Source organism: Triturus cristatus, chromosome 2_1, assembly GCF_964204655.1.
Source record: "Triturus cristatus chromosome 2_1, aTriCri1.1, whole genome shotgun sequence".
In the NCBI taxonomy this organism is placed as follows: Eukaryota; Metazoa; Chordata; class Amphibia; order Caudata; family Salamandridae; genus Triturus; species Triturus cristatus.
This window is the reverse complement of record NC_140581.1, coordinates 1,058,386,458-1,058,674,815: the sequence shown is the minus strand read 5'-3', so window position 1 is coordinate 1,058,674,815 and position 288,358 is coordinate 1,058,386,458. Positions and strand designations below refer to the sequence as shown.

Genomic DNA, 288,358 nt, shown 5'->3' with positions numbered 1-288,358 from the left:
GATTTCTTTTGGGTAATACTTCTTTGTGTGTGTTATTTCTTCTGATGGATCGCTGGTCATCTGTGGTTAATACCAGTGGCAGCTGCTGCCGAACGGCGGTGGTGGAGCGGGGGGAATGAAAAATACACATATAGCACGTACCTGGGTACAGCCGCTGCCTCTCCTCTGTCATTTTCTCTTCTCCTGGCAGCACGGAAGCATACAGGCTGTCTGACTCCCCTAGGCAATCACAATGCTGCTGTTACCAGCATGACAGCAGCACCGTGATTGGTCTTAGCAGCCTGGTTTGACACTCAGACATCGACTGGGAGCCTGTGCATGTTCTCCACACGGCCTTGCAATAAAGACGGCCGGCAAAACCGGCATTCAAACTTAGAGAGTGCCCACCACTCCTCCCCCTGATCTGGACAGCCCAGCACTGCCCGCACGTAGAATGGAACCCAACTGAGCCAGTACGGTAAAATAAAATGATAATGACATTGCATTATTATAATTAAATGTTTCCTTTTTGAATTGCTCAGAGAGCAGTAGGTTGACACTCCTCCACCTTAGCGGAGGAGCCGCCACTGGGTGATACCATGGTTCCTGTAAACAAGAACAGGGCATTAGTCTTTCATACCTATTGTTGTCGAACCAGCACCAGGTCTCCGGCAGTCACATTAGAGGTGACTTCCTGACATCTGCAGTCACATATTGTTTCTTTATGCTTTTCCTTCGTGGTTACTGGCCAAGATAGTGGGCTGTGCAGCCTGGGAGTAACTATTCTTCTGTGGTAGCCATGCCTGAGTTGCTCACCAGAGTAATAGCTCAGAAGGACACTTTCATGTAGAGATGTTCGGGGTGTTGCAGCAGTCTCTGAGGACTTGGCATAGGGCCTGCCCTATTGATAACTCAGCCAGCTAGGCCTGTTAGACTATTTTGTTGATAGTGGTGATGAACCATTTTGCTTTGCTAGAGGGTTGTGATTTTCCCCATGAGGTAGCGGTGGTAGACCTTGAAGGGGAAGAATTCCGCCACCTTGCCACGGAGAATGAAGAATCATTTTCAGTTTTGACCATTTGTGGGAGACTTGACCGACTAATGATAATCAAGAGTATTTGTCAATGATCACAGGGAGGTAGTGGCCAGTAGAAGTCAATGTTATCTGCATAGCATAAAAGAAGCACATAATGCTAGCAGTTGTGCCGGTGGGAATTTCAGTCTACTCTGACTATTTCCCACATTTCTATTCTGGGAGGTATTTTTGCATGTGAATTTCCATAGATTGTGAGGAGTCCTTGATGGTCTGTCATGAAGATGAATGCTTTTCTATAGGGGTACATGTGATGTTACTCACAAGCCCATATCGTCATTAATTTTCATTTTCTGGCCGGGGGTAGGCCTTTTGTGTTCCTCTAGATGTTCACTAGTGTATGCAATAATTTGTCTAGGGGAATTTTCTTTTTTGGTGAGTTCCCTCATTGGTTTGCTAATGATATACCAAGAACAGTAGCTTGCCATCCCTAGGAATAGTCTCATGGGCAGCTTGGTCATTGGCCATGGAGACCCCATTTACTTTTGATTTTGGCTGGCTCTGCACTTTAACCTGGCATTAGCTTGTGTCTGTTCCCCCCCCCCCAAGTAAAATGGATCTAGAAATGATTAGTGAATTAAGTCATGTGAATTCCAGGTAGCACATAATCCTGTGCCAATGGGCTGAAGCTGACAAGCGCACATCTGTGTTACATGTCATTTGAACTAAAGCCACCTGCAGGTTTGTTTTAAAAAGCCTGTTTTATTAACAAGAACAACATCACCAATACCACCACAACCACCACTAATAACACCACCACGAATACCACCACCACCAATACCACCACCTCCACCACCGCCAATTCCAACACCAATAGTGCCAATACCAAAACAACAACCAATACCACCACCACCAATACCACCACCACCAATACTACCACCAATACCACCACCAATACCAACACCACCACCAATACCACCACAATACCACCACCACCATCAATACCACCACCAATACCATCACCACCACCACCACCACCAATACCACCAACACCCCCACCACCACCAATACCACCCCCACCACCACCAATACCAATACCACCACCACCAATCACACCACCACCACTAATACCACCACCAATACACCAACAATACCACCACCACCACCAATACCACCAATACCACCACCACCACCAACAATACCACCACCACCATCACCAATACCACCACCACCAATACCAATAACACCACCACCAATACTACCACTACCACCACCACCATCAATACCACCACCTCCACCACCACCAATACCACTGCCAATAATACCACCACCAATACTCCCACCAACAATACCACCAATACCACCACCAATACCACCATAAATACCACCACCTCCACGACCACCAATACCACCATCAATACCACCACCTCCACCACCACCAATACCACCATCAATACTACTGCCAACAATACCCCACCACCACCAATACCACCACCACCAATACCACACTCAATACCACCACCTCTACCACCACCAATACCACCACCACCAATACCACCGCCACCAATACCACCACCACCAACAGCAGCACCACCAATACCACCACCACTAATATCACAACCAATACCACCAATACCACCACCAATACCACCACCAATACCACCACCACCAATACCACCACCAATACCACCACCACCAACACCACCACCACCAATACCACCACCACCAACACCAGCACCACCAATACCACCACCACTAATATCACAACCAATACCACCAATACCACCACCAATACCACCACCACCAATACCACCACCACCACCAATACCACCACCTCCACCAATACCACCACCTCCACCACCACCAATACCAACACGATACTGCCAATACCAATACAACAACCAATACCACCACCACCAATAACATCACCACCAATACCACCACCAATACCAACACCACCACCAATACCACCACCAATACCACCACAATACCACCACCACCATCAATACCACCACCACCAATACCATCACCACCACCACCAATACCACCAACACCACCACCACCACCAATAACACCACCAATACCAATACCACCACCAATACCATCACCACCAATCACACCGCCACCACTAATACCACCACCAATACACCAACAATACCACCACCACCAATACCACTACCACCACCACCAATACCACCACCACCTATACCAATAACACCACCGCCAATACCTCCACTACCACCACCACCATCAATACCACCACCTCCACCACCACCAATACCACCACCACTAATACCACCACCAATACCACCACCAACAATACCACCACCACCACCAATACCAACATAAATACCACCACCTCCACCACCACCACCTCCACCACCACCAATAACACCATCAATACCACCACCAACAATACCCCCACCACCACCAATACCACCACCAATAACACAATCAATACCACCACCTCCACCACCACCAATACCACCACCGCCACCAATACCACCACCACCAGCACCACCAATACCACCACCACTAATATCACAACCAATACCACCACCAATACCACCACCAATACCACCACCACCAATACCCTCACCATCAATACCACCACAACCACCAATACCACCACCACCACCAATACCACCACCACCAATCCAATACCACCACCACCAATACCACCACAACCAATACCATCACCACCACCACCAATACCACCATCACTACCATGACCAATACAACCACCACCAATACCAGCTCCAGAAATACCCCTCCCACCAATACCACAACCACCATCAATACCACCACCAATACCACCACCACCAATACCACCACCACCAGTACCAATACCAATACCACCACCAATACCAATACCACCACCACCAATACCACCACCACCACCAATACCACCACCACCAATACCACCATCGCCACTAATACTCCACCATCAATGCCACCACCACCACCACCACCAATACCACCACCAATACCACCACCACCAATACCAGTAACATCACCACCAATACCAATACCACCACCAATACCAATACCACCAATACCAATACCAGCACCACCAATACCAATACCGCCACCAAAAATACCACCACCACCAATACCAGTACCACCACCAATACCAGTACCACCACCACCAATACCAATACAAAAACCTCAGCACCTCTCACTCACTAGTAATAGCAGGGGCACTGTACGAGGCCCGAGCTGCAGCCAAGACCATTCCTCCCTCCATGCCTGCCATAAAGCACAGCCCACCCTGCACGACGAGGTGAAGCCAGGGCCCTAATACAGCTGGAGGGTTTTTTATTAGCCCAAAGATAGCAATGACATTATGCAATGCTACACTGCACCCTCAAATCACGGAAAGGGCAGGAAATAGCCCCCCCCCCTCTGTTCTTCCTGAGCAGTGACAGTGTAATCACAGAGCAAAAGGTGTTGGAGCGCTTTGTTAGTGTTTATAGCTCGGATCATATTTAACTCCCACTTCACACTTTGTGTCAGTGTAATTTACAACACTTACACATCTTCTTCACTGCACTATTTTTCATTACTTTGAAGACGTTGCAGGCCGGTCTCTTCCTCTGATATTTACAATCTAGCACGCGGTTGAGAAGGCTCTTTATTGCAATACAATAGGTCTCGCATTTGTGAGAGTTTAACCTATTAGTGTTGTAAATGACAATGCCTTTTATTTATGTTTTAAACCCCAAAACAGAAATAAAAGGCATTGTCATTTACAATGGCAATTGCTCGAACTTGCGTGAATGCAAGACCTATTGCATTGCAAATGCTTGTTTATAATTACATCTTACCGTTGTGGAAACCTTCGGGAACTTAGAGGCGTGCCAGCCATTGAACTGTAGGCTCCTGTTTCTCCTGATTGTAGCCATTCAATTAGGAACCTATAACGAGTTCCCTGAATCCAAAGATGGCGGAAATGTCTTGCGAGATCTTATCTTTGAGATCTTGAATTCTCTGGGACAGGGAAGCCAACTTTCAAAGTTCCCCACGGGGCTCAGCCATCAGGCAAGACCTTTGCTCTCAGTGACATCACAAGAAGTGACAACACTGGAATTGACAGGCAGTTTTATGGTACTGAGATGTGTAAATTTGATTTTATCTTTGCATCATTTTATCATTTGCTCAACATTCTCAGCAGGCAAAGTGCTGTTTGCTTAAAAGTCAAGACTGGCTAAAGATGCCGTATGTGGCATGAACCCACTTGGCTGCTGGTAACGCTGCCCTGAAAAACACCACATAAAGCATAACTGTGCATACAAAATTGGAAGTTGTTCCACATCAGCAGTGAAATAATAGCAGAATATACACATCTGTGGCACAGATGGTACCATTAACCCATCCTTCACACCATTTGTGTCCATTGAGTTTTCTCTTGCCCACTGGCACTGCCCCCAGGCATCTGGCTTGTCAACACACATCTGTTAAATGCCATGGCTTGAACACCTTCTCCCTCCTACCTCCTACCTCCTCTTGGCTCCAGCTAAATAAATCATGCCATTGCCATGCTCAGATGTTCACATATATAAAACAAAAACCTCATTGGTATGTACTTTTATTTCTTGCAGACCAGTCAGAGGTGGTGATGTCTGCAGGAACAGGGGTCTAGAGCAGGTGGACTCCTCTCTGCAGCACTCTGCAATTGTGATTATTTTGTGTTGAATTTGTTTATTGAGTTTTATAAAGAAAGTACATCATGAGGACGGATAATAAATAGATAACAAAGTCTGGATAGATACAAATAGTAGTAAATGCTTGGCAATTGTTATTTAAATAGAGCATATAAATATGACATATATAAATAGGCATGTTACTGATAAATAGTTAAATAATTCAATAGATAAATAGAGAGCAAGTAGGTAAAAGGTAAACATGAGAATGTTGCGCAAGAGGGAGGAAAAAGAAAGTGAAGATGTAAGAAGAGGAAACGTTAATAAATAAGTAAATGTCACGACGGTCCAAGCTCCTCAGGATCAGGGTGATGCTCAGATGGGTCCACCTCCTCACTTCCCCACACTCTGACTAGACAAACAATTACAGAGCATAGAGGTAATCAAGCAAGGGATAGGATAGGGTAGGAACAGCAAGGGAAGGGATACCTGAAACGAGAAATACAGATGGTTAACAATATAGTGTTCCCTGTCTACCCTCATTTCATTCTCGCTAAGTCACTTTCGTACCAAATGCAGATTTCCTCCTCTGGATGTGAAAACCTCCCCTCAGTCGTGCTGCTAGTAAGATGCGTCTCTCACCAATGGGAAGCTGTGACACACAAGAGACAAGACTGATATTAGCGACTGGCTCTTTCACTGTTCCTGATAACAATCCCCCCTTATCCTTCCGCATACGTACCACGTTACTATCCCTCTAAATCATGGGTACTCACAAACTTTCTCTCGGGGGCCAAATTTACAGTGTGGTTTGTGGCTGAGGGCCGCACCGGTGGGGGCGGGGGCAGTGGGGGAGGAGGCGGGGCTAGAGCAAAAAAAAACCTATGACCCTGAGGTTGAACACAGGCCCCTGCAGCGGACGCCTTCGTCCACTGAGCCACCAGACCCGGCATTCACACATCTTTATCTATCTATCTATCTATCTATCTTTCGCTCCGTCTCCCTCCCTCTCTCTCTCCCTCTGTCTTCCTCACTGTGTCTCCCTCCCTCTGTCTCCCTCCCTCTCTCTCCGTCTCCCTCCCTGTCACCCTCCCTCTCTCTGTCTCCCTCCCTCTCCCTCTCTCTGTCTCCCTCCCTCTGTCTGTCTCCCTCTTGTCTGTCTCAGTCTGTCTCCCTACCTCTCCCTCCCTCCCTCCCTCTATCCCTCCCTCCCTCTATCTCTCTCTCTCTCTCCCTCTGTCTCCCTCTCTGTGTTTGTCTCCCTTTATCTCTCTGTCTCCCTCCCTCCCTCCCTCTCTCTGTCTGTCTCCCTCCCTCCCTCTCTCTCCCTCCCTCTCTCTCCCTCTCTCTCTCTCTCTCTCTCTCCCTCCCTCCCTATCCCTCCCTGTCTCCCCCTGTCTCCGTCTCCCTATGTCTCCCTCCCTATGTGTCCCTGTCTCCTTCTCTATCTCTCTCACCGTCTGTCTCCCTCCCTCTCTCCATCTCCCTCCCTCTGTCTCACTCCCTCCCTCTGTCTCCCTCTCTCCGTCTCCCTCCATCTGTCTCACTCACTCTGTCTCCCTTTCTCTCTGTCTCCCTCTCTCTCTCCGTCTCCCTCCCTCTCTATCTCCCTCTCCCTCCCACTCTCTCTCCGTCTCCCTCCCTCCCTCTCTCTATCACTCTCTCTCTCTCCCCCTCTGTCTCACTCACTCTGTTTGTCTCCCTTTCTCTGTCTCCCTGTCTCCTTCTCTCTCTCTCTCCGTCTGTCTCCCTCCCTCTCTCCATCTTTCTCCCTCCGTCTGTCTCCCTCCCTCTGTCTCCCTCCCTCTCCCTCTGTCTCCCTCCCTCTCTCTGTCTCCCTCCCTCTGTCTCCCTCTCTCTCTCCGTCTCCCTCCCTCTCTCTCTCTCTCTGAATCACTGTTTGTCTCCCTTTCGCTCTCCCTCCCTCCCCCTCTGTCTCCCTGTCTGTCTCCCTATCTGTCTCCCTCTGTCTTCCCCCTCTCCCTCTGTCTTCCTCCCTCTGCGCACTCTGTCTTCCTCCCCCTGTCACCTCACCTGCTGCTCTCACTCCCTGCTGCCCTCCATCACCTCACCCTGCTGTCCTCCTCACCCTTTGACACCTCACCCGCGCTGAGACAGCTTCCGAGAACACACACAGCCCCCGCCGCACCCAAGTACTTAACAGGTGTTTTAAAAACCATTCACTTGTTAATGAGGCTTTATTGTATTTCACCTCTTCTTAGCGCCCCTGCATCAGGGGCGCTAAGAAGAGGTGAAATACAACAAAGCCTCATTTACAAGTTAATGGTCTTTAAAAGAAATCGCCCGGGCCCCAGAAGCTCCACGCTGCTGCAACCGGCGATGTAAAAAACACACAGGTATGATGTCTGTAAGGTCCGCGGGCCGCCACGGAAGGCTTGCCGGGCCGCCGCCGGCCCGCGGGCCGTACTATGAGTACCCGTGCTCTAAATCATATAAGAACTTGGCCAACTCCAGGAACCAAAGAAAAGGAAAGCGAGGCCCCCCACTACTGTGGGAAGTGTAAAGGCAAAGTTTTTGAGTTGGCGACTGTATTGCAAAAATGGGTACTGTAGTTCCAAAAACCGATTCCAACGTCCCAATGTCCCCACGCCTCTAAAAGTCAGTAGGCGGGCACCCTACTAGCTCACCCTTCAATCCGCAAAGAAAAGAGCCTGCCTTTGAACCTCCTCACCGGAAGTCTAGAGGCTTTAACCACAAGCAAATGAAAAAACGTTAATGTTTCTCTTAACCTCCTTGACGGACGTCAAGAGGCTTACCGATCTCTCCTCGGTCCTTCCAAATGGTCCAGGGACCCCCCCGGTAATCACTCCTTACTAGGAACAAGGCCCCCCTTGGCACTTCACCTCAGTCCGGCGGGATACTGCTTTGGTCTTGGGCGGGTTCCTCCGCGTCGGGTAGGGGGGAAACAGATGGTCCGCTGCAGCCACCAAAGGGACACCACGGTCTCGGGTGTCACGCGACGCTCAGCCGAGCGTGGGGGCAGCAAAGATGGCTCTGTAGCGAGCCCGGGGTAGCGAGGCTTCGTCGCTCTTCGCGTTCTCGCTGAGAACGCAGAAAATCCAAACAAACGCACCCTGGTGAAGAACTGGTCAGTATCACGTACGACGCTCCCAGCGCCGTACGTGAGTATATGTCCGTGGCTCCTCCCCCCGGAGGGGGTCGCTGGGAAATGTAGTCTTTAGCTCGTTCGGGTAGGCGCGGCTCGTCAATGCCTGACAGTACGTCCACCTCCCAAGCGCCTCCTAGCACCTGGTTTGTTCGGATTCCGGGAGTAAAACGACCTCACCGCACGGGGGGCATGGACCCCTGAGCACGGCTCCCACGAATCGTCCTCCCATTGGTAACCCTTCCATGACACCAAGTACCACAGGCATCCGTGGCGGTACTTGGAGTCCAAGATGCGCCGCACCTCATACTCCTTCTGCCCATCTACCATCACTGGTGGTGGTGCTCTGCGGTGTGCAATTCTTGCCGGTTTCAGCAAGCTGCAGTGGAACACCGGGTGCACTCTCAAGGACACTGGCAATTTCAGTTTATAGGCCACAGGATTAATTCGGCGCAGGACGGTATAGGGACCTATATACCGAGGGTGAAATATGCTGCGGTACCGGAACCGTAAGTTCTTTGTGGAAAGCCAGACCCTATCGCCCTCTTGGTAGGTTGGACCCTCCTGTCGATGTCGGTCTGCCCACTTCTTATAGGACGCCTTGGCCTTTTGCAGATGGACTTGGATGCGCCGGTGAATCTTTAAGAGGGCTTTCATTTGTGCCGATACTGTCGGAGGATTCTGCACTTCGTTAGGGATGGTCACGGGAAAGGTGTTTGCATGGAAACCAGTGTTTGCCCGAAAAGGAGTTTCTCCTATGGAACTATGCCACGCATTGTTGTACGACAGTTCGGCCAACCACAACAGTGACACCCACGACTTCGCCGCTTCATTGGCATAGCATCTTAGGTATTTCTTGACAGTCTGGTTCAGCCTCTCAGTTTCCCCGTCGGTCTGCGGGTGGAAGCTGGTTGACAGAGCGTCTTCCACTCGTAGAGCCTTGCACCGCATGTGCCAGAACCAGGCAACGAATTGGGGGCCCCTGTCGGAGATGATGACCCTAGGAATGCCATGCAACCGAACTATATGGGTCAATAACAGTTGCATCGTTTGATTCACAGCCGGTAGGTTCTTACAGAGGATGAAGTGGCCCATCTTAGTCAGGCTGTCTATGACTACCAAGATGGCGTTGCATCTCTGATCCAGTGGTAGGCCTAAGATAAAGTCCACGCTGATCGTCTGCCACGGTTGGGAAGGAGTGGGTAGCGGCATCAGCAGTCCTTTGCTCTTGTTTTGTTCACTTTTGGCTCTAGCACAGGTTTCGCATTGTTCTACCCACGTTTTAACGTCTTTGGCCATATTTTCCACCAGAATTGGCGTTGCATCAAATGGACGGTTTTCTTGTGTCCCGGGTGGCCTGCCATAACAGCGTTGTGACACCAGTTGAACGCCTTCAATCGGAGAGCGTGGGTAGGCACATACAGTTTGTTCTCATGCAGGGGGATGCCATGTTTGAGAGTCCGACGTATATCCTGCGTGGCCCACTTCTGCCACTGTACCGGGGATCGGTTGATGGTAACTTGTTCCATGAACTGATTCGCGGAGATGGTACATAAGACTCGCTCGGGGGGTATGATCGCTCTCTGTTCTTCCTGTGGGGGTTCCTCCGATTCCCCCTGCCTGGACAGCGAATCTGCCTTTTTATTGTCCGCCCCTGGTCTAAAGGTGATCACGAATTCATATCCCGCAAAAAACAGCATCCACCGCATTTGTCGTTGCGACAGATGTCTTGCTGTTCTCATGTACTGCAGGTTTCGGTGGTCCGAGTAGACGGTTATGGGATGTTGTGCTCCCCACAGATAATGCCTCCACTCCTGGAAGGCTGTTTTTAAGGCCAGGAGTTCCTTCTCGGCCATTGTGTAATTGACTTCTGCCGCGTTTAGTTTTTTGGATAGGAAAGCCACCGGGTGTAGTTGTCCTGTGTGCTTATCCCTCTGTGATAGCACCGCCCCTATGGCCACATCCGAGGCATCTGCTTCCACAATGAATGGAATATCGGGTTGAGGGTGTCGTAAGATGGGTGCGGTACAGAAGGCCCTTTTCAATTGAACGAAGGCCTCCGTGGCATCGGATGTCCAGAGAAAGGGGGTTGCCTTTCACAACAATCTGGTTATTGGAGAGGCCAATTGCGAGAAATGAGGGATAAACCTCCTATCATAATTAGAAAACCCCAAAAAACATTGCACCTCTCTCACACTCTTCGGAAGGGGCCAATTCTGTACTGCTTCCACTTTCCTCTCTGCCATCCTAAACCCCCGGGGATTCAGAATGACTCCCAGGAATTCTACCTCAGTAACGCTGAACTTGCATTTGCTGAGTTTACAATATAGACCATTGTCCTGTAGCGCTCTTAGGATGAGAATGACGTGTCTTGTATGCTGTTCTGCTGTGACCGAATAGACCAGGATGTCATCGATATAGACGATCACAAACCGGTCCACAAACTCTTTTAAAACATCGTTAAGGAAATACTGGAAAGCCGCCGGGACGTTACACAACCCGAACGGCATAACCAAGTATTCAAACAAACCAAAACGAGTTTTAAAAGCCGTCTTCCACTCATCCCCGTCCCGGATCCTCACCAGGTGATATGCCCCCCTAAAGTCCAGTCGGGTGTACATCCTGGCCTCTCTTACCTGATCCAACAATACCGGAATGAGTGGAAGAGGGCACCGGTTTCTCACCGTGTTTTTGTTCAATTGCCTATAATCTATGCACGTTCTTAATTCGCCATTGGCTTTTGCCGTAAAAAAAAGGGGGGACGCCGCTGGTGAACGAGAAGGACGGATAAAGCCAATGGAACAGAAATGATCCAGGTATGCCCGAAGGTGCCTGGTTTCTGAATTTGATAGGGCATACACCCTGCATGATGGAATGACTGTGCCTTCTATTAAATCAATACGACAATTATAGTCGCGGTGGGGGGGTAGGTTCTCTGCCTTGGTTTCACAGAACACGTCCTGATATTGTCGGTACTCCGCGGGTAACGTAACGTCCTTTTCGGCTGCTGTGGCTACCTGATAACCCTGAGCCAGAGACACGGCATGGGAGGTATGTTTTTTTATACAAGCAGACAAGCAGTCTGGAGAGTTGAACTCAATGGTTTTATGTCTCCAGTCCATTGTGGGATTGTGTTGCCATAGCCAAGGCATGCCCAAAATGATTTCATATTGCGGCGCCTCGATGATGTTCAGTGCGAGGTTCTCCACATGGTCCTGTGGCGAACCCTCGAGAACCAACTCTACCACATCCGTGTGCTCGGTGATGGGACCAGATTTCAACGGCGTGCCGTCTACTGCTAGCACCGTCTCTGGCTTGTTGCTGGGCACTCTACTGAGTCCTAGCCTCTGTACCAGCCCATGATCTATAAAATTTCCCGTAGCCCCAGAGTCAATCATTGTCCTGACCTGATGCTGCTGCAGCCCTGTTCTAAGAAGCATGGACAGCACTATGTGCGCCATCGCACCCGGCACCCCTGAGACTTCCAATGACGGTACCCTCCACTTGTACTCTGTTACCTCCTCTCCGTTTGACTCCCCGGTTCTACATTCTTCGGACTCCGCTCTTACGGTGGCTACTTGTTTCCCGGAGTAGGAAACGTTCCTTTTCTCGGGCTTCACGGTACAGTCCCGAACATAGTGACCCTTCTTCCCACAGTACATGCAGAGCCCCTGCACCCGCCGGGTTTCTCGTTCGGCTTTGGACAGGGGAGCCCTCATCGCTCCGACGTCCATGGTTTCGGGAACTGCCTCGTTCGAGGGTTGAGAGGGACGGTTTATTCTCTCTATTCCCGCCGGCCCTCTCTCTCTTCCTTTACGGTCCCCACCCCTTTCGGACATTCGGTGATCTAACCGCAGCGTGAGGTTTATCAAGTCGGTACAGGTGGTAGGTTGGGGGTCTATTTGAGCCAACACGTCCTTGATCTCATCCCTCAACCCTTGGTAATACAGCGCCATTCTTTTTTCCTCTGGCCATGCAGTTTCCCCCACCAACCTATTAAAGGTAGTCATGTAAGTAATCAAATCCTTTCTACCTTGACGTAGCTCCAATAGTTCCCGATCTCCACTAAGGGTAGTGGCTCTCTTATCGAACACCCTCTCGAATTCTCTCCTGAACGCTGCCAAATCAGAAAGTAGAGGGTCATCGTTTCTGACCAACGGAACCGCCCAGTTGGCGGCGTCCCCAGTGAGATACGATATGGCAAACGCGACCCTAGATATGTTGGTGGCAAAAGAGGCAGGCCTACAAGAGAAATGTAGCGTGATCTGTGTGAGAAAGGTTTGTATTTTATGTGAGTCACCCACATATCGTTCCGGACTAGCCAAGGGTATCGGTGGTGGAACCGTCACCTGTATCTGAGAACTGCCCGGAGACACATCAAAGGGGTTTCTGGTCTGTCTATCGAGTCTCTCCTTAAGTGCCGCGTTCTCTGCTCGAGAAGCGGCTACTTCCTGTTCGTCTAGACCCAAGGCTTGCAACACATCCTCTAACGTAGCCATCGCTGAGGATAACCCTGACCGGGAGGAGACGTTTTCGTGGGTACGTGATTCTGTCACGACGGTCCAAGCTCCTCAGAATCAGGGTGATGCTCAGATGGGTCCACCTCCTCATTTCCCCACACTCTGACTAGACAAACAATTACAGAGCATAGAGGTAATCAAGCGAGGGATAGGATAGGGTAGGAACAGCAAGGGAAGGGATACCTGAAACGAGAAATACAGATGGTTAACAATATAGTGTTCCCTGTCTACTCTCATTTCATTCTCGCTAAGTCACTTTCGTACCAAATGCAGATTTCCTCCTCTGGATGTGAAAACCTCCCCTCAGTCGTGCTGCTAGTAAGATGCGTCTCTCACCAATGGGAAGCTGTGACACACAAGAGACAAGACTGATATTAGCGACTGGCTCTTTCACTGTTCCTGATAACAATCCCCCCCTTATCCTTCCGCATACGTACCACGTTACTATCCCTCTAAATCATATAAGAACGTGGCCAACTCCAGGAACCAAAGAAAAGGAAAGCGAGGCCCCCCACTACTGTGGGAAGTGTAAAGGCAAAGTTTTTGAGTTGGCGACTGTATTGCAAAAATGGGTACTGTAGTTCCAAAAACCGATTCCAACGTCCCAATGTCCCCACGCCTCTAAAAGTCAGTAGGCGGGCACCCTCCTAGCTCACCCTTCAATCCGCAAAGAAAAGAGCCTGCCTTTGAACCTCCTCACCGGAAGTCTAGAGGCTTTAACCACAAGCAAATGAAAAAACGTTAATGTTTCTCTTAACCTCCTTGATGGACGTCAAGAGGCTTACCGATCTCTCCTCGGTCCTTCCAAATGGTCCAGGGACCCCCCCCGGTAATCACTCCTTACTAGGAACAAGGCCCCCCTTGGCACTTCACCTCAGTCCGGCGGGATACTGCTTTGGTCTTGGGCGGGTTCCTCCGCGTCGGGTAGGGGGGAAACAGATGGTCCGCTGCAGCCGCCAAAGGGACACCACGGTCTCGGGTGTCACGCGACGCTCAGCCGAGCGTGGGGGCAGCAAAGATGGCTCTGTAGCGAGCCCGGGGTAGCGAGGCTTCGTCGCTCTTCGCGTTCTCGCTGAGAACGCAGAAAATCCAAACAAACGCACCCTGGCGAAGAACTGGTCAGTATCACGTACGACGCTCCCAGCGCCGTACGTGAGCATATGTCCGTGGCTCCTCCCCCCGGAGGGGGTCGCTGGGAAATGTAGTCTTTCGCTCGTTCGGGTAGGCGCGGCTCGTCAATGCCTGACAGTAAATGGCATAAATAGGAAATAAATATAGCAGATATTGGAAATTCATTAGATATAAATAGCTTAGACATAGATATAAGCCATAAGGAAATACTCACCTTGCAGAGATTAAAACAAAGTAGATTGGAGAGAAAAGAAGGTAATTTTGTAAATCTGAGAAAAAGAGAAGAATATAAGATAGGAAGAGTAATGTGAGGGAACGAGGAGTAGTGTAATAGAGTGAGAGAGTGAGAGAGAGAGTGAGCCAGGGTACAGAGGAATAGGGGTAAAAGATAGGGAGGAAGAAAAAGGTAATAAGGGAGAACAGATTATAAAACATAAAGCAGAGTAAACAAAGATATAGGACAATTCATTAGTCTTCTTGGTTGGGTGCATTGAGAGGAGCGGGAGAGTTGAAAGGGTCAACAACTTTAGTTTTAAGAAGGGTGACCAAATTGTTTGTTCATGTGAAGCCGTTTGTATCATGGCAACCAACCATTCTTCCTGTGAGGGTGGTGAGGATGATTTCCAATGACGTAGAATACATATTTTAGCTGTGGCCAATGCAGTGTGGAAGAGACGATGTTGTGGTTTAGAGAGCTTTGGAGAATGGCTTAAATCATGCAAGAGAATATTGGCTGGTGTGAGTGGCAAATGTAAGGGCATTATGGAATGCAAGGTAGTACCAACATAATTCCAAAAGGATTGTATACTTGGGCATTCGCAGACAATGTGAGTTGTGTCACATCCAGAATTGGAAAAACAACAGTTGATGGACAGAATGCAGAACAATGTCATACATTCACCCCAGTACAGAGATCTGGGCCTAAATCCATCGTTTTTTTGCTCACCATGCCATTCCAGTTTGAACCCAGCCATATGCAAATCAGTCTTGACCCTGTGCCTCATGGGAACAGTCCAGGCCGAGCTGCCAAGCCAGGTTCTCCCTGGACTGGAACCAAGCATCCTAGGACCGGTTTCGGGGTTTCACCCCTCTTCAGCCAGGATAGCTTGATTCCAGTGGCATGGAGAGCACGGGACTCACGTCTGAGCATACCCGTCCCACTGGGGGTGACAAATGCAAAAACAACAGTTGATGGACAGAATGCAGAACAATGTCATACATTCACCCCAGTACAGAGATCTGGGCCTAAATCCATCGTTTTTTTGCTCCCCATGCCATTCCAGTTTGAACCCAGCCATATGCAAACCAGTCTTGACCCTGTGCCTCATGGGAACAGTCCAGGTCGAACTGCCAAGCCAGGTTCTCCCTGGACTGGAACCAAGCATCCTAGGACCGGTTTCGGGGTTTCACCCCTCTTCAGCCAGGATAGCTTGATTCCAGTGGCATGGAGAGCACGGGACTCATGTCTGAGCATACCCGTCCGACTCGGGGTGACAAATGCAAAAACAACAGTTGATGGACAGAATGCAAAACAATGTCATACATTCACCCCAGTAGAGAGATCTGGGCCTAAATCCATTGTTTTTTTGCTCACCATGCCATTCCAGTTTGAACCCAGCCATATGCAAATCAGTCTTGACCCTGTGCCTCATGGGAACAGTCCAGGCCAAACTGCCAAGCCAGGTTCTCCCCGGACTGGAAACAAGCATCTTAGGACCGGTTTCGGGGTTTCACCCCTCTTCAGCCAGGATAGGTTGATTCCAGTGGCATGGAGAGCACGGGACTCACGTCTGAGCATACCCATCCTACTCGGGGTGACAAATGCAAAAACAACAGTTGATGGACAGAATGCAGAACAATGTCATACATTCACCCCAGTACAGAGATCTGGGCCTAAATCCATTGTTTTTTTGCTCACCATGCCATTCCAGGTTGAACCCAGCCATATGCAAATCAGTCTTGACCCTGTGCCTCATGGGAACAGTCCAGGCCGAACTGCCAAGCCAGGTACTCCCTGGACTGGAACCAAGCATCCTAGGACCGGTTTCGGGGTTTAACCCCTCTTCAGCCAGGATAGCTTGATTCCTGTGGCATGGAGAGCACAGGACTCACTTCTGAGCATACCCGTCCCACTCGGGGTGACAAATGCAAAAACAACAGTTGATGGACAGAATGCAGAACAATGTCATACATTCACCCCAGTACAGAGATCTAGGCCTAAATCCATCGTTTTTTTGCTCACCATGCCATTGCAGTTTGAACCCAGCCATATGCAAATATGTCTTGACCCTGTGCCTCATGGGAACAGTCCAGGCCGAACTGCCAAGCCAGGTTCTCCCTGGACTGGAACCAAGCATCCTAGGACCAGTTTCAGGGTTTCACGCCTCTTCAGCCAGGATAGCTTGATTCCAGTGGCATGGAGAGCACGGGACTCACGTCTGAGCATACCCGTCCCACTCGGGGTGACAAATGCAAAAACAACAGTTGATGGACAGAATGCAGAACAATGTCATACATTCACCCCAGTACAGAGATCTGGGCCTAAATCCATCGTTTTTTTGCTCACCATGCCATTCCAGTTTGAACCCAGCCATATGCAAATCAGTCTTGACCCTGTGCCTCATGGGAACAGTCCAGGCCGAACTGCCAAGCCAGGTTCTCCCTGGACTGGAACCAAGCATCCTAGGACCGGTTTTGGGGTTTCACCCCTCTTCAGCCAGGATAGCTTGATTCCAGTGGCATGGAGAGCACGGGACTCACGTCTGAGCATACCCGTCCCACTCACGGTGACAAATGCAAAAACAACAGTTGATGGACAGAATGCAGAACAATGTCATACATTCACCCCAGTACAGAGATCTGGGCCTAAATCCAGCGTTTTTTTGCTCACCATGCCATTCCAGTTTGAACCCAGCCATATGCAAATCAGTCTTGACTCTGTGCCTCATGGGAACAGTCCAGGCCGAACTGCCAAGCCAGGTTCTCCCTGGACTGGAACCAAGCATCCTAGGACCGGTTTCGGGGTTTCACCCCTCTTCAGCCACGATAGCTTGATTCCAGTGGCATGGAGAGCACAGGACTCACGTCTGAGCATACCCGTCCCACTCGGGGTGACAAATGCAAAAACAACAGTTGATGGACAGAATGCAGAACAATGTCATACATTCACCCCAGTACAGAGATCTGGGCCTAAATCCATCGCTTTTTTGCTCACTATGCCATTCCAGTTTGAACCCAGCCATATGCAAATCAGTCTTGACCCTGTGCCTCATGGGAACAGTCCAGGCCGAACTGCAAGCCACGTTCTCTCCGTCCATCATTTCCTTTGGTTTTTGCTTTGTTCGCCATAAGTTGGCAGGGTATGCTCAGACGTGAGTCCCTTGCTCACTTTGCCACTGGATTCAAGCAAGCCTGGCTGAAGACGGCTGAAATGCCAGAAACCGGTCCTAGGAAGCTTGTTTCCGGTCCAGGGAAGACATGGCTTGGCAGTTCGGGCTGGACTGTTCCCATGAGGCACAGGGTCAGACTGATTTGCTTATGGCCATGTCTGAACTGGGGTGGCAGAGTGGGCTAAAGAACGGTGATGGATTAAACCCAGATCAGTTGACTGAGGGTGAGTGCTTGCAATGTTCAACACTCCGTCCATCATTTCCTTTGGTTTTTGCTACATCCAGAATTGGAGCATCTCCAGCAAATAGTATGGGGGAGTAGACCAGCTTTATGTAACTTAACTGGCGACCAGTGCCAATCATGGAGTATTTTGAATAGACAGAATTTAAGTCTTCACGAGCTGCTTTATGTAGATTCTCTAAAAGCTGTTCCCATTCAGTGTCTGTATAAGAGGTTGATAAACGGGACTGCCATTTACGTTGAAGGTTATGGGAGAGAGGTTGAGAAAAAAAGATGAAATGTAAAGGTTTTATAGAGACCAGAAGCCACTCCTTTAAGTTTACCCCATGTGGTTAAATATGTTAATATTGGAGAAGTATGAAATGACCAAGAGTGCGGTCCTAAATGTTTCTTCAAACATTGTTGGAGCTGAAGGTACTTGGAAGCATGTTGTGTAGGAAGATCATATTGCTCACTTGGTTGTGAGAATGATTTAACCTGGCCATTATGAAGAAGTTGATCCGGATAGTAAATGCCTACTGTTTGCTATACAGGCCAAAATAAAGTATGACCATTAATACGAATACCAGAGTTATTCCAAAGGGGCGCCTTGCTATGGATACGCTGGTTGGAACCTAATAAGCGATGCCCTCTTTGTCAGGATTTGTGCATAGCAAATAAAATTGGATTTTTAGAGTCAGAACGACTAGTACCACTGCCGTACAAGAGAGAGAGACCTGAGTCTGCGGATAAAAGATAGCATTCTATATGAACCCATTGTGGAGCATCTTTGATTCCTGCTAACAGATAAGAAAGTTGAGAGATGTGCAATGCAAGGGTATAATGTTCAATGGACGGGAGGCCAATTCCTCCATGTAATTGGTGAGCCTTCAGTTTTGTCACAGCAAGACGAGGTTTAGTCGAACCGTAAATAAAAGTTTTAATCTTGAAGTCTATTGAACGGAGTATGGATAAGGGGATCTGGAGTGGAAGAATGCCCAGGATGTAAATAAATTGTGGAAGAGTGACCATTTTAATAGCTTGAACTCTGCCCCAAAGAGAAAGCCCCAAAGGCTTTCATTTGTCAAAATCACGCTGCATTTGAGAAATCAGAGGAGTTATATTATCCATAACCATATCTTCTAAACCTTTATTGACTAGAATGCCCAGATACTTAAGATGCTAGGGTTGCCAGTGAAAAGGGAATCCATGTATTGCTGCTCTTGTAGTTCCATTAGAAATGGGCAATGCCTCACTCTTGTCCCAATTAATCTTGTAACCTGAAAAAAAGAAAAATCATTGATGATATGGAGAAGAGAAGGAAGAGATCGGGGGAGGTGTGTAAGAGTAAGTAGGATATCAGCATATAGGTGAATTTTAGAGTGTCCAATTGGGAAGGGAATACCCGCGATTTCATCAGATTGACGGATGGTAGCAGCTAATGGCTCCATAGTTAAAAGGAAAAGGAGGGGAGACAAAGGGCAACCTTGGTGCGTTCCTCTCCGAATCCGGAATGTGTCAGATAAAAAACCACCACAATTCACCTGAGCAGAAGGATTGTCGTATAATAAGCGTACCTTAGCTATAAATTGATCACCCAATCCAAATCGTTCTATTATCGTGAAAAGGTAGTCCCATTCAATGCGATCAAACGCTTTTTCTGCATCAAGCGAAAGGGCTAGTGCATCATCTGAAAGGTGTTTGGCCGACCATAGTGTATGGGCTAATGTGCGAAGTTGATTCCGAGAGGATCGCCCCGGGACAAAACCAACCTGAGTATGGTGTATCAAGGAAGGTAAGACTTTGCGGGGACGGGACGCTAGAATGCTAGCCAAAATTTTAATATCAGAATTCAATAATGAGATGGGACAATAACTACTACATAACAGGGGATCTTTACCAGGTTTTGGTAAGGCAGCAATAAGAGCTTTATTTGAAAGAGGTCCTAATGAAGATGCACTATCCGCTTCTTGGAATGCAGCATGTAAAGTATTGATCACATTGTGACCTGCCCAACGATAGAATTCAGCAGGGAATCCATCTTCCCCTTGGGCTTTATAAGGCAGAGCAGTAATAGCACGAGAAATATCATCTTTGTTAATTTCACCTTCGAGTAGGGCTCTACCATCATCAGAAAGACGTGGAAGTTCCACTTTTGCAAAAAAAGTAGACATCTTATCCAAGTCTATATGGTTACCTGGAGTATAAAGAGATTGGTAAAAGGAAGCAAATTCATTGACAATGGCTTGAGGATCCGTAAGCAGATCTCCCTGTGGCGTTCAAATTGCCGGGATGGCCATAGTTGCCTCTTTCTGACGTAATTGTGCAGCCAATAATCTTCCCGCCTTTTCTCCCTGTTCATAATGTCGCCCCTTCATTTTCTGTAAAGCATAATCTGCTTTGGATGTAAAAAGACTAGTTAGGGCCATGCCAGCTTGTTCAAGAGATTTACGATTCTGCAATGTTGGGGTTAGTGTGTACAATCGAGAGTAATGTTGAATATCACACTCGAGTTTTGTTTGTCGCATGGCGATTTGTTTATTAGCAAGTGCTGCATCGAGCATTTGTTGACCCCTGTGAGTGGCTTTAGCTGCGGCCCATATAGTCCTACTGGAGGTTACAGAGCCTTGATTGATAGAAAGATATTCTTGAAGATGTGATTGGAAGTGGGATTTACCCTTTGGAGTTCTATGACATTGAATGCTAATGCGCCAGGGTTTACAGCCTGGTCTAGAAAGTCCCAATTCAAGAGATAGAACGACAGGGGAGTGATCAGACAAAGCTGTTTCCAAGATGCGGGATTCTGTGACCAACTGAACTGCTTTCTGTGATGTCAAAAAATTATCTAAACGAGAGAATGTGCCATGATTGGAAGAAAAGAAGGTGTATTCTGTATCTGTTGGATGACTAAGACGCCAGTGGTCAACTAATCCGTTATCCGATATTATGTCACCTAATAGGGCTCTATCTGCAGCATTTCCCTTGTCCAATGAGCCTGTGTTATCTAAAATGGGATCTTGCGCTAAATTCCAATCTCCGCCAATTAGGTATTGTGATGCGTTTATTTCTGTTAATATACGGGACAACTGAAGAAAGAATGGCTTTTTGGTACCTGTCGGGGCATAGACGGATCCTACGCAAATGTATGTGTCTCCAATTCGCAATTTAGCAAATACCTAATGTCCATCAGGATCTGACCATGTTTTTGAGACAGTGACCGGAAGTGATTTCAGAGAGCTAGTGGGTCTCCCAGTCTCTATCTCTACCCCCATTAAACCATTACTTCATGATCTGGGACGACGCTCAATTAAAGACATCCTCTGCCTCCGGCCTTTACTTTTTTGGGTTCGCCTTAGAAGGACCCCAGAGCTTAGCAACTATGCTGCAGTCCTTGATGAACTTATTGATTTAAATGGTTCTGGGGTGATTCCTTGGCTGAAAAACTTAAGGGACCTGGTAATTAACCTGGGGTTAAAAGAAGAATGGCTATCACAGCAGCCCCCGCCGAAAGACACCATTAAAAAATTGTACTGGGCGAGGATAGAAGCAAGGGACTTGGGAACCCCCAAGTGGGGTACATTAACTGATCAATTTTTGACCCATAAGCCAGTACCGAAGCTGGAATTGTTCCTTGATTTTATCTCCACACCAAGAGATAGATTTTTGTTTCTTAAAATGCGGTATGGCACGCTACCACTGAATGTTTTTACTAGTAGTTGGAAAATTTTAAGCACCACCAAGTAGGCTGCCCGGGGTGCTCTAATCCAACTGAATCACTGGGCCACTTCCTGTTTGCCTGTAGGGCATACAGAGGGGTCAGAAAAAGATGGTTAAGCCCAGTTTGTAGAAAATTGGAAACAAGGTGGTGTTCTGAGGCCCTTCGCATCCTGACAACGGATACTACATCCTTGATGGTAATTTGTGGGGTTGCTAAATTTCTGGGGAAAGCGTGGCAAATACGAACCAAGCTTGTTCAATTGAGTACTGGGTAGACTGTTAAAATGCGTAACTGTGCTGTTTTATGAATTAGCTCCTTTTTAATTAACATCTTTTGGCCGTGATTACAGATCCCCGGCCTTGTGTCCTGTTTATTCATAATCATGAATTTTAAGAAAAGTTTTTTAAATGTTCCTTTTTAGTGTGTATTTGTATGCTGTTTTTAGCAAATTATATCAAATCATGATGAAATTGTAGTTAGTGAATTTAATTCAATTTATGATGTATTTGTATTTACTTTTATGATACCTTGCTATCGAATAAAGTATTACAACAACAAAACAACGATTTGCGAAGCAGAATTGCAGCTCCACATTTGCGGATAGGGGCAGTGTCTGTGGAATCACCCTTGTGGATACTACTGCGAATGACTTTTCTCACCCAATCTCTGCATAGTTTATCAGATTCTAGTGTGTTTAGGTGAGTTTCTTGTAACAAGGCCACGTCTACATGTTTGAACTGAAGATAAGAAAGCACTTTCTTCTGTTTAATGTAATGGGTAAGACCGTGAACATTCCATGTAATTGTACATAAAGGGTGTGCGTTTGTCATCCTGAAGTAGTATCAATATTAATAAGAGAAGACTAGTGAAACACAATTGAATGTCCTTATCTAGGTGAGGAGAAAAGAAACTTAAAAAGTAAAAAAGTAAAAAAGAAGTACCCTGGCTCAGCACAAAAACATCAGTATGTAGGTAAATAAGAACAGTCATGGACGAAGAAAGTGAGCTAGATAGATAGTATAGTGTAAGAGATTTAACAAGATGTTATTTGTTTGTTGAGAATATATAAGGAGAAGAAGGAAAGAGGGATTCAGGGTATAGTATAAGAATAAAATGAAAAGAGAGAGTATATAGAAAATAAAATTGGGGGTCCTAAACTGTTAACCGCGGGCCTGGGCTCACTAGAGCACCGTTGCGGGGAAGGGCCCCGTTAGAAAAGCAGGAATTAGTAAGGCAGATAATAATAAAAGGTGGAAAAGCCCGTGATAGCAGATTAGTGAAGGCTTGTAAATACAATAAAAGATGCAATAAGATTAAGTAATAACAAAATGAGGATTTAATAGGCATAGAATAGGTTACAGTAATGAGAGAAAATAGTAATAAAAATGACATATACCAATCTAAAAAAGTATACATTATGTGTATAAATAGGCATAAAATGGTATTAAGTCATTGTGTATAAAGCATTATAAATATAGAAACGAATACTACAATACCAGGGTAAACATAATAGAATACGGCCTATAGAAATATGCTATAGCTTATAATGTTTATAGTAACAGATGAAAGGCTTATTAAGCTAAACAGTAAATATATAAAGAAGAAAAATACAATATATGATGGCAGAGTAAAAGAAGATAAAAAAATTATTGGCTTATAATAGAATGTAGATTATTCGTAACATGGGTATGAATAAAGAAAAAAGCCTAAAAGTAGTGTGAGACATACCTGTAACTATCATCAGAAATTTAAATACAATACTATAGGTTAAAATAGCATACTATATTGAAGGTAATAAAGTGCACTATGACATATTGGAAACAGGAAGCAACCACTATAATGGAAGAAAACATTATAAATATAGAATTGGATAAATAGAAAGTAGAGTAATACAACTGACTATAATTCATCTAACAGTGTTAGAATATCATAACATGCAAGAACAAATAAATTAGTCTTAGTATTAGAAGTAATGAGGAAAGACCAAAAAATATATATGAGGTCTTCAATTAGCTAAAGGTAGGAATATCAAATTTAATAAAAGAAAGGTATTCAGTCCACATCTGAGGGAGTTTTAAGAGGAGATCTGGACTTCTCTCTATGCGGCTTTTGTGTAAAAGTAGCATTAGAAACAGATTGCACAGCTGAATCTTTGTCTTCTTGGGAGCGATTAGGTCTTTCCAAATCCCTACCACGATGTCTGGGGTTACTAAGGCTTCGTCTTCTGCGATCCGACAATTAAGGGGAAAAGGCAGAAGATGATTGAGATTGATCATGTTGCGAAGATCGTACTTCCATGTCTTGAAGTTTGATACAGTCTAAAAATTTCTGTAGATGTTCCGGATCATAGAAGTCTTTAGAATCTCTGTTTCTGGTGATAAGAAAGCGTGCAGGTTCAAACAAACCATATTTGATGTCTAATTGGCGCAATTGAGGCCGCATGGAGAGAAATGCTTTCATTTGCTCATTTGCTCCCTTAGAAAAATCAGCTGCCATGTGTATGAGATGACCCTCGAAGGAAAAGGAACCTTGTGAGCGAACTGCAGTCAATAATTGTCTTGTTTGCTCATGGCGAAGGAAACAGGCAATAATCGGTCTTGGACGCGCTGCAGGATCTTTACGTGGAGGACCAATTCTGTGAGCTCGTTGGATTTCTAGAGGTGGAGTGAAAGAAATACCAGTCAAGTTTGGGAGGATGCCACAAAGAAATGTTCTAGTGTTTTGGCCTTCAATATGTTCCGGAAACCCAAGCGGATGTTGTCTCTTCTACTACAGTCTTCTAAATCGATAATTTTACTATGAAGGAATAGAAGATCTTGGTCTTTGTTTTGAAATGAGTCAAGACGATTCTCCACTGCCAGAATTCTGTAGTCAAGATCCTTAACTCTGGCATGGAAGCCTGCAATGTCTGCTCTAATTGACTTGGTCTCTTCAGCCAAAGATGTGATTGTGATATCCAAACCTTCCAGTCGATGACTAACCCCAGAAATTTCATGTAGTATACGCTGCATGGTCTCCACTGATGTATGCTCCGTAATAGGGGGTGAAGTTTGAGGCAAGTTGAATGGAGAGGATGTGTTACCTTTTGTTGGCATGGTGTTGGACTGCTTGAGAACTTCTGTGAAGAGAAGTTGTTTAGGAGTCTTGCTTCCGTGTTTAATAGTAGACATTCGAGAGTTACGTTTGGTGGAAACTCTGAAGAAGCATGAAGATGTCGTTCCGTGTTATGAGATAATTATATGTAGTCACTTTGAAGATGCTGAGATGAAGTTGACAAACGTGAGACTGGTGCCAATGTGGTGAAGTAAACGTGCGAAATGATGGATGACTGAAGTATTGAAGCTTGTTGCTGATATGCTAATTTTTGTAGAAGACAACAGAATAAATGAAGGAGATGCTTGCAAAAACAGTACAACTAATAACTTATTGGGCAATATATGCACAGATTAAAAACACGTCTTTTCAATGATAGCCTGAGCTCAGTTTACAGACACTAATGTGTGATAAGGACAACTCTATTGGGAGATTAATCGTTGCTTGTCTCCTCCTAAGGTCACAAACCTAGTGTAATTGCATGTATTAATTACATTAAAAAAGTACAGGAATTCAAAAGGAAGAATACAAGTTCAAGGCTGGCATATGCTGGGGATGTTGATAGAGTTGTCTTGATAATAATAATAATAGAGGAAAGAAAGAAATGTGCTCTGCTTTCAATTCCCAATAAGGCTATATTGTGTGACAAGAGAAGCTCAGTCTTGATTAAAATGGGAGATACAGCCTCAATAAGTTACAAATACGCTGTTGTAGCAATGACAGAAAGCACAGATTCAATAAATAGAGGAGAAGCCTCCTTAATTGCAGGAAGAGGCACGGTTGTAGTAGAAATGAGGAGGGACAACCCTGTCAGGGTAAAGGGCGCGGCCTCCTAAATGGCGTTTAGTCAACGATGGAAGGCGCTGCCTATATTGCGGTTCGGTTTGAGGAGGCGCGGCTTCATTAGGTTAAGGAGGTGCTGCCCAGGCGGGGACAAAACACACAATTCGTGTCAGTATGAAGGGCGCTGAGGCGCAGTTGTGGCAGAAATGAGGAGGGGCGACCCTGTCAGGGAAAAGGGTGCGGCCTCATAAATGGCGTACAGTCAACGATGGAAGGCGCAGCCTCTATTGCAGTTCGGCTTGAGGAGGCGCGGCTTCATTAGATTAAGGAGGCGTGGCTCAAGGGGGGACAAAACACACAATTCCTGACAGCATGAAGGACACGGAGGTGCGGTAGTGACAAAAATGAGGAGGAACGGCCCCGCCAGGGAAAAGGGTGCGGCCTCATAAATACTGTGCAGTCAACGTTGGAAGGCGCTACCTCTATTGCAGTTTGACTTGAAGCACGGCTTCATTAGGTGAAGGAGGTGCAGTCCAGTTGGGGGCAAAACACACAGTTCCTGTCAGCGTGAAGGGCGCGGCTCCATGAGGGAGAGGAGGCGTGGCCTGGGGAGACGCGTTAGGCGAGAAGCGCGGGGCAAAGCAGAGCCGCGCAAGTGCTGGAGCAGAGTTTTCTGTTGAAAATTTATTGAGTTTTAAGCTCCAGTTATGTCTATATGTTTTGATTAAAATAACAAGTTTAAAAACACTAATTAATAGATTGTCTTGTTAAAGTCAGACTAACCAACATTACTAATGAGAGAAATTACACGTGGGATGCATATATGTTGCTTAATAATAATGTGCGGTTTTAATTAAATGAATGTCGCAAAGTGCTATTTGTTTAAGAGCACAAAACGCTTTTAAAATAACGTGAACTAATGCTTTATTGTGTTGCAGAAGGCTAAGATAATTACATACACATAAGGGTATTAGTGGGGATTAACACTGTTTAAACATTATGCTGTGGTAACGTTGTTTTGTGTTTCTTTTAATTAAGATGGTCTGTTTTGGCCTAAAACAAGATGGCTGCCATTTACAGCCTGCACTCGAGTGATTGAATTTTGACGAGAGGCCTTGCTGAACATGGTCGAGAGTCACCTGACCACAGCCTTTGCCTGGTTAGAAAATCTTCAGTGAGGACAGCAGTTCTGGGAACGTTTCCAGCTGTCCTTGGACAAGGATAAAGCCACAATGAACATTGTCCAGTCTGCGGTGGCTCTGCTGAGATATCAAGGAAGAACATTTACGAAAGTAACATTTGCAAACTCGAGTTTCCTTCTTCCGTCTTTTTATTTTTTTGTGATTTTTCCTGAGCGGAGGTTTTCTAAATGTAACCGAGAGACTTCCTTTCCTGCTCGCTCTGCTCAGTGGCTCAACGGATATCTAACATTTGTTTGTAACTTATGTTCGCAACATTTACTATAAGTATGTTAGACTAGAGAGGGTTCGTGCGCTCGTCCATTCATTCTTTCCTGGTGGTCATCGCGTTTGGACGTTACCCATGCTGAGGACGGCAGCTCGAGAGACTTTACCGAGAGACCTGTCCTGACCCTTTTAGCTAGAATAGGTAACTATGAGAATGACAATTTTGCTAATGATTGACTTTTCATTTGAATTAATTTAGATAAACAAGCATTGTTTGAATTTCAGTGTCGGGTGTTTATTCCTTGTCAATTATTGAGTTCCAAATGTATTTCCTATGTTTTAAATCATGACTCAGGACAGTAATTTTATGGTCCCATTGACCTCTTTGTAGATGCAGATCGGTTTTGGTTTTCCTCTCCTATATCCAGTGTGGATAGAGTAATAGCGTGAATTTAGTGTGATGGGCCCTAGTGTATGATGTATGTATGTGCGTGTGACTGTAGATTTACTCTGTCCGTGAAAGCAGGGAGATTTTATATGCGCCGATCTGCAGCAGTTTCCTGGTAGCAGAGGATGGTCTAAAGGTCTATATCAAAAATATTACTGATTTGCATGATGAATTAGTACCACTGGAAGCTGAAAGTATCTGGACTAAAATAGCTAATAAAATAGTTGCTGTTAAGAGTTTTATTGCTAAGATAGGTAGTACCATTATTGGTAAATATTATTTCCTTTGACATGTGTAATTGTTGCTTTATTGTTGCTAAGATTGGGGTGTTTGTGTTGTAAAAACAGGGGAGGGAAAAAGAGAATAATTAGAGAAAATGCTGAAAAGAAACAAAAAAGATCAAGGAGAGATCCACAAGAAATAGAATTAGAAGAGTTGAGGGAAAGTGTTTATTTGGAGACAAAGAGGGATGATGTGAGGGAGTCTGGTGTTTATTGTTGTGTTATAAAAGACATTTTCAATTTCTCCTAAAAATTGGGTCTTAAATTTGTTTTTTGGGTTGGTTTTTGTGGTTTTTGTGGTGATAAGATATCACCAAAGGGGGGATTGCTGGAGCAGAGTTTTCTGTTGAAAATTTATTGAGTTTTAAGCTCCAGTTTTGTCTATATGTTTTGATTAAAATAACAAGTTTAAAAACACTAATTAATAGATTGTCTTGTTAAAGTCAGACTAACCAACATTACTAATGAGAGAAATTACACGTGGGATGCATATATGTTGCTTAATAATAATGTGCAGTTTTAATTAAATGAATGTCGCAAAGTGCTATTTGTTTAAGAGCACAAAACGCTTTTAAAATAACGTGAACTAATGCTTTATTGTGTTGCAGAAGGCTAAGATAATTACATACACATAAGGGTATTAGTGGGGATTAACACTGTTTAAACATTATGCTGTGGTAACGTTGTTTTGTGTTTCTTTTAATTAAGATGGTCTGTTTTGGCCTAAAACAAGATGGCTGCCATTTACAGCCTGCACTCGAGTGATTGAATTTTGACGAGAGGCCTTGCTGAACATGGTCGAGAGTCACCTGACCACAGCCTTTGCCTGGTTAGAAAATCTTCCGTGAGGACAGCAGTTCTGGGAACGTTTCCAGCTGTCCTTGGACAAGGATAAAGCCACAATGAACATTGTTCAGTCTGCGGTGGCTCTGCTGAGATATCAAGGAAGAACATTTACGAAAGTAACATTTGCAAACTCGAGTTTCCTTCTTCTGTCTTTTTATTTTTTTGTGATTTTTCCTGAGCGGAGGTTTTCTAAATGTAACCGAGAGACTTCCTTTCCTGCTCGCTCTGCTCAGTGGCTCAACGGATATCTAACATTTGTTTGTAACTTATGTTCGCAACATTTACTATAAGTATGTTAGACTAGAGAGGGTTCATGCGCTCGTCCATTCATTCTTTCCCGGTGGTCATCGCGTTTGGACGTTACCCATGCTGAGGACGGCAGCCCGAGAGACTTTACCGAGAGACCTGTCCTGACCCTTTTAGCTAGAATAGGTAACTATGAGAATGACAATTTTGCTAATGATTGACTTTTCATTTGAATTAATTTAGATAAACAAGCATTGTTTGAATTTCAGTGTCGGGTGTTTATTCCTTGTCAATTATTGAGTTCCAAATGTATTTCCTATGTTTTAAATCATGACTCAGGACAGTAATTTTATGGTCCCATTGACCTCTTTGTAGATGCAGATCGGTTTTGGTTTTCCTCTCCTATATCCAGTGTGGATAGAGTAATAGCGTGAATTTAGTGTGATGGGCCCTAGAGTATGATGTATGTATGTGCGTGTGACTGTAGATTTACTCTGTCCGTGGAAGCAGGGAGATTTTATATGCGCCGATCTGCAGCACAAGCACCTCACCAACGCTCAAATGCCGGAGAGCCGCTACCGCCAGTCACCAGGAAACTTGCCCAAATCTGTCCTCATGTCTTCTGACTGCAGCTGGGCAGGAAGAAGAAGCACCGCAGACGTAGGTAGGTGAGTTAATTCCGTCAGGGGCCCATCCCGCGACGGAGCTCACCCTTCAGGTGGCCATCTTCCTACGTGGCCAGACCACGCCCCTCCTGCAATCGTGTTTAAACAAGTACAATTCATTCTTCCTGGGGTCTGTGGTCTGATCCAAATATTTCCAGGGATATGATTTCCTTGATCCCCCATGAACTCCAGGATGACCCAAAATGACTCCCAAGCCTGGCTTTGTGCCTGTGCTCCACTGGGGCTTGCCTGGTGTAGCACGAGGCAGGAGACGCTTAGGGCGTGCCACTGCAGCAGGTCAAACAGGGCGTATCTCACTCTTCCTCACTCGCATGCCTGCCCAACCGTTGTGTGCGCGGAGTTAGGTGTTAGCTTTCCATGTAAATATTCTCAGTGCTGGTTTTGTTGCTCTACAGTTACTCCTCCTTCTGATCTGCAGGGTACCGAGCTGAGAAGGCTTGAATGCCTTAGGCCCAGTAGCCTGGCTTGAAGCCCATGACTTTATGGCCTGTGGGGGTAGTGTGGTGGTAATAGCAGCACTCAATACTGCAAAGCACTAAATCGGCAAGCTTACTGATTTATATTAAATCAAGGAATTATATTATGGCGTATCAAAATTGTAGCTTTGTCAATTGTGTTCTCTTTTGAAAAAAAAGACAGAAAATTAGCATTTTTATGACGGCCCTATAAATATACTGTCAGATGCAAAATCTGCATTCTAATTTTCAGACCAAATTAGGGCGTAAGGAAAGGCCTGTGATATTCATGTTGTGAATGGCTTTATTATACAATTGTTAAACCGACATTTGTGTCAAACCCAAAGCCAAACTTAAACAAAGCATAGATGATGGTAAACGTTAATGTGATAAACCATCAAGAATCTCTTCTCTCTCCAATTGGTCTCCACGACGTAGCTTCAGAGGGTGGGGGTGCTTTTGGGTGTGATGCACCCAAAATAAGTGCATTCCTGGCTTAGTAGTTGGGCCTGGGGGCCCACGGTTGGGTCTGCTTTTCTAGCTCTCATTTCATTAAGAAGTTTTAACTTGTTCATTTTTCGATTGGGAACGTAAATATATATATTGTGACCTTTTTACCAAAAAATTACCCATATAAATACTCCTTTAAAAGGTGCAAATTTACCATTCTGTTGAAATCACAAACATTGGCAGTGTCAGGGTTGTAAAGCTGTGCAAGTCTGAGGTTTTCCGGTATACTGCTGGCAATCAAACACCTGAAGGGTGATGAATGTTTGCAAATAGACTAACCACTGGCAATTTCTCAGGGTAGCATTCCAACCCATTGTATTTCGCCCACTGTGCCACTCTAGGCAGAGTCCCACCGCATGGAAATCAGTACTGACCCTGTTCCTCATGTGATCAGTTTGTCCAAAAGTTTGTTCATCTTACCCCTCCGCCCTGTGGGGCACTGCTTTTTTGTTTGGGAAATGTGAGATACAACCCACCCCCCAAAAACATCTCACTGACTTTTCTATGCCATGTTGACCTCAGTTCTTTTGGATATAAAAGAAAGATAAGCTCTTCTCCAAAATAAAGATTCAGGTGCATACAGCATTCGCTGGACGAAATACTCAGTCACAAACATAACAGAAATCCCGTCCGCCATATTATAAGTGCATTATATCCTATAGAACATGTAATAGGGTGGACAGGATATCCGTCACCATTGTGACGAAGTATCCAGTCCACCGAAATATAAATCAGGTGCTTAGTCCACATATGAGGCTGGATGAATGAACATTTTAAATAATCAGTAATGAGATACACCCTACCCCCCAAAAACATCTCACTGACTTTTCTATGCCATGTTGACCTCAGTTCTTTTGGATATAAAAGAAAGATAAGCTCTTCTCCAAAATAAAGATTCAGGTGCATACAGCTTTCGCTGGACGAAATACTCAGTCACAAACATAACAGAAATCCCGTCCGCCATATTATAAGTGCATTATATCCTATAGCACATGTAATATGGTGGACAGGATATCCGTCACCATTGTGACGAAGTATCCAGTCCACCGAAATATAAATCAGGTGCTTAGTCCACATATGAGGCTGGATGAATGAACATTTTTTAAATAATCAGTAATGTCATTACAGCTTTGCAGCACTCATGTAGCATTCCAGCATGTCATCAACAACATGCTGGATACTTTTGTAAAAGTGTATTTGAATTACACCTCTGTGTTTTTCTCATTGTTAAAATAACATATCACACACACAAATGCAGGCCCTACCTGACTGAAAAAAGTCTCTCTCTACAGTACAACAAATTGAAAAAATGTTTAGTACTATCATGTATGGATTTGTGATCGCCATTCAGCATAGAAGATGACAAAGTAAATGCAGAAAGAACATGCTTACTACTACTTAAGGAAAAATCCTTGGCTTTTGCTTACATTTATATACATTTAATGTTGTGCCTTTTCATATGTAGTTATTCATATTATGCCTCTCATTTACAAAGCAATTACATTTTTTGAGAGCAAGAACAAGCCTTTCAGGCTTTGAAGAAGATGTCATGCCCAATTCTATCTTTGGCCAACCAGATCACAGTCAGCCTTTTGTGGGTGAAACACCTGCCATAGCAGCAGGTGCCATCTTGACACAACAAGATTTCCCGGAGAGAAAGTTTACATCAAGTGAAATACTATAGCAGGACCCTGGCATCAGCAGAAGTACGCGGTATATAGCTGTGAATTAATAGCAAATAAATATGCTTTTTCACTCTGGTGGGATAATAGAAAGAAGAATGTATTAATTGGCTGTATGATCATAAGAACACAGGATACTTGAGGTGGGTGTGGCCTGGCGCCGATGTAGTGAACAGCTCTATTCGGAGCGCTCCGCGGCCGAGCCCAATCCGGCACCATCCTGACCCCTTGGACAACCACGAGGATCCCAATACTTTGTTAGGCACTACCAAGAGGAGACTACTTAGCTGTGTGGAGTTTTCCTTGTCATGTTATCCTGAGTTGCCGCTGAAATCAGACACGGACAGCAGCCGATGATCCAAGATGGCGGCAGAGACTACAGAATGAAGAAGCTGCCCAAGAAGAGATCGCGTCTTCCCTGAAGCCGACTTACTCCAGAGCGGGGCGATTGGAGGGAGGCTGCAACAGCTGCTGCCAGAGATCCGGCCTGACTCTGCAGGTGGCTACGATCAGGGCAGAGGGCCACTGAGGGCGGTGAGTGAAGGCTCTGCATCAAGGATGCCCAGGATCCAGCGCGGACCTACACAGACCAGATGGTGGCTGGCTGCTGCCCTGCTCCCGGGGCCTAAGACTTAGCTGGGTGGCGGCCTGCGGCACAGGTGAAGAGCGGGTGCCGCAAGCTCCTGGCGGGAACACGAGGAAGCCTGGCAGAATTCAAGCTAAGCCCTGCACTGGGCCTCTGGAAAGGTAGGAGTGGGTATCCCCAATGATAGGGCTGGGATTTGAGGGCCCCATGCCCACTGTGAGGCCCAAGGCGGAGACCCCTGCCTCTGAGCGAGGAATTACTACCGCATCCACACATATGCTTAGCAGGGACCTCATTGGGTGGAGAGGCCCACCCCACGCCGCCCTTGCGGTCTCCGTCCGGGGGCCCTGCCCTTTTAATTCCGGACTTGCCTTAACACCCGGCAGGAGAAGACTCTAAAACCCTAGGAGCGGCGATTGGGGGACGGAGAAGGGTGTACCCCTGTTTACAGAGAGGGGGCACGGGCTTCCGGATCCTGAGAGCTGGATCGCTGGACAAGGGCAGCCGGCCGGGCATCACCTACATAGTGTTGTGCTAGCCCCATCGCTACCTGGAACAAGGGGGTCGCACATCCCTGGCAACCCTGCCTCTTCCCCGAACTGGGACACTAGAACGGGGCAGTGATTGCCCACTCCCGACCACTGACGCCTCCCTGTGGCAGGCCTGGGAGATACTGCACCCACACATGAATGGCCAAATAGTTGGGAGCTGCACGAATGACCCTACAGTGGGGCCTGCTGCCCTGATCACAGTGGACCTGCTCATAAAGGACGTCGGCACTGGACCTGAACACCTGGAGCCTCTGGCTCACACATAAGGATACCCCTGATGCTGAACTTGCGGCCCCCAGCATATCATACAATACCAGGCCCAGGGATTTATTGGCGGGAACTAAAAACAGAGTATAGTGAACCAGCACTATATATCAAAATGCACCTGCCTGGAAACAATGAGCAAATCCTACAAACGGAAAGGACAGGATCAGGAAGAGCTGAACGTGGCTGTTACTGGGGAGTCGACTGCGACAACAACAATGAAGCCAGTCAATGATCCTTCATTACAGGATATACTACAAGCCGTCACTGCCTCTAGGGAGGCCCTGGAACTCAAAATTGCTACTATCTGCACTGATCTTAACTCAAGGATGACCACCAATAACTAACGTGCACTGGTAGACCTCCCCCTGTCTATGGTAGCAATACAGAAATGCCTGCAAAGTATGGAATCTAAATTGCGGACGCTGGAGAATAAAGCAGAAGACGTTGAAAATTGTTCACGCTGCAATAATATCTGGGTTGTTGGCATGCTGGAGAAACTCGAAGGTTCAAACGCAGCACAGTACATGGAACAATGGCTGAGAACCCCTGTAGCTCCCAAGGGCCTATCTGCGTTCTTTGCCATTGAAAGGGCACACCAAGTCTCGCCCAGGCCTCCTCTGCCTAGTGCTCCCCCACGGCTGATAATAGCACAACTCCTCCATTACAAAGATTGGAACTACATCCTGGCTCAGGCACGTAAGAAAGGAGGGCTGAGAGTCAACAATGATATGGTGTGCATTTTCCCAGACTTCTCCAGGGAGGTCCAGAGGCAGAGAGCATCTTACCAGGAGGTCAAAAAGAAATTGCGGCAGCTGGACTTCCCAATATTCAATGCTCTTCCGGGCAAAACTAAGGGTGATAACAACGAGCGGAGCTTAGTTTTTTTAGTCCCCACAAGAGGCATGGGACTGGCTGGAAACTCATAATGAGCTGAACTCTGATACCGAAGCTGGAGAGTGGAAACGTCAAAGCAAGAAATCCAGTGGCTGACCCCACCTAGGCTGAAGCCAAGCTGGGATGCCGAAGAGTGATGGAAGCCGTAGAACAAATAAGTGAAGGTCAGACAGACCAGGAGACGATGGAGCAGAGGTCCCCCCGGATTCTGAATCAGACCCGGAATCTAATGCCTCTGAGAATTCAAGTTTAGAGATGCCCAAGGTCACACTGAGAACAGCGGACAACATATACGGCACTTAACCTGTCATCAACAAGCAACAACGAGCTGATATGTTGCTGGGCTGCGAGTATAGAGAAGCACCTCGAGCATCCACTTTGAACAGTGCTTCCCGCTAATGAATAAATGAGCCAGACAAGGGCCTGGCCACCAGGGGACTGCACGAGGCACCCCAACACGCTACAGGGCACTGTGGAAGTTCTTCCATGAAATTCAATGAACAATAATATTGTTTGGGTGGGTAGCACGTTGCTGCTTGTCCTGGGGAGGGGGATTTGGGGATGTTAGTTGATGATTTTGGGGTCGGGAGGGAGCAAGTCACACACAAATGTACATGATTCTTCTCAGAACACATTAGGAAGGGTTAGCGCATACATAGGCCAAGGACTGGGGGAACCCTTTCCCCACACCCAACATGCAAATGACAGGTAATCCGGTTTATATGTGTTTGACATGGAATGTCAGGGGTATGCATACCATGGCAAAACAGTACAAGGTGCTTTCTTACCTGCATAGGAGAGGGGTACATATTGCACTATTGCAGGAAATGCGCCTCACTGATAGAGAAGGGAAGGCACTAAGGAGGCAATGGAGGGGGCAGGTGTACTTAACCACATATTCAGCGTATGCTAAGGGAGTACTCATATGGATTCGAGCGGAAGTCCCTTTCCAACTTATAGATACCATTATTGATGCTGAAGGCCGATATGTAGCAGTGCGGGGTTGGTTAGATGGTAAGAAGATAACTATAAATAAACATATACGCCCCAAACACTGAACAGGGTACATTTTTGTTAATTTGTCGCGAAGCCTAGCTCCACTGCTGATAGCAACAACTCACTTGGGGGAGATTTTAATTGTGTATCTGACACCATATTAGACCGCTAGCACCCTCCCCTGCAAGACTCCCAGACAAACCGCACGGCCAATATGTTCAGGAACTGGCAACAACAATGGGGCCTAGTGGATTCCTGGAGACGCCTGAACCCACAAGGCCGATACTAACTCCTTTTCCCGAGCTTCCATGAGGTTCATGATGGCTTGGACCTATTCCTTTCATCTCATGATGTCTATGGCCTGATTAGCACAATCAAATACTTGTCCCACACTATCTCGGATCACAATCCAGTGCGGCTACTGCTCCAGTGGGCACAGCTTAGACTCTCAATACCCACATGAAGGCTCAAGCCTGAGTCATTGGAGGACCAGGTTTTCCGGGAAATGATCAAGACCAAAACCACCCAATGTTTTGCTGACAATGCCGGGACGGCGTCCACTCCTAAAATAGAATGGGGATCTTGTATTGCAGAGTCCAAGGGGGTTCGACAAACCTTATGAACAGATGTAGGGAAAGCAGAGGATCGCCTAAGGGACATAGAAATCAGATGACCGAGTTGCCCAGAGGTCCAACAAGAACTTCTGGCAGCCAAGGAAGAGGTAGCGACGCAAGTGGAGAGATTAAGATGTTTTGACTATAAGAACTATGTAGACAGAACACATGCCAAAAAGGATAAATCAGCCTCTTTGCTGGCATGGCTAGATATCCCAGATAAGAGAGGATCACCTATCTTAGAACTGGAGAATGAGGAAGGTATCAGAATTTATACGCAGGGAGGAATTAATGAGATATTTACAGGTTACTACTCAGCCCTATATCATAGCGCATCCGCACACGAGCTGCAGGAAACACAAGCATACCTGGCAGAACTCCAGATCCTGCGGTTCATGGAGGAAGATGCATACACATTAGAAGGGAACATAACAGCCCCTGAGATAGCTTCTGTTATTACACACATGGAATGTAATAAAACCCCGGGCACTAATGGGCTGCCAGTAGAGTTTTACTCCACATATTCTGTGGAGTTAATTCCTCACCATATGAGACTTTAGGTGGTGGCTCCCTCCCAGGCACCACAATAGAGGCTGTCATAGTTCCCATTCTGAAGTCACAAAAACTGCCCACGACAAACCAGCTTACCGCCTGTTATCAATGCTAAACATCGATTACAAAATTCTGAGCTGAATCCTTGCCACCTGCCCTATATGACTACATTGGTGCACGAGGACCAGGCTGGGTTCATCCCATGTTGCAGCACAGCTGGGAATATCAGATGCCTGTTAGCTGTCCTGGAGGCGAACAGAGAGGACCGGGAAACTGCAGCGATTTTCGAGGTCCACATAGAAAAAGCATTTGACAGCCTAAAGTGGTCTTATTTGTACGAGGTAATGGTGAGTATGGGACTGGGGGAGAGGTTTATTAATTGGACTGGACTCCTATACACTGAACCCACAGCCAGGGTACGTACAGGAAGGACCATATCGCGGAGCTGGCCGGTGGAGCGCGGCACCAGTCAAGGATGCCCACGCTTCCCCCTGTTATTTGCCCTTGCCATAGAGCCCCTCACAATCGCGGCGAGAACAGGGCACTCCTATAGGAGAATGAGAGTCGGCCATACCTATCATCACATAGCACTTCACGCAGACAACCTGCTGTTGTTCCTAGAAGGGGGAGACAGGGACTTGAGGGGAGCCCGGGCTTTATTGGAGAGATTCGGCTCCATCTCGCAGCTTAATGTGAGCAGGCGAAGATCTTGACTCTTCCCAGTGATGCAGGCGGGTCGTCCTCTGAGAGACCTTGAACGCCTGCGGTGGGAGCCTAGCTGCCTACCTTATTTGGGATTCCACATCTACCATACTTGGTCGGATCTGTATGGGGACAAAATAAAGAGGGCCTTGCAGGGACTGAAAGCATCTATGGACTTTTGGGGGACCCTGACGCTCTTGGTGGATGGCAGGATTGCACTCCTCCTACCGGTGGCACTCACCCGTCTGCTGTCCGTTTTTTATGCTCTGCCACTGTGGATCCCTGCAGCCTTTTTCAGAGACCTAAACTCCCAGATCCGGACCTTTATTTGGGGTTCGGGGTGCCGTCGGGTTGCCCTCACAACAATAAGGCATCCAACAGCTGCAGGCGGTCTGGCGACCACGGACTTCGAGTTCTACTACAGAGCAGCACAGCTGCAGTGGCTCGTAAGAAGCATAGCTCTGGGGAGACCGCAAACGGAAGGCCCAGGGGTGGATGAGCTGCCTCTGCACGATCTATTGTAAGTGTTCCTCAGGGTGACCAGATCAGTGGGGAAAGACCCTCATGTGCTTCAGGTGCAGGCCAGATGCTGGCGTCGGGGGATGTAGAGGATGGGAATGAGGGTTTGGTACTCTCCGGACATTCCACTAGACATGCTACAGGCACTACCGCACGGGGGCAGCTGGCGGGGCCTAGAAGCATAGACGGAAGCTGGGGTGACAAAGATGGGTGACCTCTACAGGGACAGCGAGTTATTGCCATTTGAGGAACTCTGAACTGAGTTCAGGCTAACCCAAGGACATTTCTTATTGCATAGAGCACTTACAACTGCAATCCATAAGCACTGGAAGATGGGATCGGTAGAGCCCCCACCACAGCAGAGTTGTTATTATATGGCCCTGTCAGCAGGCACTATTAAGGCAGTATCCTGTCTGTACAGTGTGCTCCACAAGGATGAACTACTCCGCTGAAGGTGTTACATCTCAAGTAGGTAAAGGACCTGAACACACCGATTCCAGGGAAGACTTGGGATAGTATATATTAGCAGGAATGCCTAGAGTAGGTAGAAACGCAAGCTTCAAGTTGATAAATTACTATGTCATCCATAAAGCCTACCTGAACCCAAGCGCAAAAAGAGATTTTTTCATGTGGAAGAGGCAGCTTGTCCACTCTGTGGCACAGCGCAAGCGCATATCCTGCACATGTTCTGGGTCTTCCTCCAATTGCGTGAATACTGGGATAGGATAATACACATAGTGAGTGAGGTTGTTAGTAGGGAGATCCCTTACTCACCAGCCCATTGCCTGTTAGGATGGTTCACCACACAGCAAAAACCAAAGTTACTAGTAAATTTCAGGACCCAGCTTACGTACTAGCAAAGCGTGAAATTACCAGAAACTGGAAATCACCTGGGGCCCCAGAGTGAAAATCTGGAAAAAAGAACTCCTAAAATGGGCAGGTTGTGAGGGACGAATACTGATGAGATAAGCCGAAAGAGGGCTGCGCAACATAGAGATGGCCAGGTCTTGGGAGACTCTCTTGCATGACCTAGCACACCCAGAATTGAAGACCCCAGAAGAGGAGGGAGAAGACCTATAACAAAAGCCCCTTCAACACAGACACGCTAACTCTAACTGAGATACCCCTAGAGCTCTGATCAAACCCCACAGACTGACATACTATTCCTGCATCGCATTACCCTTCAACATGCCTCTTAGATGATTGCTACATACATTGTTTCGCACCCATTCATGTCACATATATCGCTGGTGACTTGCGGGGAAGGGGGGGAGGAATGGTTGAGATGTTTTAACCTGAACTGCTTAACTGTCATGACATTGCTGAAAAAGATCAATAAAATGTGTTGATAAAAAAAAACACAGGATCCGTGAGGTCGATGAATCACATACACACAACATCACAACATTAACGCTCTTCTTCACATGGATTCTTTTTGAACCCCACACCAACCTGACAACAGGCATGTTACAACGTGCACTAAGTTATGCACCAAAGAAAAAACTACCTCTCCCAATAGTTTGTCTACCATTTCCCAGGCATCAGCAATATTAACTGAATTAATATCGAAAGTATATCCTGATCGAATACTCATTGGCACAAGCCTTATAGGTGCAGCAGTACAAATGGGAAAAGTCGTGTCACAACTAAGATATCTATCCTCTACCACAGATTACAAAGCCAAATACTACTGCGGTACCATGAAGGGTACTCTGGTTTAAGCAGAAACATTGGTTTGGTGTCTCGATTGTTCTGGGGTCACATCCTAAAGAGCAAATACAAGAATATGTTATTCCTGTGAAACTTAAAGGTGATTACAAATAAAACATTGAGACAGTTGCCGGCTCCAGTTTATCCATGGGGGAGTATTTATGCAAGAAACATATCCCCAGCTATTCCTCATTCCTCAGAAACTACCTTATAATGGCCCCATAAATAACTGATGCCCCTAACAGCTGTAATTCCAAGAGTAAAATTACTGCATTGGTAAACCACATGGTAATCAGGATCTTAGAGTAGTGGCACAAATTGGGAATGAAAAACTATTGGGAATGATGGTGATTACCCACAATAAAATTCTCACCTGGTGCTAGTTCACCACTTTCCAAAGTGCTAGTTCACTCGCTCTCCCTCTGAAAATACCCATATTTTCACCCTTGACCATCATTTTACAACAGCAGAAAACGAGCCACACTTTTAGATTTTCTGTGGAGGTAAATGTGAAAGTGGGTGTGAAGTCGGTAGTTATATATCCTGTAAATAGAGGTCTCTCAATCGCATCAAAACAACATATTTTTGCACTTCTAAACGAACATGTAGTGCTCATAGGGAATCATGCTCAAGCAAGGGTGGAAATGGCACTTGGGCTCACCACCGATGATTCTGGGTATTCAAATGGTGAATCAGTCCCTGATAGGAATCAGATCAGCCCAATTTACCCTTCCACGTGCACAGGAAGTTATGTTGCAAAGTCAACAAAATGTCACTCTCTCACTTTGCGCTCAACCCTGGTGAAGTACGTCGCTGTGTCTTCTGAGATCAAAGTTCTATTGTTGTCACGTATTTTCCAGAGTCCACCTAATAAAAAACACATGATCAGTGCTTATCACATTTAGTAATGATAGTGCAGTTTAGATAACATGTTTTCATACTACACCACATAGAGGTCTGGCCTATGAGAGCCGTTGGAAAATAAGTGATGGGAATTCTCATCAAAAACTACTTATTCTTGACTAAAGTATGTGCTGATCTACTCTTACAGTCATCTTGCATTCAGAAGTACAAGATGCACATACACCATGGAGAATCAAGAAGTGGCTATTTATCCAGATGCTGGCCAAATAGTACATAATCTCTGCTATTTACCCAGCAGCCAGCAAAATAGTGCATAATCTTTTCTATTTTCCCAGCAGCCAGAAAATAGTGTGTAATCTCTGATATTTACCCAGTAGCCAGCAAAATAGCACAAAATCTCTGCTGTTCAGCCAGTGGCAGGCTAAAATATCTGAAATGTTGACTGCTTTATCTGGCCTGAGGCTAAATAGTGGTGATAATATACTATTTGACCAGCGCTGGATAAGCAGTGTGAAGAAGGTCTTTATTGAGTTGGACACAGAGAAAAAAGGGAATCCAGGCAATGCCAGACTGGTGGCCCACTTGCAATGGTGGTGCAGAAAAGCACGCGAAGCATTTGGACAAATATATATACAAATGTACAAAAGTACAAACGTATGCCCATCACATAAGCTAAGTTGTTAAGATAAAAAAGACAGTAAAATCAATTTTGAATAAATACATATTTGATAACATAATACTAAAACAAGAAGTCATTTCTGGCTCCTTATAGAAGACTTTATGCTAGTTTTAGGCATTTGTAATGGGGATTATGCTTTCTTAGTATGTCAGACCTGGTAAAACTTTAGCATAGAGCAGCAGCAAACAGGAAGTGCAGAGAGGCAGGTGGTATCTGGGCTTCACAGGGAAAGGGAATTAGTTTTAGAGGGCACAGTGCTCAGCTAAACAAAGCTCTATTAGGAAGACCATCACAGAAGGGACCGTGGTCAGATGGGCAAGAACAATGTGGAAGAGACAAACCAGAGGACCAGAACTAGTTGGACTAGAATGGGGCAGGAGGACCGGGGGACTAGGAGGGTTTTGGAAACCAAGGCCAGTGGGACTATCCCCATAAACCCAGTTCCAAGAGGAACAGAAAAGGAGGACTAGAACTAAGAAGACCAGTACTACATGGACCAGGGACACCAGGAGCAGAAGTATTAAAAAGGCAAACCAAGGGGCTAGAAATACCAGCGGAGCAGGGGACCCAGTGACCAGAATTAGGGTGAGGAAGAATACAAAGGGCCAGGACCGGAAGCCTGTGAAACATGGAGTAGGATCCAAAGTAACAGGGGGAGGAGTACCTTGGAATGATGACGGACCAGGACTGGGAGGTCCTGGACCATAAAAACTAGGAAAGGCTAGGATGTTCAGTGGTGGGCCTGGACAAGTTATTGCAAAACAATGAGAACAAAGATCAAGAGAACAAGGGCCAAGAGGATCAAAACCAGGAGGATAATGATAACTATGACGAGTGATGAGGAGGCCAGGATAAGCAGGACAGGGACAAGGAAGCCCAGAGGGACCAGTACTAAGAGCATCAGTAGGACCAGAGGAAGGAGGAGAAGGTGGTCTAAAAGGATCACAACCAGGAGCATCAGAAACAGGGCTAAAAGGGTCATGAAGACCATGACATATGGGACCGGGGCCTGAAGTTTAAAGTGGAACAGATCAATCACCTCGGGTAGCAGGACTAGGACAATTGTGACCAGGAGGACAAGAACCACAATGAACCAGTATAAAGAGGGCCAGGACCACTGGGCACAATAGCAGGAGCACCAAGTGGCAAGTAAACAGAGTCAGGAGACCAGGACACCCCAAACCAGAAGGACAAGGACTAGGAGGGCCAAGGCCTGAGAGGCCAGATGGGCCAAGGGAACCAACAGATCCAGAATCTGAAGTACCAAGAGCAGGAGATAGAGGATAAGGAGACTCAGGCTCACAACCAGAAGCATCAGAAACATGGCTAAAAGGGTCATGAAATTCAGCAGTTATAGTTACCTGAGCTAACCATAACTTAAGCCCCTGCAATGCACTGCTTATGACCTCACATATTACACCACTCATGATATGGTCAGTGTCATCACTGATGACATCACAAGTTGCATCACTGATGACATCATCCAGTGCTTGTAAGTATTTTGTAAATGTTTCTGAGACTTAAAGATATATTCTAAGCTACTGCATAAGTTAAATTACTATTCTTTCTGTACTACTAATAAGTGATACTATTTCTAACATATGTGATCTGAGTGGTTGTGTGACTATCCGTATCCGTGTGTGAGTGGGTGTGTGAGTGGCTGTATGGCTGTGTGAGTGGCTGTATTGGTGAGTGAGTGACTGTGTGAGTGGCTGTATGGGTGTGTGAGTGGCTGTGTGAGTGGCTGTATGGGTGACTGAGTGGCTGTGTGAGTGGCTGCATGGGTGAGTGACTGGGTGTGTAGGTAGCTGTATGGGTGAGTGAGTGGGTGTTTGGTTGTCTGAGTGGATGTGTGAGTGGCTATATTGGAGAGTGAGTTTCTGTGTGATCGGCTGTATGGGTGAGTGAGTAGTCATGTGAGTGCTTGCAAGGATGTGCGAATGGGAATATAAGTGGTTTGTGGGTGTGTAAGTGGGTGCAGGAGCGGTTGTATGGGTGAGTGAGTGGCTCGGTTGAGAGGCTATATGTGTGAGTGAGTGGGGTATGAGTGGGTGCATGGGTGAGTGAGAGACTGTATGAGTGACTATATCAGTGAGTGAATGCCTGTGTAAGTAGATGTATGGGTAAGTGAGTGGGTGTGTGAGTTGGTCTATGGATGAGTGAGTGGGTGTGTGAGCAATTGCATGGGTGTGAGTGGATGTATGAGTGGTTGTGAGTGGATGTGTGAGTAGTTCTGTGGATGATATCATCAGTGATGTCATTTGAGATGTCATCAGTGATGTCACTGACCATGTCATGAGAGATGTAATATGTGAGTTCATAAGCAGTACATTGCGGGGCGTATGTTATAGTTAGCTCAGGTAACTATAACTGTTGAATTTCAATGGTTTTGTATGAGCAAAATCATAGGCTAACTATAACGTCCCTGTAACCTTTGTTTTTTTCAGTGGATTGCTCTCTTTTTTAAAATGTTATTTACTAACTATAACGTCCTCTAACCTTTCTCTTTTTGTGTGAATTTTAAAGGCGTTTTAATGTTTCTTTTTTAACAATAGCATCCCTGTAACCTTTGGTTTGTTGAGTGATTTTCTAAAGGAATTTTAATTCTATTTCCTAACTATAACGTCCCTGTAACCATTGTTTTTTTCAGTGAATTTCTACTTTTTTATTGTTATTTACTAACTATAACGTCCTCTAACCTTTTTGTTTTTTTGGGAATTTTGAAGGCTTTTTAAAGTTTCTTTTTTTAACTACAGTGTCCCTGTAACCTTTGGTTTGTTGAGTGATTTTCTAAGGGATTTTTAAGTCTATTTCCTAACTATAACGTCCCTGTAACCTTTCTTTTTTACAGTGAATTTCAACTTTTTTTTATTGTTATTTACTAACTATAACGTCCCTGTGACCTTTGCTTTTTATTAGTGAATGTCTAAGCTTTTTAACCCCTTCTGTGCCCCGCCCTTTCCCCGCCCTGTGCCGGACTTTCTATTAGCGGGCGGAGTTCATGACGAGATGGTCTCGTCATGGGCACAGCGCAACCGCGGCCCATGACGAGACCATCTCGTCATGGGCACTGAAGGGGTTAAAGTTTATTTCCTAACTGAAACATGTACACTTTGATAGTGGGACTGTGAGTGGTTGTATGGATCTGTGAGTGGGTGTGTAAGTGGCTGTATAAGTCAGTGAATGGGTATCTGAGTGGCTGTATGGCTTTGTAAGTGGGTGTGTGAGTGGGTCTGTGAGACGATGTGTGAGGGGTTGTATGGGTCAGTGAGTGGGTATATAAGTGGTTGTATGGGTCTATGACTGAGTGTGTGAGTGGCTGTTTGGGTCTCTTATTGGGTGTGTGACTGGTTTTGTGGGTGTTTGAGTTGCTGTATGGGTCAGTGAGTGGCTGTATGGCTCCGTGAATGAGGAGCCGGCATTGCTCATACACTCAGGGAGAAGCCTTAAAATGCTGCTCCCTACGTGTGGGAACAATTTTTTCACCTGTTTTCCTGTTCACTCGACAGCAGGCAGGAAAACAGATAAAAAGTTTGCTGCCAGCTAGCAGGGTCAGTTTTCCTCCACCCCCTGCTGGGAGTGGACTTACAGTCTGCAGATTGTTCTTGCCAAGCAAACTGCTATCTCCCGAGGCTTGGCACCTCGGGAGACAAGGAGCTGGCTCTAGTGAAGTGGCAGTCCTCAGGGCCATTATTGTCTTCAGGAAGGGGGCAGCACAGCCCTTCTCCTTTCAGTTTGAACAGGCCGGCCCTGTATATGGCCCTCGACCTTTATTTAGATTTATGGCCCCCGGGGCACTACAGGGAGATAGAGGGAGGCCCGCACAGCCCCCTCCAATCTAGTTTTAAAGCCCCAGGGAGGTGGTGATCCCCAGAGCTCAAAAGAGCCTGAGGAGGGGGTTTGTGTGTGCACCCTCCCATCTTTATTATAAAGTCATCTGGCCCACCCGGGGGCTAATCTTTAAAAAAACACAGGGGACCACACTAGTTTTTTCGTAATTCTTGCCATGGATTCATGGTTTCTCCCATGATTTCACAGCAAAAAAAAGAAAACCGCTTTTATGCCCCGGCAGGGTCCCTGGGTGACCCCAGTACCAGGGCTAGGGGGTCAGGGTATTTCTACCATGCCCCTTTTCATTTTTTTAGTTCATTTTTGGGACTCTGGCCTCGCTTGGCAAATCACCCTGAACCTTTCAAGGCAGCAGCTGAAGTGACTGGCAAGCTAGTTTGGAAAATTTTGCGAACATTTATCAAAAGGTGCCAAAGTTATTGGCAAAACAAAAAACACTTTTCCTATGGAAACTAGGTCTTAACTATAACTACCTACTGGCAACCTATATATTATCTACTGGCAGTTGCCAATAGGTAGTTATACTAGTTTCCATAGGAAAAGCGTTTTTTGACTTGCCTATATCTTTAGCGCTGTTTGAGGAGTCTTCTTGAAATTTCCCAAAAAAAGTATCAAAGTAAGTTCTGTTGTGCATGGGAATTTTCAGGCTGATCCATTAAGTGGGGGCTGAGAAAATTGGGGTTAAACAAGTGTTTTCCCATTTTAATTCCTATAGGAACGCATTGTCAAACCTATCGTCCGAACTGCTGGATGGAATTACACCAAATTTAGCAAAAAAGTAGATGTTGATACGCAGATTGTGCTTTTTGTTATTTGATGCAAATTTGTTCTGTAGTTTTTGAGAAATGTAAGTTGAAAATTATGGTGATAATTCGTGCCCTGGATATTTCGCGACTATTTTTTAGGTCAATCGCCAATGCGTGCGCCACCAGGAATGCTGTGATCTGCTGAGCACAACATGAGCAGAAAGTTGGGGATGCCATTTTATCGACTGGGAATGTTTCCCGGGGCTGAAAATGTGTGTGAAAGGTATCATAAGGGGTCAGTGTGGAGGTACTCTGACCCCATGTTTGAGAAATTGGGGTGTTAGTGACACAAGTTATGTGTCCAAATTCTTTTTTTAATCATGCACGATATTTGCAATGATGACACGATCGCCAGCGCATCCCACGCATACTGGTGCAGGGACATCGCGAATATTGCAGCGACACCACCAATATTTGCGAAAATATAAAAACTATATATATATATATATATATTTGTACATACTCGCTGGTCAGAGTCAGACTCATGTATGTACTCATAAATTCGCTTAGACACTTATACACCCATTGACATACCCACTCAGACACTTATACATCCAGTACTATATCCACTGAGATACTGATGCATCCACTCACATACCCATTCAGACACTCATGCACCCACTAACAGACTTACTCGGAGAGTCATACACCCATGTACAGACCCACTCAGAGACTCACACGCTCACTTACAGACCCACTCATAGACTGATGTGCCCACTCACATACCCACTTACAGACTGTAACACCCACTGACAGACCCACCTCGGCATTCATGCACTCACTCGCCGACCCAGTGAGAGACTTATACACCCAGTGACAAGCTATTCAGAGACTATGGCACCTAGTTAAAGAGACAGTCAAAGACTCATACACTCACTTAGAGATCTACTCACTCATGCATTCACTGGCAGACCCTCTCAGAAACTTACACACCCACTCACAGACATACACAGAGACTCATACACCCACTCACAGACTCACCTGGGCAATCATGCACTCATTCACCAACCCGCTAAGAGACTTATACACCCAGTGAGAGACCCACTCAGAGACAAATGCTCCCAGTAAAAGTCCCAACCATAGACTCATACACCCACTCAGAGACCTACTTAGACTCATGCACCCAGTGACAGTCCCACTCAGAGACTCATGCTTCCAGTCACAGACCTACTCAGTGACTCATGCCCCTACTCAGACACTCATGCACCCACTCACAGACCCACTCAGAGTCTCATGCACCCACTCACACACCCACTCAGACACTCAGGCTCCCACTCATACACCCACTCAGAGTCTCATGCACCCTCTCACAGACCCCAATGAGACATTCATACAACCACTGACAGTCCCACACAGAGACTGATACACCCACTCACAGTCCCACTCAGAGACCCACTCAGAGACTCATGCACCCACTCACACTTTTACTCAGAGAGTCTTGCACTCACCCACAGACCCACTCAGAGCCTCAAGCAACCACTCAAAGATCCACTGAAAGACTCAGGCACTCATTTACGGATCAGCTCAGATACTTACACAGTGACTCACAGACCCACTCAGAGGCTCATGCATCCACTTACAGATCCACTCAGAGACTCATTCACCTACTCACAGACTCAATTAGAAACTCATGAACCCACTCACACACTCACTCAGAGACTCACACAGCCACTCACAGACTCATTTATAGGCTTATGAACACTTCACACACCTACTCATATACTCATACACCCATTCACAGATCCACACAGAGACTCATGCACCCACTCAGAGACCCACTCAGACTCTCACCCACCCAGTCACAGACACACTCCATTTTGATAACTACAGGTGGGCCCCAGGGATCACTCACACACCTAATAAGAGACTTATGCATCCACTCACAGACCTAATCAGACACTCATGCACCCACTCATGGACCCACTTAGACACTTGTGCACCCACTTAAAGACCCACTTAGAGTCTCATGCTCCCAGTCACAGATCCACTCAAAGACTCATGCACCCGCTCACAAATCCACTCAGAGAGTCATGCACCCACTCAGAGATCCACTCAGAGTCTCAAGCACCCACTCACAGACCCATTCAAGAGCTCATGCACCCACTCACTGACTCACTCAGAGACTCATGCCCATTCACATACCCAGTAAGAGACTCATGCACCCACTCACAGACTCCGTTGTAAACTTATGCACCCACTTGCATGTCCACACAGAGACTCATGCACCTGCTTTCAGACCTCGGTCAGAGAGTTATAAACCCAGTCAAAGACCCATTGAAATACTTATGCACCCAGCTGCATACTGACTGAGATAGTCATTTACCCACTGACATATTAAGTTATAAACCCATGCAGTCAGAGACATACTCACTGAGAGAGTTATGCACAGACTGACTGACTCATCCAAAGACTGATGCATCTACTGATATGCCTTGTCAAAGACTCATGACCCAACTCATATACTCAGTTACAGAATCATGCATCCAGTGACATACCCAATCAAAGACTTATGCAGCCAGTCACCGATTCGCTCAGATACTCCTGTACCCACTGATGAACCCACTTAGATGCTGTCTTACTGAGACAGATATGAATCCACTCACAGAGCCTGTTAGATATATCCATTGATCCAACAACTCAGAAATGCACTCAATGAATGATGCATGCACTCAGAGAACAACTCAAATATTGATAGAGTTGCAGCAGTATCTAGGGAAATATTTATGCACTCAGTGAGAGGCCACTCAGACAATGGTGCACCACTCAGAGACCCACTTAGACAATGAAACACCTATTGAGAGACCCGCTCAGATACTTAGATACTCATTCACAAGCCTAGACAGACAGTAATGTATCCACTCAGAGACCCACTTAGACACTCATGTATCCACTCACAGATCCAGTAAAACAGTCATACACTTACTTGCAAATGCACTAAGGCACTCATGCACCTACTCACAGATCTACTGAGAGACTCAAGCAACCAATTCCAGACCCATTGAGTCACTCGTGCACCCACTCATAGATGCACTGAGAAAGTCATGCAGTTAGTTACAGAACCACTTATAGACTGATGTAGCCTCTCACAGATCCAGTCAACTACTTGTATAGTGAATGGGAGAATTACTGAGATAGTGATGCATTGAGTTACAGACTCTACTGAAAAAGTTATACATGGTGTTATAGAGATATCAAGGGAGTTATATATGTTAAAATAGACTCATTTAGATAGTAATGTCTTTAGTGTGTTCGTTATAATCCATTTTGCAGTTATATAATTTGAATGTGGTGGTGGCTATTGAATGTCTGCTTTTGTTTCGTCATTTCACGACGTATTCACGGTGCTCGTGGGTACCTATGTCACCGCGATACCCGGTGTCGCCACAAAAATGGAAAACCGGTTTTAAAGATGGCTTTTAGACAAACTCACTGAAAAAATATGATTTTAAATAGTGCACTGATAAATCCCTAGTGTCTCAAATACTGTAAAATATTTGCATATATGTGTTTTACACTTTATTTAAAAAAGGCACAATTGTTGCAGTAAACCAGTGGAATTGCTGAGAGATCTTCAGAGGCCAAGCCCCATTTCTCCACCACTCTGTAAATGTACCTCCTGGCACTCTACTGGTTGGGGGATGAAGTCCCCTTGGCTCTGAGGGGCCTTGGGGGCCAACAAGCTCTCCTGTTGCCTCCAGTAATTCCCACACAGCGGGATTACTAAGAGATCTTCGGAGGCCACGCACCCTTTCTCTACCACTCTGCAAACGCGTCTCCTGGCACTCTACTGGTTGGAGAATGAAGTCCTCTTGGATAGTGAGGGACCTTGGGGCCAAGATGTCCTCCTGGTACTTTCTGTATGTCCTACACAGCGGGATTCCTGAGAGCTGGTATGAAGTCTCACCTCCATTCTCCACCAGTCTGCAAACACCATTACTACTTAAAAACCATAGAAATTCACTGAAAAAACCAAAGGTTAAAGGGCCGTTCAGCGAATTTCTAAGGTTTTTTTATTACATTTCCTAACTATAACGACCATGTAACCTTTGTTTTTTCAGTGAATCAATCTATCTATCTATCTATCTATATATATTACCTACCGGCGGTCGCCAGTAGGGAGTTATAGTTAGGACCAAGTTTCCATAGGAAGAGCATTGTTTTGCTTATAACTTTGTCGTAGTTCGGTGAATCTTCATGAAATTTTCCAAACCAATTCTTTGTTCATATCAGCTCCTATGTGGAAAGTTTGGGAATGATTCGTCAAGGGGGCACCGAGAAAAAAGGGGGGTACCAAACGTGTTTTCTCCATGTTAATTTCCATAGGAAACTTTAGACAAGGCTACAGGTCGAACGGGTGAACGGAATTGCCCCAAATTTGGCTGGGAGGAGGGTCTTGGTCTAGAAAGCACACTTTTGTTTATTTGGTGTAAATCCGTTCAGTAGTTTTGGAGAAATATCAAAATTTACAGATATCGATATTTGGGAATTCTGCCATCTGATTGGCTGAGGCGTTATGAGCACGAGCTTGCTGCTTATTGGCTGTGAGCGCTGCGAGCGGTTGCAACTAGGAAGTGTTGGCCGCCATTTTGTGATTTTGTTGAAACAAAAAAGGGGAAAAAAGTAGGAAAGGGGAGGGTAGGAGCACTGTAATGTCTGTGGGGTGTTTAGGGTGTGTTATACAGGGAGTGTGAAGCAAAGTATTTAGTCCTACCGGTGTGAAAGTGCTGTTTTGCCGAGAGTGAGAGGGTGCTGAGGTGAGGTGCTGGTACACTCGGGGATGAAAGCGTGCACCTAAACCGTGAGCTGAGTGCTGTAAACTGATGTGCTGAAGTATTTATCCCTACCGGTTGTTGGACCCGGCCTCGTGGCGTGGTCCTGACTTCCCTGGGGTTGGGCCCGTTCCCCGCCCTGGCCTCCACGGGCCACCCGTTCGAGCCGCACGAGGTCGCATACACCTCGGGGCTCCACCATTTTGTTGCCTGCCACGTGACCCTGCACACCAATCCACCTGACTCCGCTCAACCCGGCCTCTGCCCCAGCGAGGCCCAGACATTGAGGCACCAAGAACTGGCCAGGGAGTATCACGTGAACACCTCATCGCCCTGGCGGAGGGCGGTATCGATGGGACCCCCAACCGTCCCCACACACCGAGGTGCGATCGGCCTCCATCTTTCCTGGGCCCGGCGCCTCTCCTGCTGGGCGTCTGGCCGCTCCCAACCCGGCCTCTCCGCCCCTCCGGGCGCAAGGGTCCGGACTTCAAAGGGCTCCAGGCCTATATCTGGGGCGACCCCGCAACAGACCGGCAGTTGTATCCCGGAGTCGAGAGCCCTGCTGATTGAATCGCGGCCGACCCTACGGAGAAGAACTCTTGCTTGAAACCACCACGAGCCCTGCAGACTGCGTCGCGGCTCCTTCTTGCTGAAACCTTGAAGCCCCCCAGAACATCGGGGCCCTGCTGACGCTGTCGCGGCCCAACCTCGCTGAAACCTCCCTCGGAGCCCTGCTGACGACGTCGCGGCTCGAGCTGAGCAGAAACCATCTTGAGAGCCCCGCTGACCTGGTCGCGGCTCTCCACGAACTGAACGCCAGAGCCCTGCTGACGCCATCGCGGCTCGACCCCTCCGAGTTCCGGAGGCCCTCCAGCTTGAGGATAAGAACTGGGCCCCAGGTACCCTCGTACCAAGCTCCTGCCAAAGACTGTCCCGCTACCCTTTCCCTTCTAAAGAGACACTGAGACTTTTGTGGATCCCTTGATCCCTTTTCGTGTAAATATTGATCCCGTAACCTTTAAGTGCTGATAAAGAATTGCTCGTCTTGAGACAACCTCCTTGAGTCCTGTGTGGTGGTGTTACTGTGCTAGTACATAATAGGAGAAGGATCTCCCAGGAGGCTTCTCTGCAGCGCTCGGCTACTTCGTACAGTGTGGGGGGCCCCTCTGGGTGGTCTCTCCGACTCCCCGAGGTCCGCCTTCCAACATTTGGTGGCAGCGGTGGGATCCGAGCCGAACGCAGTACGTACCAGCCAGTAACCCACTAGCTACCCATCCAGACACACAGAAGTCATGAGCAACCAAGGAAACAACGTGACCACGGAGTTCCAGCCCGAACGGTTGGAGGAATACACGCACAAAGAATTGAAACAGTTCTGCAAGGACAAAGGCCTTGCAACCACCGGCCTAGGTACCATAGAGGAGATGCAGAAAGCCCTGAGGACCTGGCTGGAGGCCGAGGCAGGCCACTCCCAGGAAGAAGGTCCCCTGCCCCTGACGGTGGCCACATCAACCGCACCGACTCCGGCAACCGGAGGAGGAAAGAGCCTAGAAACCGGCCTCTCCGAAGAGGAGATACGAGAGCGGGAGAAGGTCCGGAACCACGAACTGGAGCTCGCACGACTGCGGCTGGACGGTGAACTCCAGCTGGCGGAAAAGAAACTGGCCCTAGAGCAGCTACGGCTACAAGAGGAGATAGAAGAGAAGAGACGGCACCGAGAGTTGGAGGAAAAAAGACTGACCCTTGAGCACGAGCGAAGTCTCAAAGAGCTCGAAATCAAGGCAAAGAACGGGGGACCGACACCCCCAGTAATAGAGACACCCTACCGCCTGCCGAGGCCAAGGTACATATCCCGAAAGATGTCGTCAGGGAGTACTATAAGAATGACGAAATCCAACAATGGTTCAAGGCATACGAGGTGGCCATGACCTCCCATCGGGTGCCCCGAAAGGACTGGGGCGCCGGCCTGTGGGGTCGGTTCCTGAGTGAAGGTCGAGACACACTGCTTCAGCTACCAGAGGAGGTGATGACCTCCTACGACCACATGAAGGAGGCCCTGCTCACCCGCTACGGGCTAACCGCGGAAATGTACCGCCAGCGGTTCAGAGACTGCAAGAAGATCCCGGGTACTACCTGGGTGGAATATGTGGACTTTTTCAGCCGGGCCCTAGAAGGATGGATCAAGGGTAGCAAAGTCACCACCTACGGGCAGCTCGTCGACCTCATTGTTTGGGAACATCTCTCCAACAATTGCTTTGTGGAGCTAAGGCAACACCTCCTCGACAGCAAGATGACCGACCCACGAAAACTCGCAGTCGAGGCCGATCGATGGGTCAACACCCGAGTCCCCCGGAACTCGATGGGGGAGTACCAGAGGAACCCCACCGGACCTCCCCACCAACGCGGTGGAGGGGGAGGACCGAACAGGAACCGGGACCCCCCCGCTGGGGCCCCCAGGAGCCCACCTTGAGGGCCGCTGCAGCAACCCCTCTCCCCGAGCATAGCCCGAAGAGGGGCGACCCCAGCCAGAACCGGACCACGGCCCCCAGTAACATGCTACGGCTGCCAACAAACCGGACACTATGCCAGCGATCCGGTCTGCCCCCTGAACCGAAGAAGCGGGGCCGGCGGGCCCCCGCCCCGACAGCTGGCGGCCGCCGCCCTGGGGGAAGGAGAAGAAGAAGAAGAGACCCTCGACCGAGGAACCACCGAATGGGAACCGGCGGCCATGTCCCTGGTCTGCCTGGGCAGCCGAGAAATGGTGCCCCGCACCCCCATCCCAAGCAACACCCAGAAGTACCGGCAGCAGGTCACCGTCAATGGACAACGGGCCGAAGCCCTTCGTGACACCGGCGCCAGTGTCACCGCTGTCCGCTGCCACCTGGTGACCCCCGAACAGATCCTACCCAATGTGCTGTGCCCCGTCCGGACGGCCGACAACAGCGAAAGCCTGTGCCAGATGGCCCTGGTCCCCTTCGAGTGGGGAGGGGTGACAGGCCTACTAAAAGTGACTGTCCGCGACGATGCACCAGTAGACTGCCTCCTGGGGAAACGACCTGGAGAGTTCCCCCTGGGCTCAAGTGGAGCGACGAGAGCACCTCCAAATGCTGGGACTATCCGAATGGACCTGCGCCATCACCCGGTCCATGACCGCCCAGGCCCCCCGCTCATCCCTGGCCCCCGGTGCCGCCCAGCCCGAGGGGCTCGCACCACCCCCCGCCTGCAGCGAGGGGGAGGCGGACACCGACACTGGACCTACTGAACCCTCCCCCGAAGAGATTGCTTCCCTCGGCGCCCTACCAGAACTTGCACAATGGCGCCACGAAGGGGGCCCCACCCGTGAGCAGTTCCAGCAAGAACAGCAGTCCTGTCCCTCTCTCGAAGGGGTCCGACAACAAGCGTCCGCACAAGCCAACGGGGACCAGACCGGCACCCACTGGGTCTACTGGGCCGAGGGCCTGTTGTACAGTGAACAGAAAGTGGCAGAACTCGGGGCCAGCCGCGTGTTGGTGGTCCCCCTCCGCTTCCGGGAGTTCCTTCTCCACCTGGCACATGACGTGCCCCTCGCCGGACACCTAGGGCAAGACAAAACTTACAGCCGTCTGGTGACCCACTTCTACTGGCCCCGGATGCGGAGAGACGTGGACAACCACTGCCGGTCCTGCCGGACCTGCCAAGCCAGCGGGAAGACGGGGGGTCGGGTCAAGGCCCCCCCTCCAGCCCTTTCCAGCCGTCAGCACCCCGTTCGAACGGGTCGGGATCGACATCGTGGGGCCCCTGGACCCCCGGACCGCCCTGGGCCACCGCTTCATCCTGGTCCTCGTGGACTACGCCACCAGGTACCCGGAGGCGGTCCCGCTAAGAACTGTAACGGCCCCCGTGGTAGGCCGGGCCTTGATGGGGATCTTCTCCCGAGTGGGATTCCCCCGCGAAGTGGTGAGCGACAGGGGCACAAACTTCATCTCCAAGTACATGCGGTCCCTGTGGCAGCAGTGCGGGGTCACGTACAAATTCACAACCCCCTATCACCCTCAGGGGAACGGGCTGGTCGAGCGCTTTAACAGAACCCTGAAGGGGATGATTCAGGGCTTGGAAGAGCCCCTCCGGCGGAGATGGGATGTCCTACTACCATGCCTCCTGTTCGCCTATCGGGAGGTCCCGCAGAAGTCCCTGGGGTTCAGCTATTGTACGGACATCCGGTCCGCAGACCGCTCAGCCTGGTCAAGGAGGGCTGGGAGACGAAGCTCCAAGGCGCCCCTCCTGACGTCTACCGATACCTCCTGACCCTACGAAACCAGACCCGCAAGTTCCGAGCCATGGCCGAAGCCAACCTCGAGGCCAGCCAGGAGGACATGAAGCGGTGGTACGATCGGAACACCTCTACCATCGAGTTCGAGCCAGGCCAGCGAGTCTGGGTCATGGCCCCTGTTGAGCCCTGCGCCCTCCAGGACAAGTGAACTGGGCCCTTCAAGGTGGTGGAAAAGAAGAGCCCCGTCACCTACCTAGTTGACCTAGAGTCCCCCCGGAACCCCCTCCGGGTTCTACATGCTAACAGGCTCAAACCCTACTTCGCCCGGACCGAACTGAGCCTGCTGCTGGCGACCGACGAGGGGGGCGAGGACGACTCCGAGCCCCTACCCGACCTCTTGCAGAACGACGTCCACGACGGATCCATCAAAGGTGTCCAGCTCGCCTCCTCCCTGACCCCGGAACAGCGCATCGACTGTCAACAACTGCTGCAGGACTACGCAGCCCTCTTCTCCCTCACCCCGGGGGTGACCCACTGGTGCGTCCACGACGTCGACACCGGGGACAGCCCCCCCGTGTGACACCGAGCCTACAGGGTACCCGACCGAGTACGAGCATGCATCCAGGCCGAAGTAGCGAAGATGGTGGCCCTCGGGGTCATCGAGCCCTCTGACAGCCCGTGGGCCAGCCCTGTCGTCCTGGTACCAAAGGCCGCAGCCCCCGGCCATCCCCTAGAGCTGCGATTTTGTGTAGACTACCGGGCCCTGAATGCTGTGACCAAGACGGACGCCCATCCTATACCCCGGGCCGACGAACTCATCGATCGCTTGGGGTCCGCCCACTACCTGAGCACGCTGGACCTCACTGCCGGGTACTGGCAGATTCAGCTTACCCCCGGCGCCCGAGACTGATCCGCCTTTTCTACCCCTGATGGGCATTACCACTTTCGGGTGATGCCCTTCGGCATGAAGAATGCCCCGGCCACTTTTCAGAGACTCGTAAACAAGGTCCTGGCCGGGCTCGAGGCCTTCAGCGCGGCCTATTTGGATGACATCGCCGTGTACAGCAACCACTGGGCTGAGCACCTAGTTCACCTCAAGGCCGTCCTGGCCGCCCTCCAAAGGGCTGGGCTCACGATTAAGGCCAGCAAATGCCAGGTCGGCCAAGGATCGGTGACCTACCTGGGCCATCAGGTGGGAAGCGGTCAGGTGGCCCCCCTCCAGCCAAAAGTCGATGCCATCCAGGCATGGGAACCTCCCACTACCCAGACCGCTGTGCGGGCCTTCCTTGGCCTCACCGGATACTACCGGCGGTTCATCCGGGACTATGGGAGCATTGTGGGTCCTCTCACAGAGCTCACCTCGAAGAAGCAGCCCAAGAAGGTGCACTGGACTCCCCGCTGCCAATCAGCTTTCGAGACTCTCAAGGCCGAGATGTGCACTGCCCCTGTGCTCCAGGCCCCTGACTACAGTAAAGAGTTTATCGTACAGACAGACGCCTCCGAATATGGGATCGGGGGCCGTCCTGTCTCAGGTTGATGAGAAGGGACTCGACCGCCCAGTGGCCTTCATCAGCCGACGGCTGCTGCCCCGGGAGCAACGATGGAGCACCATCGAGCGCGAGGCCTTCGCGGTAGTGTGGGCCCTTAAGAAGCTCCGGCCCTATCTCTTCGGTACCCACTTTCGGGTCCAGACCGACCACCGGCCTTTGCGGTGGTTAATGCAAATGAGAGGCGAGAATCCCAAGCTGCTGCGATGGTCCATTGCCCTGCAAGGGATGGACTTTTCGGTTGAGCACCGACCCGGCAATGACCACGCCAACGCTGACGGCCTGTCCCGCTTCTTCCGCCTTGACGAGGAGAATCCCCAAGAAGATGGGTGACTCTCCCTGCCTTCGGCTGGGGGTGACGCCTGTTGGACTCGGCCTCGTGGCGTGGTCCTGACTTCCCTGGGGTTGGGCCCGTTCCCCGCCCTGGCCTCCACGGGCCACCCGTTCGAGCCGCACGAGGTCGCATACACCTCGGGGCTCCACCATTTTGTTGCCTGCCACGTGACCCTGCACACCAGTCCACCTGACTCCGCTCAACCCGGCCTCGGCCCCAGCGAGGCCCAGACATTGAGGCACCAAGAACTGGCCAGGGGGTATCACATGAACACCTCATCGCCCTGGCGGAGGGCGGTATCGATGGGACCCCCAACCGTCCCCACACACCGAGGTGCGATCGGCCTCCATCTCTCCTGGGCCCGGCGCCTCTCCTGCTGGGCGTCTGGCCGCTCCCAACCCGGCCTCTCCGCCCCTCCGGGCACAAGGGTCCGGACTTCAAAGGGCTCCAGGCCTATATCTGGGGCGACCCCGCAAAAGACCGGCAGTTGTATCCCGGAGTCGAGAGCCCTGCTGATTGAATCGCGGCCGACCCTACGGAGAAGAACTCTTGCTTGAAACCACCACGAGCCCTGCAGACTGCGAAACCTTGAAGCCCCCCGGAACATCGGGGCCCTGCTGACGCTGTCGCGGCCCAACCTCGCTGAAACCTCCCTCGGAGCCCTGCTGACGACGTCGCGGCTCGAGCTGAGCAGAAACCATCTTGAGAGCCCCGCTGACCTGGTCGCGGCTCTCCACGAACTGAACGCCAGAGCCCTGCTGACGCCGTCGCGGCTCGACCCCTCCGAGTTCCGGAGGCCCTCCAGCTTGAGGATAAGAACTGGGCCCCAGGTACCCTCGTACCAAGCTCCTGCCAAAGACTGTCCCGCTACCCCTTCCCTTCTAAAGAGACACTGAGACTTTTGTGGATCCCTTGATCCCTTTTCGTGTAAATATTGATCCCGTAACCTTTAAGTGCTGATAAAGAATTGCTCGTCTTGAGACAACCTCCTTGAGTCCTGTGTGGTGGTGTTACTGTGCTAGTACATAATAGGAGAAGGATCTCCCAGGAGGCTTCTCTGCAGCGCTCGGCTACTTCGTACAGTGTGGGGGGCCCCTCTGGGTGGTCTCTCCGACTCCCCGAGGTCCGCCTTCCAACACCGGTGTAAAACTGCTGTTTTGCGCAGAGTGAGATGGTGTTGAGGTGAGGTGCCGGTACACTAGGGGATGAAAGCGTGCACCTAAACCATGAGCTGAGTGGTGTAAACTGATGTGGTCTCGGCGCTGTAGCATACTGGCCGCTGTAGGATAGCTGTGCAGGTGGTGTTGGTATGCGTTTAGAGTATAACGAGAGTGGGAAGCAAACTACTCACTGGTACTGGTCTGAAGACTCGGGGATGAAACCGTGAGCGTAAGCCATAAGCTGATTGCTGGAAAGTGATGTGTGTGGGCGTTGTGGATACTGGCCGCTTTAGCATATCTGTGTAAGTAGTGTTAGTATGCGTTTATACAATACAGGGAGTGGGAAGCGAACTACTCACTTCTACTTTCTGAAGACTCGAATGCAGTGTTTTAGGAAGCAGGAATAAAGAAATAATTGTGAAGAATATAATACAGAATGTTGCAATGCCACAGAAGAGCAATGGTGAAATCAGGTGTGTCTAAGAAAGTGGGTGTGTGTAATAGGAAGGAGGAATAAAGAAATAATCATAAAGAATATAATGCAGAATGTTGCAATGCCACAGAAGAGAAATGGTGAAATCAGGTGTGTCTAAGAAAGTGGCTGTGTTTAATAAAGCGATGGAGTCTGAAAGTTATATAAAGAGTGTCTTTATTTAAGTGCCATAAATGGATCAACTGGTCCAAGAGGTAAGGCGTTCAGTGAGGCAAATTCCAACCGCTTCTGCTGTATTCAAACGTTAGCTCCTGCAATGGGGAATTCCACATTAGATGTTACAGTTCCATGTAACATAAACAATACCTATTACACTTGAATGACTCGAAATTCTATTATGAAAATAAAGGTAGGATACGATTAGCACATGTATCCTTTAACCCCTTCAGTGCCCATGACGAGATAGTCTCGTCATGGAGCGCGGTTGCGCTGTGCCCATGACGAGACTATCTCGTCATGAACCCCGCCCGCTAATGCAACGCCCGGCACAGGGCGGGGAAAGGGCGGGGCACTGAAGAGGTTAAGAAAAGAAACAAAAAAAAATTGCAAAGTGTAATCATCAAACTTCTGCGGTACCCTGGCACTCCTTTGTTGTAACACAAAATTATCAACAGTAGAACAGTCAGCAATCTCTTGTACTGTAGATTCAATCTGGTGCGTGTCAGAATTGGTAATAGTTCTAGTCACATCGGAACTTTGAGGAGGAACACAAAATTGTGCTTCTGAGAAGCACATTAGGTACCCTTCTTGTCAAACCATACATTATTGTCTTCAGCTCTTTCAAAAACAAATTCTTGTGCAAAGAGCTAAGGCACCGAGCTGAGACAAACTCCAACCGATTCTGTTATATACAAATCTGAAGCTGCTGCATTAGTGAATTCCACATTACATGTAACAGTTCCATGTGACATAAACAATAGCTATTAGACATGAATGACTCAATTCGGTAATGAAAATAAAGGTAGGATACGATTAGCACACTGTACCAACCAGTTCCTAAACAATGTCGTGTTTTTTGATGTTGATCGCCAGCTCATGAGTAGAGGCTGAGGATGAGTAAATTTGTGTGAAAGGGCGTCGTGGATAGCAGGCAGGCAGAGAGACGTGTGCACAAAGAATAGAGATGGTTTCAAAATGGATGTCGAGTTTAGGCTAATTTAGGAAGTAAATTGCGTATTTGGATTGGCCATACATCACCCATCCCTGGTTAGACTTGAGACGTAAGGGGCAATAATGAAAACAGAGTTCAAATGCCTGAGAATACTTAGAAAGTTATATGAAAATAGTTCGATTGAAGTGTATTAAAAAAAATTGAAAGGAAAAAATCAAAAAGTTGGTAAAAATCAATCCAAGAAGAACGTGAATTTCTTACAAGTCTTGGAGATTGCAGCCCGGAAGTTCTTCAGCGGCTTGAGATGCGTAATGTTCCAAGAGGTCATTGTTGCCATCGTGTGAGAAAAGGGAAGCGATCCAATTCATATCTTCGAATGGACAGTAATGTTCCTCGAATGTTGGAGCGGCAATTTGAATTGGCAGGCAATCTGCGATGTTTTCAAAGGTCGTACATTGCAGTAGATCTTTCGCGGCTGCGCAGAAATCCCATTCCGCCACGATAACTTTTTGCGTTGCATCCGCCATTGCTCTACTGCCTGAACAATCGAGTTCATGGTTTTCAAGATACTCCATTACCTGCTGGATATCGGGAGCGATTGTTGGGATGTTGGCAAGGCATATATCCATTCGCCAGTCGAATGGGCAAGTTTTGCAATAGAAAGATGGTTGGACGCACATTGGATATGTGTAAATAAATGTCATGTTGTAGCTGGCTCCGATAATAGATAGAGGCAGGCAGCCGAAAAATAGTTCAATGTTTTCACGGTATTGATGTAGCTTCGCGTAGAGGCGTATTCGGTCAGAGATGCTTGTTACCATAGGGAGCGCAGTCATTTGTTACAAACAAAAATAGTAGTAGGATGGCCGCAAAGAGAGCGAGAATTTTGGGCACTGTTCCTGTTATTCCAGAGATGATCAAATGAATGAAGTATGGTATTATACCAACAACAGTTTGAAAGGCTGTGAGAAGGCCGTAGGAGACCGTATTAAAAAAGTGTGCCAGACCTTGAGTGTGAGATGTGTTGAAAATTGGGTAACAATTCACAAAGTGTAATGGGAGGTTCGAATTTAAAAGGGACTGTATTTTACTGGAAGTTCGTGCTATCGGCAGGCAATAAATTTCTTTTGCAGAAGTGAGGGACACTTCTGTTCTGCAGAAAAGCGCTTTAGTTTGGTTAGTTTAATGAAATCTTTTTGCAAAGTAGGGATTCAAGGCCAAGTTGAAGTTTGGGAGTTAGTTTGTGTGGGTGGGAATAGGCATTGCTACAGGAAGTTACTCGGTTTGAAACAGTAAGGACATACGGTATGCCAACTCACATTCCGTAGGAGTGCATGTTATTGAGAAGCAGACAACTGCCGTTAGAAAGCTGTGTGAATGTTGGTGTGATTGTGGGAGTTTCAAGAAAGCAGGCAAGATTGGGGGCTGTATGCTTAGAAGTGTCGTGCAGTTGGAAATTCTTGCATAGTAATGAATGACTGCCATTGTGGTCACAGTTTGCACCTGTGAGAAAATTTCTGTATGCTCTTTAAGACAGCAATATGTAAATGGGAGAAACCACTGCTCGTGAATAAACTCGCTACCCTAACCTAACATGTACACCTATCAGACACAGCGACACTACGTACTGTGGAAACCGTGGCAAGCCATGTACACAAAGCAAACATGGCATAGCACCTCTGTTACACAATGCAGAATGCGGGGAGAGATGGGGAAAGTATGTGCGAAGGTGGCAAGTGATTCTCGATTATAAAAGTATACAATAGAAAGTATTGAGGGGATATTGCGGATAGACTTGAGTATGCAGAGCACACACATGTACATGTGAACATACACTGATGGTCTATTGAGTGAAGTAGATAGTAGACAGAACCATAATAGTACAGTCAGTAGGGAAGATTTCGAAAACATAGCGCATACGTGCCCTTTCCCCCCCCAAATCTAGTGGGCTGGTTTGGCGTATGCAAGGCTAGCGTAGGGGTATGAATAAAAGGCACGTTTCTCTGGGTGTGGTTCTGTTCCGGAATGACGAATGTGTCTGCCAGGTCTGTGCAGCTTACACCGCCACGAGGTTGACCTCGTGAATGATGCTCTCAGCCTGCTGGTACTCAGAAACCGTCATGGCTGCTGCGACGCACATATGCCCCACAGTTCATCTTTCGCTACCGCATTATGTGAAAGAGGGCCCACCACGTGCCGGTGGAAGCTCCTGGGGCGAGGTCTGCGTGGTCGGAAGGTTCTTCAGATCAACGCTGGCTACCGCGACACAGGCACACAGTGTTCAGTTTGAGGCCCAGCAGCGTTGAGTGCTCTGTATACTTCTAACACAGTAGTCAAACAGGTAACAACAATGGAACTGCATCTTGATCCCACAATGGACGATGTTCGATATTACTGGCAAGTGGGGTTTTCACAGAACTCCTTCTGTTCACGTGCATCAGACTCTGTGCTTCTGTAGGTAATTGCTGCACATGATTATTGGGCTTGGCTGACTGCAGTGGCTGGAGTATACCGCGCTATAGCAGGTACGAACAGTGAAACGGGATCTTGATCCCACAATGGACGGTGTTAGAACTGCATCTGAGAGTGGAGATAAAGGTACTCCCATCGAGCAGGTGCTACCAACTCTAGGTCTCAACAGTGGAACGGTGTCTTGATCCCACAATGGACGATGTTAGAACCGGATCTGAGAGTGGAGATGAAGGTACTCCCTTCGACCAGGTGCAAGCAACTCTAGGTCCCAACAGTGGAACGGTGTCTTGATCCCAGAATGGACGATGTCCGATATTACCTGCTGCTGGGTTTTCAGAGAACTCCCTCCGTTGAGGTGCATCAGACTCTGTGCTTCCATAGCTAATTGCTGCACATGATTATTTGGCTTGGCTGACTGTAGTGGCTGGAGTACACCGCGGAACAGCAGGTCCAAACAGTGGAACGGTGTCTTGATCCCACAATGGACGATGTTAGAACTGCATCTGAGAGTGGAGATGAAGGTACTCCCTTTGACCAGATGCAACCAACTCTAGGTCCCAACAGTGGAACGATGTCTTGATCCCACAATGGACGATGTTAGAACTGCATCTGAGAGTGGAGATAAAGGTACTCCCTTTGACCAGGTGCTACCAACTCTAGATCCCAACAGTGGAACGGTGTCTTGATCCCACAATGGACGGTGTCCGATATTAACTGCTGCTTGCTTTTCACAGAACTGTTTCTGTTGAGGTACATCAGTGTCAGTGCTTCCGTAGTTAACTGCTGCACATGATTATTGGGCTTGTGACTGTAGTCGGAGGCCTACACCACGGTACAGAAGGTCCGAACAGTGAAACGGGGTCTTTATTATATGACTGAGGATGTCAGAAGTTAAATTCTGTGATGATTTCTGTGTACCCCCTCCGACCAGGTGCAACCAACTCCGTGCATCCAAACCCAACGGCACGTGGCTGTGAGGTGTTAATGACTACTGCCTCGGGCTTACACTGCGGTTAGCAGGGCTCACAATTCAGATCGAGTTGTGATTGTTTAAATACAGAATTCAGTAGGCAACTAACTACAACGTCTTGAAATATACAGAATATTCTTTTAGTATATTTGCTTGAAGAATGTTTTTTAGATGAGTTATATGTTTAGTACAATGGTGAAATTCATCTTGCAAGTTCAAAGGAATACTGAATAGTCTACACTGTGGACAGTAGAAATCGCAATTCGGATTGTTTTGATTTAGTTATTGCAGAGTTTTCTGTAATTCATGTTGTTGTATTTTGGGAAGAGGAAGTGAGAAAAAGTATTAATGGATGTCTGTGTGACTAATTCCTTCAATTTACACTGCAGACAGCAGTGTTCACAATTGAGATCGAGTCGCTATTGCAGATGATGCAGTGTTGATGGCAACAGACATTGCTGCTAGTACGGCCCGCTCGCAGCACGCTTCATCGCTGGCTGTGCACATGCTGATGCTTTTAATGTGGCTATCTGAGTGCACTAGAACTGCTGGAGCCTGTATGATACAATATTTTTGTGTATTATTTAGGATCTATTGCCTGTGTCTGAATATAGCACAAGTTGTGGTTCTTTTACGATAGGATTTTTTCTGTATTGTTTTACATCTACTGTCCCTACCTTACTGCAGCACAATCTATTAACTCTTTTATTATTGAATCTGTGTGTGTGATGCAGTGATTACTGTTGCAGTTGATGCTAGCAGCAACCATTCTCTGAGGGCTGGTTTATACTCACCCCACATGCATCTAGCACAGACGTCACTGGATATGTGACCCTGGTAATAAAAAGGAGTCGAGCGCACGTGCCCGTACCCAGTTCCACTATCTATCTGTGTCGGTGTGTTCATTATCTATGGATGATAGTGCCCCTGGGCCGTACCACATTACATTGTGCTGTGGATAGCGTATGCAAGCATGTTACCTCTGGCAGTGGGGAAAACTTCCATTATGTAAGTTTTAGGTGTGTGCCTATCATAGGTGGAAGGCTACTTTACAGACCATGAATACTGATGAAGATGATGGTTGCATGTTGTGTGTAGTGTAAGATATGTGTATATAGCAAAATGTTTTCAAAAAAGCTCTCTAAGAAGAAGAGGTGTGGCTCATCAAATGCTATAGAGATAATGACTAAAATAGGTGGTGTTTTCAAACTGGTAGAATGGCAAATGTTATGAACCAATCAAATGCTTTGTTTTTAAGGTCACATGGCAATCGCGCACTCAGCGCACAAGGAGACTGCACCCGACACAATTTTGAGTAAATATATTTACTATAATATAAGTTTATTACAGTTAGAAATATACAAATGTTTAAAATATTTTAGATTATCGCTTGCTCTCATATACACTTTAAAGTTATGTAGATATAGTTTTGAGACATACAAAAAAATGAGGGAATAGCGTACCCAGCGTGGCACCATACGTCTATGATGCAACACAGGGCCTGGCAGCGTGCAGTCATCGCATACACAACAGGTAGCGGGCGCGACCCCATACATACCTGACATAACACACGGCTTGGTATTGCGTAACCGTCGCATACCAAAGTAGCAGCTGGCGCGACCTCGTATGTATATGTTCTTACGTGGGACGTGGTGCAACGAACTCGTCAGATACAAAATGCGCATCATTTCAATATGGCGGATAGGATTCGCGTGCTGATGGAGCTTGGTAGACTACCGGTATGAGACTCTACTTTTCTCAGAAAAAAGATTCGTCAAGCGGGGGCTGAGAAAAAGGGGGGGTCCCAAAATGCTTTTTCCCCATGCATTTTTCCATAGGACCTTTTGTCCAAGCTACAGCCCGAACGGCTGAACAGAATTACTTGAAATTTGGCAGAGAGGTAGTCCTCAGGCCAGGGATGTGCCTTTTGCAGGTGTAAATCTGTTCAGTATTTCCTGAGAAAATAGCATTTAAATCAATATATATATCTATAGGCGCGCTCCGTGCGCGTACGGTAAAATGTACCGTATGCGCACGCTGCCGTGCGCGAGCGCGATTCTGATTGGTTGTTAGATCTTAGTAAACATTCGAATCGGTCGAAACCAGGAAGTGTCGGCCACCATTTTGTCTCTCGCAGTCTGAGGGGGTGAAAAACAAAGGTGGAGAACGTGAAAAGGGGGCAGGGTGAACAGTTCCTGACCCCCTAGCTTGGCTTTTTTCAGGGGGTCCCAGAAGGACCCCCAAGGGCCAAAATTTCTTTTAATTTTTTTTCGGAAAATCGCAGAGTGCGCGTAGCGTGCGCGTAAGGTAGAAACGGAAAAATTCCGCGAACTGCGTTACGTGGCCGTGCGGTGCGGTACGCACACGGTGAAAAACCTTAAAAAAATACATAAATAAATACATAACTTAGCATTTAAAAAACCGTACAAATTCACTGAAAAAACCATAGGTTTCACACACGTTATAGTTAGGAATTAGCATTTAAAAAACCTTGCAAATTCACTTAAAAAACCATAGGTTTCACACATGTTATAGTTAGCTGGACATTTCTCTCGTGAAAAACCATTGAAATTCCCCCGTTATAGTTAGTGCAGGCAACTATAACTCACGCGACCGCAATCCTCTGCTGATGACGTCAGATATTACATCACTGATGACATATGTGTCTTTCTGAAAAAAAAATATTTGTAATACATGTATAGCTAAAGATTAATGGAAGAAGACATGGGTAAATAGGTGTCTAAATACAGTGATGTAATATCTGACGTCATCAGCAGAGGATTGCGGTCGCGTGAGTTATAGTTGCCTGCACTAACTATAACGGGGCAATTTCAATGGTTTTTCACGAGTGAAATGTCCAGCTAACTATAACATGTGTGAAACCTATGGTTTTTTAATTGAATATATATATATGTATCAGGGGCGCAACTAGGTCTTAAGTTCGGGGGGGGCTAACATGGCACATGAAGGGGCGTGGCTAATGTTAATCAATAGGGGCGGGGCTAAAATGGCAGATAATCAGGATCGGTTAATGCTCATGTCAAGCTGAGAAAACAATGTGGTGAATTCTGCATTTGAAACTGGACAACAATTAGAGCACGCATTTTTGTTAATTTGATGCACTTATATGCTATTGTCTTATGAAAAAGGAATGTACTGAATTAAAAGGCCAATTTAATATATTTTACTACAAAGCACTTTAGGAACACAATATAACCAATTTTCACAATGCCATTTCAAGGCGACGACCCTTTTTCGCCAGTTCATCAACAATTGCTTCTATAGGAGGACAATGTGCTCGTGAAATGTTTATCATTGCAAGTCCAGAGAGTCGTTCTTGCCCCATTGTTGACCGAAGATAGGTTTTCAGTCTGCGAAGACTACTGAAGCACCTTTCTGGGGATGCGGTTGTCACTGGCAAAGTGGCAAATAATTTTAGCAGGCAGTATATGTTGGGATAGAAGTCAATGTGAGCATGAGTTAAGGTATCCATTATATTCCCTGGCCTTTCTTCAATAGGTACCTTCAGCCATGTCATTACCCATATATCATATTCATTTTTGAGATCCTCGCGTGTACCAGGTAAATCGTCCTCATATATGTCAAGAGCATCCTTCAAATTTTCAAAAGACTCTTGGGTGACAAATCTTGGTACCAGATACTGCATTGTACAGGCCTTTTTCACATGCTGGCTGAATCTTTCTGACAATTCATACAATAAATTGTCTATAAATGGTAAAAATATTGAAATCCTATAGTAAGCTTCAGGATCACTAGTCTTGTAATTGGCCCGTTGTGTCTGCCTGCCAGTAAGGCGTGGCATTGTCAGAGGTTCCCCTGCTGTGGTTTGGGCTTTAACAAAAATCTCATTAAATGCTTCTTCAGCTTTGTCTCTGCTTTCTTGAATCACCTGCTTGACTTTTTCAATTTGTCCTATGCACTCCAACATATCTGTGTTAGGATTTTGGAGTGCAGCTGAAACAGGAAGCAGTAGCCCAGAAAATCGTGCCAGGATGTGTAATGCAACAATGAAGTTATGTGACTGAACAGCTGCGAGAAATTGCTCAGCCTTGGAAGAGGCATTGTGATCTTGCCAGTCCGTGATCTCAAGCAAAGAGTCAACCACAGCTGGGTACATATCAACAAAACGAACAACCGATGCATTCCTTTCAACCCACCGTGTCTCACATAAACCACTTAACAGTTTCTTTTTGGTATCTGGCAAAGTAGCAAATTTCGCCTTTAGGACAGCCATCCTTTTTGCAGAGCCTCTTACAAAATTAGACACTTCTTTAAGTGTTGAAAGACAATTACGGATTTGACGTATATCACATGAATGTCCAATCACAAGGTTCAGTGAATGACTTCCACAATGTACATAAAATGCCTTTGGCACACGCTCTGAAACTAGCGCCTGTGCACCTTTAACAGAGCTTTTCATTGCAGCACAACCATCGTATGCTTGCCCACGTATACGATCTACATTCAGGCCATATGTTTCTAAAGAAGTGAGAATTTTCTTTCCAATTTCAACCCCTGTTCCATCCTGAAGCTCTTCGAAGCCAAGGAATTCTTCATACACAGATGTACCTTCTATAAAACGAATTACTAGAACAAGTTGCTCGATTGTGGCACTGTCAGTTGTTCCATCTGCTAAAATGGCAAAAAATCTTGCATTGTTGGCGCGCTCCACCACTCTATTTCTCATTAGAATGTTGCAAGCAGAGATGATATCATTCTGAATCTTCCAACTTGTGTAAGTTGCATTAGAGGGACACGTTGCCAGATGCCATGCCAGAACTTCATCACCAGCTTGAAGTCGTAGGCGCAGAGCAGCACGGAAATTGCCATCATTCTCTTCGGGTTCCTTTGAAGTAATAGGTTGTCCACTGTCTCTGTGTCCTCGAAGAGCTATACCTTGTTTGGCACAATGGAGTACTGATTCCACTATTGGCACCAGTCGTTTTCTGTTTTCCAAAATAGTTTTCTTCCAGTTGCTCTCGATCATAGTTGTAACAGCAACAGACTTCCCTTCAAAAACAGAAGAGAAGTTAGCTGCCGCTGTCATACTCTCTTTATGATACAAGGAAGAAGCATGGAAACGAAAATCACTTTGTGCATGTTTCCATTTTGTTATGGGCCGAAGCACTAATTTCCCCACAGCTTGATGAGAACCTCTTCCAACTTCTTTACGGGCAAAGAGTACACACATCTTGCATAAGGCCCCCTCAAGTTTAGCACTGTAGGCAAGCCATGGGCGATAGGTTTTCAACCATTCATGTTGAAAGCGACGGGCTTGAACTCCCTGCTGAACGACAGGAAACTTGTATGATGTCTCTGGCGTCCAGGAAGAGTGCAAAAGTTGGTAAATCATCTGGGATTGATGATGAAACTGTGCTGAGTCTTGAGACATCTATATATACTCCTATATCTAAGATGTATGAACTCTTTCACTTTTCCAAACATTGACTACTAGTCGCTGGCATACCAGTAGTTGTATATGCAGGAGACTCAGAATGAAGTAATGCTAAATGTTCTTCTGGAGTATAGCCGGAAGCTGGCAGGGCAGGTTCTTCACCTGAATCAGAACATGCTGTCAAAGGGTCTTGAGTGGCTGGCCGACGAGTGAAAAAGTCCTCTATCTTTCGCCGCTTAACATTTTGTGGTCCAAAGCCTCCAGTGTTTGGCATCCTGCTGTATGTGGATATCGAGGTCTAGTGAAATATAACAAAGGCCCTCAGGTCAATTACTTCATCATTACAAAACTACGGGGGTAAAGAATACTGTAATTTTGTACAATAAACCAACATTAAAAAGCCAAGAAATACAAGTTAAACATCCAGTACCTCTCTAAATTACCCTAAACTCTTTAAAGAAGCAAGCTAGAAGTAGCCTGATTTTCTGTACAATTATGATACCACACACTTACCACATGTCTAAACTCCAATGAAATGGCTGGAATTTCTTATAATATGAAAATGTGCAATGCAAATCAGCCCCAAACAATTGTGCAAAACCATCTGGGTATATAATTAGAAGATTACAGTTTCTAATGTTTGATGCAAAGACTTCTGCCCTCTATGCATTCAATGTACGCTTACCTACAAAAAGAACAGGCCTAAAAAATATTTAGGCGCAGATTTACTAAACTTTCATGCACCACAACTTGGCAAGGGAACATGCTACGCTGTGTTGCATCAAAGATAGAGAGCAGAAATGTGCCATATTTACAAAAATATGCCACATTTCTGCTGTCTCCCTCAACTGGTGCTGCATAGTGCCAATGCAGACATCAAGGTGCAACAGGGCCTGCGTTATGAGCAAGATTCTTATTGAGAAGGAAGGGATACCTGAATGCAGCTCACATGGAAAAAGGAAGCAACAAGGATAAATAAGGATAATTCTCCTCGTAACGCCTGGGCGGCGCACCATTTGGAAGCATTCCCAGGTTTACTGGCCGAAGTAATTGTGGGGTTGTGTCAAAATCAGTAGACGGATGTGTGGGAATGCCCTAGCTACACCCATGGAACGACTTCCCAATGCAAGGTAACTCAAGGCAGCTCAATGCTTTGCCTCTCATTACTCTGGAGTTACTAAACCACACAAAGTGGCTTTGTGTGGGTTAGGTAAATCCCAATTAAATGGGTAAAATGAAATCAGAATGGACGGATACAAGGGTGAAAGGATAGCAAAGTAAATGTAAATGTGAGAGGATGGATGCGTTGGTGAAAGGATTGTAGAGTAAATAGAAATCTGAGATGATGGCTAAAAGGGTGGGTGTAAGGTTGGCAGAGTAAATTGAAATCCGAAAGGATGGATGGTTGGATTGATGGATGAAAGGATAGCAGATAGGATAACACACACCTACCCGATTTACCAGCAGGTTACAGAGTTCATTGAAAATGTGGATATTATGCTCTCATAATTGCGATATTAGGGAGTGGTGTACATCAGCAAGCAACGTAAATACCCTCTAAATGGCTCAGTACCACAATATGACTACATGTTTCAAGTCAGGATAGAGGCACACACATGAAGCCCTTAAATGCCTGAGCTCTGTGCTCTCATGTAAAAGTCCAGCCCTAGTAACATCTGAGTAACCAAGATGGTGTTTTCAAAATACCCCGCAATCTACACCCCGTCTGCTTGACATGCATTTTTGATACACTGCATTACCTGCAGGAAAATCTCACATTCGAAGAGCCAATCAACATACTTTGGACGTGCTTAAAAAAAGTGTGTGTATTGGGCCTCATCAATAATCTGAAACGTATTGAAACCGAAGAACACCTGCTAGCTGAAACTTCTTGACACCCGAAATTAAAGTTACTGAGAGGTATCTGCATCTATTAAGGGCTGAAAAATTCATAGCAAACTGGGCAAGCAATTTGAATCTATTTATTTTATTTTACAGAGTTTTATATAGTGCGAACTTGACCCGAATTGGATATCAGAGCACTTTACATAGCACCAGTTGCATTACATGAGGACACATTCATTTTTGTTAGGCACAGGGAGATTAAATAATTTGCCCAGAATCACAGGATGTTCAGAGTCATCGCCGAGACTCGAGTTCCCCATATTCGAGGTCGACCGCCCTAGATGTTCGGCCGTCTCCTCTCCCCTTTATGTATATCAGACTCATACACAGAAGTTTCTTGAGGTTTAGATACTGGTATTTTAACAGATTTGGCCATCAGCTTACTTGGGAAATAAAGGTTTTCAGTTGCTGCCTAAATCACACAGGATGATTCAGCGTGATACCTAGTGGTACCGAATTCCACATTTTTGCAGCAGCCATTGAAAAGGACCGGTTGCTAAAAGTGGAACTTCTGGATATCATCAAAAGGAATATATATATAGGTTTATATTTCCCTGTAAATGGGTTATTTTTTTTGTAAAGTATATATATATATATATATATATATATATATATATATATATATATATATACACTCACACCCACATTTCCTTAAAACCCAACAACCCCTCAACCCATACCAACCCTAAAATTGCTCCCCTGGTACCCCAAAGCCCATACCCACCCTGAACCCTACAATTAACCCAAAACCCATACCCGCCCTGAACCCTAAAATTGTCCCTGGCACCCCAAAACCCATCCCGATCCCTAAAATACCCCCCCTGTAACTCCAAACCACATACCCGCACTGATCCCTAAAATTACACCCTTGCCCCCCAAAATCCATTACCACCCTGAAACCACAAATTACACCCCTGGCACCCTAAAATCCATACCCACCCTGAACCCCAAAATGACCCCCCTGGCACCCCAAAACCCATACCCGCCCTGAACCCTAAAATTACCCCTGGCACCCCAAAACACATACCCGCACTGATCCCTAAAATTACACCCTTGCCCCCCAAAATCCATTACCACCCTGAACCCCAAAATTACCCCCCTGGCACCCCAAAACCCATACCCACCCAGAACCTTAAAATTACCCCTGGCACCCCAAAACCCATACCCATGCTGAACCATAAATTCCCCCCTGGCACCCCATAACAACTACCCACCCTGAACCCTAAAATTGCCCCCTGACACCCCAAAACCCACACCTGCCCTGAACCCTAAAATTACCCCTACACACCAAAACCCATACCCATGCTGAACCCTAAAATTACCCCCTGGCACCCAAAAACCCACACCCACCCAGAACCCTAAAAATGTCCCCCTTGCACCATAAATCCTATACCTGCCCTGAACTCTAAAATTATCCCCCTGACACCCCAAAACCCATACCCATGCTGAACCTTAATATTACCCCTGGCACCCCAAAACCCATACCGACCCTGAACCCTAAAATTACCCCTGGTACCCTAAAACCCATACCCACCCTGAACCCTAAAATTACCCCTGGCCCCCCAAAACCCATACCCGTCATGAACCCTAAAATTACCCCCTGGCACACCAAAACCAATTACCACCCTGAACCCTAAAATGACCCCTGGCACCCCAAAACCCATATCCACCCTGAACCCTAAAATTACCCCTGGCACGCCAAAACCCATACCCACCCTGATCCCTAATATTACCCCCCTTGAATCCCAAAACCCTTACCCACTCAGAACCCTAAATTTAATCCCCTGGCACCCCAATCCGTAACCCACCCTGAACCCTAAAATTACTCCCTGGCACCCTAAAACCCACACCCACCCTGAACCCTAAAGTTATCCACTAGCACCGCAAATAATGAACACTACAACCTTACACTACATTTGCATATACGGTGGGGACTGTCCTCTTTGACGTTTCCATGTATGTAAGTCAAGAACAACATTCACTTATGCAGGCAGTACGTAATGCTGTGCTGAATAATGCATTAAAGTCACTGGAACTTACATAAAAAACTGCTGCCTGCTCTTCTGATGCTATTCTGTGGAGTCGGGCTGATCAGCAGCACTGCGCCCTGGCATCCAGCCCCTCCCAAAGGTCTTAGTGTAGGTAGATGTGGGTCAAATGTCTCCTGGTTTCTCCTTGCCTGGGCCTCCTCTGCTTCTTCCTTGGTGCCCTTGAATGCAAAAAGAGAAAAAGATCCATGGCCCTGTTCACCATTTATCTGGTGAGCAGCGCTGTGGATGTGAATTCCATACAAGTGCACAGACAGCAGGGCCAAAGGGATGGCAGTGCAGGTGACGCTTTTCCTTTGTAAATTAATTCCTGCTGGAGTCATAGCCCAGGGCTTGCTGTCTGTGCACTTGTATGGAATACACATCCATACAAGTGCACAGACAGCACACCCTGGGCCATGACGCCAGCAGAAATTCCTTTACAAAGGAAAAGCGTCACCTGCACTGGCCATCCCTTTCCCCCTGCTGTGCACATCTTCCCACCCCATCAAGTGCTTAGGTGAAATCCCTGCCTTCAGGCAAGGATTTCACCTCGGTGAAGCCAGTCAAAAGGAAAACAAGAGGTGGGGGCATGGGGCTTCACTGAAACTGTTCAGAGGCTGGCTGGGGGCTGCTGGGCCTCTCAGAAAGGATCCGATGCGCAGCCTTGGTTCTTCATTTCAGCGTTTGTAATCTTAGCCCGGGCTGAAGAAGGCGACGGGGGGGGCTGAAGCCCGGTGAGCCCAATGGGTGTTGCGCGCCTGATATGTATATATATATATATATATATATATATATATATATATATATATATATATATAGATATATATATAGATAGATATAGATATATTATCTACTGGCGGTCGCCAGTAGATAGTTATAGTTAGGACCGTGTTTCCATAGGAGATCTCAAAATTCTATTTTGAATAACTTTGGCGCCGGTAGACGAATCTTCGCGACATTTTCAAAACTAATGGGGCGCTCCGCTCAGCTCATACCCTGAAAGTCTCAGGGGGATTCGTCAAGCGGGGGCTGAGAAAAAAGGGTGGTCCCAAAACACGTTTTCCCCATGCATTTTCCCATTGGACCTTTAGTCGAAGGTACAGCCCGAACGGCTGAACAGAATTACTTGAAATTTGGCAGAGAGGTAGTCCTCAGGTCAGGGATGTGCCTTTTGCATATATGGAGTCAATCTGTTCAGCAGTTCCTGAAAAAATTGCAGTTCAAAGCACATACATATCTATAGCCGCGCACCGTGGCGCACCGTGAGCGTAATTCTGATTGGTTGTTACATGTCAGTCAACGTTCGAATCGGTCGAAATCAGGAAGTGTCGGCCGCCATTTTGTTTGTTTTCAGTGCGAGAGTGGAAAAGGAAGGTGGCGAACGTGAAAAGGGGGCAAGGTAGAGAGTTCCTGACCCCCTAGCCTTTGTCAGGGAGTCCCTGAAGGACCCCGAAGGCAGAAAAAAACATTTACATTTTTTTTAAAAAAAATCGCGGGGGTGCGCGCACCGTGCGCACACGGTGAAAAACCATTAAAAAAAAAAAATTAATACGTAGTTTATTGTAAAATAAATATATAAAAAAAATAATAATACATACATAACTTAGCATTTTTAAAAAAACGTACAAATTCACTGAAAAAACCATAGGTTTCACACACGTTATAGTTAGGAATTAGCATTTAAAAAACCTTGCAAATTCACTTAAAAAACCATAGGTTTCACACATGTTATAGTTAGGTGGATATTTCACTCGTAAAAAACCAATGAAATTCCCCCGTTATAGTTAGTTCAGATAACTATAACTCGCGCGACCGCCACTCTATCACAAGGATGATGTCATCAGTGATGTCAAGAGTGATGCCACTGACCATGTCATGAGTGATGTAACATGTGACGTCATGAGCAGAGGATTGCGGGCGCGCGAGTTATAGTTATCTGAACTAACTATAACGGGGGAATTTCATTGGTTTTTTATGAGTGAAATATCCACCTAACTATAACATGTGTGAAACCTATGGTTTTTTAAGTGAATTTGCAAGGTTTTTTAAATGCTAATTCCTAACTATAACGTGTGTGAAACCTATGTTTTTTTCAGTGAATATATATATATATATATATAAACTACTGGCTGTTGCCAGTAGGTAGTTATAGTTAGGACCATGTTTCCATAGGAAAAGCATTATTTGTTATCTTGCCAATATCTTTGGCGCCGTTTGACGAATCTTCACAAACTTTTCCGGGAAAGGTGTGCCGGTGATTCTTGTTGTGCATGGAAAGTTGTGGAGCAATCCATCATGCACGGTCTGAGAAAAAGGGGTGTCTGAAAGAGTGCTTTAGACCCCTTTTTGTTGTTTGGTGTAGATCCATTCAGTATTTTTGGAAATCTAAAAAAGACCAAATTTGTATATATAGGATGCAATACTCTGAGGATCTGACAGTGCCCGTGCTGAAATCTGATTGGCTGCCAACACTTCATCCAGGAAATGTTGGTAGCCATCTTCGGACTTTGCTTCAGCCGAGTCACACAAAAAATGATTTAAAAAAAGAAAAAGGGGAAGAGTAGACGTACTCTGACCCCCTACCTGTGGTCCAGGCGTCTCCCTGTGACGCCCAAAGGGCCAAAAAGCACTTGAATTTTTTTTATTTTTCTGTGGGAACGTGACCGAGCCACAAAAAGTTTTTAAAACAACAAATGTGGTCTCTTGTGCTCCTCTACATTATAGTCCCTGGGTAGGCCAGGTCCCATAGGTAAGCAGGCTTTTGTTTTTAAAAATAAGGAGGGGGGTGCATGGGCCCCGCCTCCTTGGGCTTAATTATGCCCCAGAGACCACCACCTTCCTGGGACTTAATTTTAATAACTCAAGGGGGTGCTCTGACCCCTCCCAAGCCTTGGGCACCACCACCTCCTGGGGCCATAAATAAATTGCCTAGAAGGGGGCACACGGACCCCCCCCAAGGCCTGGGAACCACCACCTCCTCAGGTATATAAATAAATTGACTGGGGGGGCGCGTGGACCACCCCGAGCCCCAGGGACCACCACCTCCCCGGGACTTAGTTAAATTTGGAGTGGGGGCTCAGGCGGACCCTCAGGGTCACAACCTCCCTGGACTTTCTTTTTCTTAAATCCAAGGGGGATGTGTGGCCCCCCTATCAGGCCATTCTCGGCTCCGGGGACCACCACCTCCACAGGGCAGCTTGTCCAAACAGAAGGAGGGGGGCCCCTCTCCTAGAGCCATAAATGGCCCTGGGGATTGCCACCTCACAGGGCCAGCTCCTGCTACCGGTGTGCCCACCCCCAGGACATAGCTGTTTGCTTTTGCTTGGTGAGAATTTTGACAGCTCCCTCCAATCAAAAGCAAACATTCCAGTTCCAGCAGGCAGGAGCTGTAAAAGTGCTCCCGCCCGCTAGAAGTAGAGGTTTCATCTCTTTTCCTGCCAGCAGACATGCGGGCAGGGAAAGAGATGAAACAATTGCACCTGCACGGAGGGAGCTGCCTTTTCAGCAGCTCCCTCCGTGCAGCTGCAATGCCAGCTCCCGCAGGAGCAGGGAGCTGGATGGGACCGATTGGTCCTTGAAGAGCAGAAAGAGGCAAAATAAAGGTCAGAAATGAGCAGGAAGATATAGAATAAAAGTCAAGGTGAGAAACAAGCAGAAAAAGGCAGAATAAAGGTGAGAAACTAGCAGAAAGAAGCAAAATAAAGGTGAGAAAGAGGCAAAATAATGATCATCAATGAGCAGAAAGAGGCAAAATAAAGGTCAGCAACCAGTGGCGGCTGGCATGTATTTAGAATGGTGTTTGGGAAAGATACGGGTGATATTAAAATAATTTTAAAAAATGCCACTTACCTTTCTGCCTTGCCTCACCACGTCCTCCTTCCTCGGTTGTCGTCTCTCCTCGAAGCTCCGGACACAGAAAACTGCACTAACCAATCCTGGTGCTGCAGTCATGCTGTTAAACAGCATGAGAGAAGCCTCAGCATTTGAGGGAGCGGCTATTCCCAGTGCTCTTAAAAGCACTGGAGATCTGTGCTATCTCTAACTCATCTGTCTAAGACAGCTAGGTTAGAGAAGTTTAAAATACACGTCTTTAAACATAAGGGCACAGCTCCCTGCTTCCACTCAGCAGCAATTGCCCCACCCTGTGCTAACACTCAGTTCAGGACGGGTTGCTGAAAAATAAAATGGTAATAAATAAACTTTATTACCATTTTATTTTTCAGCTGCTCTGGGGCATTTTTTTCACGGGGCAACGCTCTTCTGCTCTCACAGAGGAGCCGCTCCTGTCAGCAACGAGCAGAAAGATGCCATATAAAGGGGAGAAACGAGCAGAAAGAGGCAGACTAAAGATCAGAAACAAGCAGAAAGAGGCAAAATAGAGGTCAGAAACAAGCAGCAAGAGGCAGAATAAAGGTCAGAACGGAGCAGAAAGAGGCAGAATAAAGGTCAGAAGGGAGCAAAAAGAGGGAGAATAGACGTCAGAAACCAGAAGCAAGAGTAAGAACAAAGGCCAGAAATTAGCAGAACGAGGCAAAATAAAGGTTAGGAGTTAGCAGAAAGAGGCAAACTAACAGGCAGAATGAGTAAATTGTGACAAAATAAAGGTCAGAAACGAGCAGCAAGGGGCAAAATAGAGGTCAGAAACAAGCAGCAAGAGGCAGAAACAAGCATTTGCAATACAAATAAGTCTCGCATTTGGGAGTTAGAGCTATTGACATTGTAAATGGCAATGTTTTTACCTACATGTTTTATTTTTGGAGTGAATGTATGTAGTGTGCAAAATCCCTTGGAAAGGTCCTGCACTTCATAATAAATATATATTGAAAAATACGCAAAGTGTGGATTGTGTCAACAATTGCTTGGCACGTACCTCATGGGTGAAGTGTCACCACACATGCACACCGTGGTGCTTTACTAATGCGAAACTCATTAATAAAAGTAGTGCTTACAGGCTAACCAACGCAATCGGGATCGGAGCATGTGAATCCGAATCCTGGCTTCTGTTTAATTTCCTAGACTATTTGACTCACTCTCCTGCGTCTTGGTTATCCACCAAACACTGTGAGGCAATGAAGTTTGCCAAGGGGACGGGGGCAGGGGGGCTTCAGGGGTACATGAAAATATATTCATTGCCTAGTTGTCAAAGGTCGCCCGGTGCTATTAGTTAAAAGTGTGCAGATTTCATTAAGATATTAAGAGTACTTTACTCGCACCTATGAGAAAATCGACATTAACTAAACAAAATGCCAGAATGCGTGTCAGTTTTCACAGTGTTTTAGACCGCACTGGTTGCTTAGTTTCATTGCACACAGCATCCAAAGTAGGTTACCTAACCCCAAAGCCCCGATGTGTTAAATGACCCATAGAAGGGAGTGTTTTACAGTTGAGCAAATGTGTCCAAATCAGCCAATGAGGTACTCAATGAGCAGGTATTTAATTACATGTTCAAAATGTACGGTATCGTGGCTGTTGTTTGTTTGTACACAACCACCTCTCTGAATGTGTTTATTAACACAGAGCTTCAGCTACCAGACAGTACTCACAGAGGGGCGACTAAAGCACAGAGCAAAATGTATTCCTTTATCCTGAGTGTAAAGGCACCCGGAAGGCTTAGGTGCTCACCCGGAGAGGCTAGGGATCCCCGTGCTTCTACAGACTCTGCCGTGCTCCTCTGCACCAGCAGGACACAGCTCAGAATCTGCCGCTTCTGCTAAGAATAGGTGAGGGGGATGAGGTTGGGGCATGCAGGAGTTGCCGGCAGATTTCCAGGTTATTGAAAGTGATGATTCTGATGTGAGGCATTGGAGACTGACTTTGTCTGTTTGTCTGCACCAGTCTATTTCTCTACCATCTACCGGGCTCACTGTCATGTATCCATTTATCTCTCTTTGTTAGAGGTGCGCAAGCCAATATATTAATTACCAGGTAGAGCCAGCCGGAAACGAGCCAGGCATATATGAGCCATCGCGCGAGCCGTGAAAATCATACAGTAAACATGATGTAAATGTGCGATAATGTCTCTTCAGAATTCAAAAAAGTGCATTTCTTTAGCACGTCACCTCATTACAGAAGATTATAGCACTGAATTGAGAGGAAGTTATTAAAAGTGCTTGTTTTAGGCATGAGTTAAAACACTGCCGCTCCTCCCGCCCGACAACAATGCTTATCGCAAAACGATGGCAACGCATTCGCGCTGCAACGCTAGGCGAGACTTAAAAGAAAATAGTGTCAAGAGTAAAGGGGCAAATAGCCGTGGAAGGATAAAAATGATGAATGAGGAGAGACTAACAAGCCCCAAACCAATCGGAAGGTAGCATTGAAGACAAAAGCCAATGGGCAGAGAGTGGGCGGAGCTTCCACGAAGCTTCCACGAAGCTTCCACACTACAGTATATACTGCATGCCTCGCAAAGCGATGGCAGCGCATTTGCGTTGCAACGCTAGGCGAGACCTAAAAGAAAATAGTGTCAGGAGTAAAGGGGCCAATAGCCGTGGAAGGATACAGGAGGGACTAGCAGGCCTCAAACCAATCGGAAGGCAGCATTTAAGACAAAAAGGCAAGGGGCAGAGAGTGGCTGGAGCTTCCACGAAGCTCCCACACTACAGTATATAATGCATGCCTCTCAAAGCGATGGCAGCGCATTCGCGCTGCAACGCTAGGCGAGTCCTAAAAAGGTCAGGAGTGAGCAGAAATAATGTCCAGAACAAGCCGAAAACAGCAAAATAGAGGGCATGAGTGACGAGGGAAGAGGCAGAAAAAAATTGCAGAAAACAAGTGGCGGAGACATAAACCCGAAGGCAGCAGAAGGTTGTGGACCACAGGCAAGCTGGACAGGAGGACAATCATAGGGGGAGCTGGCATGAGAACCTGCTCCTGTGTTCCCCTATATTTTTTACAGTGCACCCACTGACACACCCACTCATACACTCACGCGCCCACTCACAGACTCACTCAGAGACTCACACACCCACTGACAGATATACTCAGACACTCATGCACCCACTCACAGATCCATTCAAGCACTCATTCACACTCTCATAGACCCACTGATGGCTCGCATACATACTCACAGACCCACTTCGAAACTCACTCACACATTCAATCCTCCACTTACAGATTCACTCAGAGACTGACACACCCACTCAAAAACCCACTGAGACACTCATGTACCCATTCACAGATCCACTCAGACACTCACGCACCCTCTCAATGACCCACTCAGACACTCATGTTCATATTTGCAGACCCTCTCAGAGACTCATGCACACACTCACAGATTCACTCAGAGAGTCACGCACCCACTGACTGGCCCACTCAGACACTCACTAACAGACTCACCCAGAGACTCTCACAACCTCTCACAGACCCACTCAGACACTCACGCACCCACTCATTCACCCACTCACAGACTCATCCATCCACTCACAGACCTTCAAAGAGACTCATGTACCCACTCCTAGACCCAGAGACTCATGCACCGACTCACAGACCCACTGAAACACTCACACATCCAGTCACAGACCCACTCAGAGACTCATGCACTCACTCACAGACCTACTCAGAGACTCATGTACTCACTCACAGACAGACCCACTCCGAGACTCATATGCTCACTCACAGACCCACTCACCCACCCACTCACAAACCCACTTAGACACTCACACACCCACTCACATACCTACTCAGCCATTCACACACCAACTGACAGACACACTCAGACACTCATGTACTCATTCACACACTCACTGTCAAAGCTTAGTGCTTGCTTTCAGGAAATACAATTAAAAAACCTTCGACATTCACTTAAAAAATAAAGAGTACAGGGACGTTATAGTTAGGAAACAACATTAAAAATCTTAGAAATTCACTGAAAAAACAAAGGTTAGAGGGATGTTATAGTTAGGCTCAGATTTCACTTGTACAAAAAAACCATATAATCTTTTTGTCACTCCTCGAACGTTATTCATAAATATATTCTATTGATAGATGTTGTTTGCGGCATGTTAGAAACACCGAATAGTTGTATTAGGGGTATTGCTACATACCGATCATTTTGTGTGAATACTATAAAGGTATCTGTGGCATATTTACCCTGTACTCTTTAATGCGTCTATAAACTGGAAATCGAGGTAACACTTCAACGGATTGTTAGTAGTTGTCTAAGCTACATAGATAACGAATTAGCTGCAAGCCCTAAGCAAGATAATTTGTGTGTTTACACATAGAGAAAATGTGGTATGATGAATCAGTACATTATCGTTTTTAACAGCTATTATCTTCAAATGGGAGTCTCATACCGCTATAAAATTATACTAAACGGGTACACACACGACATAAAATAATGTCTCTGTGATCATATGCTACAGCGTGTTGTATAAGAATAGTGTGTTTGTGCCTACATGTGTGCAAAAGCGGTTTCATCGCTTTATTTCAGGCTAATTTCTGTTGTTCAGACAAGTCCGATTTTTATCGTAGTGAAAATGAGAGCCATTTCCTGCTAATATAGTGCAGACGTTGTTATAGTCCGCGTTGCATTTTTATGTTATTCCCTATGCCTTTTTTTATTAGGGATATTGTTACATAAGAGCAAGCCATTTATTATGCGCATTACATTATTGTGTTATTCCCTGTGCCTTCCTTTGTGAGGGATATTATTACATAAGAGCAAGCCATTTTGTGTCACCCCAGCTGGGGTTTCAATGGCTTGTTTGCACTGTGCTCTTTTTAACACACGGCAAACTGTAGAAGTTCTAACGTTGTCTATTTTATCCTATGCCCGTGTGGACTAGGATATATAGGCGAAACTTTGAGACAATTTCGCACCAGATTTTCTGAACATAAATCTGCAATTAGAACTGGCAAACAGCAGGCACCTCTAGTTAGCCATTATCAAACTTACCAACATACAGAAACTGAAATTTAATGGCTCATTTTAGAGCGGGTGAAAGTAATGCTAGGAAAACATTCAGTTAAAGTGCAAAAACAAAGAGAGACATATTGGATTTTCTCTCTGGACACAGTCCGTAAAGGCCTGAATGAAGAAATAATCTGGGTGGTGACAGCATAACCATATGATCAGGGCCAGGAAAACCATGGTTTTATCTGCCTGTATCATCTACAAATTAACAAAGGTATCTGACACATAACCACCCTCAAGTGACCTTAGACCGCCACCTTACATTGTTTTTTCCGGAGATTTATATAGCGCTAACTTGACCTGAAGGTATCAGGTATCAGAGCGCTTTATATGAGCACCAGTTGCGTTACACAAGGACACATTTATTTTTTTTGTTAAGCACATGGAGATTAAGTGATTTCATCAGAATAACAGGATGTTGAGCGTCGTTGCTGAGACTCGAACCCGGTTCTCCGGATTTGAGGTCGACCACCCTAGCCATTAGGCCACATCCTCTGCTCTGAGTTGTCTACAGCAAATACTTAGTGGAATGCATCAGGGAATAGTTGCTCCTCAGACACCAGGTGACATCCAGTATCCCTGAGAGCTTCTACCCTTTGCCCATTGATGGTCACTCAGGTGCTGTCTTTCTTAGTGTTTGCAGGCTCTAGGATTCCCTTAACCATCTTACTGTGCCCTAGTGAGACAAGGGTAATTTCTGCAGGGTCCCCGTCCTTTCACGGGACCAATTCCTCCCGAAGCGCGACACTAGCCAACACCGTGGACTGTCCACCGGTGGGTGGCTGTGCCCACATGTGACATTTAGGATCCCCCTTGATGTGGCCCACCTGGTCACATGCAAAGCACTTACGGGGCCACGTCTCTGCAGGCTTTCCTAAAGAGACCCATGGCTTCCTATCTCCTGCCAGGAATCTTTACCCTGGGTACTAGCTTGGCCCCCTTTAGAGAACTCATTTACTTTACTCTTACCCTCCCACTCTCTGCTGGGGACCCTGCCCACCTTTGGCAGAGTCTCCCCCATACACCTTCTTGTGGACCCTGGTACTCACCCAGTGGTCTGCCTCCATAGCAAGCTTCCCTGGGTAAGTCAGCCTACTATCTGTCAAGTGCTGGCGCAGCTCTGCAAACACAGACTAGACAAGTGCTTCCACGCAATTAAATTGCAAAGCCCCTGAAAATCTGTCACATTGCTGCCCTTCACCAAACCATCCAGTGATCTGCAAAAAGAATCTACACATTCTAACCAGGTATGTGAATCACTTTTTTCTTACTGTTTCTAAACTGATCCCTACACTGGTCAAGAGTGAGACTATACTGGGTGAGGAGGGGCTCCTTAATTACCGTGTAAGTGAGGTTGAATAGTACCTTGGAAATGCAGGGCATCGGGGACCTTGCTATGAGCCGTAAAGAGGCGTTTTAGGCAGCCGTTGGTCCCGAAGGTCGGTGCAGGAGTGGTTGGGACTTTGAAGTCACACGCATTGCAGATCGAACTCCATGAGGTTTAGGTCAGGAGCGCTGGCAGGCACAGCAGCTGCAGTGGGAAGTGGAGCGGTGCCCTCAGGTCACGGTGCAGGCAGTGGCTCAGTGACGGCATCCAGCCACATCGGTGAGACCAGGGCTGCAGTGAGAAGTGGGGCAGTGCTCGTCATGGTGCATGTAGCGGCGTCCATGTTGCTGATGTGCTGTCATCGGTAGACAATATGGTGTCAATGGCACTGGGGTCGGTAGGCCAAGGCTGTGGTGTGGGATGTGGCAGTGCGTCGAGTAACTTATGAGCGATGCCCCTGGGCCACGATGCAGGCAGTGGCGTCAATGTCGGTGAGCGGTGCCCTCAGGTCATGGTGAAGCAGCGGTTTGGTGGAGGCAGAGGTTGGCATCGTCGGTGAGACTAGGGATTCGATGCAAAGTGGGCAGTGTTCTCTGAAATTGAGGAACTAGAAGAAAAACTCAAAAAAGATAATAGCGTTGAGATCGGTAAAAGAAATTTGTCATGATCTGGACTCATTTTCTGAATATCTCTTAAAGATAAAAACTGAAAAACTCAGGAAGGATATCCGTCTTTTTTTGCAAGAATGTGCCTATTCTTATCTGACCACTAATTTTTACACCACCAGTGATGACAGCACCCCCAGCAATGGCACGCCTCGTTGGGGCAATAGACGTGTTACCACCTTCTTGGATACTACTGATTCTGATGGAGAGGGTCCCTTTAACCTCAATCCTAACTATCAAACTAGACAGGATCAATTTGAGAGACCTGCAATCCACAATCGTTTTTTATGCAACCGTAGGGGAAACGTCCGCTTCAGATCTCGGAACCCACAATTACCATCAGGCTCAGCCTCAGATGTACATACAGACACAACACCAGCAATACTGAAAAATGTAAACAACATTCCTGTGTTCAATCTGTCTACTAACAACATAGACTCTCAGGCTGTTATCCTTCTATCCAGAGGATTGTCTTTTGTCCCCACTATCAACTTTAACAAATTTGAACTAATGAAGGATCTCTACTTATTTTTTCGTAAAATTAGACTGAAAAAGTTTTTTCGAACTAAACCTCCGATTGACACATCAGATAATCTATCCGGCCTTAAACCTCCCTCTGAGTTCACTCCCAATCTTGACTCTGTGGGGCTGGAAGTCGAGATTTGTGAAAAAGTGGTTATGACTAAAATTCAGAAGATCATCAAATATGTCCCTAAACCTCCCTATAATCTGTCCAAGAGAGAGAGCGCTGCTCTTGTATCTCTAAGAGAGAATAAACTCCTGACCATCAAACCTTGTGACAAGGGAGGGGGTATTGTCATTTTTACACCCCTCAATATGTGGAAAAAATGAACAACCTTCTCGGTGTCACCAGACATTATAAACTGATTACCATCAACCCTGAACCCGACCTAAAACGTAAAATTCTAATGATGGTTGAGACTGCCGTGGATGATGGATATCTATGTACCAAGGAGACAGAGTTTCTTACTCCCTCCTGTACCCGCATACCCATCATCTACGGAGTTCCCAAAACTCATAAAAATGATCGCAATCCTCCATTAAGACCCATAGTGTCCACCATCGGGTCTGCTACTGAGCCCATCTCTAAATACGCCGATCGGTTTTTGAAACCTTTGGTGGGCAACCTCAAATCATATATCAAGGACAGGGGGCATTTCATTTCCAAAATTGAGAAGACCCCATATGACTGCAATAGGGAACTCCTGGTCATTATGGACCTGGAGTCCCTATACACCAACATCCCCCAAGAAGGAGCCATGAAAGTCCTCTGAGAGGTTCTGTTTACTGACCCCAATATCACCAATGCTCCGTTTATTCTCCAATGCCTAGACATTGTTCTGGGTGATAACTTTTTTGAGTTCAATAACACCTACTATCAGCAAATCCAGGGAGTGAGCATGGGGGCAGCTTGTGCCCCAAGTGTAGCATGCATTTACATGGGACACTTTGAGAGGCATAACATATATAATGAGATGACCCCCTTCTATGAGAATGTTCACTCCTGGTCCCATTTCATCGACGATATTTTCTTTATCTGGGAGGTGGACCGGGAATCTTTGGATGAATTCACCAGCTGGATAAATGCCGCCGACCCTAACTTGAAATTTACTGCTCGATCAAGTAACTGTAAACTTGAATTTCTTGATGTTTGAATTGAGCATAAAGACCGCGAACTCTTAGTCTCCCTGTACAACAAGCCAACTGCTAGAAATACACTTTTGCAGTTCAGCAGTTACCACCCTCGCTGCCAAAAGGAGAGCATCCCTTTCAGCCAGTTTCTCCGTTTCCGGAGAAACTACACTGACATCAATGATTTTTTGAAACAAGCAGATATTCTTAAGGAGAAACTACTCACCCGAAGATACCCTTACAAATTGATTAAGGACTCCTTGAAGAGGGCCAGGTATTACAACCGTGATGCCATGTTTCAACACAGAAATACTGAACCGTTGGACAAATTGGTATGCGTAACAAAGCATTTCAACATGACCCATAAAATACGACAGACCATCAACGCCCATTGGTACTTACTAAACATGGGTGACTGTGAACATAAGTTACCTAAACCCTTATTCGCATTCAGAAGGAACAAAAACCTCAAGAACTATCTTGTGAGAGGGAAAATTCCTGAACCTCCCCCTTTTTGCCAAAAATCCCTCACTGGCAGTCTCCCTATCAAAGGGAATCATCGTTGTGGCACCTGTCAGGCATGCCCTAATGCGATTGTTAGTGATACCATCCAGTTAAATGAGTGTACTGTATCCTTGAATGAAATGACCAACTGCCGCACTTCCAACATCATATATATCATTCTCTGTCCGTGTAATCTGGCCTATGTCGGAGAAACAGGCAGAGAATGTAGGAAGAGGATAGGTGAGCACAAATCTAATGTCAGAACCAAGAAACATTCGGTCCCCCTGGTAAACCACTGGTTGAAATTCGGTCACACTGAGAACGATCTGAGGTGGTCCATCCTAGAGAGGGTACAACCGCAGGCAGGTAGGGATCCTACCACCATTAGAAGAAAAAGATAGGTGTTTTGGATCTTCCTCCTCAATTCTGTGAAAACAGAACTTAATGAACTTTGCCCATGGGAGAATGCGATCACTTGATAGTCAGCCCTTCCCCTATGTATTTGACTGATCTCGATAACTGATACTTTCCCGCATCATCGTTGACTTCCCTAGTTGGCTTTATTGTTCCTTTCCCGTCATCCCCCTTTATTTCTTTATTTATTGTTTTTTTACCTTTGAAATTTTCTTCTCAGAACTCAGTCCGTTATTAGTTTGTTCATCTTACGTGTGGATGGTTTTTGTATCGCTTCTTTGTTTATTAGTACCTATTCCGTTTTTGCCTCTGCCCCCATTTTAGTGTTTTTTTGGGTAGTTCCTCCTGGGCATCCCATAGCCTTTTAGCTATTCATCATGGCTGCCGCTGTATGACTCCAGTGCGAGGTTTCCCTTAGTCTGCTGTCTCTGTTTATTGCTCTCAGAGAGGGGAAACATTGGCCCCGCCCTACACGTAGGGCGTTGACGCTTTCATCTCGTCCTTATAAAACGAGAGAACTTTTGCTTATTTTCCTATGGTCTCCGGGAGCCGACTGCCCCGCCAGCCGCCTGGAGGACTTTTGCCGTCGCGCCGTTTATTCCATGAATCAGTGAATTCACAGGCCCTCGTTACTGCGCTCTTTTAACCTTCTCGCTACTCTCCTGAATATAGTCTACTATCTTGAAGAGGCAGCCGACATCTATCCTTCCCGTCATCATGAACTGGGCTGCTTCATTATGAATGCAGGACCGTTTTAGGAAACTGCCACCCTGAGTTGTTTTGTTTATCGTTTCCCCTACCTCCTACCCATTTTCTGTTTATACCCAGCTGAGTTTTGCAAGTGAGGTTTTGGGTCCCACCTCAGAGAGTAGAGGGACGACTGTATCTCTTTAAGCGAGCTGTGTATGACATCTCCGTATGAAACGGTCCATTTTTAAGCATTTGTTTCTTACCCTCACTGACTCCGTAGATGTGAAACCTTGCCCTGGAATCACATCCTCTATAGAACTAATGGGATTAACTATCGATCATGAATTTACATGTCTTTTGGTGAACGCGCGTTATGTACATCTGTCTTTTACTATACTAATGCTCCAGGGGACCTATAAAACTCGCATTGGGCCCGTGAGCCTCTCATTCATTTTATGTCTTTATGCCTACTATGAACAAAAAAAAAACTCCCTTATTTAGATGGACTGATTTGACTCTGTGCTTGTGAGCACCCCGGCCTGCGGATCCTGGACCCGGTGTCCATTTATTTTTATTTTTGATCTACTACGTGCTGGAGCCTAAGGAGCCCTGTTATGCATCAATTCCTTATTGTCGCTTTGGTAAGATTGTCTGAATATGTATCCCCCCGGGGCTCTGCTGCAGACCGCCATCCAGGGTCTGCCTTTATGTCTTCTAATATCCGTTTTTTCCTAATGTTGTCTAGATTGACATCTTAGATCATCTCTGCCCCCACAGCTACCCCGTGTTGAGCTGGTCTCAACAGATTCTTGATTGTTCTTCTTATTTGTTTGGATGACCCACATTAAGGTATTCTTGCTTTATGTATATATGTATATATATATCACCTCGTGGCCATATCGATGTCTCTCAATTTATATTCCCAATCTGCACAGGAATCTGGGTGAGTCTTTTTAGTTATTGGGTGTATGTTACTCTTATTTTCGGTGCACGCTCCTCCCATTCATTAATTGATATTTAACCTTGATTATTATTTAATATGAGAAAATGGTTCTTGTTTTCACGGCTAACATATTTTCCCCCCTTTTTTTGACTTGTTATTTTGTTTAAAATTGATGTTATAAACTTTGATACATAAATATACTTATCCTCGATAATTGTAATGTAAGATCTGATTGTATTTACCCCACCCCACTCTATCCCACCAGGTGGTTCTCCTCTTGTGTCCCACATATGTATCTGGTCGCTCTGATGAAGGTGTGGCCCACATTGGGTTAGACACCGAAACGCGCGTTGGCACTGGACAACCTCGTGCTCCTGGATCTAGCTACAACCTCCGACCAAGAGAACGCACAAGAGTCTTTTTGTCAATACTAAGCTTTGTATAGGACCCCCTAGTATTGTGGAATTTTGTTGATCTGGTAGTTGTTAAAAAAAAAATATGAGTGGTTTGGATTTATTAGTATGCATGTATTTTCTGATGAGTACTTGGTATGAATGCTTGAATGTGGAACCATATTTATATTTATATGTTTTGTTTGCATTATCATATTTATGTTCTATGTCTTTGGTTTGCAAATTTTTATAAACTATATAAATGCTAATAATAATAATAAAAAATGTATATACTGTATTAAAGAAATCCTTTCCATTTCTATCTTGAGAAATGTCTGTATGTTAGCTTAGCGTTGTTGTGACTATTTAGTGACCCTTACGGGCGCTGTTTAAAGTATCTGTAGACAGGTTGGTTCTTTTTGATTGTCATTGGTTTTTGCTCCCCTGTCCAACCTGTCTATTATTCGCCTTCAAGGGCCCCCTTGTAAGTGAGTGCTCTCTGCAATGCCAACAGGTCACGGAGCCGACAGGGGCGTCGTTGACGGCTTTGGGTTTGTTTTTCCTCTGTGGCAGAGGAAACCTGCAATTCCAGATGCGGGTACGCAGAGGATGGAAGTCTATGGTGTGCCTTAGACTTTCAAAATGAGGCAAGCTCTACTTCATGCCCTTAGAGAAACTCAAGAAAATAAGTTGCAGAACGGTCAGTTCAGTCCTTTCACTGCCAAAGGCAGAAGCAGCCACTACAGACCAACACAGCAGAGCACATAGAAAAGTGGTAGTTCCTCCTGCCAGCTTCCCCAGCAGGTTTCTTAGTCCAAAAGAGTTTTACAGTTCTGGGGTCAGGGCCCCAATATTTATACTACTTTTCCCTTTGAAGTTTTAGGCAGAAAGTCCCTTTTGCTCAGTAGAAACCAGTTCAATCCTCTCTTTTCCAGCTTCACTACAGGAGGTGGAGACAGCATTGTCCAGAGGAGACACAGCCTATTCATGTGCTAGTGAAAAGCCTTCCCACCACTCTAAATGCAGAAAGGTCTATTCAGCCTGGCTATGAGTCACCCAGACAAGGCAAGACACACCTCAACCCCCCTTGTGACTGTCTAGACTGAATGCACATCCCCAGCTCCTGTTACTCCAAAACAAGACGGTGAATATACAAACAAGCAGAGGCACACAGGATGGTTAAACAAGAAAATGCCTACTTTCTAAAAGTATACCAAACAAGAGGGACAAAGGGGCAAGTTTAACGAGGTCTAACACACATGCCCCACATGAGCAGTGAAGAATGAGGGTGTGAAGTTCCTCAGAATGCGAGTGACTGAACGTAAAGTGGACAGGTAGGAGTGATACCATATGATGGTAGTCCACCTGGTGCGGAAAGGGAACTAGGGAGGGGGAATTTCCTTTGTCGGAACTAGGGATCTCACACACCTAGCAAGCTAGGTGTCATGCTTCATCATATGAGCCTGCTCCTCGTCAGGTCGGCGCTGCAATACCTGATGGGCACCCGGTACGGTGCTCTTTGGCGGGGATCTTCTGTTCCTGCCGTAGGGTGCAGTGGGGGTAAGGGGCCTAGTTAATGTAGATGTGAGGTGAGTGAATTAAAACAGGTCAGTTAGTCCTAATAGTCTTTTATTCATGAAGGTAAACTGTCTGGTTAAAATGAGGAGAGTGGTAGTGAACTAGATATAAGGTTTCTAGCTATGTATGCTCAACTCTCTAATGGTCAACATGTTTTGTGCTCTCATCGTCAGGAGGATCAAAGGATTTCATCAGGACCGGGGTCAGGGTAGGTCCGATCACCAGTGTTCCTTGCAACAATTGGTGTCCTCTAGACAGCCGGAAATCCGTTGCAGGATTCATTAGACAGCATATTTGGGTACCTACCTGAATACATGGTATATAGATTCTCACTTATCATGATGTGTAGATAGCGGCTCCCCTCCTAGAACATATAATTCCAGAGAACTACAAGTAATGATAGGAACTTAAAATTTCCCCAGTGGCTAGATCTACTGGTCCCCTTGTTTTTTAATTGTATAATGATATAAATAGAACTGCAAGTCCCGGAATGCAAAGCAAAAAAACAGGACTGCGTGAGCTGCTAACATTGACCTGGGAAACTTTTTTACTTTGCACACACCTGCTCCCAACAAATATTGTCAGGGTTTTGGGATTTAAATAAATAGTCTAAGCTAGCAATCACTTCCTAAGTTGCTGCAAACGTTTTAGAGGTATGTAAATCGCCACAACATCATTAACGTGACCAGGTTTTAAGCATCGTTAGTAAGAAATAAAACAGTTTCTGAACTAAATTCATGCCAAACCAAAAAAAAAAATACTACTTTCCAAGATGGCCGACACGCAGCACATTACCAATTGAGGCAATGCCACCAGTTCTTTGAAATCCGACGAGGATTGGCCAAATCTACGCTCTTTCGGTGGCCATCCTTTTATACGTTCACTATAAATAGCTTTGACTTAATAACAGACAGAAGGCATATTGTGATAAGCTTTCTCTTTTGCAATACAACTGCTTTTGAATAAAAATATTACTGCCCTTTTTTTATAATTACAGTTTTTAATGTGTTTTCAAAACTGAAATTACACTAAAATACTAAACCGTTACTCAAAAAGTACTTGTACAATGCATAGAAGCTTGAACATGTTTTAGAGTTACACCCTACTACGGTCTCTATTTTCACGGAATTAAACGAAGGTAGACAAGGACACTCTAAGATGGCCGCCTATTTTACGGAGCTGCACGCATTATGCACGAACTATGTGTAAAGTTCTAGCAATTTCACAGTTTGGTCGAATTGAGCATAGAGTGAGAGAGGGGTGCGAGACAGAACAGAATTCTGACCCCTTCCTGGCCATGAGCGCGGAGTTACAATAAGAAGCGATTGACACGCTTCTTTCTGGTCAATATCCCTTTCATTTACAGGGTCTGTACTCGCCGAGCGCCACTACTCCCCGCCATGGCTTCACAGCCCCTGGGCTCAGATATGTTGGAGCATAAGCTCTCTACTACACCACCACAGGAAGAGGGCGCTCCTCAACCCGTCTCAAAGCGACAGCTGAAGAAACTACAGAGGCAGAAGCAGTGGGAGGACCAAAGAGAGCTTCGGAAGTACGTAAGAGCAGGGCCCGTTGCATGGCATTGGTGCAGCCACTTGGGTTTGTAAGTGGCACGTTTATATATACGGTTATGTGACTTCGCCCAACACCAGTGGACGCGTGTGCCAATGAGAGTGAACAAAGAGCGTAAAAGTAGTCTAGACATTAGCTCATTAACTGCTTTAAATGAGCAATACTATCAGATACTCAGGCAGATTTACAAGAACTGACTCATCTCTGCATATTAGCAGAGATGCGTCAGTCAAGTTGCCGTCATGCAAAAAAACCCTTGCGCCACCATGGTTGCGTCGCATGTACAATGCGGAGCAAGGATTGACAGATGCTTGAGGCATCTGTTGATGTAAAGGCTACGCATTGCCGGAGTTGTGTCGCAAGCACGACGCAACTCCAGCAATGCTTCAGAATGCCTATTTCTATTATGCTGCGTCACTCCTTACACCTGCTTCAAGCAGGCATAAGGTTTTGACGCAGTGGTGTCTGAGATGTGACGCGGTGAAATCTTGTAGATTTCACTGCATCACTTTTACAAGGCTTTCTTACGTCGGAACCCCCACCCTGCATACATTATACCTGACGCAGGTATAGTGTAGCGCAGGGCTTTACAACGTGACGCATCTCCCTAGAACCGTCACGTTGTAAATGTGTTTCAACGTGGCTCATTGTTTACCACACCGCTGCGTCACAAAAGTGACGCAACGGTGGTGTAAAAGTCACAAGGGGCTTGTAAATCTGCCCCTCAGTACCTACACTTTTTTAATTCTGGAGGGATAGTACCTGCACTTCTCAGTAGCAAACATGTATTCTGGGATAAGAAGGGCCTTCTGTATTTCCATTTACGTAACGTTGTTTATATTGCAAACTTTGGGGCATATGTACAAAGAAGTTGCCGGGTGAGGTTTTAGCCGTCATGACTTAACGACTCACTCCGCCACTTCAGAAACACAAGGCTGCACCATATTTACAATAATATAGTGCAGCCTTGCGTTTCCTCCTGCGCTCGCTTTACACTTAGCTGCCTAGCTCTAACGCAGGCACCGTTGCACCATAGTGCAAGGGTGTCTGCGTGCAGGGAAAGATTGTTTATGTGCACCGCACATAAACAATCTTTAAATGCTGTTTTGTCACTTTCATGTGTGCTGCTTGATGCAGCACCCACGGTAGTTACAAAATGTAATTTTTTTAGTAAAGATTGTTTATGTGCTGGAAGGGACACCTTCCTACACATAAACAATCCAAGGTGTTTTGCTTTTTTAATGTTACAGCCTATAAATGTGTGCTACTAACATTTTGTACATTATTGATTCTCCTTTATGATGTTTCTGTTCTGAGCATTGAGTCATGCAGGTCAACTACGAACTTTTATTGTCCAGAGTCTGTGGTATGCAACTCCTGAAGATTGCTTTACTTTGGGACTCCTGAGGGTTGAGAGATGGGTAGTCCTCTGGCAGCGACTCTCCCGTGATGCTGGGCAGGGTGATTTGTGTGGGAAGTGGAACCATGATCTGGGAAAAGCAAAAGTTTGAGATTTGTATATTATAGGTCTGCCTCTTTGTTTTAGTTATGGAAACATGACGAGGTTGTTGTTGCTGTAGTAAAGGTGAGGTTTAAGTAAGTTTGTTTCTGCAACTTAGCCTTAGATTAAGAGTCCTGGCCCACAGCTACATCTACTTTGCATTGGCTATGTATCTATAATGACCGTTTGTTGGGGGCAGACTCTGGGGAGGTTTTCTTCTGTTGTTGAGTCTATACAGAAGTTGTCAGAACTTGAGATTTTATTTGCTAGTTGTGCAATGTAATTGGTGTGGAAGCATTCCAGGTTTTCGTAATTTCCCAGCATTATACGGTGCCAGTGTCATTCATGATTATGATAAGCACTGGGTATTTCCTGCTACCATTCCCTATCTGAGGTTTGTGTCGGTGTAGGTGGACAGTGTCCTTGATTATTTTCAGGTGCTGTTTTAGGATTGACTGTTTTGTCTGCAAATCTTTTGTGATAAATGTTTGGTTTGTTCTGGTTGTGCCTTCGGTGATAGTTAATTGAGTAGGATCCACAGAAGTAGCTTTCTCTCTCCCTTTCTTTTTTTTAGGTCAATCCTTTACTTGTTCCAGTATGAGGTTGAGAAGTCTGTGAACTAGGTTATATTTGTGGCTATTATCTGGCTGTTAATTCATATTTTAATCACTGCTTTAGTTTTCAGTTTGCCCTTTATTTATATGAAAGTTTAGTAAAGCTGGGGCCAGAAATGACTGGTTTTTGCTGTTCTCAATTTACTGGAAGAGAAGGCCTCTACACTCCATACTTTATTTTGTGTCAAGTGGGGTGTTTATTGTTCGCCATTACCATTTAACGCTTGTGTTAAGAGGAGGAATCGGAAAATCAAACTTATGTTTTTTAGGTCTCGCCTGGCGTAAGCAGCGCATAGCGATGCACTCGCCATGCTAGGGCTTTTTGTAATCAGTTCAGCATGTGCATGCGTACGGAGGGACAAAGATGGCGTTGGGCTGTCCACATACAGCTGTAAATGCACGCGCATGTGGACAGCCCGACGCCATCTTTGTCCCTCCGTACGCGTCCACATGGAAAAAGCTCTCGCATGGCGAGAGCAGCGATGAGCGCTGCTAATGCCGTCGGGCTGTCAACATGCGCGTGCAAATGCTCGCGCGTGTAAGAGATACCTGGCCTCATTGCACCTGGTCACGTGCGCTCTTGAGCCGTAGTGTCGTCACCTCCTCAACCCTCTGAGCATGCCACAGAGAGGGACCCTCTGTGCTGGTCACTCGGCCAGGTCAAACGACCCTCTGTCCTGACCACTCAACACCTGGGCACCCTGTGGCAAGGGGCGCGCTGCCCGGCTCACTCATCTCTGGGCAGGGCATGGCCAGAGTCCCTCGGACTCAGGCATCCCAGCCTCTTGGGCGGCTATTGGCAGGTCCTGCTTGACCTGGTTTATATCCTCCAGAGCCCTCTAGAGACCAGACATGCCAACCCTCCTGATTCAGGCGGGAAACTACCGATTTGAAGGCTAGTGTCCCGCCCCCCGATTCAAGCATCCAGAAACCCGATTCCACAAGGTCATAAAGTTTTCTCATAAAATGGCCGGTCACATAATGTTGATCTTACGGTTCAAGGGGTGTCCACTGGTAAACATAGCATTCAATTAATGGGCTTCCTAGTTTGTTTATTTCGTCATCAGCTGCAGGAAATTGTTTTGTTTTCGCAGTGGCAGACAACCTTTCTTTAGATTATTTTTGTATCATCCCACGTCCACCTTCAGACTCTTGCTACTGCCTGTGTCATGAGTCTATCTTCAAGCTAGTCGACAAATACTGAAAGGCCTCCTGGCGTGACCTTCAAATGCTGTAAGGGCATTATATACCCCTGACTGATCTCAAAGCGCTGCAACAAACAGGTACCGTTTTTCTTACACATCTGGCACCCATGGGTTAAGCCGTCTTCCTCTCCTTACCACGCACATTTTGCCAAAAAATATATAAAGAAAACCCATCTTTACTTGCAACACACAAAACAACGTCACTATAAACACAAAGTCAACCCATAGCTTGATCCTGGCCTTTTCAAGTACTGAAAACTACATAAAATGTTTGCACTCCGGTTTAGTTGTGCAGGAGTGGTATCAAAGTTCTCAATATCCCTGGTTCATCCCGACCTGGTATTTTCTTTAGATTCTGGGACTAGTAGTCCTGGATTTACATTGAATTAAAAGGACAGCAAATCAATGAATGCAACAAAAAATACTTGGACTTGATAAACTACTCATGCAGGGAATAGGTAAACTTGAGTTCTATGTGGTAGGCGACACTCAATGGCAGGGGATTGGAAATATGGTATTATGTGGCCATTGAATTTTCCCCATAAATATGTATTTGCCACATTTTACCACATAATCCACCATCTAGTGAATAATTTGTACATTTTATTTAAAAATTGTTTATAGCTCATGCAGATCAAAACTTACTAGAAATGTGGATAAATAATTGTGTTGCCGTGCAGTAGAAAGTAGAAGGTGCTTCTCAAAGGTTGACTGGTCACCTTTCAGGTGCTTATTGCTGTATTTGTGTGTTAAACTGGTACCAATGTGGTGAATTATTTGCCCAAACAGTGGTTACATGACAAAATATAGAAATAATGCTATCACAAAATGGGTTGCCTTACTCTTCATAATTTGCCTTTAGTGCTGCATAATTTGCTAAACCGAGCCATACAATTTGGTCTTCCCCGTCGCATAATTCCAGTGGCCCTGTTTAAAGGATGCACAGTTGCACAACACCAACCTAAGTCAATAGAAAAAGTACCTTATCCACATAATAGAAACGACAGAGTCAATATTTGACTTTTAAGTGGGACCTCTCGAATTAGAAACTATTGAGACACTTTTAATCACTGAGGCGGCTGTCAATACCTAATGTGATCCTTGTGAGATACATCTGATTTTAGCCTGATGAATCTGCATGAGTTTTTACATAGCAATTAGTCAGTATATGCATCTGTAGTAGTGTAGCAAAAGCACAGTTGGATCTTGATGAATGCAAGGAAATTGGGCCCCATATCCTAGTCTGTTAGTAAAAACACCTACTTATTGGGGGGAAGTGAATTCCTCACACCCCTATGCCACGGCACCACTGCTCCTGCTGCACTATTGATAGCTATGCTCCTGTACATGTGTTTTTTTTAAAACTGTGATTAAAGGTTGCTAGTGTAGGCAGACAATTTTTTTTTGATTTACTGATCTAAGTGGCGTCTGTAATCTTAGATCGTTAAATTTAAAAAAAATGGTGCCTGCATTTTACTTAATTAATCAATCAATCAGGGGTTTGTAAAGCGCGCTACTCACCCATTAGGGTCTCAAGGCGCTGGAGGGGGGGCGGCTCCGTTGGGGTAATCTGAAGGGCCAGGTCTTGAGGACCTTCCTGAACTGGAGCAGTGTAGAGCTTTGCCGGAGGTGCAGGGAGAGGTCGTTCTAGGTCTTGGCTGCGAGGTAAGTCTAGACCAATCACCCACCCTAATCTGCTCAACCAGCCTCTCGGAAGGTCACGGCAGTGGCTGTCCTGGTGGTGTTTACTGGCTCCTCTCTTGTGGCGCTTTAAGCAGTGTGTCCTCGGCAGGACGGCCGAGGTGTCTGGGATCCCCCGACGCTGTCTGCACGTTTCCACCCTCTGTCTGTTTGAGACAGGGTTTGTTAGAAAGCAGAGGGTGCCGGGAACTCGGCACATTTTAGGGAGCATCACATTGCGCAGAAACAGGGGAGTGGGTGACGTGAGTTTTATGCTCAGTGCAGAGGGTTTGTTAGGCTCACGGTTTTCAGTTGTTTCCTGATTTTGTAGGCGGCTGAGAATTCTAAATGCACGCAGAGCGCCCCACAGACGGTCTGTCAGACTTAGATTCTGTGAACTTGGTAACGTGTGGAAAGCCGCAGATGGTGTTGAAGAGCGTGTGGTGACTGGTTGGTATGGGTGCCCAGCATGTTGGTTCTGTGGTCCCTGGATGCAGTTTGTGCTTGGACTGTGAACGCCCAGTACCGGAGCGGTGTGAGGGAGGCGCCCTCGCCTGACTTGGGACTGGCTCACTTGTTTGGAATACACTGCTCCCGGTGCACACGTGTAGAAAATGCGCCCTTACACGTGCAAGCCTTCATTATTTCCCCTCTCTCCGGGGTACATTGCCTTCACTCTGTGACGTACATAGAAGTACATTGCTTTTACCCTATGACATAAAGAGGGGTACATTACTTTCGGTTTGTGAGTCTAAGGGGTCTTACATTCTATGGCTAGAAATGTATTTAAGCATACCTCTTCGAGCTTCCAAGGAAGGTGACGTGGAGCGGTTCTGAGCCTGACCATTGTGAAATAAATAGCAATACATTTATTTTGAGGTGGGGGGGGGTCGTTAGGGTGTGCGGGTGGGGCATTCTGGTCTGCGGGCAGCATTTTAATTGTTTGTATATTAAAGAAGTCCAAGGAGGGCGGCATCCCAGTCAAGGCTGAGGTCTATGCTTTAGCTGTAATGTAGAAGGGTACATTGTTTTCACTCTGATAAGAGGACCCCCCCCCCCCCCCCCCCCCTTTCGCTCTATGAACCCACGGCTGCATTGCCTTCAGTCTGACTCGAAGCGTATGTTTTCTCTCTCTATGTGCTAGAGAGGTGCATTGCTCTCATTATGTGACTATATAGATACATGGCGTTTGGGGTGGGTATTACTCATGTCATAATTTACAGTAGTTTATTTTAGTAAAATTACATGAGATTACGCAGAATTGCACAAGGCATGTAACCCTGCATCTAGCTCTATTTTCTTAGCGCAAAATGCACCCTTGCACCTAAAATGAACCAGGATATGCATTTTTGCACTAACAAAATAGCTCTAAATGCAACTTAATAGGATCAGCAGCTTACACTCTGTTCCTGTGCTCTTGGGTAGGCATTTTTGCCCCAAATTACTCTAATTTATGCAAATGTACCTGATCTAGTAATTTTCAGTAATTTCTTGTCAAAACAGTATCTCAAGATTACCTTAATTACTCACATTGCTGGGGAGTAATTCATATCTCAACCAGGCCTAATGGCGTTAACTATGAAATAGCATTTGCAATGCAATAGGTCTCGCAGTTACACGAGTTTAAGCTATTGGCATTGTAAATAACCTTCGCCCACAGTGGACAGTAGAATTGGAAAGTTGGGCAGGAATCTTCCTATCACAATGAGTGGCTCATTGCCAAACACCCATAGGATAAAGCAGACAGCAGCCCCAGGAGCAGGTGCCTTCTACCCTCTATGGTACTACATTTTACCAGTGGTGGCTGGTAAGATTTGAAAGTGGTGGGGGCGTAAACTTTCCGTCAGAGTGCACAGTGGTGAGCGAGTGCAGCGTGCGAGCCTGAACATCCTAAGGGGGGTTCGGGGGGTTCAGCAGCTCAATAGCGAGACGCATATCATCAACCCAGCTGTGCACCACGGCACTTAGAGGCTTTTCCTCATTCCATCATCAATCAAGTTCCCGCTCATTAGACTATCTCCAAATGAGGACTACTGTGGCTTGGTGATAGGTGAATTTCTAAAACAAGCATTACACGCTGAATAATCATTACACAAATAAACAAAACTGCACAGATCATTACGTACTAGCAGGTTGCAGACTTTAAACTACTGGCGGTTTCCTGATATCGAAAGGTGCTGGGGAAGGGTTGTATTACAGAATCACTCCACCTCAGTCTCTCCTTTCACGTATCCTAACCCCACCTCCTCTGCTCTCCCTAAAATCCCTGCGTGCCAGACAAGAACAGTTTTGTGAAGAGAATTCTACTTACAAAAGATCTCTGTTGTGCCCATGTATGTATCTAGCACTCATGACCCCTTCCTTGTTCCCTGTAAAATCGTCTGAAGCCTGCCAATGCGCGCGCGAGCTCTAAAATATGCCTTTCAATAAATTACCAGACTGAAACGGAAATCAATTTAAAGTTTTTTCCCCCTGATTTGTACGTCTTCAATAATAGGATTATAGGCTGCATCCGGTATGCGGAGCATCTCTTGCCTCCTGCTAAGCAGACTACCTACTTGAAATGAAGCTGTAACAGCAAATGCTTATCCGGTGCTGAAAAAATGCGAGAGGAGGTGCTGAGAAGTTGTTATTAGGTGTATTGCATTTGTGTAGTGCATTGGAACCTGGTAGTTGGCACTGTACGAGAGGCGCAACAATCCACAAACTGAATTCTGGCACACACAAAATGTTAGCATATCTGATCCAATGCACATTGTTGGGGGTGGGGGGCAGGACACGGCCTTCGCACATACGGTGAAGCTGCCTTGCTGCTGATCAGTGAACAGCCCGAGAGGGCGCCGTATTGTTTCCCTATCGTCCTCCTGTTTCTCGCATGTTATCAGTGATCTACGCTCTTTCCCCACCCCGTCTACTGCTACTCCAGACACCAACAAAAGTGGCAGTACAAGTTGGAACATTCCTTTTGTTGTGTGTTTGCTTTAATAACGTCAGCCTGCAATAATGTTCCATGCCCGAGTTGAAACGCGCAAGACACCGTATTTCTTGTATCAAACACCCCCATGCACCTGCATGTACATCAAGCTCCATTGGGCGCCAATCACATGCAGGCTCTGAAGATAAGCCTCGCGCGGCCTAATAAGCATTACAAGACTTTTCATGTCAGGGAAACGCGGCGCTGCAGGAAGTGGTCAGTCACGGCTCACAGTACTCGCTGCGGGGGGGGCCGAGGGGGAATAAAATTTTGAAAACTTACCTGACCGCCTCTGCTCCTGGTCCGCGTTGGCGCCTCTTCTAACAGGAACAGCACTGGAGTGGCAACCCCTCAGCCAATCCTGGCACTGCTGCAGCGCCGGGATTGGCTTAGGGCACGGTTACTCTTCGTCCGTCGCCTGCCCTTTAGGAGACTGAGGTACTCCTAATGGGCATGAGCAAGCCAGTGCAAACACAAGTGCGCATGACTGGGCATGGGCGAAAAATTCGCTCACCTTCCCCACTCATGCGCACTTGTTCTGCTGCCTGTCCCTGGCTGGTCTGACAATGCATGTCAGTCAGCATGACGCCGGACCGCCCACCCCCATCAGACTCTGAAGGGGGTGGGCGGTCCGACGTCATGCTGACTGACATGATTGTCAGTTCTCCCTCGGCGTCTCTGAACTTAAGTAAACTGAATCAGTTCAGAGACGCCGAGGGAGCTGCGGGCGGGCGGGCGGGCAACACCCCAACGCCCCAATGGACGCACCGCGACTGCATTTTACCAGTCTGACCCAAAGCTTTCTTTTATTTTGCAGGTAATGGCCAGATTTATCCAAGATGGGTTAGGCCATATCTCCCTGAACCCAAGGGTCCTTTCTGCGTAGCATAGCCACTAGCATGTCCTTGGGTTTTCCATGCTCATTATGTCCATAATCGGCACCAAGTATACTTCTGTGAGTGAGTTTGTTTGAAGCTTAGCACAAAACAGGAAAGTGCACAATGTTGTTTTCGTGCTATGTTTCGTGCCTAATTCAAGTCTTAAGAGGAATTGAAGGGGCGCCTGGACCTAGATTGGAAAGGGACCTCAGAAAGAAATGTTCAGTTTTCTTCAGTAGCTTGATAATTGATGTATCTCCACAAATCAGCACTATATATTGCATAGTATGTCATGAGTATACCTTAAGAAAGCCAAGTAAGGGTGATAGATTCACTTACCTCCTGATCATTTGGCTGATGGGGATGCCTTGTTGAAACCAAGTGGCATATTATCAAGGACGGCGTTAAAAATGATTGCCTGTTAAGCGGCAGAAAACTGCAGCTAAATCGGCGATAATGGGCTTGATAATATGCTCTTGAGAATTCCAATAGAAGTCCATGTTCTGGTGTGAACATGGGCTTCTATTGGAATTCTCCAGGGCATATTATCCAGCCCATTGTCGCCGCTTTAGTTTTTGGGGCATATTAACAAGGGCCGGCGATAAATATCGCAAAGCACGCTTAGCTCTTGCATATTTATCGCCTGGTCAGCGCGTTATCAACAAGGCGCATTGGTGCAGTTCGGGTTATTCAATTACCCCCTGCTTCCACGAACAGAATGATTTCTCAGTCACGCGCACATACACACATCACACGCGGGTGGGGCCCATAACACCAACATTCATTCTCTCAAACTATCCGTGCCTACAAAGGGACATCTGATCCGAACCACAACTGTTCTCTTTGATAGAGGAAAAACCACTTCTCCTGAATTACCCTAACACTTCCTCCATCAAGAGGTCGATTGAATCATTTAGTTGTTATTTAGTTTAATGACTCTTTAACTCTCAAACCAAATCAATAAACATTTCAATGAAATAATCACCCGACACAGTAATTCAAATAATGATTTTCTTTTATCTAATTTAAATGCAGGTTAAATCTTAATAATGCAATATTATCTTTTGTCATATTTACCTATTCTGGATAAATGTCGTTCTCTAAGTCAGAACTGGTCCTCAATGTGTTCGTCAGAGTTTTATCATATAGAGTCACCGTCCTCTCCGTCAGCATAGGGATCTCTGATTATCGATTCTCCGTCAGTAGCTTCTGCATAAGTGGCGATGAAGTGGGGAGCGATAGCCTATTCCCTCTCTAGTCTACTAATATTTATACTAAAATTTACATATTAAAGTTACATTTTCTCATTTCCCAAGCCAACGATTGGCTGAATTCAAATACATCTCAATACATTAGGAAACATTTTCAAATTTTCTCATGCGGGAAAAGTCTCAAAGCAAATGTAGGGAAAGAATATCCGTGGTCCTAAATGTATCAGTTCGTTGAAACAGGTTGGGTTCGATAGTTCATATTCTTCATTTGCAACATTTACTTCACGTTCAGGGGCATTGGCACCTCGCCCAGAGTAGTCTTCATGGGCATGGTCTGACAGGTCACACAAAGGACACGAATGAAGTCAGTGCAGGCGCCTTCCTCCATTGTTCAAATGATGAAGTAATGTACTTTAGTTAGGTTTCAGTCGGCGGCCATCTTTTGGTAGGCCAGAATAGTCAACTTTAAGCAAAGAAACACAAAATCGTAATTAATACATAGAAATGATTAAAACAGTGTTATTCCCTTGCTAACACCCTTATGTGTATGCCTTTATCTAGCCATATGCAACATTCAAAGCAGTTAATGCTGGTTTATTTAAGCGCAAATCACAATAACATTAATCAAACAACATTTATGGTTTTAATATGCATACAGACTTAGTTCACTTATTATTTTAGCCATGCAAATGCATTCCCACGTATATTCTCCTTGTTAATAAGGTTGGTTTAGTACTTTCACATCACACTATTAATTAAATGAATTAATCATTAGTTATTTTAATATAAACATATAGAAATGGATTGGGTATATAAATAGAAAACATTTTACCCGCTCCATCACATCGCCGAGGCGATAAAAATTCCAGAGATAATGTGGATATCGCCGTTTTCCATGGTGGAAAACGGCAATATCCTAGATGATAGGGCCTGTGGTCTTAGCCACAGAATCCACCCCCCATGTTAAGTATGCCTTAGTCAGCAATTTAACAGACGTTAAATTCCTGCGTTAAGGCATACTTAACGCAATGTAAAAAATCGCTACCTTCCTTGTTAATAACGCGAAGCCGCCTTCGTGATATTTTCCTTGGTTGGTTTCACAGCCACGCCTACTTTGCATCTCATTAGCGATGCAAGGTTAGGCGTGCTGGAAACGGGCACTATGATACAAAAAACAGTGGTCCTAGACCTATATTTAGATTGAGTTAATCAAAAATATATTACGATTTTGCATATTATTGAATAAATTCACAACATAAAAATTGCAAACAACCGACCATGACAAAACAAACACCATATATTTATTTAAAGCAATTTGGTGAATGTCAGACAATAAATATCCTTAGCAATTTAAGAGAGGTTGCTCCAGAAAGAGACGTGCAGAGAAACAGGGTGCTCGGATGTGAAGTGACAGAGAAGAGTACTCGAAGAATTATATATGAAGAATTTAATGTGTCAAAGCAAAAGGCAAGAAACGGTTGCAAATCACCGTCCTTAAAAATCTGGCCCAAAGTATTCACACAAAGGTTTTATAACAATTAGCACTAGAAATCAATTCTAGAATGGCACATGAAGACAGTTAAGGGTCCAGACTAAATTAAGTGGGCGTCGACGTTTCGATCCGACTTGTGACCAGAAGGAGCGATTTAGATTCCTCGGTCTTGCGGATCTTCATCAGGACTACACTGGGCAACCCATCAATTGGGAGTGGGCAATGAGGTCCGTGGTTCCTTTAATGAATCCAAGGGGGAGAAATTAAGTCTCCAAGGTGATCTTAATACTTAGTGTCCAATTAATGTACCCCGGTAGTGTCACAAGGACGATAGCGATTCCAAATCCGCAGCATTAATATTTCCAAGGGTCTCCGGGGTTATTTGGCAGCAGGCGCGTCAAACCGTATGCGGCCGTCTCCAGGCTTGAAAGCAATGCCTAGCCTTGGAGACTTAATTTCTCCCCCTTGGATTCATTAAAGGAACCACGGACCTCATTGCCCATTGCCCATTGGACCCTTAACTGTCTTCATGTGCCATTCTAGAATTGATTTCTAGTGCTAATTGTTATAACACCTTTGTGTGAATACTTTGGGCCAGATTTTTAAGGACGGTGATTTGCAACCGTTTCTTGCCTTTTGCTTTGACACATTAAATTCTTCATATATAATTCTTTGAGTACTCTTCTCTGTCACTTCACATCCGAGCACCCTGTTTCTCTGCACGTCTCTTTCTGGAGCAACCTCTCTTAAATTGCTAAGGATATTTATTGTCTGACATTCACCAAATTGCTTTAAATAAATATATGGTGTTTGTTTTGTCATGGTCGGTTGTTTGCATTTTTTATGTTGTGAATTTATTCAATAATATGCAAAATCGTAATATATTTTTGATTAACTCAATCTAAATATAGGTCTAGGACCACTGTTTTTTGTATCATACACTACCCAGGTCCTTGATTACTTTGGGTTACCCCGTTCTTTGTAATGGAAACGGGCGCTAAGTCAACAAAACACACAGTAGCGTGTCTTTGCTGATAAGGCAATGAAATTATCGCCGCTTTTCGCCCGAAAACAGACGCAAAAGCGGCGATAATTTCATAGCGCCGCAATGATAATATGCCTCTTCGTTTTGTGATGTAACAACGCTGACATTTCGTTTCTGTCTTTTTCCGCAGTAACACATCAGTGAGGAAGTTGTGCTAGAAATGTTGTGACCTCTTTGCCCCCAAGTGCGAGTTTTATAGACTTGCATATGTTTTGGGATCAAAGGTGCTAAAAATGTTTTTTGCCTAGGGCACCTTAAGTAGCATAGCGACTGGTATGATGTAGCACATACAAACTTATGCAAAAATGTTCAGTAGCTTTCGTATGATTTCTGTGCCTTGATAATGAGGCTATACTCAGGCTTATTACTCTATTACTAGCATCTGATGAGTTTACCAAGGTATATGAGACCTTATCTAGCATTCTGGCATTAACTAGCGCTTGATGGCTGTACCTGGATCTTTGATACTGCAGCTGGGTATATCACGGCTGTTGCTGGGACAAACTGCTTAACCTGGTAAGAGCAGATTTTACTTGAACTTTAAAGGTTGTGTCTTGTATAAAATGGATAAGCCTAGCGAGCAGTGTCTTCATCTGCGCATATGTGTCTATAGCTGAATATAGGATCGCGCAACCTATTCATATTGGGTTACTGTGCGGAAGCAGACGAGGCTGAAGTAAGCCTATGATGGGTGAATATATAACATATGATGTTTTTTTGTACCTGTCGTATGATGGCTTGAGCTTGGCATGTGCTGGCAGTACATGATCATTAATAGAAATATACGAGTCCTGTGCCAGGCCATATGATGCTGCGCGTCGGCATAAGGAGGCTGAAAGTGGAAAAGTTAGACTGCAGCTATGTATTTGAGGATGTACCTATGCTTAGGATGTCTAGGCAGATATATCAAGTATACAGATTGCTTAAGAAAAATCAATACTTTTTGGCTTGCCAGTGTTGTCTGTCTTGGCTGAATCACTTGTATAACCACCCATAAATCGAAATTTATGCTAGGAACTGCATACTACTTTTAGCCCTCCTTTTGCAAATTACTAACGTTCCTGCTGTTCTTTCTTGTCCATAAAAGTTATAGGATCTAATATTACTGATGGTTGGCAATAGGTCATCTGCTGGGTGTTTTTGCGCCTGAAAGTGACACTTGCATTCATACAGAGGTTGAGAGTGCTACCTGTGAGATACTAGCGGCCCAACGCCTTGCGCGGCTACCTTTGTACTTTGTTCACCCACTTAGTTCATGACTGTGACCAGATACAGGACCGCAGTTTTGTTACTTGCGACTTCTCCCCCCAGTACATTTGCGCCTAATCACAGTACTCTTCTTACTTCTTCTTTTTTTCTTTTTTTAAAATTATAGGATTAAACGAAAAGAGAAACGCCAAAAGAGAAAATTAGAACGTCAGTCTCAAACGGAAGCAAACGTCTGTTCTGATTCCAGGAAAAGAATACGCAGAGACGTAGTGCCAAGCACACTTCGGCTTTTTATAGACTGCAGCTTTGATAACTTGATGGCTTCAAAGGTAACTAAATACACATTCCGTAGCTTTGTACTGGGATCTTTTATCATCTAAGCCTACCTCTCTTAACCAGACCAGTGGCCAAGAGTGTTATATTTTGGGGGAATCGTACCTAGTTATTTATTACAACAACCGGAAAATGGTGCCAGGGTTTTGAGTTCCTCACTGAGATTATGGTACAAAATAATAATATGGTGAGATGTTAATGGCTAACGTGTACTTTGGTGTTTTTAATTTTTTTTTATTGTTAGTGCTTTGCTTCCAGCAGTATTTAGGAAGATTGGTGATAATCGTGCATTTTTTAATAAGTCTTGTATTAAGGCTTGAAGTACTGCTACAGTCTGCATAAATAACACTGTTACATGTTGCACTGCTCTCACTTGTCTGCCCCGACTTCTGGTGTCCCTTAGTTAGTGTGTGCGTTCCAAGCCTGTAATTTCTGTGCCCAGAACCCACCCCTTGCCGTTGGTCTTCGTTTGTCCATAGATTGCTGCTGTAGGTATTTCAACCCATCCAAATTTTCCCCTTTTTCCTGGGGTACACCCTGCCTTCATAGACCACCCACTCCGCCAACGTACACCAGTCCATATCACGTTTCCCTGTCTCCATATATAGTGAACGAGCGGATACCCCAAGCTTTTGCAATGTTTCTCTTTGCAACCACGAGAACATACCGTACCGTATATCCTGCATGTCCGAGTGGCATCCGTCTTGCCCCAAATGTTCAAAACACATTGCTTCGCTGACATTGATTCCCTCACCCCCATTCGCCCTCAGGCAATTAATCACCGCCACCCAGTTTTTCCATTTAAGCGGGAAGTCCCAAAGGATGTTCATCTCCTGTCCGCTCCATCATTTTTCTAGCATAACAGGTGCGGTGCAGGGTTCTGATCTCAATTTATCTAAATCCGGAGCATATGGCCATCTCTTTGGCGGCTGCCAAGGCCTCTTCCCACTCACCATCATTGAAAACTCCTACACCTCTCTCCCATTCCCCCTTTAACTGCTATAAAACATCTGGAGAGTGATTAAGCAGCTTTTTATATGTCAGAGAGGTGGTCTTCTGAGGCATATACTCCTCTAACATTTTGTCCTCTAGGGGAGAGGATTCTGGTAGGTCTGACCCCCTTCCGAAGAATTGCCTGTAGAGCATGTCTCACTTGCAAATGCCAGTAAAGGCACATATTGGTACTTCTGCCAGAGCTCAGGCCAGGGGATGGGATCTCCCTGTTTCCAAAGATCACCTACCTTGAAAATCCCCATTAGGTCCCACTTATCAAATCCCGGCTGGCTACAACGTACATTTTAATGAGCAGTGAGCCAGTACATTGATCAACAAGCATTTACAATGCAATGGTCTCGGCATTGTTAAAGTTAGAGCTACTGGCATTGCTCATGACATAATTTTTGTTTTTGTTTTTAAAACATTTAAAGAAACGGCATTGTTATTTACAATGTCAATAGCTTAATCACTCTCAAATGCGAGACCTATTGCATTTGCACCCACACACAGAGCCACACACACAAAGCCACCCACACACACAGAGCCACCCACACACACAGAGCCACTCACATAGAGCATGCTGCGGGCTCCCGCTGGGCGGCCAGCCTCCCCTCCGAGGCTCTGTGCAGCAGCCTAGGTGCCTCACCTCTCTCACTGTCCGAGCACCACTACCCTATTGGGTGCCTGTGGCAGGGAGACCTTTCTTTAGGGAACCTGATTGCCATTCTTTTGGGCTCTTTGCTGGCGCCAGCTCCATGGCTTAAGACCTGGGCATGCTCGGGTTTCCTGGGGATTGCAGCTTCCCGGTGAGAGATAAAGTCCTCTCTTTGTCCTGCCGGAAACAATCGTCATTTGTCCGAGGATGTCCTGAGCGGAGCAGGCTCCTCCTATTGTAGTTTGTGGTCGTGTTGGGGGAGGGGGGGCAGTATTTATTTTTTCACATTAGATATTTGAGTGCAATAGAAGAGAAGCACGCAGATCGGAAAGTCGGGCGAAGAGGGTAATGGCAAACGTGTCACAAAGGGAGACAGGAGGAAGTTGCAAGAGTGTGGAAAGGGGGCAAGGAGTCTCTTATGATGTGTATGAAAAAGCCGTGAGGTGGATTTGAGACTACCAAGGTGTGTGTGGTTCAGAGCAGAGCTTCCGGTACCGGCACTCTTTCTTTAACAAATTTGGTGGATATATTTACCCTGCTTACCGCTTGCACGCAGGGCCTGATCTGCAGTTATTTATATGACAGACGCACGGTAGTAACCAAGCACGAAGCCACGTGTTAATTGTCGGGGTTAAACCGTCTCGCGTTGCTTTTAGGAGGAACCGTGAGTTTTAGACCTGCTTCCACAAGAGGATCCACACTGAACGTGACAGTAGTCCTTTAAGTCCCAAGTCCCCCCTTCAGCATGCAAAGGGGTTACCCGGTTCTTGCTCTCAGGCAAGTGTCTCTGTTGGGGGCCTTTTATTTGATCCATTGCGCATGTAAATTGCCTATTAACGTTGCGTCGATGTTTGTGGACTACGAGCCCCCCTCAGTTATGTGACGCGGCAGAGAGCCGCACAAGTCATGGCGCTGCTCCTGGCTCTCACAGACTGGACGGGTAGGCTTTGCAATTCCGGTGACTCCAAGTCAGTTCCTGTTTTAATCCTGGGAATGCAGGTCGTCCCTGAGTCCCCCGAGGACGTTGTGACGCTGTTGAGTTTCCACAAGTATTTTAAGCAGCCAGGAAATGGAGGCGAGCTGCTCAGATGTATTCTTCCTTCAGAACAATGTGTGATCCTCCACGTGACGCGGAGTGGACATCATGTCTTGCACAGGGACGTGTGAAAGTGTTCGCTCGGAAGTTGAATACGCACGAGGATGTCCGGGTAGAGTTGCAAGGACAGGGCAAATTCCCATAGCTTATAAGGTCTCAAAGGCGAGACCTATTGGCTATGCCAATGCTTGTTTGTCATTACGACTTCCAGGAAAAGCTTACTTCGGAATGCATGATGGACTATTTTACATCTTAAAAGAACACCCAATCACCCTGCTGTCATTCATTTATCACCTGTGCGCGTTAATCCTTTTTAGGTCTTGCCTACGCAGCGCGCTAGCGCTGCATTGGAGTGACCTCTTGAAATCACTCCGGACTTTTTGGGAAACTCGTGCATGTTCTGCTCTGTTCCCAATCAACACTCGTGGATGTACGGCGTTTACCTTGCGGGAGCGAGCAGCGGCGCCATCTGTTTGCAATTATCGCGCCCGCGCTTTGGAAACAGATGGCGCCGCTGCTCCCACCCGCAAGGTAAATGCTGTACATGGACGAGTGCCCCACCGTGGCGTTGCCGGCCCCGCTCCACTCAAACCCCCTTGGGTTTGTCTAGAAGCACGTAAACTTGTCCACCATTCTCTCTCTCTCTCACTTTTTTCCCATATGTGTTGTATTTCAAAATGTTGGGCCCTTTCTGAGTCTCTATATCTTACTCTTCCCATTGTCATCTTCCTTCTTTTCTCTTCCTTTTACTTGGGTTTACTCACTTTGTCTCCAACTACCCTCAGTCCGTCTTCTTTTTCTTTCTCTTCTCTTCCTCATACCTTTGTCTGTCTGACACTCTCCTCATTCTAGCACATTATTGCTTTATTCATCTTTCCTGTGCCTCCTTTCTGTCTCTAACCTATGGTGTTGTCATCCACATCACAGAATTTTTCACTTGTTCCCTCTCCTGCTCCTCTCTCTCTTTCTAGTACCACCCTCTTTCTCTCTCAATTCCTCTCTCCTCATCTTACTCCTCTTCTCTCTTTTTCTTATTCTGCCTAAGCCCTTCACTCTGTATTACTCTCCGCTTTGGCATGACTGAATTGAAATGTAGGTTTATGGAGGCAGAGCAAATAATATATGGGAGAATGCAAGGGAGATGTTTGCAAAGGATATGCCAAGCAGTAACAGTCATCTCTCATGTTACCATCAAGGAACCACGTAATAGAGCACCAATGTATTTGGAGTTAGAGCTGTGACCTTGATAGAGAGAGACCGAGACACAGAAAATGGTGGGGACGTCTTGTTAACCAGGAGAGGTGCTGTGGGCTGCTGCATCTTGCAGAGAAGGATCCACCCGTATGTCACCTCTTTATGCAGTAGGTGCATTCAGTATAGGGACTCTGCTAATCATGCAATACTTACTATTTATCCAGCATAAATGCTATGTATCCACGAGTTGTCCTGACTGGTTCAACCATGCTTCATATCTTTTCTTATTATATTTATGCCAGCCCCACTGTGAAGTGGTAATACTGCCTCATTAAAGCATATCAGTCCTACTGAGAAGTACAGACAGCTTGCTGTTGGAGTAATGCTATTTCTTGGTGGAGACTGGCTCCACAAGGTTCTACCATATCTCATCACTAGTATATCTTACAGCTCTCTCTTGAACGTCATCATATTCTTTCACATTGCCCGTAGCAACTATGCTGTTGATTAACAGACCTTCTGATAGCTTGAAGATCCCTCAAAGTTGAACTCCAGTTCCCTAGGCCAATGTCTGCAAGCAGTGGACCATTGGATTCAACTCACCACCTCAAGCTCAAATCATCTAAAGCAGCGATTCTCGTGTCAAGCCTGGACAGAGTATCACCCCATCCTCCTCTGGCCTCAGGAACCCCTGTGAACCTCTGCAACAGAAGTGGCGAACTTGAAACTGATTATGGATTTTAGCCTGTCTTTTGCACCTTAAGTAAATCAAGTGTCCAAAGGTGACTTCTACACAGGGCAACCTTCATGTTGCATCTTTTCACATGTAGGCTTCCTTCACAGGGCGCAGACTACATTGTTTTGATCTTGTCAGGCCTAGATTATGGCAACAGGATGTACCTTTGTGCCCCTCTGTAAGTGCTCTGCAGACTACATCAAATCCAGAATGTGGCCACCAGATAACTCCTGCCTCTATGTATGTGCAGTCACATCTCTGCCCCAATAAGTCATCTGCTTATTACCCGTGGCCTGTAGTATTCCATTAAAGGCTCTCTGCATCGACCACAGAGTCCGCTATCATGTTGGACCAATGTTCTGCCAACTAAAACTTTGGACATACTCCCCGGGAAGGGTGGTCTGCTCTAGATTGGCCCCACTCCTAACCCATTCCGAACTGTCCCTTCAAAAAGTCTTGCCTTGAGAGAACTTGCTTTTAGTTGAGGCAGACAAGCTCTGGAACTTTCTCTTCGCAAGAATAAGGCTAATCCTTCATGATTGCGAGTTTCAGAAGGCTGTTAAGACGTGCGTGTTCCCAAACAGATGATGCACCATCTCACATTAGTGATGATGGGATATACTTGCAAGCCTCTTTTTGTGACACTCCCTACATTAGTGCAACTAAAAATTATTTGTGGTGAGACTAGTGCACAACTCCTAGTGCTGCCTATACAGGCCATATTACAATCCGACACTGTATCATCCAGAAACAACAAATGGAGCAGCCAATCTCATCCAGTCACCCAGAATAAGGTTCATATCATCAGTGGTGTCTTTATTTTACTCTTCTGTTTTTGGCTTCATGCATAATGCAGCCACAGGTTCTCTGTGACAAGAACACCCTTTTGAGGCTCACACACACAACACACAACCCCTCTCCCAAATAGTCAGTAATGTAATCCCACATTCTAACTCCCATGAACAACTAATGGGGTATCCTCTTCGAGGCCAGTGTAAAACACCTAAGGGCATCATCAGGGCTACGAACCTCTATATTAATGCTTCAATGTACAAAGCAATACAATCACAAAATACAATAAAATTGCAGCCCTCTTGAAAAGTACTTGTCCGGTGCCTTTAAAAGTGTAGCAACTGTGCAAAGTTGCGCTGCTCTTTCCTGTGGTGACCCCACTGCCTAACTGTTGATTACACCTGCACAGGAAAGAAAGAGATTAAAGCACATGTTGAGACAACATACCTGTTTACTCATTAACCCCTCTGATGAGATGGCCAACAAGGCATATACATGAAAGTTGCAGGTTATTTATGTAGTAGATGAAGTGATATGCTCATGATCACACACACTAGCTAAATAGAAACACCAGAAGCTCAACTAGGGTTTCATGTTGGACAACACAATACACCAGTTATTCTCTTCTTGCACAAAATTAATCATACACTCCCTCGCAAGCAGTACATCATTATATTTCGATATAAAATGGTCTTACTACAATAAAACGCAGACCGGTCAGCAGGATAATGTGGTTTCTCTCACCCCTTGCCTTTTTTTGGTCACATGCCTCCCTTCTCTTATCTTTTTCCGATCACATAAAAGGCCCGTGGTAAGGTGGATAATCTGAGCTAGACCTCTGAGATCAGAGCTCATAAATCTATCTCTGCAAATCTTAGGAGGTGCTTAGGTAAGGAAAATAGAACGTACATATGAAATACAACACAGTTGACCATAAAGAACCGGTTGTGTCCTATATAAATGAGCATTGTCAAAAGTTTCACTGGAACCACTTATTAGGGGAGAAAAGCAAGAGTTGAGTGATGTAAACTGCTGATCGGCACTGTCTCGAAGCAATAGCTGACAAGGCTGACCCAAACAAGCCAATGACTGAAAGGGGCTGATCCAAAGCCAACTTCTGGTATATTGCCTACAATAGATCTCTTAGCCTGGTGTGTTGTCAAGCCAGACATAACAACAATGTGTGATGAATTAATTATAGGTAGGAAAGCAAGTCCTCTTTGGTTATTTAGGGTGCTTAATACCGTAACATTTTGTGGCCTTTAGGCACACCTCGAATGGAAAGCAGGCATTACGCTATAGTTTTTATTGAGGGGTGAATGTAGATCACTTTAAACTTCCATAGTAACCAACTGAACCTGCTTGCTACCAGTTCCATTTGGGAGGGGGAGCAAATACTCACCATTGTTTGGCAGGGCCCTGCAGGCCAGTTTGTAGTTAGGGCCATACAGTGTAAGTCAGTAGACATTAGAGAGAGCCATCTGTGGTACAGTAAACAGCTGCAATATTTTGATGGAAATGAAGGTGCATCTTAAGCAAGTTGAGTGCCATTAGACTGAGTGGGTTGTTGAAGGCGAGGATTCCTGGTGTCTCTTTCCTAGAAGTTCCGGAGTCTGGAGGAGTGAAGAAAAAGTTAAAGCAGCAGATGGGTGTGTTTTAGGACAACATGGTGGTCAAGGAATAGTGAAGTACACATTATGGCGGTTGCAAACACTAAGGATTGCCATAGCGTACATCACTTAGCAGATGTGTGAACTTAATTACTTGACAGTGGTGTTTTGGGTAAATAAGATGTGTATCACGTGCGTGAGTGCTCTATATAATGGTCATGTGATAAATATGTTTTCCATACTGTTCGATCTTGTCTTTTGGGTGCAGCTCATAAACGAGCATAATTTAAGATTGCAAAACCGATTGGTGATACAAAAAGTAATCTTGCATAGCTACGGCGGACCATGTTTATGCAGTCTCAGTTGTCACATTTAGGACTTTAAATGGGTGTTCCTTTGGACGTGCTCCATGCATATGTAGTGAATATCTAAAGAGTCCTCATTTTGTCACTATTCAGAAATATTTTCCTTGCTTTTGCTACTGAATTTCTAACTTAAAACTTGAATTAATCTTGGTGTAGCTGGTGCAGACATCATCCCCATTTTTCAGTGGTCTTCGAGGCAAGGCTGTATTTCTCACAGAAAAATGCTTGGCAAGTGGCTTCCACACAGTCAGTCTATTCAACCTTAGATGCGCAGATTCATGTGTTAGCACCAAACACAACCCGGAGGAGGAGAAGTGATTTCTGTTTTTACCTCAGATATACAGACTGGGTGATAAACGTGCTGCTTAATGGCTCAATATTACTTGGCAAAGAAGCAGATGGTACAATCCAGAGGATAAAAGTAGGCTTCAGGCAAAGTTAAAACTAGTCTTGGAGGAGCAACATTATTTCTGGACTGAGTTTATCTCCCCAGGGGCAAGCATCTGTCTCATGTCAAACAGTCTCAGTGGCATTATTTTTCTTTAGAAACCATAGTTTCTAGGCATTTTGGAGACACACCTTCAGGTGGGGTGGTGGGAAGGGGCCAAGCAGATCTTGTAATACCACTTTACCACCAGCTACCTTCTCCTCTCACAGTACCTAGTGAAGGAGAAGAATCACAGCTTTCGCCACCAAAGAGCAAATGTCCTAGATTAACAAAACAACGTAAACCATCTTTGCGGCAGAAAAGGAGGGGGTAGGGATAGTGGGAAAAAAAGTTTGGTGTGGGTTCCCAGTGAAGACTAAGGCCTTGGGGATGCTTTTCACCTTAAACAACTGAAAGAGTTTAGCTTGAGGTGAAAGTTTGGTTGCTTTCCATCGGTGAGATTCCCTTCTGTGGTACACAACACCATTGGGATCTTCTGTTAAGAGCTCTTTTATGTTCTAAGATCAACATCACCACTTCAGTGTCTTCCCATTAAGTATTTCACTTCTCAGGGAATGCTCATCAGGAGAGAAGGGGTCCATGTTCCAGGTCTCATTTCGTGTCAGACAACATAATACAGATACAGTAACCAGAAAATAATATTTTGACCCCTATGAAAACAACTTCTCGTGTCAATGTTTCAGGTTATCCGAGGGTGAGGACGTTCAAGACCTAATAGGAGGGAAATATACAATCCGTGTATGATTCTTCTCTGAGGACATAATCCCCTTTTAGTTGATAAAGCCGGTGTTGATAGTCCCCTCTGTCACCTGAACAAATTTAGACATTCGCATTCACCAGAGTTTATTGGCTCTTAGTGCTCATTGCACTTTAACTACCAAAGGCTTCCCCTGGAAGGTAACCTTCATTTATGATTCTCCGTGAATTGAAACAGAAGGAGCTATTTGTGACTTTAAGAAAGATTCCCGGTGAGGGTATTTCACGGTGAATAGTTGCATGCATTCAGTTCTGTGTTATTAAATCCCCTGCTTTTGGGTTGTGTGCCAGGGCACGCTCAATGAGAGGAACAGCAGCCGGCAGTAAATCAGAAACACGCTGGGCAGTGTGCCCACAGCGGAAACCCTACTGTCTGGTTTCTGACTCCAGTGCTGAATTTCTAGTTTTAAGAGTCCGTGGGTAATTTCTGAATTGGGTTTCATCCTCCCTCCCTTCTTCTTCCACTTGCTATACTACGCAAAAAAATTGATCTGTATACCCCCCAAAAAACTGGAAGGGTGTATGTTTTTTGTAGCATAACCTTGAAGTGTTGGTTTTGTCCCCAGATTTGCATACGACCACCCTTCTTAAATGACTTATGTTGGAGTCCATAAGCAGATAACTGTTCTAAGATGGTACCAAGTCATTGATTTAGGGAACGTCTCTGAATTTGTGCTTTTCTAGTGTAGATGCACAAACTTTTGGGAAATGTTGTCGTGATTCTCCCTCTGATGTTGGGAAACAGACTAAAATCATTTAAATGTAGTTTCTAGCCACGTGGCACAATTTTATAGGTAGCAAAATGTGATGCTCTTGTCTTACTTATTACAGCAGTAATAGTCATTTCAAGTTTTTAGCAAATGTGCTAGCCTTTGCATGAAAGCCGTAATTGAAAGGTTTTATTTTGCTGTTTTGGCTGTGGGAAGGAAAATTAGATATACATGTGCCCTCATATTTTAACTATAAAATGTAGAAATATTTGTGGAATAAAACATGTACCAAGTGTGAGCAGAAAGTGGCAAAATTATGAAATGGTTTAGTTACGATTGTTAGTCACTTGTAGTTAAATTACAGTCAACACAGGCTTAATTTACCTATGGCGGTAGATGTGAAAGTACACTTTCGACAAAAACCAATTAACGTTTTTCCCCCCAAATCTCTGGTATTATAGGATGTAAAAAAACTTCACAAGCAAATCCAAAGATGTTACTCAGAAAATCGCAGGGCCATGCATCCTGTGCAGGTATGGACTCAAAATCTGTGTTTCAGTGTTCAGTGGCTTCAACTAGTACTACAATGTCTGTCATGTCACTAATTCCATTAATGATATTTCATGTGTGATTTCATGAGCTGGGGGTGGTTTTGATTGTGTAGCTAATTGTAATTGGGGAATTTCACTCTTATACAGGTTTGGATCGTAGCTTCATAACTTCTCTTTAGCTCACGTGTTAAAAGTTATTTTTATAACATACATTGATTAGTAATTTTAGTGGCCACCCAAAACACCTCATGAACACATTGTTTTCAGTAAATGCTATTGTTTTGTAATGTTGTACTTTTTCCGACAGAATCTCTGAAGTCCGACTATGAACATTGCCCCTGCCCAGCCCATGTGCCTTCAGGACCTAAGGTGCCCTACCTTTAGCAGTGTAGAGCAGTGTCTTTGTGTAGGCCATGCCCGTATCCAACCTCCCATCCCTCAGTGCCCAGTGCCGTTCAGGCATGTGGAGCAGAGTCCAGCCCCTACCAGTGCCACATCCACATGGCCTTTAGCCATGTCCAGTGAAGCTTTTGACGCAGGGCATTGCAAGACCTGAACTCGACTGAAGGTCTGGACACAGAATATAGCCTTCATCCTTACCTGGAGCACAGGCATCGAGCTCCAGAACTCATTTGAATGGCCTTTGTCCTCAGCAGTATCTTGGGCGGGTAGTAGCCTTAGGCCAACGCATTAGCACTCATGTTACATTAAATTGTTGTTCAGTTTGCATTCCATGGTTAGTGATTAGTGACCAAGGTGGCTTCATCTGCAGAGCTTGTTCAAACCGTGTGCTTGACCACACAGAGAAATAGCGTTTCTTAAATGTATTAGCCTTTTATTTTTCTTTTTTTTTAAATTTACTTGGGCAGATATATTGCTAGACTGCATTGTATTTCCTACCTTCTTCCTTCTCTCCAAAGGTTTGTTTATTGCAGCCCTTCTGTGCCATCTCTTACTTCAATCAATCAGTCAAGTGGTATTTGTATAGCGCTGCTTGTCAGCCAAGAGAGGATCTAGTTGCTTGCTGCCGGTCTTCGTGGAAAAGCCAGGTCTTGAGCCCCGCCCTGAAGTCGGTGAGCGAGGGTGCACTTCTCTCTTTCCTCACAGGGCTATGGATAAATGTAATTGACTCACTTGAAAGGGACATCATATGCTACCTCTTTGGGCTCTTACACCTACTTTCTCCTCCTTTCTATACTGCCAGACTTCCTATCTTTAACGAAGATGCGGTCACTCTGCAGTTGTGGATAAGAATGTAAGTTTATTCCCGTTGTAGGCAAAGCGACACCAGCACCTCACTGCACTATCTTATATAACTGTCATCCTAGAATTCCCTCTGAGAATACATTCTACAACATTGTAAATCCTCGTATATCCCTGCTTTCAATAATACACAAACAAAAAAGAGAAATAACACAAACTCCACTAAATAATCTTAGGAATAAAACAAAATGAAAGATACATTTAATCATTTGCAGGAAAATACAAAGAAACTTGTGCATCTCAGTTCAACACAAAATCCTCAAAGCATTTAGGTATGGAACATTTATGTTGAGGGTGATTGAGTAATTAGTTCTGTTCCGCACCCTCCATTTGTCGACGCACAAATTTAACTTGTTCATCAGGAACTCTCACCACTGTGTCCTTATTCCACACCCTACCATCACTCATGCGCACATTGCCAGACCACACCACCACAACCTGGAATGGAGAACAAAACCTCAACTTCCTAGCTGTAACACAGCCAGGTTTTTTGATCCTTACCCACCAACCTTTCTTAATACTGCTTTCAACCACTCCTCCACCATATTTCAATTGAAAATATTTTCTGACACCCTCCACACCTTGCAATACCTTAGGATCAATAGAAGACAAACCCATTCAATTTCAATTCAACTTACTGCAAAGCACGCGTCCCCTTGACAAAGCAAAAGTAGATACACCAATTTTTGTCATTCAGAGTAGTCCTCAGTGCCCGCAGCATCTCGTTAAAAACATCCTTCCAACTCAGTTTGTTATCCTCTTCAATGCCCATGACGAGCTGGTCTCGTCATGGGCCGCGGTTGCGCTGTGCCCATGACGAGACCAGCTCGTCATAAACCCCGCCCGCTAATGCAACGGCCGGCACAGGGCGGGGAAAGGGGCGGGCACTGAAGGGGTTAATGAAAGCCAACTGACACTGCCTAACCAATCCACTACTTCTGTGATGATATAGAGCAGTTTGGAGATGCTTAATTGTCTTCTCATCTAAAAAAAAAAAATCATCTTATATTACACTAACTGCGTTTAATTGTCCGTTACCAGTTTACATGGATATCCCTTTCTCATAAAAACCTCCTTCAAAAAAGGAATCACAAATTGAGTACTCACATTACTCACAAACTTTACCTATGGACACTTGATTAAATAGTCAGTTTAAACCAAAGTATACTTTGCAGCTTGACTAAGAACGCTGTGTGGACCGGAAATGCCCAAACATAACTTGTTATAGGGAACCTTTTGGCACCTCCACCATTATCACTGGGAATTGGTGTGCAGCCTGTGTTTTGTCACTTATAGCACAGATGCTACAGTCTCTGACATATAGATTCACTGTTTTGCCCACTCCAGGCCACCAAAACTCCTCTTGTACCCTCTGTTTCATAGCACAGGTACCCACATGTCCTTTGTAAGCTAGCTCCGATACCCTCCTCTGTAAACAGGACGACACCACTTATTGCTGCATATGTCGCAACAATACTTGTTCACAAGTAAATTCCTGAGCAATTTGGTAATACTGAGTAAAATCAGATTTCCCCAGCTTAACATGGGGTCCTCCTGACATAACCCAGTTTCCTACTTGCACCAATACCATGTCATTCTCCATCGTATTTCTCCATTCCTCCTCCTGCAAAGCTCTATTCAAAACATCCGACTAACACTCCAATGCACATGTCATTGTCATCCTCTAATTCATTGTTGCAATCCACCGCATTCAGGGGTGAATGCGACTAAAAGTCTGCCATAATGTTTTGTTTCCCTGGTACATACTTGATCTGACAATCCTGTTCTTGAGGGTAATACTGGTCCTTTGCTATCCTAGGAGTGGCCTTAACATCACTCTTAGTAGTAAACTCACCAATGGTTTGTCATCAGTATGTATGGCAAAATGTACACCCCAAACATAAGCCTTAAAAATGCTGCACACCCCACCATAATTCCAAGGCCTTCTTTTCTGTGAGGGAGCAGGAGACCTCTGCACTACAAAATGCCCTAGCAAAAGCTATCACTTCTTCACTCAAATTATTTCTTCTTTGCATCAAAACAGCACCCACATTGCTCAGTAACAATAATACTGTTATCTTGTATCAAAAGGCTTGAAATGATTGGGATTTACGTCGGACCGCACCTTCTCAGATGCCAATTGAAATACACCATCCCTAACCTTTCTCATTCTTTTTCAATAATCGGATCAAAGGAGAAGTCTTGTCAGTAAAATTTTGCTCACATTATGAATAAAATTCAATAAGTCCCAGAAAAGATCATAGTTGGCCTTTATCCACAGGTACAGGAACTTTTCAGCTGCTTCCAAATTCTTGGTTTTAGGTTCCATGCCTATCTGAGATATATGATTGCCAGAATAGTCCACACCATCCTTACTAAATTTACACTTATCAACTTGTAATGTCAATCAATGCTTTGTCAGCCTCTTCAACACACGATTCAACTGATCGTCATGCTCAAACACATTGGCACCATACACCAGCACATCATACAGAAAATATAATACACTCTCCCGATTCTCAAACATGAGTCTCTTTGTCCTCTGGAACACAGAGGAGCCAGAAGTCAAACCAAACAGCATACGTTTATAGCAGAAAGCTCCTTCAAGTGTTAGAAGTGATGTAAGATGCTTGGAATCCTCTATCAGCCCTACATGGTGGTAGGCAGCTGACATTTCAAGAGTGGTAAACCTCACAGCTCCCTTTAGATACTCAACATTTCAGATATATTGGGCAATGGTGCTCAATCAACCCATATATAATGGTAAAGAGCATGAAGATCAACACACAAACTAAGTGATTTGGCACTTTTGCATGTCAACACCACTAGAGAAAGCCAATCTGAACTCTTAACCTGTTTAATTATGCCGATTTTGCTTAACTTCTCTAATTCTTCAGACAACTCTTCACTCGGATTGAGTGGCAAAGGAAAAACTTTATGCACCACTGATATGTCTCCCTCTCTTAACACAATCCTGTGTTGAAAAACTGTGAGTTTCGCCAAAGATTCCATGAGCACTTCAGGAAACGTTCTGATCCATGGTTAATTCGTTCTTGAATTAATTTCTTGAATTGCACCGATGTTACCTAACTTTGTCCTAGAAATGACTCTATCAGGATGATTGGGATCCAAAAGTATGTCCAGATCACACTGGTCATCCCACCCCAATAAGTTTGATCCTTCTTTTGCATCGTAAACTTTCCAAACAGCACTCTTCTTTTCAAAAGTCATGGTGGCCTGAAACTAACTCTCCAATCAGTTAAATTTGCTTACCAACATGCACAAACAATTTTGCTGCCGGATTGTCCAAAGGCAATGGCTTGACCAATTAATTTAAATCGTAAACCAGAATCAGCCATTGAACAGAATTCAAAGTCATTAATCCATACATTATAATGAGAAGGCTTCCTTTTGCCACCTTGTAACATATGCACTTGCTCCAACCAACCGTCACCATTTACATTAATTGATCCTGACACTTTTAAGAGGTTCCTGCCATTGCCTTTGAACACTCCAGCAGTGAAACTGTGTGTGTATGGTGTTAACAAGACTCTTGTTTAAGACTCTAGCTGGTGTGCTATATTTTCAGGATGATGTGCTGGTGCCAACATGTTTGAGCATGATGATTGGTTGAGGCTTATGTTGATGAAATTGAAGATGCATGGGTTGACCATTGTCTGCCTGTTCTTCAACGCAGAGCACCACATCACTGTACACTTCTGTCTTCAATTGTTCTTCCACACTGGACACCAGTACCTTTTGTGGACCCAACACTTGACACACTCTTGCAGAGTGTCCCTTACAATTACGTTTGAAGCATGTGGAATGAATTGCAGGACAATTCTTTGCCGACCCTTCAGGACTTTGACTCCAACACGTAAAACAAAAAACATTATTATTGTGTTCTTTCTTAGTATCAAAATGATAGTCTGGCCTAAGTTGCTTTTTCTTCTGGACATCCTTGCGAAAGTCCTTGACCTTCTCGCATTGCACTCTGACCTCCTTAAACTGCAGATCACTTGATGGAGGAAACAACTCTTTAAAGTACAAATCCGAATTTTCAATGCCCCTTTCAGTGCTCAAAGCAGATTTCAGATCTGGATTGTCCATAGAGAATAATTTATCATACTCTTTACAATTATTCGTTTTCTCAATTAATTGATTGCGTATGATCTCATCCCTGAGATCATGATAGTTGCACGTGACTGCCAATTTCCTCAATGAGAAGACAAAATCATCAATAGACTCACCAGGTTGCTGTGCTCATTGCAGAAACGTATGCCTCTCCAATCCTACGTTCCTGGTAGGATAAAACCTCTTGTCCAAGGTTTTGGGAACGGTGGCATACTTATCGACCGCTTCTTCATATATGATTTCACCAGCAGCACTTTCTTGAGTAACACAAACCTTCACCTCCTGTATGGTAATGTATTTAAAACCGACCTACCTTCAGGTCCTTAATTGTGGACAAGTAGGTCTTTCTTTTTTTCATTAGTAAATGTGTTGCCTTCAATTGCCTAAAGCTATTTCACAAATTCTTATTTCTACTTTTGCCAGTGTAAAGGAGGCACACCAAGTTCAGTCAAAAAAGGGTGGGGTTAACACATCCTCTATACCGACAGAGTAGCCAGGAAACCACTCTTACCAAGAAGTACAATGAAGGAGAAAGGCTACAATATTTATATACATGTTATCATGTTGTCCCAAATAAGTATCACACAGGTCAGGCAGATCCAAAATTTTTAGAAGCAGGCTATACTGCTTTGAATAGAAAAGTCAGGCAACCTGCTGGGACACACCACGTGATCAACCCTTCTCCAATGAGGAGCGCACGCACACAGGAAGAGCGTTGCATACAGGGCTGACTTGTTACACAGTGTGATGTGCGTACTGCAGCCTCGTAATGCTCTGCATGGAGCCACGCTCATGGCAACCTTGTTGCACGCAGAATAGTGCAGAAATTCCTAAATGGACGTCAACAACTTGCTCCAAAGGTCGCCAAATCGGTGTGATCTTGCAATGATCCTGGAGAAATGCAGATGAAATTCTAGCGAATCTAGAAACTAGGCAAGATCCAAAACTTGGCTGCTTCTTGTTGGTGGTCAGGTTCCTGCTCGTTGCTACATTGTAAGGAAAATGTGATCACACCATGGTTGTGGATAAGAAGAAAAGTTTAATCCCAGCATAGGCAATGGGACCACCAACACCTCCTGCACCGTCTCATCTAACTGCCACTCTGGAATTCCCTCAGAGAATGCATTCTACAATGTCGTAATATTCCAAGTAAACCCCACATTATCTCTATTTAACCTCTTCACCCAGGGTATCAGATAAAGGGCAAAAGGTTAAGGGTGCTTTCCAGTAGCGTCTTTCCTTTTTGGGCTGGAAAGGGGTCTATGGCTAAAAATTCTGCTCCTCCTCTGATCGCTTCATCAGAAAACTACTTCACCCAACCAGGAAGATAAGAATCTGCCTTCCTGCTACCTAACTGTAATTGCCTCCTCTGCGCATAGTCTAGGTGTCCGTATGGACTTTCAGTAGTTTTAGGGGCCAGGGTGTATGCTTTGCCTACCCACCTCCTCTTCTGGATAGGTCTCTCACACCCATTATCATTATGCCTGGATTTCCCTGTCTTGGACTGCCCTAACTATGCTTCTTGGTTGGCCTCATACATCTACCGCTGTAGTCTCCTGGGTGGCCATAGTTCAGCTTCTGGGTAGGTCTCTACCATGATGTCTCTGTCACCTCCCAGTCAGCGCTATCTTTGTTTCTGGGTTTGGTGTAGTTCCCTTTGCCTTATCTTTTCTAGCTCTGTATCTAAGATTTTCTCATTGGTCTACTACCATGGTGTTTGGGCCCCTCCTGGACTGACCTCCTCCACTCATGAGCAAGAATCACACTCACTGATTTCTTTTCATTACATAGGATCTGTAAATATCTGTGAGACCATGCATTGTATAACGACTGCACAACTAAACGTTCTTGGCACTGCTAGTCAGCTGGATGTCACAGCCTCTGGAGCAGAACATGACTGCTTTGGTTGCTGCATATCAGTGCAATCAGCTGATCTTGGCAACTGGTAGCTGATTGGCCATCCTTTTCCTACATACATTGAAAGGAGGAAGATGATCTGATGAGCCCAGAGCTGTTCCATGTGTCCATCAGTAATATAGTTGTTGGAAAGACGTCTATGCCTCTTGCTATTTTCAGTAGGTGGCTGTTGCAAAATGCAGTTTGCGTAGTAATATTTCTACCATGCTTGCCGTGAACCAGGTTGCTGTCAGCATCCCTGGTCTCTCTTCTCCTGCCAGATGGTGAGGGACGAGTTATAGGGAGCAGTTGACTGAAGCTGTGGTGTCTCGCTAGTAAAGGGTAAAGAAAGAAACATTGTAGGGGATTGTCATCCCTGTATAACAAAAAAGCTGCGTGTGCTGGGAAAGCAACATTCTCTGTGGACTTTAGCAGGCCCCACAAGAAGCCAAAACTGTTGACCATGCTCTGAGAGTTTGCTCTCCCTGTAAAAAAAAAGAAATGCTGTGCACAGAAAGTAAAGTTGAGTAAAGGGTAGTTTTTTAAATTCACTCATGTTGTTCTTGCTCACTGGGTGGGATTTAAAAATAACTATTGTATAAATGACCACCATACTATACATTTGTACTTCAATTTAGGCAGTTCAATAGTTTGTTTATTAGGAAAGATTTCAATAAAACAATTATTGTTTAAACCTCAAGTCTTGCAAAAAGGTAGGGAAGGATTGTGTGCCCCGCCTGCCATTACCCTCACATACTTTCACATGGGCCGGGTAGGGTTGTGCCTACCCTCGAGCATTATTTACTAAAGTCCTCAACCTGGCACAGGGGTTGGAGATGGTTGTTCTACATTCTTGCCTCTACCTTTCTAGCTACCATACCGTTTCTTTCTCCAAAGCCTTCTAGGGAGAGAAGTGGGAAAGAAGCTATGAATAAACATCCCTTGCCTTACCAAGGGTCGGCAAGGGATATGGGCCTCCCTTTCACCTTCCTTCTAGTTTTTCCCAATGAATGGGGGAGGGGTCGTAATACCCCCTTTCCATGGCCTTACACAAGATCCTTGAAGATGCATTTAGAAATGGTCCCTGTCCATCTCAAGAGCATGGTAGGTGTGTGTGTGTCTCCTTCCATTGCCCCTACTTTTACTTTTTTTTTCTTTTCAAAATTCTCAAATTTCAACTAAATGGATTTACATAGAATTCGGTGTCAGGGAACTCTGCGTGTATTAAGATATTAGTGCCATTCTGTTCGCATATTTTCACACTACATTATCTTAAAACAGGATCTCACCTTTAACTTGGTCTCCCTCTAAAGCAGTTTGAACAAAACTTTCAGAGATGGAACAACATTTTGTATGTATATAAATATCCTACTAGCTGTAAGTAGTTAGGACCTAATTTCAATGAAAAACCGTTTTTGATTTGCCTATATCTTTGACGCTGGGCGATAAATCTTCACGAAATTTAAAAAAGTAATTGCCAGTCACTTCAGCTACTGTTTTGAAAGTTTCGGGGTGATCCATGAAGCAAAAATGCTGAACGGAATTACACCAAATTTGGCACAAAGCTAGTTTTTGGTCTAGAAAACATGCTTTTTGTGATTTGGTGTAAATCCGTTCAGTAGTTTTCGAGCCATTAGCTGAAAATCAGATTTGTGGATATATAGGGGTGCGGATCCACCCGTGGAGAATTCGGAGGGGAAAGGAACGCCCTGATTGGCTGGCCGCAGGCTGAAAGAAAAGTTGCGGCTGCCATCTTGTTTATCACATTGGCCAGGTGTGGCGAAAATACACTTTGAAACACATATAAGAAGTCCGGATACACGTATCCTGACCCTAGAGGACATGTAGAGTGGTCCCTGAGGAATTGCTTATAAGCCCAAAAGTGTGTATTGTGACTGGTAAACATGTAATTGCTCCGAAGGGTGGCTAGAATTCTAGAATACATTTTCATAGGCCACTTGTTTAAGGTATTACCCACTGCAGAGACTGTTTTCCTCGTATTCGCTCTTGTATTTCAGCCACCTTTCTTTGAGAATGTAATGAGTGGTCTGAATAGAGTTTAAGAAGAAGCTGTCATTCATTCTGGTTTTGCTCATATGGAGTTAACAGGGACACAAGAAATGTCTGTGATTTCCTTTTATTTCTACAGATGAGACTTAATGGCATTACGACTGCGTGATTTTGCATGACAGTGCATGCATATATTTTATGTAGTGCTTGTGAATGGATTACCTAGGATCAGGCTAGCATGCAAATGGGACTGGTTCAAAACCCTTCAAGCAATGGGTGCCTTAGATCGAATGGCACAAATACCTGTATCTTTTTTGGCATATATTGAGATCTAGAAATAGTTGGCTACTATTGCCTAGACCTTGGCATCTGAAAGTTCCCTTCCCCGTGACCAGGCTCACAGTGAATGAACATCTATTGGGACAGCAGAGGTGTTTTGAGGTGTGATTGGGATGCTAACCCTAGGCAAGTCTGTTGGATGGATTTACATTGTAGTTATGGTTTCCTTTAATGAACTAACACTTTTGTATGATTTCTCCTGAGTAAAATGTAGACACACACCCCTTTCTCCCGCTCCCCCACCTATGATCAAGGAAAATGTTTTTGTTACAAATGCCTCCTCGAGATGCATAAACAGCTCCCATTGCTACTAAGGATTTAAGTATTTTGTAACTTTCTGAGCCTCAGCCTTTCACTGTGGGCACATCCTCGAGAACATAGTATCTGAAAGAAACACGTTAGTTAGATTCCTCACCTTAGAATATCCCCAGGCGTCAGACTGGATCCGGAAGATTTTTCGTCAGCAATACCCCTTGCGCGTCGCTAGGCGTCGTCTGCGGCTCCGCGTCCGTCGTCGGCGTCGTGCGCCGGAATGACGTCGTCGGAGTACTTAGACGCCGCCCTCGCGCGCTGACGTCAGTTCTTCTTTTTTCCGCGCCAGTAAGCGCAGATCTGGGAGAGCTACCCCTTTAGTCAATTTTTTACTAACTTTTTGATCCTTTTTGATCCTGTCTCGACTCCGGTGCCGGTAGGATGCCTGGTTTTAAAGCCTGTGCTGACTGTAACCGCTTGATGTCGGTTACGGACCATCACCGCCGGTGCCTTTACTGCTTGGGCCTCGATCACGACGCGGAGTCGTGCTCGGACTGCAAGGCCCTGACCTCGAAGGCTAGACGGGAGCGGTCCCGTAAGCTTCTCGAGATTCGCCTCTCGGCTCCGCGCGCCTCTCGATCCCGGTCCAGGAGGAGGTCCAAGGATCGGTCGCGGAGCCGCAGCCGACGTCACCATCGGTCGTCGGGATCCAAGTCTTCGGTTAAGTCGAAGCATTCCAAGAAGTCCAAGAGGCGACACCGCTCTTCGGACTCCCCTCGCCGGTTGCGCGACTCGGCCGAGGGTCAGGGTTCCACCCCCGCGGCTCCGGCGGAGCCGCAGGCGCCACGCACGTCCTCATACCCTCCGGTCCCTGGGACTGACGCGACGCCGGCGGAAGTCAGTGCCTTCTTCTCGGCCATGAGGAACCTGGCTCCGCCGTCGGCGCCTGCTGGTGCGCCTTCGGGCCCCGCGGATCCGACTGGGCTGCCTTGCCTGCCGGTGGCTCCGGCCCCGGCGCCGTTGACGGCTCCGGCCTCGACGCCGCAAGCGCCCGAGGGACCTGTTCTCGAGTCCCCGCCGACGCCGGTCGACCTCGTCACGCCTCCTCCGCCGGCGTCGACACCGGTACCACCCCTGACGCCGACGTCGACTCCGCTCGACGTCGAGCCCCGGTTCAGTCCCACTCCGGGCCCGGCGCCGGTACGGCGTCGATGGACGCCGCGATCGGCGCCGCTAGAGACACATTATGTCTACCACCCGGCTCCGTTACTTTCTCCTGTATACCAGGAATCGGATGATGGGGACAACTGGGAGGGATCCGAGGATCCTATGGCCGTTCAGGCTCAACTGTCCCAGGACTGGGCAGATGAACTGGGGGAGGCCAGTGGCCTGGATACCTCTCCGGACACTGGATTTGTCTCTCCTCCGACTGTGGCTTCGGAGGAGGGCGCTGCTTTCTCTGTGGTGCTGCGCAAGGCGGCCGCAGCCCTTGGGCTCGAGCTGCCTGCCGTGGCTGTGAGGACTAACGTCCTTACTGAGGTGCTTCAGTCTGCAGCAAGCTCCACTGAGCCTCTGCTGCAATTCAATGAGGCCCTCATTGACGTTCTGCAGGGCACCTGGTCCAAGCCCTCCACAGTTCCTCCTGTGGACAGGAACGTCGCCAGGCGCCACCGCCCTGCTCCGGGCGACCCCAGTTTTCTGTCCCAACACCCTACCCCTGAGATCCTGGTTATCCAGGCCTCCACCTCCCAATCCTCTTTCCCGACCGCCCCGCCGGACAGGGATTCCAAGAGACTGGAACAGTTTGGCAAGAAGCTGTTCTCCGCCCTTAGTTTGGGCCTGCGGTCTTTGAACACCGCTTGTCTCTTGGACCGTTATTCCCACTCTCTGTGGGATGCGGTGGAGGACGCGCTGCCCCTGTGTCCGGAGGAGGTCCGGACATGACTTACCCAGGCTCTGGCCGATGGGAGGGATGCCGCGCGACATGCTATACGATGTGGGCTTGACACCACGGACTCGCTGGGTAGGGCCATTTCTACCACAGTGGCGCTTAGACGTCACGCCTGGCTGCGGTCCACGTCATTTTCGGGCGATGTCCAGAGCACTCTCATGGACATGCCCTTTGATGGCACTCGCCTTTTTGGCGAGAAAGTGGACAGTGCGCTGAATCGCTTTAAGGACTCCCGGGCTACGGCCAAGTCCTTGGGCCTCTCGGCCCCGCAGTCGCAAACTTCCGCCTTTCGCCCCTTTCGTGGCCAAGGAAGGGGTGCCTCCTCACGTGCGCCTAGCCACCAGCCGCAGAACCAACCTGCGCGCGGACGTGGTTTCCGCCGAGGCGGTTCTGGAGGACGACGAGGTCAGCCCACATCCACCCCGGCAGCATCCGCCTCAAATCCTTCCTAGTCCGAGCTTTCAGGCCCATTCCACGCCAGTGGGCGGCAGAGTTCGCCATCACCTGCTCCACTGGCGGTCCATCACATCGGACAGGTGGGTGCTGCAAATCGTCCGAAGGGGCTACTCCCTCCCCTTCGAGATGACCCCTCAAGCCATGCCACCGCAGCACCACCGTATCTCGGGGCATCATTTGAATCTTCTCCACGAGGAAGTTTCGGCCCTCTTGGCCAAGGGGGCCGTCGAGCGCGTTCCGAGCCCAGAAGTAGGTCGTGGTTGTTATTCCCACTACTTTCTGGTTCCCAAGAAGGGCAAAGGGGGCCTACGCCCTATCTTGGACCTCCGGAACGTCAATGCCTTCCTCCGGAAGGAAAGGTTCAAGATGTTAACTTTGGCTCAGGTTCTAGCTGCCCTAGACCCTGGAGACTGGATGGTAGCGTTGGACTTGCAGGACGCATATTTCCACATCCCCGTCCTGCCGGCCCACCGGCGTTACCTGCGGTTCACGGTGGGCCCAGAGCACTTTCAGTTTACCGTGCTCCCCTTCGGCCTCACCAGTGCCCCTCGGGTGTTCACGAAAGTGATGGCGGTGGTCTCAGCTCATCTGCGCAGATCAGGGGTTCCAGTCTTCCCCTATCTCGACGACTGGTTGTTGAAGGCGGGCTCGCCCCAGACAGTCGTCTCCCACCTCCAGACTACGGCGGATCTCCTGCATTTGCTGGGATTTTCCATCAACGTGCCGAAGTCACACCTGAGTCCCTCTCAGAAGCTCCTCTTCATCGGAGCGGTTCTCGATTCGGCGCAGTTCCGGGTCCATCCACCGGAACAGCGGGTCCGGGATATACAGGCCCTGATTCCCATCTTTCGGCCTCTATCCTGGGTTTCGGTCAGGCTAGTGTTGCGGCTTCTGGGGCTGATGGCCTCCTGCATCCTACTAGTGCATCACGCCAGGCGGCGCATGCGGGCTCTGCAGTGGGACCTGAAGTTTCAGTGGGCTCAGCATCACGGCAACCTGTCCGACCATGTCTTGTACTCGGAGGGCACTGCACAGCAGTTGCAGTGGTGGCTCACGGACCGCGATTGGGTCAAGGGCAAGAGCCTCTCCCTTCCCCAACCGGAGTATGTCGTAGTGACGGATGCGTCCCTCCTGGGATGGGGTGGCCATATGGGAGAGGCGGAGATCAGAGGCCTCTGGTCTCCGGCGGAGTCTTGTCTCCACATCAACCTGTTGGAGTTGAGAGCGATCTGACTTGCACTGAAAGCCTTCCTTCCCTCTGTCAGGGGAAGTGTCGTGCAGGTGTTCACGGACAACACCACCGCCATGTGGTATTGCAACAAACAGGGCGGGGTGGGGTCGTGGACCCTTTGTCAGGAGGCTCTGCGCCTCTGGACATGGCTGGAACACCAGGGCGTCATCCTAGTGGTTCAACATCTGGCAGGCTCTCTGAACGCCAGAGCAGACGAACTCAGCCGCCGGTGCATGATGGATCACGAATGGCGTCTGAACTCCGAAGTGGCGCAAGGTCTCTTTCAGCAGTGGGGAGAGCCTTGGTTAGATCTATTCGCCACCGAAGAGAACGCGCAATGTCAGCAGTTCTGCGCGTTGGAATTTCCAAGGCGGCACTCGCTCGGCGACGCTTTTCGTCACGAGTGGAGTTGCGGTCTGTTGTACGCCTTTCCGCCTATACCACTTCTGCCCCGAGTGCTGAAGAAGATCAGGCACAACCGGGCCCAAGTCATCTTGGTGGCTCCGGATTGGGCACGAAGGTACTGGTATCCCGAGCTACTCAGTATGTTGACCGATCCTCCGATTCGTCTGCCCCTTCGGGAGGATCTTCTGTCGCAGCAGCAGGGGACGGTCCTCCACCCGAACCTGTCCGGCCTCCACCTCCATGCGTGGAGATTGAGCGGCGGCAGTTGATGCCATTTGACTTGCCTCCTGAAGTCTGTGATATCATTCTGGCAGCCAGGCGTCCCTCCACAAAGACGGTATACGCCTGCCGGTGGAACAAATTTGTGGCATGGTGCACAGCAAAGGCTGTGGATCCCCTTTCCACCCCTCTTTCTGAGGTTCTACTGTTTCTTCTTTCTTTGGCCCAGCAGGGCTCTGCCCTGGGCACCCTGAAAGGTTATCTTGCTGCCATCTCTGCCTTCTTGCGGCTTCCTGATCAGCCTTCTCTTTTCAAGTCCCCTGTAGTTACACGCTTTCTAAAGGGCATTACTCACACGTTCCCTCCTGTCCCTTTTGTAATGCCTCAGTGGGACTTGAATCTTGTTCTCACATTTCTAATGTGCGCTCCCTTTGAGCCTCTTCATAATTGTCCTCTTCGTCTGCTGACGCTTAAGACTGCTTTTCTGGTAGCCATCACCTCGGCTAGACGGGTGAGTGAGCTCCAGGCTTTATCTTCAAAGCCTCCTTTTCTCTCTGTTCATCCGGACAAGGTTGTCCTTCGGCCTCGTCCCTCCTTTCTTCCGAAAGTGGTGACTCCATTTCATCTTGGGCAGTCTGTCACCTTGCCCACCTTCTTTCCGCCTCCGCATCCTTCCAAAGAGGAAGAGAGGCTCCACCGTCTGGACCCAAAACGTGCGCTCTCCTTTTATTTGGACCGCACAAAGCAGTTCCGGGTGGACGACCAACTTTTCGTTGGATACGTGGGTGCTAAGAAGGGGAAAGCTGTGCACAAACGGACCATCTCTCGGTGGGTCGTTTTGTGCATCAAAATTTGTTACTCCTTGGCAAAAAAGGACCCTCCTGTTGGGCTGCGCGCCCACTCTACTCGGGCCACAGCGGCTACTACTGCTTTGGGACGGGGTGTCCCTTTGCAGGACATCTGTCAGGCGGCGACGTGGGCTTCGCTACACACGTTTGCCAGGCATTATTGCCTTGACAGCCAAGTCCGGAGGGATGGCTTCTTTGGCCGTTCTGTCCTCCAGGACTTTCTGGTGTGATCTTGGTTCGCAGACCCACCACCGGGGATGGTATTGCTTGGGTATCTATTCTAAGGTGAGGAATCTAACTAACGTGTTTCTTTCAGATGAACAAGTTACTTACCTTCGGTAACGATGTATCTGTAAGAAACATTAGTTAGTTAGATTCCTCACCGACCCACCCATCCTCCCCGTTCTGCGAACTGACATCTAGGGTTAAGGTTATCCTTTTCAGGCCCCTAGATTTTATTTTTGGCACCAGTGTCGGTCTTTGCATGGCTCTGCGTTCCTGGCGCGGAAAGCTATGTACAAGAACTGACGTCAGCGCGCGAGGGCGGCGTCTAAGTACTCCGACAACGTCATTCCGGCGCACGACGCTGACGACGGACGCGGAGCCGCAGACGACGCCTAGCGACGCGCAAGGGGTATTGCTGACGAAAAATCTTCCGGATCCAGTCTGACGCCTGGGGATATTCTAAGGTGAGGAATCTAACTAACTAATGTTTCTTACAGATACATCGTTACCGAAGGTAAGTAACTTGTTCACATGGGTCAATGGGTCCAATATGATATAGGTACACCCTCCACCTTTGAAGGGCTTTGAAGCCTTGGTGAGGACGATCGGTTTAGGGGTTGTAATTGGTGGTAACTCCACTAGCTAGCACACATGGCATAGGGTCTTATTAGAAGTTGGACCCGCTTGATGCGATAATTATTGCATACAATAAAAGTCAGATTCTGAGTTCTTTGGAATTTATCGGATGCAATAGCTGTCTCATAGTCCAAGTTTGTGGCAAATAAAATGCTAATTTTGGCGCTTCCTTCACCAAAATGTTTGTGCCCTGGTAAATACTGGGCTTTATTCCTTTTTATTTTCTAACAGGGCTGACCTGCCGAAATGTAATGAAGGGATGTGATCTGTATCACTCATGGTCATTACCGTGTGAGATAAACATAGCACCACTAATAATGGCAATCCAGGTGTTTGTGCAGGCATCGCTGTTTAACAGGCCACTTGTAAACAGGCTCATAGAAGTACATAATTCCTGATATACTTGTCATTAATGCAACCTGTATAGCTGCTATGAAAAGGTCAAAGTGGCAGTTGGTCCTGAATCAGCTGAAGCATTTCCTCATGAGCAAACTCAATAAAAGTTTCGCGTACCTCTTCCTACGGAAGGTGTGTCCCTCCACCCCAGGAACAGATAGTATGAGTTTGCCATTGGTATCCAAGGTATGGGTATGCTTTTGGTGGTCTTTGTAAGGTGAATGCTGCTTGTTTTGCTAGGTACATCTCACCTTCGTTTAGGATGTGTCACGGCAGCTACCTTAAGGGTTATCATTGCCATCTCAAGCCTCAAAATTCTTCTGTGGCAGGAGGTTTCTCAGTTTGCAGTACGAGTGGCCTACATCACTAATGTCTAGTAGCAGCGCAGCCATCCCTCACCCTTTTTGATTAAAGCACGAGTCTCCCGCAACGGATCTGCTTATGATTTAAAAAATTTTTTAAAAAAGGAAAATAAATCAACCCATCTCGCTTACACTGCTTCATTCACAGTGCCCGGAATGTCCCTCAGACCTGCTCTGAGTAGAGACGCATAAGCAAGTGAACTGCGACAGTGTTAAGTCTGTCAAATGCCAACCTCTGTCACCCTGTCTGGAGTCCCAGGACCGTGTCATATCTGTGGACTCCAGTGGCCCATTGTGCTCCAAAGTGTGAGCCTTTAACTCCCTATGAGCTGCCTTTTTTCATTGCAGCCTCACTCACCCCCACTGCTACTCCTGTGATTGTCCTTTATGAGTGAGGAGCACAGAATCAGGAGAAAACAAAGGGATGCAAGACCCATTGAGGGGAATTGGGGAGTGAAACTAATCCCTAGTGTGAGAGTCACACGAGACGACAGTGGAGAGGACCATGCATCGCAGACGCTGCCTTCATCGCTCCATAATGCTGCCGTTGAATATACAATGTAAAAATGAGGACAGGCAAGCTCAGCTTTAACATTTGTAAGTGTGAAACTTATGAAGCTTTTCATTGAAAAAGTAACCCAGGAGCTAACTCTGTCCTTTTGTATTTTATCACTATTTAATTGCCTTCATTAAGGCAGAAATCCTCTTCTAAAATCTTCTGTTTGTCAGACCAGGAAAGCCTGTGTTAACATTATAATAGCAGCTTCTACTTTCCTTTACTCTCAACTTTTATCGTCTGAGGTTGACTTATAGTGTACTACTATATATATATATATTATACACAATTTACTAATCTAGCCCATGAAAGAATTTAACAAAACATTATCAATCCGTGCAAAACACAATGAGAACCATGCAGTGGCTGAATTGCACAATATATAAATGGGAAACCTAGGCTCAAATTCCTTCTATCCCCTGATCAAATTGTATTATAATGGGCTACCCACTTTACTTCGATGTGTCTTATTTTCCTTGACAGTTTTATTTGTGTACACCTTAAAGTAATTCAGTTCAGGATGTGCACTTTACAAAAAACTCCTTTGCATATGGCTTAATAGAAAATATTGTGATGTTTCATACTTAACAATCCTTTTACCCTAATGTTGGATGCACATTCGTACCTTAATATGATTTTTTACTTTAATAAATTGTATGACGTATATAATGGGTAATAATTGTCAATGGGGCTTGTTTAAAGTTTGGTGCGGAGGATACTCCGTCAAAACATGACTAATATCCTGTCCATCATTTTGCAGTGCACTTGCAGTAAGGTCGACATTACTTTCGCCACGTTTGTGACAGAGTATCCCATTGGCGATACTGAATAAGTCCCTAATGGCCTCATATGCAAATGTGTTTTAACTGTCACAAATCTTCAGGTTTGGTAAATCTGAGGGTTTGTACTAAACCCAATTAACGATTTGGGAAAGTTTTTAACGACTCGCTAAATGAGTTGGGCAAACAATAAGGAATTGGTTTTTGGAAGTGGCATGCTTAGGGAGTCCCTTCCAAATACAGATTCCTTATAGTGTGTATTAATGTTTTACGACAGAAACCATATCCTTATAAATGTAGGTTAGATACCGGATTTCAAAGTATGAAAAATGTGCTTGGTAGGCTTTAGTATCCTTTATTCAGTGCTTCAGACAGTCATTTCTTACTTGGTGGTGTTCTTTATTGAACGATTAAGTGGTGAACCGTGTTCTCAGTGCACTTTTGGTGTACAACAATTCTCAGAGGAAAAACTCTGGTCCGAAGTAACCTTTTCTACATCATCTCTGTACATGCACACTTGATGAGTTGTTTCAAGCCCTTTTTCTTCATTGTCATAGTGCATGTATCTACTGGGTGTATTTTATTTATCAATAGCTGAAGGAAAGTGCCCCTTTTTGCATGGATACCCCCACTTTTTGCCTGATATCTGATGCACTTTGACTGAGTATACACTGGGTCACTGCCAATCAGGTTCCCAGTGCCTGTGTTCTTTCCCAAATCTGTACCTTTGTTCTGCAATTGGCACACCTCTGGCCAACATGCAAGTCCCCTGTAAAAGGTACCAGTGGTACTAAGGGCCTTGTGACCAGAGAAGGTCTCTAAAGGCTGCAGCATGTATTGTGTGTTTTGATGCAGACAAAACCTAGGAGTCAACATGGCACACATCCCCCCCTGTGTGCCATATCCACAACCACTGCCTGTGGCATAAGTAAGTGACCCTCTAGCAGGCCTCACAGCCCTAAGGCAGGGTGCACTATACCATTGGCGAGGGCATAGCTGAATGAGCAATATGCCCCTACAGTGTCTGTGTATTCTTAAGACATTGTAAGTGCATGGAAGCCATATTGAGTACATGGGCTGGGAATTTGTCATTATGAACTACACAGCTCCATACTGGCTTTACTGAATACTGAAAAGTTTGGTATAAAACTTCTCTGCACAATAAACCCACACTGATGCCACTGTTGGATTTATTGTAAAATACACTCCGAGATGTACCCTGAAAAATGAACAACTCCCTCGTGTCCAGCTGACCGGTCTGCACCAGCCTGCCACACACAGACATGTTTCTGACCCCCTGAGGTGGGAGCCCTTGTGCTCTCGTGGGTCAGGGACAAAGGCTGCTTGGGATGGAGGTGCTTCACACCACTTTCATCCAGCTGACTTGTCCGAGCCTGCAGCCTCTTTGTGTGACTGAGATCTTCCATTTGCTTGCATTGGGTGCCCAACGCTGATTTGCACCCTGCACCTGTCCACCCCTGTGCTGCTGCTGGTGTAGCTTTGGTGTTGCCTTGTTCCCCCCATGCTTGCCTTAATCCCCAGGGCCTGGGCCCTGAAACCGCAGGTACCGACTTGCAATCTGCACCTTGTTCAGTGCCCCCAGTCTCCACTGACTAACATTGGGCTCAATGACCTCTGCACCCAGCTGCCACAGTGCCTCTGGTGGTGCAGTACCTACCTTAAACTGACCCTTGCCCAGGTCTAAACCCTTGAAGACTGGATGAGTAAATGGTTTACTTACCAGTTAATGCATTTACCTGTTTTCCTTCCATAGGATTGCATTGCATTTCTCTCCTATTTCATTTAAAACGTCTATTGTTTACAACTGATAAGTTCCACGGTTGGCAATACTAAAGTATTCCTACTACTGTAAAGCATTTTTACTGCCTTGTAAAACAATTCCTACTGCATCTTGAAACATATTATTGCTATTCTTGGATCTGTTACTTACCTGCAACGGAGTTCAACTCGGTCCTAAAATAATATAACAAAGTAATCACGTATTATACAAAATAGTTGGTCTTGGATTCAGTCTTTGAGTGTGTGTAATCATTTCTTGCCTGAGTGTATACAGCAGATGCTTAATACAGCCCTCTGATAAGCCTAACTTCTGGCCACACTTCCAAAAATAGAGCTTTAAGTATTATCTACTTAAGCCTCTGGACATCCACTGGACTCTGCACACTACCTTTCTTTGGTATAGTCTATACAGAGCCAGCTCCCTACAGTAGCATCACAGTTATAATTGCTGTGCCCAGTATTTTTTGTATTAGTACTAGTCTGTAAGAAAGACTGGATGTTAAATACTCCTGAGCCTGTGCGGTTGATCCAAAGGTGTACTTGAATGTACTTAATCTTCCCATACCAACTGTGTTTATGTCTGAGACTAATCCTGTTGTGTTTGGAGCATGCAAAATTGTTTCTAAGGCCTCAGTAAAAGCTGGTAGGGAAGCTGTTTGTAGTAAACGTGTAATTTGTGTTGCACTATGTGCTACTTGAAAAATTTAGTAATCACTTGAGGATTTTTCTGATAGGTCTTGCTTTAACAGTAACAACGTTATAATGACTAATTTGTCAAGGTTTGATAACAAAAGCTTGTTTGTTTTGGTGACTAAAGGAACGTGGTTTCTTCCCTGTGCTGGAGCAATAGGTCATAACCACAACATTCCCCTTCTCTCTCACAGTAACCACATAATTCAATCGTCTTCTCAAAGAACAGCTCGAGTTTGCAAATCTAATCATATACAATCTATTTTACATCAGTATGAATTCTTCAGAAATCATTTGCCTCTGGCACATTATTAATACACATTTATCATTCAAATCTGTTGACTTGCATTCACTCTGTCATGTGATATTTTTGGACATTAAAGAGGTGCCCAAGCGCTAACATATTTTGTTGTTCTTAGAATGAGAGTCTGGTATCATAGCAAACAATATGTGAGAATGGAACTTTCCAAATGTTATGCACAGAAGCGTTCCAAAACTGGCTATGCCTTCCATTTCTTTCTTTATTGAACAGCCCCCAGAATTTAAAATATGGGTATTAGAGTGAATATATGAACTAACCATTGTTGTTATAACTTTCCAATACTCTGTGGTGACAAGTATCTTACCATACACGATACGCACTCTGTGTGCTAATAATACAGCAACTCCTTTAGTGAACTTTTGGTGATAAGTCGAAGTGGATGTTCCTTCAGATTCATCTGTAGTTTTCTTGAAACTTCATTAGCAAACAGAGCTTTCATTTCCCAGCTACTTAGTATCATTTTCCACTCCCAATTTAGAAAGACTGAACAGTTTTGCCTGGGAACTATAGGATTAATTTATTACTTATTACTATCTGAGTTAAACCAATACTTTAAAGGGGCTTTAGAAAAGGGGCTCAGGAAGGAATAGTATCCCCACTGTAGATGTGGAAGCCCTATTCTTGTGACATTTGAACAGGTATGAATCAATGAGCATATCTATTATAACATTATAAATCTTGATAATTATGTTACTGTGAGGATCTGCATACATGGAGGCGTAAAACTTTAGCTCTGCAAGCAGTCCTTTACGGTGTTTCTATCCCAGACACTAGCAAAGGGTCCTGGTAATAAGATGTCATCTAGCTTAAGCCAAATGGTGTGTGGCACTGTTCTGCTTGGGTTTTCCGATCAGATAGAACCCGCTCATCAGAGCCTCACTAACCCAGCCAGAACGTTACCCCCTCCCTAGGGCCTATTTACAATAGTGCAACCACATATATCTACCACCTAAGGACAGGGAATTCCTACTATACATACCAAGACCTCTTATAATCGGCGGCCTCGCGATCCCATACGGATCCAGACCTCTCTCCCCATACGACAGTATCACAAGTGGCGGCCTCGCGATCCCATACGAATCCAGACCTCTCTACCCAGACGGCAGTCTCAGCACAATCGGCGGCCTCGCGATCCCATACGAATCCAGACCTCTCTGCCCATACGACAGTATCACAAGTGGCGGCCTCGCGATCCCATACAAATCCAGACCTCTCTGCCCATACGACAGTATCACAAGTGGCGGCCTCGCGATCCCATACGAATCCAGACCTCTCTACCCAGACGGCAGTCTCAGCACAATCGGCGGCCTCGCGATCCCATACGAATCCAGACCTCTCTGTCCATACGACAGTATCACAAGTGGCGGCCTCGCGATCCCATACGAATCCAGACCTCTCTACCCAGACGGCAGTCTCAGCACAATCGGCGGCCTCGCGATCCCATACGAATCCAGACCTCTCTGCCCATACGACAGTATCACAAGCGGCGGCCTCGCGATCCCATACGAATCCAGACCTCTCTGCCCATACGACAGTATCACAAGTGGCGGCCTCGCGATCCCATACGAATCCAGACCTCTCTACCCAGACGGCAGTCTCAGCACAAGTGGCGGCCTCGCGATCCCATACGAATCCAGACCTCTCTGCCCATACGACAGTATCACAAGTGGCGGCCTCGCGATCCCATACGAATCCAGACCTCTCTACCCAGACGGCAGTCTCATACGACAGTTCATCCTATGATCACCATAACATACAAAAAGGGAATCAGTCTCACTATTCATCAGATCACACAAGGACTGCCAGTTCGAGCATAGCCTGTTCTCCGGTTCGAGGGGCTCCTCTTTCCCTTATTCAGTTACCACTTACCTGATCAGGGTTAACATCTGTTCATGTAGCCGCAGCTGACTAGAAGAATAGGCTACCCTCTCATACAAGAACACGCAGCACATGTTGGTTCACTACAAACTGGGTACTTTATTACTCATTACATACGCAATCACATAACATTACAATATAACACATAACCTGCAAAGAAAAGTGAAAGATTAAGTTGTACACTCTAATAAGAAAGGGTCGACATCACCTTAGTAGTGTGTAGCCTGCACTCAGTGGTCATCTAGGTTCCCTTCTCGTCTGTGCCTCGGCTCGCCTGGAAGTCACACCTCCGCAGTCACGGATACATGTCTGCACCACTATGCGCTGTTCTCTTCACCCTTCTCCGAGTCACTGGGACCTCTTCCTATCGGCTACTCTCTCCTCTCTGGCTATTCTGCTAGGAGAGTATCTGTCTCTCGGTTCTTCTCCGCCTTCAAGATGGCGTCTGTCTTCCCTGGAATAAGTAGTAGCTTTACTGCTAACGGCTAGATGCCGCCTACGGACTGAACATGTAACTGTCTCAGACTTTCACTAATATAGAGGTGCGTTTCCTCATGGAAAATTCCGGCCCGTAACCTGCCGCCCACCAAATTCTTGTACCTCCCCGTACCAAGGACACGTTCCCAGCCGGCCGGCCTGATGTAGTGTCTTCGGCATGAAGAAAAATACAATCCTTCGATAAGGGCCGGCCTGAACCGGTTCTCTCCAAGCGAATAACACCTCATAACTAAAACATTACATTTGACCTAGAAGCATCCCAAGCTGCCGGAGCAGAAAGAAAGATGGAGTCTCTCCCGTTTGAGGCCTACCAGGCCTGAATTCAGCACGGCTCCATGAAATACCCTCACTACAGGACAGGTTATCCCTAATACTAACGAATCTATCCCCTAGGCTATGTGTGCAAGCCCTGATCTATGGGGAAGAGCACAGGATCATGTCGAAGTGCCTAGTAAATAGGCTCCATTCACTACTCTAACCCTTAGACTTGAATGGTAAGAGACTGAAGTCACATTCAATCACTTTTCCTCACACGAAGGCCGGGAAAATCGAGCAGAACATTTCACCCTTGACTTCAGTCTATTATACATTCATTAAACAGAACTAATATCTGTGGAAGAATAATATGAAACAAGACTAACTGATCTATGTCTAGTACCAGGTGTGCAGAATTGAAGTAGTGAAGGAATACACTGAATAAAGCAACAGATAGAAATCAAAATGCCGATAGTAGCCAGAATACCTCCTAATATCTGACGTAACATATGCAAATCAGGTAACCAATTAAAGAGCCAGTCAAACCAGCCCTGGTCAATGTGTTTTCTAACTTCTTCTGTCAAGTCATGTAGTTTATCAATGTGAGCTTGAATGGATTTTGTATGATCAGACAAGTTAAAACAACAAAGACCCTCAAAATCAGAACAATCGTGTCCATGTTTAAGCAAAAAATAATCAATGGCCGCTCGATTTTGCAAGATAGCTCTACGTTCACCCTGGGCGTCTAATAGCATGTCAGACAGGACTGTAGAAGTATGATTAATGGATTTTACCATCCAGCAGGCCATTTTCCCAATAGATTTGGCATTATAAACTGCCAAAGCAGGAACACCAACAATTGAAATAGCCAGGCTAAGGTATTCAGACTTGGAATATAAATGCAAAGATGAGTCACAATCCTCCTGTAACCTCACTGTATCTCGAATCACACGAGAGTTGGCATTCGGATGTGATGAAAACATTAACAAGCTCAGTCTAGTAATGGCACAAGGGCCTCCAGAAATATTTGCGGGGATATATGGCCAGGAAGTATTACCACATGAGAAAAGCCATCCGGCAGGTAGTAACATCGTGCGATAATGACTGGGGGTAACTACCAAACTCTTGCAAGTCATGTTATTCTGAACAGAAGTACATGTTTTCGGTGTCCTTTGAAGGCACAAAGTTCGTTCATGAGCGGTGAATGAAGTGGCACCTTTCAATCTTAAACGCATACATTCAGAAATCGCACTAGGATCACAAGTAAGGAAAAAACACAAATCACCCTGTGTGATATTATAGGTAACTATTTGGGACTGGATGGGGGGTATCGGGTCTGACAGTACAGTACACAAGGGGCAATACTCATGGGTAGCAAAATCGCCCAGAAGAACATTGGGGCGAGCATTCGATATATTAAAAATATGAGTCAAAGTCTCCAATGAAGCAGGGACAGCAACTAAACAAGTCGCTAGAATGTCAGTCACCGATCTCATCGGTGTCAAGCAGAAATGAGGGGCTTTAGTCACTCGTTTGGCTAACGTAGTCCAAAAGTTCGACGACGAATCCCACGCAACGAAGGAACGCGACACTCGGGTTCTCAACTCAGCCCGGGTTGATGGGATCCCTCCTCTCTCGTCGTACCAGCCCAAAAGGAGTCCAACGCCGACACATCCTGCAGCAACAGTCCAAAGAATGAGCTGAAAGAGAATCAAATACAGGCATTATTCATTCTCGTAAGTAACATTTGTCAGCCGGGACTGCTTCCCAGCTATCTTTCCCTGGTCTCATAACTAAAATGGTGTTGTCTTGACCGGTTGCAATGACTTCTGCTTGTTCAGGGGGATTCTTAGGCGACTGCACCCAAACTCTGGCCCCAGGATTATCTGTGGAGCCAAAACCTTTCTGGCCTCGTACAGTTAGCAACGTTGGGGCAGTGCCTTTTGTGATCTCACCACTGAAAACAGGCATTATTAGCAATTGAGCCACTCGGTCAGTTTGATGTATCAGTAAGTCAACCTCACTGCTATTCAGCAGGAGCACCTTAATCTCTCCCTGATAATCACTGTCAATGATTCCTCCAAGCACCTGAATGCCTTTTACAGCCAGCCCCGATCTAGGGGCGATTAATCCGAAATTCCCAGTTGGTATATGAACACCAACACCAGTTTCAATGATGACTTGATTCTTACTTTTTATAACGGTGTCATCCATGGCATGCAAGTCTAAACCTGCCGACCCTGGGGTCGCTCTACATGGAGCCAAAGCTCCGGGAGTAATTTCCCAGTACATCACAGTCTCTCTGATTTCATTGGGCTTAGCATCAACATTCGGAGGAAACAAACGCATAAGTGGGGATTCAGCATTTAGAAAAGGACGGTTATTCAAAATCAATAGCGCTTGAGGCAAAAAGTCTCGCCAATTCTTATACTTGTCATCTGTTAATTTACGTAACTGATCTTTCAGCAGTCCATTCAACCTCTCCACAAGACCCGAGGCCTGTGGATAATATGGTATATGAAACACCCATTCAATATTGTTTTCCACACAGAATTCCTGTACCAATCTTCCACGAAAATGGGATGCATTATCAGATTGAATTTGGAATGGCACACCATAATACATCATAATCAATTCCAATGTTTTAATAGTATTCAATTGGGTAGCTTGCTTACAGGGAAGGGCCACCAACAGGCCACTGTATGTATCAACAATAGTGCAAACATATTGACAATTCCTACTCATAGGAAGTGGACCAATGTAATCAATCTGCCAAATTTGAGCGGGCAATTTCCCGCGATGTAAATGACCTTTAACAGTTTGGGGCACTTTGCGCTGCCTGATATGCTGACAAATGGGACAATGTAGAATAACATTTTTGATTAAATCTAGGGGAATATAAATTCCTCGATCAGCAGCCCACCTGCTAGTGGCTTTCTCTCCAAAGTGTCCTGCTTTCTGGTGGGCCCATTTCGCCAATCCCGCAATATCAGAATCTTGCCTGTCCACCACTGCCTCAGCAATTTTAGATTTCTCATCTGCAATGTTATGAAAGAATTTGTCAAGAGAGTCTATCGGGGTATGAGCATCCACATGGAAGATTGTAACAGTACTCTGTGGGAGCATTTCCCAAATCTCCTGCCATAATTCTTTTCCCCACAGTTCTTTTGAATGGATTTTCCAACTATGGGAATGCCAAGTCGGTAACCAAACTGCCAGTCCATTGGCAGTAGACCAAGAATCGGTGAAAATATGACATGTGCCAGGTAACTCTTGTTTCAGAACTTGATAAACAGCATAGAGTTCAGCAAATTGACTGCTCCTACCCTCACCAGTTGTACTCAGCAATTTTTGTGTGATCGGATTATAGGACACCGCCTTCCAATGCCGTTTCGTCCCTATGAACCTTGCTGAACCATCCGTAAACCAGACATGGTTTCTGTCCTCTGCGGACAAATCATCAAAAGGTCTACCCCACTTAACAGGAGACTGCTGTACTAGAGGTACGGAACATTCACTCTCAGTCTCAGTCGATGGCGCCCGCGCCACCTGCTCATGCAAAGATGCAACTCCTTTTTGTCCCACACGTGCCCTGTCTTGTATATACCATTTCCATTTAATCACACTCGCCTCTTGAGCGTGTCCAATTCGGTGAGTTTTCGGCGAACTCATAACCCACTGCATGATAGGAATTTCAGGTCGCAAAACTATATCATGTCCCAAAGTCAATTGCTCGGTATCCACCAGAGCCCAATAACATGCAAGTAACTGTTTCTCAAAAGGTGTATAACGCTCACCAGCATCAGGTAACTTTTTGGTCCAGAAACCTAACGGTACTCTACTCTTGCTTTGTTTCTGCCACAAACTCCAATTCGCATAAAGGCCTTGTACAGACACATTCAAATCCACATCACCATCACATACAGGCCATAAATCCAGAGCATGCTGAATTGCTTCTTTTGCCAGACTGAACGCATCTTGCTGTGGTTTATCCCATTCAAATGCATTCTTTTTACGAGTGACATGGTACAAAGGGGCCAATATTTGACTCAAATGAGGAATATGCTGGCGCCAAAAACCAAACAAACCAATGAAGCTTTGGGCTTCTTTCCTATTCCTCGGAACTGCAAAATCAAGAATTTTCTGTTTAACCTGAGGGATCACTTCTCGGTGCCCCTCATGCCAATTAATACCCAAAAATTTCACAGCCTGGGACGGACCTTGTAATTTATCCGCGTTGATTTCCCAACCTTTCTCACGCAGGCACTCAATGACTTTGTCCAATTGGGTCTGAACTTCCTCTTGTGTTTCGCCTTGGATCAAAATATCATCAATATAGTAACATATCTGAATTTGCGGATGAACCGGTACCTCAGCCAGATGCTCTGCCACCAGCCGGTGACATATCGTAGGACTATGCACATAGCCCTGGGGAAGACTTCTAAACGTCATCTGACGCCCGTTCCACGTAAAACTGAATTGTTCCTGACACTCAGGGGCAATCGGAATCGAAAAGAAAGCATTAGCAATATCAATGGACGCATACCATGTACCTGGATGTTTTTGGATTCTTTCAATTAGGGTAATAACATCCGGTACTGCAACAGTCAAAGAGGGTGTGTGTCTATTCAATTCTCGATAATCAACAGTCATGCGCCAAGAATTATCACTCTTACGTACAGGCCAAACAGGATTATTCCAAGCAGAAGTAACTGGGGTTATAACTCCTGCATCCACCAACTCCTGAATAGTGGTACTAATCTCTTCATGACCACCTGGAATACGATACTGCTTCTGACGAACCACTTTTGTCGCCTGGGGATCTTTTATGGGGGGCATTCTTAAACGACCAACCCGTACAGGCCTGGACGATATATAATGTTTAGTTCCAAATTGGTAACATCCATCATCTAAGTGCAAAGTCATTCCTTTCAAAATATCAATTCCAATTATGAATTCTAAGAGTGGTACCACTAATACAGAGTATTCTTTTCTAGGAATTCTACCTATTCTCATTTCAAGTAAAGTTTGAACTGCGGGAGTTTCCTTTCCACCTAATCCGGTAATTGTAAAAGGCTGACCTTTAAACTTCTTTGATTTTCCATGAATAAGAGTGGCCTCCGCTCCTGTATCTACCAATGCTCGGGCCCTTTGGACATTACGATGTCTCCAATAAATATCAATATCTACATAGGGTCTATTATCTCTGTGAGCCCATCTGTGTACTGGAGCTTGACCTATTTCCTAGTCATTTTTACTGCGTTCTGTGTACCAGGATAAATCAGGATAAAGACTCTCACGTTTCTCAGGTATCGATACCTCCTGTTCATATCCATCTCTATTACGAAATGGATTCCTGTCCTCTGCATTGTACTGCGGGTTTCGATCGGCCAATCTGTGTTGATCCTCTCTCCTTCTCAACTCAGGGGATTGATCCCTATCATCTCTACGTCTGCTGTTAACATAATCATCGCTCCCCCTTTCTCTTTCCCCCTCTCTCTCTCTGTCTCTCTCACGACGGGGGGACAAATCACGTACATAACGTCGATCATCACGACGATCAGAGCGCCCACGGCGGTCGTCATCACCGCTACCGTCAGAAAAACCACGATCACACTCAGTCGTCCGAACACGCCGGGCACCCTCCTTTCGATCCAAGCCACGTTTGCGAAACATTTCCCACAAACGAGAAGTAGTCTCACCGTCAATGTCCTCCTTCCGCACACCATCGGCCATAAGACCAAAAAACATATCACGTCTAGTAAGTTTATTGTCACCAGGAGTACGAGTGTCAGGCCGGGACTGCCGTTCAGGTTTAAACCACTCACCCAACTCACCGAGTTGGCGTACCGATTCCAGCACCATAGATAATATGTTACCAGTCTGATTAATCAATAAAGTCATCATGACCTGCTTATAAGCAACAGGGGAAGAACGAATAATACGATTCCGCACAGAAGATGTCAACAAACCATCAAGCAACCTGTCAGCAGTATTCAGAAAAATTTTCATCACCTCCTCTTTGAGACGTTGTGCAGCATCGCGCAAAGTATACCACGGTTTGTCATTCACAGGCCAGTCAGACTCAGTAGGATATTTTTGATTACAACCCTCAGTCGCCAATTGAAGCAAAGTAATTTGACCACCACCATTAAAGTTACGAAAATGATCCTGTACAGTAGAATCCGAACTCAAGGAACAAAACTTCAAACAATCGCCAGCATCCAACATAATGTCAGCAGCGCCCAGTTCATAAAGGCGCACCATCCATGTGAGTAAGGTCTCACCAGCTCGCTGCCGAAATCGCTGCAAAATATCACTAATTTCTTGTTGAGTAAAATCCTCCAAAGAGACTAAAGCAATACCATTCGGAGCACCGGGAGCCTGCTGCAACTTCCGCCGAAAAACTGGATGCACCGAGACCGCGGGACGAGCATCACAAGGAGCTCGACCAGTACACATAGAGGAACAATCAGTGTAAGAAGCATCGACCCCACTCGAAGGACGAGCGCAATCACGGGGTGCACCATCAGAGGCGCAAGAAGCAGACTTACAATCACGGCCGGAGCGAGAGGACTCGCGCTTGGCAGACTCCTCACCCGAGGAACGAGAATCACTCGAGTTCCAGATATCACCATCCCATTCATCAGGATTCCAATCCAGTCCGGCTTTCGCCACGACCAGACGCACCTTTCGCGTCGAAACCCGACCACGCCGATTCTTGTATTTATAACGAGCAATTCGCACAGCCGCCCTCTCGGCAATAGTTTGGTACGTATCAAGTTTGTCAGCAAGCAACTTATTTTGACACCGCAACAAAGTATGAGCATTCTGAATCTCAACAAAGTTCGCTTCCACATCCTTATGCAAATTCTGTAACTTCAACAACCTCTCATGCAGGATCCTGTACGCAGACAGAACAATCCAACCTCTGCGCCCCAAAACGGGAAGTTCATCACCCTTAGATACCGGCGCCTTCTGTAAACAAGTAATCACATTAGCCGGCTCCGCCAACTCCAAAAAAGAATTCCAATTCTCACTCAAACCAGTAGAATCAGCCCACTCACGGGCTAAGGCTTCATAAGGCGTTGAATCCCAGCCGGGAATATCAACGGGCAACTTAAAAGTAGATTTCGACTTTCTAGAAAACATCTCGGAAAAGAAAGAAGAAGAAAAAAAGAAAGAGAAGAAGAGAAAAAAAAAAAACTATACACACAATTATATACAAATAATATACAAACGAAACCACGCACGCGCCGAAAGCAAACACGATACAACCACAACGCACACAGGTTTCGTAAACGGTTCGTGACGCCAAATGTTCTGCTTGGGTTTTCGGATCAGATAGAACCCGCTCATCAGAGCCTCACTAACCCAGCCAGAACGTTACCCCCTCCCTAGGGCCTATTTACAATAGTGCAACCACATATATCTACCACCTAAGGACAGGGAATTCCTACTATACATACCAAGACCTCTTATAATCGGCGGCCTCGCGATCCCATACGGATCCAGATCTCTCTGCCCATACGACTGTATCACAAGTGGCGGCCTCGCGATCCCATACGAATCCAGACCTCTCTACCCAGACGGCAGTCTCAGCACAATCGGCGGCCTCGCGATCCCATACGAATCCAGACCTCTCTGCCCATACGACAGTATCACAAGTGGCGGCCTCGCGATCCCATACGAATCCAGACCTCTCTGCCCATACGACAGTATCACAAGTGGCGGCCTCGCGATCCCATACGAATCCAGACCTCTCTACCCAGACGGCAGTCTCAGCACAATCGGCGGCCTCGCGATCCCATACGAATCCAGACCTCTCTGTCCATACGACAGTATCACAAGTGGCGGCCTCGCGATCCCATACGAATCCAGACCTCTCTACCCAGACGGCAGTCTCAGCACAATCGGCGGCCTCGCGATCCCATACGAATCCAGACCTCTCTGCCCATACGACAGTATCACAAGCGGCGGCCTCGCGATCCCATACGAATCCAGACCTCTCTGCCCATACGACAGTATCACAAGTGGCGGCCTCGCGATCCCATACGAATCCAGACCTCTCTACCCAGACGGCAGTCTCAGCACAAGTGGCGGCCTCGCGATCCCATACGAATCCAGACCTCTCTGCCCATACGACAGTATCACAAGTGGCGGCCTCGCGATCCCATACGAATCCAGACCTCTCTACCCAGACGGCAGTCTCATACGACAGTTCATCCTATGATCACCATAACATACAAAAAGGGAATCAGTCTCACTATTCATCAGATCACACAAGGACTGCCAGTTCGAGCATAGCCTGTTCTCCGGTTCGAGGGGCTCCTCTTTCCCTTATTCAGTTACCACTTACCTGATCAGGGTTAACATCTGTTCATGTAGCCGCAGCTGACTAGAAGAATAGGCTACCCTCTCATACAAGAACACGCAGCACATGTTGGTTCACTACAAACTGGGTACTTTATTACTCATTACATACGCAATCACATAACATTACAATATAACACATAACCTGCAAAGAAAAGTGAAAGATTAAGTTGTACACTCTAATAAGAAAGGGTCGACATCACCTTAGTAGTGTGTAGCCTGCACTCAGTGGTCATCTAGGTTCCCTTCTCGTCTGTGCCTCGGCTCGCCTGGAAGTCACACCTCCGCAGTCACGGATACATGTCTGCACCACTATGCGCTGTTCTCTTCACCCTTCTCCGAGTCACTGGGACCTCTTCCTTATCGGCTACTCTCTCCTCTCTGGCTATTCTGCTAGGAGAGTATCTGTCTCTCGGTTCTTCTCCGCCTTCAAGATGGCGTCTGTCTTCCCTGGAATAAGTAGTAGCTTTACTGCTAACGGCTAGATGCCGCCTACGGACTGAACATGTAACTGTCTCAGACTTTCACTAATATAGAGGTGCGTTTCCTCATGGAAAATTCCGGCCCGTAACCTGCCGCCCACCAAATTCTTGTACCTCCCCGTACCAAGGACACGTTCCCAGCCGGCCGGCCTGATGTAGTGTCTTCGGCATGAAGAAAAATACAATCCTTCGATAAGGGCCGGCCTGAACCGGTTCTCTCCAAGCGAATAACACCTCATAACTAAAACATTACATTTGACCTAGAAGCATCCCAAGCTGCCGGAGCAGAAAGAAAGATGGAGTCTCTCCCGTTTGAGGCCTACCAGGCCTGAATTCAGCACGGCTCCATGAAATACCCTCACTACAGGACAGGTTATCCCTAATACTAACGAATCTATCCCCTAGGCTATGTGTGCAAGCCCTGATCTATGGGGAAGAGCACAGGATCATGTCGAAGTGCCTAGTAAATAGGCTCCATTCACTACTCTAACCCTTAGACTTGAATGGTAAGAGACTGAAGTCACATTCAATCACTTTTCCTCACACGAAGGCCGGGAAAATCGAGCAGAACAGGCACTTATGTAGTCTCTGCTGATCCCAAAAGCTGGTAGCCCAACTCTTACCACCTCTACCATGAGGGTCAGACCGAGAAACAGAGAGGACACATCTCATCCTTCATGGTAAACTTGGTATCAGTCCCAGGGCAAATGTTAACTTAAGGATTGTTATTCCTAACCAAACAAATTACTATAGGCCATCTACCAGATATGAAGATTTTAATAGGTACATTTGTCTCATGGATCTATAGGATGAAGAGGATGGTTTGGCCTGGCTGCTGATCAATAGAATACTGTGTTCTCTCGTAACCTAAAAATAGTAAGTTGCAACATTCAAGGATATGATGGAATAAAAAAAGAGGGCTACTTAGATGCATTATTGAAGAATGTACATATTGCTTTTCTTCAGGAAACTTAGTTGCGAGAGAACACCAGTATAAATGGCTTTGTTGCCATCAACAGTCGGCGGATCAAACGTGGATGGGGCTGCCTTTCAGCGGGCCTTTTGGCTTTAGTATCCAACAAAATAATTTTGGAGAATTGTGGAAAGGATTCTGGATATGGGCAGAGTACAAATAACTATACTGTAGCTGGGTGTAAATAATAATGCATTAACTAAATATTTACATCCATAAAGCAGAACTCTTATGTATGGAGAAATGGCTAGATGATCTCGACCCCATATTTAATGATGTTTTTCTATAGATATCCGGAGGCCATTCTGGTTATAGCTGGTGATTTTAATGCAAAAAAGTTCCCAGGTAGTTCTTATGATCTGATGCAAGATCTATTGCGGGTTTATAGGGTACCTCTGGCATCCTTCCCAGTGAGCTTTAAATCTAATGAGTCATTGGCACTGGGTAATTGGTTAGCAAAAAATGGTCCTATCCGCTTGAAGGGCTGTTTTCATGATGATATTCCGGTTTTACAGACCGTCTAAAAGGTAGAGATCATCATGCAATTACAGCAAGTTTGTGTTTTATTGAAACATTGGTATCTGAGAATATTCTTGCATTTATTATGGACTTTCCTCAAAGGCTCACAACACATGCCCTTTGCATCTTGATCATTTGGCCACCTATCCGGTTACAGAAAGTATGAATATTGGTTATGAATTGACTGAGGATAACATAGCTTGGTATGCAAAACATATAAGCCATGTACTTGATTGTATTCAAGTTAATGTAAATCTGGATCGTTTATGAATTGAAAATGAATCAGGGTCGCAGTCCAACTGTGGTTGACAATTATTGGGAAAAGCTGAAGTCTGATCTTTGTAAGGTATAGCGGAAATACAAACATGGTGCTCCTAATATTACAAAAAATTAAGTGTTTTTAATAAATACGTATAAATTCTATATAAAGCAAACGAGAAAAGCTTTTTTCTACAATCTCTCAGAATTAATGATTCAGATAATTTATTCAGGTGATCAGAAGTACATCTGTAATATTTTCACCAGTGTGAATAATGATAGCTCTGAACTATTGACATGTATGATTGTGAAAGAAACATGGATGGCCAATTTTAAGGATCTATAAGGCTCTCCGGTCTTACCTATTCCTCCACCAAATTTTCCAACTGGTGCCATCCCATATGTCTGGTTCTCTCGGGAAACAATCTTATCCACCAGTCATATTCTTGAAATCGGCAGAACTCCAGGCCCAAACAATGTCCCTGCTGTTAATATCAAATCTAACAGTAAATGGTGGGCAAATTTATTTTTGCATCTTTCATTGGATTGTTAAAAATTGGTCTTTTCCCAGATACTTGTAAGGACTCTGTAGTCAGACCAATATTGAAGAAAGGTGATGGTAGCCTGACCAGTATTGAAGAAAGGTGATAGTAGCCTGCCTTCTAATTATAGATCGATCACTCTTTTGGACATTTCTGAAAAGTTTAAAAAAGTTGTACCATTTCACCTGGGAAAATGGGTGTTTTTAAACAATCTTTCCCTTAATTAACGGGGTGGGTTCCAGGAGGGGTATTCCATTATTTACCACTGCTTTGCACTCAGAGCTATTGTTAAGAAATCATTAGAAGTTAACTAGAGGCTGTGCTGTTGCTTTGTGGACTTTTGCACAACTTCGGATACTGTGGGAAGTAGGTGGCTCTCGAAGAAGCTAAGAGGTGGGAATATCCCTGAGGATCTTCTATTTTATACAGCAAACTGGTCTCTGGTGGAACTGGGCACCTTGGGGCAATTATCCAGTAGAATCAGTATAATGAATGGCCTACATCAAGGCTGTGTATTAGCACCTTCTCTTTTCAGTATTTGTGTCAGACCTGCCAGCCCATCCCTTGTCTCCTCTATGCTGACCATTTAATTTAAATGAACTGTACAATGGCAGGCCTGCAATTGAAACTTAATGCTCTAATACTTATTCGGTGGATTTTTGTTTTTAATAAAATCATGAAAAGACAAAGATAATGATCTTTGGGAGAAAGGTTATAAACCCAGATGGTTCTTGGATGCAAGGCGAATAGAGGTGGTCAATTTATATGTGTTTCAGATTGCTGTTTTCAAATAATCTGAAATGGGTTGAACAAAGAAAATAACAAGGGCAAGAGAGTGTTTAGTAAAATCTAATCATATCTATATGGGTTCTTGTGAGCCCCTCTTATGAAAGCCTTTGCAAGTACAATCCCACTTTTGGTCTTGAATGCATCAGAGGTTCTGTTTTAGAAGTTAATTATATTTTGGAGGCTGGAGAGAGCATTTTGTTAAAACATATGTTGGGTTTACCTAAAAGGTTCCATGATTCAAGGTACACGCCGAGAATTTAACCTCACTTCCTGGTACACCATGGCAGGCTCCCGCCTTCTAATTTTCCTTAATAAGTTGTTCCTTTATGAAAATGCATCCAAACTTTCAAAATTATGCTGGGAAGAGATTCTCGTAAGTGAAAGAAAATGGGCCAGTGGTTTTATTAAAAGAGTCAATGAGATTAAAACTATACCTAATACTTTTTGTACAATAGATACATGGGTCTATTCCCTAATAAATTCACTTTGGGCTCAAATACGAGTCTGGCAGACTGCCAGACTCGCGGGGCATGGCAGTGGCGGTCTTCCGACCGCCCTATTACAATTACAATGGTCAGACCGCCATTGCCCCGCCGCAGCCGCCAGGGAACTGCCATTCCCTTGTGGTAGTGTGACGGGTAGAGGCAGCAATATGCTTGGCGGGATCGCCGCAGTCCCACCAAGTATAGTACAAGTTTCCTCTCCGCCGCTGTCTTCATGGCGGTTCCTCCTTCAGGAAAATCATTGCAGAGAGGAAACAAAGTGCCTCTGGCCCCTGGGGTGCATCCCCCTGTGTGCATGCCCCCAGTTCCTGCAAGGCATGAACTTTACAGCCCATGCAGTGCAGGGACCGGTTTTGGTGTTCCCATTGCGGTGCCCATTTTCTGAGGCACCGCCATGGGAACATAAAAAAAAAGCCCGCCAGACACGAGAAACACTTGTAATCTGGCGGGTGGCCCGATCACAGATTTGGTGGTGTGGCGGCGGGGCGGACCCGGCGAAGCATTGCCAAACTCGTAATTAGGCCCTTTGAGAGAATCCTGCATTATTGCCTCTCAAGCATTGGGCATGGAATATCTTCTTACTAAACGTTCTATAATGTTGACACTTAAGACTCTTGGCCAGGCAGAGGTTTTCCCCTACCTGACTGATCTTCCAAATTCCAAAATGAGCTTGGCTGTACTTAAATGCGGCTTGACTGTATTCCAATCTTTTCTCGATCTGAATGGTAAAGTGCGGTAAGGGTAATCAGGGAATATGAAAAAGTTTTTTTTAAATAAAATTTTCTATTTGCCACGTTTTTATTGGCTGTCCCTATTATCCATTCGCCTGTGTAAAAAAAAAAAAAAGTATGTAGAACCTGTCCTTTTAAAATATCAGATTTGTTCAAGGTAGTCACCTTTTTGGCAAATCTGTATTATTTTGCTGTTGCTCTTGGCATTGCACGTTTTTTAATGTTTTGTAAATATCAAGGTTTTAATAAAAATTGTTATGTAACGATGATGGTTTATGTAATTGTCATATATTTTTATGGTCTTAATATTTTTTTTTATGGACATATGTCTTAATAAACGTGTTATAATCATTATCCTTACCAATATAGTGTTTATTATAAAGTTTCATCATTCCAACAGTTCTGATTAAAAATCTGTTGGATTTCACGTTTTCACTAATATGTCAAAAAGGTGTCAGTGGTGGTGTGGATGGCGGTGTTCACATCAGAAAATTGTTCATTCTCAATATTCACGGTGTTTTATGTAATCAGAATCTTTCCCTCCTCACAACCCGCCCTCCTTGGCTCTAAGGCCAGTACAGGTATACCAATTCAACAACTTGGGCGGGGGAAAGGACTAATTATGGCCCACATATCTTTGTCTATTTACCTGTAGAGAATGTGTGTTAGGCACACAAAAAAACCTGCCAGACACTGTTTGATATTTGATTTAATGTTGTGAGTTAGGGGTATCCTCTCCCTCTCAAGTGCACACAGAGAAAACCACACTTTTTTAAGACTTTAGTTAAAGCTAATTTTATTGCAGAATAAATGTTAAAATATTATTGCAACAACAGTAGTGAACATAATATAAAAATTATGAAAACAGGCAATATAATACAGACTACTTCATGATTCTCTAGGCACAGCTAATGCAAGCTAATAAACAAAATGATCTAAAGTCTGCCGTTCTGTGGCGGTTCAGTATTCATGTATGGTCATCGGATACCTAAACTCCGTTCATATTTTCCAGTCCCCTGCTTGTCTGTAAGCCAAGGAGAGGATGTGGCCTAATGGCTAGAGCGGTCGACCTCGAAGCTGGGGAACCGGGTTCGAGTCTGGCAGGCACGCTCAACAACCTGTGATTCTGGATAAATCACTTCATTTCCCCATGCCTAACAAAAAAATGAATGGAAAATCCGGCACATACCTTCTTAATCTGAATAATATTTCACAAGGTGTGCCGGCTCAGGTTTGCACGGCATACACTCCAAAGCTCTATGTGCTCTCTGTAGCTTATTTAGCCAGGGTTCACCATTACGTAACGCCCTCGCTGTCAGGGCTTGTCAAAGCTTACCAGTAGCTCTGCATTTGAACTGGGCCTAAAGTTATGTAAGATTTGAAGAGGTACTTTCACGTTGGTAAGGGCCTCTGCTAATATTTCAGAAGTAAAAGCTGCTCCTTGATTTTAAAAGGTGTGCATTACAACCATTGCTACTAACGAAGCACAGCAAGTCTTTCACAACTGCACAAGTTGTGGTGACACCCAAACAAAGCAACTACAGCAATCTATCGCTACTAATATATATTCATATTTAGTTATGTAAGTGGACCGATATGATGGGGAAAACTTATTTGGAAGGTTTATGCTGCCTATGTGAAAGGTATTTTTGGCAACCTCACTATGGTTGAGGTCCGTTGAAGGTTTCATTTGTTGAAAATTCACAGTGTAGTATATAATGCAGAGTATATTTTTTTTAACAATATAGGCCACCAGTCAGGGCGGACTGGGAACTTGAAACAGCCCTGGCAAAAATGATCAACTTAACCCTCATGTTAGAGGTGCTAATGCACGCTAGAACCAGAGCAACTCTTTCAAGTTGCCCCCGGGATCGCATAATGTTTATCACCTCTCCTGGAGGCCGAAACCGTCCTCCAAGTGTCTAAACCGGTTTCCTGGATCGCCAAAAGAAACCTAGCACGGGTGTGGGTTTTGGATGTGACTCCCTCTGTGGGAGACTGGAAGAGGGATAAGGACTGGTGCATGGTGGCGGAGAAAGTGGTGTATACTAATAGAGGATGCCACCGCAAATGGGGGAAGGTCTGGAGCAAATGGAATGACTATAGAGACAACCCATTAAAGGCGCCAGAGCCTCAGAGGAGGGTGGAGGAAATGCAGGAGGGAATTGATTAAGGAGGGTGGAATGGAGGAAAAATGGTGCTAATGTAAGGAGTGTCAAATGTAAATGTATAGGTATTTATATAGCGCCGATCACCACTACGGGTATCTCAGCGCTGTACTCATACCGCTGAAGGAACCCTTCCTGGCTTTCCATGTGAGGTGTCCACTCCTGGGCACCCCCATGGTGAGGCCAGGCATCCCAGCGCTGTTGGGGCCGTTGTGGAGATTAAGCAAGCTATTGCCCAGAGTTGCAGCGTGGGACCCATGATTAGAATAGGCACGGAGGCGAGAATATCCGGTCCGCGGAATTTATAGCCCGAGACCCTGCCGCGACTGGAATCGAACCCTGGTCCCGGACCAGTGCTCTGCATCGAGGTCTGCCGCTCTAACCATTGAGCCACACTTCTCCAAGTATGTTAAAATCGTAATCTGGTGCAGTAATCGAATTCTCATGTGTGGTGATTTTAACTGCTTGTTGATGTTTGAAGTAAAAAGATTATACAAGAATCAAAACCGGCCTCCTGGGGCTCCAGCCTCTCGGGGGATGCCCGGTTGCCCAGTCATGCCATGCCCCTAATAATGTTCTTACAATGCTCGTAGAGAGGCGAACTCTCCAGCTTGTGTTGAGTTAATTGTATTTTGCCCTGTCCTGATTAACACCTAGCTGATTCGGTTTGTGTGTCTTGCTCACCTATTTCCCGGTATTGTAACTGTAGGGTGCCATTCTTGTCCTATGAAGTAGTAGGCCCTTCACTGGAATGCCTGGAGGTGGGACTGTCATTCTATGTAATGATTGTATTGCTGAGTGTGTTTCAAGCTTCATTTGCAACAAGTGACTGCTTCTACTTTGAGCAGCTGTACTGCATATTTCACAACCTGCTCAGCCACTAAATTGTCTTTTGAGTAGATTCGCTCATTTTGGCGCTGTACATCCACCAGTGGAAGCTTCCTTTTAAAGGCCTTCTTATCATCATCCCGCTTGAGTCTTAGAACCCATTGGGTCCTCAGTTCATTAGATCTACATTGTAACTTTACACACAAAATGACCGTAGTCAGACACAATTCATGTTTCAGCTGAAGCTTTCTTATTTGTGTTTTTTTGCAAGGCTAGAATGAGTACATTGCATTCTACAATCTGTGCAGTTGCATATGCACACGTTATATGCTTTGTTTTGAATTTAGGCTCCCCCTCTACTCCTACTGCAGTGGAGTTATCTTTGTTTTGTGCCTACCTCTCTCTTTGTTGTTTGCTTTTAAAACGTTTAATGATTTTACTGCTGGGTTTTTGGATCCCGTGCAAACACTACAATTCATGCAAGTAATACATATAGCTTTATAGCCCGCTGCTGGGGGCTGTGCTGGTTGTTAAGGGCCTGAACCCTGAGGGCTATGGGTCTATTGGAATATTCCACCCCGTAAGAGAGAAAGGTTCAAAATTAACAGAGAAATCCAAAAACCAATATTGGATTGTTGGAGTGCAAGACCTATACCAGCCTTTTTGGGCGCTGGTCCACTACATGGTATTCAAAGGAGCGCCCAGCATCCCAGTGTTCTTATAAGACAATATCTAACTCCTTTCAGGCCGCTTGGCCAGATGGAGGGGTTATGTGTGTGGGTTGTTACAAGATGAAGTTTCCCTAGCCAGTATGTCTGGGCTACACCTGTATTTTCATACATTTGTTATTGCTGCCCCACATACTGTTTGTTGCATTTAATTGATGCATTGTTAATGCTATCCAGTACAAACAGTTCTTCCTGTTGCTATGATTTAGTGTTATTAAGTTGTGGTACATTATCTCTGGCGTTTACCTGCCTGGGCAATTTACAGGTCCTCGGTAGGCTCACACATGTAATTTATTAAAGAGCTTTCTGTTGTAAGTTTTATAAAGCAATCTTATTCTGTGCTTCGTTTTCCATTACGGCAACAAACTAATGCATAGATACTTTTTCATACTGCTCATGTTTTGGGCAGTGTAATTAAGCAGGAGTGTTGCCTGAGAGGAGGTGAAGGAGTGGGTGTTGAGAGATGCCTGTCTAATTGTCTCCTCAGTGTGCAAGTAGGAGCCAGTAGAACGCACAAGAACCTTGGTAAATGGTACAGCACGACACAGACCGAGAAAATTAGCTCTTATGTGCAGGTTCTGTGAATGTTTTCACATGTTTTAGTTATTTTCAATCCCACTCAGTATTGCAGTCCATTTGAAAAGATAAGGGAGACTGAGCCTCCCTTTCCAGGCTGACAGTTCTCAGCTAAACAGTTTTGTTTTAGCTAGACGCTCGACTTCTTTTTAGTAATCCCTTTGCTGTCGGCCCCAGATGACCCTTGGAGTATGTTTTATCCAACTGTTGTGTCTGGCTCTGTCACCTGGCAGGCTGCATCACTGCACTGGACCTTTGAGCCTGTCACCAAAATATTAGTTGTGCTTCTGCCATTTCCCTCATCAGAGTATCATTTTGCTTCAATCAGTGTTTAAATCTGGTATGCAGTTGTAGTGCTGAAAACAACTGCTGAGTGCTGTAGGAGCTGTTTGATTCTTCACTTCAGGCATGAGAGCACTTGTAACACTGGTGTCTTACCAAGCTGGGAAAGGGGGCAAACTAGGACACATTGAGAATAGAAGGGCAAATTCGTCTACCACTCTTGCTATTACAACCGTACATTCTTCATTGATTGAAATAATGACAATACTCTCTTAATGTGTGTGTAAGCGGGTGGTTGTTCCTTCTGTGGATTCACCATGTTATTTAAATTTCTCCCAGAGAGGTTTCAGCGTTATATTTTTTGTGTGCTGATAATAATTGGGAAGACAGTGGTTCCCCCAGGGGGGTTTGAATGCATGAGTTTCATGTCAAGACCGGAAGCTTATATTATGCATAAACTCATTTTAATGCCACACCCGAGGAGCATGTAATAGTCCATCATAATATATATTATTCCTTTTTGATGTTCAAACACAGTCCACAACTTAAAGCAGCTGCCAGCGTGTCTAACGTCGACCATCTGAATCCATCTTCTAGTCTTACTTAGAGCTTTCATCTTAAATGTGTTTTCCCACTAACAATCCAAAAACATTGAATAACCTTACTATTTCATAGTGGAAAAACAGCTTTTAAAGTGAGTAGGCTACTTTACATTGAAACAGTATGAATTATTTATTTATTTGGCATTTTCCATCTGGCTAGATACGGCTTGATTTAATTCACCTTGTTATCAAATAACAAAAAAATACAAACCTACATAGAAGGGTTTGGTGCAGCTCTCTTCATCCCTTGATCTGTTCAGCTGTCATTAAAATGTAGCTTTTGCCCACCAAAGAACACAGTATGGGGGGTTGAGTCAGCTGCTTTAGCCCTTATCTCTCTTGCATCACCAGTGATGGAATATTGCCTGTGGATTTGCACATCTACCCCAAAAATTTAATTCGTGGAAAGGCTATGGAGCCAATACTTCACTTTGACAATTCTTTTTTCTTTCCACTCTTTCGTTTTTAGTAATCCTGTGTGTTTAAAGTGAGCCTTTGTGTAACAGTAATGCAAAACCAAGAGTACCTTTTCGTTGCACCAATTAGAATCATATTTTACTGTTGTGTACATTAAAACCAGAAATGGTTTCTAAACCTGTTCCACACCTTCCTGCTGGGATGGACCTCAGCTGTGTTTTAATTCGATGTAATTGTTAATTATTTTTAATGTTTTTTTGTACATGGTGACCCTGTTTAGGAAACAGCATGTGTAGTTTTTTTCCTTGTTTACTTTTTTCAATAATATGCTTGCAATAAAATAAATATATATATTACAATTGAGTGACAACCAAGTGCATCAAGTGTGGCATATGGAAACATTATTTCAGTTACATTTCAGATGGGGACAGAAAAATGTGTTTTCTAGGCCCTACTGGAAGAAGACTGGACAGGGATCACTTTTTGGCCAAACGTGTTCTTTAGGGTGGTTGCTGGGTCAGTAAATAATTCATTCCTTTCATGATCTGGTTAGAATCTTGCTGTTTCCAAAAGGAGAACGTTCTTGCTTCTGAGGCCATGGTGGCTACCAGATATATTTAGTACACCAGATATATTTAGTAGGTCAGCAAGGTATGATGGCTTTTTAAATGGATTGCATTGAAGGTACTGCAGCACATTTTTAATTCGGTCCTCACCTCAATGCGGAGCCAGTAGAACTGCCTTATATCGGGAAAATGTTATAAAACTCTTTCCTATGGTAGTGAGAGTCTTGCAGTTGAATTGAGATCGTATTTCAGTGGACGGAGATATGACTAAAGTACGCCTCCCAGATTGTCAACGCCATAGACCAGACATGAAATGATCAAGACATGACTCCATCTAGAAAGGGATTAGCAGTTGGTTGATGTTCTTTAGTGATTGGAGGTTGAAGTTAGCGACGTAGACAACTGTGTTGATATGAGGGGTGACAAAGTTGGTGATGTAAGGTGTGAAGCCTAGGAGCAGATGTGGCAATTGAAGAGGAAATAATGTGATATTGTGTTAATTTAAAATCTTGGAGTCAAATTTATTTCTATGTTCTGATTAGGACATATGTGTTTTTTTCCAGGTTTTTCATCAAAACGTAATCATGCTTCTATTGCTGGAGTTTTGGGAGGCAGGTTGTGAGAAGCAGGACGTCAGTCATTAAAGATGTTTTTAAGTGTTGTTGTGTATCATTTGCATGTTGATGAATTGTAACTTCTGATCCCATGAATATCAAACTCTGGGATTTGAGGGACAAGCTGAACAGTTGTGCCAATATATAACCCGAAGGACTCTGCAAGGCACTGCCACTCTTTTGGATGTGCGATCTTCCTTGATTTCCAACTGAAATAGATTGAATGAAAATGAGAAGAACCAACGCAGGAGTGGACGTTAAAAGCCCAAGTAGTGGCCCGAGTTCCTAGCAGTCAATAGTGGTCAGTTTTGTTAAAAGTCACTGATAAATTGAGCATAATGAAAGAGTCTGCTCAGTTTTTAGGACTGGAAAGATTTCCTAGGTGAGGTGTTGATTAATTTGCAACATGTTTATTTAAATAGTTTGAAGTGTGATTTTATGATGTTGGCTATGAGAATGCCTGACATGTTTAAGTTGCTTATATTAAGTTGAAATAACATAGACAAACTTCTGTTCATAGTAGGTCCGTTAGAGAAATTCTACAAAATGCCCATAAAATTACGTGAAATGCAGTTCCTACATTTTCCGCTATTTTTTTGCTTCAAAGGTTTAGTGCGAGCAGCCGGTTCAATCATGTCCTTTGCTTGCACCCACAATAGGATATTTATCCAAAGTCCCAATTGCGCCGCCTGACATAAAGGTGTAATCTTAGGCATTTTGCATAATATTCTTAAGGCGAAGTGCCAGAAATTTCATGAGGTTATGCCAGGGTAAACGAAATATTACTCAAGCATAGTTGAAAGTAGACCATGTGCTCTTAGTTTTCTATCAGGAGGTACTTGTGGGGTTGGAGTAGATGTGATGTATGTCTAACGGAGATCATTTTGTTTGCGAAGGACAATAGGAATCTGGTGCATTTGTCTGCTGATTTCATCGATAGCAAAACACGAGAAAAGGAATTGTCTATGTTTATGTAATGCTGTTAGTTATAAGCATTTAAAATATAATAATAAGACAACTTGAACGATCTATTTATATTGAGACATGGTTGTGCTACTTGAGCTATGTGTTCTATCTCACACCAGCCTCCAAGAAAAAACTTTGACTAGCTGACCCATTTTCCACCTAAAACCCAAAGCCTAAAGATGAGGCCCATGACATTTTCGTGACCAGGCAGTAGTATGTGGTTTGTGCTTTTCCTGGGACTGCAGTGATGCCTGTTACAAGCAATGCCTTACTGTGCAGGCACCAGGGTAGTGGCCAGACAATCGACCTGCATCGAATGGTGTTAAAAAAAAACGTAACAGTGATTCGCAAACTTCAGAGAATTGCTTATGTAAATTAATTGGAAAACCTTAGGAACCTGCTACTCCTGATGTTCCCTGCTCCTTTATTATATAGGCCAGTTTTACACCTATGAATACAATGTTTAAAGAATCACCAGATTTGTTCTTCTAAGGTGTAAGGGCCCATGGTTAAATATAATAATTATGGTTTTCGCACATTTATTTATTTATAAAGTTTTATACAGCGCGAACAAGATCCAGGGGGATATCAGAGCGCTTTAGGATGGAAGGAAGGACATAAATACAAAGTCAATAACAAGTAGTAGTAAAAAAAAAAAAAACAAGCAGGAATTGTTACAAATTCAGGGACAGTTGCACCATGGAGGGTCATACAATAAACAAGTTTGCGTGGGCCCAGAGGGGAGTGTTGTGCATGGAAAAGAGGAGCAGTAACGCATGATGGTAGAATGGAAGTAGGAATAATGCCTTCCAGTAGGTGAGCCCTGCCCAATGAGTTCTGATACACCATTACACAAGTACCACAAAGTTAGAATCTCTTACTCTTTAATTATAATCTACAATATTATATCTGGTTTTCATGTTATAGAAGGTTTATACAATTACTGTTATTATCTTGCTTACAAGATTTATTTTTTATGTAATTGTTTTTTTTTTTTTGCAGTGTGTTTAGGGCTCTCTGCACTATCGGATTTCCCCCCAAAATGTTTACATTCATGAATTTTTCTTGTTTATTCGACCATGGGGAGAAGTTAAACCACCCCCAGTTCAAACTCAACTCTGCATTTGAATCTGTAATAATATTGGAACCTTGCAAATTATCTCCAAGAGATCATACATCATTTCCTCATATGTTACACAGTTGTCCCCCTGATCCTCTGAGCAGCTAGTTGTGTATTGCTACTAATACACAACATTTCTAATTTTCCTACTAAGAACTTAGTTTTATATTGCAACAAATTGATTTAAAAAAACTAACACTTTCCAGTGAACACAACACCGAAGAGATGGTTTATAAAGACCATGTTATTATCTGAGCAGAATGATCAACCTCCACCTGAGAATAAATGATAAATCAGTTGCATAAGGGAAGTTACATTAATGTTTAATATAGATTGGGAATTTGAGTTTTTTTTTAAGTTTTTTTTTTAGTGCTACATCAGTTGGAATTCACTTATTAAGGGGCCTATGTTTCTGACCTGCGGTGGACAAATCTAATTCCTCTATTATTTTGGCTTTTTTTGGTGCAGTATAGCTCTTATGAAATCCTGCTATTCATACCACTCTTTACTTGCCTCCAATAAGTAATTTTCAACTCTTCAGATTTGCAGATCCAAATATAGCCATTGGACGAGGCATTTTTGTTCATATTGTATATTGTGAATTTGTGCATTGGCTGCAGGTTCGCAAATTTGGCACACTGTCTGGCTGTCACAGAATGATTTCTCTTGCTGCCACCATTACCCAACATAGTGCACCACACACCATGTTATTAGTCAAAAAAACTGCATAAAGCGGGGAGAAGGAGCCAACCCTGACCCCTAGTCCCATTGGCCCTGGGCTCTATAATGTTCCCTGCATTAAGTAAATATATAATATAACTATTTTTAGAGAGGAATTTGCTAATCCTCGACTCTCCATGGTCCCCCAGACCCCCCTAGGGGGTTGCAAAATGCACATTTCCAGCACCAAATTCTTAAATCCTTAATACATTTTTTAGAATAACTGGTGCAGTACAACCACATACAGGGATTAGCCACCACTGTGCATGGTTAAAGGCTGTGCATGGTGGGGATTGATTTATAGTGTGGGCTGAACTATGTACGTAGTATATTATTAAAAAAACAAAAACCTTCGCATAGAAAATTCGGTTAAAGTGATTTTATGGTTAGAATTAGTAAAAAAGCCTTAACATATGGTTAAAAAAAATTAAAGTTCACATAAAACATTAATGAAGTACAGTTAAGGTTACAAATTGAAACTGAACAAACACTGAAATTCACTGCAAACCATAACTCGTAAGACAGCCATGCAAACTACAAATTGCATGCCAAATTCAGTGCTTATAACCACACTATTTATAAGATTAAGTTACACCACATAAAATGCTACACCATTAAATGATATTAGAACATTGGAATGTTGGAAGCTCCATTGAAAACAATGGAGTGCTCCGGGCTTATAATGGCTGGTATAAGCCCGGAGCTCCAACATTCCAGTGTTTCTTTGTTCACAGCTCTGGCTGTGAACAAAGGCTTCAGGGAGTCCGAGGGGATTTCAATCCCCTCACGCTCCCTGAAGGCTTTATTTGTTAGAACATTCTGCCCTCTAGTGGCAGAATGTTCTAATAGCCTTATAGCCCTTCGTAGCAGGGCTATACCGGCATTAAAGTCCTGCTGCTTTGTTAAAGTCCCTCGCCTTCGGCTCGGGCCTTTAACACTGCAGCGGGCCTTTGATAGCCGGTATAGCCCGCTACAGCGGGCTATAAGGCTATAATACATTCCCAAACCGAAAATTAATGCTACATTCATAGTTGTCATATTAATAGTGATCATGGTAATATAATCTATAATCTCATATGGGTATTTTTTGTTAAGTGTAAATGGAAACACAATAAGATGAAGGACGGAGTGCTGAAACATTTCAACCACTCAACCCCAGTCAAGCGATCAGTTTTGTATCCATCGTTCTTTTGCTCACCTAGCCACTCCAGTTTGGATCCAGCCATATCCAAATCAGCCTTGACCCTGCTCCTCATGGAAACAGTCCTGCCCGAACTGCCACGCCAGGTCCTGCCTGGACCAGAAACGAGCATCATAGGCCGATTTCTGTATCACGCCCTTACCAGCCAGGCTGACTTGAATCTAGTGGCACAGCGAACAAAGGACCCACGTCTTGGCATACTCTTGGCCACTTTGGACAAACATAGCAAGCACAACAAGATGATGGACGGAGTGCTAAAACCTTTGAACCACTTGCCCCCAGCCAAGAGATCTGGGTTGAATCCATTGTTCTTTTGCTCACTATGCCACCCCAGTTTGTCCCCAGTCATATGCAAATCAGTCTTGACCCTGCGCCTCATGGGAAGAGTCCAACCCAAACTGCCAGATCTCTGTACTGGGGTGAAGGTTTGACACTGTTCAGCATTCCGTTGATCAATTGTTCTTTTTGCATTTATATGTAAATGCATCCATCACATCAAGGGTGAAGTTGTGAGCATTTTTCGATTATAATTTGTAACCAAAGCTGTACTTTAATATAGTTTATTTGTTATATGACATTAACAACATTGTGCATTTTTTAATGTAAAAAAATTCATGCCTGCAGGAGAATGGATGTCTGTTGGATACCGGTGGACTGTGTTTCGCCTGAAAGTGTAATTTTGGGAAATTGTCATGGATGTTTGTGAAACTTAGTTGAAATTTCACTAAAATACACAATTTCGCACACTGACTACCCTCGTTTTGGGACTTTTTATGAGGTTAAGGAGTTTTGCTATTTCCTGACCTAAGCCCACCATGATTCTGCTTAGAAAGGAAATGCAATACAAAACTGATAACAGCTTAATCCTTTAACCAGCTTGCTTAAGGGATGTCATTAGAGAGGGCAAAGCATCTTTATTTACCCTTGTGGATTCGGCAGTTAGATTTGCGCAGACTATTTAACACAGAAAAAGGCTAAATGTGATTTCTGGACAGTGGAGATATTAATGTCCCTTTTTTGTTGGTCTGATTTTGGATACGTGTGTCCCAGGAAATTGCGTGTATAATATGGTGGGTTGTGCGACCTCACCGTGTAATACACTTACCAACCCCTTTGGGACCAGTAGGTTTTGTTTGTCAAACATTTAGCTCAATCCTGGGTAGCTGTGACTCTGAGCAGCAAGGCTTACCGAAAGTAACAAGTAAAGCATTTAAACAGCACCAAAACAATTACAGAAATCAACAAGAAACTCTAGAAATCTCACATCAATTTACAAAAATAGACTGTATTTTTATGTATCTTTAGACACCACAACCAAAAAGATCCACCGGAGGATTCCAGAGATATAGGATTTACAAGATCTAGTAAATCAAAGCATTTCACTCAACCGACAACAAGCATTGGCAAATTCAACTAGTTGCGCCAAAATGTTGTTAGTCGTATTGCGGTCATTTAGAGTCACTTTATGTGACCAACTCTAGTGGGGAGCCAGTCATTGGGACTAGCAAGGTCCTCAGCTACCTCAGCAGATGAAATAGGCTTCAGTCAGTTCCAGGCACTTTTATCCTTTGCAGTGGTTTCCTATAGAAGTGGCCCTGATGCAAGGGGCGAAGGATGCTCTAGGATGCTGTGGATGCGTTGCGGTCAATGGGGGTCTTCCTGCGGCTACTCCTCAGTCCATGAAGGGGTGAAGGGGATGAGGTGGTCCTGGTCACATAGCAGAAGCCCCTCAAGGTCCACTCAGTCCTGTATCGCGGTCGCAGACAAATCTGTCCCTCGATGATAACTCGTTTTCTGGGTATCCAAGCTGCACTCTGACGATTTTCCTGGGCTCAGTAAACTCGGGTGCAACTTTGAGCAGCATATCCTGGTCTCTTGTGTTGTACTTTATCAAAAAACAAGAGCAACTCATACGTCCCTGCGAACTGGGTATAGCTAATCAGCTTCAGCTCAATTGTTCACAAGGAACTCATTTAATTCTAAATGTATCATTTTTCGCAAGTCCTTACTATCTTGCAGCGATTTAAGCATAGTTAGCAATTGATATAGTCAATATGTTAAAAAATATATATATAAAATTCATTTTAAGTTCCATTGAGTCTATGACTTTAGAAAGAAACATATGACTGGAGAGAAAAACAGCCCAGCAGAAATTCTTATTCAACACTCACTTTAGCCAAAGCAAGTGCTCTTTATTTGCAACTACAAAATAAATTAAAAATTCTAATTGACTTGAATTTACAAGCTGTATTTAAAAAGTTACTAACATTTATATAAACAATAGTAACAAATCAAATCTATCAACCATAACACATTAAAATGATTAAAAACACTTTTTTAACAACTAGATTACTGAAAACAATATTAAAAACATTGATATTCTTTAAAATATTATTTACCTCAAAAAATGATATTCTTGTCAACAGTATTTGTGCATCACAATATTTGTTTCACAATATTTAATTTCCGCTATTTGTCTCCCGATATTTTAAACTAGATATTTTGTCTAAACACCACTGTAAAAATGACAATTTAACAGTTTTACTGTTGGAATATGAAAAAGTATATGTTCATCTTTTTAACATGCACCCTGGTTTAGGGCTGGTTAAGCCTACCTTAGGGGTAACTTACATATATTAAAGAGGGAGGTTTGGGCTTTGGCAAAGTTGAGTTGACAGTTTAAAACTGCCCTTCCAATCTGCAGTGACCTACTGAGAGCCAGGTTTTACCTTCTCCCACTCAAGGTGGCATAACAAGTGCTGCAGTCCCTGGGGGTGACACTCTAGTTTACAGACCCTAGGTAACCCTGGTACTGTATACTACGGACTTGCACGTAAGTTAGGTTATGTCAATTGGGGACAAGCCAATTAAACATACACCATTTTTAAGGACAGAACACATGCACAGAGTCCTGGTTAGCACGGCTCGGGTCATTTCAGAGCTATTACACAAGTACCTAGTAGTCAACATGGGGGCAAACCTACAAAAAGCCTGTTTCCTTACAGTGTGGGTCAATCAGTAGCCTCTGATTCACTGGAGTGCTCTTACTGTGTTTTCTTTTGTAGAGTATTGACTTCAAAGGAATTGCAAGTTCATGGCCTATTGAGAAAGATAACACAGGATCGTCTATTATCTATTCATATAATATTCCCACAAGTAAGTATTTGTTTCATAACATAAATGACATAAAAGCATCACAATTTAATAACAACAATCTTTGTAATCAGTCCAACTCAAATCATCAAGAGTTGTCACTAATCATGCAATGGAGTCACGTAGTTTGTGTTGAAAAGCTTCTTGATTTATTTGTATTCTTTTTGCAGATACATAAACATGCTCAGCCCAGCCAACACGTTTCATCCTACAAGGACTTCATCAGGGCTGTAATAGTTAAAAAAAACATATACAAAAATACTGTTACGATGATTGTCAAAACATGTACATAAAAGAACATACACACATTCCTTTTATATACATATAAAAATAGGTACACAAAATTAATACAAGAAAAAAACACAGTGACTCCACTACTCAAACTCAATCCTATATACATATGTAAGAGATTTTGTATCCATACAATACATGTTCCATGTATGTCGTCATTATAATTAAGCTCTATATGAACCACCAGTAATGTATTACAAATGTGATTTCTCTATAGTCAATTTTCTCTTCAGTCCTGGGTTTGATCGAATCATTTGAGAAAAAATTGTCCTTTATCCTTCTATAGGAGTTCTATAGCTACATAGAATCCCGATCTCACTGCGTAGAGCAGTGACATATAATTGTTAATCCTACAATATAAATAAACTTTTATCGAATAAGTTTGTTTAAATCCTTTGGGAACTATCTAGAATCCAATCGTAAAGGACAAAAGATACAATCTAATCCGGTTCAGCCTTATAGAAAGAGAGAGGCACTGACTTGTTTTCATTATGGTTGCTGAGATGCAAATAGTTTAGACACTGCTCAGCTTGCAGCAAGGCACAATTACTTGTCGGACCATAGTGAGAAGAAGTCAGTGCCTCTCTTTCAATAAAACTGAACCAGATTGGACTGTATTTTTCATCCTTTCTGATTGGTTGGTGAAATAGCATAAGAAGCAAATGTGAAGTCAGTTTCATCCTGACTTTGGAAGATGGAGGGGGTCGTACCGCTTACTCGATGGAAATGAAAGTAAGTGACTGATAGATTTTTCGAGATTACTGTGTCCCCTGTGTTTGGGTGAAACAAAACCTTTTACAATAGAGGGAGTATACAGGGACACTTTTTTTAAATTGTTTTCAGATTTGTATTGAGATTTGTGGATAAATATAATTTTCCCTTCGGATGAAGGAGGACACATATATATGCACTGCAACCTCATATATAGGAGGATTCCTTTTTGATGTAAGTAGTGTAGCCTATCTCATTTATCTATCTAACGATTGACAAAACAGGAATATGACTTTGCTGAAATACTATCCCATGTATCTGTTTACAGATGACTATCCATGGATTGGGTTCCGAAGAGTGCAGGTGTTTTTTCCAGTTGCTATAAACTTGTGGAATTAGATGATATATCACAAGTGAGTAGTGATGTAATAAGGGGCGATTTGTCAGTTAAACTGATGGGAAGTTACCACGCAGTTATATATGGATTCTAGATAGCTCCCAAGGATTTGAAGAAACCTAATCGATAAAAATTAATTTACATTGTAGGATTAATAATTATATGTCACTGCTCTACGCAGTCAGATATAGATTCTATATAGCTATAGCACTCATATGAGGATAAAGGAAAAAACAAATCTCAAATGATTCGAACAAACCTAGGAAATAAGAGAAAATGAACTATCAAGAAATCACTTTTGTATACATTACTGGTTGTTGGTATACAGCTTAAATATAATGGCGGCATTCATGGAACATATGTTCCGTTTGTTGTATGGATATTAAATCTCCTGCATGATTAGTGACAACTCCCGATGATTTGGGCTGGACTGATTATAAAGATTGTTGTCATGAAATTGTGATGCTTTTATGTTATTAATGTTACGAAACAAGTACTTACTTGTAGGAATATTATATGTATAGATAAAAGACGTTTCTGTATTATCTTTCTCGATAGGCCCTTTTTGTGGTGATTTGTTTTTGGCAATAGGATCACAACCAGTTGAGCGTCTATTCCAAGATTAGTAAAATGACTGACAAGTACTAGTGCGACGATCGGGTAGCCTTATTGCCTGTTTCTTTCTTGTTCTAATATTGCAAGTTCAGGGTCCCACTCCTTTAACATTTTCATGGTGGTTTCTATTGCTAGACTTTTTCATTTAGTGCGATTATTTGATGGTGACATGTCTTTGATTATATTATAGCGATTTTGTTAAGCATTTCTCTACATTACTTGCTGTGTATCTTAAAATTAGTTAAATAATTTTCCTACAAAAAACTTTACAATTTCATTTTATTTGTAGTTAACCTGAAGTTTCCCGTGAATGTGTGTCGCATGTAACAAAATAGGTAGTGTGATTTATTAGCGTAAAAAAAAATGAAAAATTTGCAAACTGTCAAATTGTCCCATAAGTAATCAATAAATAGTTTCCCGTCTTTCTTTGTTGAGAAGTAGTTCTCTTTTAAACATAAATCTAACACAGACTATATTGTTTGGCAATACTTATGGTGTTTTTTCATATTTAAACAGTTTCTCTTTTCTTTAAGTTCTATTTAACCAGCCACGGAGGCCAGCTGAAACAGAACATGGAGGAAAATGACAAAGGATGGGTAAACTGGAAGGTGAGCGCTTAACGCTTAGGTGTATAGAAGCATATATTTCTGACTAACTCCTGTTTTTGTGCTACATGCTTGATTCTTTACAGAGCCAGTGTTCTAAAGGATGTTTTATAAATTAATTTTGATTAGACTTAGGTGAACCGAGCCCTGTCTCATCGTGTGAAGGAAACCTTATAGACAGTTGTTGATTGGTCACCATGTTGGTCAACTTCCCCGATTCAGAATGGGGGGGGGGGTAAGGCTTGGACGGGGCAGGGAATGGCGGCTTGACTTTGCTGCTCTCACTGCCGCAGTTTGCATTATGACAATATTGTGGTCTGTAGGTCACCCAATGTGACAAGAACGGCAGATTAATTTATAGGAAGTTCGCTGGCACACAGAGAGTTTGTCCACACCCGAAGCTAACGGCGCTTACCAACAATTTCACCCCTCAAATGTCTTGATCTCCAGAATGGCACAGTGCCGAAAAACTGCCAATCAAGAGACCTGGGGTTAGTACATCATTCTTTTGCTCACTATGCCACCCCAGTTTGTACGCATCTGTATGCAAATCAGTCTTGACCCTGTCTGGCAGGTCCTCCCTGGACTGGAAACATGCATCCTGGGACGAGTTTCGGGGTATCACCCCATATCAGCCAGGCTAGCTTGAATCTAGTGGCACAGCGAGCAAGGTACCCACGTACAGCTGATGAGGGGTAATGCCCCAAAACCAGTCCCAGGATTTTTTTAGGGCTCAGGGCGGGGGCAGAGGTCATGGTAGTATATGGTAAGGGGTATGCTTTTAGGCCTTGGGGCAGGGGGAGGGGTAGTTTTAAGGGCAGATTTAGGCCTCAGGGTGAGGTAGGGGATTAGAATATTAGGGCTTATGGCAGGGGGGTCAGAGCAGTGACGAAACTTAACAGTGCATACCCTCTTACCATTAATGCCTTTACAACGACAATTCATGGTAGAGCCATGCATGGTAAAGGAATGCGTAGTTGCATTCGTGGTTTGACCTGCATGGTAGAGACACGTGTGGTTTAGCCATGCGTGCCCCTGTCATGCAACCACTAAAAAGGGCTGTGCCCTATCCCCCTCTGTTCATTTTACTCTTGAGCCCTTAATCCATGGAATTCAGATTAACACTTCCATCTCCAGTGTTACCTTGAATAAAATCACAGTGAAGGTGGCGGCTTACGATATTTTGATCACGACCGTGAATGCCAGTCACTCAGTTCCTCCATTTTTGCAGGCGATAGACAAATATGCCCTGGTTGCAGGCTGTAAACTCAACAGGCACAAATCTTAAGTTAGGAGTTTGAAAAATCTCTGTACTTGTGGCCTCCTAAATTCTACTGGGCTGTCCTGGCAACCCCAGTTCATAAAATGTGTGGGTCTAGAATTTGACTCGGACCTATTCGAAATTCTTGAATACAACGAAGAATTGACGTTAAAGACCATTTTTGCATTTATTAGATGGATGGAGCCCTACATTAATACTTGTTGGTGCCGCAAGAGACTGTCAAGATGGTGGTGACCCTAATAGCCAATTACCTTATATGCATGTTGCCTCTAGTACTATGTGATGATTTCCACATGACAGAACAAACGCCCCAGAATTTCCATTAAAAAACATCACCTCTCTACGAATCTAGGTGGAGTTAACCTGGCCAATTTCAGGAGTTACCAAACCGCCTTCTTAGCTAGACAAAGCTCTTTACGGTTCTCCCAATCTCTGGATTATACCCCCACTTGGCTAAAAGTTGAAAAAGAAATTCTTGGGGATTTGCACCCTATAACACTTCTGTCTATCAAAACCAAATTCTCCCTACCAGCCAAACATATCTTTATATCTTATCTTATATATCTTTATATCTTTGACAATACAAAAAGGGCTCTTTTGCTAATTGATAGATTATTGGAGACCTCACTTGCCCATTCTAACCTGATCTCACTCTGGTATAACCCTAAAGTCAAAATTCAGGTTGTGTCCGTATTTTAACATACATAGGCATCCAAGGGCATCAATTGTTTTAAACAGTGAGGCACACAGCAATTCAATCCCCTCTTTCCTTCAAAGAACTAAAACAACAATATAATCTATTAGCTATAGACTTTTATGACCTCCTCAAGCTCAGTCAGTCTAAAACTAAATGCATCAATGTAGACCCCTCTCTTCTCACAATCATCTCATCCTTTAATAAAACCGGCCACAAATCTTCTAAATTTTACCACCTCTTAAAGCCTAAAACCACACGTCTGACTTCAAAAATACTGAAGAAATGGGATACACTTGGGTCTATCTCTGTAGCGATTGGGGCTTGATTTGGAAATCAGTAGTTCATCCGAAAATCACTCCCTCTTTATCCCAAATAAAATACTGGACATAGGACATTCTGGACTCCCTCTCGCCTTCATAAGATATCTCTTGGAGCGGACTAAACGTGTTGGAGCTGTAATAAAGCCACTGGTGATCTCCCACGTTTACTTTTTTACTGTAGTACTGTTTCCCATTTCTGGGACTGCATATTTGATTTGATCTGTTTCCTCTTTGGGATCAATTTGAAACTGGACTTTATTTCACTCATCCTTGGCTTCCTTGACCCACAGCTCAAGACACCTAATGATAGTCTCCTGGTAGACATATTACTGTCTGTGGCCTGTACCCCTGCCCTCGCTAACTGGAAAAACACTGCTTGCCACCTCTTTCAAGTCCTGGTTGAACTGGGTCTCTTACGGCCTGCCGATAACATTACTCTCAAAAACTCTCCCTGGAGAGCTGAGTCCAGAACTAGAAGACACTAGTTAACTATTTATCCAGTACCAAACCACCATGAGTCCCTTAGCACACCATGAAATGGTCTCATAGTTATTTACCACGAAATTCTCTCTTGCCCGTCGCCAGACCGCTGCCTTTTTGAAAATGTGTATGTTCCTACGTTTAGCTACAGGATTGTCCCCTAGGCAGTTAAAAAAGTAAAAGATAACAATACACTGGACGTGAGTGTAGTGTGAGTGATTGACAGTGGCTGAGAGTTGTGCAAAACCTTTGGAGTGATTATTGATTGTAGTATCTCAGTGGAACTGTTCCTGTTGCATTCACTGAAACAGTTCCATTGTTACCTTATTCCTTATTATTAGCAGTTCATGAATCCATGTGTACTCTTCTAGAACTCCACAATGTCTGTTTCAAATAGAAACCTGATCTTCATCAACACTGCAAGTGGAGCACACAATGTCAATAAAGCATAATTAGCCTCAGTTACCAGAAGGTAATATTGTTTTCTCACAGTTAATATCACTGGAGGCAGCATTGTTTAGGGTCACCTGAGAATTTGGTAACATTTGCTTTTTCACTGATAAGCATTGTGGCGCCTGCTTAAACCTACTCCCCTCCCACGTCCCCTCTTCAACATTGAGACTGTTCATAAAGATCTAAATGCCAACAATCATATCATCAGTTTGAGAGTCACATTCAATTTAATTATTTCTGCATGCTAGCAAATATTTTTTAAATAAAAGAAACAGTATTAGTTATAAATAATCGCAAACAGCATTTGTTTTATTCTATGCTTTGCTAATAATTCTGCCAAATGGACCATCTACCCAAGGTGACCTTAATGAGTGAAGTAGGTGGAGCAGTTGCGGACATCTTTGTATGGGCCTAATTAAGCAATGACTCCTCTTGTTTTCACTTATAATGAAAAATTTGGAAGAGGCCTTAATGTGCAACATAATATGTTAAGTTGAGCCATTTCCTCAATAATGCCATTAAAAGATGGAGACCAAAAGGGATATGTTTCACATTATCTCTCCCTGTTAAATGTGATTTAATCATAAGGTGCATAAATGCCATCCAATATTTTCTCATCATACACTGGTGTCCTAGCAAAACTTGGGCACTTGCATATAACATAACATCTGGATTTCCCAAGTTAGCAATCACCATTAGGCTGCTCATGACTCCTAAACTGACTAGTCACAAAAGCTATCAAATAATTTGGAAGTAACATTTGGAAATAAATGTAATGCAATCATATGCACAAACTGAGTATTAACAAAGACTTTTATGGAAATTTGGAGGCTATGTCCCATAAATCTCTGGCACTGAGAAACATGAAGTTTCCAGTAAACATGAAAGGAGTAATCACTGACTATGGTTCAGAATACGTTGTTGTAGGCCATGACCTTCTTAAATTGAAGGCAGTTTTCATCAACTGTAATCGATTGTTAGTGTTTTCGGCATGGACCTGGAGTGTATTGTTTTGTGAGGTTTTTTAAATGTATTTTTTATTTTTTGGATACTCCGACAGAGCTGTTTGTCATAAGGCTTTGTGAATTTTGGTCTTTTAGATGTTGCTAAAAAACGTTCCCACAGAACCAAATTGGGGGTTTCAAGATTATATGGGCACGCATTCTCAATATCGGAGTTGTAGATTTGTTCCTCAAGTTTCATGAATCTTGATTCCATCATGCGTCCTCTTCCTCAGAAATTCCCATATCTCCCATGGTCGGTTAATGTTTCTGTTCTGTCCCTGCTGATGAATTTTAGGACCAAGTCTAATGTGCCCAGTGTACGCAAAAGTGCATATCTCAGCTATTCAGTATTTTGGGTTTAAAGAAAGAGCATCAGACTCAATCCTTTGACTTCTGGTAATGCAATAACATAACCTACATATCAAGTGCTCGTAACTGGCATCGATCATATTTTTGATGACTGTTAGAACAAAATGTGAAAGGAGTCTTTTCCATAATGTAACATTTGAAAATGATGTAAAGGGACCCAAAAAAACTCTCCCTGAAATATTAATTCTATGGCCTGGACACCCTGTGGTCAAAGTGGAGACACAAAGAATAGACTGAAATGGTTTTCAGAACTGCAAGAGCCCGTAGTGATAAAAGAATGTGTAGCCACTCCTGCATAGTCAATACTTTATGCAGTGTAGTTTATATTATGTGCTAGAACAATTGCCAGCTCTGATACTTTGTGCTAAGTACTTTGAAATCAGTGCCAGGTGTGAAAACTGTCATAAACTCTTACAGAAAAATAGCAATCTGTTTCAGACTACTACAACTTTAACATACAGGCTAGAATACTTTTCAGTACTTGGACGGATGCCATGTTGCTAATAGCTGAAAGGTAAGGGGCTAACAAGGGAACTGTAAAGAGGGAATATTTTGATTTTTTTTTCACACACAAGACGCCCTGCAAACTGATTTATTCAGTGGAGTTTACCAAATTGCCTTCCCGTTTTTGATAATTTTGTCCAACTTTACATATAATTTACTCAGATTATAGTTCTTGTGGGTCATCGTTGCATTTCCAATGTAATTTGGTTGTCCTGAGGATGGTCTCGCTGACTATGAACAATGGAGATCAAAACGTTGATGCTTTGTCCCATTCCTTTGATACGCAATTATTAGATTTTCACCATTGAGTTGATTATCAATCAGAGTGGACTTTACAGACATTAATCTCTGACTTCTTAAGTTTGATTTGTTTTGAAAGATTATTATTGATGTGGATTTCATGTTTTGGGCCCCTAAGTTATGCACTTTGAATATAATGGATTTGTTTGCAAATTGAAAATCAGTTTGTAGGGGGGCGTGGTCTGGCCACGCAGGAAGATGGCCGCCTGAGCAGTGAGCTCCGCCTCGGGTCGGGACTCCACCGGTCATATCTTACCGCCCGTTGCACCTGAAGCTCTCTTCTCCTGTTCCGATATAGTCGGAGGGTATGGAGGTCACTCGGAGCGAGTTTCCTGATGTCGGTCGGCACGGGAGGTCCTGTGCCGGGCGCTGACGAGGTCTCCTCACGGCCCTGCTTTTGCCAACGCGTCTCGGCTGACGTACCTCACTGGAACGCGCCTCCTCAAGCCGCGCCTTTTACTTCCCTGTGAGGCCGCGCCTTCTCGAATGACGGGAATACTGAGTTTTTTCGAGACGCGCCTCTTCGTCTAATTGATGCAACGGCACCACCTCCAGGCTATTGGTGAGAGAGGAGGGGAGACTTTCAGCGCTGTAAGGTATTCGTGAGACGATGCCCTTCTCCCTGACAGGGTCGTCTTTATTTATATGACAGCACCAGCGCTTTTGGCCTTTTGCTCTGCTTTATTTTTAATATACTAACTTATGATGCTCAGCTTTGCATATGGAGATTTTCCCTGGATGTATGCTGCCTCTTGGTCCTTCCTGTGGTTACACCTTTGCGCTCCTCAACGTTGCAGGGGCTTGTGCTCCCTGTTTGCTTATGGGCTGCATCTCCTCAACTAATTGACACTGCACTTTCATGGTTGAATATATAATATATGGGAGGCTTCTTTCTTCTTCTCCTGACAGGAATGCTCCTCATTAATTTTCTGACAAACATTTTGTACTAATATTTGTTACAAGAACAGCATATTCACACATTATTAAGGCCTCCTCTTTTCTGCCAACGCAGCAATTAATTTTGCTACACTACCTGTATTACATACTAATGTATGAACATCGAATGTAGTTTTATTGGAGAAAACCAGATTGCTGTTATTTCTTGTCTAAATACGCTCTTAATTATACTGCTTTTATGAATTTATTCTTCGCTTATTATATTGTCTTCGATATTGCAATGTACTAATAATAAGTTTTACTCTATCAGCAGTTCACTATTTTGCACGTTTGTCACATCACATTGACAGCAGTCTTGATTTTAACAACTTTATTCCACTGCCCTCTGTGTACCTACATACTCATATCCGACGCCAAAGAACGGCCTCCTCACGTTTCTTCAGAGTTTCTTTTAAAAGTCCTCTACAGATGTCTACCACTAAGCACGGCAACAAACATTCTAAACAACTGTTTGCAGAAGCTCTTAAACAATCCACTAATATGCCAACAAAAGGTAGTGCACCTTTACCGTCCAACTTATCGCCAAGCCCTCCTCCTGCCACTGGGCACGCATCTACAGAAGCTATACAACGTATTCTCCAGGAAATCTCTGGGGTTAGTCGTCGGTTGGAAGGTATGGATATTACAATCACATCCTTGGCTGAAGAGACTAAATCAATTCGAACAGATATGGCGGGCTTTTATGCCAAAGTTGAGGGTCTCGATTCTAGAATTCTTGCAGTGGAGAAACGTCTGGATTCACTCCCTAACAAAGATCAAGACCTTCTCTTTCTTCATAGCAAAATCATCGATTTGGAAGATCGTAGTCGGAGGGATAATATCCGCTTTTTTGGTTTTCCAGAACAAATTGAAGGCCAAAACACAAAATCATTTCTTTATAGCATCCTTCCAAACCTGACTGGTATTTCCTTTGTTCCACCTTTGGAAATCCAAAGAGCTCACAGAATTGGCCCTCCACGTAAAGACCCTGCAGCGCGTCCAAGACCGATTATTGCCTGTTTCCTTCGCCATGAACAAACACGACAATTACTGGCTGCAGCTCGTTCACAAGGTTCCTTCTCATTCAAGGGTCATACAATTCATCTGGCAGCTGACTTTTCCAAGGAAACAAATGAGCGTAGGAAAGCATTTCTCTCTATGAGGCCTCAATTGCGCCAACTAGATATCAAATATGGCTTATTTGAACCTGCGCGTTTTCGCATCACCAGAAATGGAGATTCCAGAGACTTTTATGACCCAACACATCTTCAAGAATTTTTAGATTCCATCAAGCTTCAAGATATGGACGTTCAAGTTCAACCTTCAACAGAAGATTATCCTCAACCAGCTTCTGCTTCTTCTCTTACATTACCAGATCACAAGCGACAAAGTCTTAGTAACTCAAGAGTTCGTGGTAGAGACTCTGAAAGACTCCATCGTCTCCAAGAAGATAAGAATTTAGCCCTTCATTCTGTTTCTACTGCTACTTTTACACAACATCCGCATAGGGACAAATCCAGATCTCCTCTTAAATCTCCCTCAGATGCGGATTGAATAATCTTTTGTCTTACAAGCTGTTCTTCCCATGTTTAAGCTGTAGTTGATTGAAGATCTTATATTCATTCATCTTTTTACCCTTCCTTATCATTATCAATACTAAGAATAATTAAGATGTTCTTATATTCTATTATATTCACACAATGCTAGATGCGTTATAGTCAGATATGTGCTTTATTTTCCATATTTGCAATTTTTATCTTTAGCATGTTTCTCTCCATTATAGTGGTTACCTTCAATTTGTTATTCACTATCAATATTACAACTTATAACATGTTATCATCAGTCATGTAATTATTTAACCATCTCAACACTCACTTATTGGACTATTGTTTTAACATTTTATTCCTATTTTCTATTTTATGTTGTTCACATTGTGCTTTATTGCCATTTCCTGTTTATTATAAATATAATGTACATTCTTTAGCGTTATCATAAGTAACTTAATTGTTAGTTTTTTCTCCTCTACAATGGAATGTACTATAGCTTTTAGGGCCTACCTTTATTTCTCACTTACTTTCTCGATTTTCCTTATCGTTATCCTCACTCCTTATCAAACTACTATCAGGAACTCTATTCTATATTAATATTTACTCGCTTTAACTCCCTTTCTTTTCCGGGGGGTCCTTTCCCGTGGCGGTGCTCTAGTGCGCCCAGACCCGCAGTTAGCAGTTTAGGTCCCCAAATCTCTTTCTTTCTATATATACGTTTGTTTCCACTTATTTTCTTTCTGTTTCCCCTTCCTTTCCTCATTTCTCTCCCTTTTCTCTTTGTTTGGTTCACCACGTTGTTTTGTGCTTTATATTATTTTCTTCCTCCTGATTTTTGCTCTATTCTACTATGACACAGGCACATTCTCTTAATGCGATCACTTGGAATGTACATGGCCTCACCCATTACATAAAACGGAAGAAAGTACTCTCCTATCTCCAGACCAAACATGTAGATGTGGCCTTGCTTCAGGAGACCCATTTGGATGCTCTAGAGTCAGATAAACTTTGCAGAGACTGGGTGGGCAAGGTTATCCATAGTAGTGTTCAACAAGGCGATTCCTCAGACACAGGCCCTCTCCGCAAATGTGGAGTAGCAATCCTCCTTCGCAAATCCCTCCCGGTCACTGTCTCCAAAACATGGACAGATGTAAATGGCCGCTATGTATTTGCCAAACTTAAAATTGGAGGGTCTCACATCTGTGTAGGGTCTGTTTATGCCCCTACGGGTACCAAAAAAACATTCTTTCTTCAATTATCCCGTTTGCTGCTTGAAATCAATGCATCACAATATTTGATTGGCGGAGACTGGAATGTAACGCAAGATTCCATTCTAGACAAAACTGGCCCATTAGATAAGGGCAACGCGTCAGACAGAGCCTTGTTGGGGGACATCATATCAGATATTGGCTTGGTTGACCATTGGCGTTTTAGCCATCCAAGGGATAAGGAATATACTTTCTTTTCATCGGCTCATGGTACATTTTCTCGTCTTGATTACTTCCTTATTTCTCATAGCACAGTTCAATTCGTTACAGACTCCTGCATCCTGGAAGCGGCTTTGTCTGATCACTCTCCGGTTCTCCTTTCCCTTGATTTGGGTCTTTCTCGGCCTGGACGTAAACCATGGCGAATGAACATCCAACGCCACAGGACTCCCGCTGGTAAGTCCCAACTGCAATCTCATCTTCAACATTATCTTTCAACTAATCAGGGGTCTGTCACCTCCAGCAGGACTCTTTGGGCTGCGGCGAAGGCTACTTTGAGGGGGCAATTAATGCGCGATGCAGCAGTTGCTAATAAACAAAATGCAAGGAGACAAAGTGAGCTTGAATCTGACATACGAACTTATTCTCGTTTATACACCATATCTCCGTCTCTACAAAACCGTAAATTGCTTGAGCAAGCTCGAATGGCCTTAAATAGCCTTTTTACATCTAAAGCAGAGTACGCTTTACAGAAAATGAAAGGTCGGCATTACGAGCAAGGGGAAAAGGCGGGAAGGTTACTAGCCGCGCAGCTGCGTCAAAGGGAGGCGTCCATGGCCATTCCGGCCATTAGATCTACGCAAGGTCACCTGTGCACGAAACCTCAAGACATTGTTAATGAGTTCGCCTCCTTTTACGAATCTCTTTATACCTCTGACAGTAGAATGGACACGGATAAAATGACTGCATTTCTTGCGAAGGTGCATCTTCCTTCTCTTTCGGCGGAGGGCAGAGCCATCCTAGAGGGTGAAATAACCAGAGATGAGGTTTCTAGTGCGATTACTGCCCTACCTTACCACAAGGCCCCTGGTGAAGATGGATTTCCCCCTGAGTTCTATCGCTGGGCAGGTCATAATATTATAGATACCCTGCATGCCGCATTCCAGGAGGCGGATAGTTCATCTTCACTAGGACCTCTTTCTAACAAGGCTATTATTGTTGTGCTTCCAAAGCCAGGTAAAGACCCCCAGCTCTGCAGTAGCTATCGCCCCATCTCTTTATTGAACACTGATATTAAAATCTTGGCCAGCATTCTTGCTTCGCGTTTGCGTAAAGTCTTGCCTTCCTTGATACACCATTCTCAAGTAGGCTTTGTACCGGGTCGATCCTCTCGGAACCATCTGCGTTCTCTGGCCCATGCATTATGGTCGGCTCAACATCTCAAGGATGATGCGTTAGCCCTTTCACTTGACGCAGAAAAGGCGTTCGACCGCATTGAATGGAACTATCTCTTCAAAGTTATGGATAGATTTGGTTTAGGCACGAAATTTATTGATAAAGTACGCTTATTATACGACCATCCTTCTGCTCAGGTAAATTGTGGTGGGTTTCTATCAGACACCTTTACCATTAAGAGAGGGACACGTCAAGGATGCCCACTATCCCCTCTTTTGTTTCTTCTGGCTATGGAGCCCTTGGCCGCCACCATTCGTCAATCGGATGAGGTCTCTGGTGTCCCCCTTCCAATTGGACATTCTAAAATATACCTGTATGCTGATGATATTTTACTCACCCTTACTCGTCTTCCCCGGTCGATTCCTTCCCTTCTTCACATTATTAATGATTTCTCTTCTTTTTCAGGTTATAAGATTAATTGGGACAAGAGTGAGGCTTTGCCCATCTCTAACGGTACCACAAAAGCAGCCATTTTTGGATTTCCTTTTCATTGGCAGCCTTCACGCCTTAAATACTTGGGTGTCCTCGTTAATAAAGGATTGCAAGATATGGTTGCAGATAATTTATCTCCTCTTATATCCCAAATGCAACGGGATTTTGACAAATGGAAGGCTCTGGGCCTTTCTCTTTGGGGCAGAACTCAGGCGGTTAAAATGGTTACCCTTCCGAGATTTATATACATTCTAGGGATGCTCCCTTTGCAGATTCCTCTATCCCTACTTCGATCAATAGATGCCCAGATTAAAACTTTCATCTGGGGTACTATGAAGCCGCGCCTTGCTATCACTAAGTTGAAGGCTCACCAGTTATCTGGCGGAATTGGTCTTCCTTCTATTGAACACTACTCTTTGGCGTTACATATTTCCCAGATCTCATATTTTTTACCTGGCATCAAAGATTTACCACAATGGGTTCAAATAGAAAGACATCTCCTATCCTCAGAATCAAATCTTTCTCCTCTGTATGGTACTGGCTCTAGTCGTTCTGACCCAAAAAACCCGATACTATCTGCCATGCATAAATCCTGGCAGAGAAGTCATAGATTATTAGGCTCAAACTCCAGAATCCATGCTAAGGCTCCCTTGTGGAATAATTCGGGGATCCGTCTTAATGGTCGTATGTTATCCTGGCCTGAATGGCGAGCTGCAGGTATTCTCCATTTGGATCAACTTCTACATGATGGGGATTTTAAGTCATTCTCTCAGCTAAGGGTAGAATTTGATCTTCCCCTTCATCATTCTTCCAAATATCTTCAACTCCAACAATGTTTAAAGACCCATATGGGGACATCACCATGGCTCCTGCAGGATTCCCCTATATTATCCTATTTGCACGTTTGGGGGAAATTTAAGGGTGTTACTTCTGGTATATACAAAATTTTTTCATCTCATCTTTTTTCTAAACCTCTTTCACATGATCTCCAGCGTAAATGGCAATCTCGTCTCTCCATTTCCTTTTCCGATGCTGAGTGGGATTTGATTCTAGAGAGTTTAAATAAGGGAGCCCGTGAATCAAGGCTTAAATTTTGTCTTTTTAAAATTCTGCATGATTGGCACTGGTCTCCTGTCAAATTACACCAAGCTGGTCTTCTCTCTCATTCTAACTGTTGGAGATGCTTCAATTCAGGTTGTGATATTACTCATATCATTTGTGAATGTCCCAGTATCCAACCCTATTGGACTTTTATCGGTGTTACCTTGAAATCCACTATGCCCCTAAAATTGCCACTCACATCTACTAACATTCTCCTACATGACTTACGTCATTCCCCAAAGCTCACGAAGCCACAACTCCGTCTTTTTCATACTTCAATTGCTACTGCCAAAATATGTATACTGCGTCATTGGAAATCAACTATGCCTCCATCACAGGAGGACTGGTTGGTTGCAATGATGCAAACTGCTTCCCATGAACGTATAATCTATAATCTTCAAGATCAAAACGACACTTTTCTTCGAATATGGTCTCCATTTCTTAAATCAAATGCTGATGATTCTCCGGCCTCCACTTCTACTCAAACACACTAATCAACTTTCACTTTTCCGTTTTTTGTTTTTTCTCTTCTCTCTGTTCCCTCACAATCCTTTGCTCCCTCCGTTGTGTTATTCTTCTGCTTTTATTTAATATTTTTCCTTTGTTCTATTTCTTTATATTTCCAGCACTTTATATTCTACTATGTTTTCTTCTCTCTCTTTTCCCTATTGCTCACTCTTATTACATGTCATTCTGCGTTTTGATCTCATTGTTGCATTAATTCGTATTTATCTATTTAAACGTATATTTATATTGTATTTCTTTATTAATATCTTATTCCATGATTCCTTCTAACATGTAATTATTCTCTTTTACTCACTATTGCATATGCTCTAATGTATTTGTCTTATAAAATTCAATAAAAAATTTCAACACAAAAAAAGAAAATCAGTTTGTACCTTGTTCTTAAGAGTTCTTCTCTTATGAATTACTACTGGGACATATCATTTAAGTAAATCACTTTAAAATATTCCCTCTTTACAATTGTTTCCCTTGTTAGCCCCTTACCTTTCCACATGGTAGATACCCAAGCTGTCAAGGAACTATTGTGTTGCTCTTTTCTTTTGACGTATTGCAAATAGTGGCTCTTGGACAGACATCCAACAGCAAAGCAAATGGCGAGAATCCTAGGTAGAGGTGGGTAAAGCAAAATGTTAATTATTGCTAACAATGTATCATTTATTTAGCACCAGTCTAGATGTAAATCAATGGATAACTACACAGGACTAAAAAGAGGGAGTATCAAGAGAAAGGGGCAAATCCAACTTGCTATCTCTTCATATGTGTCCATGTGTTTGCATTTAATGGTTGTAGGTCCCTGTTACTCTGCTTCCAGAAGAGAAAGACCTTGATTAGCTCATTTGGTTATGGAAAAAGCAGTTTAAGAAAGGGAAAGCAAAAAAGTGGATTTTCTTTTTTTTTTTTCTTTGATCATTTAGGCTCCCGAAGACTGGCATTTGTTGAACAGTACTTACAGTTTTAAAAAGTGCACAAAATGCTATAAATAATATATGGAGCTCTAAGAAATTGGAGTATTAGTTGAGGAGACTGAGGACCCACAGCATGAATATTCACAATCATTGTTAAGGTGACCTATAAAAGTCACTAACTAAAAATGTGCTTAACCCTCTGGTAGCTGGACACAAGGTAGTCAGGCTTAAGTTGGCAACAAAAAGACCAACATCCAATAGGTAGAACAGGAGGTATGAGTTTTTAAAGTTTGAAATACAAATTGGGGAAAAAGCACAAAATGGCAACCACAGGCAACTGGTCGTGATAGATCAAAGTAAAATGTTAAGGCTGAAAACAATGGAATGTGAGTTGGATATAGGGGCCAGGTTTGTCCCCATGGAAAGGTTGCCTACTGACTTAGACGTTTTTATGGATTAAAGGTGGTCAACAACAAGTCGTCGGTGTGGCAAATTGCAAGCTGGATCCGAAGCAGTGCTCAACAATGGAGAGTTGCTGAAGAGCAGGATCCCACTGTGGTAGTCGAGGAAGGCAGAAAATATCAGTGGGTAAAGTCTGTGGCCAACAAGGCCTCGACGTCGATAGGATGCTGTTGACGTTGGTCCAGATGAAACCCTCTACGTTCCGACATTCCTGAAAATCGGATCTCCTCTGACGGAGCAACCCAGCAAGCTGAGGCCTACTGCCGATTTGACATTGATGGCTGCAGCTTTGATGGTGATCAGAGACTCTTTCGATTCTCCAGGCAGAAAGTTGGCAACAAGTTTCTAAGTCCCATTTCTTGCACTTTGTGGACAGGAAGAGTACACTCTTAACACCAGCCAAGGGTCCATAATTATGGGGGCACCACTTACTTAGGACTTACTCTGATTTGGGCCAGCAGCAGGAACCTGGGCTTGTTCAATTGGTACTGGTCAGCTGGGCAGTTGCAGGGAATGTTCCTCTGTAGCTCAAACAGGTGGTCAGTGATCTAACCCCGAGAGCCACCTCTGTGGTCTGGGATTTAAGGTCCAGTCTTCCTTCAGATTCTTCAAACAGTAGGGCAGTCCTTCTCATTATTTACAGGTCCACCAGAGTTCTAAGGAGGGTACAAGGGATGCCACATTTATGCCCAGTGCCAGCTTGTGGGTCGGGGAAATTCTCGGCCACTCGCTAACCAATAGGGTAAAAGTTCCCAGGGATGACTTTGCCCACTTTTGCAGGACTTCCTGTGTGTTTTACTGTAAACTATCCCACAGTACCCCTCTTTGTCTAAATCCAACACGGCAGAAACGTTACTCCCCTGTCCAGAGCTTTCTGTGCCCACCCAGAGGTGTGGCTGTGATAATGGGCAAAACTCTCCCTTGTGGTCACTCAAAACCAGTTATGGGGTTGCTCTCACTGGGTTTGGGGCCACGTTGTCTAGGAAGACAAAAAAGCGGCAGGCCTAGGTGTGAGCTATATCTGCCAGTGAAAGGGTAAGCATCTTTAAAGCTCGGGAAGGGGCTGGTCCCAGCCCCCAGGCCATCTTGCTCAGTGAATAAAAACACCTCCCCACACTTCACTGCCCACTGTCTGGGAGCAGTCACGTCTCGCGAAAGGGAGAGCCATCAGAAGTCATGTGACACTGTCAAAAAGGCCCTTTTGGCGAGGCGTGGGCGGTATTCACAGAATTTCACTTGATGGAATTCTGCAGAGTTACATTCAAACTCAGTTAAAATATGCAGAGTTACACCAACGGGCTGAAAAATGCACGTTGCGCTGCTCGCTCTGCATTTAGCTCTGGTAGCATGAGCAGCATGGAAAAATCAGCGCAGATGGCACCATGCTGTGCGCAAGAGTGTGTGGCCATTCAAGTTGATTTTGCTGCCTCTCAAGTAAAAAACGAACTCAAGAAGCAGCAGTACCATGACCGCAGTGACTTCCCGCATTCGAAAATCTCGCCAAAAGTCTTCCGAACGACTGGAAATCATAACGGAGATGCCAAATCTTGGTCGCATTTCTGGAGCCTCGCAGGAAGAAATCCTGCCACACAGCAATTGGCTGAATTTGTCCATAACTCCACGTCACTAGAGTTAAGTAGAGACTGCAAATTCCGTCAATTCCACTAGCGGAATGACATTTTTAGCCAGGGCCTACTTTGGCGCTAGGCTGGAAAATGAAAAGTTCCCAACAGTGTAATTTCCAAAATAGTAAAATAAAATCCGATTTGACCATTAAGTTGGATTTTAAATTACTGTTAAAGAGTTTCTAATGCATATTTTATCTACAGTAGGAGTCTTTAGAAAAGTCTGAACTAAAAATGATGAGGTGGTGAAATGGCTCGTAACACAGAGAGAATTAGGGACCGAGAGCAAAGTTAGAAAAAGAGGGGGGAGGTCCAGTACCTGTGCTCCCACAGGATACAGTATATGTACTAAGAGGGTAGCTGTTCCTCAGAAAACAGACAAGAGACCAAAGATTGGTGTGAAAGATTATCGTGAGGTTGGGTCAGCGTGAGTATGAGGGGAATTTCTCCTTTAGAATATAGAGCCCTTGCACACCCTCGCAAGTGTCATGCTTCATCATCGGGCGTTGCTCCTTGTGGGGGTGGCGCTGCAGTCCGACACGGGCCCCGCAAGAGGGCTCTTTGGCGGAGATCTTTTGAAGGGACGCCGCAGTTATGCATGAGGGTATGTGGGCCTATAAAAAGGGAAGGTGAGTGAGTGTGTTAAAATTACTATATGGAACCCAGAACCAAAATTTTATTCACGGGTCCATATGGCAAATTAAAAAGAAGTGGATCCTGGAGCTCCTCTTTGGAAAGAATATGGAGGGCAGATGTGTAACTAACCGCTGCTCTCAGGATGGGTGCTGTGGTGAAAAGTCCTACTAAAATGGGGTCAACATGTTTCGCGCTCGCTGTTGGTCCCTAATGGATCCCATGGCACTTCGTCAGGACCGGTATAAAAGGTGAAAACAAAGTGAGACAGGTTCCAGGAAAGAAAAAGCCTGTGAACCTGTAATACCTTAATATTAAAGGAGTTAAGCGTCCAAGCACTGATAGGAACTCTTTCTGTAGAAACCTATGCCCAACCTGGTGAGATCAAAATAAGTTTGGAGAGAGAAAAAACAAGACATACACACAATAAAGTTTTTTAAGCCTGATAGTCAAATACAATTAGCATGTTGTGTTCATATTGCCAATAAACACAGAAGTGTGCTATGTTAATCAAGCATGCACCCTGTCTATCCATGCAAGTAATTCAACATAATGTGGGCGTATAATACCCCCTGTGCAGCTGACCATTGTGCTGGGGGATGTTATCTATAGGCGTTATCAGTGATAGTGTGCCTTATAAATTATCCCCGCATATTGCCAACTGTTTGTCTAGTGCCATCTAGATAGAACAACAGTGGGGGGTCGAGTTAATTAGAAGAACAGCGTGATAGAGGCTGTGCAATGCTTTAGAACAAGGCAAATCCCTTTCACAGACTGCTAGTACAAGAAACTATATCCTTATGCTTTCTACTTTTGTATCAGGTTTGCATATGGTTGAAGACTAGTATGATGTGGTATTCAAGTGTCCTCATCTACCTTTATGTGGGAGCAAAGCGTTCTCTTATTCCCATGTATTTTAGTGTTTGAACATATAAGAGAGGCTAAATTGATCTAACGGTAGATAATTGACGGTGACCGTTATGTTGTTGTTATCGTGAAGCCCAAACTTATGTTATTGCGCTTAAGTTTTGCGTTATATGTTGGTACATACCAGAAGTTAAATGCATGATTGTGTTCATAGCGAGTTCAGTCTTGGCGTTACGATATAGACGTTACATCTTTACGTTCTATATTATCGTGAAGCTCAAAAAGTAATCTTATTGCGCTTAAATTCTTGCGTTATATAATGGTAAACATTCCATACCAGAAGTTAGTTTAATGATGGTGATTGTAGCGGGTAAATTCTAAGCGCTCCGATGTAGACGTAACATATTAATATTTTAGTGGTACTAACTGCTAATACACTCGTGTATGTGGTGGCTGTAGGGCTCAAGTCTACAAAAAGTGGGCACTCGCTCTACTCAAACGATTATCACTGTACGGCGTTAAACCCATATCGATTTACCTTATTTCATTTTCTATGGGCATCAAAGGGCGGCCATTGGGTTTGTTACCTGCTGGATAAGGGAAAGATATATCACAGGTAACACATTGTTTAGGGATACGTTGCGGTTTTAGGCGGTCGCGGATCTCGTGATGGTCAGCTTCTACCTGTTGCGCCGGTGTAGCACGACTTGTGCTGACTCTTCCTCTGGTGCCCCGGTTACGTTTCTCCTCTATCCTGTGACATTTTAATGTATATTGAAGGTAGAGGAAAGACTTAGAGGGGTAATTTTTCGTTATAACTTATTTTTTAAAAGATGTATTCGCCAACATATTTATTGTGTCGTCTTATAAAATTAAGAAGGAATTATGAAAAAAATATGATTCAGTGTAATTATTTGTTAAAAACGGATCCTATTAGACATGGGTCCCTTGGGCTCCCTATTAACTAAAAAAGTGTCTTGATGACGACAGTGATTTAGATGCTGGTTGTTCAAGAGATAGAGGTTTAGAAGGTGTATTCATCATCTATAATCGTATCTTATCGTATATTACAATATAGAGTGTGTCTATTCGCACGTTTTTGTTTGGGTTGTCAAAATTTTGATTTTTGGATTTTAAATCCTGGATTCGTGATCGCATCAATTGTGACTGAGATGTTTAGTACATATGGAAGGTCTTGGTTATTTTGTATTTGGCTAGCTCTAATATACTGAATAAGGTTTTCATCAGGGTAGCGTTTTTAGTGGTTTAAATTCAACCACGGAATATTGTCATTGAGCCCTTGGTCATTGGTACGGAGGCGGTAGACCCATCTCTGCTCTTTTTCAAACAGTACGGAGGCTATTCCTGAGACGATAGGTCGTCCCGGGGGCGGTCTCCGTTCTTTGTTGGATCTCGAAAAATGAGGGGGAGTTCCTCCAGACTAAAACACCAAGAGTACCATACTTTTACTCTCTACCGAAGATTCACAAAGAACGGAGACCGCCCCCGGGACGACCTATCGTCTCAGGAATAGGCTCCGTTCTCGAACCACTCTCACAATTTGCAGACCAATATCTAAAACCAATGGTCCAAAGCACACCAACACATCTCAAGGACACAAGGGACCTGTTGAACATCCTGAAAAATCAAATATATTCGGAAGAAAACATGCTACTCGTCGGGCTAGACGTGGAAAGCCTTTACACGAGCCTCCCCCAACAAAAGACCTTAGACATTCTGAAGACTCTACTTTTCACCAAACAATGGGATTTCAAAACCCCAAGACATTTTGTGCTGGAATGCTGTAGGCTGGCCTTAACGGAAAATTACTTTGAGTACAACAACACCATGTATCAGCAATGCCACAGGACTTCCATGGGCAGCACCTTTGCCCCAAGTGTGGCGGGGTTGTACGTCAGCGATTTTGAGGAGACCCATATACAGAACATCTCAAACCTATACCAACAGAGGATTCTGCTTTGGAAACGCTATATCGACGATATCATCCTAATTTGGGAAGGAGATATAGAAAGCTTTAAAGAATTCCACAGGTGGGTCAACACAAGGGATGAATGGCTCAAATTCACCTACACAGCGGATAACAAAAATTGGACTTCCTAGACATAACAGTCTATGCTGAGAACGACACACTACAAACAAAAACCTTTTTCAAACCTACATCAAAAAACAGTCTACTCCCTTACAAGAGCTTTCACCCGCGACCCCTTAGGGAGAATCTACCCTACAGCCAATTTCTACGCCTTAGGCGCAACTGTAGCAAAACAAAGGACTACAAGAGCCAAGCAGAAGATCTGTGCAACAAACTGAGGAACCAGGATTATCCGGAAAGAACCATCAAAAAATGTCAAAAGAGAGCCAAGAACCAACCAAGAGAAAGCTTACTAGACGTAACACCTAAAACACATGAAAAAGACCTTGTGACCTGCGTGACCACCTACAATACAGCCTCTAACAATGTAAAGAAAATAATAAATAAAAATTGGAGAATCATCAACTCTGGCTCCTTAAGTTGGCCTAAACAGAGATTCGCAAATAAAAGAACAAGAAATCTCAAAGACATCCTGGTACATACCAGACCATCGCCACACACACGAGGAGAAACGATTCCACGACTATGGGATAACCACCCTGTGTTGGGACAGTATCCATGCGGTTTCTGCTCTGTCTGCAATCTGACTACGGCTACCAAAACCATACAACTGCTCCCAGACTTCAAATGGACGACTAGATATCATACGAATTGCAACACAACACACTCCATTTATATGATCACCTGTCCCTGTTCCCTATACTATATCGGCATGACATGTCGCAAAGTGAAACAGAGGGTATGCGAGCATAAGAGCAATGTCAAATGCAAAAGAAACACGACAAAAATTAGTAACCACTTCATAGAAATGAAACACGCAGTGAATGACTTGAAATGGGTGATCTTGGAGACACTCACAATGAAGAATCATAATGCAGAAAAAGTACTGTTTGAAAAGGAGCAGAGATGGGTCCACCGCCTCCGTACCAATGACCAAGGGCTCAATGACAATATTCCGTGGTTAAGTTTAAACCACTAAAAACGCTACCCTGATGAAAACCTTATTCAGTATATTAGAGCAAGCCAAATACAAAATAACGCGTGGAGCAAGACCTTCCATATGTACTAAACATATCAGTCACAATTGATGGTTCCAGCAACCAACATGGTTTATGCGATCACGAATCCAGGATTTCAAATCCAAACATCCAAATTTTGACAACCCAAACAAAAACGTGCGAATAGACACACTCTATATTGCAATATACGTTAAGATACGATTATAGATGATGAATACACCTTCTAAACCTCTATCTCTTGAACAACCAGCATCTAAATCACTGTTTACGTGAGCCGTCATCAAGACACTTTTTTAGTTAATAGGGAGCCCAAGGGACCCATGTCTAATAGGATCCGTTTTTAACAAACAATTACACCGAATCATATTTTTTTCATAATTCCTTCTTAATTTTATAAGACGACACAATAAATATGTTGGCGAATACCTCTTCCAAAAAATAAGTTATCATTAAAAAGTACCCCTCTAAGTCTTTCCTCTACCTTCAATATACATTAAAATGATACCGGATAGAGGAGAAACGTAACCGGGGCACCAGAGGAAGAGTCAGCACAAGTCGTGCTGCACCGGTGCAACAGGTAGAAGCTGACCATCACGAGATCCGCGACTGCCTAAAACCGTAACGTATCCCTAAACAATGTGTTACCTGTGATATATCTTTCCCTTATCCAGCAGGTAACAAACCCAATGGCTGCCCTTTGATGCCCATAGAAAATGAAATAAGGTAAATCGATATGGGTTTAACACTGTACAGTGATAATCGTTTGAGTAGAGTGAGTGCCCACTTTTTGTAGACTTGAGCCCTACAGCCAACACATACACGAGTGTATTAGCAGTTAGTACCACTAAAATTCATATGTTACGTCTACATCGGAGCGCTTAGAATTTACCCGCTAGAAACACCATCATTAAACTAACTTCTGGTATGGAATGTTTAACATTATATAACGCAAGAATTTAAGCGCAATAAGATTACTTTTTGAGCTTCACAATAATATATAACGTAAAGATGTAACGTCTATATCGTAACGCAAAGACTGAACTCGCTATGAACACAATCATGCATTTAACTTCTGGCATGTACCAACATATAACGCAAAACTTAAGCGCAATAACATAAATTTGGGCTTCACGATAACAACAACATAACGGTCACCGTCAATTTTCTACCGTTAGACCAATTTAGCCTCTCTTATGTGTTCAAACACTAAAATACATGGGAATAAGAGAACGCTTTGCTCCCACATAAAGGTAGATGAGGACACTTGAATACCACACCATACTAGTCTTCAACCATATGCAAACCGGATACAAAAGTAGAAAGCATAATGATATAGTTTTTTGTGCTAGCAGTCTGTGAAAGGGATTTGACTTGTTCTAAAGAATTGCCATTTTATAGTTTCTTAGACTGTCTGAGCACATAGACAGCATTTCCATTTGGAGAATATACACTTGATACTCTCCCTCTATGCTTGTTTGTTTTGTTTCCTCCTTTTCACAGGTACTATTGACCTCAGCAGAAACAGGTTAATACACATGTTTCCCCAAAAACCCTGACAACACAAGGGTTAAATTCACAGAGACACGCACGGTCTCCTACTCTATCTTTTCACTAATTTTTCACTCTAGGTCCTGAAGAAAGCCCACCTGACCCTAACGGGCAAACACAAGGGCTGAAACATGTCGACCTTTTTATGGACATATTAAGTGTGGGAGATTCATAACCAGCCTCCTTACGCACTGAATAATTTTTAAACATTTCTCGAATGCAGACCCATTAAACATTCAAATCTGGCTAAACGTGTTATTTTTAAAAAAAATCTACTTTTAAGTCACTGTACATAACCCCTCTATCACTGATCACTACTGTTCTAACCAGGGGTACACCTCCGGGTGGAGGAAGCATAAAAACTAACCCCATGATGATGCTGTCACGTTCTTAAGAGTAAGGCGGAGAACCAAGATATACCACCACCCCATCCTCTGTACGTGAATGAGGGTTTTTTATCAGTATACTATACAAAATATAAAAACCCTGGTTACACAGGACATGTGATCCGTTCCCCATGTGATTTTTTGGCAAATATAATATCCGCATGAGGCACACAGGTGCAGCAGGTAGTGTTTAATTTAATTATTTATTATTTGCCTGCCAGACGGAAGTAATGTCCACATTCCTTCCTTAAGCCCATCCCTGACTCTGGGTAAAGAGTGTAAAAGTGTAACTGACACTAGGCTTCCCCTCCTCCTTTGATGAGCATAGTTTACTTCTTCACCCCCTGCTCTGGCATTCCATTGTAGCAGAGCTCTGCCCTCAAGGCAGAACTAGCTAACCCCAGGGGCTCTTTAAACAGATCGGGGGCAGACGGAAAAGTGAACAAGTAAAGGTATAGTATTCGGGTGGGCCTACGCTGTTTAAACACAGTGTATGTCCATGTCTATGCTGTTCAAACAGATGGGCTTAGTTTGACATGCGATTTTTGTGGGCTAAATATTATATCAACACGAGGCAGACAGATGCAGCACGTACTGCTTAAGTGAGGGGGGGGACGGAAAAGTGAACAAGTAAAGGTCTGGTATTTAAGTGGGGGTGGATGGAAAAGTGAACAAGTATAGGTGTTGTATTTGGGTGGGCCTATGCTGTTTAAACACAAAAGACATTCGCATTTACAATACCAATAACTTTAAACTTTGCAAATGCGAGACCTATTGCATTCCAAATGCTTGTTAGTGTATGCAATGCTTCAGACTTGGGTCTGAAAAAACATAGGATAGCCTTTTTTCAATATACCATAGCAGATTTTTTTTGTAATCTTAATTAGTGTTTTGATAGAGTGCCGTTGTTGCAACCACCCTACAACAGCATCAGACCTAGGTTGGTGGTAGATTAGTTTTATAAGACAAAGAAAGGCAGTAGGGCTATAGGACAGTCGCATTAATATTTATCCGTATTAGTTAATTAGTTAAACCCAGACACTTAACTGTTTGATTCTACTGCCAACGAATCACTACACAAAACTACTTAGCAGATACAGGACAGGAGTGTCTATTATCTGCACATGTGTTATCATTGATAATATCAATCATCTTTTTTAGAAACTTCACATTTCCATCATTGATGATGCCCAGACATCATAATTAATTTAGACCAAATAAATAAATTATCCAACCCGTAATTACGGGAGTGTACATTAGGAATACACTCTGAACACGGTAGATGGTAGCTGTTGCTTTGCATCCATGGAAAAGCAATATAATTCTTTTTTTTTTTTTTTTTAACTTTGTTTATTGAGATTTTATGGTTCAATTTCACATACATACAGAAAGAAAAAACATATGCAGGTTCAAATGGCAATGTGGATTAATCGTCACATGAGCATCATATGTACCTCTTCCCCAGGGGGCGAACGAGTCCCGTTACACAATAGTGCGTATGGCCAGTGGGGAAAAGCAATATAATTGATCATAATGAATTCACTTCTGATGAGGAAGATGGAGGGTTGGAAAGAATAAATTGTAATTGAACATAGAATATTTGATGACTCATCTTTGATACAATCATCTGGGATCCACTCAATTTCAACGCAAAGCAAAACTAGAGATGATGCACCTGGGGCCGTATTAGCATTGGCATTGTTTGCGCCCGGTGCACCTTTCAAAATGTGCGCTGGGCGCAAACAATGCCAGTGCGCCCTATTATAATCTATGCACTGCCTCCAGGGCAGCTGTGAAATTGCGCGCCCCGGGGGCAGCGCTTTCATGTGAAAACACAGAATAGCCGCTCCTTGTTTTCACAGTGAAGGCAGCACCCACCTGCACTTTTAAAGGGAATTAGAGGTCCACTGCACCATTTTGCAAGGGGATGTCTGGGGGTTCCATGGGACCCACTTTACCCCCTGCAGAGGGCTGCTGTCAGGAGGCGCACTGACAGTGCGCCACCTTTTATATGGCGCACTGTCAGTGATCCTCCTGAGGGCTTCCTTGACTCTGCGCCCGCTTCTGTTATATTGCCCGGGCACAGAGTCAAAGGAATCCCCTCATTTGCATAGGGCACGCCCTTATGCAAATGAGGGACCACCCTCTGAAGGTAGGGCTGGTGCATTGTGTGCCAGCGCTATCGGTATTAAAGAAGGGGACGCGCTAGCACCTGCATCCTCTTCTAAAATACCAAGGTGCCCCGGAGGCGCGCAAAGTGGGCGCAAAAGCCCATTGCGCCCCCAGGGCACCTTCTGTAATATGGCCCTAGGTTTTCAGCATTTACTTACAACCCTGATGCAGTCCATTAAGGGCGAAACACATTGGCTAAATTCATGTTTACATCTACAAAAAGAATAGAAATAAAGCATGATATTTTTCATCAAGATTCCGTGACTCCTGTGTATTACTAATGTACACTCCTGTAATTACGGGTTGGCTAATTTATATATTTGGTCTTTATTAATTATGATGTCTGGGCATCATCCTAGATGGAAAAGTTTCTAAAAAAAAAAAGAAAGATGAATGATATTGTCAATGATTAGACCTGTAGATAATCGACACTCCTATACTGTATGTGCTTGGTGGTAGATTAGGTTGGTGGTAGATTTTATTTTTATGTATTTATTTTTTGCTGTGAAAAATGCCTCTGTATTGCTAATATTTTGTAGTAGCTTGACTTTGAGTCTCACTATGTGAAGGTACATGGTACAGACGTTGGATTGGTAGTAATATTCTTTCTTTTATTCTGATGCTTTGTGAATGCCACACCATTCTGTTCCTTAAACTAATCATATTTTCTTCATTGCAGCAATAACTGGTGTTACTTTCTACACATGTTGCTGCCAATTGGAAATATTTATTTGTTCAATTATTCATTAAATACGTTATATGTTGGCTGGAAGCATTTTCGTGAATTTTTTTTAAAACATTTTTCTGTTCATATTTTGAAGGATATCTATTTCCAATCAGAGCACTACATGAAAGTGGCCAAGTCTGAGGATTTGATATATCTCACTTCTGATTCCCCCGACGTGCTTGATGAACTGGATGAAACAAAGGCCTATGTGATTGGGGGGCTAGTAGATCACAACCACCACAAGGTACGCTTTGCCATTTAACTTTTACGTATGAAGAGATTCCTTTCTTTGACTCGCCTCCACAGGAAATTAAATAATCTCTCCTGATTTAATTTTTTGTCATTCCTTCTTCTTAGTGTTGGTGTTAATTTCTCTCACCCAGTTTAAATTTCAGTTACCCATAACTCTAGGCTTAAAGGGTGAAGGCAGCTATTTTTATAATAGTAGCATAGAATGCAATACAGATTTATTTATTTATTTATAAAGCATGGCCCATGACCATTAGGTCAGCAGAGCACTGTGCATTACAGCGGAATACCGTGTCAACATTTAAGGATACAGATACATGCAGGTATATTTAGAATGTGAAGTGAGACCAATACGTGTGAATACACACAGAGCTTATCAGAAACATAGCATCACACAGGGTGAGGCTGTGAGCTAAGTGATAATATCTTAAATGTTCTGAAGATTGTGAAAAGGTGCATTTTGAGATGTATTCTGAACCGCACCAAATAAGGAGCAAATCTGAGGTGCAAAGTGAGGTTGTTCCGGAGTCTTAGTCCATACAAAGAGAACGCGTTTTAGTGTGTCCATTCTTTGTGCTGCTTTTGGATTTTCAGCCTGCCCAGGAAGCCCTTATAGATCACTCAACAACTTTGAAGTGGACTATAGCGAATAAAGGGAGGCAAAGCAGTTCTTTCAAGTTAAAGGTAACGTGTTAGAAGTTTCTTTGGTTGGTGCGTAGTTGAGGCGCTCCGTGAAGACAGAGTTTGATTGGTGTGAATGAAGATTCTAGTAGACGGAGCAAAAGAGGCAGTTGAAATACTAGATAAGATAAGCCTGTCCTGTATTACCAGTTTTCCCCCAAATTCTTGTGTGGACTGTGACTTGCACACCACCAGTAAACTTACATAGAAGCATCATGAAGGGAGCCACAATCTCAAGGTTTGTCCTGTAAATGCGATAGTCTCCATTAATATGAGGAGTGCAGGAGTCTCCCTCACTTTGCCTCACAATATTCCAAAGGTTGAGGCAGCCAGTAACTGGAATCTCCTCATAAATCTGTGCAAATATCTAGAGAAGGCTGCTTTGCCCCAGCACAGTCTTCCTGTCTTTTAATTTCGTTCATAACTTATTTAGGCTATACTATAGCCATGTAGTCAGGGTGTCTACTTTAATAATGCAAATGCTTTCTTTTTTTTGCTAGAGAAAAGGCTAGGCACCATGCAAGTGGAATCTCAACAGCAGGACAGTGGTCCAACATACCTTACCTTGACAGTCAATTGTTAGGTTACCTCTGCAGTTCTTCTGCAACGACCCCTAGTAGTAGTTTCAGTAGATAGGGACCATACCTCTTTGCTAATCCGCAGTATTCTAATTGCAAATAGTTCTCCGAATCACTATATGACTTTAATTATTCCCCAAGAGCACACTACACTATTTCTGATGTTACTATGTTTTCCGTATTCAAACTTAATAGAGGTATGGCCTGCCAGGTAACAACTGGGTGTTACCTGACAAAACCTGGTGTGTTTGCTCAGTGGTTTGCTCAATGTACATTGCCTAATGGTCAGTCAAAGGACATCAAACCCTCACCCACTTATAGTGACATGTTCAGGCATAGAGTCTGCTGTTAACTGTGCTTGGATGGTAACAACATCACAAAATAAAATGATGGATGGAGTGTTGAAACTTTTCAAACACTCACCCCCAGTCACAGATTGTCAGCGGCATTCGATACAGTAAATCACCCAGCTCTACTTGAAACTCTCAGATATTGCACGGGTGTCAATGGCACAGTCCTGAAATGGTTACCGTTCTATCTGCAACATCGCTGTCAACAAATAAAAATCGACAACTGTCTCTCCATCCTGGCTACTGTGACGCAAAGTGTTCCTTCAAGGCTCTATCCTCTCCCCATCCCTATTTCATTGCTTCATGAAACCCCTCACCCCAATTAAGAACCAAGCAGGTATCAAAAACAACCTATATGCCGACGGCATTCAACTCTACTGCAAAATCAAATCCCCCTGTGACCTCTGACAACTGAATGCCACACTTATTAATATACAAGCATGGCTCAAAACCATCCATCTTTAACTAAACTTCAAAAAGACAGAACTAGTTCTCTTCTCCACCAGAAACAATCCTTTGCCTATCCTAGATTGGATCAAGACGATTGATGCTCTTAACCGCGCTCTCTCTCTCTCTCTCTTTATAATTCCGTAAAGTCTCTGGGCATCTCCCTGGACAAAAACATCTCCATGAAGGAGGACATCAACAACTCTGCCAAAGGAGCGCTCTGCACACTCAGACATCTCAAGAAAGTAAAGCTGTTTGTTCCCCCTGATGATCTTAAGACGGTAGTGCAATCTCTTGTCATTTCAAAACTTAACTACGGCAATTCCCTCCATACAGGAACTCCTAAATGTCACTTGGCTCCACTTAAAGCTGCTCTCCACACTGCTGTCAGACTCCTCACATGTACTAAAAAATTTGATCACATCTCTCCTGCTCTCAGTAGTCTTAAATGGCTTCCCATCGAAGGAGGTTGCTTTTTCAAGACAGCCTGCATTCCCCACAAAGTGCTTCATACAAAACCCCCAGAATGCTTAGAAACCAGAATTTCAAGAGCTGAAAGAGTCCGAATTCTGAGAAGCTCCAACGCTCTTCTTCTCATTCCTCCCAACTTCAGGAAGAAATCATCCCAGGCTTTCTACTTCTCGGGTAATGCTCCGAAGATCTGGTGCTCGCTACCCAAAGACCTCCGCCGCAACTCCTCCTTTACCTCCTTAAAACAGGACCTCAAATCTCTACTCCTCAACAACTACCTCAACATGCGCACTCACTGTTCTACATTTCCCTTGTTGATTAATGCCTTCTAGATGGTCTCATGACTTGCTGAATCATCTTTTTTGTACCTGATGATGTTCTCCTCCATGTGCCCTCTGTTTATACATTGTGACTTTATAACCACTTAGTGCTCTACTGTCTTATGACTTTGGCATTATGAATGCACCTCTTGCAAACTTATTAATGTATTCCCATAACCTGTAAAGCGCTCTGATACCCTCGGGTCCAGATAAAGCTAATAAAACTAAAATAAAATATGTTATTAACTAAATCCATCGTTATTTTGCTTACCATATCCCAGTTTGGACCCAGCCATATACAAATTAGTCTTCACCCTGGGACCTGTTTCAGGGTATCGCCCTTCATCAGTCAGGCTAGCTTGAATCTTGTGGCGCAGCAAGCAAGGGACATACCCTACCACTTAGGGCGCCTATAGAAACATCACAAAATAAAAAGGACGGAGTTTTGAAACTTTTCAATTATTCACCTCCAGTCACAGATCTGGGTTAAATCCATCTTTATTTTGCTCCCCATGTCACCTCAGTTTGGACCCAGCCATATGCAAATCAGGCTTGACCCTGCTCTCCATTGGAACTGTCCAGCCCGAACTGCCAGGCAGGTCCTCCCTGGTCTGGAAACAAGCATCATGGGACCGATTTCGGGGTATCGCCCCTCAGCCAAGCTAGCTTGAATCCAGTGCACAGTGAGCAAGGGACCCACGTCTGAGCATATATTTAGCCACTTAGGGCGCACAAAGCAACATCACGAAATAAAATGATGGACGGAATGTTGAAACTTTTCAAACACTCACCTCCAGTAACAGATCTGGGTTTAATCCATTGTTATTTTGCTCAACACATCAACCTAGTTTGGACCCAGCCGGCATGCTGGTGGTAACACCTTTAGTGTGCTCCAGCAGCGCACAGTGAGGTTCATATGGAATGCTTTGTCCGTGATGCTGATCAGGGAGAAGTGTGAAGTGTGTATTTCTCAGACTGCGTGCCGTAGATGCACAGCTACACCTAGCGTAAAGTTACATTATAGCACCTGGAGTTAATATTTTATCATGGTAGTTATCAATATGGTGTTTATGTGCACCTTTCTGTCACAAGTTTGAAAACAAGATGGTTTATTAGGACCCTTCATGTCTTTGTACTCATCCTATTCTTGTGCCCTGCAGGGGATCTTAGGCATCCATCAGGACGCTGGCCTTAACTGGTATGAACTACTACCTACTCAAAGTCAGTTGTGTACTTCTCAAGGTACCTGACCCCTGCATCTGTTGGTAATAGGTGACCAGACGATGACTTCAGGAGAGGATGCCAGATATAGCTCTCCTGTCTGCATGCTTTGCTTGTGGTTTACATAGCAGAGTACATGGATAGATGTACCTCAGTGCTTCATTTCGACTTCACTAGTTTGCCGAGTGGTAAAACGAGACTACTCTTTTGGCATTGAGGAGACTGTTGTAAAAGGAGATGCAACATAACATGCCCTATAAAACAAACATCCACTCAAATTCATGGTGTGACTGCACAACATGTATAAAAAGTATTTCTGATTGATGCTTCTAAATGCAGATTCTTCATCTTGTGAATATTTCCCCAGGCATTAGACTGGATCTGGGAGCTCTCAAGTACTATTCCTGTGTACCGGTAGTGTGACTCTGCACCAACATTGTCCCTCTCTGTGAGTGACAAGAGGAGCTACTCATAAGCACCACCCAGGTGCATTGACATCACTTCCTTTCTTTCCGCTCCTTTATGGTTTAAATCTTTTATTGACATTTCAAAACACACAGAGAAACACCAACAAAGGGAATTATCAACACCCTGCGGGTTCAAAATGAGTGGGCGGCCCCTTACCACTATGCTTAAAATACAAACCGGACTTTGCCCTCCCCGGAGATGCCATAAGGAGTTCCAGCAAGGGTGCCGTCGAACAAAAAATTCTACCCCTCCCCACGTTCCACGTCCATCAGCCCCTCCCCCACGCTGCCTCTGCAGGTCTTGATCCCTACTCTTCCTTCTGCTCATCGGATAAGCGCAGCAAGCGCAGATAGCGGGGACAAATGACCTCTCGAAATTCGGAGGACAACAGCGCAAAAAAGGTTTTCCACAGCTCCCCGTATTTGAAGCCCTCCCCCGCCAGCGTTAGCTTTTCCATGCCTAGGACATGTCACAACCGGTATAGCCATCCCGTGAAAGTTGGAGTGTTGGGGGTGCGCCAATGAATAAGTATGTTCTGTGTTTACAGTGACAGCCACTGTTTTTCACTTCCTTGATTCCAAGCAAAAGCTAAAGATGCTCTTATCCAAAACTAATGTTGCATTAAATATGGTTCATTCATCCTTGAAGGATGTTCAACAATCAGAAACAAGGAACAATACAAAATGTGCTATGTAGAAAAATTGGCGCTGCCATGGAGAGGGCGAGGCTAGATGCACAGAGCTGCCTGAGAGGCATTTCCCCATACCCTGCCCCCAGGGATGCCCTTCCCTCTCCAAAGAAAAATCCCAAACACAAGCTTGCTGAGTCTAATGTTTTGGGGTGTTTTCACACTCCTTAACATACATTGGCTGCTTTAAGCCTCCAAAGACTAGCTCGAGTACCACTGGGTGCAGGGGTTTCCTCTCACCTTGCCTGCCTCCCTCTGATATTGGCTGTTCACAGGGTGGCCGTGTGAAGAGAGCCGATGTTGTGTGACACACAGTAGCTCCGTGTGAGTAGGCAGGCCTAAGTGCGGTATCAAAATGTTTTCACGTTGCTTTTAGTTGTTGTGGTAGTGTTTGTATTTTTGATACGCCCTTGGAGGTACCCCTTAGTAGGTGTGAAATTGTGGATAATCGGTATTCGGAAGGTGAAAGCAGGAGCTCTTCCTGAGACCTGAGCATAAACGGATAGATTACTTCCTGTCCAAGGCAGCCAGTAGAAGTTGTTTGACTTTTTTGTGGTTGTTTTTATGCATGGTAGTCAGTTGTAAACAACGTTACACGTTTCCATCTTTAGGAGCTAACTTGAATCGACTGAACATTCACAGCCTGACCAACATTATTACTATGCCTACAACTCTGTTTTGTTGTTTTCATATGACACTAGGATCCTACCACTTTCCTGCTTACGTAATGTGTAGGTGCTGCCTTTGCTCTGCTTTCCCTGCAGTACTTATATTGATGTTAGAAGATTATACAAATTAGGACAAACAGTGATCGGGTTTATTTGACCAGGTGCTGTCGTCAGGATTGAGGTGGCCTCGACTATTCATCTGTAGCAAGCAGGGACTTTGCCATTCCTAGCCAGGCACAAGGGCAGGTTGCCAGCGAGAAGGTATGATACAGGCTAAGGTAGAGCGCGCAACATGGGAAGGAGAAACCGTGCTCATAATTATTACTCTAGGGTAATCGGTTCGCGTTTTTAAAAAAATCAAAGATTTTTTATTCTGACTTCCTAACGAGGTTGATTTTGTCCTTTATTTTTTGTTAAACAACTACATGCAGTTTGTATGCATTGTTGAGAATGCTCTTTCACACTAGCTGAGCCTTTTCTCCGTAAACAAGCCTTTTTTTATGCTCGAAAGGACATATGCCACCTCTGTTATTACACATGTTAAAATCAATAGGGAACTGGCCTATTTTATTTGTTGTTTCAATCCATAACTATCGTAATCTCTCAGATATAGAATTTGGTATTTTTGTGGTGTCTAAAATACACTCTATTTGTTAGACCCTGGTGTCAGTTTTCCTGCTCCACGCCCCGTTTGGAGTCAGTGTCCTTAGATGACAGATTATCTAACATGTTCCACATTTCACTACCATACATGTACTATAGAGTGACAATTTCTCTACAGCGTGCGTGTTATTGGGTGACCGTTTCTCTACCATACGTGTTGTATTTGGTGATTATATCCCTATCATAGATGAGCTGTGAGGCCATCGCTTCAACACTAATACACTGAAGTTCAATGTGACTCATTTGTCCTTAATTTAACTAGGGTTGGCGTAGCACAGATCACACAGAAGGAAAGTGTAATACGTGGGCTGGGGGGAAGGACAGCTGCTACTCATTGAGTGATATCTGGCTGAGAGGAACGGGGATTGCCCGCAGTGCCCAGAGGGCACGGACTAGTTCGAATTTCCTTGCTAAGCCCTACTCCTGTGCAGGTTTAAACCTGAGAATACCCTTAGGTCACTAGTTGTCTCTTGAATTTAGAGTTATTGTTTGATGTTCAGTATTATCATTGTGACTTATTTATGTCCTTCATAACAGCCACGCAGTTTTGACAGAGGGGTTGGTTTGTGGAATCGTATCCCTTTGCCCATTGACATATTACTTGCAATACGGTACTAATCCATGAACTAATTCTTATTGAATAATTGGTCTCACAAATAACATGCAGTTTATGCTCTCTGGTGTGTCCGCTGTACGGTAAGAATCTAGGACATCTTGAGACCGCATACGTTTGACCTCATTTGTTGTGATTCTTTTTTGTTATGACTCTTCTTACATGATTAGCTTTCTAGAACCCTCTGCTCTAGAGGCCACATTAGTTTTTCATTCATCATTGCCACCTATACTGACTATTGATTAGCTGTTTAAGAGAAATCCTTATTTCTGGTGTTTTTTCTCAAGTTGTGTTTTTTAATGCTTCTCGCCATATTCCTCACAGTGATCTTTTGATGGTATTTATACAAGCATTTTTTGTTCTTCCAAGTTCATGAGTTATCTGTACTAATGCAGTCAAAAGAAGGAGCAGAGTTTTTCTCAATGTAAATTGTGATCATGCCAAGAATTCACTCTTGGCTCTCCCCTGCATGACCACCCTCCCTTCCCCCCCCAACAAACTCATCAGCGTCCATACATCATAAGGTCTCTCCGCACAACAAAGCAGAATGCTTTTTGTTCAATGTGCACGGTGGTCCTGACATATGTGGAATTTCTTTCCTTTGGTGCCCTTTCTCTTTTCAAGGATTTCACAGACCACTTTTAATCTTCATTATGCCAGATCCGGCTTACAGTTTTCTTCCATAACCGTTTACTTGCAGCTATTACTACCTACAGGAAATGTAATTCACAACCTCCTTTATAAAAAAAAAAATACCAGTGGTTAAGGATTTCTTTGAGGGCATTAAGAACGTTTTCCCCCCCTGGTCAGGGACCTTCTCTGTGATAGTTAAATATTATGTTGTTTATAGACCAGTGTCCTAAATAGACATTCTCTTTGACTGACCGACCGTTTAAGACTCATGGGCTCTCTATTTAGGCCAGTCCATAAGGCCGCCTTAAAACACCTCTCCTGGAGTGCTGCTTTCCTTATTTATGGCTTTAACATCCACACTCAGGGTTAACGAAATACAGGCTCTGCATTCCCATAAACCTTATACAGTTTTCCTTCGTAATAGGGTGGTAATGACGACTCATCCTAAATTCCTTCCTAAAGTGGTTTTATATTTTCATCTAAACTAAACCATTACATTTCCCCATGAAACCATTCTTAAGCGACCTTATAACACGTACAGGGAAAAAGAGACTGGAAGCAGAAACTCAGGAAGTGTTATGTGGAGCAATCCCCCAACCTTGAAGCAAGAAAGAACCTGGAAATCTTAAAAAAGGGGAAATACGTGGAGGAAATGGAGGCTTTGGTGTACTAGGCCGGGGAAGTAATGCAAATAAAGTAAAAAGGGATACTTGCAGGGGAGGTGTAAAAGAGAGAATTATAGATACAAAGGGAGGAGAAGTATATAAGATGTGGGTTTATCTCGAAATCATACAAAAAGGTGAAAAGGAAAGAGAGTAAGGAAGTTAGTCTCCCCTGAATTGCACTCAGTTATTATATTCCTTTTCAGAATGCCCCAGTCTGAAAGCAGTAGGGTAGAATCTCAGACAAGTAGGGCTTACGAACAACAACAAAGGGAATGAAGTAACTAAGGTATTATTGTATTCGGGTCTGGTTACGGCAGCTCTTGGAAATGAAGAAAGTGAGTTCATAAAGGAAAGGGATTACATTTGTACCTGATACAGAAAAAACAGAAGCTGGTTATTCCAATAACTCTCCATGAGGTATTACGCAGCGTTTGGACAGAGGCAGGTTACACTGATTAAACAAAGGTACATAAATATGTCAGTCAAATGGCAGAAATAATGTACACCTAAAAATAGGGTAAGGAGCTGTGAGAATAGATGCACAATACTTTCTTCAACAGCCTATAGCGAGGACGGGTGTTCAAGCGATATCGACTTAGATAAAGTGTGGTCGTACAGCCTAGGAGTCCTATGGTGGAGTATTTGCTGGCTTGCGAAAATGTCATGCTCAGAAGAGTTTAAAGAGGTAATGAATCAATATGAGATTATATGTTTGCAGGAAACCTGGCTGTGCGACGAAACAGCAACAAAAGATGGGGTTGTGCAGCTAAATAGAACAGCGAAGAAGAGGCAGCCGGGGCGCTTATCCAGGAGGGTATTAACTCTTACATCTACCAAGATTGTAAGAAAGGTATTACTAATAGAAGTAAAATGTAATTGAATGGTGGCCTGCGGATATGACAAGTAGAGGGAAGTGACCCCTATCCCCTGCATTGTAAAAAGACATGGGGGTGAATAGGGTAGGAGAAACGGTTTTACCCCTACAAATAGATGACCCCCAAGCGCATCAGATTCACAGAGGAATATATGACGACATTAACTAATTTCCAACAAAACCAAAAGCTGACACAAGCCCCCATAAACTGCATGAAATGGTATGAAAAGACAATCGAGTTGTCCACTGCCTTAGGGTAGATTTCAATGTCAACAGGAAGATGAAGAAAAGGGTCCGGGCCAACACTAGGAAAGCTAGTGATTGGTTTGATGGGGATTGTAGAATGTTAAAGTCCCAATCAGGAAAGGGGTAAACATGGTTTGACCATGAGATCTATGTCATTCTCCAGAATACCAAGGAAGAATATAAAATACTGTTCAGAGATCGAAAAAGAGCATATAAGGAGAGCTGGTGGGAAAATCTGTTAGAAGCTATAGAAACAAAACATGTAAAAATGTTTTGGAAGCTCATGTAGCTGGGCTCAGGCAAGGAAATAGGAGCATTGAAATGTGTGGTGAGAGAAGAAGCATGGGTTGAATATTTAAAAGAAATATACGGAGTGGGGTTGGAGTCTGAGAGTACGTGATTAATAGAATAGAATGGGGTGGATGAGGATATCAGAATGCAGTGTTCTCCCTTGCCAATATTAAAAACACCATCTTGACCCCGGATCTGACTAGAGCGACAGGGCTAAATAACCTCCCTGCTAGAAAATCCCAATCAACAATGTGCTGAGACAGGGATGTGTCTTGGCCCCATTGCTCTTTTCCTTGTTTATAGTGGACTTCTTGTCAGCTTTAGCAGTTGCAGAGGCCATGAGCCGCAAGATGGATGGGAAACATATAGCATGTCTCCTGTATGCGGATGATCTTGTTATTATGGATCTAACAGATATTGGCTTACAAAGGAAGCTGGATGTGTTCATGGAATATTGCAACAGTAAAAAGCAATTGGTAAACTTGGAAAAGACTTAGGTATTGGCTGGTAGCAAAAAAACAGCCCATTTTGAATTAGAATCTGTTAATAAATACTTGGGGATATGGTTTGAGAAGAGTTTACTGTGGAACGATCATCTTGAATCGCTTAGAACGTGAACCCTCACATCAGTAAGTGGTCTTAAAAAATTTAGCAACCTGTCCCATCATGATTCGCCCTCAATTTCAGTACGGAGTCAAGTTGTTAAGCCTAAGCGGCATATAGATTTGGGTAGCTGAGTAGAGAAAATGTTTGAAAAGTTTATTATGCCGGCTGAGGTCCTCAATGATCCAGACAGTAAAAAATGGAAATAGATACTACGTCATTTAGTTACCTGGCACGTGCAGAGGCCGTTAGATTGTGGTACGTTTGAGTGCAGGAGATGGGCAAAAGCTATCTTTATGGTGTGAGAATGGGATTATGCACAGTGAACTGCAGTGGGCCAAGGGTGTCAGGAAAAATCCGGAGGATATATGTAGAGTGATGGGTCTTAGGATAATCTCCGAGGATCTGCATTTAGAGACCACGAGGAGCGACCACTGCATCTTAACGAAGAATATTGCCAGAGAACATGTTATACAGTACTTAAAGGGGAAGCCCTCAGCCCAATTTATGCTCAACTCTTGGCAAAATAATGAGTGGTTTCCTTAAGAGGATTCACTGTCTAACAATTGGCTCGGATATGAATTGTTAAGGCTGTGTTATAGCATTGAGAAGTTAAATATAGTGATGTATGTGTCTGGTATTAGTATCTGTGGCTTGAGTGGAAAATGCGATAATCTACATATTCTCTTGGATTGTTTAAAAATTCAGACCCTTCAGAAAACTATTTTAAGTTTGCTTTATTTAAAATATGGCACCTGCACCCCTGCGCAAACAGTGGCACTTCTAATGGATGTGTGTTATCTGGATGTTTCATGTGTCTTAAGGAGATGTATGGTTGCCGTTAAAAGGTTTGTATTGGATTATTATCAGGTGTCCTTTTAAAGCTGGTTTTAACCTTTTTATGTATTTTAATGTCTGTGATTGCTTTGTATGTGTAGGATAAGATTTCATCGATACATAATATGATGACTATATTTTTGAATTATATGAGAAGATTTTAATTGTTTATAAATGTTTTAGGATGCTCAATTGTATATATACATTTTATGAGGACTATTCTTTGTGAGATTTTATGTTGTTTGTAGACCAGTGTTCTAAATAAACATTCTCTTTGACTGACCGTTTAAGACTCATGGGCTCTCAATTTAGGCCAGTCCATAAGGACGCCTTAAAACACCGCTCCTGGAGGGCTGCTTTTCTTATGGCTTTAACATACACACTCAGGGTTAGCGAAATACAGGCTCTACAGTCCCATGAACCTTATACAGTTTATCTACTATTAGGGTGGTAATGAGGACTCATCCTAAATTCCTTTCTAAAGTGGTTTTACATTTTATATTTAAACCAAACCATTACATTATGAACGTCCTTTTAAGCCCACTGTTCTCCAGAAGAGAGATTCTGCCATACTTTTGACGTGAGAAGTCATTACATTTTATGTAGACAAAAACTAAGGATATGAGAAAATCCAAACAGTTGTTTAATTATGGCCCATTACGTACAGGTTTGCCGCATCTAAGCAATCTCTAACAAGATACAGAGTGCCATGTATTCTACTTTGCTATCCGAAAGCAGACAAAATTTGGTGTGGTAAACCGGAAGCCCATATAGTCCAGGAAAAAAACAGCTACTGCTGCGTTAGTGTGCAATATCCCCATTTCAGAATCCTAGAAAGCAACTCCATGGAGATCTGTTTACACCTTTTGTCTTGATTCAGATTGTATAACAGAGGTAGAGCAGACCTATTTGAAAAATCTATGTCGGCTTCCTAAGCTACTTTTTCCCTTTCACTGCAGTCTGATGGGATTGGCTTGCAATTCTATTAATTTCTTGTAAATATAAATGCCCATCCTAGGAAGGAGAAGGAATGGTTTCTCACTTGTAATCCTAGTTCTCCTTCAGTGGACGCTCCATTGAAATCAAAGGCAACCAACCGGTCCTCCTCCTCAGTGACAGAAAAAATAATGATTCATATTTTGTATGTAATTTTATCCTTTTCTGGATTCATAAAAAGAACTGAGGCAACTGGCACCTACAGGGCCTGGTGGGATGCTGTATAGTTTGTAACCCATAAAGGCGCAGCGCCGCTTTTCAGCTTAACATTACTTCTGCCTATTAGGCAACATTGTTATTAATGTTTTCCCTTGATTTACTTTAAAAAGTTTGCAAAAGTTGTTTTGTAAATGTTTCTTATTATTCTAGATGTAGTTCTGTTTTTAGATGTCTTTTTTAAGCAAACTAATGATCTGGCCAATATATCCAACATTACAGGATGACAAAATATGTCAAATAAAAAACTTCCCGAAGTAATAGGAAGATGTAAAGCATTCATTTATACTTTGGAAGACGTTCTCCGGAATCCCACACGTGGGGCAGAGTATTCAATTCTTATGGTTACGATGAAGAGTCCTCTGAAGGAGAACTAGGATTGCACATAAGAACCTTTCCCTACAAATACACTTGTCTGCATTGTGAATTTGGCCTTTTCAATCACAAAGTCACTTGCACTGCTTTGACAATTTAAAAGCCTTTTGTGCATGAGCCCTGGGATGGGTTACCATTTATGACCAGAATGTAGAAGATGATTGTTTCTGCTGCTGACTAAGAATGTAAATTTAGAAGATGGCAGCAAACTTAATTGGGGCGAGACAAATCCGACATTCGCCTAGACACTAAATTCTGACTTGACCTCACACGCCAGGCTCTCCGCAGCTCTCTGGGGCCTAACTGCCCTGCTGCTGCGGTTCTCCTGGGCCCTGGTCTCGACATTGGAACTCTATTTCTTCTCTGCCAGTGTCTTCACCCTGCTGCCTGCACAATCGGTCTGTGAGGAGGTGCTGCCGGATATCTCGGAGTCAACTGCTGTGACCCCGAGCAAGCCGCAGAGAAGCATTGCAGGACGCCAGTAGAAAGCTGCCACGGATTCGGAGGGTGCTGAGGCCCGGTTGGACAGTCCCAGCAGAGGAGCAGTAGTGCTGGAATAGGTGTAAAGGCGCAGGAGCTCCTCCAGTGGAGCAGGAGCAGGAAGCAAGAGACTAGAATCTGTGTGGAGTGTCTCTGCTCAGGAAGTCCAGCCCCGCTGAACATAGTTGTGCCCACGGAGTGGCCCGTGTGCGCGTGCCACAGCTGGTGGGTATCACCTTCTCCTGGCATGGAGGTAGGTGCGGCCCTAATCAGAGCCCCCACTTTCCTTGTGGGTCGTGGCAAGCACGTTCCTCTCATTGTGTAGGCGGTGGGAGCTCGGCAGTGCGCCTGTGGAGGGGGGCAAGAGCATATAGCCAGGAGAGTGGAGAATGGATAGAGAGAGTGCTCAGCTATGATAGTCGGCGGTCGCACCGCTATGTGTGGGGGTGTTGAGTGGGGTTTTGCGTGGCGGGCCAGCTGGTTTTCGGCCCTTACACAGGTGTTTGCAGGCTTCTTGGCCAGCTGATTCAGGCGGAGTGGCATCTGGGAGTCCTAGCAAGCTTTGAGGCTGTGGAGTACCGGTTTTCATACACAGGAGTGTGCCTAAAGGATATTGTGAGCGAACACTCACTCAATAGTGATTCAGTTGATGTGAGTAAGAGAGGCAGTTTGCAGCAATTAGTAGAAGTGGATTATTGTGGTTTAATTCAACCTTATTTGAGGGACATCAAAAGTCGATCTGTGAGGAGATGGGCTCAGAAGGTTAGGTTGGGCCAGAGTCTCACCTTTATTAAATGCATTGGGTCCAAATGGAGAGACAGGGACTTTTGCCCTTTTTGTAATCTCGATGTATTCTCATTTTCGCATCTGATTGTTTTTTGTGTGGCTCTTTTATAAACAAAATACAAGGCCCACCGCATTACTGACTTAATGAATATAATTTGGCACTGTAATAATATGGCGGTCTGCTGGGCTTTGACAACATTTCTGTTCGCTTTGTTGCACAGGCTTACAACATTGAAGGAAGTGTCTATCAAGTGTTCAAGGATGTTCAACCAAATGTGCGGCTACTACATGTACTGTCTTTCAAGGTTCTTCCTTAGAGGAAATATGTACTGCAGATATGTGGCAATGTGGATCAGCATGAGGAAATATGTGGTGCAAACATTCTTTCTGTTAGAAAGTTATAAGCAGTATCATATAAATATAATTGTTGATTTATTGCTCACGACGGTCATATCAGAATTATTGCTTTGATATGCCTCATTTGTAATGACAGGAAAAAGGAAGGGGACTTGAAGTGATGCTAAAATTACTTGCTGGTAAATCCATTACTCTGAGTTCATACTTCCTAGTAAAATGTTTTTTAAAAATATGTCTTAAATGGTGACTGCTACTGTCTGTGACTTCTGTTTCCAATATTATTCAGTCTAATTTTTGCTTTCGACAGACAGGTTTAAAATGCTTGAATTTGAAAAGGTCCATGTGACAATGAGTTTAAATGGATGCAGTATATTTTCATAATGTTGTGACGCTTGACTGAACTGGACCAGACATAGGGATATATATTTATTTAGTTCTCTGCTGTCTGTTGTAGGGGATCACTTACAGGCAGGCGCTGGAACATGGCATCCGTCATGCACAGCTCCCCCTAGGAAGCTTTGTGAAAATGAATAGCCGTAAAGTATTGGCTGTTAATCATGGTAAGTCAGAATTAAATTAAGAGAACGTCCTTGTAGAAGTCATTGAGCATTTGACTATTTTTAGATTTTTATTATCCTTTTACGTGAGTGCATGACTTTTCTTCTGTGAAGTAGGTTAATATTTTTTTGTTACCGTCATGTGTGTCAATTTTAGAAATTGACTCTTCACCTGTTTTCCCTTCTTGGTTTTCTGCCCAGTTCAAAAACTAATTTTAAGTTCAGCGACTGTCTGCAAATGCCATGCGCTACATCACGTACTGTCTGTTTTGTAATGAAAGTACATGGTGCAGGGCTTGGACACCATGGCTGGAAACATGTACTGTATCCCTGCTCTCTATTTTTATCCGTATTCCAGTAAGGTTTGTGAAATTTGTATAGGTTGGGAATGAGTCACCAGAAATGTGCTGTGTAGAGACTGCCTGAGAAAGCCCTCTCATTCAATTATCTTACATTTTTACTTGTATTGTTCGTTTGGAGCGGAGTATCCTAAGCCAAAGTTTACTTATTCGTTCTTTTCCTGTGCCCATTTACATCTTTCAGTGACATTGTTGCTTGTTTTTGTGTTACATGCCAGCATACGACATTTTTCCCAAGTTAGTATTCATTATTCTCAAAGCACATATTTGTGCAGCCCTGTGAATGTTTTAGATCTGTAATCAGGGGCGGCTGGTGACATTTTAAAGTGGTGAGGCGTAAAATGATTGGTATACTTCACCGTTGCGAGCGAGCGTAGCGAGCGAGCCCGAACCCCTATAAGGAGGGTTCGGGGGGTTCTCCCCCCGAGAACATTTTGAAAAAAGAGAAGAGAAATGGTGCATTTTCAAGCAAATTTGAGAAAGCAGGAAGGTTAATAAAGCAATTGTGAAAGTGCAGTTATAACATTAATAAAGAGATGTCATATAACATAGGTAGCTGCTTATTCAGTGTATAACCACAGAGCTTCATAACAGACTTCGAGATACAATGCATTTCTGAGTACCTCACTCACAGATGTTTTTTATTTAACAAACTAAACTGGTTGCAAAGTAGCAGCATTCAACATTGTTTACTTTTTGTAAATGAAATCAGCACGTCTCTCTCTAAGAGCAGCAAACTTTTCAATAACTTTAGTGTTAAAGTCCAGCATTTTCTGAACTAGCTTGCTCTCTACAGAGAGCATTGCCAAAGCATTGAGTCTTTCCTCAAGCATGGTGTTTCTCAGGAATGTCTTAATCCTCTTTAAGGCTGAAAAACATCGTTCTGCCTCGACTGTTGTCATAGGAGTGGTTATGACAATTTTAAGTAAAGCCACTGTCTCTCCAAGTGACTTTTCCATATTAAGTTTATGTATTAAAGCCAGCAAAGACAAGGCACTTGTGGCCTTCCGGTACACAGGCATTCCGTACAGTACAGTCAACTCAGTTCTCAGCTCTTCTTTATTGAGCATAGGATAAGCTCCCACAGCCTCATTCAGAGCACGCTCCGGGAAGGATTCATCATATTTGGCAAACTGTTGACTTTGCAATAATGTGGCACTCACCAAAAGTTTAGTGAAAGAAAAACGCTCTCGTGCCTGCACAATTACAATGTCACAGATCTCCTTTGCAATTCGGACCATAGTGGTGATGTTTTTCCTGCGGTTTGTGAAAATAGATTTCTCTGGCAGTTTGCTGTCTAAATTGTCAACCCCATCTCTCACTTTGCTTATGCTTTGTAAAAACATAGTAGTGTATACTTGCACTTTGACAGTATCTATCTCTCGTGCTTGTAACTGATTGTATAACAGGTCGACAGCTACCATTATATCAGGAAATAAATACAGTAAGAACTGCAACTCTCTGTCTTGTAGTGTTCTACCAAAGCCATGGGCTTCAATCTGACTTTTGTAATCAAACTCATCATTGGCTTCTGTAGTAGGGGATCTCTGTGTATAGTCCTAATCTATGAATAATCCCCGCCCATGTGCGGGGACCCCGGAGCAATCAAAAATATCTCTTAAGCTGTCCCGCATTTGCAAACCTGCAAAGACACTTAAGAGACAGACAAAATAATACAGCCTAATCACAACAAGGCTGCACTGGCCAGCACTTCCTCTGAAGTGAACACAAAAGCCAAAATAAAGTTGAAATGTCATTTTTATTCACATTTGACATGTTCCTTTATTATCACACACTCCCTTCACCAAAATCCCTTTAAACAATAGAGAGGAAGGGGTGGACAGACAAGCCCTATAGGCTGTCATTATGTGTCTGCTAAAGGGATACCGTGCCTTTAAGAAAACTCTCCAGAGACCCCCGGTATCCCAGGATGCACAGCCAACACAAGTTACTTTCAGTTCTTTTTTCCGGCTCCTGCTAGCAGGACCTTGGAGCTTGAGCTCTACCCTTTTGGGTGGTTTAATTGATTAAAATTGGATTTTTTGGATTAATAGTGGTTTCATTCGACGTCTAAAGCCTTTGTCTACTACTGCCTGCAATCTGGAGCAGTTTTGGCCCACTCTCAGCATGGCTTTATTTGATAAATGCCCTGAGTGTGGGAGGAAGAAGGCTAAGACGGACCCACATGAGGTGTGTATCCTCTGCTTGTCGCCCTCACATGTCCCAGCTGCCTGTGACATCTGCAACACCTTTTCGAAAAGGACCCTGAGGGACAGGGAGAAGACTCGCCTTCAGGGACAGGAGATGCAGAGGACCGGTGGGACTTCGGGGCATGGAGGGTCCCATTCCCCCTCCTCCGCCCAAGCTTCAGCCCCTGGAGGGACCTCCGGGCAGAGCAAGGAGCAGAAACGGCACCTACCGGCTGGTAGGTCACGTTCGACGTCGAAGGCAACGACGTCGACGGCGAGAGAGAAGGCACCGGTATGTTCGCCGTCGATCCAGGGCTCTGGGTCGCGGCAGCCTCGGCGTTCAACGTCGAGGGAGGGGCCGGCGAGACCCGGGAACGGGTCGCCGTCGCAGGTGTCACGGTCGACGTCCACAACACATCGACGTCGTACCGAGCCCCATGGAATTCACTTGCCGCCGTCGCCGTCTGCCCACGGCTCGACGCTGACGGAGTCGACGCCGAGATCCCGGCGCCCGCCGTCGAGGCGGAGACGGTCGACGTCGAGACACAGGTCGACGTCGAGACACCAGCGGTCGACGTCGAGACACCAGCGGTCGACGTGGAGACACCAGCGGTCGACGTCGAGACACCAGCGGTCGACGCCGAGACACCAGCGGTCGACGCCGAGACACCAGCGGTCGACGTCGAGACACCAGCGGTCGACGTCGAGACACCAGCGGTCGACGCCGAGACACCGGCGGTCGACGTCGAGGCGGCAGTCGAAGTCGAGGCAGACACCTCGGCGACGGAGATCGAGGCGTGGTTCGACGCCGAGGAGGCATGGGTCGACGTCGAGGAGACATGGTTCGACGTCGAGAGGACGTTCAACTGCGGGACGGCGCTCGTCGTCGAGGGCGAAGAGACGCCGGACGAGGTCGACGTACAGTTCGACGTCCCAGACATCGGGGAATACGTCCTCTGTGATTACGATCTCCAGTCGGGGATCGGGGAGGCGCGGACGTTCTCCGTCGGTGGCTTCCACGCGGGACAGGCCCGCCAAGAAGAGGAGAGTGGCCGCGAGCCCGGACAATGATGATGGGGGCTCTCCGGCTAGGAGTGATGGGGCTTCGGATCATCTGACCCCGCTGCGTACCCAGCGGCCGCCTTTGCCTCCTGTGCCCGGCCTTCCAGCGGCGCCTCCACCGGTGCCTGCCCTTCCTCCTCCTCCTCCTCCTCCTCCTCCCCCTCCTCCTCCTCCACCTCCTCCGCTGCCTCTGCCCGTGCCTCAGCTGCCTGCTTCGCCACCGCAGCCACCGCCTCCTTCCCCGAGGGTTCCTCACCGGCAGAGATCTCGCTCTCGCCCTCGCAGGCGATCACGGAGTAGGCGCAGATCGTCCACTCGCTCTGGACATGGTCGACGGAGGTATCGGTCTCGTTCCATAGGGTCGAGGGGCACGTACTCTTCTGGGGCTGGCCGGTTTTCGCCCTCGCTGTCGGAGACGCCTCCTACCCGCGTCTCGCCTGTGGATGACATTGCCACGTTCCAGGAGGTGTTGATGAGAGGGGCTGCGAAGTTGGGGATATCAGTGACTACCCCTATTCCCACGACTTCTGTGATCTTTGAGACTTTGCATAAGGCACATCTGTCGCGCCCCCTCCTCCCGCTGGTTCCGGGGTAGGAGGAACCTGCTATGGAGGTATTCTTAACGCCGGCCGTGGTGAAGCCGGCGCCCTCGAGACTGTTGAAAAAGTACAGGGCTCCTGACTCGGATCCGGCGTTCCTCAGAGTGGATCCCCCACCGGATTCTGTTATCGTGGCGGCGGCTCGTAAGCAACACTCTACGACGCCTTCATCCACGGCTCCCCCGGATAAGGAGAGTCGCAAAATGGACTCCTTGGGGAGGAGGATGTGCTCCACGTCGGCCACTACGATGAAGGCCGCTAGCGCCTCCGCTCTGTTGGGGCGCTATGACAGGTCTCTTTGGGACTCCCTGCAACAGTTTGCTGCCTCCCTGGCCAGAGACAAGAGGGAGGATTTTCAAGAGGTGCTGAACGAGGGCATGATGGTCTCTAATCAGATCATCAGTGCGGCGGGGGACGTGTCGCTGCTGGCGGCCCATGGGTACTGCCACGGCATACACATGAGGAGGCATTCCTGGCTGCGGCTGACTCCGCTCAAGCCGGAAGCGCAGCAGAAGATCGCCAATTTACCATTCTCTGGCACGACGCTATTCGGGTCACATGCGGATGACGAGATGGCCCGCATGAAGGCTGAGGCGGAAACTCTGAAGGCGGTGGGGCTGGAGCGGCCCAAGGAGCAGAGGAGGTCCTTCCGTTCCTCGGGCAGGCGCTACACCAAGCAGAGGGGCCAAGGGTGTCAGTCGGGCCCCCAGCAACAGCCCCAGCAACAGCAGCAGTACCAGAGGCAGCCCTTTCAGAAGCGCCAGAGGGGCAGAGGCCAGCATCAGTCCTCGGCGGGGAACAAAGGCCCGGCCGGGTCGAAGCCCTGAAAAGTTACTTCCCCCTCATCCGTTACCCGCTCCGGTGGGGGGAAGTATTCAACACTACCTGGCAGAGTGGAGGACAATAACGCAGGACAAGTGGGTGCTGAATATTGTTTGCAATGGTTACTGTCTTCGTTTCACCAGTTCGCCTCCACAGATTCCACCAGTGCGCTCCCTTTACATGGTGCGGGAGCTCCAGCGGGAGGCGGATGTTCTGTTAAAAAAGAGGGCGATAGAAGCGGTTCCTTTGAAGCAAAAAGGAAAAGGTCTCTACTCACGGTTCTTTCTCGTAAGAAAAAAAGACAAGAACGAGTTCAGGCCTATTCTGGATCTGCGGCAAGCAAACAAGTGGATCCGCCGAGAAAAGTTCCGTATGTTGTCCCTGCATCAGATTTACCCTCAGTTGCATCGAGGAGACTGGCTGTGCGCCATAGATCTGCAGGACGCTTACTTTCATGTGCCGATCGCACCCAAGCATCGCAAGTTCCTGAGGTTTCTGGTAGGCAACAACCATTACCAGTATTCAGTACTCCCGTTTGGCCTGAAGTCTGCACCGCGGACGTTCTCCAAGTGCATGGCTGTGGTTGCGGCACACCTGCGGAAGACCAAGGTGTTTGTGTACCCATACCTGGACGATTGGTTGATCAAAGCGTCCACTTACCAGGAAGCCCAGTGCCATTTCAACAGGACGGCGGCTTTGCTTCACCGTCTGGGGCTGCACATCAACATGACGAAGTCAGTGCCGATCCCTGTGCAGTGTCTCCAGTACTTGGGGGCTTCAGTCAATACTTTGACCGCAAGCGTGTGTCCTTCGGAGGAGAGACGCTTATCGATCCGTGGGAAGGCTCTGCATCTCATCTCAGCCCGCTCTCCTACGGTGAGGACGGTGTCTTCCTTACTGGGGTCGATGGCCTCTTGCATTTTTCTCACCCCCAATGCACGTCTGCATATGAGGCCCCTACAGGAATGTCTGGAGGATCAATGGGACCAGAGGCGGGGGCGTTGGGAGGACAAGATCCAGTTGTCTCAGCACGCTCGGCAGTCTCTGAAATGGTGGTGTACCCCAGAGAATGTCTGCAAGGGGACTCCTTTTCACTAGGACATTCCGGTCCAGACCATAGTGACCGATGCGTCTCTCCAGGGCTGGGGAGCGCATTCGGGCCCTCTTCAGATTCAGGGGATATGGTCGCAGATGGAGATGACTTACCATATCAACTTTTTGGAACTCAGAGCAGTACACTTGGCCTTGAAGGCGTTCCATCCCTCCTTCAGGACGTCCTCCCTGCTGGTTCAGACGGACAATACTACGACCATGTATTACCTCAACAAGCAGGGGGGCTCCCGTTCACGCACCCTGTCTCGGGAGGCACAGGCGATCTGGAACTGGCTGGTGGCCAGGAATCTGACGATCACGGCGACCCACCTGCCGGGAGTGCAGAATGCCCAAGCAGACGCGCTCAGCAGGCTCGTTCAAGAGAACCACGAGTGGGTGCTAAACGACGACGTGCTAAGAGACGTCTTCGCAGAATGGGGCACTCCGGATATCGATCTGTTCGCTACGGCAGAAAACAGCAAATGCCGCGACTTCGCGTCCAGGTACTACCAACCAGGGACGCTGGGGAATGCCCTATGGATCAGCTGGTCCAACAGCTTTCTCTACGCCTTTCCACCCATTCCCCTGATTCCGGCGGTGCTGATCAAGCTGTCGCAATCCAGAGCCAGAATGATCCTGATTGCTCCGGAGTGGCCGAGGCAATGGTGGTTCACCGACCTTCTTCACCGGTCTGTTCTGCCGCACCGACGCCTGCCGTGTCGGCCGGACCTTCTCACGAAGTTCGGAGGGCAGATGGTTCACCCCAATCTCTCGTCCTTGAGTTTGGCAGCATGGGTCCTGAGCTAGTGCAGTATGGACACTTGAACCTGCCTCAGGACTGTATGGAGATCTTGAAAGAGGCTAAGAGACCGTCTACGAGGACTTCCTACGCCTATAAGTGGAAGAGATTCTGCTTATGGTGCAAGGCTAAGGACTTTGACCCTACATCCTGTAAAGAAGATGTTATTTTGCCTTATCTGCTGCAGTTAGCTCAGTCTGGGCTTAATTTTCAATCTATTAAGGTTCATCTCGCAGCTCTGACTGCGTATAGGAAGGGCCCTTCTCAAACCTTATTTTTTCAAATCCCTGTGATTAAGGATTTTTTGGAGGGTTTGCGTAAGGTGTTTCCCCCTGTTAGAAGACCTTCTCCACCTTGGGAATTGAATGTGGTGTTATCTAGATTGATGAGGGAGCCTTTTGAACCTATCCATAAGGCTTCGTTGCAGCATTTGTCTTGGAAGGCTGCCTTCCTTGTGGCCATTACATCGGCCAGGAGGGTGAGTGAGATTCAGGCTCTGTGTTGCCAAGAGCCGTATACTGTTTTCCATGCTTCTAAAGTAGTGATGCGTACCCATCCTAAATTTTTGCCTAAGGTAATATCAGATTTCCATGTGAATCAGATGATAACTTTGCCTACGTTTTTTCAGCATCCTTCCTCTTCGGCGGAGAGGTCTCTGCATTCACTTGATGTGCGTAGGGTGTTGAAATTCTACCTGGATAAGACAAAAGATATCCGCAGGTCGGATCAACTGTTTGTTAATTATGGTTCGGTAAGAACTGGTTTAGCTACCTCAAAGCAGTCCATTTCCAGATGGATTGTTTCCTGTATTCAGCTTTGTTACCAAAAAGCTAATAAAACATTAGGGGGTAAGCCTACGGCACATTCGACTAGAGGCAAGGCGGCTACTACCGCTTTGCTTAGGAATGTTCCCATTGCTGACATTTGTAAGGCTGCCGCCTGGAAGTCAGTCCATACGTTTACAAAGCATTACTGCCTGGATTCTGATGCTAGGGCAGATGCGCAGGTTGGACAGGCTTCGCTGAGGAATTTGTTTGCACAGTGATTTGTTGGTGGTTAGTATTACTCCACCGCTTCTTGTTGCTTGGGATGGGCTTGCCATTCTATTCATAGATTATGACTATACACAGAGATCCCCTACTACAGAAGGAGTAGTTTCTTGCCTGTAACTCCAGTTCTGTAGTAGGGGTATCTCTGTTATAGTCATAAGCGACCCTCCCTCCTCCCCGGTGGAGTAACCTGACGGTATCAGGCCTGTTGTTATACACCTTCAAAAAGAACTGAAAGTAACTTGTGTTGGCTGTGCATCCTGGGATACCGGGGGTCTCTGGAGAGTTTTCTTAAAGGCACGGTATCCCTTTAGCAGACACATAATGACAGCCTATAGGGCTTGTCTGTCCACCCCTTCCTCTCTATTGTTTAAAGGGATTTTGGTGAAGGGAGTGTGTGATAATAAAGGAACATGTCAAATGTGAATAAAAATGACATTTCAACTTTATTTTGGCTTTTGTGTTCACTTCAGAGGAAGTGCTGGCCAGTGCAGCCTTGTTGTGATTAGGCTGTATTATTTTGTCTGTCTCTTAAGTGTCTTTGCAGGTTTGCAAATGCGGGACAGCTTAAGAGATATTTTTGATTGCTCCGGGGTCCCCGCACATGGGCGGGGATTATTCATAGATTATGACTATAACAGAGATACCCCTACTACAGAACTGGAGTTACAGGCAAGAAACTACTCCTTCTATGGCTTCAAAACATTTCAGAAGGTCCTCTCTATGTTCATAGATTAGGTTGACTGTACGGATGTTAAAGTTCCAACGAGTTGAGGATCCCCTTGGAACGCTTTTGTCTACAATGTCATGAAGTGCTTCTGTTCTTTTGGGGGAACGCGAGAAGAATGCTGCCATGCCTCCTATATCCTGAAAGAAAATTCGTGTCTCGGTGATCTTTGATACTGCCTGTTGCATAATAAGATTAAGTTGGTGAGCGTAACAGTGCACATAATGAGCATTAGGGTACACATCTCGAATTCTCTTCTGAACTCCACTAAGGCTTCCACTCATTACGGACGCACCATCATAGCTTTGCGCAATAAGTTTTTTTTTTTGAGGCAGCTCTGGAAAAATTAAGCTCAGTTGACGCAGTATAGCTGCAGTAATAGTTTCTGCACTAGAGTCTCTTAAATGTGTGAAACCATAGAACCTCTCCACAACTTGTCTGTCATTGTCAATGTATCGAAACACTAATACGGACTGTGTTTTAGTGGCCACATCAGTGGTGTCATCAGCCTGAATAGCCACAAAGTCTGTGTTTTGCAATTCTTGCACAATATGGCTTCTCATAATTTCGAGCATACACTCAAGAAGTTCATTTTGTATTGTTTTAGAGGTGCCCTTAAAGACTGTAGCACGTGCTAAATGTGCTTCCATATCCTTGTCTATGCTTGCTATTAAATCCACAAGGCCTTTGAATATTCCAGGATTTGGGGAACCTTCCGATTCATCATGGCCTCGCAATGCCAGTTCAAAAGCACCACAGAAACGAATGCAATCAATTATTTTGGATAGAATCTGTCTGTTCCTATCAACTGCTTCATTGTGTTTCTGTATTGCTTTGCGGTATGCATCACTTATCTGCTGCTCAATCGGAGCATCTTCCCCCAACATTCCCAGTCTAGTCAGGTTTTCCATATGCTTTCTTGTGCGTGAATGCTTCTTTATTTTTTCAGACAAATGCTTCAAGTCTGTTACTCCTTGATTTGTCCAAGAAAACTCACCACCAAACAGCAAGTAGGGGAAGCAGAACAGAGAATTTCTTAAAGGGCACCCTGTAAGCCAATCAGCTTTTGTGTACCAGGCGTTTGAGAATGTACGTGTGGACATTTTTCCTCTGTCCTGGGAAGTTTGCTGTAGTTTTAGGTCAGGCCGATAAGGTCCCAATTGCTTTAAATCTATTTTCTCTTGAAGCGGCCGTGCCTGGAATGACCTTGTAATCAGCTCTTGTACTGTATTCATGATGACGATGCTGGCCTTTCCAATATATATTAAAGAAACCTGCCAATAATCAAAGTACAACATATAAGGTGCGGTGCAATAATATCAAATTGCAGTATAAATACATATATCTTGTGCAGTATCGCAATAAATCTCCAACAGCTCCCCTTTGCACAACATGACTGCTAAAAATACAGCCTTACTGTCTGCTGCCTCTGTGTGCCATAGTGGTTGCTGAAGGCACTGAAACAGACACTGCTTGAGGGCCTTGAACAAGGCAAGGGATAGATAGTGCTGTTAACAGCCGTTATTGCCCAAATCACAGGGCTAAGGCTGTTAGTAAATTCCATCCACTGAGGGTACAATGTTCAGAATGTGTGCCTACCCCAACCACCATGTACAGTGACCACACACATACCTCTAACTCCAATCTAAAAAAAAAATAGCATCAGTTTCCTTACCTTTAACTCTGGTGTTTGCTGGTCGTAGCCGGGGTGAAAGAGCAGCAAAGGAGGTCTTGTTCTTCGCCGGAAATATGACCAAAAATTTGGTAAGGGATGTCAAGCTTTAGAAGGTGCTGAAAATAAAAATAACGTGCTGTAACTAGACAAGCATTGCTTTTAAAATACAAGTAATCCCAATGAATTTTACCAGCGTCAGTTCTTCAAGTTAACATAAAATACTACAGTGTTCTTAAAATATTTATTTTGTTTGATGTTCGGGGAAACCAGACTTTTTTTAGTCTGCTACGTTAAAATTATCCATTGGAACCTGCTTACATTTAAATGTAATAATGATATGATTTTTAGCTTTCAGTATCTTTATGGAATATAATAGATCAAAATTTTTAATTCAAACGTTTCTACTAAAGACACGTTTAGAAGCATTATCTCAGCACAACTCTTGCATCCCCCTCTCTCTCTGCCTGCCATTCCGCTCCATGTTTCTGAAAGGTGATAAAAAAAACACGTGAACTTGCGTTTCAAATGTCCAATCCTGCTGCAGCACACTTACAAAGCCCACACATGACAGTAACCCGATTCAAGGCCCCATTCTCGCGATTTTGTTTTTTTACAATCTCCCACTTTGCTCTTCTCAAATGTTGGCATGTACGAAAACCAAACGTGCATTTGCGTTTCAAATGTCCGATCCTGCGCAGCACAATTACAAAGCCCTTAGCCCACACATGACGACAGTAACCCGATTAATACTATGCCCACTTGAATTGCTTTTGAGAGAAGCGTTTGTTCACGTTTGGGAGATATTGAACCGAGCAGTCTCTTCCTGTTTGCAAATGGTAATGATTCAAAAGTGCTGAAAATAACATTTAATAATAAACATTTTACTGACATGGGTGCGATGTCAGGGTTTCCAGAAGTATTAACTCACTGGGCAACCTTGCCATCGGGTAGGTTTATGCTGCACAAGGAGCAAAACAGATTTGCCCTGGTGGAAAGCTTCCGTAATAAGCCCCTGGATGGGCATTTACATGAAAAAAATCAGCTCATTGATAAAGGCTTGATGTGTTTACCAGCTGAGTTTAGCTTCATGGAGGTGGGGGTGCCAGCAGGTTACAAAGCCGCAGGGAAACTTGAGGTTGCTTGTGACATGGGAAACAGAGGGATGGCGCAGCGTACACAAGCAATGTCAGCGAGGGGCTAAAGACATTGATGGGAGTTTGCTATGGACACGAAAACATGCCTGCTTTCATTAAGTGCTATTTACTCGAAATTGGCGATGTGTGATCTTCGACTAATTGCCTTTCTGCCTAAAGTGAGCGCGCAGCAAACTAGCGTTATAAATGACCATGTCTTTTATTGAGCTTGTGAGATGCTGGCTTGGGTCGGATTTTGTGTGAGGCATGTGCTGTGGCATTGCTGTTCTGGAAGACACCGTCTGACAACTTGGAAATACCTTGTATAGAAAAAGCACCAGAAATAAATAATCTGTAAAATAAATACTGCATAATATATTGAGGTGGCAGGTGTGTTCTTGCGTAGGGGGAGGTTGCAATGAAAGACGAGGAGGGGTTGCACGATGGGTCTGGGTATATTAGCGGAGGGGTACGGGGATGTGGGACTGGGTGAGTAAATTGTAAGGATCAGTGGGCAGGTGGACCAATGGATCAGGAGGTTATCTGGAAGGGGAGGGGTAAGATGTGCGGTCAGTTGATATAGGTGAGAAGGGACTAGTAGGTACTACAGGTCTATCAGGTGTAGAATGCGAAAGGGTGTTAGGTTATTGAGGAAGGGTGTGAAGATGGGTATGCCAAGGTGGATAAAGTAATAAAATACTAATATAAAGTGAGTGTCACAGGAGTTCAGACAGCCAGTTCAAGTTAAATAAATGACATGTGAGACTAATGTACGTTAGTTTCGGCCGCTCTATAGTCTAGAACCTCTCTCATTTAAAAAACGAATTGTGCATTGATCTTGACTTATCTACATGATAAATAATACATTTTAAACATTGAAAATGGGTTTTCATTTTAGAGTGAGGAAAGTAAACGAACGAGGGAAGACTCCTTGCGAATACCTTTTTCTGCAGATTATAGTCGAATCCGTTTCCCTTACCTGCGTTGTTGGGAAGTGTAAGGTGCACAGTAATGCGATAATTGGCCTTCCACTTTGGTAATTACATATCCGATTTCAACCCTCATAAAAAATCCTAATTGTTAGGTTTTGCATCTTTTTCGTGCACAATTCTGAATTGCGCTGCACATTCTTTAAAAAATTATTCGTTCTTCTAGAGAACATTGTTCAAATGTGTAAACTCTCTGAAGATAATTAAGGAGTTACCACTCTTTAAATGAACAGGGAATAGACATTTTCAGGAAACGGATGTGAAAGGACAGAAAAAAAACGTTTTTACTTCCTCGCATCCGTCAGTCCAGTCAGTGCTGTTTCTTTCCCTTTAATAAACATTTTAAGTGACCATTTGTTAAGTAAGAAATCGACAGATTGCAACAGGGTCACTTTCGTATTTACTTCCAGTGCAGTGTGTGCAAGGCCCACTCAACTACCAGTGAAGAAACGTACACCTTCAGTCTTGTCTGCTGTTAACGAACGAAGTTAAAAGTAATTGTTTTGAAACATCTGCACTCCATTATGCGCATTGATATTGTGGCATGGATTATTGACTTTTTAAAATAAAAAATCTCCTGCATTCAGTGCTGTCAGATAGCGTCAGTGTAGAATAAGAAACAGTGACGATAACACGTGTGTCAGGGTAACTCTGAAAAGACTGGTCTCCTGGTATCACTTCTAACATGGCAGGCGAGCGAGGAGTTGGAGCCTTTTGTTCCTGTCAGCCTCTTTTGTACCTTGAAATATGTGAATAATCGATTGACAATATCTGCACCCTGGAGAGTTTAACAACATTCTAAAGTATTAAGTCACAGCACAGTTCTGGGGGAGATACAGGACTCTGAAGAAAGCTAGCCCGGAATAGAAGCAGATGCAGTGTTTTCACATGCGCCAGATCTTTATTGCCGGACTCCTCCGAAAACAAACTGCATACTTGCTCATGACGCAGCCAATCCCAGCCAATCCATTATTTAATTGCATTTGCAGTCCGGTCGGTCCGGCGTGAGATCGGATCGGACATTTCAAACTGCGAGCATCCATTCATCATAGATTTGCTTGTTGTGTCACACGGTGTGACACAAGTTACACAACAAGCAACTCTATGATATATGAATGGATGCTCGCTGTTTCAAATGTGTCCGATCCGATCCGATCCTGCTGCAGCAGTGCACACTTACAAAGAAAGCCCACACACACATCACAGTCAGTAACCCTAACCCGATTCAAGGCCCCAATCTCCCGCTTTTCTTTTTAAAATCTCCCACTTTGCTCTTAATGCTGGCATTGGCAAGGCATGTATATGGGAATCGGGAATGGGCCAGATCGGATCATCGGAATGCCTACGTACTCAAAATCAATGATAATGAGCTGTGCAGTCGCAGACTGCAGTACTCACCACAATGGACAAGTCAGGGACAGGGACAACAGAGTAGAGTACACAAGAATTGTCTCGACACACGAGTCACACAACGGGTCCTGTACGCACCGCCGCCACGAGGTTATGCAGACAGTGTGGCACCACCGCGTGCGTGATGACGCGACACAGACTGCATAGAGTGCGCACCTCATGGCCAATCACTGTCACTGTGTTCAGACATAAGCCACAGTGATTGGCCATAGTTGCGCGCCACCCAATGCAGTTACTCGTAGGGGGTCTGAGAAGCTGTATCAGGCTCTCAGCCAATCCAGAGACGCTGCATTAGCAGCGCCTGCCCTGGATTGGCGAAAGAGCACGGATAGGGCTCGCCCGGATACCGAGAGACGGGGCTGCTGCATGATGCAACCCTCGGCCTCTCGGCCCCCTCCTCTCAGTAGTACTCAGTGGCAGACAGTGCGGCGAATGCGCATGCTCGTGCTTGTCGTGAGACAAACTCGAGCATGCGCAAATAAATTGCGAGCCGGCTGTCTGTCAACTGTGTCAGTGCTCGCCCCCCGGCCCCACCCCCTTCATCATGTCCGAGTCCGACGCAATAAATAATATCATTGCATTGCAATTTGCTTTTTGCGTGCGTGCGTGCGTGCGTTCGCGTGGTAAGTGGGGCTCCGCCCCTGCGCCCCAATGGACGCACCGCCACTGTCTGTAATATAATTCTTTTAAAAGTGCAGAGCTCGTCCACGATAGCAGTACCTGACTGCTGCTTATTCTAAAGGGACTCAGGTCTTCAAACCATGATATCTTCACTTAAGATCTCGAAAATTAAGCGCCATTTTCTTGTTTGTAAGAGCAATACTTTTCTGTAATCACCATCAAGAATTGGGACCACAACTTAGATATTGAGAAGTATTGTGATTGCCACACATTTGTATCTGTGTGTCACACCAGTTTCTCCAGGGCTTAAGAAATGTGGGTGCAAGTGGACCATCCTTGCAACAAGTACTGTTTGTCCATGGAACCCCATGAACCAAAGATTATCACAAGCTCACTAAAGCCCACTGTTGTGTTTTTATTCTTTGATCTGCAGTGAGTAGTGAGCTCGAACAGTAAAAGCTTACCTCTGGAGGTTGAAGTTTAGAAAGTCAGAAATGGGTAACTCCTGAATGATGCACAACATTTAAACTACCCAGCCAGTGTTATAAAGACTTAAGTAAATTATTAGAAGTCTTTTTTAACTTTAAGGTTCAATAGTGCAGCAGTACTACTTAATGCATACGTAAACATGTTAGTTGTCAACCCAGTTAATATGTGGGGACATTCTGTCTTCACGATTGCTGTGATTTCCTTTATGCCAATTTTATTTGGACAATTCCGTAAGATTGCCGAATCACACCATGTGGTTTGTGTGAGCTGTTCAGAATTCTCTGGTTACCACTGTTAGTCTGTATTTTTATTCCTTGCATGGGTGCAGAAGGTACTAGCCACCCCCCCAACTCTCCAACCACTTGCAGCTAAGATAGCACAGGCTGAGAGGTATTGGCTTGTTGGGCTGTAGAGCGAGATGGTTCTGGCGCCGGATTGTTTTCAGCCTTTGGGAATACACAGGGCTGCCTGCCGTGTGCATGGATGCGCACCACCAGTCTGAAATGCAAATTGTTGAATGGTCTCCCAGGTGGCAGTGTCACAGAGGACTAAGCAACTTGTTGCACTTGATAAGGTAGGCACCGCATTGTAATAGTAATGTGGGGTCTGGACTGCATTGTCTAAGGCAACATGTACATAAGCAGGAGTTTGCCATTGTTAGAACCCCTTTAAGAGGTTACTGATACCAACAGTGGTGGTTGAGGCTTTTTACTCCTGACGTCCCGGGGCCCGGCCTACTATAGATTCTGCTCAACTGGGCCAAGTGTGCCTTTGTCACTTGTTGTCTAGTGGTAACTGTGATCAAGCAATCAAGGCTCCCTTGTGGGGATGTAGATACAGGTTAGTGCATACAACTCAGAACTCAAAGTGCAAATAGTACGAACAATACATCAATGTCCAGCCAAATACTTGCTTCTATAAGAAAGAGTGTAAATAAAATACTAACTCTACACATGCAAAGGAATACGACCTTCAGAAGCAACAACAACATCTCCCTTAACCCCTTCAGTGCCACGCCCTTTCCCCCTCCTGTGCCGGGCGTTGCACTAGTGGGTGGGGTTCATGACGAGATAGTCACGTCATGGGCACAGCGCAACCGTGCTCCATGACGAGACTATCTCGTCATGGGCACTGAAGAGGTTAAGGTCGGACTCTAGTAGTTGTCAGGCAAATTCCTGTCCCACCCTCCTTCGTGGACACAGCAGCACCTGGTGATGCAGGCCTTTCCTGTCGAGCATCACTGTCAGTTGTTTTCCAGTGATCGGAGCTGCTCCCCCTCAGAGGACACAAAAGGAAAGTTGCTCTTCCCCTAATAAGGGGGTAGGGGGGAATTCCACAGGTCCCACTGAAGCTCAGGCTAGGGGCTTATCCTCAGGGAAACAGGTGCAGTTGGCGGGCTAGACCCACTGGCCACGGCAGTAATCCTCTCATCCAGGACCTGATCCGAACATGTAGATGGCCACAACGATACCGGCAAACCCTCTGGCATACAGGGTTGCCAAGTTAGTGTAATACCTTAACATTATCGCCATGGTAAAGGGGGAGCAATGTTAATCTCCTTGGAGAGTGCTAAAAAATAAAAGAACAAGCAAAGATTTATTAATTATTGTAAGGTATGTATAGGACCTGAGGCTCAAATTTCTATCTACAAACATGCCATCTTCAAGGACTAAGCTATGTCACGTGGCCATGCTACTCAAGTACATCCACCTATTATAGCAGATAGAAGCAGTTGTCTAAGTGCCCTGTCCTCACACAAACAAAGGGATTTACTGCAGTAGTTTTTTAATGTGGAAGAAGGACCCATAATTGTAACATAATCTAATTCTGGACATAAACCGACAAACAAATGGGTTAAATTGGCTAAGGAAAAAAATGTCAGGATGGTTGCACTATCCCATATTTACTGGCAGTTCAGCAAGTGGACTGGATACGTGCCCACGGATTACAAGAGGCATACTACAAGATGTATACTTCCACATCCCTAATACACAGAACCAGAGGTAATTTCAGAAGTCCACCATGAACAACAAACAAATTAAAAGTCCAACCATCAAAAATAAAATCTGCGCCTTGAGCTTTCTCTGAGTGCATTAAAGCTATAGTATTCATTTTAAACTGTCAACTGTGAGAAATTGGGTTATTAGTTGACCGGGGTGAGAGCCCCACTGAAGTAATAAACACATTTTATAAACCAATTTTTTGGGCGAAAACAGCATCAAAAAGCACAAAGCACCCCTCACGGTTATCTGGTCTTGCAGGGCTCGGGTAAACTTGCACATTCAGGCAGACCGCGATGGGGTTTTGGGTCATATACAGGGATCTGGTTTGTTCTTCTTGAGAGTTTACCTATTCGAGTCTAAGGGCTTGATTAAAAGTATTGGCGCAATTTAGCGCACCTGATAAATAATGATACCACAGAGTATGTTATTTATCAGGTGCGATTAATGGCACTTATTACGGGTTATTGGGGAATAGCATGCTGATTTTGGTGTTTAACGCATATTGAACAGACTGGCCATTCAAGGGTGACAGTAGGTGGGTGAGGGGGCAATTGTATTTATACTTTCAAGGTCAGTGACAGTCCTGGGTGAAAAACTTCATATGCCCAGATACTTGATAACATGCATAGATCTTCAACATGCCATGGGAATCATGATGCTGTTATATAGGTTTATCAGATACTGTTTTATCTTGTTTTGTCTTATCTTTATAAAGAGGTTGTGAATAGCTCATTGTACACCTTTTAAAGGAGGAGTATGCCATTATGTTTATAATTTAGTGTAAAGATGTAACTTATTTGTCTTGCTCTTGGTGATGACTGTTGTCGTCAGGATGGTCATTTTGTTGGTGGTAGTCATTTTCATGCTGGTTGTTGATGATTGTTATAGAGGTGGTGTTTTCCTAGCAATGGTCGTTGTTAATGTGATAGTGTATGTCCTGGTGGTGGTTGGATATCTGTGGGTCTGGTGATTGTGGTGGTTGTTGTTGTATTTATAGTGGTGGTGATTATTGCCATAGTGGTGGTTGTTGTGGTAATTACAAAGCACTGTAAGCATCATAAGGGGTATGGTAAGCACTATATAAAATACATGGCAATACACTGGTGGTGCTTGTTTTGGTGGTAGTTGCCTTTGTGATGACTGTCGATTGCCTATTCGATTGCTGTTGTGGTTGTAGTTGTGGTTTTCATAGTTCCTGTTTTAGTTGTGGTGGTGATTGGTGTGGTTGTTGGTTGTGGTGGAGATGGGGATCTTAAGGATGTGGTTGGTAAGCACACATACTAATATGAAGCTAAAGGACCTATTAGTTGCTTCAGTACCCATGTTCCTGTCCTTATTTTGGAGGCTTCTTGTCTTAAATTTTCTTTCCCTTTGTCGAGTTGTACAGTGAGCAATACCATGTTGCAAAGAGCTAGGAATTGGTCTGCCCTGATGAGGAAAGCGGAATAGACACCAGTAAGTGGCAAAACAAAACAAATCCATGTCACATACTCTGTAGGTTTATACGATTGAAAGAAAGCCAAAATGGGACCATTGTCTTAGTGACATGTTAAATCCCTTCAAATCATTCAAAACATGATGATGTGGCTTGCAACATCTTATTGGTAGTAGTCAGTCATCATTCTCATTTTAACAGTGCAGACTTTGCAACACCTGATACAGTCAGACCCATTCGCTACCGTGCCTACCTGTAGCACACTGTATGGAATTAACCATCAGTGCTTGAGGGTACTTAATTTCACTGTTGGCAGCTTGCAGGAGGCATCGCCAGGCTGGTTCGCGACTCTATTAAGGTCGGAGCCAGTGATTGTTGTCTATACTTCCAGCCCACCTTATCTCAGTGAGAGTGTTGAATCATCCAATGCTAGTTATTATACCGTTGACTTCCTTAAACACTTGAGAGAAGTACACATCGCTGTTATAAGAACTCCTGGTGAAACAACTTTTGCCATCCTGCTTGAAGTTTTTACCTACCAGGGCAACTCTGATGAAAACATTGCCTAGGAGTGCCTTTACTTGTTTGAATACCCTGAAGAAGTCCACCTTCTGGACGAAACGCGTCAGCTGTTCTTTCCAATCACAAATGGTTTTTAAGACCATTTGAATAAAAGAAGATACTTGAAGAACACATGCTATGGACACGGACTTGATAATTTGCTATGTGTCTGCTTTCTGTTGTGTTAAGTGGTGCACCTTTGCGACTGTTTTGGCACTTAATTTAACCCTTGCTCTCTATCTCTAAAATCACTCAACCTCATATTTACACACACACACACACTGGCTCAACTTGTATTTGCGCCCAACATCACTTAATCTTTCTTTCAGCTATCACCCTCATACATAAGGTTATCTCTCCATAATACCACTCAGCCCCATTTGCGTACATACTCTCACCTTCAGCCACTCAGCTCATCTGCAGCATCAACCACTCATACTTGTAACACAACTCTTAACATAAATTATATCAACTTGCCACACCACCTATTCATCCACAACCACTTATACCACTCCACAGCTACTCAAATCACTAACCCACTCACACCACAACACCCTATACCCATCAATAACAAAAACATATGCTGACACATTCCACTCCACTTCAGACTATTACAGCACCCCACACTTACAACAGCAGTCTCATGCCTAGCATTATAATTCACCCACTCATCACACTTCAAATTACCCCTCTAAGCCATGTGGAACATTGTTCACTTCAGCACCATGACTTGTCCTCCCATAGGTCTAAATCAATTCTTACTAGGCCTGCTGTTGACAGCTGTCTGAGGCCTAAACTTGTGAGTTTTGTGACCTGTGATCTAACTGCCAGATATGAATAAACTGAAGATTGCTTTGCTGTGTGAGGACCTAACCTAAAAGCATGTTAGGTCCTTGCATGGAGAGAGCAGCTCCGGTGTCTAGGGCCTGAGTCTTTTGGTCTTTGTATGTGGGGAATAGTCTACTATGTAAAGTCTAGGACTTCCAGATCTTTTAGGTACACATATTTCGGAGCCATTACAACAAATGGCACACTCACCTAAAGTAGCCTAAACCTATTGACTTTGTCATTGATTGCTAATGAATCAGAAAACCATTGTAAAAAGAAATAGTGAGAACAGAAAAGAAGAGGAGGAGCATACTTGTACTGAAATCTGTTAACATGTCCAATTAAGCCCTGTAGATTTTGCGATGTGTCTTTTCTTTCCTTGTGGTGACAGAACAAAATCATTTTCATCAGTGAGGCTTCACATAATGAAAGAGAACAAATAATTTGTGATTTACTTAGATATTTGCTGTTCTATTTTTGTGGCATCACTTTAGTACCTCTCCAATAAACAGAGTCTGGTTTCTGCCTTCCAGACAGATGATTTATAGTTTTTTGATCATATTTCCAACTGTTCTTTCTTGCTGCTTTGCAAATCATCAGTGACTTAACACTTTTTTTCTATCTGGCTTGGCACAGTTTTCGAAATCATCCTTGCTTACCTGGAGAAGAAAGACTGGAAGGAGGCTTTCTTCAGCGTCCTGCCGCAGCGGAAAGGTGCGGTTCCATTGGAAGGGGAAGTTGTCACAGATGGAAATCACAATGGCCAGGGGGAGGATAAAGAAGATGCGGACTTGGAAAATGATTCCAGCGTTGATGAGGCAACTGAACTCTGATAGCAAAGGAGTGGACACATAACACAAACTCAGAAACGGTGTGAATACCAGAGCAGTTCTTCGTGTCAGTGACCAGCATATGTTTTTGTGTTGCCAATGTACTCTGCAAATTATTTAATAGTCAACCGATTGACTAATTGTCTTTTTTTCAAAGCAGGACTACTTGTTTTTATCTTCCTAGTATACAGTAAAAAAAACTCTATCGAAGTGGGAGACATGTTTTCTTACAGTATTTTCAATGTTTTTCATTTGACTGCAGTCTTTACAAATTGAACAGGCATTTGGTTTGTCTGAAGCAATGTTAAGGATTTTTTTTATTTAACGTATACATTTAAGGGTTGACTCTCCAACTCGGGGCCTTAGACTCATAAAGTCTGTGGTTTCTTTCAAATCACAGATATAGACTACCTGTAGTTATAGTTTTGTAGTACACAACTTAATAGGTAAACCAGGAAAAATTATTTCCTTATTACAGACTATTTGTGGTGTTACTGATGGTCTCCACTGAGAAAAACACATCTTGGTTCCACTGCATTACGACTTTTGCCCAGAATGCACTGCTTATTGCATTAACTGTCAGTGAGTGGTTCCATTAGCCTGTACAAACATTTAAAAAAAATGCTGAGACTATGATATATGTTAGAAATGGGATTTTTGGTAGGCTAGGGCTTGTGCCCAAGCCAGGCAGAAACCATCACTCTAGTCAGGATAAGGGAGTTACACTCCTAAAATAACCCCTGCTCACCCCCTTGGTAGCTTGGCATAAGCAGTCAGGCTTATTTCAGAGGCAGTGTGTAAAGCATTTGCACATAACCAATAGAAATACAGTGTAAGCACTGCAAAAGGACACCACACCAGTTTAGAAAAATATCCAATATTTTTATATACTTAAGACAAGACCAAAAACGATAAAAATCCAAAATACAGTACTTAAAAGTCTTCAGTTATCAAAATATGCTTGAGAAACAGTTCCTTGATGTCGATAGCTCCGTCCGGGGCTAACGGCATCGTGAGCAAACAAATCCAAACAGTTCTGGCTGACCGCTGCGTAGTGGGCCAGCTACGGTGCTAGGAAGACCCGCAAACAGTACCTTTTAGAAATGCAGGATGTCGGCGACCTCTTGTTGAGCTTCCGAAAGCACGGCGTCTGCAGGCCTCTGTTCCGAAGGTCGGTGCAGGAGTCGTCGAGGCCCTCAAAGTCACACGATTTGCAGATCGAACTCCTCTCTGTTGAAGTCAGGAGCGCTGGCGTCGGCAGGCGTCGGGTGCTGCGGTGCGAAGGGCAGCATGTGGTGCCATCAGGTCGCGGTGCGAGCAGCAGCTCGGTGGCGGCATCAGATGGCGTCGTCGGTGAGACCAGGGTCGTAGTGCGAAGTGAATGCGGTGTTCGTCGAGGTGCTGGCAGGTCGCGGTGCAAGCAGCAGCGTCGTTCCTGAAGCACTGGCATCGGCTGATGAACTGGAGTTGATGGCGCCGGCGTCGGTAGGCCAAGGCTGCGGTGCAGGATGAGGGTGGTGCATCGTGTAACTTTACAAGCGGTGCCCTCGAACCATGGTGCAAGCAGCGGCGTAGATTTCGGAGTGGAGCGGCATCGTCAAGGATACCAAGGCGTCGTCGTGAAGCGAGGCGGTGCGGAGTGCGGTGCCCACAGGTCGCGGTGCGAGCAGCGGCTCGGTGGCGGCGTCAGCAGGCGTCGTCGGTGAGACCAGGGTCGCGGTGCGGTGTTGCAGCGGTGCCCTCTGCGGTGCCTTCAGGACATGGATTCGGCAGTGGTGTCGTAGACGGCATCGGGTTGCTTTTTTCTTCTGTTGCAGCACAAAATACACAGTCCCCAGTGCTGAGGGCAGAAGAGCTTGAAGTCTTTGCTGTTCCTGAGACTTCTTGAACAGGGGGCAAGCTCTACCTCAAGCCCTTGGAGAAACTCACAAAAGTATATTGCAGAAAGTTCAATTCAATCCTTACACTGCCCAAGACAGAAGCAGCTACTGCAGGCCAACACCGCAAAGCACACAGCAAATTGGGAGTTCCTCCTCCAGCTCTTCTTGGCAGTCTTCTTGATCCAAAAGAGTTCTAAAGTTCAGGGGTCTGGGCCCCACTATTTATATCCCAAAATCCTTTGATCTCTGAGGCAGAGAGTGTATGTGCCCAGCCAGAACCAGTTCTGCCTTCTCTAGTGTGACTTCCTAGCAGGAGGTGGAGGCGGCATTGTCGGAGGCAGACCAGACCCTTTGAGGTGCAAGGAAGTCTCCTCCCCCTTCCCCAATTGCAGCCCACGTCTATTCAGCCCTTTCCTGACCCACCTAGACTATCTGGAGCCACTCCTGCTCTCCAGCCTTCTGTCATCCAAAACCCAGACAGGCAACCCACATTCCAGCAGAGGCACACGGGATGACTGAACAAGAAAATAACTACTTTCTAAAAGTGGTGTTTTCAAACACAGAATGTAAAAATCACCTTTACTAAACGATGCATCTTTAGATTCTGAGCTCAGGCATACTAAACGTTATTTCCCAAACTATGCCCCGGGCCAGTTATGTTTATAAGATGTAATAAACACACTCCTCATTTTCTCCTATGGGGAACAGGTAGCCTTGCAATAGTGAAACACGAAATTGGCCGCAATTCACTATCAGGACATGCCACACACACCTGGGCATGTCCTACCTTTCACATACACTGCACCCTTCCCACAGGGGTACCTTGGGCCTACCTTAGGGGTGCCTTACATGTAAGAAAAGGGAAGGTTAGGGACTGGCAAGTGTGTTCACTGGCCAAGTCAACATGGCAGTTACAAACTACGCGCAGGCTCTGCAATGGCAGGTCTCAGTTACCTTTTCAGGGCTACTCATGTGGGTGGCACAATCAGTGCAGCAGGCCCACTAGTAGCATTTGATTTACAGGCCCTGGCACACTCAGTGCACTTTACTAGGAACTAACAGGTAAATCAAATATCCAATCATGGAAACACCAATCCATAACACAATTTACACAGAGAGCATATGCACTTTAGCACTGATTAGCAGTGGTAAAGTGCCCAGAGTCCTAAAACCAACACAAACAGGTCAGGGAAAAGTAGGAGGAAGAAGCTAAAAGTTTGGGGATAACCCTGCAAAAAGGGTCATTTCTAACAATATACATGTCTGTTTTGGAGCAGATGATGCTGGGAATCAGGAAATTTAAGGAATCCAATGCCTTATACATAATTGGAATTAGGAAATTTACTTTGTACTAATGTGATTTTATGAAGAATCCTTACCTGCAACCTCAGGGATTCCACACTTCCATATTCAAAACTCAATCCATTTTTATTTCCATTTTGTATATAATATAACAATATGTTTCAGCATAGAGTTTCCACATCATGAAAAAGAAACCCAATCCCATTCCCCCCTCTAACCCTCCCCTTCTGATTGACCCTGTATAACTTGTTCAAGGTCCAATATTGATTCTGGCACAGACATCTACTTTGGCGCCTACACCTGCTTGGGGCAGTCACTCGTTGGTCCCCAATGCCGATAGCACCTAGCCGGAAGAAGATCCGATTCTGATCCCGATGTCTGACCCTGAACCATCTTCAGCCCAATCTTGACCGACGTTGCACTACGAAATTACTAAATCGCTACCGGTCGTTATACAGCCAGATTCTGCACCAATGCCTCTACCACGAAGATTGAATCAACAGAGGCTCCATTATCTTTTTGGATCTGATTTGTTAACAAAGCACACCATTGGAGGGAGATGATGGTGCAGGAATGGTAATCTTCCTCATTATAATGCCAATTTCTAAATAGATTTACAAGAGGTCATTGGTCTTGATGCCTCCTCATCACAGGGTTGGAAAAGCCACTTGGGCCACCTACCAAAGAGAATGCATCTTTGTTGGGGCTAAAGCTAATGTTTTCATGGAATTTCTACACCTGGGGCCTGCCGCGTCTGAGCCCTTGCTCACCTTCATGTAACCTTCAAAGATAGTCTGATGAGCACTTGGTCAAAGCTGTGTTCCTGTCCACCAGTGAATAGGTAGATGGCCAAACATGACAGGCCGGCACGTGGCGACTCTCTTTTTCTCACTTAGCATCCTACTCCAGCGGGAGTAGTGGTTCAGGAACCAACCAGTAAGGTTAATCCCAATTCTTTTCTACTAACCCTCTTGATACCGAGTCCAAGACAGTTGAGGGTTTTGGGAAAATAATGTTCTCTTTGGCCAGCCTGGCCATGAGATCGGTCAACTCAGTCTGTTTGCTGGGTCACTGTACGCATGCCCTTTGGGACATAACCAGTGAGAGACATAAACAGTGAAATCTTGGCAGCAGTTCAAGAAAACCTAGTGCTTGTCTGGCTCAAACAATCCATGCTGGACAGGATGCAACCAAGTTGGGGTTTGTGCTGGCCTAAACACCACCAAATGTTCTGTGAGGGCCGTTCTCATCAGTGTTGTCCTCGGCTGCCCTACGTGGATGTGTTCCATGGTATTTACTTGTGAAGTTCAGGCTTCTGTCATAAATATGCCATTTGATTAGTCATGCCTTTTTGGGGAAAAAGCGTATTCTGACCTTGAGTATTTTAAGGACAGTAGAGGTATGCCACGTTCTCTGAAACTATTGACCCCTGGCATGCAATTCACATCAGTTTTGAAAATTATGTGGCTACTCATAGTGGCTGGCGTACAGACTGCACCAGTCACCCCATCCACTACATTGTTCCCCAAGGCATTTCAAGGCCAGGGATTAGCATCTATTAGGCATTTTTCTCCAGGCCAGTAGTGGCACCAGTCCTCCCAGTACCCCTCACCAGAAGCAACTGCCTCTAGGCACTTTATTTTGCCCCTAGCAGGATGCCCTACCCTTTATGTCCACTCCACCACTCCCCCATCTCCCTCCCCACCAATTGATCGACTTTCAGATGAGCATCACTCCTTTTGCTACAGGAGGTGCAAGTGTTGCTCTCCAAGGGTGCTATCGAGAGGGTTTTGAATTCAGAAAGAGGAGATGGTTGTTACTTTTGCCTTCAACCTATATTAAACATTCAACTCCTGAATGTCTTCTTGCAGAAGGACAAATTGAAAGGGCTCATGTTAGCCAAGATGTTGGCTGCACTGGACCAAGGAGGCTGGATCATTTCCTTGTACCTGCAGGTCACATATTTTCATATACCCATCCCACAAGTGTGACCTGCAGGTCAAGGTCGCCCAGGAGCATTTCCAGTTCTCCCATTTGGCCTTACCAGTGCCCCTTCGGTGTTCATGAAAGCGATGGCAGTGGTTGCGGCACAACTTCGAAAGTTGAGGATACCAATCTTCCCCTTCCTGGACAACTGGCTGTTGAAGGTGGGCTAGCCAAAGTCAGTGGTAGATCTCCTCCAGGCAAAGGCGTACCTTAATGAGCCAAAATGGTACCTAACTTTACAGAGAGTTCCATTCATATTGGCTTTCCTAGACCCTATGCAATTTAAGGTCTTTCCCCCAACTGCAGCGAGACCAGAACATTCAAGCTATGAATCCAATGTTTCAGCCTTAATTCTGGTTCATGGTGAGAGCAGCTCTGAGGATTTTTGACCTCTAACCACCTGCATTTTCCTGGTAGACTACACCAGCTGTCACATTCGGACTCTGCAATGCAATTTGAAGTCACCGTGGGACCAGTGGAAACCTGACATATTCCATTCCATATTCATAATGGATGCCCCACGATCTGCAGTGATGACTGCTAGAACACAACCAGAGAGAGGCACTGACCTGGACCATAGGGTGATCCTCCCATGACAGAAGCTCCAGATCGGGCGATCAGCCAAGATATGAATAAAGGACACAGGTTAGATAGGACAGAGGAGACAGAGCAGAGAGAGGAAGAAGTGGAAACTAAAGGAGGACTCGTTCCTGCAAGAAGATGGTGAAGGGAGCAAAATAAAAGCCAGCAAGAACGCGGAGGAAGGGGGACAGAAACAAGGAGGACAGGTTGCAGAGAGGAAATGAACAACAGAGTCACCCAAACCACAAACCTGGCAAGACAGCGAGGCAGAAGATTGTGACGGGTGTAACAAGAGCGGGTTGGAGGAGGAGGATACTCCAGCAGCTACTGACTGCACATGAGGAGCCTACGGCGAACAAAGTGAATAGGACAATGCATGGTCCGAGGACTGGTGGACAGCCCATGTGGATGCGGAATCATCCAATACAACGCAGAAGGGTTGTGGCTAACCAAACTGGGTGAGCGACTGAGAGGTAAGTGCTACACAGATAAGTGGGTCACCTGCACACTTATTTATTTTTAGTTTGTTGGGGTTTTCTCTTTTCTTAAAGTTGTGTTACTTATCGTAATGTCTCACAGGTGAAGGGAAACCCATATGGGATTTTTATGGGATTTTTAATGGGGTGTCTGGTGAACCAATGGAGATAATACAGGGTGCGGGAAACTAAGCCGTCATTTTCAACTGAATTTAAACCCGGTAGAGAACGTGACAGCCCTGAAAGTAAGGGCCAGATAAAGGAGAAATCACCGGTGAATGGATTGGCTTGCAAGACACACAAAGACGATTAGTAAAGTGCCAAAAGGAAATTGACAGGAGAAGAATGCATCCCATCCTACCCAGATTAATAAATAATTTTTACGGGACAATATTTCTTTTACTTACTGTTCGTTCTTCTTTTTTCAGAGGACATCGGGGGCCCATGCAGCTGAGTCTGGGAACAGAAGAATACAGAAAAGCCATTACCAAAGATTCAACTTGCTTTCCTAGACATCCCACTTTTTCATCTGGCCATTCATCATCAGCAAGGATGATGCCTCTAAAAATCTTGTTCACAATCTGTTTGCAATCGTTAAAACAGGTTTACGTCCAGAATTCTGTAGAAAATCATTCAGCCTTCCCAGAAGATTTGTGATGAACTTTCCAATTGTTTTTTCCAGAGAAGATTATTTGAATTTTGTAAGATTTCTTCCCTCCCCCTTTCTGGAGCACTCCTTGTGCTTTTCGCTTCCTCACCATCTCATCAGCTGGCTCTTTGCTGTCAAAACAGGTCCAGACCTTGGTTGCTACCATTTCATCCCAATTCCCAGTGGATCCCTGCACCCCCTTCTCATCATTTTCTCCCTTGTAAAGGAACCAGTCCTTACTGTCCTCACTGATCTTTGCAACTCCTCCATAGCGAACACCACAGTGCCTAGCAGCTGGAAGCAAGCCCTGCTTATGTTATGTTAAAGTATTTTTAAAGCACATAGCTGCCCCAGTAATGGGGCGTCCCAGCACTAGTTTCAGAGAAGAGATCCACGTTAGAATAGAAGGTTAGACAGACAATAGCCAGGTCTTCACGGTCCTTATGAAGGCCCAGTGATTCTGGATGCTCCTAATGGACAAAGGCAGAGCATTCCAGATGACAGGTGCTTTCACAGAGAAGGAATGCCCTCCTGCTCTCGCGCTTCTCACCTAAGGAACACAGGCTACATGAAGCTTAGCAGAGCACAAGGTTTGAGAGGGGATATGAGGGCGGAGAAAATTGGATAGGATGGGAGCACCCTGACAGGTAAGAATTTTATGAATAATACATAGGGCCCTGAAGAGGATTCTCTGATCCACCGGGAGTCAGTGCAACCTATGGAGGAAGCCAGAGGTCGAACAGAACTTCGGAAGGGCGAATAGAAGCTATGCCGCTGCATTTTGGGCTATCTGAAGTCTTTTGATCACTGTCTTATTGGAACCCAGAAACAGTACATTGCTGTAATCCAGCATGGAGAGCATTGGCGGATCGTGACATTTGAAAGTGGTGAGGCGTAAAATGTGTGTTTGGGTGCACCGCGATGAGCGAGCGAGCCCAAACAACCTAAGGGGGTTCAGGGGGGGTTCTCCCCTCGAGAAAATTTTGAAAGAAGAGTGGGAAAATGGTGCATTTTCAAGCAAGTTTGAGAAAGCAAGAAGGTTAATAAAGCAATTGTGAATGTGCAGTTATTACATTAATAAAGAGATGTCATATAACAACATAGGTACCATCCTAGCTACTAAACACCCAACCGCACCAGAAAAGCACTAAACACCCCACATATCTACCCCTTAGACGACTGACTATGAAAGAAGATGACACGGTCATGCAGTAACTTTTCTTCTAGAACAAAGCCAAGTAAGTGTGCAGATATGCAAATATAAAATCAATACACATCAAATGCGCAAGGACGCAGGGGGTTGCAGAAAAGCAACGCTCCAAGGTAAACAGGAGCTGAAACACGAATCAAGAGTGGAACTGACAAAAAGGTCTGAATTTTTACAATGACTGACAGACAGTAAAGTGTGAACATAATAACCTGTTATTGCAATAACTTAGCTGGCAAGCCGGGTGCCACTGTGACACGGCAGATTAACGGAAAGTACAGCACAAAGTCCACTTTGCCACGAGTGATCAGAAATAAAGAGCCTAGTGAAGCCGGCACACAGGGGGAGTTTAGTTATTGCGTTTATTTGTCCTTTTTAGTGTGAATGCATTGTTGTCGTGATTAGGGGACTGCATTGATAAAGTAAAGCTGTTGTGCAGAGAGTGGTGGCTGTGCAGAGAAGGAGGCTGTTCTGCAAGCATGTTACTGTGTGGAGAGTGGGGCGATGGTAGTGTTGGGCAGAGAACGCACAGGCACAGGAGAACTGCGCAAAGAATGATTATAAAGCGCCAGGTTGACCTGGGAGTGGACGCGTTTGCGTAAGCAGCTGTGCTGTGGGTGAGCACAGAGAGCATACCCTACACAGCTGTTCTGAGAGTAGAGTAGAGAGTGCATACAGCATGGCTCTGCAGAAAGTGGGGCACTGTACGAGTCGGTAGGGAGCATAAAGAGAGAGAGCTCTCAAGGGCGAACTGTACATAGTGCTTGCTGTGCCGAGAGGGACCCGTGTAGAGAAAGGAAATCTGTGCAGAGGTTAGCGCTGCATGATTGAGGATGCCTACGCAGAGACTGTGCATAGTGGGGCCAGTTTTTCTGAATGTCAGGAGGCTGAAGACAGCACAGAGCTCTGCTGGGGTGGGCTGTGCTGATCAGTGAATGGATATGCAGGTAGGTTGTGTGCAGGGTTGTACATTAAGGGTATAGTGAGTGCTGCCTTTGCACACAGAGGTGCTGTTTGAAGGTTTCGCCTCTAGGAGCCCCGGGGTCAGTTGTCGCTCAAAGAACAGTGCAAAGGCGACACACCACCAGAGATTCACCCCCACCACCGGCACCACAGCACAGACCTGCGTCCACTCACTCTTCGACGAAGGAGCTCTGCCAGCCAAGCAGCTCTGCAGACCCACAAACTGCAGATCACAGGAGACGTGCACTCCCCAACAGCTGTGCTGAAACCAGCAGCCTTACAGCGCCCACCAGTCGAAGAGACCGCACAGCCCGGCAGATCACAGGAGCCGTGCAGTCACCAGCAGATGTACAAAACCAGAACGCATAACGAGCCCAGCAGCTGTGCAGACCCCAGGACACCCGCAGACTCCACCAGTTGCGCAAGTCCCAGCAGTCCTACATACCTTGGCATCTGTGCAGTCCAGACCCCAGCAGTCCTGCAGACAGTTGCAGCTGAGCATACCCAGCAGCTGTGCAGGCCACAGCAGCCACACTACCACCTACAGTGGTACAGACTCAGTAGCCATGCTGAACCTGGCATTTGTGAAGATACCGAGGGCAGAACAGAACCCCGCAGCTGTGCAGACCTCAAGAGCCACGCTGAATCCAGCAGCTGTGCAGACTCTGGAGCGGTGCAGACATCTGCACAAAGCCTAAACATTACCTCAACAAACTCAAACATCAACCAGTTCGTAAAAATCACCTCAACACCTTGGAATAAGATGAGAACCTACAAAGTAGCAAAACACTCAAAAGAATCTCGGAGCAACCTTGTTTTACAAATGCTCTGCAGATAACACCCAGCCAACAACCCACAGAATGCAACAAACAGCAAAGCCACAATGACACAACCTTGCACGTGGTGCTGCAGACAGAATAAAAGGGGGCTTGGTGTTCACCGGTGTAGGCGGTCACTACAAATACAGCAGTGAGTCCAACACTCATCGCCTACAATCATCGACTACGTATCCCCAAAACAGACCAAAACACAACAAGAAACAAGCAACCCCTCTGACTGCGGTAAACAACTGCCTCAGAACTCTAACACCGACGCTCTGAAAGCGCTACATGAGAATACACACTGTAGTAAGCGCTATACAAATGCACCTAAAATGTCTTCAGAAACAGCCACCTTTCTCTGATCTGTACTGCGGGCAGGAGGAGATGGAAGTTACAACCTCTGCCATCAAAACCTTGCAGCTCCCACGTGTGTGTAGTGATCAATGTGCGGTGTTTGTGCGTGTTTTACGGAGCAAGAAGAGGCTTGAACCTAAAGGTTTCACGCAGTGGTTTTTTTCAGTTTCAGTGAAGTCTGAAAAACTCACTAAATGCTGAATGTAGTCACTTGCACTGACATAAAAAATACAAAGCTCAGCGCTGCGCGTGTTTTGTATTGGTAACGATTTGTCAATAAATGCACAAAGTCCTCAACGAATGCGAATCAGGAACTTTTTTGGGGGGTTACACTCAGCCAGATAACAGTATGAACAGCCACGGAAGGCATGAGGGACAGCCTATGAGCCCCTAAAATGCACGCGCCTCATCGGTTTTATTGGCAAATATATCTAGGGGGAAATGTTATTGGTCTGTGATACTTTTTATTGAACCTCTCACCAGTAACACTTCTGAGGTGAGGCAGTGAATCGAGCCACCATAGTATACCAGGAAGGTTGGTGGAGACCTAGTGGGCGTCATCCACATTAGAAGTCAAGCCTGTGTCCCAGCAATTACTGTGAAATGCATAACCTCTCCTTGTCCTCGGGCAGTCATGCAGCTGCAAGTGTTCGCTGACAACATTTTACACTTGCTGTGGCTCTCGATCAACTCCATGGCAGAGCTCAAGAAGCATGGAGTGCAGTTGCGGACTCGGAGAGGGGGGGTGGAGTTTGAAATCAAAAGAAAATAAAAAGAAAACTTACCTCTGCTCCTGGACCGGGGTCCCGCCGCGTTGGCGCTCTTCAACTGAACGAACAGGGGCAGCCATGTCACTGCGGCAACCCCGCTCCCAGCCAATACTGGCGCTGCTCCAGCAGCGCCAGGATTGGCTCGAGCAGGGACTGTCTCCGCCTATAGGTGACCGGGAGCTGCGGCCACTGGCCAGTGCAACCCTCCCCCCTCGCTCATCGCTCTCTCTCTCCTAATGTGCAGGGGGGCACTGCAGGCGAGTACAGTGCGCATGTACGGGCTGGTCGCAAAAATGACCAGCCCAAACTCAAACATGCGCACAGAGTCTGTCAGTGTCAGTCAACAAAAAACCGTGCAGTGCCGCCCCACCCCCTCTGCGTGACGCCACGCCCTGACTGACTTGACCCTGCACTAGTGCTGCCCCACCCCCTTCACGTGATGCGTCCTGACTGACTCGACCGGCCGGCCCGATTTCGAGTCAGGACTGGACTGTGAAGTGTAAGTAGTCTGTGGCCATGCTGTTCATGGTCATTAGTGGGCATTGAACGCACCGCCACTGATGGAGAGTATAGTATACTGGATAATCATCTAGCGAGCGTGGGAGTCGAAGATTCCCAAAAGGGGTTTTAGACCTTGTAAGAGTCCAAAGCAGAGATTTTGCCTGGGTTCCAAAGGACAAGGCATTATCGTCCCAGACACTTAGATTCTTTACAGCCGTTTTAGGCTGCGGGAGTGATCCTAACGCGGTAGGCCACAAGGGATCGCCCCATAGATGGGTACCTCTCCCTAAGAGAAGAATTTTGGATTTGCTCGAATTTAGCTGAAGGTAATTGGCCGGCATCCACTCTGCAACGGCCACCATGTCATCTTGAAATTTGGCTAGGTTCTGTGTGGAGATCACCAGCTGCATATCGTCAGCATAGGATACCAGTGTGATGTTGAGTGATTTCGCCACCTGAGCTACTATGAGAATGTAAATATTAAACAGGGGTGGACTCAGGGCGGAGCGTTTTAATCTCGAATTGATAGGGAGAGAAGAATTCAAAATCTGGTTTGACTCGAGAAAATTAGCTAAGATAACATTGATATGAGGTTCAGTGGTTTTGGCAAGAAAATGTACCAGGGAAATGGGACGGACATTTTCTGGCTTGGAAGCATCCGAAGCGTTTTAAAAAAAAATAATTGAATAACTTTGGCATGGTTCCACCTAGCTGGTACCGAAGTTGACGACAGTGACAAATGTATCAATTCAAGATAAACAGGGAGCAGACAGTCCTGAAACTTAAGGAATAGGTCAGGCCTAAGAGGGTCATCGGGGGACCGATTTTACCTTGTTAAATAGAATTAGTAGATCTTCAAAGGACATCAGGGGAAAAGAGTAGGAGTACCGGAGGGTGGCTAATGGGTGATGGTCCCTAATACCTCGGCCAAAACTTTTGTATATAAGTTATATTTTCCTTATGAAATACTTGGCCAATTCCTCACATTGGATGTTGGAAGAGATGATGAGCTCTGCTGCCAATGTGGGTTCATCAGGCCCTTCAGAACAGAGAAGATCATTTTAGTGGGATTGCTACTGTTTTTTTTACTATGTTAGTAAAATATTTGGCCTTCGACTTCCAGATCTGTTTGTGATATGCCTTGATGGCCGCTCTGTAACGAATTTTGACTGTGTGCTCATAGGAACTTCTCCAGGCAAGTTCTAGGACCTTACAGGTTTTCTTGACTTTGGTCAAGGACTCATTAAACTAAGGGTTAGCCTGAGTTCTTTTGCAGGAATACAGCTGTCTAGAGCACGTGTGATCCAGCCGTGGAGGAGGCTGTTAGCTACCTCCATATTGGTGGATAATTAGAGACTCTGTATACGGAGAAGATTGCAGAACTTATTGGGATGAAGCTGAGGACAAGGGCATAAGGAAGCCCTGGTCATGCCACTACTTAAAAAGCCAGTAGTGAGTCCCAGCAATCTAGCAAATTTTAAACCTATGTCTCTTCTGCCGTTCCTTCCACATTTTTCCAGAAAGCAGTACACCTTTAATTTTTCCAAGTATCTGGAAAGCAAAGCTCAGCTTGATTCTTCCATCAGGATTTTGCCTATTACCTAGCACGAAGTCTGCTTTCCTTGAGATACCTGATGGTATCAGAACTATGGTTTGGCTGCCTTGTTCCTTTTAGATTTGTCAGCAGCTTTCAGCACAGTCTCTCACAACATTGTCATCTTCCACCTCTCTGAGATTGGAATCCGTAAGTAGGCATTAATATAGTTCCATTCTTTCCTTTCAGACCACACTCGGACTGTTTTTTTTTTACCCTTTTCATTATTCTCCCAAGACCATTCAGTATTCCACTCCTTTGCTCCTCTGGCTGAGACAATATGTCTTATGCTGATGATACTAATAATTGTGTGAATGTATAATCATGCTTCAGAAACTGAAGGCAGCTTTAGCAACTGTATGGTAGCCATTGGCAAGTGGATTAGTTTAAACTTTTAAACACAAGGACAAGACTAAAGTCCTTATATTTGGCAGGGACACCTCTATCTGTATACCATTATTATGGCCTTCTACAAGTGGACTTTGTCCTACTCATGTTCACTCTGCAAAGAACTTAGTAGTTTTTTTGACAATGTTATTTTTTTCTAGCCATATCAGTCATGTAGCTTCTGTTTGTGCTCATTTCCAAAGAATGTTGTAGAAAATTTTCCCCCTGCTTCTTACCATCTCATGTTTATTCAAGTCCTTGTTTCCTCTGTACTGGATTACAGGAACTCTCTTTGTTTAGGACATGGGTAGACAAAGTAACAGAATACTGGTTACAGAGTTGCCGGACATCACATAGGAAGTTAGGGGAGAAAAGGGATCCAATGGGATAGCTCTGCAAAAGGTAACAAGAGGTCGAAGCTCAGATAGTACAGGTACTGAAGAAGCTATTAAAAATTCTGAAAAATGTCCACCCCAGATGTGCAAGAGATGCGTGTAACAACATTAACAATAAAGGGGTTCTGGGGTAGAGAACTCGGGAGCTCACTAGGTAAGACTGACGCTTATTCATTTCTTCATCCACAGTTGCTGTGATGAACACTGACTGCAAATACCCACATTTATAGAATTCTTATAATGGCAGGGTATTTGGAGCTTAGACCTATGGTGATGTTAGAAAAGTAAAATAAAGACGACAATACATACACTGGTCAAGAAACGCCAACTAGGTTGTCAGCTATGCCTATTAACATCGTAATTTTTACACAGGAACAGGCAGGGAAGTAACAGAAGAAATAAGATTCACAGCCACAATAAACAAAGAGCTAAAGAGCTAAAGAGGAGTACTGCTGAACAGGAAAGAAGGGAAAACAAAGGGAACACTACGCAGAAAGCAAGTAAACAGCCCCACTAGTAAAATAGAAGTAAGGACATAAAAAATAAGGTAGCAAACTAGAGAGAGGAATGAATGGAAAGAAAAAGAAAGGCAGAGATTGTGAAAATGTACCTACACAGAGAATGTTCAAGAATGCTCTAAAATAGTGCTAGTTCAGGAATGCAAAATCAGGGTAGCACTGCAGGCAGTGCTAGTTCAAGGAACAATCTTGTGGAAACAAGAATAGCAAAAACTCAAAACTCAATAAACGATGGCTCAGTCGAACAGTAATACTGCTACAATGAGCAATGCTGGGCTAAAAAAACACCGGGGTTTAAAAAAGCTCACGATCATCACATGCCTCGGGTGTGAGCAGGCTAGCATCTGCCAGCCACAGATGTGCCGGAATTCCTCCACCAATTCTTTGCCTGCAGAGGTGGATCCATGGATCTGAAATTAATTAGAATATCAGAATAGTGTGCAAGAGGCTGTTAGTCAGTATGTGGATATAGGAGAAGGTCCTGAAGCTTATTTGAACACTTAAATATTCCACAGGTAGTTCCCAGGGTAGTGAGCATGAGACCACAGGGCGCAAATTGTGACAGTATACTCACTCACACTGCTAGCTCCTGGGACCTGAAACTGGAACCAAAGCCTGTAAAATAAATTATTTTTCATCCGAGTTACAGTGCAAAGTACCAGAGGACAACTGGCAAAATATGAAGCTTTGGAGTGCAGAATATCGGGCTGAGGACTAACTGTGGGATCTGAGGCAGAAATTTGAAGAGGGGTGCACCCTGGTGTAGGAAGTAGAATTGAATACAGATTTGAAGGGTCCCATCAAGGATTGGCGCTTGAAACAAGGGTGCATGAAATTCAGATGATGGCAAGCTGGAGTAGCACTCAGAAAATGAAGGCAAATTTAATGTACGCTCAAAAGCGGATATCAGATTAGCAGGAGGCCTAGAAGTCCAAGGCAGGCTGATGGAAGACAAATAAGCTAAAAGGAGGACTTGAAGCTCTGGCCCCGGAGGCAAACATGCAAATAACTCCCTTACAGGAGACTCTAGAAGCAGATATGCTCGAAACTCTGGCCCTGGAGGCTTACACACTGAGTTCTGGCTCTGAGGGCAGACAGACTGAAGACTTGTGTTCAGAAGGTGTAGATTCTGGAGGCTCAGAAGGCCAGTTGGCTTGAGGCTCTGGCTCCAATGGCAGGCAAGCTGGTGGCTCAGGCCCGGAAGGCATGCATGCTGGAGGCTCGGTATCTGAGGATATGCTGGCTGACAGCTCGGGCTCTAGGTCTGAAGGCAGGCTGACTGAGAACTCTGGAATCTCCAAGAAGAGGCATAACATGAGCTGCTATGGCATAGGGGAGGGCCTCAAAATGTTTAGGGGCCCTAAACCTTCAGGTGGCCCCCATTCAGCCCAATGCCAATGAATATTTGTTGGATATGCGTGACTGAGGGGTCCCTCTTTACATTCTACAGGGAGCCCTCATCGTTTTGCGTATTGCCACTGTCTCCAAAGAGACATGCTGAAACCAGAGAGGCACATGGTTGACAGATTGTTAACTTGGAGTGATGGTAGTTCTTGAACAGTCGATTCCCTATTGTCAGTAGTGAAATCTTTACAGTTCCTTGGCACTCTAAAAACTGAACCTCCTTCTTCAGGATTGCTATGATTAGTGCTAATCTTAGAGGGCCACATGTATCAACCATTTTTGCGTCCGTGAATCGGCCCATATGTGAATGCAAAAAAGGGTTTTCACATGTTTCAAACACAAATTGCGATTCGTTAACATGTTGCAGAATCACAGTTTGGGTTTAGGATTCGGTATTAGGAAGGGGCGTGTTTAGGGCGTCTCTTCCTAATACCGAATTGCATCGGTATGTAGGAATGTTTTGCGACCAAAATGTGGTCGCAAAATATTTGCATTTTACCACGTACTTCAAGTAGGTGGTAACCCACTTGTAAATGGGATGGGGTCCCCAAGGGACCCCTTCTCCTTTGTGAATGTTTCTAAAAGCATTTTTAAGAGCAGGCAGTGGTCTCACGGACCACTGCCTACTCTTAAAAAATGAAAGGAAGACTTTTTATTTTTGTAAAGCATCCCGTTTTCCTTTAAGGCTGCTTTACAAAAAAAAAGATTGCTCTATTTAAAAGCAATCACGGACATGGTGGTCTGCCTACCCTAGCAGGCCCCGTCCATGTGATTTTTGCGATTCCTAGGTCGCCGCATATTGCGACCTAACTCTTTATTATTCATGAGGTAGGTCATTTGTGATCCCCTAGGAATCACAGAAAGTGTTCAAGACACTTTCATGCATGCCGTTCTGTGATTTCATAATTGCGAATCGCAATTGGGGAATCGCAAAAAAGTGTATTGATGCATCTGGCCCAGAGTCTCTAAGGACCACACTTTCCATATCATTTGTCAGTTAACATCTTTTAGAGGAAATAGGTAAAAAATTACTCGGTCATGGGATTTAAAAAAAAAATATTCCTATCCTTTATAAATTGGTAGGAATTCAGAGCATTAGACTTTTCAATATGTGGCCTGCTGTAAGGAGAGACAATGAGTCATGATTTTGTTCCTTGTCAGTCAAGACGTCTTTATCAGCTGCAGCAGTTAGATCAGGTGCGTGGTCTAAATCTGAGGTTATTGTCTCATCCGTGATTACATGGGCACTAGTTTAGGTCTTGTCTGTAGATCAATGGCCTCAGTATATGTTAACTCTGGGGTATAACTGACCCCACTACTTGAAAGAGAACGTAAATAGTTCTTTGTTTTGCCTGGCACTTGGAGTTCCCAAAGATTGGAGGGAAAAATCTCAGACATAGCACTTACCTCTATTTCAACATTCGAAAACACATCAGATCAGATAAAAAATGCAGAATTGATGCCAATACTTTCAGTAGGTGCGCTTTCAGACACAATACCATGACTGTGTTTTAGTGGCATCTTGGTGCAGATCCATAGTATTATCCACACCAACAGTGAACCATCTCTGAGTTGCCTGCAAAATAGAACGCAAAGTTTAATTCTCCATTTGTAAGGAGACTGGTGTAGTTGCTGAAAAGTTGTCTTGCAAATGGGTTTTTCAATTCCCACTTAAACTCTGGGTTCTAGTATTTTAACAGGATCTGAAATGTTTTATTCTCTTGCTCTAACTCCAGAATTTTAGATTTCGTCGTTTTATCCTGTGTAGACTGAACATCTTTGCCTGCAAAGACAGTGGTAGGGTGTGGCAATTTCAGACCAGGCAGCAGCACTAAACCTTAGATTTTGTTCCAACTGTCTACTTCCTGTCTGTTTTCTAATAGGTCTTTTCTCTCTTTTGCTAAAGTGATAATTGTTTATTATACATAGGCTCGTTATTAATTGGGACTGTGGTCTTTACAGGGTTATAAGGCTGGGCTATATCATTGATTGAAAAACAGAAGTTATGTAGTTCATCTGTGCTTTTTTCATTGTGTGGTTACAATTTCTGTTTTCTTACCACTTCCAGCAAACGTGAAAATCATAACTCTTGTTCAGCAGAGTAAGGTATCCTTCTAGCAGTGCTGACACAGTCACAGCACCTGGATCAAAACAGCAGACTATGTCTTGGTCTTATACAGAGTTGTTTGAGAAACAATGATCAAAATATTCAGAGCGTAAATGCCCATTTCTCCTAATGAAAGTCTTTGTTTCAGGAATAGGGTCAACATCTTCAAATCCCAAAGCAGACAACTATGGATGGTCGGAAACTACCCAACACAAACTTAACTGAAGCAAAGACACCTTTGTTTTTTAGACCTTTCATTATGACACTACGCTAAACAATTCTATGTCAGGACCGGAGGCGAGGATTATGCTATTCTTTCCACGCTTTATTGATAGCAGCCATTCAAAGAAACTTAAACTACCATTCCCATGAACCATTGGGAATAACAAAGTTTGAACAATAGAGAATGTCCCAGTATAGAGTGTCTGAGTGAGTCCATCAATCACGGGGCTCCCTGGTAATCATAGCCCTCTGTTATCTTCCATTCCCCCTCTTTCTTCGCTGCTTGCAGCCAAGTTAAGTCGTAGTTTTTATTCTCTTCATGTTTCACGGTGTGCCTGATTATTAACTGTTCTTGCCATTTGTTTTCATGGTAGTGATTGTTTAGCGCTTAGTACGCATGTGTGTTGCATCACTGTTTGCCTGATATTGGTTTACTGTGTAATGCGCCATTGTGTTCATTTCAGGTATTTCTGAGCGCTTCTGCTGACAGCTCGCACGGGCGGCGCGTGCCATTTCTCGGCCGCTAATCGCCCGGCACCTCCCTGTCTAATGTTTGCTGGTAACGCGAGTCAGCTGTACCTTGGCAGACTCGCCTTCGGCCGTGGGAGCGCCTTCCCTAGCGGCTTGATTCTAGGCTTGCGGCATTCCTCCGGCCGCTAGAGGGCGCATCGCGCCCGCGACGCAGCAGGCATTCCTCAGATTCCACGCATTCCACGCTTGAATCTCGGAGTCCGCTCGCTGCGTCGGAGCCTGCCTGCCTGCTTCTACACCCTAAGGGGTCCGTTTAAAGTGCAGGCACATTGATTTCTGACCCGTGAACGCCCGCTTGAGTCAGGAGCTCACCCGGGTCTGTATAAAGCCGTCATTAGTCGGTAATTGGCGTGTGATTAGGATCGCCTTTGGCCTGTTTTTTATTGTTGGTGCGCTCCTTCTGGACGCTCTGTGAGTCGGTTTACCACTCAGTCAGTAGTTGCAAGATTACCTGCTGGGACCCATTAAGCAGGCTGCCCTCCTAAAGTTGTACAGGGCTGATTAGGTCCCAGGACTTGCCCCTACCGAGAGTACTGCTCGCACCCTACCAGGCTGAGACCCAGCCCCCCCCCCCCCCCATAGCTGGAGGTTTCCCCCTCCTCACAAGTTGCCCCACTTACCTAATCCAGTCATCTTCGCCTGGGATGGAATCCTACCAGGACGAGGGTTACACTGATGACCAGTGGGAGGAGGACCCACTAACGGCACTCCAGTGGGATGAGGATTTTTACGACAAGGTGGACGAGTCCCATCTACAAAGCGGTGAAGCAGGCCATGGGCCCGTTAGAGGACCGCTTATCCCGCCGCCTTGAACGGGCCTGCGAGAAGCTGGCCAGGGTTTCCCAGGCCACTCCGGCCTCTCTTGATCCGGGCGTAACCAACACCGACCCTCAACCGCCACCTGCCAAACGCCCTAAGGAGACTGGAGTGGATATGGATGCCTTTGACCGCCTCAAGCAAGCCTTCCTAGCGGATAAATCTGAAAAGGCGCAACATACGGCTCCTACCCCCTCAGGGGATATGGATCCAGTGGATGACGACGAGACTGTCCCATTCCGTCCTTGGCGTCCTAACCGCCCGGAGCCCGCGGGTCTTACCCCAGACCTTTGTGCAGACATGTTGGACCCGGACGACATCCTGCATCCCAGGTCCTCTGACTGGGCGCCCTGTGAAATGGTAGCCCAATACGTGGCTAGCCGCATCTGCTGGCCGTTAGAGGCCACAGCACGAAACTGTCTTAGGGCGGAGTGCCCCCGCCCTTCGCTGGCGGGTAAAGTGGCCGCCACCCTCGATATTGACCCTCGGATGGCTACGTTTTTACAAAAGTTCGTCAAGGACCCGAAGAGGGGCATTGACAGATCGTGGCGGGCTTGCCAAGACAAGCTGTTAGACGCCCTACTCATAACCAAGATTTTGGATATGGCTGAGGAGGCCAAATCTTCCGGATCCCTCATATCTCTTGACAACCTCTCTCTGCATGGGCCCAACGCGTAGTAGTGTTCCTGGGGAATGCTAACTGTGCAATCTCCACAGAGCGGCGCCGGTCTCTGTTGATCAAAGTGGACCCCATACTTGGGGACCTGGCCGACTCTGAAGCTGGTCCTATCGCACAGGGTGGCCTCTTTGGAGAGCCGTTCATGAAGGAGCTTGGCTGTTTCGTGAACACATTTACTTCTCTGGACAGAACTCAATCTTCCATGAAAAAGGTGTTTCGCCCTCGGGTTTTTGGAGGGGCCGGGCGAGGCAGGGGCCGCTCGTCTGGCCGCCCAAACCAGCAAAGAGGGCAAGGCTCCGGCGGCGGGCAATACCAAGATCAAGCCCGCTTTGGAAATTTCTATCCTACACGAGGACGTCGAGGCAAAAACAGAGTCAGTCGAGGCGAGAGCGCCTCCAGCTCATCTGGTGAGTGTTCGTCCTTCTTCCCTTCTAAAAGTGGGGGTCCGTCTGGCGCATTTTTTCCCTGCTTGGACTTCTGTCACGGGAGACGCCTGGGTTCTGCAAATTGTTCAGGGGTTCCATATCGAGTTTTACGGGGAGCCCGTCCAACACGCCCCTCCTCCTCTTTCCTTCTCTGTGGTGGACGCCGCCTTGGTCGATCAGGAGGTCTCCTCCCTCCTGGCCAAGGGCGCTATAGTGGAAACCTCTCTCCACCCCAGGGGGTTCCGCAGCAATCTGTTTTTGGTGGACAAGCCGGATGGGGGTCAGAGGCCAGTCATAAACTTACGCGGGTTCAACTAATGGCTGGTTTACCGCCATTTCAAGATGGAAGGTATCCACCTTCTTCGCGACCTACTCCGGCCCAACGATTGGATGGCCCGGCTCGTTCTCAAGGACGCCTACTTGGCCATCCCTATTTTTCCCCCTCACCGGCGGTTCCTTCAGTTTTTCTGGCGGGACAGGGTTTACGAGTTTACAACACTCCCTTTCGGCCTGTCCTCCGCCCCTTGGTGCTTCACCAAGGTTCGGCGCCCGGTGATCGAACATTTGAGGATGTCGGGCATGAGACTCATTGTCTATTTGGATGACCTCCTCTTGATGGCTCAGTGTCCCCAGGTCCTAGATCGTCGGCTCCATAGGGCGATAGATCTCCACCAGAGTTTAGGATTCGTGATAAACGAGACAAAATCAACACTTGTTCTGGCTCAGACCGTGGTGTTCCTGGGTTTCTCCATAGACTCGGTAGAATGTACTCTAAGCTTGCCTTCCCGGAAAATGGCGAAGATACGCCACGAGCTCCGGAGAGCGCTCGTTCAGCCTCGACTCTCCCTCAGGCAGCTAGCTCGGATTGTGGGTCTCCTCTCGGCCTCGATCCAAGCTGTCTTCCCGGGCCCGTTACACTACAGAGCCCTACAGCGTCTCAAAGCCCATCATTTGCGCAAGGGCCTAACCTACTCTCAGAAGATAATTCTCTCACCGGAGGCCAGAGAAGAACTTCAGTGGTGGCTCACCAATATGGAAGCCTGGAATGGGCGGGTGATTTTTGGGTCCGTGCCAGATATCTTCATAGAGTCCAACGCCAGCAGGTCCGGCTGGGGCGCCAGGTGTGACGAGTTTTCCACAGGCGGTGTGTGGTCTCCACAAGAACAACAGTTGCATATCAACTGTCTCGAACTGTTGGCCGGGTCGTTCGCGATCCAGTGTTGGACCAAGGACTCGGTTCGGTCCTGCGTCCTCCTCAAGATGGACAATGTGTCGGCCGTCCGCTACATCAACCATCTCGGTGGTACGCGGTCCACAGCCCTCTCGAACCTGGCGGCAAATCTTTGGCAATACTGCCTAGATCATCACGTTTCCGTGACTGCGGAATACCTTCCGGGGCAGGACAACGGGGTGGCAGACTTTCATTCTCGCAATTTTCACGATACAAGTCTGTGGAAGCTGCATCCAGGAGTCTTTGCGGACCTTCAGAGCATCTGGGATCCGTTCCCGGTCGACCTGTTTGCCTCCCGTTTAGACCACCAGCTTCCCCGGTTCTTCAGTTGGAGGCCGGACCCTCTGGCAGTGCAGACGGATGCGTTCCTTCAGAACTGGCGGACCGAAACAAGTTATGCCTTTCCCCCGTTTTCCATGCTGACCAGGGTCTCGGCTCAGGTCCGACGTCAGAGAGCCGACATAGTCATAGTGACACCAATTTGGAGGTCTCAAGCTTGGTTTCCAGTTCTTCTGGAACTTTCTTGGGATTTTCCAATCCTACTCCCCCGTTTTCCAACCCTCCTTCTCAGTCCAGACAAAGTTCCTCATCCGCTGATCGCCCAGGGCTCCTTAACCTTGATGGCGTGGAGGATTACAGGGGACGATGGGCGGTCCCAGGCCTTTCGAGAACGGCTGAGAACTTCATGTCCAAAGCCTGGGCAGACAGTACCATCAAACGCTATTGATCCACCTGGAGACGGTGGTGTCATTCCTGTGTGTGACGAGGTCTCCATCCTGTGGCAACAGATGTAACTTCGATTCTGAATTTTTGGGCCTCCCTGGCGGAGGAGGGTCTGGCGTACAGGACCATTAATATTTTCCGCTCCGCCTTTTCAGCTGGTCACATCCTTTTAGATCAGGGCTGGCTTTAGTGCTGGTGGCGCCCTGTGCGACAATGTTTGTTGGCGCCCCCCCCATGACCACCTCCACCACGGATTCTCTCACTAGCACCCTTTAACAGTGACCAAGTCTCCATAACCACACTCTCTTAGATGCATTGAATTAGTTATATAGCGCCACTCATACCAGTGTAGGGTGTCCGAGCACTTTGCATCTCACACACATTACACAGAGACAATCAATCATACCTGTTAAATCAGTGTATAGGAAATGTTACATAAGCCAAAGGACTAAAAGTGTAGGAGTCACATGTCATCCATACTGGTAGGCAGTATAGTTTAAGAGTGCTTTGTGTGGAGAAGCACAAACTCAGAGTCGAAAAAGAAACAGCATAGTTGGGAGTTTTCTTTAATAATAATCGATTTCTAGCCATATTAACCCTTTTTGCAACATTAATCAATGTTCTAATAATGTAAATTTGCAGTGTGTATGCAGTTCTAGGATGAAAGTTAATAGCTCACTATTCTATATTAGGACTTTAAGTTATAAATTGCAAGTAACAAAAGGATGTCTATTTTGAAAGCAGTAACCTGCTGATCTGTTTACATCATACGCACTCTGTAATCTACCTGGTACACGTTCTTTGCAGCAGGCATATTAACCCCCTGCACTAACTTCACCTAAGTCAAAACCTCAACTATACAAAATGCTGCTCTCTCTCCAGGAAGATAATTAATCACACGACTTATCTTGACATTTATGCGAGGCCTGGTAATTGCCGGGGGAAAGAAACGCAGAAACGCTGCAGCAGATGCTTAAAAAGCATAATAAACTTTCAAACACGGCGCCCCCAGGAAGCCAGCACCCGGTGCGGTGGAACCAGTCGCACCGCCCTAAAGCCGGCCCTGTTTTAGATGGCTCTCCAGTGGGCGAGCACCCTCTGGTGTGCCGCCTTCTTCGAGGCATTCGTCTCTCGCTTCCCCCCGAGCCTCGTTACTCACAGCTCTGGGATGTTAATATGGTCTTGAACCTCTTTTTATCCTGGCAACCGAACAGGTTCCTTTCTCGGAAAGAGCTCTCGGCCAAGCTGGCTATGCTTCTCTGCCCTATTTCCTATAGGAGGATTTCAGATGTCAGAGCCTTGGATGTCACCAGCAGGATTTTTTCCCCTTCGGGGGGTTACCTTCATGGTTTGCCGTCGTACTAAATGTGGGACAACGTCCATTTCCTAACCCGTCTTCCCGGATTCCCCGAAGCTTTGCGTGGTGTCATGCCTCAAGGCCTATAAGGAAATGTCGGAGGAATTCCGCCCTCCGTCAGAGAGACAGTTGCTTATTCAACTTCGGAAACACCACAGAGCGGTGTCTTCCCCCACCATCGCCTGCTGGGTGAGGTGAGGTGGGTGATGCAGGAGGCAGGTATTGACCTTCGTGCTTTTGGGGCTCACTCTACTAGAGGAGCGATGGCCCCTAAAGCGTGTACCCTGGGTGCTCGCCTGGAAGACATTCTGAACGCGGCAGACTCTACTTTCAAGCAGTTTTACTTTAAACGAGCATAAGCCTCGCCTCCGGTCCTGACATAGAATGAAAAATTTCCTAGCTATCGTAACGGAAAGTTTCAATTCTATTAAGGACTTGGAGGCGAGGATTATCCCACCCAGGGTACTATGCTTGTGTCTTCCCACCCTCGTATTTGAGTAAGTAACGTGTTTTATCTCATTGGTCCTCATTTGCTGCCCCGTTATGCTTGGTATTGTGCAGTTTGCTTTCCCCTTACAGGGTAAACCTAAGCTTATGCTGGTGCGTGATTCTGTTCTTTATTCTGACAGGAGACTCCAATAAACAAGATTCCTGATGCGTTCTGTTTGGCTGACTGCAGACGACGAAAGAGGGGGAATGGAATATAACAGAGGAATATGATTACCAGGGAGCCCCGTGATAGGTGGACTCACTCAGACACTCTATACTGGAACATTCTCTATTGTTCAAACTTTGTTATTCCCAATGGTTCATGGGAATGGTAGTTTGTTAAGTCTCTTTGAATGGCTGCTATCAATAAAGCGTGGAAAGAATAGCATAATCCTCGCCTCCGAGTTCTTAATAGAATTGAAACTTTCCGTTACGATAGCTAGGACATTTTTCATTCACTCACAAAAATCCAAAGAGAGATAGATGGTAGATAACTTAATAGAAAGAATCTTCTAAAGAGGCATTGGAATAGGGGTTGAGGGTTGATCATTCTGTCAGGGACTTTGCAAGGACTGAAGGTAGGGTACACAAAGTAGTAGAATATTGGGTGCCGAGCTTCCCAAGATCTCACAGAAACAGGCAAGGCAGTAACAGTAGTGGTGAAGAACTAGAATACAAATCTAAAGTGGACAAGGAGCTGGTGAGGAGTGCTGAATAAGATAGAAGTGAAAACAAAGAGAACATTGGGCAGAAAGCAAGTAAACAACCACACTAGGAAACTGGAAGTTAAGGCATTAGAGAAGAAAGTAGCAAACTAGAAACTGTAACAAAGGGAAAGAAAGATAGCGACTGAGAAGGTAACTACAGGAAGAGAGCATGTTCAAAGATGCATCAACATAGTTCTGGCTCGGGACTCAAGACTCTAGATTGCACTGCAACCATTGCTAGTTCAAGGAACAAGGAAAAACAAAGTCCCTGGAATCTTCTTGAAACAATGATAGCAAAATCACAGGAATTTGACAAACAAGGAGTCGGTCAAACAACCCGAGTACAGACTGAACCTTGAGCCATCCAGTTTCCACTATAGTGAAATGCTTCTCATTGCTTAATTATGCACCCATGCTATTTTGAAGATGAATAGGCTGAGCTGCCTGATTTTCAGGATGTAGGTGTAAGATATTGGGTACTGGGCTCTCAACCTTGTTATCTGAATACTAGACTCTCCAGTATTTTGGTTACTGAACTTTTACATTCTTTACACTCCGTTGGTAACCTTGGCACAGAAAATAAAAACAAAGATGACATTCCAGCCTTTATAAGCTAATTCCATCTAAAGGTATGTTCTTTGCACCACAACTTATACCAAAATTGCCTCTATTGGTATTTTCAGTATATATCATTATTGTTTGTATATTTGAAGTTGTATTTAGGCATTTACCTCCATTTATCTTTAACTGCCTCTGAACCCTAAAAACTCTATACCCCCCTTTAAGTCTATCCATCCCCGAACCCTAAATAACTCCTACTTCCTATTACCTCTACGTGCCCCTGTACTCTAAAAAACCTTTACTTCCCTTCACTACTATCCAACCCAATGCCTAAAAAACCCTTATATTCCTTTACCTCTGCCCTCCATTTATCATGCCTTAACCCTTCCCTAAGCCCTTAAATACTCCTTTTTTTTAAATGGCATAATTAATATATAATTTAAGCAAAACATGTTTATCTGTGTGGTAAAGTACTAAGGGTAAAGTACTAAAAAGAGCCCTGCATGGACCTTTACTTGGGTGCTACTTACCTGCGTGGTAAAGACCACAGGATAAAGACTGCATCTCCTACAGCAGTGGAGTTATACATGCATCTGTTGGAGAAATACAAATGTGACCTGATTGACGAGGTGGTCAAATATGCATTCGGTACTTGTGGAGCACTGGATTTTGTCATGTTTACTAACAGAGCAACATCATGGTCCAGATCTTGTGTTCACATGCCCCAAAAACAGCTCTGGTGTAGTCCCCTTTTAATAGACTCCTCAAAGCTGGTTCTTTATCCTTACAACTGCTCACTTTCCTACCCAATGTGATCGCCATCCAAGTCTGGAATAGTCCTTATTGCTCCAGAATACCCACAGCATATCACACAGGAAGTTTCCATGCAGGCTCCATTTTCCAGGATGTCAGATAAGATTCTACAATCCAATTCATCAACACTAAAGCGCTTCACTTGGCTCCATATTTCTTGTAGAACTTTGTTTTGTATCTTCCTGTAAAGTTCATGAACATCTTGAAAGAAGAGAAGTATCCTTCCACAATATTAGTATTTGGTATTGAGTGGAAGAGGTTCTGCTTTTGGTGCCTTAGAAGCACCTCTTTTAATAATTTCTAATGTGAGGCTTCCTATATATTTTTGTAAAAGTACATTTAGCTGCTATTTTGTCATTGTAAATGTCATCAGGCATCTTTCTCACGATCCGTCATTAAAGATTTTGCAGAGATTTTAACCTCCATCAAGAGACCTTCAATGCCATGGGAATTTAATATAGTGTTGTCCCGGCTGTTGTCTCCTTCCAAATTAATGTGCAAGTCCTGCGTACAAGTTTTCTTCAGGTAGGAGGGTGGGAAAATTGCTAGCTAGATGCACCTTCTAAGCCATATACTGTTACAATTCAACAATATGTTCTTGAGGACTCATTCCTTCTCTCGTTCTAGGGCAATGCCTGGCTTTCAGGTGAATTGTATAGTGTATTTGCCATTTATCTTTCCCAACCCAATGTCTTTGGAAGAAAGGTTTTCACAGACGTTTCACTGACATTACAAAATCTTTGACAAGACTACAGTAATACACAGGTGTACCTGTTTACATGTACAATGCTAGAACCTTGATGAATCCATAGCCGCCTGAGTAATATTTTGATGAATTGCATGTGTCAAAAGCCGACTGGAAGGGTTTTCTTGGGCTCACTCCACTAGATGAAAGGCGCCCACTGCTACCGGCATGAGAACTGTCATGCCTGAAATTTGGAGGGCAGCTAACTTGATGTCTTTCTCATCTTAGCCATTCTTTAATGCATACAATCTAACTGCAGAAGACACTCTTTAAGGAATCTGGCATTCGCTTGTTGTCTGTTTGCATGTTTGCTTTCGTGTGCTACTCATCACGCTCTTCGTTTTTCCACCACCAGAGTGGGTTGGAGCTAGTGCTTGGTTTTTTTATGTCTTGGTATCACAAGAAAAACGATGGTGGAGAAGGAAAAGTTACATTATTAGAATTTAAAAACACCACAATCTCCCCCAATTAAGCCAAGGACGAAATTCAATTAGAACTTCATAAATTCTTCCTTGTACCTGACTGTTTTTGATGTTATCAATGATGCACAGTAGAGTTGTTTTCAGTCAAAAGTGACCTGATAAATAAAGAGTGAATATCTTGCATTTCGTGCGGAGAAGATTCTAATGCACTCCCCAGTTGGAAAATCCATGTACTCCATTTATCTGAAAGAAACAGTTGGGTATAGATTCCTTACCTCAGAATTACCCCCAGGCGTCAGACTAGATCCGGAAAGTTTTTCGTCAGCAGTACCCCTGTGTGTCGGAAGGTGGCGTTGGTCGACTCCTCGTTCGTCATTGGCCTCGTGGTCGCCGGGATGATATCGTGGTAGCTACATAGATGCCGCCCTCGCGCACTGATGTCAGTTCTTCCTCTTTCTGCGCCAGCCAGCGCAGATCCAGAGAGAGCGGTACCTCCAGTCACTTTTTGATGGACTTTTTGTTGATATCGTTTTTGAGTCTTCGACTCCTGGTGACCGTCAGGGATGCCCGGCTTCAAGGCCTGCGGTTCCTGTAGCGGACTGATGTATGTGAATGATCCACACCACGTGTGCCAATTCTTCCTGGAACGCGACCACAACCCCAAGTCGTGCTCCGACTGCCGGACCATGAATCCGAAGTTTTTGCGGGAGCGGTCCTGAAAGCTTCTCGAGGCCCGGCAGTTGGCTCCGCGCCCCTCGAGGTCCTGATCGCGTAGGAGGTCGAGGGACTGGTCGCAGAGCCACCATCATTCTTCATCCAAGTCTTCGCACTCGGGGTCAGGTAAGTCGAAGAAGCATTGTCGCTCTTTGACTTCTCCTCGTCCGTCGGCTGGTGCGACATCGAATGCGGGTGGTGCCCCTCCTGCGGGTCCGAATGCGTAGCCCGAAGGGTCGACTCCGGGTTTCCCTCACTTTCCGGGGACCTAGAGCGACAATTTTACAAAGCGATGCACGCCATCTTTAAGCAGCCCGACTCCACCGGCGCACCTTCGGGCCTGCGGACTCAGCTGGGGTCCCTGGGCCTTCGACGCCGGCAGCTTCAGCCTCGGCACTACAGAGTCCCCTTGGATCCAGGCCTGGATCCAGATCGGCGCCGGTCCACCTAGTTACACCTCCCCCGCACTGCTGCCACCGGCCCCAAGTCCGCAGCCGACGCCGGTTGTTTACCCAGCCGGCGTCGACCCCGGCCTCCATCCCGATGTAGACACCGACGCCGGATCCAGGATCAACTGACACCGGACCTGGCGCCGACGGGTAATTTTGTGCCCCTGTTCTACCTTGACTCTTTGAGACTAGATTGGCAGCCAGAGGAAAGTGAGGAGGTCTGGGAGGGGTCTGGAGACCCTTTAACTGACCAGTTAGGCTATGAACCAGACTGGAGAGAGGAACTGGAGGAAGCCAGTGCTCTTGGCATGTTGTCTCCTCCCACCATGGCTACAAAGGAGGGAGCGTCTTACACAGTGGTGTTGCATAGGGCGGCTGAGGCTCTCAGCCTTGAGCTACCTACAGTGGCAGTCCGGACTAACCTCCAGCGAGCACTTTGGAGACCCTGCTGCCGTTTAATGAAGCCCTAACAGACATCCTTTTGGGCACCTGGTCCAGGCCAAACACAGGGCCTCCTGTGGATAGGATGATTGTCCGAAGCCACCGCCCGGCCCCAGGTGACACCACTTTCCTCTCCCAATACCCCACCCCTTAGAGGCTGGTGGTCCAAGCCTCCACCTCCAAGGGCGCATTCCCTAATGCTCCACCTGATAGGGAATCCAAAAAGCTGTGTGGAATCTGAAATATAAGCAAGAAATGAATCCACACAAACGGTCCTCAGTCAAGGGTAAGATAACAGTGTTTATTAGAAGAACCAACAACGAAATAACGTGCAGCACGGGGGCACCAGCAAAGTCACTGAGTGCCCAAAGATGTGACATTGGTGATAGCTTTTATAAGCCAAAACCACAAAGGATACGGCATCATCACATACGTAGCACAAATTAAGCATAGTTCATTTGACCAATTTGCAAGGGCCTAGATAGTTATATACCATTTAAGGTCCGAAAAGTACTGTTGCAGACTGCGTGACCTAGGTCTGCTTCTGGGACTTTCCACTGTAATGCAAGATATAGGTCTGGTGCTTTTACAGTTAATAGTTGCATCATAATAGAAAGGAACAGACATATTACAAAATGTGCTATGCTGAAATGTCTGTGTCTACATGAGCATCTCTCCCTGTCACGTATTATTCTTGATCGAACCTTGTGTTACAAAAGCTGTGTCTCTGAAGCGAATGGTAAAGTACGGGCATTTTGTGCACTGCTTTTCATGTCAACTTAGCAGGGCCTAGAAGCTTACAGCATTTGGTATCATACAAGAAAGATGGCTTCTACATTGCCCCATCTGATACCAAATCACTATCTTCTAACCCCTCACCTCCCTGCCGGCCATTGATGAACAGTATTTCAATGTCTTTTGCAAATATTATTATCAGCGCAGTCACTATTATCCCTGGGACTGGTGTCAATATGGCTCCTGACACTGATGGCCATGTTCTGTCCCTTCTTCTTGTACTGGGCATTGTTCCTTTCTTTCACTTTTTAGTTAATGCCTCTGATAAGACCAGATCAGATCTCTTCTATTGCATAAATCACGCAATCCAAAATGTCAAGTCAAAGGTCTGTTATTTCTTGTGCTGTTGTTTGATGTCCAAAAGTGGGGAACGAGATGTCTTGCAAGATCAGGTCTCCTAACCCTCACTTGTATAGATCTAAGCCTTCCAGATCTTGTTACTGGCATTTGTCGTAATTGGGGTCTACTTAGGTAGTTGCATACCCTTAACCAAGTGTTCAATTCTGTTCTTTGATGTTCCAAAGCCTTGTCCTTAATATCTAACTAGCGGGTGATGCACCTCCTAGGGGTCTATTGGTGCAGACACCAGTCAACCATTTAGAAGAAAACGTTGGTGCCTTGATGGTGTACTGTCAGAGGTTACTAGCACATGACAGTTGGCACTCCCTTGGAAAGTAGCTGGTACAGACGTCTTTGGAGTGATGATACCCAGGGACCTGTGTTTGTGGTGCGCAGTACGTTACTGCCTCTGGTGTCTTCTGTTTTCTGTTGGAGGCCTAGCCTGCCCCGAGGTCTGCCTCTTATTTCCCATTCGTCTTGTCTTGCGTGCTTGATCGAATGTTGTACCTGCGAGGTGCCTCAGATCTCGCTTGTGGTGCTGGTAGAGCTCATTGTCTGCTGTCTGGTGCGTCTGCTTTCTTGGTGTGGGAGCTGTGGATCCAGGATGTCAGCCCTTGGCACTTCACTGCTGTTGCTATGCTGAGGAAGATCTGGTGAGGTCCCTTCCACCTTGGCTGGAAGCAGTGCCGTCTGGTGTGGACCTTTACCCAGATCCAATCACCAGGCTGCAGGTCATGTGGCGGTGGAGATGTTACCTCTGGAAGAGCTGCAGTACCTGGTGGTGAAGATAACGTAAGGTCTCTGTTAATTTCTTGCAATAACATAAAAGCAGGTAGTCTGTTATTGATAGTGGGGCTGTGGACATGTGGCCTGCAATGTTCATGGGGTGGCCAAATACTATTTCTTGGGCTGGGCTTTGTTACCCTATCTGGCGTGCTCCTCATTGCCAGCAGGGCTAGTGTTAGTGCACCTACCCATGAAAGTTCAGTTGATGCACACATTTTCCCAATTTTATTTGACAACACCCCGTTCTTCCTTTCCACCGCGCCCGCAGCAGGAGGGTGATAGGCGCAGTGTAACTTCTGTGTGATCCCAAGTCCCTTACATATTCCCCCTATGACGTGGGAAATTAATGCTGGCCCATTGTCGGAGCTCAGAAGGGCTGGTATTCCAAAGCGTGGGATAAGTTCTGTAGGAGGCATTTGGCAACCGTATGTGCATCACAGTTCTTTGTTGGGTATGCTTCGGGCCACTTGCTGAACATGCACACAATCACCAACACATGTTTATACTTGTGGGTGGTGGGCATGTCTAGGAAGTCCATCTGGAGGCTTTCAAATAGTCTGTGGGGAGGTGGGAAATGACCAGGTGCAGTTGGTGTGCCCTTTCCAGTATTGTATTGTGCGCCAACAGTGCATTGCCTGCAAAGTCTTTCTGCAATTTGGCGGAACTTGGAGTTGTACCAGCATTGGGAAAACAGTCTGATCATGCCATCTCGGCCAACATGTGAGAGATCGTGAAAAAAGGCATGTGATAGAAGGAAGCATTGCTGAGGGCAGGCATATCTTCCCATTGGGCCCTGTCCATATCCCCTCCTTTGTTTGCACACTTCCTCCTTTGACCCATTCCTCTTTTTCATCCCCCTCTACCTTTCTTTTAATATAAATTAGGTCAGAGTATAATGAGTCACTGTTATCTTTAGTGTTCTTCTCACTGCTTGTTATTTGTACCATTGCTAACTGGCAGCCTGTCAGTGCTATTCTCCTTTCTTCCCCATCAATAAATGCTATGCCCTTTAATACATATTCGTTTGATGATGTGTGCGCTGCACATTGTATTATAGCCACTTTTGTTGGTCTTAGTAATGCTTGGAGGAGGCCACTTATCAACTGTACATGTTATATTTGTTGGCCTGTGGGTGTGAGGAATCCCCTCATGGAGAGAGAGGGAAAGAGACAACATTTTGATAAACACAGAAGGTCACTTGTTAATGCCAGACCTAATTAGGGGCTGAGTTATGAAATAAAGTGCACCCACGTACTCTGATTAAGTGCAGATATACATCTGTGGTTATTTCACAAGACTGTACAGAAGCAGGGCAAGAAATAGTACTCCTAGAAAATATTTGTGAACTGCATTTAAGCATGAGCAAATATGCAGGTGTAGATCTATTCATGCGAAAATCTGAGTGTTTGCAAGCTCACTTTTCCTCCATCCACTTTTAGCCAACCTTTGGAAGAAGTATTATGTCTGGCATTTTCAGGAGTAAAAATCCAACCTGTCTCAGCATTCCTACCATTACCGCCATCCTCCGTATGTAGATCTGTGGAACGTGGCAGCATAAGGTAATAGTTAGTATTCAAACCCTACTATGGAAGGAGCCCTGGCATAATCAGAAATGCTATTTTAGAGATCTTATATAATGATATTGCTGCCATAATTTGTCGCCGCATTGCATGGCATAAAAGGGACAAGTGGTTTTTGTCACAGGACACCTATTCACCAACACCCCTAAAGACTGCACCTGTACATTAAAAGACATAATAGATCTGTACACCTTGTATCCTTAAAACATCATAATACGAAGCACAGTTATTCAATGCGCACTATCCTTCTGCATTGGCATATACTCATTACTAAAGAACAATAAATAAACATAATATCACTACTCTTTGTCCAATCCTTTGTAGCCCCTGGCGAATGTACTGCTTTCAAAAGCATTTTAGCGCATTCCCCTTACAGTATAAATTGTTATATATCCTGCAACTCTGAAGAACCTAGAAATGAAAAACATTGATATACATACACAATATTTCTTTTAGATGCATACATAACATAGTACTTCTCCTTGCTCCATTCAATTTAGGCAAAACCCTTTAAGAGCGCAATATACCTAGTATATGTGCTTGTGAGGATGGTGACGTTATATGTTAGGCTGCCGTCTGTGGAGTGAGAAATGGGAAAAACAAGCCAGCTACCTAACATGACCTAATTGTGTTATCCTGGGCATTTCATTTTTATCTTAGCAACTTACATCTTTTTTTAATAATGGGAACCCAGGCCACCCAGACCATTCATCTTTTAGCTCAATAGCTAATATGTTCAAATGCACACTTCGAAAAACCAGCACTTGAAACAGGGACAATACCTATAAATGCACAGAAATAACCTGATAACTGGCAGGAGGGTCCTCTGTTCCCCCTGCTTTTTAATTAAGTAGCCTTTGCGCAATGTAATGGAATCTTTTGTCCTTTAAAATAGCAAATGTCTCCTGTTGTAAATCACTCTGGGAGAGGGGGTGGGGGACCTGTGGATAGCATCACTCTGGCCCTCACAATGTCAATTGACAAGACACCAAACCGACACGTACGACACACATCTTTTCTCTGCCGTTCTTGCATCTGAAAATGTTGCACCAAAACTTATTAAAGTGCATATACACAAAATAACATTTTCCTTCACCAATCTTTAAATGAACCTTAAACAATAATAATTTCTAACAGTTATTCAATCCTATTTTGTTAAAATACATTTAAGAATTGGCATTCCCTTCCATTCTTCGCTGCGAAGAATACATTTCATTTTTAACCAGTTCTGTTCATACCCACAGAAAACTGTTGTAGTGTGTGGTTTAGTCTTGGCGCAATCCCCAGAATCTGTGGCCAGCCCACGATCGTTATTTCAAAGCCAGTCCAAAAGAGTTTTCTTTAACCCCTTAATGTATCATATAATCAAAGGCCGTGCTGGCCGTTTCTCAGTAACTATTGCTTTATTTTTTTTTTCTCACTCTTTCTACTCTATAAAATTATCAGGCGTTCCCTTCCATCTATTTGTCTCCCTTCCTGTCTCATTAGTTCTATGTACCCTCTTCTTTGTTCTACATGTAATTTCAGAAATACGTTGGTAAAGGACATGAGATGCCACTTTATTCTCCTTTTCCCCAGGTGGAGGGGGCACATTTCACAGGGGCATTATCAATGTGGTGCGTTGTGGGCACTTGGAAAGAAATCAGGGAACGTAAATTTGACAACATCGCAACTATAATATGGAGAGAGGGGGGCTGTTCCCGTATTCTGTGTTTGTCTTAGGGCCATAGCTTTCTGCTTACAAGCACAGTGGGCCTCAAGACCTTAGCCCATTAAGACGCGGTATTGTATTTTATTTTTCAGTGCATAATCTTAACAGCATATTTTTCTTTCTGCAGAACCTGAAAGGTGCATAGGCTGCGTCCTGTCCCATAGTTACAAGAGAAGCAGTATTTTGAAACATCCTGTCAAAAGTTCTATTTGGTTAACTTCCCCATTTATGAGTTTGTGCACGAGAAATTTGCAAAAGGTCTGCTCATCATGGGACAGCTCGGTGGGTTGTGCCCCTGTGGTAGAGAATACCAGTGCATAAATATGTGTTTAGCACGCACAATGTATCATCTCTAAAAACACATTTACTTTGCACTGGTAAGGGTAAACACACTTCAGCGCGCCCCCCACTTCCTCACAGAGGAGAAGCGTGCTCACTCATGTATATTAATCTAACTGAAGGGATGTGTCTATTTCTATCAACCCCTTACGGGTGATAGTCGGAGTGGGCCTGCCCAAAATTTGTTGTGCAAGCTCAGGGTCCAAGAGCTCTGTTGCTAGAGTATTACAAAACAAGCCCATAGTTAATCAAAGACAGCATATCAAAAATAAAAGCACTTCAAATAAATGCATACAATACAATAACAGCGCTTCAAATTAATGCATTTAATGCAATACCAACACCAACACCCTCCTTGTTGTGAGTAGGTGGACACCTATTCACATCTGGCGACCACCCTTGGTATCCATCAGGAGGCAGTGCACCAGAGCCAACTGATCTCTGGTCACCACTTTTTCATGTCGTACGTTCCTTGACACGGGGACTGTAAGTCCGGTCTTCTAGCAGTCCTTTCATGCCATTATGTACAAATAGTATGGAGTGGAGTCCTTGGCTTAGGGCCACGTTGTATGCCGGGGAGTCTTTGGGGGGGGGGGGGGGAGAGGGGCTGGCTGAGCGTTATCTAGTTTGTTTTTACCTAGTGAATTTCCCATTGTGAGAGGTGAGTGTGGAGTGTGTCAAGTGCAAGCGCTAAACAGGGACAGGGCAGACACACCGGACAGATGGGTGGGGGCCTCGCGCCGGACAATGGACAGACACCACCACAGTGGGTTAACGTACGTGATCATACTCTTCTCAGCCACTCTCCAGCTGATGTGATAGCAGAGGGAGCCATTCGTCAGGCAAACAGACAGATCAGTTACTTCAAGTTCACCCAAGCAGTCATAAGTGAGAATGAGAAATAGTTCTGGGTGCTAAATACTGGCGTACCATGAACGGAAGAAAAGGTGACCGAATAGTGTCGGAAGGAAGGTTAGTAATTCCGCCTCCTTGCAATCTTCCGTTATCCCATAAGCTGGCGGAAGGGGCGGCTAGGCGGAATTGGAGTCTGTCAGGCAATCCACTAGATAGTGCAGGGTGGTGAACTCTACATTCAGTGCAGGCAAACATATGAAACAAAACACATCCCTGCGCGCAGCGCTGTCAAAGAGGCTGTGTACTAAGAGTATGTGTATTGCCCTTACGCTAATCCCAAAATAGTAACGGGGGGACTTTTATTACGTCAAGAGGTCTCAGGGACAGGACGCAGAGGGTCACTTGCCCTGTATATTATTATTGAACGATGGTGTACAGGACAATTGATATGGGGCAGTCAGACAGATTAGCAGCGTCAAATGTTAGTGGTGTTAGCGTCACAATACCCAAAGAAGAGATAACATCATACAGAGACTAGTAAAGCTCTGGAACCCTAACCAAACCTTGCCACTATATATAAGAGGCCTATGTAGTACACAAAAAAAATGCAAGGAATCCCCATAGCAACAAACAAATCAGCAACCACGAATAAATCAACAACAACAAACAGGTCAACTACAACAAATAGGTCAACTGATACTCCCCCCCCCCCCCCTGTGCCTAGGAAATTCCCTAGGCACAGCTGGAGACTGCCTCAGGCGTCCAGTAGGAGGCAGCGCCCCACTGGGTACCCGGGTCCAGCGGCGCTGAGGTGAGGCAACTTGGCCCAGACCTGAGTACAGGGACCTGGAGAACTGGCGCCCTAAGAAACCGTTGCAACCAAAAGAGGGGCAGTCCAGGGACCGCCACTCCCACGATATCGTACCTGTACCAAACAGGATGCGCGCTGTCAGGGGTGCAAAACCGCCACCACCTGAACCTGGGGAGCCAAACTGCCACAACTCTAAAACGAGGGGCTACCTGCTACCACCCAAAACCTGGGGAGCGAAACTGCTACAACTCTAAAACGAGGAGCTACCTGCTACCACCCAAACTGGAGTACATAACTCCCAAAGGAAACTTACCGGCGTCTGTTGAGTCTGGCAAAGCGTACCGACCTCTGTTCCAGTCAACGGGAAAAATCCATGAATGTCCTGCCCCCCCAATGGCCGGGGACTCTCTGCTAGCAAGACAGGGGGGTGCAGTAGGTCGCCCTCCTCGGCACTCCATCAGCCAGGTGCTGCCTGGCACCAGGGAGTCACTGCGTGCTGGGAACCTGCAGAAGGGCGCTGTCACCGGCCAGGTGGGGAGGGAATCCGGACCAGGAACTGAACGGTAGAGCAAAAATGCACATGTAAAATGTCAGGCAGAGAGCGGCAGCAATGTCAGAGATCAAGAGCTAAGCACGGAACCAGAGGAGAAAGCCTGTCTGCATCCTCTAACGAGGGGCAGACACAAAACAGGAACTCAGTCCACATCCGAATGATGACAGACCACAAAGTAAATCACGAGAGCCACAAAAAGAACACAGAAGAAAGTGATAAGTACAGGCGTAATGATAGCCATTGAGGTGTCCCACAAGTCGGAGAAGCAGACCTTATATATATCGCCTGGGCACAAGCATATTACCCTTGACATAGGAGAGAGAGAGAGAGAGAGAAAGGAAAAGGGAGCAGGAGCAGGAGCCAGAGGCAAAGCGAAGTCAACATACGGGCAGACAGTCCCCCAGCGTTCCAAGGGAGGCGGAGGAGAGAGGAAGGCAAATGGAAATCGTCCTTGATACTCATGTCTCCGAACCCTGATGGAAGCTGGAGTCCAGGCCGCCAGTCCGTGAAATCGCCAGTGGTCTGGAAGCTGCATTCTCCACCAAATGTGGAATCTGAAATATAAGCAAGAAATGAATCCACACAAACGGTCCTCAGTCAAGGGTAAGATACCAGCGTTTATTAGAAGAACCAACAACGAAATAACGTGCAGCACGGGGGCACCAGCAAAGTCACTGAGTGCCCAAAGATGTGACATTGGTGATAGCTTTTATAAGCCAAAACCACAAAGGATACGGCATCATCACTTACGTAGCACAAATTAAGCATAGTTCATTTGACCAATTTGCAAGGACCTAGATAGTTATATACCATTTAAGGTCCGAAAAGTACTGTTGCAGACTGCGTGACCTAGGTCTGCTTCTGGGACTTTCCACTGTAATGTAAGATATAGGTCTGGTGCTTTTCCAGTTAATAGTTGCAACATAATAGAAAGGAAATGTGCTATGCTGAAATGTCTGTATCTACATGAGCATCTCTCCCTGTCACGTATTATTCTTGATCGAACCTTGTGTTACAAAAGCTGTGTCTCTGAAGCGAATGGTAAAGTACGGGCATTTTGTGCACTGCTTTTCATGTCAACTTAGCAGGGCCTAGAAGCTTACAGCATTTGGTATCATACAAGAAAGATGGCTTCTACAGCTGGACCATCTTGGGAAAAAGATGTTTTCTTCCTCCAGCTAGGGACTGCGTTCGGTAAACACCTCATGTCTGTTGGGCCTTTAAATCTGTGTGGGATACGGTGATAAATTGGGATAAAGTGACCTAATAAATAAAGAGTGAATATCTTGCATTTCGTGCCCTGAAGATTCTAATGCACTCCCCAATTGGAAAATCCATGTACTCCATGTGTTCTGTTGACTCCAAGGGCAGCTGGTTTAACTATCAGAGTCTATTCCTGGAGGGAGGCTATAGGTTTGGAACTCAGTTTAACACGGTAAACGCACACCATAAGCCCAATGCTCTGACAGAGAAATTGCTTTTACAATGAACATGTTTTTATTATGAAGTCAGAAATGAATATAAGTTAAAAGTGGGCAAACCAGGAGGGCGTGGCTAGCAGCCAACGGGAATGGCTGCACACTAGCGCGACTCCGGAGCCCTCGCTCAATATCCTGCAATAATCCTGCATGTAATCCGCCAAAACAACCCTGCATTGTGGAGACCCCAGTCCCCGATCTCAAGGACATCTTGAGTTAAACAATTTTCTGACAGAAAAAGCAACGGTAGAGAAAAACTGTACGAGCAGACGGAAACCGGCGCAAAATTACGCAGATGTATTGCGCTGCTCGCTGAAGCTTTGGAGAGTGGCGGCGTGGTGCAACTGCCCGGGTCGCCGGCAGCAACGTCTAGGTGTGATTGAAGAGCTGAGGCAGCGCTGAGCATAACGACGTGTGGATCGGCAGTGGACGACCCACGATCCTCAACGTAGGTGAGGTGAGCTCTGCACAAGTGATACAGGGGCAGCGTGTTGGCCCGGCGCCATAATAGAGGATCCGGCACTGAGGACCCTGCGGGGGATAATTGTTTGCAGCCAAGGGACAGAACGCGGCATTCAACATCCATGAGGCGGTGAGCGAGGGAGAAGACCTCTGGATTCTAGGTGGGGTCACTGGCGATTCTATCTGCTACAGGTGGCCGGGGCGGGCACACGAGGGCGGAGCGGGGAGGCGAGCCCAGAGCATTGGGAGCGGAGGTGCACTTCCCCTGGGAGGAGCGAGGAGATCTGCTCGAGTGAGCCTATCAATCCTAAAATGTAGGGGCAGTGGCTCACGAGATCAGCTGCATACCATAAAACAGCTTCAAATCGTTGAAGTGAGTCACTGATCTGTGACCTCTAAGACACATCATCAAGGGGCGAATCATAGTGCACAACATCCTCAAGAGAAGAGGGGGCACCCATGTGTCCAGAATAACATTAAGGCGGATTCGCTGCGCAGCAAATACCACTAAACCTACAATCCCTTCCCCACCTCAGAAGCGGAGGGGAGTGGGACCAGGTGTGCTCCAACAAGACAGCAGGCGTATATAATTGTAACATCTATACACCCGCCTCACAAAAGTACCACGTCTTCCGCTCTTTCAATTACTTAGGGGTGACGATACCGGGAAACCCGATAGGCCGCTGGAGGATAGTGTACCCTGGGTAGGCAGCGGGGACTACTGGGTCTGATCCCTGGTCACTCAGCACTCGTCTATCCAGTGACGACCAAAAATGGCAGAAGGAAAAGGAAATAAAACGACGATGCAAAATAAACTTGTTAAATATGCTTTGACTAACACTGGGGATGACCAGGATGTCGCTCACCAGGAGTTCCAGGATATGACGCAATTCCCCCAGAAGCAACCAGACTTAACGCTTCAAGATATCATGGCGGCAATTACTGGGGTATGCACTTCTCTGGAATCCCGTCTTGACACAGTGAATATTGTGGTCTCCCTCATAAGGGCGGACCTTCGAAAGATGGACACTAGAGTTAAGGAGGTGGAGGACACCACTACCGAACTCATTAAAGATACCTCCCTCCTCAAAGAACAAGTGCTGCAACTCCAAGACAAGCAAACCAAAATAGAAGTGCAACTTGATGAATACGAAGGTAGGGAGCGAAAAAATAATGTGCGCATTCTGGGTGTTCCAGAACGCGAAGAAGGCCCTGCAGTGGAACTTTTTGTTGAGGACTTAATCTCGAAATATTTGCAACCAAAAAGTCTCTCAAACTACTTCTCTATTGAACGGGCTCCCAGGGGGGAGGCCTAAGCCGGGAGCTCCCCCTTGATCGATAATAGCCAGAGTTTTTAACTTTAGAGATCGCAACACTATACTCCAAGCTGCGCGAGCCAATCCACCTCTCAAACTAGAAGATAGTGCGGTCTACTTTTTTCCAGACTTTACCACGAAAGTTCAAAATCAACGACGTAGCTTTCTGGCGGTCAAAAACGAGGTGCGAGAAAAAGACGTGAAATACGCCATGATCCTTCCAGCAAAACTTCGAGTAGAATTGGATGGCAAAGCATGGTTCTTCTCCTCCCCGGAGGAAGCATGGGACTGGCTAGAGGGCTGGCGACGAGTAGAGAAAACCCATAAGGAGAGACACGTGGCACCACGGACCAATAGAATGGAACACCACATTGGGCCGCGGAGCGACTCTGCCAACAAAGAGACAGACTTGACATCTCGAAGCTGAAGCGACAACGTTTTTGATTGAGACATGGATAGCACAAGCTACAGCTAAGGGACTCTGATGGGGTTATGTATAACATGTTAGAAACTGCAGAGGAACCTTCAATGGAATAGTTTGATAAATAGATTCATGTACGCACTCCCAGAGATGGGGGGTATTGATAACGGGCTATCAATACAAGAGGGGACTAGGGTCTACAAAGGGGCTATAGACCAGGCACCTTTCAAATAGGGGGAGGGGCGACTGGCACTCTGCCTTTTGGGGGGTGGGTAGTTCAAAATCCACTGGCAGGGGGGGCAGGGAGGGGGGAGTTGTTGGATGGGCGGGGGGGTATGTTTTGTTCATGTATCCAAGTCACAAGGTTTGAAAACATGTAATCAGCCACACATAACCTCTCCACACTTGCAGGGAATTAGGTCACGTCGCTATTTAAGAACTGTATGCCTGAATGTTTTTTAATGTCTAGAGTTGCGCGGGAAATATTGAGTATCGAAGTCATTGCTCCATACGATTTGTCCCAGGGCTCATGAAATCTATCTATAGGAACCATGGCGGGAAGATTGGTTGACACGTCACTCTCTGTCCTGACCTGGAACGTTAACGGGATGGGGGATAAAATAAAACAGGGCATTGTGTTACAATATCTTTAAAGACAAGCCCCAGACTTGGTCCTTTTAAAGGAAACGCATCTAGTGGAGAATAAATGTAAAGCCCTGACGCGATGGCGGCATTGACTCCTGGTTCACGCGGTATATACCTCAGGATCTAGGGGAACAGGAATCTTAGTCAAAAGAAGTCTCGCACTCACTCCGACACGTACATGGGCGGATCCCCAAGGTAGATTTGCTGTTCTGGAGGCAAGTTGGGAAGGAAAGGCGCTCAATGTAATCTCAGTCCACCAGCGCTAGGTAAGGAGGCACATACAGACCTAGGGAAAATCATTGTAGATCTCCCGATAAGAACCCTTATTCTTGGTGGGGATTTTAACATGACCCTTGATGACCATATAGATAGACAACCACTACGCCCCCAGATGCGCCCCAGTACACATGTCAGAATTTACGAACGCCATGGGACTCACTGATGTATGGCGATACTTTCAACCAGACCTGACCCACTTCACCTATTACTCGAATGCCCATAAAAGCCTGTCCCGTATAGATTATTTTTTGACACTTGGCAGATATTGGCAATTTTTGGAACCCACGCTGCCTACCACAAGGCATCTGTGACCACTCTCCGGTGTGGGTGGAGCTTACATACTATAATCGAGACAGCGTAACACAATAGTCCTTAACCCCTGGCTGCTCAAAATTCCAGATATAAAAGAGCCTACTAACCCATACGAAAAAATATTTTAATGAAAACGTCGGTTCAGTTGTCTCAGCACAGATAATATGGGAGGCCTTTAAGACAGTGCTGAAGGGGCAGGCTCTGGCACTCAAAGTGGGTTACAATAAAAAGCAGCAACTAGTACAGCTTGAGAGTGAACTTCAGCAGCTCGAACTAGAGCACACACGGTCACCTAGCAAACCACTGCACATCAACTAACCATTAAGCAATTAGAATATAAAACCCTGGGTGGAGAGCGGGTACAAGCCTGATTGCTTGGCACACGGCACAGGCTTTATGAACTGGGAGATAGAGCTGGCAAAATGCTGGCATGGTTGGAAAAAAGAGAACAGGAAGAGCGCTGGGTACCCAGATTAACACTTAGCAATACACAGCATCTCACAGACCCGCAAGCTATTGCAGATGCATTTGCAGATCATCTAGAGAAGGTCTATATCTCCTTGGTTACCTCTACAGTAGAGGACTCCCGCCAATTGCTAGCCAAGATTAATATGCCTACCCTGTCCACTGAAGACAGAGATACACTGGAGGAGAATCTCACAGACGATGAAATCCGTTTGGCAATGAATAGTGTACAATCGGGGAAGGTGATGGGACCCAATCGGGTCCCTATTGAATTCGTAAAAATAACTGCCTCACATGTCATGCCCCACCTAAGAGAAATGTATAACGAAAGTTATAAAAAAAGAGTCCTGCCGGAGGTCCAATGATTGGCTTCTATTGTTGTTATTCATAAGCCGGGGAAACCAGCGGACAGTTGCGGATCCTATAGGCTGATTTCATTAATTCACGTGGAAGCGAAAATCCTTGCAAAACTCCTGGCGTCTCACCTGATCTCAAGGATCCCGTCATTGGTTCATGCGGACCAATCTGGCTTTGTGCCAGGCCGGAATACTGCACTAACCATCCGCCGCCTTCACAATGTCCTGGGTTGCAAACAAGTAATAGAGGGAGATGCAGTGGTGTTATCCCTGGATGCCAAAATGGTGTTTGATTCAATAGAATGGCCATATCTCTTTGAAGTGCTTCTGCGCCTAGAGTTTGGCCTGAACTTTCTGGGTAGGATTAAGCTGCTTTATACGGACCTAAAAAGCCAGGTCAAGGTCAACAACCGCCTGTCCAGGAAGTTCTCACTGGAAAGGGGTACAAGACAGGGTTGCCCCTTATCCCCCTTGATTTTCTCACTAATGTTAGAACCACTGGACTCAAGGCTGAGGGGCAACCCACTGCTCAGAAGGCTGAAATGGGGTGAAGAACAAGAAGATAGGATATCTCCCTACACTGATGATATCCTGCTATATCTGGCGTATCCTCATAAATCCGTGCATAGAATTTTAAATATCTTCATGAATTTCTGCAAATATTCCGGTTATTCGAATAACTGGTTCAAATCAGTGATCTTTGTTATTCAGGGACCAATTCCAAAACTCCCCTCAGGATGCGAGGTGGAGATAGCTATTGAAGGATTCCGCTACCTTGGAAATTATATAACCCCAGATCCTCAGATCTTTTACGCCAGAAATCTAGTCGTGCCTCTGGAGAGACTGCGTAATGACGTCAAGCATTGGAGATCACTGCCTCTCCTTACTGGGAGAGCTGCCCTATTAATGATGCTGGCTCTCCCCCGTTTTTTGTACATCCTTCAAAATTGCCCTTACAAAGTCCCCGACTCCTACTTCAGGACCATCGAGAGTAAGGTTAGAACTTTACTGTGGGACGGGGAGCGCCGCGTATAGCTTTACATAAATTGACCAAGGGTTAGTACAATGGAGGTATTGCACTGCCAGATTTGTGAAAATACTATTGGGCTTCACAGTTGGTAGCGGTGAATCACTGGGTGTATCGCTCCCCGACGGGCCCTGCATATATGTTAGATAAATATCAAATGGGCCGGACAGGCTGCCTGGGAGCCCTCTACTCGAAAGTCCGAAAAGGTTGATAGCTGGGCCCACACGGTGGAGATCTGGCACCAAGCTAGTAGATGTGTTGGCTGGTCAGACATACTGACTCAGGCCACTCCGTTATGGGCCACTCAAAAACTAGGACTATTGTGTAACCAACCCGGCTTTTATAGATGGGATACTATTGGAATTTCCACAATAGGCCACTTAGTGAAAAATACTAACATTTGCAGAACTAAGGGAGAAATATGAACTAGCTCAGGGGGAGGTCTGTGGTAAATATTTCGTTACCGGTACTATTTTTTATGCGGTAAAATCTATCAAGAATAACTCAGTAAATATAAGAGGCAGAATCCGTGGTATTAGAGGTTTAAAATGCTTTATTCCTAAAAAAGGAAGACAATTCGAATTGTGGGCCTTCTGTTCCATCACCACGAAAGTTCAGGAAGGAAGGGAGCATATATTATTGACAGATAGGCAGTTTTATAGAAAATACATTACAGTGAAACAGATGCAAGAGGCGTAAGAGCTGATAAAAGGTGCATACGTAGCTAATAGAGGGCGTAATTCAAGAAACGTCATTAAACATGATGTCACAAGTGGGTGGATCCATAAAAGAATCCTGCAATGTTAGCAGAAATGTTTGGCAAAGATGCGCACGCAGCCGCATGACGTGTGATTGACGTGCAACTAGAGGGTGAAGGGGACTTGACATTTAGCTCTACATGTGGAGACAGAAGTCTGGGGTTATGTCAACCTAATCCCAAATCATATCTAATATCCTATGTTTAAAGAACTGTGTTATCCAAAAGGAGAGGTCTCTTAGGATAGAATCTTATTCTATACTGACTATACTGACTGTTAGTGCGTGTACAAGCGTCTAAGTGTCTACATGAGATGCGAGGGGGTGGGAATATTCCATGGTAACGGGGCTATGAATTACTTGCATGAGGACAGCGAGGCCTGGCCCCTTTGCACGGTAGCTGGAGGAATGTTTACCTAAACTGCTAGACAGGAATGCATCGGATGAGGAGCGAAGGAGATAATCTCGAAGGTGAAATACAGTTTTTGGCAGGCGACAGGCTGGATCAGGCACCGTTAGCCGCGCAGGGAGTAAGACAAAGTTCATGGTCACAGATGCAGGCTCAGACTGGAGCTTTCAGAAGCAGAAGGCAGGAAAAGGCTTGATGACAGAATTCGGGCCTACTCGCCTGAATCTGTGAAAAGAGGGAAGTGAACCACATAAAGTCGGTGGCCTTTCATACTTAGGAATGGAATATCTGACCCATTCATGGCGGATCTGAAAGAGGACATGTTGACGGTGGACGCACATATATTTGCGTCTTCAAAACTGGAGCAGGAGGGAACATACATGTACTTATAGCATGCACATGGAGCCGTTGGGGTCTACGATAGGGGACATAACTGATCACAAAATTCATATTTCCTCATTCCCTCCTTGTCCCCTTCGGACCCTTAGGAGATATCGATCTTCATCAATCCATCGATCTGTTCATATAGCATCATTTGTTCTTCTTTCTTCTTCCGGGATCTTGAATGAAAACGTGGATGTGGGATACACGATGTGGCACACAGACCACAAATCGCTGGCCCACATTGTAGACATAAGCAGCAACTGAATAGTATGAGGAGGCCAATACCTAGGAAGGATAATATTCTCCATCCCCAGGCTGACAACACGCCCCAGAACCAACCGGACCAAGTCCAGGTGCCTGGACTCTGGTGTATCTGGCTTATAATTTTATGAAGGCGGGTTATGGCTTTATATACAGACGGTGAATTTTCTGGTATGAAAATGCAACAACTTGATCCGATGACACTACAAGCTCCGCCCCTATCGGCCAGGATGACGTCAAGGACAAGACGATTTTGAAGCACAACAATCCGCATAACAGACTGCTCTTCTGTTAAATTGCCTAAGGCGGAAATAGTCTCATTCACTACTGCTTCAAGGGTTCTTGTTAATCTACGTATCAGCTTACTATTAGTGACTGTACCTATATAGGGAAAGAAACCTTTATTGAAATCGGTGTATTTTTCCCATGCTGTTTCAGTGTAATCGACAATTGGGAGATCTCTCTGCTGTCTATTGTGTACTAAATGGATATTTCTATGATAATCAGGAGGAGCTAGGAAAACAGGTGGCAGAAGGAATGCTATGTAACAGGTACCATCCCAATCTAAAGGTAGACATATATATGCGGTCTGGCCACATATGAAGTAGGAATGATGGGAAGCTCTAAATGTAGACTTGCCTTGATCACTGAATTTTATTACAGTGGTGCATTTACTATGGCCCATGTGTATGGAACCATTCTTTCTTATACATAATTCCCCTTTTACTGGGAATACTGACATGGCGGGCAAGATAGGTGTAGCTTCAGATTAAACGTTCAGGATCATGAGGTTAAGTGTAAAGTTACCTAATCCATATACTTCATTTTCTAGATCAGTTCCGGTTCTTTTGGGAAGTCCCTCCTTGTTAGGGTAGCAGACTTTAAGCAAAACTAGGTTCAGGTTTCCCCATACCCAGTTGTCTTGATAAACTGCGGAATTTGAATCTAGGGTATTAATCAAACTAAACCATGCTCCACAGGAGCCATTGTGTGTGAACGGATAGGGAAAGAGGGGCAAAACTCCCTTATAGTTCTGATAGGGAGGGAGTCGGCCACATATCCAACAATTTGTGGCATTGCTGGTCTGATGGGAATGATGTAACATACTAATAAATGTGTTGTTGCGCAGCGCAAATCTATATGACAACTCATGCGGAGGAAATTCACTAAAAGAATGTTCTGCAGTTATATTATAAGCACGCTTAGGAATAGGGTAATACATATGCAATAGTATGCTGAAAATAATGATCAGAAGACTTAGAAAAAACAAAATTAATAACGTTACTGTACAGTGACTACGAAGTGATTTACAATACGCATGCTTTTTCAGCTGCTTTCGCTGATTTCTTTCTCTATTCCGGTCTAGAGGATACATGTCAGAGACAAATTCAACCGATTCACCTTGGAGAGGACTTAAACAATCAAATTGTCTGACTTACTAGACCTCAATTTTAGTTTATAAATTTCTGAGTTCGATTGCTCAACCAAGGGGAGCTTTGAGTCTGTCTTTGAGGAAATACAGGGTTGTGTATCTACACTGAGTGGTAGTCCATGAAATTTCTTGATATGACTCGAGTGCAACCACCCTTTTCTTCCCTCGATTTTCACGGCTGTCCTTGTGGTGAGTAAAACCAACTTCGGTGACTTCCACCTAGGGTCCAGTTGGGTCTTCCGGTCAAAGTTCCTGACCAGCACCAGGTCACCAGGAACCACGTCATGGGGCTTCACCTCAGTATTATCGGGAAAAGTTGCGGATACCTGTGAACGACAAGATTGTAGTGCAGACATCAAGGAAGCCAGGTAATCTGTCAGCATATTACAGTCAACGTCAGTGATTTTACGAGGTATAGGCGTCCCCCACATATTTGGTGGTCTACCGAAGATCACCTCATACGGGGATAGCCCTGTTCGAGAATGTGCTACCATTCTTATGTAAAAGAGCGCAACTGGTAATGCTACTATCCAATCGACTCCTTTTTCTCTACATATTTTGGACAATCTAATTTTCAAAGTTTGATTATGGCGTTCTACGAGACCTGCTGCCTCGGGATGTCGGACACAGTGAAATTTCCATTGATAGCCTAATAGAAGGGAAACGTGTTTCATTAGTTCGGATGAGAACGGCTGGCCGTTATCTGAGTAGACAACACGTGGTAAACCGTACCGTGGGAAGAATTCTCGAACTAACTGTTTGGCAGTAGTCGGGGCAGTGTAATCTGAAACCGGGTATGCTTCTGTCCAACGGGAAAGAGCACAAACAACTACGAGAACATATTTGAATCCTCGACATCGTTCCATCTGGATATAATCCATCTGGAGGACTTCAAAAGCATGATCGGGAGTTTGAAATCCACCCTGCTCTACGGGGATACTTTTACCTGGATTAAACTGACAACATATCATACAGGTACGAACCTTTTGTTTAGCTGCGGCTCGCAAGTGTTTGTTGAACCAAATGTGTTGAATACTGTCTAGCATAGCTTTTTCTCCTAGGTGCGCTGGACTATGTATTGTGTTAATGATGACTTGGACCATTGAGTCGGGAAGAAACCATATAGATTTTTCCTTCGTCATCCATCCCTGATCCGTTTGGATCCCTCCTAATTCAGTCCATTTCTTTATTTCTTCTGGTGTAGCATGTGTCTGTATGTCAATTACATCAAGGGCGGGATCCTTAACTGTCATGCAATGTGTTGGCGTCGGAACTATTGTCTTTGTCATGTCAGTTGTGAGAGTCTGATTCTGAGCAGTCTGTTTAGTTGTTCTGTCAGCTAGGTCATTACCCTGAGAAATGATATTGGTAACTTTTGTATGGGCTTTGCATTTCATAATCGATATTGCAATAGGTAGATGAATCGCGTCTAATAGGGTTTGAATGAGGGGTCCGTGCTGGATGTGGGCACCGTGAGAAGTTAAATAACCTCTCTCTCGCCACAGTACGCCGAAGTCATGGACGACTCCGAATGCATAACGTGAATCTGTGTATATGTTGACTTTCTTATTTTTGGCTTGAATACAGGCTTGTGTCAGAGCGATGAGCTCAGCTGCTTGAGCTGACAAAGTGTTAATACGATTTGTTTCAATGACTTCAGTGTCTGTTGTGACTGCGTAAGCGGCCATTAACTCTCCTGTACTTGTTCTCATACATGACCCATCTACATACAATGTCAAGTCTGGATCTGACAAAGGGATATCTGTCAAGTCTTGTCTGGGTTTCGTCGTGATAGTAATAATTTCGACACAATCATGTGCCAATGGATCTGTTCCGCCCACTGGTAACAGTGTGGCAGGATTTAACGTATTGCAACGTCTGATTTCTATGTGTGGCTGAAACAATGTCAGTTCGTAACCGGTGAGTCTCGCTATAGTCAAGTGTTGTGTCTGTGTGCGGTTCAAAAGAACCTCTACTGCGTGTGGTACTTGTACTGTCAATTGATGTCCTAACACTATGGCATCGCTTTGTCTGATTGCTAAAGCTGTTGCTGCCACTGATTTCAGGCACGCAGGAAGAGCCTGAGCTACTGGATCTAATGTACTAGAGAAATAAGCACATGGTTTGTGTGATCCTGCTTGTTCCTGAGTGAGTACTGACAAAGCAGTACCTTCGCGTTCTGTAACGAAGAGTGTAAACTGTTTATTGTAACATGGTGTTGCTAGGACAGGTGCTTGGCATAATGCTTTCTTTAAGCTTTCAAAGGCGTGTGTATGTTCTTGAGTCCAAGGGAGGACAGTCGATGTGGCTGCCTCCTGTGTTGTCAACTGGATGAGTGGTTTTGCTAGAAATGCATATTGAGGGATCCACTGCCTACAGTATGAAGTGAGGCCTATAAAAGCCCGTACCTCCTTTTGTGTCTTGGGTGGTGGCATGTTAGCGATTAACTGGATGCGGTCGGATGTAAGCTGCCTTCCCTCCTTGGACAGCGAGTGCCCCAGGTAAACGACTTGCTGGACACAGAATTGCAGCTTAGAAGGGGACACCTTGTGCCCCTTGTCAGCCAAAAATTTTAAAACCGTCAGTGACGCTTTTTCACATTCAGGTTCGCTTCGGGCGGTGATCAGCAGATCATCGACATATTGAAGCAAGGCAGTGTTAACTGGCATGTGGATACTGTCAAGTTCTCGTTTCAGTGCTTGGCTATAGATGCTGGGGCTTTCTGTAAATCCTTGAGGTGCGCGTGTGAATTTAAAACTTCGTCCATTTAAACTGAATCCGAACAAATATTGACTTTCCGGATCGATTGGGACACTAAAGAAAGCATTCTTGAGATCAATTACAGTGAAGAACGTTGCTTCTGAGTCAATAGCTGTGAGTAATGAAGAGATATCTGGGACCACGGGGTATTGTGGATCAATACATTTATTTAATTCGCGCAGATCAATAACTAATCGATATACTGGTGGAGCTTTTGGATCCGTTCTTTTAAGAATCGGAATTATCGGAGAGTTACATACGTTGGAGTCGGTTTCGACAACCACTCCTTGTGCAATGAGCTCGTCAATTATTTGCAGCAAAGCCACAACAGCATCGGGGGGTAACTTGTATTGTCGCATTCGTGGTAGTACTATTCCTGTTTTCAGTGTAACTCGATATGGTGTAATGTTCATGCAACCAACATCAGTGGGGCCTTGTGCCCATAAATGTGTAGGTAAATTCTGCAGTCGGTGATCCATGTCTCTGGATACGTAGTGACCTTTAAAGTCACGTAAAAATAGTCGTACTCCTTCCGGAGAACAACATATTATAGCTCCTAGAGCTTTCAATGTTTTTATACCTAATAAGTTTTCTGGACATGATTTAGTAAGCAATAAATCTGTAGTACGTGTCAATGGACCAATCGTAAGTGGAAGAGGTTGTGTTACATCATTAATTATAGGTTTTCCTGAGAATCCAAGGGAAATATTCTGTGAGCCTGAGAGGGGTGCCCCTGGAACTTCACTACGTCTTATAGTTGTTCTGCTTGCCCCTGTATCAAGTAAAAACTTTCTGTCTTCCCCTAATAGTTCACTATGTACATAAGGTCCCTCTTGGTCTACAGGAACCTCAATAAGGGGTAAGCCAAATTCCCTCTCTAGGCTATCTCATGAGTATCGCTGATAATCGGGATAATCTGCTTGTGCATACTGATACATCTGTTGTGTCGTTGCTTGTGGTGCAGCAATAGGCTGCGCTTGTGGTGGTGCTATAGTCTGTTGTGGAGCTCCCTGTTGCGGGGCTAATTGTTGCGGAGCTAACCTAGGTTGTGCATGCTGAGGTATTTGTTGTTGATTCTGATCCTGTCTAGGTGGACGTGGTCTCTCATGCGTTCTACCTGTGGCAATATTATGTTTCAGGACTGGACAATCGTGTATATAATGACCTGGTTGTTTACAATAGTTGCATGTCCCTTTCGCAGGGCCTGCGGAATCATCCTTTTGATGACTATCGGCTGGAACTGACTGTGCAACAAGCATTTTCATTTTTGTATCTTTCATACGTCTTTGTTCGTGTTCTTGTTCTTCTCTAATTCTATTGTGATGATATTGTAACATCTGTAGCATCTGTGATGGGGTATTACCTTGCCAGGTACTTTCGAATTTCAATACTCTATTCTTAACTTGTATCAGAGAATTTTCAACTAATTTTGTCACAAACAGATGTGGGTATGACTCACTACTGGCTTTTATGCCACTATTTATGCCAAAACATTTTTCAAATCGGGAATAGAAATCACTAGTATCTTCGTCTGGCTTTTGTTTACAGGCTGAGATTGCACCCCAGTCTTCCTTTTTCGTAGTTAATAAACGTGGCAGTACCTGTATTAGTAATCCTGCTAGTGCTGTAGTCTTTTCCCCAAGCCCTGCTCCTGCAGCTCGGGCTTTTTCTTCGTTTTCTAATGCTGTCCAATCTATCTTTTGGTCTCCCACCTCCCATTCTTTTTCTTTGAGTTTTTCATAAACACCGGCGGGTAATAGGACTTTTAATATTTTCATAATGTCGGGGTAGGTATACTCTCCCATGAGTAACATGTCTTTTATCTCACGATGGAAACCTGCTGGGTCCTTGTCATGGCTGGGTACTACTTTCTTCATTTCTAATAATTCTAATTTAGTTATAGGTGTGTACACAAATACGCGTGTAAAATTATCACCGGCACCTCTAATTGGGTGCACTTCGCGTAACGGGTTCTGTCTATCTATGTGATACATTTTTCTTCCCATTATGGGAACTGGAACGTGTTCTGGGCATACGAAATTTAAATATTGGTTTCGGGATTCTAGTATTTCTTTAATCAAATCAGTACCTGACCCTTTCCATATGTTCGTGAGTAGTTCTGTCAATATGTCAGGTAAGGGTCCTGGATCGGAGTGTTGGCTTTTATATAATATAAGGAGGTGTTGAATCATGTATATACTAGCTAAACGCTGTTCATATGGATCTAGATTCAGAAACGTGTGTGCAAGTATATCGTCATTGTATTCGCTGGGACTGTCAGCCCATTGTACTGCTGACCTGGCTAATTCTTGTTCGTCCATGGAATCGAGCATGTGGTACCCCCTTCGATCTCGGAGTAATTTATCAGCGGCTTGGAATAAGTGTTCGGGGGATTTTGTATTTAACATAGGGTTTGGAAAATGTCTATTATATTCTGGACGTATTGGACGTACCGGATCATTAAAACCTCTGGTATTATTATGGGGTCTTCCTCTACCTACATAAGCTATTGTTTCTACTTGCTCTGACTCTTGCTCCTCCTCTTCTCTGTTCAGGTTAGCGGCGTCTACCTCTAATCGTTCTTCGTGTATTCGTTCTACTTCTTTGCGTATCTTTCGGTACATAGCGACTATACATAACTGTTTATCATGTCTCCCTTCTGATATATGCTGACCCCAAGTGACAAGTTTTTGCATTTCTTCCGGATTTACCCCAGGCCGGTCTTGATTTCTGATTACACAGTTTATGAGGAAACGTAACAGTTGTCCCTGTACCTCCGCTTTCTGGTACTCCATGGCTCTGCTAATACTTTCAGAACTTCGCCCTGACTGGACAAAGTGATACATATTTTCTAAATGTGTAGTCATTCCTGGTAGCTTCGTTAAATATATTGCAGCTCGTCGAATACGTAATGATGACAGCAGCATTTCGTCCCGTTTACCGGGCACAGGATCATATCTACAATCTACTAGAAGTTCCTTAAGCATGTCGGGAGTTGCTAGTTTGGGCGTACGTTGGAGGGCTAAATCTCTAAGAGTCTGTTTATTTCGCGGCGGAGTGGCAAACATGTCTGTCGTACCTCCTGTAGCACCGTCTGAGGTGCTAGGCACGAAAGGATTCGTTGGGCGTAGGATAGAGATTGTAGATGCGGGAAAAACTGTAGAAACGGACGGGTCTGTTGGAACTTGTGTAGGAGTTTGTAATTGCGGGGATACAGATGGATGCTCTTGGTGTTGAACACCATCGGCAAGCGGTGTGGGTGGTATGGCATTAGCGTACTCGGGAGCAGCGTCATCTAAATAGGAGGAAAGAAAAACGTCCTTTGCTGTTTTGGGATGTGATTTGGGATGTGCTTTTATCGGAAACAATGGAGGTGGCAAGTCTTTTGGTATTTCCGGAGTAGCCTTAGGTAACCCTTCGGCCAGAAGTGGATACATACCATTCATAAGGGCGTTTCTTTGTCTATCTACTTGTTCTGATTTTACTCAGGTCCCTTCCTCAATTAACAAATTCTCTCGGGCTTTATTTGAATTCTCCTTACCCTTATCTTCCTGTCTGAGTGCTTTTTCTGTACGTCTATATGATTCTTTACGCCATAATTCAATGGCATCTTTCTGTGACTGTCTGGCTTTCTTTTTCCATAATTCTTCTTCTACTCTCATGATGCAATCTGCATCCCAGGTCCCCGCTGCGGGCCATCTCTGACTCTCTGGTAATTCTTTGGTGTAGTCCACCCATAAATCAAGAAATAATACGGCATCTAGACCATGCTTATGATACATAAAGTATCCTGGAGTATCCCTAGGTGGAATGGGAACAGCTTCTTCGAGTACACCTTTTCTAGTTTTGATCTGTCTTAGTTTCGAAAAGAGCGGCATTTTTAGATCTTGTTTCTAGAACACACTTTATACAAGAAAACACAATAATGAACAGTCATTCACACCACAATATATAGAACGTATTTAAAACATTTAACGCTTAACAGTTTTACGAACAATGATAACTAATAGAAAACCAGTTATTGACATTATACTGACACTAGATAATACTTATTTATATGCAAGACATACTATATTACTATATATACTGCTAAACAGTACAGATACACTGCTGAAACAGTGCAGACCGGATTTGTGTACCCAAACCCGTCTTGACCGGCACAGACTATGTGCACGTAAAATGCCTCCCCGGTAATGGTACTCACCGGGTAGCTCGGAATGGAAGGCCTCGGAACGGAACTGAAACTGGACCGGACTGGACTCGACTCGACTGGACTCGGAACTTCGGAACCTGGCGGGACTCTGTATACCTCGGATCTTGCTCTCTCAGCTAGGCTCTGGTCGGGATACTTCGCACTTCTCACCGCCTCGTCTGGGTGTTGATCGCAGCCTCAGTCGTCCCCGCTTGGCCGGAGGGAGATACAGGAAATCCTGCGGGTACGCGTTTTTGTCCGTTCAGCTGTGGCAGGAGACCGGGCCTGCAACGCACCGCCGGCGCGTGAGATGAGAAAGTGTCCCTGTTCGTGCGCCAATTTATGTGGTAAATATTTCGTTACCGGTACTATTTTTTATGCGGTAAAATCTATCAAGAATAACTCAGTAAATATAAGAGGCAGAATCCGTGGTATTAGAGGTTTAAAATGCTTTATTCCTAAAAAAGGAAGACAATTCGAATTGTGGGCCTTCTGTTCCATCACCACGAAAGTTCAGGAAGGAAGGGAGCATATATTATTGACAGATAGGCAGTTTTATAGAAAATACATTACAGTGAAACAGATGCAAGAGGCGTAACAGCTGATAAAAGGTGCATACGTAGCTAATAGAGGGCGTAATTCAAGAAACGTCATTAAACATGATGTCACAAGTGGGTGGATCCATAAAAGAATCCTGCAATGTTAGCAGAAATGTTTGGCAAAGATGCGCACGCAGCCGCATGACGTGTGATTGACGTGCAACTAGAGGGTGAAGGGGACTTGACATTTAGCTCTACATGTGGAGACAGAAGTCTGGGGTTATGTCAACCTAATCCCAAATCATATCTAATATCCTATGTTTAAAGAACTGTGTTATCCAAAAGGAGAGGTCTCTTAGGATAGAATCTTATTCTATACTGACTATACTGACTGTTAGTGCGTGTACAAGCGTCTAAGTGTCTACATGAGATGCGAGGGGGTGGGAATATTCCATGGTAACGGGGCTATGAATTACTTGCATGAGGACAGCAAGGCCTGGCCCCTTTGCACGGTAGCTGGAGGAATGTTTACCTAAACTGCTAGACAGGAATGCATCGGATGAGGAGCGAAGGAGATAATCTCGAAGGTGAAATACAGTTTTTGGCAGGCGACAGGCTGGATCAGGCACCGTTAGCCGCGCAGGGAGTAAGACAAAGTTCATGGTCACAGATGCAGGCTCAGACTGGAGCTTTCAGAAGCAGAAGGCAGGAAAAGGCTTGATGACAGAATTCGGGCCTACTCGCCTGAATCTGTGAAAAGAGGGAAGTGAACCACATAAAGTCGGTGGCCTTTCATACTTAGGAATGGAATATCTGACCCATTCATGGCGGATCTGAAAGAGGACATGTTGACGGGTGGACGCACATATATTTGCGTCTTCAAAACTGGAGCAGGAGGGAACATACATGTACTTATAGCATGCACATGGAGCCGTTGGGGTCTACGATAGGGGACATAACTGATCACAAAATTCATATTTCCTCAGGTCTTCCGCTACTTACAGGTCCGTCATGCTCTTAAAGCAGCACTCTCAGGCACAGACAGCATACCGGAATCATCCCCCCTGGAGGACCGGCTGCTTTCTGAACCTATATTAGAAAAAGCCGTATCATTAACCCATCGGAAACTATGTAAAAACCTGCCGGATCCGTTTCACACTCTCCGAGAACGGTGGCAAGCCGATATAGGGCAAATTGAAGATGACGACTGGCAAACGGCACTGATGTCCCCGAGAGAAGCAGCCATTCCTCTTAGGCTCCGTCTTATTCAACTAAAAATCCTGCATTGAACTTATCTTACTGGGGTTACACTAGCAAAAATGGGGAGTCGACAAGATAAGTTGTGTCTCCGACAATGTCATCAAGAGGCAACCTTTTTCCACACTATATGGGAATGTCCTCAGGTACAAACCCTATGGGAAAAGGCAACAATACACATGCAGAGAGCTCTAGGAAAAGAGATTAACCTAACACCACAATTAGGGGTCCTTAATATATGGGAGGCGACAGACCTCAAAGGACAAATGACTACTCTGGCAAACACATTAGTGAAACTCGCAATAGCAATGAAATAGAGGGTGGCGGAAGGGCCATCGCCGAAGAGTTGGGGAAAGGAACTAGACAAATGTATGATAGCAGAAAAGGAGGTGTTCAAGTCCAGAGGTTGTCCTAAGAAGTGGGATAAGAAATGGAGCAAATGGAACATGTACCGGGGGGAATTGTGTACCTCGCCTACCAAGGAGATGGAGATGAAAAAGACTAGTAGAGATAGTATAGATGTAAATGGCGGAGTTAATATTGACTTCTATTCATATATACAATTGATAAAACTGTGTTGTAATGTATGAATGTGAAATATTTGTGAATAATATATTTTTCAAACCAATAAAAACATCTTAAAAAAAGAAAAAGTGGGCAAACCAAAGAAAACTAGAAAGACCTAGCTCCTTCTGCGTTCCAATTACTAGTCAAAATGTAGATACAATATACTTCCTGTTCTGTGTCTATGTCTGGGTTACTCTTGCAGCTCTGGGTTCAATTGGCTTATCCCAGGGGCCGTGGCCAGTGCTGCAATAATCTGGTTCCAAACTGGGTAGCCTACTACCCAAAAGGTAAGGTGTGCCCCTTGCAGTGTTAAGGTAAACTTCTTGTTTGGGGATTAAGTGATCAATGGAGATAGGAAAGAGGACATAGATCATAAAGACAAATCTCACTTTCAGCGGATTTTAAGACTGCATTCAGGGAGCCACTGGTACTGGGAGAATAGCATGCACCTATAGTGTGCTCCTGTGGGAGAGGGGGGACTAACATTTTACTGATTTATCTGATTAATTGCCAACCTCCTGCAACTGGAATGGAGCACTGATTTAGTATAGGCCTTCAAATATCACTATCCTTGGAACCTAGCAGCATATATTGAGGACAGGGGTACATCTTTCTTATTTTCCTATTATTCTATGCCTATTTTACATGGTAAATCATAAGGGATGTTGTGAATTTAGATAATTTTAGTCCTACCCCATTGCTTACTTTGTACAGTTGACGGAAAAGTTGGATTTTGGAAAAATATGTAAATATCCTAAGAGGACTGTGGGGGACATATGTTGTACTATTTTCCTTCGCAGGACAAAGACTCAAAAGGTTTGCCAAAACCCTATGAAAGGTGTCAAGACCTGCACTGGATCTGAACCTTAGTTAAGATGGGTCATCAGTCCAAAGACGCAAACTTTATTGGTACGGTTACAGTAGGCCTTATCTCCAAAAAGTTATCTTTGTTAATAAGGATTACTGACATAACATCCAAATTGTGTCCTTGTCTCACTTCAGTTCCCCATCCATTTTTATTTTTTTACTGTTAGGAGATCCTGAGGTTAATATTTTTTTAAGGCAGTTGCGCATTTCTGAGGTCTCTGTAATTGTAGTCCAGCTTCTCTTGATCTATCACTGATAAACTCCTTATTTTTTCAGAAGCCTCAAGTATTTGATCTCAGTGGTTAGAGAAAGAAAGACTCTACATGTCTGAATCGTCTACCTAAAGCATATCACATTTCACTTCCTTAATGATCACTATTATAATTTTGCGATAAGGGACTTTTTTATATTTGTATATATGCGCTATTATCTTAGGTCTTTTAATAGTTTTATTTATAGATTGTGCTGATGTGAGGTTTATTTGTTTTTATGATCTTTCAAAATAAACAATTTTGATGTTGATGACATAGCTCAATTTTAAAACCTGATCCCAGAATACAAGAAAGTGGACGCCAATGCTATTCTCCCTCAGCACCCCATGAGTAGTTCCTGACACTTCCTTCAATCTCTTCATGGCAGGATTCTGCCCACCGACAGGCGCAGCCATCCTTAAGCATGAGGATTGCATGGAATGTACAATCATCTAAAATGATGTTCAGGACAAAATGTTGTATGTGACCTTCAGTGGAAAATCTTTATTTAGAAGGTATGTGAAGGAAACCCTGCTTGGGCATAAAGACTGACACAACACATCTCACTCCTTAAGTGTACTCCATTATCATCGCTGGTCTCCTTTTTGTGGTGTTAGAGGATGATTACAGCACTTACATTTAGATGAGGTTCTTTCTTCTTGGCTGTTAGCAGCATCTAACTTTCAGCAGAGGGACCACGAGAGGCATTCCTGTAGCTCTTCCTCAGCTGCATATAACAGAGGGTCTCACTTAAGAACCCAGCATACAGTAGAACACACCAGACTCTTCACTGCTAATGACAGCTTCCATCTGTTGCTTGAAAGGTGCCAGAATCTCAGACTTTGTTGGGAATGTAAAATAACTCAGTGGCCAAGTGGGTAATACAAATTGTCATATCAAAATACACTCTAGATTTCCTCCCAAAAACATATCCCACCAGTGCCAGAAAATCATCGTCTGGAGAATTCACAGATTGATATCCTGGTTATTTTTCTAAGGGGAATTTTAGAATTTGTGCCTAAAGATCAGAACAACCACGGTTCTACTCCCAGTTCTTCCTGTTGAAAAACAATATTGAAGGCTGCCTACCCATCATGGATTTCAGGAAGTTTGCCAGGATCCTCAAAAAGCAATCCTTCTGAAGGGTTATTCTTTAAGAGGTCATTGCTCAGTCAGAATAAATTCTAATAATATTCCTTTGTCACTTTTCCAGTGTTGGGCTCACTGTGAACGAATGCAGGCTGAAATGCCTTACTTCTACAATTGTACTATGTCTGTGAGTGGAACTGGACTCAAGTCAAGGCAAGGCTTTGCCATCACAATTACATGTGACAAAGTTGATATTTATAGCCAAAGAGTTTTGCTAACTCAATTAATCTACATTGAGACTAACAAGTCCCTAATAGGCCTCATGTCATCTTGCACGCCATTAACAGCATTCTTTCCCCATCAGATGCAGTCCATGCCACAAGTACTTGAACTGCAGTGGCAGGAGGTTTACGTTTTTGGGCTGACATGATTTCAATAAGACACTGTCTCAAACTATACCCTGAGATAGCTATAGAACCACTGATATATATCCTGATTCGTGCCATACTGCAGCTTTACAGGACATGAACTTAAGAATACTGTGACTTTCTATGGCTTCTTCTGTTTGCAAAACCACTGTTCTTAATCCTTCAATCAGGTGGAATCCAGCACTGAGCTCTTACAGGTTGAAGCTTTTGTCTAGTTGTGGATACATAGATCTTTTCTTTTGTGTTTGGTGTGGTTTGTACTTAG

General features: G+C 45.0%; 2 protein-coding genes across 2 annotated transcripts; one reads left to right on the top strand and one right to left on the bottom strand.

Annotated features, from left to right (window-relative positions):
• Positions 1–66,113: 66,113 nt before the first annotated feature.
• LOC146866346 (52 kDa repressor of the inhibitor of the protein kinase-like) lies at positions 66,114–68,102 on the bottom strand. The gene has a single exon (XM_085640501.1). It carries the CDS (start codon positions 68,100–68,102, stop codon positions 66,114–66,116), a length of 1,989 nt encoding a protein of 662 aa, XP_085496627.1.
• Positions 68,103–90,548: 22,446 nt separating this feature from the next.
• On the top strand, positions 90,549–229,360 carry TRMT10A (tRNA methyltransferase 10A). The gene is made up of 7 exons (XM_085635733.1): positions 90,549–90,876; positions 104,872–105,034; positions 114,858–114,929; positions 168,007–168,081; positions 193,240–193,389; positions 208,376–208,481; positions 228,957–229,360. Exons 1-7 carry the CDS (start codon positions 90,725–90,727, stop codon positions 229,151–229,153), a joined length of 915 nt encoding a protein of 304 aa, XP_085491859.1. The 5' UTR covers positions 90,549–90,724; the 3' UTR covers positions 229,154–229,360.
• The last annotated feature ends 58,998 nt before the right edge of the window (positions 229,361–288,358 follow it).

Coding starts and splice junctions, on each gene's coding strand:
- LOC146866346 (XM_085640501.1), bottom strand. CDS start 68,102: ATGTGTGTACTCTTTGCCCGTAAAGAAGTTGGAAGAGGTTCTCATCAA.
- TRMT10A (XM_085635733.1), top strand. CDS start 90,725: ATGGCTTCACAGCCCCTGGGCTCAGATATGTTGGAGCATAAGCTCTCT. Junction 193,390..208,375: donor TAGATCACAACCACCACAAG/GTACGCTTTGCC, acceptor TGTCTGTTGTAG/GGGATCACTTACAGGCAGGC. Junction 208,482..228,956: donor AGTATTGGCTGTTAATCATG/GTAAGTCAGAAT, acceptor GGCTTGGCACAG/TTTTCGAAATCATCCTTGCT.